Source organism: Schistocerca piceifrons, chromosome 2, assembly GCF_021461385.2.
Source record: "Schistocerca piceifrons isolate TAMUIC-IGC-003096 chromosome 2, iqSchPice1.1, whole genome shotgun sequence".
NCBI lineage: Eukaryota > Metazoa > Arthropoda > Insecta > Orthoptera > Acrididae > Schistocerca > Schistocerca piceifrons.
Genome location: NC_060139.1, coordinates 490,835,252 through 491,123,609, shown reverse-complemented (window position 1 = coordinate 491,123,609; position 288,358 = coordinate 490,835,252). Strand labels below are relative to the sequence as shown.

Sequence of the window (288,358 nt, the reverse complement as noted above, 5' to 3'; positions counted from 1 at the left end):
CTCCCACAAATGACAAAAATAATGCTAAAAATAGGGAAGAAACAGATGAATTCTGGAAAAACCTTAAGGATCATATATCAGAAATCCCAGAAAACAATGCAAAAAACTTCTAGGAGATTTTAACGCTCAGATTGGAAAAGAAAAGAAATTCCGCGATATTGTCGGCAACTTTCCCGCACACAAACGAACCAACAAAAATGGAAAAGGTTAATTATGCTCTGTAAGCAGTTTAAACTAAAGCTAATGTCAACACGTTTTAAACATCTTCCCAGAAAACAAAAAACCTGGGTATCTCCGATAAAGAGTATCGGAGAATTTCAAATAGATCACGTTGCCATCTCCTCCAAATGTTAAAAAGAAATATTGAACACACGTGTCCGAAAATCTCTAAACCTCGACTCCGATCACTATCTCACGAAAATAAAAACTAAACTGATCCCAAAAAACAAACAGAAAAGCAGAAACGGTGAATATAAAAACAGAAATAAAATAAATTTTGATCTTACAACCCTGAGAAATTACAACCTTAAGTCCAACTCTAACCTCAAGGATTTTCATAAAAAACTAAAGACATTCTCCCCTTCACAAAACCTCCAAGAATTTCAGAACAACTTGATTGAGGCAACAGAAACAACCTTTCCAAAAAAGAGCAAACCAGGACACCCGTGGTGGGACAGCAACTGTAATGAAATTCTGCATGAAAGACTTAAAGCCTGGAAAAAGTGGAACTCACATAAAACTGAAAACAACTTTGATGAATTTAAGCAAGCCAGAAAGAATGCCTCGAAAACTATTCGCAACACCAAGAGACAATATGAAAAACAACAACTGGACTCAATCGAAGAGAAGTTCAAGAAATGCAACACGGCAGCTTGGTACAAAACATTCAACCAGAAACTCCGAGGATACCAGTCCCCTTGCCTAAACCTTATGAGAAATAATAAGACTCTCGCCACCAACAATACTGAAAACTGTGAAATCCTGGCTGAATATTTTGAGACACTCCTAAACTGCCAAACATCCATCCAGACTCTCAGTTTTACGCAACCAGAAACATTACCAACACATTCAACACCTCCGACACGAGAGGAAATCACAAACATAATTAAAAATCTCAAAAACAGGAAAGCATGTGGAAAAGACACAATTACAGCAGAAATGCTCAAGCTTGGGGGAGAAACATCAGTAGAAGCACTACACAAAGAACTTGAATAAGTATGGGAAACCAAGAAAATCCCAAGTCACTGGAAAACTGCCCTAATTCACCCTTTGTTTAAAAAAGGTGACAAAAGGGATGTTAACAACTATCGTGGAATATCGCTTCTCCCAGTCCCATACAAAATTCTATCAAAAGCCCTGCTCAATCGTGTATCACCAATTATAGAGGGAAAACTTGGAGAATATCAAGCTGACTTCAGACCAGGAAGATCCTGCGCCGAACAAATTTTTAACCTCAAAACAACAATGAACTATTTATCTACAAGGAGCAAGAAATATTTCATAACATTCATTGATTTCAAAAAAGCTTATGACTCAGTCGATAGGGACACACTCATCAAAACACTTCGAGAATATGAAATACATGAAACAACAATCACCATAATCAAAGAAACATTAACAAATACAACATCAAAAGTAAAATTCCAAGGAGAAATTTCACGGCATTTCGAGGTCAAAACCGGCGTCAGACAAAGAAATGCGCTGTCCCCGGTACTCTTCAACTGTGTTCTGGATAAAGTCAGCAGAATGGAGAAAACTCACGCAAAAACATGGAGTTGAGAAAGTCCAAATTGGAGGGAAGTGCTACAAAGCCATTGAAACCAACTGTTTTGCCTTCGCTGACGATCTCGCCTGTTTAGCTTACACACAAAAAGACACAATAAAACAAATAGAATTACTTAAAGAAACTGCTGAAAAAGCAGGCTTGCAAATTTCATTTGAAAAGACAGAAATCATTACAAATATCAAAAATCCACCAAAGAAAATAACTACGAAATACGGGAAAGTACAGGTAGCTAAACATTTTAAATATCTTGGTGAACTAATTCAGCCTGTGGCAAAAGGTCATCCAGCCTGCAGGGCTAGAGTACAAAAACTAGAGACAGCAACTCACTACTGCAGACAAATGTATTCAAAAAAATGTATATCCAAAAACATTAAACTCGGACACTACCAGACTGTCATTAGACCGCAGATACTATATGCGTCAGAAACACTGGCAAATTTTACATACGCAGAACAGATAGAAAATCGTGAAAGAAGAATTGTGAGGACAATTCTTGGACACAGGAAAATAACAGATGATCAAGGCAAGCCTGTATACAGACTAAAAAGCAACAAAGAAGTGTATACGAAGTGCAGCAAAATTACAGACGAAATTAGAAAATGAAGATGCTCCTTTTATGCTCACATCATGAGGACGAACCCGAATAGGCTTACAAAACAAATATTTTCGTACATCGCAAATCTAAAAAATAAAAATTTATGGTTTATCAACACAGAAAGAGATCTAAAAGAAATGGACATAGATCAGGAAACAATATTTAACAGAAACCTTTTTAGAAAAAAACTGAATTCATTCACAGGTTTCGGTGTGAAAATTAAGAAGACTTGTGGAACTAAATGGTCTGAAGAGAGAAAAGCCGCCTTCAGAGCAAGAATGAAAGAAGTGTGGACTGAGAGAAAGAAGACTTCCCAGAAGCGCAAGAAATAACTGTTTTCACGGTCTTTAACGGCCAAATTTGTATAATAATAATAATAAAGAGTCATTTATAGAAATAGATCAGGGGGAAGTGAGTATTTCTAGCAACGGATTCGCAGCGTAATGACTTAATTCAGAACGGTCCCCACCAAAAACTAGAGAAATTTGATGAAAGTTATCCCAAAGACGCAAATAGAAGACAATTATTAAATTCCATTTTACTAGAACACTGAGTAACGGTGAAAACCAACACTGCACATGGTTAGCTTACTCCATATCACAAAATACAGTTTATTCCTTTCTGCGTAGACTTCTTGTTGGCTGGCCGGTGTGGCCTAGCGGTTCTAGGCGCTTCAATCTGGAACCGCGCGACCGCCACGGTCGCAGGTTCGAATCCTGCCTCAGGCATGGATGTGTGATGTCCTTAGGTTAGTTAGGTTTAAGTAGTTCTAAGTTCTAGGGGACTGATGACCTCAGATGGTAAGTCCCATAGTACTCAGAGCCATTTGAACTTCTTCTAGCAGACACATATGGTAAAAGAAGGACGTTGTGACTGAAAAGATATGAGTAGGACATTGCAAAGACATAAACAAAGACAAAGACACATGGCGTGCATGATTAAATGAATAGAATTCTGTAACGGAATCAAATACGGAAAAACAATAGATAAGGAAAACGAGAGACCGATTAGAGAATCACAAAAATATTGGTATAACTTGTTTTCAGAATTGATCGATATTATATTAACTACTTAGCCTCACACAATCTGGCATTAAGATCTCATCGAGAATTCCTTATCCTGAGCGATAGATCAAACGGTGCAAATTTTCTAGACCTATTTAAACTGTTATCCAAATTTCATCTAACACTAGAAGAGTATTTGCAACATATTAATGTAAAGTAACTTTGTCAACGTTATCTAGGCCACGACATCCAAAACGAACTAATGACATCAATAACCAAACCTGTTATTAACGAAATTATCAATTGAGTCAAACTAGCAAACTTTAAAATGGGTTTATAACCCGAAACCTAGTTGTGCAGTAACATTAATAATAAAATTTGTGAAACAAGGCGAAAACCAGTGTATCTTTAGTTAAAATATAATACCTTCATCCTAACTGTACCATGGATAGGAGTCATGTGGAACAAATGTCAATAATATTAAGATTTTTCAATTCTGCAGCTGGAGAAGTAGAGGAACAGTTCGTTGGGTTTACCGACGTCGCAGAAATAACGGTAGAGTATTTAACAAATGCTATTTTAAAGGAACTAGAAAATAATGACCTAGATATCCAGAACTGTCGAGGACAGGGGTATGATAACGGTGCCAATATGGTTGGCATTAATAAAGGCGTCAGAACAAGAATACTCGATATTAATTCATAGGCATTTTCACGCCGTGCGGATGTCATCGTTGGAAGTTGCTTTTGATAGATACAGCTAACTCTTCTGCTACAGCTAAAACATTTTTCAGCTTCATCAATAAAATTTTTGTGGTCTTCACAAAGTTAAGCAAATGTTGGAATGCTGCAAGAACTAAATTAAACTTAACATTAAAACCTCTGTCTGAAACACGAAGAGCGCCCATACTCGGGGGACAAGGGATGGCCGCCGCTTGCCGCCCCCCCCCCCCCCTTCACCTTTCCCTCCACAAATTCTCAGGCAAAGAAAAAATGTAGTGCAGTCAGGTGTTTTCTTTTTAAAAAATGATGTAAAGGCCGGTACTATGCAGGTTTTTAACAGGGCTGAGCTGTAACTTTATTATGGCTACATACAAATCACCTTTTGTCTTCCAAAATATTACAAGTACTTCGTACCCTCCAGTCTGCCCTCACGCCCCCCCCCCCACCCGACCCCCTCCCCTCCCACCCCCGCCCCACCCCTACAAAGTGTCGAATGGGCGCTCTTGTGAAACACGATGGGAAAGTAGAATCAGAGCAGTAAAAGCGATATTTTTGCGATTTGATGGTCTCATCGAAAACGTGAATAACCTGAAAAATAAAGCTGATGATTACCAAACTCTTGGTAACTGTAAAGCAGTCTTGAACGAAATGTTAAACTTTTGAGTTTATCGTTGCAATGTACGTGTGGAGCGAGATTTTAATACATGTGAACAATATAAGCAAACTATGGCAACCGTTTCAAGAAAACTTCAAAGTCGCTATTGGTACGTCACGTTCATTTCGTGACTGGATTCAGGAATTCAGTTGTACTGGATTTGAAACAATCGTTGCATAAACTCGGCTGTTAGCTGACAAGAGCTAGTTACGAGACTGAGTCTCAGTGAAAAATAATTATGAACAAATTGATGAACGTATACAATCTGTTGAAATGCAATGCAGAATTAACTTTTTTAACACAATGATAGATTGAATGTCGATTCAAAGCGCTCAAAGAATATTTTGAACCATTTGGTTTTATTTACGATACCGATAATTGAAATCTTTATTCAAGGAGGACCTTCTCAAGCATTGTAATGATTTGGATACAGAACTTCGAGAAGGCGAAAACTTTCGAACTTGATGAGTAGCTCCAGCTTTTAAAATCCAATCCCCTGGACTCACTCAAAGACGCAAAATAACATAATCAGCACATTTTAGAAAATAATTTGGAAGAAGTATATCCAAATGTTTATATAACAATCAGAATCATGCTCACCGTTTCGGATAGTACGGCCGAGAGAAGCTTCTCAAAGTTAAATTGATTAAGGCCTACTCGAGAAGCACAATGAGCCAAGAAAGACTGCCTGCGTCGTCAGTACTATCAATTGAAGTGGAAATAGCGTGCGTTGGTATTAACTATGACGGAATCTCAAAAAATTCAATGAGGCACAAAGCCGAAAAGTTCTTCTCTTTTAAATTTTGTTTGTTTATGGTCATTTTTGTCATTACAATAATACTTGTATTCTCATAAAATTTGTGTATAATTATTATTAGTATATAATTCGGCTTATTTTATGTAACATTTTCTTTCTGTCCGGAAAATGAAAGAGTCCTGGCAAAGCTGATTTGTCGCCGTTGTCCAGTTTTCGTGTAGCACCGCCACTATCTCTGTTAGACCGAGACAGCTTACAGCTCTCGCTAGAATGCAGGGGCAACCCCGGCAGAATTCCGCTGCCCCTGGCGCTGCGTAGAGAGGAACGTGCTGGTCGGTGACCTCCGCCAGCGCCGGAAGCCGCTTCTGTGAAGACGCGCTCTCTGGACGACCTAAGCGCAATACAGGGTGCTCGGAACGACGTCGTTAACACTTTACGACTGGTAGCCGCCGAGCCGGGGGCCGATATCGCCCCAAGGTCCGCGCTCTTGACCGCCACCCGTCACCAGATGTCACCACAATGCTGCAATAGAGCTTTCCAAACACCACACGCAGGTTGAGATTGAAAGTGCTACTGTTTACTTCTTAGTCTCAGGTGCACATTTTTTCATGTAGTCATCAAGTTGGCACTTTCGCCAATGTCGTATTTATGTACAACAGTTAGGTTAATGCATAAAATCATCACACACACACATATAGCTGTTTTGAAAAATTACAGACATCATATGTTTGTACAACGGTTTTCTTAGGTAATACCATATTTACGGACATAAAATTATTTAGGTAAGTCTGTTTTCACAAATTACAGAATTACTTAGCATTTACCACTGCTTCTAGCTTACAGTTTTTGTTGTTCAGCAGAGGTTCCTACTCTATTTCTACTTTTTTACTTGTATCTTCTCTTTCTGTTTGCAAACCCTACATCCTACACAGTAATAGCTTGCACTCTCAGCTTTCAAGTACAGTTTTGTTTCAGTGGATTGTTGGAACTGGCAGTGAAACTGCTTTCCCCTCAGGATAGATTTCTGGATATGGGAACATTAAAATCAAATGGCCGTTTTCTTCTTTCTCTTTACAGTTGTTAAGCAAATATAATGTAGACACTCCCACTAAAAAGATTTATACATCTAAATGTGATACAGTACTCACAACTTCTCTCTCTTGTACCAAGATCTTCATCTCTGAGTATACCTTGAACCCTATAACCTCAGTCATTTGTTGGATACATTCCAATATCTGTCTTTTCACATAGATTCTTATCCTATACAGATCCGTCTAGTAACGTGGAAGTTATTCCCTGATGTCTTAACAAATGTTCGATCATCCTGTCCCTTCTTCTGATCAGTGTTTTCCATGTGTTTCTTCCCTTGCCAATTCCGCAAAGAACCACCTCATTCCTGATAAGGATGTTTGAACATCTTTCTGTAGAATCACATTCCAAACACTTTGAATCTTTCCTTTTCTGGTTTTCCCACAGTGCATGATTCACTACCATACAATGCTGTGCTCTGAACATATATTTTCAGAAATTTCTTCTCAAATTAAGGCCTATGTTTGACACGGGTAAACTTCTCTTGGCCAGGAATGCCCTCTTTGCCTGTGCTGGTCTCCTTCTGAAGTCCTTCTTACTTCATACTGTCATGGGTTATTTTTACTTCATGATCACCAATTTTGATGTTATGCTTCTCGTTATTCTCATTTCTGGCACTTCTCATTTCAAGCCATATTCTGTACTCATTAGGCTGTTCATTCCATTTAACAGATCTTGTAATTCTTCACTGTCACTGAGGATAACAAGGTCGTTCAGCAAATTTTATAACTGATATTCTTTCATCCTGAATTTTTATTCCTCTCTTGAGCCTTTCTTATATTTTTATCATTAACTCTTCAATGTATATATTTAACAGATTGCATCCTTATCTTGCACCCTTTTAATGTGAGTGCTTCATTTTTGGTCTTCCAGGCTTATTGTTTTCTCTTGTTTCTTGTACATATTGTATATTAACCACCTTTCCCTACAGCTTTCTCCTATTTTTCTCAGAAATTCGAACATCTTGCATCATTTCACATTGTTGGATGCTTTTTCTAGGTCAATACATCCTATTTGTGTGTGCTGATTTTTCTTCAGCCTTGCTTACACTATCAACCTCAACAACAGAACTGCCTCTCTGTTGCCTTAACCTTTATGTTTCCCTCTTGGCTCTTGTACATACTGTAGTAGCCTTCTCCTTCATACCAAAAAACTACAAACATCCTACATTACACACAAAATTGACACTAACCTTCCTATAATGACCTTTTGTGGTGCCACCATTTCAAGCTAGAGGGCAAATGGCAAAACCAACACTGGGAACATCTCACATCTCCCCCAGCAGAGAAATCCATAGCTGTTGAATCCAGTTCCAGTAAGGACATGATAACCTTCTTCTCAGATTAGAGGGGCCTTCGGCTCATCAGGTTCCTTGAATGTGGAACCAGCAGTGCTATGAAGACATTTTGGAGAAACTGCAGTGTGTCATAAAGTCAAAATGTCCAGGAATACTGTTACAATATTATGAAATGTGTTTCAACTTTCCTTTTCATAATATTGTTACATTCCATCCTGGATTTTCCATTGTTTTACAAACGTGGCTGGCGGTTTCAGTCAGACAAGGACGTGCAAGAGTGGTTGTGATTGTGGATCCAACAGTGGGCAACTGCATGCTATGAAACGGGAATTGGTCATATCATCTCCCATTGGGATAAATGTCTTAAAATGCATGGTGATTACTTTCAAATGGAATCATTCCAGGGTCCCATTGTGGCAGGCGTTTGGTTTTTATTTCACTGCCCCTCACACTCTTTCACACTGTAGCTTGTAATTCTGTCAAATCATTATTGAAGGTAACATTCTACCATAGGCAAAGTCTCATTATTTTGAGTTTCAGTCAACATAAAACTACAGTTCTGACTTGTCTTACATACACACTTAATATACTGTTCAGCTTTTACTTCAGTCAGACTTCTAAATGTTTTTGTTACAACAGTTAAATGAGTGTAATCCGAAATTTTACTATTTTACACAACAGGTAAGCCTAAATGGGTGAGACTGTGTTCTCCAAGTACTGTCTGATTCTAGTGTCACACTAATAATTAAGTTTTCCTCTTGTACAAAAAGAATGACTGGTTGCCTCAACTGGATTCTCTTCTTCAACAGCAAAACTGACTTCCCTATTTCCAAATAGTTTAATTTCTGTAACTAGATTAGTATTGACTTGTATTTTATTGCTAATTGTTTTGAGTTGTTCCCTATTTCCATCTAACTATCCAATAATATAATCTTTAAATACTTTTAGCTGATTGTCAGTATTTCCATTAATATGATAGATACTGCCTACAGGAAAATTAAAGAGACCTTTGGAGATAAGAGAACCACTTGTATGAACATCAAGAGCTCAGATGGAAACCCAGTTCTAAGCAAAGAAGGGAAAGCAGAAAGGTGGAAGGAATATATAGAGGGTCTATACAAGGGCGTTGTACTTGAGGTCAATAATCTGGAAATGGAAGAGGATGTAGATGAAGATGAAATGGGAGATACGATACTGTGTGAAGAGTTTGACAGAGCACTGAAAGACCTGAGTCGAATCAAGGCCCCCGGAGTAGACAACATTCCATTGGAACTACTGACGGCCTTGGGAGAGCCAGTCCTGATAAAACTCTACCATCTGGTGAGCAAGATGTATGAAACAGGTGAAATACCCTCAGACTTCAAGAAGAATATAATAATTCCAATCCCAAAGAAAGCAGGTGTTGACAGATGTGAGAATTACCGAGCAATCAGTTTAATAAGCCACAGCTGCCAAATACTAACACGAATTCTTTACAAACGAATGGAAAAACTAGTAGAAGCCGACCTCGGGGAAGATCAGTTTGGATTCCGTAGAAATACTGGAATACATGAGGCAATACTGACCTTACGACTTATCTTAGAAGAAAGATTAAGGAAAGGCAAACCTACGTTTCTAGCATTTGTAGACTTAGAGAAAGCTTTTGACAATGTTGACTGGAATACTCTCTTCCAATTCTAAAGGTGGCAGGGGTAAAATACAGGGAGCGAAAGGCTATTTACAATTTGTACAGAAACCAGATGGCAGTTATAAGAGTCGAGGGACATGAAAAGGAAGCAGTGGTTGGGAAGGGAGTAAGACAGGGTTGTAGCCTCTCCCCGATGTTATTCTATCTGTATATTGAGCAAGCAGTAAAGGAAACAAAAGAAACATTCGGAGTAGGTATTAAAATCCATGGAGAAGAAATAAAAACTTTGAGGTTCGCCGATGACATTGTAATTCTGTCAGACACAGCATCGGACTTGGAAGAGCAGTTGAACAGAATGGATGGTGTCTTGAAGGGAGGATATAAGATGAACATCAACAAAAGCAAAACAAGGATAATGGAATGTAGTCGAATTAAGTCGGGTGATGTTGAGGGTATTAGATTAGGAAATGAGACACTTAAAGTAGTAAAGGAGTTTTGCTATTTGGGGAGCAAAATAACTGATGATGGTCGAAGTAGAGAAGATATAAAATGTAGACTGGCAATGGCCAGGAAAGCGTTTCTGAAGAAGAGAAATTTGTTAACATCGAGTATAGATTTAAGTGTCAGGAAGTCATTTCTGAAAGTATTTGTATGGAGTGTAGCCATGTATGGAAGTGAAACATGGACGATAAATAGTTTGGACAAGAAGAGAATAGAAGCTTTCGAAATGTGGTGCTACAGAAGAATGCTGAAGATTAGATGGGTAGATCACATAACTAATGAGGGGGTACTGAATAGGATTGCGGAGAAGATGAGTTTGTGTCACAACTTGACCAGAAGAAGGGATCGGTTGGTAGGACATGTTCTGAGGCATCAAGGGATCACCAATAGTATTGGAGGGCAGCGTGGAGGGTAAAAATCGTAGGGGGAGACCAAAAGATGAATACACTAAGCAGATTCAGAAGGATGTAGGTTGCAGTAGGTACTGGGAGATGAAGAAGCTTGCACAGGATAGAGTAGCATGGAGAGCTGCATCAAACCAGTCTCAGGACTGAAGACCACAACAACAACAGAGAAGAAGTAAAAACTTTTGAGGTTCGCTGATGACGTAATTCTGTCAGAGACAGCAAAGGACTTGGAAGAGCAGTTGAATGAAATGGACAGTGTCTTGAAAGAAGGATATAAGATTAACATCAACAAAAGCAAAACGAGGATAATGGAATGTAGTCGAATTAAGTCGGGTGATGCTGAGGGAATTAGATTAGGAAATGATACACTTAAAGTAGTGAAGGATTTCTGCTATTTGGGGAGCAAAATAACTGATGATGGTCGAAGTAGAGAAGATATAAAATGTAGACTGGCAATGGCAAGTAAAGCGTTTCTGAAGAAGAGAAATTTGTTAACATCGAGTATAGATTTAAGTGTCAGGAAGTCGTTTCTGAAAGTATTTGTATGGAGTGTAGCCATTTATGGAAGTGAAACATGGATGATAAATAGTTTGGACAGGAAGAAAATAGAAGCTTTCGAAATGTGGTGCTACAGAAGAATGCTGAGATTAGATGCGTAGATCACATAACTAATGAGGAGGTATTGAATAGAATTGGGGAGAAGAGGAGTTTGTGGCACAACTTGACGAGAAGAAGGGACCGGTTGGTAGGACTTGTTCTGAGGCATCAAGGAATCACAAATTTAGCATTGGAGGGCAGTGTGGAGGGTAAAAATCGTAGAGGGAGACCAAGAGATGAATACACTAAGCAGATTCAGAAGGATGTAGGTTGCAGTAGGTACTGGGAGATGAAGAAACTTGCACAGGATAGGGTAGCATGGAGAGCTGCATCAAACCAGTCTCAGGACTGAAGACGACAACAACAACACCATATACAAAATACATAATCTTGAATGTTGTGACAAAGTGCTGTCAAGACTGAAATCTAACAGACATTTTTACTTATGCTGGCCTAACAGCCTCTGTTAAGCTATTCGTCTATAGAGTAGAAGAAGTTGCTCATCAAAAAGTCTTTCAAACTCTCTTTAAACCATGCTTTATCTGAAACCAAGTTTTTAACAGTTGCTGGAAATTTATTGAAAATGTATGTTCCTGAATATTGGACCAAAGTAAGTGATTTTAGGTCTTTATGTAGATTGTTCTTGTTCCTAGTATTGATACTATATATGAGCTATTGGTTGGAAGTAGAGATATATTACTTGCAACAAATTTTCTTAAAGAATAAATATACTGAGCAGCAGTGGTTGGAATATAAATTTCCTCGAAGAGGTTTCATGGTCTTGAATTTACACTGTAAATGATTCTCATTACATGCTTTTGCACGGTAAAAAGTTTTGCTCCGGTTGAGAGTTACCCCAGAAAATGATCCCATATAACATAATAGAATGAAAGTAAGCAAAGCATTCAAGATTTTTATATTTATATCTCCTACATCTGACATCATTCTCACTGCAAATACAGACTTGTTTAGGTGCTTAAGCTATTCTGTGGTATGCCCTTCTCAACTGAATTTATTATCGAGTTGTAATCCCAGAAATTTAACACTTTCAACCTCTTTGATCTGCATGTCTCCACGTCTTATATAAATGCTGGAAGGAAATCTCTTACAGATTCTGAACTGAATTCAGTGGGTCTTTTCAAAGTTTAATGGCAGTGAATTAGCTTTAAATCATTTATTAATGCGAAAATTAGATTAGCAGCTCTTTGTAATTCTGTACTTGATTACTATTTATTTAAATGTTTGTATCATCTGCAAACAAAACAAACGTAGCATCTGGCAATGTAACAGACGAGACATCATTAATGTACACAAGAAAAAGCAATGGACCCAAGATTGAACCTTGAGGAACACCACATGTAATTAATTCCTACTCAGATGAAGACTGACTGCTTACTGCACAGGTATTTCGCGATGACACCCTTTGTTTCCTGTTAGTTAGATCAGACCTAAACCATTTCGCAGCACTGCCGGTGACACCATAGTATTCTAATTTACTTAAGAGAATGGTGTGGTCCACACAGTCAGCGGCTTTTAACAGGTCACAGAAAATGCCAGTAGCGCCTAATTTATTATCTGTAAGTGTAAATATCTTTCTCTATATCAGAACCCTTAAGAAATCCATACTGTGACTTGGACAATACATTATTTGCAGTCATAGGCTTAAGGAGATGCTTGAACACAACCTTTTCAAATATTTTTGAGAAAGCCAGCAAAAGTAAAATTGGTCAACAATTTTATGGTATCTCTTTATCCCCCTTCTTGTAAAGAGGCTTAACTTCAGCATATTTTAGCCAGTCTGGAGAAGTTCTGCTGATAAGAGATTGATTACACAAATAACTTAAAATAGAACTCAACTCACATGATCACTCTGTTGACATTTTATCATACCCACTATAGCACTTAGATTTTAAGGATTTTAAGATGGATGTTACTTCTTTGGGAGATGTGAGTGTCATTTCCATTTTACTGAAGTTATTTATAAATACTTGTCTCAGATAATCCATTCACTGAACCTGATAACCCCAGGCTGTCAGTAACAGAAATGAAGTACTTGTTTAAAAGGTTTGCAACACTACATGCAATTGTTACCAAAATCTCATTTATTTTTAGAGCCATCTGTTCCTCTTCCTTTTTGGCCCCACCTGTCTCTGTCTTCACTATATCCCATACAGTTTTTATTTTATTTTTTATAACCTTACACTTTATTGTACATCTATTATGCAGTAATCTCTATTTATTTAGAAGTTTCTTTAGGAGGCTGTATACCATGGGTGTTCCCTATCCTTATGAACTGTTCTATTGGGCACAGATCTATCCAGTGCATGGCCAACAATTCTTTTAAACTTGGGCCAGAGTTCCTCTACACGCTCCTGCCCTGTGCTGAAAGTTTCTAGTTCCTCATTGAGATATGACACTACTGATTTTTTATCTAGTTTGCTGAACATACATATCTTTCAGCTTGTTTTACTTGTCCTATGTACTTCGTTAATCATTGTTGTCAAACTGCAAAATGGTCACTGATACCAATTTCGATGTGGATATCCTCAAAAAGATCAGATCTGTTTGCTGCCATTAGATCCAATGCATTTCCATCATTGAGTGTCGTTCCTAACAATCTGTTCTAGGTAGTTTTCTGAGAAGGCATTTAGTAAAGTTTCACAGGATGTCTTATCACACCCACCACTAACAAAACTTTAATTTTCCCAATTAATTGTTGGATGATTAAAGTCTCCACTGATGATGGGGGAACTTATGGATAAGTGAACTGAGGTCTCTTAAAAGTTTTTGGGTACATCAGGAGATGGGTCTGGTAGGTGAAAGAAGGATCCGGTAATCATTTTATGCCCACTCCCGATACTGAGTCTTGCCCAAACAATCTCACATGCAGCTTCAGTTTGTACCTCAGTGGATTTGAGTTTCTTGCCTACTGTGACAAATACACAACCTCCATTTCCCAATCCATTCAATACGCACTCAAATTTTCCACGAAAATCTCACTGCTATCAATTTCAGGTTTCAACCATCTTTCTGTACTTGGTATTATGTGAGCTTCACTGCTTTTCATGAGTGCTTCAAATTCTGGCGCTTTGTTGTGAATGCTTTGGCAGTTTATCATTAGGATTTTAATACTATCACCTGTGGGAGGCATTTCTTTCGATCTTACACTGATACTTCTGGGTTTCCTACAGTTATCGTTATCTGTATTGGGTGGAGAGTTGCCTAAACTAAAAAACAGTTGTTTGCACCCTTACACAGTCAGCTACCTGAGTAGCAGCCTCTGATGTGTAGTGCACACCTGACCTATTTAGGGGAACCCTACAGTTCTCAACCCTATGGTGCAAGTCCAGGAAGTCGCAGTGTAGCTTCTCACAGAACCTTGGAAGTCTCTCATTCACTCCTTCCACTCAACTCAGAACCAAAGGGCCACAATCAGTTCTGGTGACAATGCTGAAAATTATGAGCTTTGATGAAACTCCACACGCAAGGCTGATCTTCTCAACCTTCTCTGCCAGGCACTGGAATGACCCAAGAATGACCTCGGATACCAGATGACAGGTGCCATTTGTTCCAATGTGCACCGCAATCTGCAGTTGGTTTCACCCTCTTCCTTCAATGGTTGTTGGAATAAACTCTTCAACATGGTGAATGAGGGCCCCTTTCCTGTCACTTGGTGCCATTTCCCTAAGGGGTACCATCACTCACTGTATGTTTGAACTACTGACAATTAATAGACCACTGCCTTTTGTGTTTCCCTCCTCCTGACATCAGATACAGGTTTCCCCAAAACAGGTGACATGAGTTCCACTGCCTCAGTTTCAGTTTCAGTTTCAGTGAAAGGCAGCATCTCAAACTTGTTGGTTAGAGGGATTGGTAGAACACACTGAGTCGTCCCTAGTCCCCATCCACTCTGTGCAGGACACTTAGGCCTACCACTGACACACCGCTCGCAGTCAAGTGGACAACTAATGACAGATCCTGTACTTTCTGCAGGGGAGACAGGATCCACAAGAGAGAACAGTACTTGAGGTACCTCTGGTATAGGTAGCACAGGTACACGTCTCTAAGGAGTTCCTCCAACACACTGATTCTGATTCGCAGCAGCTGCCAATCATTTAACAATAGTCAGGGTGATTTCCAGGTGCTTATGAATGTCAACAAACTCATCCCGTGTTTGAGAATAGCATTCACAGTGAAGCTGCATTTTGGCTGGTGCAATGTACAACAAAACAGGGAAGAAATAACTTCAAATCAAACCCACTGATTATCCTTTAATCTGTTGAGCTAAAAAGTTGTTAATTCCCTGTAAGAACTGAAGCAGATACACACAAATGAGATTTCTATTAAGGTAACACGAAAACTTGTGGTAAAAATTACTAGCTTCTTAAAGCGTTTGGACGTTAATTATAGTTGTTAGCAAACTCAAAAACACAGTTAGTTTACGATAAATGGAGATTATGTATAGAGCTACTCCTCTTTAAGGGAAAACTAGATGTAACACAATATGTTAGAAAATATGCTACAATAACTACATCACAAATGCCAATTTGCTACAAATGGTTCATAGATTATGCAAAGGACAATGGAGTTTCCAAAAATTCTCAAAAACCACGTTTATTTGCATTGATAAACAATTAAACTCATTGCTGATGTATTCTTTGGCTGAACTGTTAACCACAAACGTTGAATTGCTATGAAATAAATAATGTATCCAAAACACTCGTACTGGTAACTTACGAAAATCTACTTTTGTAAGCATCTAAAAATTCTCAAACTAGACTATTTCTCATGGAATTGTGCACTGAAATAAGAGAACAGTCATTTTGAGCAAAGGTAGGCCTACTGTTATGAAACATTTGCAATTGACGATAACAGTACTAGTTTATCACAGTACTCGCGGATGTTAGAAATTTCACAATACAAATGGGTATTGATACAATCTATAAAAGATTACACAGAAGTGAAGAGAACAGTAAAATATACGAATCTAGAACTTCCAAACAGCACTTGATCTTGTACACACGGTCTCACACAAGGGAAAATTCCTAAATATTGTAAATAAATAAACATGCATATTGCACAGATTTTTCACTTAGCTCATTCTGTGCACGCTTCTACACTGTGGTGCCAAAGCAGAACACTGCAGCATAGTAAGTCTATCATGATCAAAATCACTAAAATGTGCAGAACCAACAAAGCAAGTCTTTTGTCTGTTGCAACTAACAATTCTCCATACTTAATTTTCATCTCCTGAGTGCAGTGTCATTGCTATAGTGAAGTTCATCTGTGTGCCCTTCTACTTTGTGTGCACTTCCTTGAATATGCCATCAATTATACATACATCAACAGGAAGGTGAGAATCATATCTTAGTCAGAGAAACTGCTACCATTTGAGGTAATAAACCTATGAGTAACCTCTCTCCAACTTTTGCCTACTCTTAGGTTGAAGTGACTGACTGAGATACAGGTAAATATGATGTTTTGCTGACAGAATTTGATTCCTCATTAACTGATCAATCCACTTTATAAATAATTGGTCTCTCTCTCTCTCTCTCTCTCTTACACACACACACACACACACACACACACACAGAGAGAGAGAGAGAGAGAGAGAGAGAGAGAGAGAGAGAGAGAGAGAGAGAGAGAGCGGGGGGGGGGGATTTAATTCATGAACTAAACTAAATTAAAACAATTATAAAAACTAACAGGAGACTCCCTCTAAAAGGCTACTTTATAGGTGATTAGTAGAGATCGGATTATATGCATTTACATGTGGCATATGTATTTGCATATTTGGCTCCTTTTCACTGGTTATTGCATATTTTAACTAAAAACACTCTATGTTTGCAATATTTTAAAAATTCAAAAGAGCGATCTCTAGCTCAATCTAGTTTTGATGTCTCACAGGTTGACCATGACCTGGAACTGCGAGCAATCACTAACCAAGAGGCCACTGCCTAGCGGGTCTCCCACATCATCCCCTACTCTCCTTGAAGTATGGGACATCATCATCATCATCATCATCATCATCATCAGACAGACTCAATGCTCTTGTGACCGTACCCCTGGTTAATCCGCTCCACTGTCATACCTTATTCGTTTGCACATCCATTTTTCAGTTAAGCTTTTTATTTACTGCACACAGCTGAACCTGTTTACAACATGTTATGTGTAACATATTGTGTGCCATGCTGCCCGAAAAAAGAAATGTTGTTTCACGGATAGCTGACCATCCTGGGACATTTACGTATGACGGAATTGTTTTATATTGTTGAGTTTGTGAGAAAAATGTTTCACGCAAAAAAAAAAAAATTGAAATAAACCACCATGTCAAGACAAGTCTTCATATCGCAGGAATGCAGAAGAGAGGACCACGACAACAACTTCTGACAACAGCAAGTGGCAGTACCAGTGATTTGTCCAAAGATAACAAAAAAAAGTCGTTTTAATATGGATCTATGTGAAGCATTCATTGCAAGAAATACTCCCCTTCATAAACTTACAAACCCTATCCTCAAAGCTTCCTGCACAAGTATTGCTTAAATCAAAATATACCAGACGAATCAACATCGCGTAAAAATTACATACAGTCAATTTACATAAATGTTCTGGAAGAAATTTGCAATGAACTCAAGGACAGTATTATCTATATTTCAGTTGACACCACTACAGACACCATTAAATTGCAAATTTAATTTTTTGTGCTTTAAAAGAAGAGCCTGCGTCCAGCAAAGAACTTGAAAAAGTAAATCATTCTACGGTGCCAGATTTGTGAATGAGGGTATTAGAAAAAGATTTCCAGAATCTTTTGCAGATGAAAGGATGTTTGCGTTTATTTCAAATGGCTGCTCCCTATGTGATCAAAGCAGGAAAAGCCCTCTGAGTATTTTGTCCCAGTTTGATTCATGTGACGTGCTTTGCTCATGGAGTACATCGCCTTGCTAAAGAAGTACATTCCACATTTGTGAATGCAGATAAACTGATTTCATCCACAAAGAACGTGTTTCTAAGGGCTCCTGCTTACATCAAGACCTACAAAGAAAAACTACCAAACGTGTCTTTACCTCTCGAACCAGTGGTAACTCGTTGGGGTACGTGGGTCAAAGCTGTGTTGTTTTACAATGAACATTTCAAGGTCATTAGAGGGGTAGTAAATGACTTTGATAGTGCAGAGGCTTTGGCAGTTTGCCAGTGCAAAGAAGCTTTTAATGATTCTGGTATTAAAAAAGACATTGCCATGATTAGCACTCATTTTTCCTATATACCTGCAAGTATTAAAAAGCTTGAAATTCAAGGTTGGGTGCTGAATGAATCTATTCAGTTAATGAGTAAATTTATTCTAGTGAACTACTCATCGATGGAGGTATTCCCAAGAAAAGTTTAAAAACATTTTAAACAATAAACCCAGGCTTTGAACCCTTGTGCGAAATTAATAGTTTTTTAATGGGACGGGTGAACTTTAAGTGAAACAATAAGTACCAACATAGCACCCAAATTCAAATACTGCCCAGTTACTTCAGTTGATGTAGAATTGTCCTTTTCTGCTTATAAAAATGTTTTGAATGATCGAAGACACAACCTTACTACCAAACATTTGGCACAGCATTAAAAGTTAATGCTGTTCAAAATAATTCATGATTGTATGCTGTTTTTTAAATAAAATATTATGGAGTTTTTGAGCGTGCCCCTCTGCATGCGATATATCTTGAAGTTGGTCCTGTACATGTTGATTATTTCGCTGTGACTCACTCGTTATCACATCCGCTTGTTATGGACAACAATAGCAAAGAAGGAACAGTTCTTCAAACACGGTATATCCCAGAAAGCCCCCTCCCTAAACTCCACCAGAAAGTATTCAGAAAATGATATCAGTATTCTAAATGTACCGATTTTTCTCATGGCTGGTGCTCTTCCTTGTAACTGATATGCACAGGTTTGACTTTGAGATATAATGCATGCAGTAACTACCATGTTTTTTTTATTATTATTATTATTTGATCTTTCATATTTTGACACTTTTCATGCATTTTTTAAACATTTTTCATGCATATTTTAAGGTTTTTATGATGCATATAATTCGGTCTCTAGTGATTAAGTTCAAGTGCATTCAACATGACTGAGCTGGGATGGACTTGCAAAATGTCTGCAGCTATAGGTATCCCTAGCTCTGGAAGGCATGCACCTCACACAACTTACCCAGGTAGCCAGCTTATGGAATCACTGTCTGCCCAGCACCTGGCAGTTGGTCACTGACCTCTCATACTTCTTGTGGCAGTGTCTGCTGAGTCATGTATTGGGTTTAGCGTTGCTGGGAATTTGCTTCCCATCACCTCCAACAAGTAAGGCTCCTTCGCCTTCTGAATATTGTGCCACAATCTTTCTTCTTCCACATCTACAAACCAAAAATGCCCAGTATTTCTCCTCTCCTGTCCATTGTATTGACCATCCCCCATTGCTTCAGGCTTGGGTGGCATATATTGCAATTTGTTAACAATATTATCTCTGTTTGTCTGGGAAGTCCTTATTTCATAAGCCAACTTCCGTAAAAGCACAGCTTAAATCTTCAACTTTTGCAGTTCTTTGCCCATAACTATTCACATGGTGAATAGTGCTGAGCTACTGGGCACCAGGTTCTCCATATGTATATGGGGCTTTGTTTTTACAGGCAGAGTCAGCTACTGTGGCAAATATCAGCCTTCGTAGGTGAAAATGTTTCCTAGAATATATGTTGCCATGACTGCAGCAAACTGAGTGGTGTGGTCATAACATTTCCAATCAAGTATAAGCTACCCTTATGCTGCTGTACCTATGGATTCAGTTGTTTGCCAGCAGCCATGTTAACAGGAGGATATGGGTATGGTGGAAATGACATCCACTGATATCACTGTCTGATGTTCATTAAATAATGGTTCTCTAGTCTTGTCCACATTGTGTAGTCAGAACAACATATAATTTTATCTTGTCCTATTTAAACACAGTCTAAAGAAAACATTCACAGCTCAGAAGATAAGCAGCAGCTGTCAGAGGTAACTGTTCTGGGAAGTAAGTCGCTAACAAGATTAATCTGTCTTGCAAGGCCAGCACATTAACAGATTATTACAGTACTAAACAAACCATCTGACTGGCATTCATAATTCATTGATTATAGTCTGGGCAAGAAGGTTCCTGTCTTTTACGTACCCTCATGATTTTTAATCAGATTTCACTTCATGAAAATTATTTCAACAGCATGCTTCAGATCATGCACATCCCTCTGAATTTACTAATACATAGCAATGCATTCTCAGACTTCTTATTTTCAGTTTCTGGTCTTTATCTGTCCACATCCATTTCTTGTATTTTAAATATCCTCTTCTTGTAAGGCAGTATTCTCACATCGTGTTCATATTTGAGCTGTCAGACACTCAATTTCTCCTTCCTCTTCCATGGTCAACTTTCTTCTGCTGCTTGCTTCCAAGATTATATCTAAATGTATGGTGTACTGAAAGGCTTGGCTAATGGGAAATGGGAGTGGTGTATTTGTCACAGTAAACAAGAAACTTAAATCCACCAAGAAAGTTAAGCTTCATCCTAGATTGTTTGGGCAAGACTCAGTACCAAGCATAGGCACGAAATCATATCATCTTATCAAGCACCAGACATAACCATAAACTTTAGCGAAGATCTCAATTTGTTGGCACATAAGTTCCCTGAGCTTACTCACTGTAGCAGTCTTTAAGCATCCAATGACCAATTGGGATAGTTACAATTTTGTAATTGGTGGGCAGGACAAGACGTTCTGCAAAGTAATACTACATGCACTCTCTGAAAACTACCTACATTATATAGTTCAGAAGCTCACTCACAATGGAAATATACTGGATCTACATGAAAAGACCTGTTTGACAATTCCAAAGACAATACCATAACTAAAGATCATATGCAGGTGTGTTGTATCTTAGTCCAGAATGTTTGGTTCATAAGAACAAAAGCTCCTTGTAAACAATAGCCAGTAGTTATCTGAAGATGGCCTAATAAGCCGAAAACTAGTTCATAGAAATAAAAATCAGTAGAACAAAAAACTGCCTAAGTGTTATTCAACCCTCAAGCAATATTATTGCCATAGTCCAGTCACATGTAAAGGCTGTTAGCGGCACCAAAGTTAATGTCCAGACATTCATGGATGACACAGGAACTGTAAATGTGGGTGGCAATGCAAAAGGAAAAGTGCTGAACTCTGTTTACAAATGTTCCTTTACAATAGACAATACAAGAGCATTGCATCTGTTAAATTCTCATTCTAGTCTGCCTCTGTTAAATTCACATACCACTCCGAAGATGAATAATATAGATATAACTGTCAATGGCATTAAGAAACAACTTAAATTGTTAAAACCAAATAAATCTTAATGGTCTGAAAACCTACCTCAAACAAAAAAACTATGCCCAGCAGTTACAAGAAAGCACAGGTCACAGCCATCAATGAGAAGATGTGATCTGCAAAACTGCCATCCAATGTGAAACTTTCTGGCAGATTAAAACTGTGTGCCGGACCGAGACTCAAACTCCAGGCCTTTGCCTTTCAAGGGCATCCAATATCTTTGACATCCATCTGATGTAGAGTCTTAGAACATATTCTGAGCTAAAATATAACGAGGTACCTCAAACAGAAAGACCTGCTCCATGCCAATCAACATGGATTTCAAAAACATTGGTCATGAGAAATTCAGCTCATACTCTTCTCACATGACATCCTGAAACCTATGGATCCAGGAAGTCAGGTGAGTGCAGTAGTTCTTTAATTCTGAAAAGCATTTGACTCAGCACAATGCCTAAGCTTATTATCAAAAGCAAATGAAATTTGCAATTGGCATAAGGATTTCTTGCTAGAGGGCATGTAGCATATTATCTTGGATGTAGAGTCATCAACCAATGTAAAAGTAACTTCAGGCATGTCCCAGGGAAGTGTGTTGGGTCCCTTGCTGTTCATGTTGTATATTAATAACCTCGCAGATAACACAAAGTGTCCCACTCGAACCTCCCTGGTTTCAAGGACCCAGCAGAGAAAACCCACATTAGATACAACATTAAAAAGCACACCACATTGTAGAGCATCTCAAAGAATTTATATTCCCATGTCAGAAGTGCCGAGTATCGTCGCCAGAGTGCAGCATGGTCGCATGAAGTGAAAATGGCAACTCCACAGCAGCACAAGCAGTAGTGTGGTTTGCAGAAACAAAATTGCTGAAGACTGTGCAAATAAATTATCGTTGTATGTATTAATATGATCCACCTGATGTGAAAACTATTAAGGAATGGTATAGGAAGTTTCTGGCAACAGGAAGTGTTCTGAAACAATCTGGCAGTGCACATTACGGGGTTTCAGAAGAGGCAGTGGAGGACATCAGACAAACGTTTCTCAGAAGCCCACGTTAGTCAATTAGTCAAGCATCTAGGCAACTTGATGTACCTCGATCAACATTGCAGCGTGTAGTTCACCAGCATCTTCATATGTGTGCTTACAAAGTGCAAATTCTGCAACATCTGACGCTGAACAACAAACCACGCTGAACAACAAACCACGCTGACAACAATTTGCCACGGATATGCTGCAGCATATTGATATGGATGCCAGCTTCCTCGAAAGATGTTTATTCTCAGATAAGGCAACCTTTCATCTATCAGGAAGGGACATGTTCATGGTAGCCCTAAACTAAACGTCTGGTGCAGGCTAATGAACGAAAGGATTATTGGACTGTTCTTTGTGAAACGAACAGTGAATGGGTCAGTGTATCTGAACATGCTGGAGCAGTTTGTGTACCCTCAGATACAAGACTTGCAACCCAACATCATTTTTCAACAAGATGGAGCTCCACCACATTGGTCAACAGCTGTTCACAAGTTCCTGGATAGGAAAGTTCCCAATTGTTGGATCGGACGCAGAGGACCCACTGCCTGGCCACCATGTTCACCTGACATTACGCCACTTGATATCTTCATGTGGAGATTCATGAAGGACCGTGTGTATGCAACCAAAGTGGATGATATTCCTATGTTGCAACATCATATCACTAATGCGATTGCAACAATAACAGAGGAAATGTTACAAAGAATTTGGCAAGAAACTGAATATAGACTCAATATTCTTCATGCTACAAATGGTTCACATGTAGAGGTGTATTGGTAATAAATAAATAATTTTTTGAGATGCTTTACAATGTGGTGAATTTTTCATTGTTGTATCTAATGTGTTTTTTCCTCGGTCTTTGAAATCATGGAGGTTTGATTGGGGCACCCTGTATTGTTATGGAGTGATAGAGAGGTAGGAATGAGTTGATTACATGCTCTGTTTACAATACTTATTAAAGACTATTGCAATGTATACACCTTGCAGCCACTTAACTCCCGAATAAGATACACTTCAACAGAAATAAACATAAAAGTGTTATCACAGAAAAAGCTCTTGAACAGCATAACAAGTTCATGATGCAAAACTTGTTATGAAATATTTGTGTGTATGACTAATACTGAATCAAAATTAATATTAATAATGAAATTCTAAGAAATTCCATTCTTCAAGAGGTAATCCATCACAAAATAAAGATTCTCTTCCAAATATTAACAGCTGGTCTTGGAGAACAGTTAAAATAAAAAATAATGATATGTCACTGCACCACTTGAAATGACTTAACTGTGTTTAACATTTCTCAAAAGGAGCTCTGTTGATAGCTATACAATAACTGGTGACAACACAAAGCACAGGATATACATAATTGTCCTGGTAGAGTCCCACTACACAAGCTAACTTTCCCACGTTGACCACGGGTAAAAGTGGTGCCCTGCATCCAGATCCCATGACTTGCACACCAGCCAGTCAGTTGCTGCTCCGTCCCACTCCAGACCAAGACTTATTAGTCACAGTGTGTGTCCGTCCACCTTGAGCAGTGCAGGGATGACCATGCCCTCTATATGGTCCTGCAGTGTCACTCAACACTACCATCAGAACATTCAAATGTCCGGCTGGGACCCTCATGGCACAAATATCAATAGTCAATAGTAATCTCAAAATTTCTGCAGATGATAGTTATCTACAATGAAGTACTGTCTGTTAAGTGCTATACAAATATTAAGTCACATCTTGATAAGATTCTAAAGTGGTGCACAGATTGGAAAATTGCTGTAAATGTTCAGCAATGTAAAATTCACAGAATGAAAAATATAGCATATCAGTGAGTCACAAGTGGAAACAGTCAATTCATACAAATACCTGAATGTGACAACAAACAGATGACAACATAGGCTTTGTCATATGTAAAGGAAGTTAGCTTAGTGAGGAACTGTGACCAGTCTACAAATGAGATAGTATACAAAACACTTGTCCAACACATTCTTCACTCCTGCTCATGTATGTGAGACCTGTACCAAATAGGACTAACAGGGGACATTGAGCATATGTTAAGGAGAGGAGTATGAATGGTCACAAGTTTGTCTGACCCATGGTCACAGAGTTGCTGGAAAACCTAAACTGGTAAATGGTTGAGATACGAGAGTCACTCCAAAAGAAAAGCATACTATTTTTGTAAAAATACAGTTTTCATTCTGCATGTGTGAAAGTTTTACGGTGTGTAGATTCATCCTTCCTGCTTGTTTTCAAACTTAGTTCAACCTGTTCCCGTGAGTGATACCATCAAAGTCTGCCTTCAAGATGGCTGCTACACTTGACATTCATCAGAAGCAATGTGCTGTTATATAATTCTTGTGCTGTGAAAATAAGACAGAGGGAAACATCCACAAGAGGTTGAGAAAGGTGTGTGGAGATGCTGCTGTCGATTGCAGTACAGTTAGTCAGTGGGCAAGCAGGTTACGTGATGAAAGCCGGCACGGCAATATTGAGGATTGTCCTCACAGTGGCAGGCCTTGTACTGCACACACTCCAGATAATGTGCAGAGTGTTAAAGAATTGGTGACTGCTGACAGATGCATCACAGTGAACGAGTTGTCACGTTACGTTGGGATAGGGGAGGGAGGTGTTTGCAGAATACTGAAAGTGTTGGCGTTAATGAAGGTTTGTGCCAGGTGGGTTCCCAGGGTGTTGACAGTGGTTCACAAAGAAACAAGGAAAACGGTATGCAGTGAACTTTTGGAACAGTACGAGAATGGTGGAGATGAATTTCTTGGAAGAATTGTGACAGGTGATGAAACATGGCTCCACCATTTTTCACCAGAGACGAAGAGGCAATCAATGGAGTGGCATCATGCAAATTCACCCAAGGAAAAAAATTCGAAACCACACCTTCTGCTGGAAAAGTTATGGCTACAGTGTTTTTCGATTCTGAAGGACTCTTGCTTGTGGACATCATGCCAAGGGGAACCACCATAAATTCTGATGCATATGTGACGACACTGAAGAAACTTCAAGTTCGACTGAGTCGTGTTCGACCACTTCAGCAAAAGCAGGACGTTTTGTTGTTGCATGACAATTCACAGCCACATGTCAGTCAAAACACCATGGAAGCGAGTACAAAACTCAGATGGACAACACTGAAACACCTGCATTACAGTCCTGACCTGGCTTCATGTGACTATCATCTCTTTGGGAAACTGAAAGACTCTCTTCGTGGAACAAGGTATGAAGATGATGACTCCCTTATGCACGCTGTCAAACAGTGGCTCCAACAGGTTTGTCCAGAATTTTACCATGCGGGTATACACTCGCTGGTTCCAAGATGGTGTAAGGCAGTTGAGAGGGATGGAAATTATGTGGAGAAATGAAAATATTGTTCCTAAAGGATGTATCTACACACTGTAAAACTTTCCAGCATGTAGAATAAAAGATGGATTTAAAAAAAATTGTGTGCATTTCTTTTGGAGTGACCTTCATAGCAAAACAAGGATAATGGAATGTAGTCTAATTAAGTCGGGTGATGCTGAGGGAATTAGATTAGGAAATGAGGCACTTAAAGTAGTAAAGGAGTTTTGCTATTTGGGGAGCAAAATAACTGATGATGGTCGAAGTAGAGAGGATATAAAATGTAGGCTGGCAATGGCAAGGAAAGCGTTTCTGAAGAAGAGAAATTTGCTAACATCCAGTATTGATTTAAGTGTCAGGAAGTCATTTCTGAAAGTATTCATATGGAGTGTAGCCATGTATGGAAGTGAAACATGGACGATAGTTTGGACAAGAAGAGAATAGAAGCTTTCGAAATGTGGTGCTACAGAAGAATGCTGATGATTAGATGGGTAGATCTCATAACTAATGAGGAAGTATTGAATAGGATTGGGGAGAAGAGAAGTTTGTGGCACAACTTGACCAGAAGAAGGGATCGGTTGGTAGGACATGTTCTGAGGCATCAAGGGATCACCAATTTAGTATTGGAGGGCAGCGTGGAGGGTAAAAATCGTAGAGGGAGACCAAGAGATGAATACACTAAGCAGATTCAGAAGGATGTAGGTTGCAGTAGGTACTGGGAGATGAAAAAGCTTGCACAGGATAGAGTAGCATGGAGAGCTGCATCAAACCAGTCTCAGGACTGAAGACCACAACAACAAACAACTCATAGGTGCAAACCATCCCAAGAAGACTACTTAAAAAGTTTCAAGAACCAGCTTTAAGTGGTAGGTAAAGGAATAGACTGTTGACTACTATGTATCAATCCTATAGAGATTGTAACAAGGTTACAAGGGTGCACAAAGCTATTTAAGAAAACATTCTTCCCATGCTTCATAAATGACTGCAACAGAAAGAAGCCCTTACAACTAGTACAAATGCAACCATCCTCTGCCATTCAGTTCACAGGGGTTTGCAGAATACTGACAGCAGCTCATGTTCTTGTAATTAACATTACCAACTCTCGATCATGGGACCCCAGGTTCAGCTCCTGGCCAAGTCAGGAATTTTCTCCCCAAAACAGGGGAGTTCCCAGCCAAAAATGCCATATGCACATTTCATTTTTACAGAGTATAGATGAAGATTAGTTCTCTGCTATCTGTTGGTGACTAGAGGTCTGTGTACTGGTCTGAAACAGTTATGCAGTGAGGTTGAAACAATAGCAAGCGCTGTCCAACACCAAGTACTTCTTGTGAGGAAAATGGTGATATTCCTTTCCAATCTGTTATGAAACATATAACTGTCATTATAAACCTAGAGCCCTTTTTTATGGTTGATCAAATGAGTCACATAAAAACTCTTAACAGTGTTGAAATTAATGGTTCTTGAAGGTGTTTCAAAGTATTAGCATAAAACATTTACGGATGACAGATCATGCCATGGGGAACAACTTTTGTTAGAGACAAAATGTTTGGTCACCCCTTCAGCAATGCGAGGCATTTTCTGTTATTGGTTATGCTGAATGAACAACAGACATTGCCAATGTTGGGTGACTTGCGCAACTCAGTGATACAGATAGCCATATCGTAAGTTCAACCCAAATGAAGGAGTATCTTTGGAGGGGCCAGACAAACATGTGGTTCTTCAAGAGGAGCGGCAGCCTTTTCAGTAGTAGTAGGGCCAACTGTTTGGGCAGTTGTCTGATCTAGCATTGTAGTACTAGCCAACATGGTCTTGCTGTGCAGATACTGCAAATGGCTAAAGGCAAGGAGAGACTACAGCTGTTGCCTTTTTTTTTTTTTTTTTTTTTTTTCTTTTTTGAGGACATGTAAGTCTCCTGTATAGTTAAATGATGACGACATCCTCTTGCAGGTAAAACAGCCCCGCATCCCAATCTTTGTGCAGGGCTAATCAAGAGGCTGTTGTCATTAGGTAAAACAAAACTGGCATACTATGGAGCAGAGCATTGAACATTAGCTCTGTTAGAAATTGAAAAAGGAAATGGGTGAGTTGAAGTTAAATACAGGGAAAGAGTGAAGTTTGGTGGTAGGATGGACAGGACTTCGGGCCATGTGAGCACAGGGTTATAAAAACAAAATCAAATAAATGCAGGAATAGGTCTAATAATGAATAATAAAATGTGAATGTGGATAAGCTACTATGAGCAGCATAGTGAATGCTTTATCATAGCCAAGATAGACAGTAAGCCCGCACCCTTCACAGTGGTACAAGTTTATATGCTAAGTAGGTCTGCAGATGATGAGCAAATTCAAAGAATCTGTGATGAGATCAAAGAAATTTTTCAGAGAGTTAATGGAGAGGAAAACTTAATTGTGATGGATGACCACAATTCAGTAGCAGGAAGAGGAAAAGAAAGAAAATAGTAAGAGTACATGGACTGGGGAAAGGAATGAAAGAGGAAGCTTCGCCGGCAGGGGTGGCCGAGCAGTTCTAGGCGCTACAGTCTGGAACCGCGTTACTGCTATGGTCGCAGGTTCGAATCCTGCCTTGGGTATGGATGTGTGTGATGTCCTTAGGTGAGTTAGGTTTAATTAGTTCTAAGTTCTAAGGGACTGATGACCTCATAAGTTAAATCCCATAGTGCTCAGTGCCATTTGAACCATTTTTGAGGAAGCTTACTGATAGAATTTTGAACAGTGCATAATTAATCATCTCTACCACTTACTTTAAGGATCATGGAAGAAGGCTGTAAACATGGAAGAGACCTGAAGGCAATGGAAGGTTCCAGATTGATTATATCATGATAAGACAAAGATTTTGGAAACAGATTTTAAACTGTAAGACATTTCCAAGAGCAGATGTGGACTCTGACCAAAATTTATTGGTTATGAACTGTAGATAAAAAGCTGAAGAAATTGCAAAATGGTAGGAAATTACAGAGATGGAACCTGGATAAGTTGAAAGAACCGAGGATTGTTGAGAGTTTCAAAGGGACCGTTAAGCAACAGTTGACTGAAGCAGAGAAAGGAATACAGTCAAAGAAGAATGGGTATCTTTGAGAGATGGAATAAAGTTAACAGAGTATCAAATAGGTAAAAAAGATAAGGCCCTGGATATCATAGGAAATACTGAAGTTGACTGATAAAGGACGAGAATATAAAAATGAAGCAACTGAAATGGAGTACAAACATGTAAAACCATATGCAAATGGCTAAGCAGGAGTGGCTAGAGGGCAAATGTAAGCCTAGAGAAGCATGTATAACAAGAGGAAAGATAGATACAGTCTACAGGAAAATTAATGAAGTCTTTGGAGAAAAGAGAAGTGGCTTTATGAATACCAAAAGCTCAGATGGGAAATCAGTACTAAGCAAAGAAGGGAAAGATGAAAGGAGGAAGGAATTTATAAAGGGGCTATACAAGGGAAATGAGCTTGAAAGACAATATTACAAAAGGTAAGAGGAAGCAGATAAAGATGAAATGGGATATATGATACTGCAAGAAGAATTTGACAGAGCACTGTAAGTGCTAAGCCAACACAAGGTTCCTGGAACAGACAACATTCCCTCAGAGGGGGAATATCCTCAGACTTCAAGAAGAATGTAAGAATTCCACATCAAAAGAAACCAGGTGTTGACAGGTGTAAATATTACCAAACTATCATTTTAATAACTCATGGTTGCAAAATACTGACACAAATTATTTACTAAAGAGTGGAAAAATGGGTGGATCAGTTTGGGTTCTGCATAAATGCTGGAACATGCAACCCAATATTGAGGCTAAGACTTACCTTAGAAGATAGGTTAGGGAAAGGCATACCTATGCTTACATCTTCTGTAGATTCAGAGAGAGCTTGTAGTAATGTTTACTGGAATATACTATTTAAATTTCTTAAGTTGTCAGGGGTAAAATACAGGGTGTGAAAGGTTACTTTTGTGGAGGGCATGAAAGGGAAGTAACTGTTGAGAAGATAGTGAGGCATGACAGTAGCATCTCCCCAATATTATTCAATCTGTGGACTGAACACGCTATGAAGGAACACACAGAGAAATTTTGAATGGGCATTAAAGTTTGGGCAGAAGAAATAATAACTCTGTGGTTTGCCAGCGACGTTATTCAGAGACAGCAAAGGACATGGAAGTGCAGTTGAATGGAATGGATAGTGTCTTGAAAACAGGGGATAAGATGAAATTTAACTAAAACAAAATAAAGGTAATGGAATGTAGTTGAATAAAATCAAACCATACTGAGGGAATTACATTATGAAATGAGACAGTGAAAGTAGTAGATGAGTTTTGTGATTTGAGTGGTAAAATAACTTACGGTAACCAAAGCAGAGAGGAAATATGTAGAATGGCAATGACAAGAAAAGCATTTCTGAAGAAGAGAAATTGCTTACATAAAATATAAATTTAAGTGTTAGGATGTCTTTTCTGAAGACATTTGTCTGGAGTATAGCCCTGCACAAGAGTCAAATGTGAACAATGAGCAATTGAGACAAGAAGAGAATTGAAGCTTTTGAAATGCTGTACTATAGAAGACTGCTGAAGATTAGATGGCTAGATTGTGTAACTATGAGGTGGTGCTGAATAAAACTGTGGGAAAAAAATCCATAGCATAACTTGACTGAAATAAGGCATTGGCTGATAGGACACTTTATGAGACATTGAGGAATCATTGGTTTAGTGCTGGAGGCAAGTGTGGTGGTAAAATTCCAAAGAGAGATCAAGAGAAGAATATAGTATGCAGGTTCAAAAGAATGTAGGTTGCAGTGGTTATTCAGAGATGAAGAGGCCTGCGCAGGAGAAAGCAGTGTGGAATGCTCCATCACACCAGTCTTCAGACCAAAGACCCTGACGACAACACCACACCATTTCTATATTCCATGAAAAGTGTTTATGAGAAGAAAAATGCTCCACAAACATTTTTCAGTCATTTTTTTTTACAAAATTTAGAAAACATAGCATTGCATCAGGGATTACAGTTCCCAATAACCTTTTTCTGTTTCCATAACAGTTTCTATGTCTTTCTTCAGTTTTAATGGCACCTCACACTTTTTTCAAATAATCACGAATTGTTACATCCAACACTCCGGAAAGACAGGGTGTACAACATTGCTTCCGCCGTTTGCTGATAGGTGACAAAAACGGTAAGTAGCAGTCGAAAGAAACAGATCGCAGATGTCAGGCAGTTAGCTTGGACCTCGGTCAACATAACCTCATTCAAACAATAGTCAATTTGTATCTGCATCATAAAGTTGTTCTCGATTGAAAATGTCAGTTTAGGAGCCTAATTCTTGTTATTTTCAGGAGGTGTTACTGTTTTGTTTCAATATGAAGAAAACAGCGGCTGAGTCTCATCGAATAGTAAGGATGCTACTAGTGAAAAACATGTTGTGAGTGCTTTCAACGCTTCAGGAATGGTGATTTTAACGTCGTAGACCGGCATAGTGGTGGAAGAGAGAATGTTTTTGAAGATGCAGGATTGGAGACATTGCTGAGTGAAGACTTACGTCAAACTCAAGAAGAATTGGCACAATTAGAGGGAGTGGCACAGCAAGCCATTTCAAAACGTCTCAAGGCTATGGACCTGATTCAGAAAGAAGGAACTTGGGTCCCATGTCAGCTGAAACCAAGAGATGTTGAACAGTATTAGTGTGTTTGTGAACAGTTGCTTCACAGGCAAAAATAGAAGGGATTTCTGCATCAGATTGTGACTGGGGACAAAAAATGGGTTCATTATGATAGCCCTAAATGCAAAATATCATGGGGATATCCCGGCCATGCTTCCATGTTGACGGCCAAATGGAATATTCACAGCTCCAAGAGCATGCTCAGCATTTGGTGGGACCAGCTCGGCATTGTGTACTATGAGGTGTTAAAACCAAGTGAAACAATCACAGGTGCTCATTATTGAATGCAATTAATGCATTTGAGCAGAGCATTAAAAGATAAATGGCCACAATACAGCGAGAGGCACGATAAAGTGATTTTGCAGCATGACAATGCTCGACCCCACATTGCAAAAGACGTCAAAACATACGTGGAAATGTTAAAATTGGAAGTCCTATTCCACCCACTGTATTCTCCAGACGTTGCTCCCTCTGACTATCACCTGTTTAGATCCGTGGCGCATGGCCTGGCTGATCAACACTTCTGATCTCATGAAGAAGTAACAAATTGGATCGATTCATGGATCGCTTCAAAAGATGAACAAATTTTTTGATGTGGGAATCACACACTGTCCAAGAGATGGGAGAAAATAGTGGCCAGCAATGGAAAAAACTTTGAATGATACATGTGTAACTAATTTGTTTCATTAAAACCTCAAATGTTTGGGAAAAAACGGTGAAAGCAAAGTTGTACACCTTGTACAAATTATTAGTCAGAATTTACCATTATATTACAAATATTTTCCACAATTAACTATTTTCACTATCTCTGTTATCCCAGCACGTATTTTTGTTTCCAAAATGATGTAATCGGCATTTTTCTTATCTGATGTATAATATGAAAATTATGAATTTTCAACATATTTCAGGATACAAACATATTCTTCAATATAAATGACATGACACATCACAATGCAGAATAAAGTTCCCCAACTCTAACAAGTATCACTTCTGCACCATTTTCAACAAAATCATCAACAATATCAAAATTGCCAATCTCATAACTGAAAACAGATCCTAATTATATAATCTCTTATATTAGTATTATGTCAGCATCTCACAAAGACCTCAAAATATGTAGATCACTTCAATATATAATTGTCAACGTATCATCCTGACATTGCAAATTTACTCTGAACAAAGTGCATCTAAACTCAAACTATGACCAATCCAGTACATGCTCACAGGTTTTCAAAATTTCCTTTGCATACGTGGCCTGAAACACAACATCCTTCCTCTAGACAAAAACTATGTTTTAAAAAATGTAGTTAGGATTATAAAAACAACATTATGAAAAGGATAGATCACTACTCAACATATAGAGGGCATCAGATTCACCTGGTCCTACTCCAAATCCCAGGCCACTTTCCTTGACGTTGACCTCCATCTGTCCAATGGCCAGCTTCACACATCCGTCCACATCAAACCCACCAACAAGCAACAGTACCTCCATTATGACAGCTGCCACCCATTCCACATCAAACAGTCCCTTCCCTACAGCCTAGGTCTTCGTGGCAAATGAATCTGCTCCAGTCCGGAATCCCTGAACCATTACACCAACAACCTGAAAACAGCTTTTGCATCCCCCAACTTCCCTCCCGACCTGGTACAGAAGCAAATAACCAGAGCCACTTCCTCATCCCTTCAAACCCAGAACCTCCCACAGAAGAAACACAAAAGTGCCCGACTTGTGACAGGATACTTTCCGGTACTGGATCAGACTCTGAATGTGGCTCTCCAGCAGGGATATGACTTCCTAAAATCCTGCCCTGAAATGAGATCCATCCTTCATGAAATCCTCCCCACTCCACCAAGAGTGTCTTTCTGCCGTCCACCTAACCTTCGTAACCTCTTGGTTCATCCCTATGAAATCCCCAAACCACCTTCCCTACCCTCTGGCTCCTACCCTTGGGCAATAGCCGTGGCGCGGTACGTTTGTATTGAGACAGATTTCCAGAACGAAGGTGTCCCGACAGAAAGACATTCGAAGCAATTGATCGGTGTCTTAGGGAGCACGGAACATTCCAGCCTATGACTCGCGACTGGGGAAGACCTAGAATGACGAGGACACCTGCAATGGATGAGGCAATTCTTGGTGCAGTTGACGATAACCCTAATGTCAGCATCAGAGAAGTTGCTGCTGTACAAAGTAACGTTGACCACGTTACTGTATGGAGAGTGCTATGGGAGAACCAGTTGTTTCCGTACCATGTACAGTGTGTGCAGGCACTATCAGCAGCTGATTGGCCTCGACGGGTACACTTCTGCGAATGGTTCATCCAACAATGTGTCAATCCTCATTTCAGTGCAAATGTTCTCTTTACAGATGAAGCTTCATTCCAACGTGATCAAATTGTAAATTTTCACAATCAAAATGTGTGGGCTGACGAGAATCCGCACGCAATTGTGCAATCACGTCATCAACACAGATTTTCTGTGAACGTTTGGGCAGGCATTGTTGGGCATGATTGGGCCCCATGTTCTTCCACCTACGCTCAATGGAGCACGTTATCATGATTTCATACAGGATACTCTACCTGTGCTGCTAGAGCATGTGCCTTTACAAGTACGACACAACATGTGGTTCATGCATGATTGAGCTCCTGTACATTTCAGTCGAAGTGTTCGTACGCTTCTCAACAACAGATTCGGTGACCTATGGATTGGTAGAGGCGGACCAATTCCATGGCCTCCACGCTCTCCTGACCTCAACCCTCTTGACTTTTATTTATGGGGGCATTTCAAAGCTCTTGTCTACGCAACGCCGGTACCAAATGTAGAGACTCTTCATGCTCGTATTGTGGACGGCTGTGATACAATACATCATTCTCCAGGGCTGCATCAGGGATTCCATGTGACGGAGGGTGGATGCATGTATCCTCGCTAACGGAGGACATTTTGAACATTTCCTGTAACAAAGTGTTTGAAGTCACGCTGGTACATTCTGTTGCTGTGTGTTTCCATTCCATGATTAATGTGATTTGAAGAGAAGTAATAAAATGAGTTCTATCATGGAAAGTAAGCATTTCCAGACACATGTCCACATAACATATTTTCTTTCTTTGTGTGTGAGGAATGTTTCCTGAAAGTTTGGCTGTACATTTTTGTAACACCATATATATACACACACACAAATGACATGACACATCATAATTCAGAATAAAGTTTTTCAACTCTAACAATTGTCACTTCTACATCATTTTCAACAAAATCATCAACAACATCAAAATCACCTCATCATCACTGTGACCACCACCACCACCACCACCGTCACTACAGATGCGACGGCCATTGGGTGGTTAGGCTGTATGTAAGGGACTTCTTGGATGGAATGGGTGGCAGCTGGCAAAGTGGAGGTATTGCTGGTGGATGGTAGGTTGGCTATGGATGGAGGTATTGATGTAGCCATCTTTTAGGTGGAGGTAACATTGAGGAAGGTGACTTATTGGTTTAAGAAGGACCAGGTGAAGCTAAGGGGGAAGAAGGTGTTGAGTTTATGGAGGAATACAGATTGGGTGTCCCTGCCCTCAGTCCAGATCACAAAGATATCTTTCGTGAATCTGAACCAGGGTGTCCATTGCTACAGCACAGATTTGTTTGTAATTGATGTCCTCTACACTACCATCCCTAATGCCCATGGCCTTGCAGTGATTCAACACTATCTTCCTCAAGCCCTACTGATCCGAAACATGCAGCCTCCTTCGTGGTCACCATGACCACCTATAACCTCACCAACAATTACTTCAACTTCGAAGGCATTACCAACAGACAAATCCATGGTAGAGCAATGGGCATTTGCATGACATTGGGCATTTGCATGACACCATCCTATGCCAATCTGTTCCTGGACTATCTGCAGGAATACTTCCTAATCACCCAGGATCAATACCTTAACCTTGACAGCTGCCACTCATCCCACACAAAGAATTCCATTCCATACAACATACCCTACCAACATAGCCTCCAGTGGCTGTCACATCTGTATTAAAGTGCAATTCCTCTCCAAATATACAAAGGGTCTCACTGAGACTTTCACAGACTGAAATTACCCTTCCAGCCTTGTACAGAAACAGATCTCCCATGCCTTGTCTCACCAGTCACTTACCACCCTCCACATTCCCACTGTCGGGCCACAAAGGAGCACTCCCCTCCTTACACAATACCAGCCAGGACTGGAGCACCTGAATTACATTGTCTGCCAGTGTTTCGATTACATCCCATTGTGCACTGAAATGAGGAATATCCAACCCACTATCCTCCTCACCCCACCCCCACCACCCACTGAACCTACACAATACGCTTGTTCATTGTTACTCCCCCCCTGCTCCAAACACCTTCCTCAGGGCTTGGGGTTAGGTTAGTGTTGTTTAACGTCCCGTCGACAACGAGGTCATTAGAGACGGAGCGCTAGCTCGGGTTAGGGAAGAATGGGGAAGGAAATCGGCCGTGCCCTTTGAAAGGAACCATCCCGGCATTTGCCTGAAACGATTTAGGGAAATCACAGAAAACCTAAATCAGGATGGCTGGAGACGGGATTGAACCGTCGTCCTCCCGAATGCGAGTCCAGTGTGCTAACCACTGCGCCACCTCGCTCGGTGCCTCAGGGCTTGTATCCCTATAACTGACCTAGATGTGAGATCTGCCCCATCATCCTCTCACCATCACCAACTTCAGTCCAGTCACAAGCATCACCTATTCCATAAAAGGCAGGGCTACCTGTGTGGCAGTCATGTGCTCCATCCTACATGAGCATAACAACCAACAATTTGTCTGTCTGCATGAATAGCCACGAACTGTGGCCAAGGGACAGCTAGGCCAACCAGTTGCTGAACATGCTGCCCCACATAACATGTTCACTTCAATGTGTGCTTCACAGCTTGTGCCATCTGGAGCCTTCCTACCAACACCAGCTTTTCTGAACTGTGCAGGTGCAAACTCTCCCTGTAATATAGCCTACATTCCCAGAAACCCTCTGATTCACCCTTTGCTATTTTCTGCCCTTCACTCATCTATTCCCTTCCCTGCCTCCACTCAGACAAATCCATGGTAGAGCAATGGGCATTTGCATGACATTGGGCATTTGCATGACACCATCATATGCCAATCTGTTCCTGGACCATCTGCAGGAATCCTTCCTAATCACCCAGGATCAATACCTGGCAGCAACTACTTCTGTTTCATCAATATGGCCACTCCTACTTCTTTCCTTTTCTACTTCCCTTCTCTCCCTCCCCCTCCCTCCCCCCCCCCCCTTTCAAATCTCCCGACTACACCTAGCAGCCCTACCCTGTCCCAACACCTTGCCTGCATGCTCCTACAATCAGCAAATATTCCAAATAGCACTAAAAGTGCATATACATAAACTTTTCTATGAAACTAAACATGACAAAATATAAACATATCTAATGCAAAGTTCTTAAGTATTGTTTCCAACAAAAACAGTAGAAAGAATAAAGACTTACAGCATATGATATTTCAGTGTCTCTTGTGATCTCTCAGGCATAAATAAAAGCAAGTTTTCTATTACAAAAGCATAAAGCAGTTCAACATTAGTTTTGGTACAGCATTACATATCTCATTGTTCTTGACTTGGTATTACGGTGATTGTCTCTTTGATAAGTGTCTGTTGCCACTTTCAAAGGCGATCTCTCCTTGACAACACTTGGCAGTCTAAATATCTTTTATAGCTATGTTCTTGTAGTACATATATATTTCTCATGTTTTACTTCAATTTCCCTCACAATACATCAGCTACAAAAATGTTAGTTCATAAGTATTTGTGGCAGCAACAGTCATACATATGTAGATAGGAAGCAGGTTTATACACCTGAGTTGTTCCTAACAGTGGGTGGAAGTAGCGACTTCTGAGCAAGCTTTTTCAAACTATATGCAGAGTTCAAAGATGAAAATACATATAAAACCAAAATACATTCACAACCTTTAAAAGATCAACATGTCATTCAAAATACAAAAATTCACCATTATCTAGACACACACAAAAAATACAGCATGACAATCAAATTGGAAATATTAGCAAATAAGAAACACACATGAGAAATTAAAAACGGGACATTGCAAAGTCTGGAAAGAGGCATAAGCCACACTAAACACTACTTTTTCCTTTTTTATTTCATCACATTGGTGATGGTAAACAATAACTGTTGCATTTGTTAAGATAACAAGTGATAATAATTTGATTACATACTATCAAAATTTTTATAAAATCCTTGCAGAATATAAATACTTAAATACTTGTAAAATATAAATACACGTAAGTTGGCATCAGCAATTTGAGTGTCTCTTGTTCAGATACATGACATAACATTTTATTTTATTCATAAAGTAAGGTCTTTGCCCACAAAGATAAGTTCATTAATTTTGGGTTGTTTTAAAATTATATTACTGATTATGTACAAAAGACAATCAACACCCAATGGCAACAATACAAGAGGAGAGTACTTATGGGACTCCAAAACAAGGGAAACGCAATGCCTCAAAATTTATTCTATCAATTTTAATGTCATGACAAATTCTATGTGATTTAATAAAACTAGTACAAACATATTCTCCATTTGGTGCTGTTATAAAAAGTTTGTATCCTCTCCGATCAAAGCCTGCAGTCGCACTCCTTCCTCAAGAAAAAAATTTGTACTCTGTTAAATGGACTAAAAACTTCTACACTTTTTTCAGAACCAATATCTTCATGTAAAAATCATCCACAATTTCCTTGAAACTTTGACTTTCAGGTTTATTGTTATATTTACCATTACTATCTAAGTAACATATTTTCATTACGTTAACATAATTACCATTATTATTATTATTATTATTACCAATAATGTCAACAGTCCAATACTTTCATCCATTTGACACTGTCCCACAGTATGACACCTTTCAGTTGTTCGACAATGATAAACTTAATCTTATATCACCAAACAGGACACATACTGATGATAATTTTTCTGAAGTTCTTATCGTTACAAATAGTATCGCCACTCGGACACAAGTCTTAAGGAAATAATTCACCCTTTCCCATTTCATCAGGTAACCTACTGTCACTGTCATACTCAGCAACTGGATTATTATTATTATTATTATTATTATTATTATTATTATCTACACACTTACAAGAAGTTAAATTATAGAACTCATTAACTATTTCACTATCATTAATATTACTTAAATCTCTAATTATGTCCTTGGGCATTTGCACGACACTTGCACAGTTATAAATCCTCATATATTACCTATCACTCTGTTTCTCCCTTGAAACAAACAAAACATTTCTGCTCTTCACCATCTACCTCCAGGTCACCATCGCTTTCATTCTCCCCAGTATCACAATTGTCATCAATATCTTCACTCCTCCATCATTTGTTACCAACATTAAATGGGTATTAATCTAACATTTAATGTAAATTCTATAGGATTTTGAAAAATAAAATTATTTTTGCAGGAGCATCAGTCAATGACTCATGCCCTTTCAAAAGTGAAGAGATATCAGTCATGACTCATGACCCATTCAAAATAAAGCATAGATAGCAATTCTGGCAATGCTGTATATCATTTTTAAGATTTTCTTCTCATACTGCTGGAGAGAATTACAGTAGGGCCGCAATTGTTTTGACTGTTGTACACTGCTGTCTTTGTTATCCATACAGTCAAATGTACACTGCATTATAGGTTGGCAGTAATATTTACCGATTATTTGTAATACAATGAGTGTTTCCAACAGCATAACAGCATAGCACAAGCATACGCCAAACTCTGTCTTTTCTCAGACAGTGGCTCAGCTCAGAATAAGACTCACTCTCTCAGCCAATTACTGGCATCCTAACCGATTCTGGGTAATTCAACAAAATTCAAAATTTCTAGTGAGAGGAGGCAGTGATTCTAAAATGTTCAAAACCAAGTAAATTTCCCATTACAGAGGCTGATATTACTGAGATACCAGACTTCAAGCCATGGTGTCAGCCATACTAGAGGGAGACCAGAATTTCTAAAGAAATTCAAAGAAATGAAAGACAAGGGAAGGTGACATTCTCTACAAGTACTTTTTCACATTTTGTTTTTGGTAACACAAGAAAGCTTCTACAAATATCAGTGGACTAATTAGTCACACTTTTCATGTATCCATCCAATATGTTCTGTTGACTGTGCCAGAAAAACTAACTTATCCACCACAAAAGGTTCCAACTAAATCTAATACAATCAAGGACCTGGAAAAATGTTGTGTGCTTGATGAACACCTACCTTTCTATGAAGAAACTGTGTAGTGACCTGTATAGAACAACAGCCAAGGCAATGGATGAATAGTCTGTCAAACAATATAATCAGTGTTTACTATTGTGAAATGACTCTGGGCACTATGGGACTTAACATCTGAGGTCATCAGTCTACTACTGTGAAATGTATTGTATACAATTAAGATAATGTTTATGTACATAAAAAGGAGTGGGTGACTTCAATATCTACCCCACATTTTTTTTAAAAAAAAAAGACAACAATTTCCAAATTTTAATGATCAATTACATTATCAAAATATAGCAATAGAAACATTACAAATTCAATCTCTTGTCTGACAGTCACAATTGTGCCATATAACACATCATTGCCAATAAAGATACCCATATAAAGTTACAATACAAATTAATGTTTTTTTTCCAATTATTCACAAGTATATGTCAGTTGACTTACGTCCTTTAAAAATATGAGATTCAATTATTCACTTCGTAAGCATCACAGCAGCGCTCCAGTCCATTTCGCTGAAATTTTCCAGACTCAAACTGTTTCCTTAACTTCACTCACAGTAATTTTTTTTTGTTTCCATGAGGAACATTTCCATTAACTTGTGTCCAAATAAGTTCAATGCATTAAAGTGACAGTGATAAGGGGGTACAGCCATATTTATAAGCTACCTAATCGATAATGTACATCAGTAATTGTGGTTTGTGAAGCGACATGAGTTCTACTAATTCTACTTCTTCCAGTGTATCATTCACATTAACTATATGTTGTAACCACTGAATGTCTTCCTTTAGAGAGGGCAATGTTAGAGCTTTGTCCTTTAAAACTGAATTATATGGAGCATTGTCAAGAATAACAAGAATAATTACTGACTGAGTTTCTGCACTTTGTAATAAAGCAATTTCAAACCACTTTTAAAATGTTTCACCATTTTCTCAGTACTCTGACATTTTCTTCCATTTGCAAAGTAGTTGACAGACAGGAATAAAGCAATTGTAGGTACCAGCATGCGAAAGTATAATTCTATCACCCATGCCAGTGGGGAGTGCCATACCTTCTTCTTAGTCATCATTCCAACCTTTCTTAACCCTTTAACTGCTCAGGACATGCTAACGTGCGCGCCTTTGTACCTGTCCCTGTGTGCTCTGAACATGTTTATGCACACCACCAGTCCTTCTACCTGGTACTCTGAATGTGTGTACGCATAGACATGTTCAGAATACCAGGTAGAAGAATTGGTGGTGCGCGTAAACATGTTCAGAGCACACAGAGACAGGTACAAAGGTGCGCCCATTAACACATCCAGAGCTGTTAAAGGGTTAACAGTGTGACAATCACTCACACATATTTTGTTGATCCAAGTTACGTCCTCAAAATTAATGACTTTTACTTCACGCAAAAATCTGAATCACCCAGCAGCTATGCCCCCATTCCACACACATTTTATGGTCTGAAGTACTTTTTATTTAAAACCAAGCTCTGCAGAACCAGTTGCAGTGATGATTTGCTGCCATCAGAAAGTCTGGCTTCACACAATGTTGTGCGAAGGTTATCTAATGTGGGCCAGTCTCTGTTATGATGATAATTGTGTTTGTGACACAGGATCATATCTTGTGTGAAAAGCTCCAGATTTGTTACACATTTCTGAGTACTTCTGTTCTTGCCCAGCTTATAAAGACAAGATGGTCCTGCTTCACTTCATTCCTTCTCATCATTTTCCTTACCAACTTTAAGTATACTCATTTCGCTACCCTTAACAGTGGCTACAGTCGGCATGACTACATTGGAAACTGGGAAGAGGGGTCTCCTATTTTCTGCCTCCATTTCAAAGTATTCCCACACATTGCACACAAGTTGTCATGATCATCCTTTAAACACAGTTCCTTGTCTGGCTTCCTTTCTTTGTGTTTGGATCACAAATTCTGAGTCTGCTTCCTTTATTTCGCATTTCATCAGACATGTCATCTTTACTCATCACTAAACACATATATAATGGAACAGGATGCATCCCTTACAGGTAATTAAAGGTCACACATAGTTACCAGTACACTTAATTATGTACATAATTACATACATTTGGCAATACTTTGAATTTTAACATATGTTCACAATTTGTACATCAAAAAATTCTGTTATGTTATTAAATGCATCTTCAGCAAACCAGCTACACAATTTTCTTTGAAATAATTACCAAGGCATGGACCAAACTGAGGGTAGTAATTTATTAAAGATTTTTGGAGAGCTGACAATGTGTCAGTGGGCTGCTTTTACCAGTATGTGCCTTGGAATGTCCATTTTAACTTTTCTCCTAGTACTGTGGTGGTGAATATCTCCTATTTAGAAGTTTACATATGTGAGTATCTTAAGTTTTATATACAGATGTCAACAGTGATCTCTTAGCCCAGTTCTACAAATCTGTCTTATGATTTTTCTTGTATCTTCAATATACAGTGAAACTTCTATTTTAAATTTTCATGTGAGCCAGACGTAAAAATGGGAAATATTAAAACCCACAAAATATGAGTAAAAACATATGTAATTGGCATATATGATTAAAAATCATAATCCTCACCAATACATTGTATAAATCTTTATAAATCAAGGAAATTAAATGTACAATACAATATTTAAACAATAATGTGGGGTAATGAATTTCATCAGTTCTTAAAAAATCACAGATATGTAGCAGTGAGGAAAAACTCAAAAAATTAAAAAACTGAATACATTTTTGAGAGATCTTTGCTTTCTGCTGACCCAGAAAACAACCAAAAATTGCTGAACATGATGAATTAAACTGAAAATTTTGAAAGCACAATGAAAGGTGTCAGAATCTAATGTGGGAGTGTTTTTTCCTTCTGCAGCTAATGGCAGTCAGCATACTCTGGTGACACAAGTGCAGTGACCACTGGCATATTGCCTGTAGGTTTTTTGAAAGCAAGTACATACACATAATTTTTCCTTCACATGTTGTACCTATTTATACCAATGAATATAAAATAAAGTTAAGCCTGCTGTAATTTCAATGTTTCTCTGTCCCATCCATCCATTACATTTATAACAATCTCTTTGCGAGCACAACACATTAAACACCATTGAGGACAGCAATAAAGATATCAAGGAATCGCACAACTATTCACTGAACACATCCTGTTAATTGTGGCATCTCACATAGCAAATTGAGAAGCCTACATTGGCTGCAGTCAGTAGATGCATGATACCTTCTGGATTCTGTTGACAGGCTCCGAGCAGAACTACTGTAAATAGAATTAATGCACAGTAGTGGAGGGCATACAATGTATAACTATATAGGTTAAACCTAACTGGAAGCCACAGTCACTCCATTTGCTAAACACCAATCACATCAGCTGTACTTTGGAACAAGCTACCAAATAAGCTTGCTTTTTATCATTCTATATGCTAGAAGCCACTACATTAGCATGATGTTATCATCCTATACAGCTAATGGCTGCAGGTGGGAAACAAACTTATGAGTGCTACAAACATCCGATATATTGTAATCTGGTAGTATTCACTGTATTTCACAGTTTTCAGTTTATTTCATCATGTATGCTATAAATTTTTGCTATTTTTCGGGTGAACATAACATGAAAAAAAAACAATCAAAACTGTGTGTTTTAAGGTACAATTTGTGGCAGTAATGTGTTAGGAAATGTCTCTATTACCTCATACGTCACTAGCAAAAGGTAGTCTTGTCAGTTACACACTCTACAGTGTTTCTAGTGGAAAAACCCACTTTTCGTCCTAATAAGTCTATTATATGACGTAAAACTTTGAAATTTCTTTCTTGTTTGCTTATGGATTTGCAATTTGGTTATGTTAGTTCATGTTATGAGTTGGTAAAATTGCTACCCTGGAGGAGAAGAATAAAATTTTCACATCGAATTTGATTTATAACATCTGTGCCTGTTTAAAATCCAGTACTTTAGGAATTTTGAATGTTTCATCGGCTAAGCTCTGTAAGCTTATTACTTGCATTAGTGTGGTGTGGTGTGGTGTGGTGGTTGTGCTGTCTGCTGGGTGATGTAACAAGCTGCCAGCCAATGAGACCTCACTAGCCAGAAATGGCTGTTCATTTCCTTGATTCTGACCAAGCATATTCTTCAAGACTCAGTGTTTGAAACTAAAAGGTTGACAACTGATATTGTTACTGGAAACAGTACATCAGAAACAGATGCAAAAAGATGTGACTGAGTTATAAGTGGCACAAGAAACAGTGGTGGCTATGCCCCTTTGTCACATATTGGCTCAACCTGTACACTTCACGTTGTTTTCCATTGTTGCCGCAACCTACTGGAAGTTGTATCATAATTGTATGATAAAGTTTTATTGTTGCAAGTTGTGTTGGCAATGCTGAACATGGATTATGTCAGTATTTATTTTCTCAAGTCTCACCTCTCCTCAATGGCTTAAAATATTCCTTTAACTCAGCCACCACCCAAGGTGCAAACCATCTGTCTTTTGTGAAATTTATAACTCGTGCAGTCACGTCTAATGCCAATAGGAAGAAAACAGGACAAAGTTAAGTGATACATCAGGAAGACTGCAGAATCGAGGTAAACCTTACTAGGAAGAAATGTAAAATCTGAGGAATTTTTAGCATTGATCTTATGGGTTTTTCACAGGAGCTATGAATTTATGGCGTAGAATCACAAAAAACATAAAATCAGAGAACATAAACTTGAAGTTCCACTGTGCCACTTACATGTGAAGACTGTCCCCACACTAGCAGTCCGTGAGAAATGTGAGACTGGAACAGTCCAAAATAAGTCAGTCTTACATTTCCGGTGTTACAATATGTCTCCATTTCCACATTAGGGATATTACCCTTGATAGTATTTTGCAAATATAACTGATGGGCCAGAATGAAATTTTCACTCTACAGCAGTGTGTCTACTGGCATGAAACTTCCAGATTAAAATTGTGTGCCCGACCAAGACTCCGACTTGGGACCTTTGCATTTTCAGGCAGGTGCTCTACCCAACAATGAATCACGACCCATCCTCACGGCTTTACTTCTGCTAGCACCTCGTCTCCTACCTTCCAAACTTTACAGAAGTTCTCCTGCAAAACTTCCAAGACTAACACTCCCAGAAGAAAGGATATTGCGGAGACATGGCTTAGCCACAGCTTGGGGGATGTTTCCAGAATGAAATTTTCACTCTGCAGCAGAGTGCATGCTGATATGAAACTTCCTGGCAGATTAAAACTGTGTGCTGAAACAAGACTCGAACTTGGGACTTTTGCCGTGCCCTTGAAAGGCAGAGGTCCCGAGTTTGAGTCTTGGTCCAGCACACAATTTTGATCTGCCAGGAAGTTTCACGACTGATGTGTTTTCCTGAGGTCAATTTGGAGTCAATATGGAATCCTAAAAGTTTAACAGTCTTGTTTCCTTTATCATTAGATAGCCCTACCAGAAGATGAAGGGTCTTATCTGGTTTACAAAGAAGTTTCTTGGAGGAGAACCATTACACTGCAGCATCTAGTGATTCCAGTGACAGTTGTAACACTGTTGGCTATATATGTATAGTAATTATTGTTGTGTCATCTGCACATCATATCACAGAATGGTGAACATGATGTGGCAAATCACTGACTGCCATTATGAAAAGGAATGGTCCAAGAACTGATTGCTGTGGTACCCCTTTTTTTACAAATTTCATCAGCGAATGTCGTGTTTCTTGCTGACACATATTGTCTTCTGTTACTCAAGTATGAAACAATTACTTTCACTGATGTATTATGTACCCCATAAAGTTTACGCTTCTCAAGCAATTTTTCATAAGGAATATAATCAAAGACTTCGCTTAGCCCATATAAAGCATGTGATGCCTTATTCTGTTTTCAAAATTGGTGATTAGGTGATTATTGGCTAATACTGTCAAGAACTGCTGAAGTGGAATTTTTCCCCATCTGTAATCAAACTGATTCTTTGCAAATAGGTTATTTCCTACAAGATAACCACTTAGTGAGAGCTGCATCAAACCAGTCTCAGGACTGAAGACCACAACAACAACAACAACAACAACAACAACCAATTAGACAAATGTACTGAAATTTTTAGTTATTCAGGGAAATTTCCAAACTGTAAACATTTGTTTAAAGATGAACATTAGAGGTTCAAATGGCTCCAAGCACTATGGGACTTAATATCTGAGATCATCAGTCCCCTAGAACACAGAACTACTTAAACCTAACTAACCTAAGGACATCACACACACCCATGCCCGAGGCGGGATTCAAACCTACGACCATAGCAGACTCAAGTGCCTAGAACTGCTCGGCCACAACGGCCGGCTGAAAATTACAGGTTCACAGATCAAATGAATAGTTTTCTTGATAATATAGTTGGATCAAGTAATCGTCGGTCGTTTTAGAGTAGGAGAAATTTTTTTACCACTGCTATGACATTAGCAGATATGATACTTTTCTGCTGAAAAGACTATTTCAATGGCAGATGCTTGTCAAGTACTTCACTTGTGGAAGTACTGGCTGAGTTGTTCTGTTTCCAATTTCTTTCACTGAAGACACAAAGAACTCATTCAACAGGTCTGGTTCAAATGAAACTTCTTGTGTGTGGGTAGAAGAGTGTTCTTGTGTGATAATCTGCCACGCCACTTTGCAGTTGTTTGGAACAGTTTTTATAAGTCCTTCATAAACTAACTTTTTCACATAAAGAAGTTTAGTTTTATATAAAAAAATACATTTTAGATTTGTTCTATAATCTATACCACCCTGTTTAGTGTCACTCTAACAGTTATTTTTATATATACTTCACAGTAAGAACATTTGTTCCCTTGTACTTTCAAGTTCTATAATCTAGCAGTTTGGTAACTTTCTTTTGGGCTGTTGTTGTTGTTGTCATTGTTGTCTTCAGTCCTGAGACTGGATTGATGCAGTTCTCCATGCTACTCTATCCTGTGCAAGCTTCTTCTTCTCCAGTACCGACTGCAACCTACATCCTTTTGAATCTGCTTAGTGTATTCATCTCTTGGTCCTCTATGATTTTTACCCTCCACGGTGCCCTCCAGTACTAAATTGGTGATCCCTTGATGCCTTAGAACATGTCCTACGAACCGATCCCTTCTTCTAGTCAAGTTGTGTCACAAATTCCTCTTCTCTCCAATTCTATTCAATACCTCCTCATTAGTTATGTGATCTACCCATCTAATCTACAGCATTCTTTTGCAGCACCACATTTCAGAAGCTTTTATTCTCTTCTTGTCCAAACTACTTATGGTCCATGTTTTACTTCCATACATAGCTACACTCCATACAAATACTTTCAGAAATGACTTCCTCACACTTAAATCTATACTCGATGTTAACAAATTTCTCTTCTTCAGAAACGCTTTCCTTGCCATTGCCAGTCTACATTTTATATCTTCTCTACTTCGACCATCATCAGTTATTTTGCTCCCCAAATAGCAAAACTCCTTTACTACTTTAAGTGTCTCATTTCCTAATCTAATTCCCTCAGCATCACCCGATTTAATTCGACTACATTCCATTATCCTCGTTTTGCTTTTGTTGATGTTAATCTTATATCCTTCTTTCAAGACACTGTCCATTTCATTCATCTGCTCTTCCAAGTCCTTTGCTGTCTCTGACAGAATTACGTCATCGGCGAACCTCAAAAGTTTTTACTTCTTCTCCATGGATTTTAATACCTACTCCAAATTTTTCTTTTTGTTTCCTTTACTGCTTGCTCAATATACAGATTGAATAACATCGGTGAGAGGCTACAACCCTGTCTCACTCCCTTCCCAACCACTGCTTCCCTTTCGTGTCCATCAACTCTTATAACTGCCACCTGGTTTATGTACAAATTGTAAATAGCCCTTTGCTCCCTGTACTTTACCCCTGCCACCTTCAGAATTTGAAAAAGAGTATTCCAGTCAACATTGTCAAAAGCTTTCTCTAAGTCTTCAAATGCTACAAACATAGGTTTGCCTTTCCTTAATCTATTTTCTAAGATAAATCATATGGTCAGTATTGCCTCACATGTTCCAACATTTCTACGGAATCCAAACTGATCTTCCCCGAGGTCAGCTTCTACCAGTTTTTCCATTCGACTGTAAAGAATTCGCGTGAGTATTTTGCAGCCGTGACTTATTAAACTGATAGTTCAGTAATTTTCACATCTGCCAACACCTGCTTTCTTTGGGATTGGAATTATTATATTCTTCTTGAAGTCTGAGGGTATTTCATCTGTCTCATACATCTTGCCCACCAGATGGTAGAGTTTTGTCAGGACTGGCTCACCCAAGGCTGTAAGTAGTTCTAAAGGAATGTTGTCTACTCCCAGGGCCTTGTTTCGACTTAGGTCTTTCAGCGCTCTGTCAAACTCTTCACGCAGTACCATACCTCCCATCTCATCTTCATCTACATCCTCTTCCATTTCCATAATATTGTCCTCAAGTATATCATCCTTGTATAGACCCTCTATATATTCCTTCCACCTTTCTGCTTTCCCTTCTTTGCTCAGAACTGAGTTTCCATCTGAGCTCTTGATATTCATACAAGTGGTTCTCTTTTCTCCAAAGGTCTCTTTAATTTTCCTGTAGGCAGTATCTATCTTACCCCTAGTGAGATATGCCTCTACATCCTTACATTTGTCCTCTAGCCATCCCTGTTTAGCCATTTTGCACTTCTTGTCAATCTCATTTTTGAGATGATTGTATTCCTTTTTGTCTGCTTCATTTACTGCATTTTTATATTTTCTCCTTTCATCAATTAAATTCAATATTTCTTCTGTTACCCAAGGATTTCTACTACCCCTTGTCTTTTTACCTACTGGATCCTGTGCTGCCTTCACTACTTCATCCCTCAAAGCTACCCATTCTTCTTCTACTGTATTTCTTTCCCCCATTCCTGTCAATTGTACCCTTATGCTCTCCCTGAAACTCTGTACAACCTCTGGTTTAGTCAGTTTATCCAGGTCCCATCTCCTTAAATTCTCGCTTTCTTGCAGTTTCTTCAGTTTTAATCTATAGTTCATAACCAATAGATTGTGGTCGGAGTCCACATCTGCCCCTGGAAATGTCTTACAATTTAAAACCTGGTTCCTAAATCTGTGTCTTACCATTATATAATCTATCTGATACCTTCTAGTATCTCCAGGGTTCTTCCATGGCTTCTTCTTGGGCTTACTTTTGAAATTAGTCTGTTAGTACTGACCAAGTGTAACAAACATAATGTATTTTCCAAAGACTCTATCAAACACAATTTCAACATATATTTGTCCAATCTGTGTTTCATACATAAAATCCCATTTTACATACAATGATCAGCCAGAACATTATGACTACCTTCTAATAGCCAGTGTGTCCATCTTTGGCTCAGATAACAGCAGCGATGCATCATTGGATGAAAGCAATGAGGCCATGGTAGATCACTGAAGGGAGTTGGAAACACATCTACACACAAGTCACCTAATTCCCATAAATTCTGGGTGGGGGTGATAAGTTCTGATGACACATTCAATCACATCCCAGATGTGTGATGTGTTCCACTGGGTTCAGATCTGACAAGTGGTGCTGGTGCTGGTGGTGACGGGGTGCAGGGGGGGGGGGGGGGGGGGGGGGGGGGCAGCACATCAATTGGAACTCATCACTGTTTTCCTTGAACCACACCATCATACTCCTGGCCTTCTGTCATGGTGCATTATCTTGCTGAAAAATGCCACTGCCATCAGGAAACATGATCATCACAAAGGGGTGGACATGGTCTGCAACCAGTGTATGATACTCCTTGGCCATTGTAGTGCCTTGCGCAAGCTCCACTGGACCCATGGATGTCCACATGAGGGTTCCCCAGAACATAATGGAGCTAAGATTGTCTCCATCTCACAGTACAAGCGTTACAGAGCTGTACCCCTGGAAGACAATGGATTTGCACCCTCCTATTAGCATGATGAAGAAGGTGTTGGGATTCATCAGATCATGCAACGCTCTGCCACTGCACCAATGTCCAGTGCCGATGATCACATGCTCATTTCAGTTGTAGTCGCCAATGTCATGGTGTTAACAGTGAAACGTCCGCCCTGGTAGCTGAGTGGTCAGCACCATGGAATGTCATGCGAAGGGGACTGGGTTCGATTCCCAGCTGGGTCGGAGATTTTCTCCACTCAGCGACTGGGTGTTGTGTTGTCCTAATCAGCATCACATCATACTCATTGACACACAAGTCACTGAAGTGGCGTCAACTCAAAAGACTTGCACCAGGCTAATGGTCTACCCGATGGGAGGCTCTAGCCACACAACATTTCATTTCAACAGCGAAACATGCATGGGTCATTGGCTGCAGAGCCTAGGAGTGTTTGGTACACTGTGTGTACAGGCACACTTGTTGTCTACCCGATGGGAGGCTCTAGCCACACAACATTTCATTTCAACAGTGAAACATGCATGGGTCGTCGGCTGCAGAGCCTAGGAGTGTTTGGTACACTGTGCGTACAGGCACACTTGTACTCTGCCCAGCATTAAAGTCTGATGTTAGTCCCACAGCATTAAAGTCTGATGTTAGTTCCACCACAGTTCACCGCCAGTCCTGTTTTCTCCATCTGCCCAGCATATGACATCCAACATCTCTAATGGGGGGTGGCCACCGAACCCCTCAAAGTCTGGCTGTGGTGTCACCATGTGCTGAAGACACTTGCCACATCACTCCTCAAACCCCCAGCAAGTTGTACAGTTTCTGAAATGCTCATCCCAAGGCTCTGGGCCATCACAAACTGCCCTTGGTCAAACTCAGATAGACTGCGCACCTTACTCATTCTACACACGGACAGCATGCTCACTGATACAACATACACCGTGTGTGTGTGTGTGTGTGTGTGTGTGTGTGTGTGTGTGTGTGTGTGTGTGTGTGTGTGTGTGTGACTCACCAGGTGATGCTGCTATCATCTGGACAGGTTTGTATCAAAAGTAGGTCAGTGGTCATAATGTTCTGGGTGATCAGTGGAACTTAGTCCATCAGCAAACTCATCTTTCTGACCTATCACCCAAGTCACTATATCTTCTTCCTGGGTGGTCTTATAGATAGGACTTGACAGTTTGCTGTAGTGTATGAGGAGTAAGAGTTCATGGTCAAAAAAACATCCATTTTCATGACACACAGTAAAAATCTCACTAGAGAAGTTAACAATAATATTCCCTTACGAAGCTTCTTTACGAGTAGCATTTTTGGTTCTAAAGAGTAAGTTTAATGGCGTTAGAATATTGAAAAAAAGATCTTGATAACTGGTTGCAGGGTTTGACATTTCCATATTTTACATTTTCCTTGATATTTTTTTCACAATAAGTTCAAAAATTTTAGACTTCTCCATTCAGAGACCTAAAAGGGCTTGGAACTATTATATTCTGGTCTGCCAGCTTCATGCAGCTGAACTTATAGTCTAACTCCCAAAAAATATTCATCTACACCTATATGGATACTCTGCAAATCACATTTAAGTGCCTGGCAGAGGGTTCATCAAACCATCTTCACAATAATTCTCTATTATTCAAATCTCAAAGAGCGTGCAGAAAAACGAACAGATATATCTTTCTGATTTCCCTTATTTTATGATGATGATTGTCCTTCCTATGTAGGTTGGCACCAACAAAATATTTTCACATTTGGAGCAGAAAGTTGGTGATTGAAATTTCGTGAGAAGATTCTGCCACAATGAAAAATGCCTTCATTCTAGTGATGTCCACCCCAAATCCTGTATCATGTCAGTGACATTCTCTCCCCTATTTCTCAATAATACAAAATGTGCTGGTCTTCTTTGAACTTTCTTGGTGCACTCTGTTAAACCTTTCTGGTAAGGATACCAAACCATACAACAGTACCCCAAAAGAGGATGGACAAACATAGTGTAGGCAGTCTCTTTAGTAGACCTGTTGCATCTTCTAACTGTTCTGCCAATACAACACAGTCTTTGGTTCACCTCCCCACAATATTTTCTATATGTTCTTTCCAATTTAAGTTGTTCGTAATTGCAATTCCTAAGTATTTAGTTGAATTTAAAGCCTTTAGATTTGACTGATTCGTTATGTAACCGAAATTTTGGATTCCTTATAGCAGTCATATGGAGGACCTCACACTTTTCATTATTTCAGGGCAATTGCCAATTTTTGCACCGTACAGATATCTTTCCTAAATGGTTTTGCGATTTCTTTTGATCTTATGATGACTTTACTAGACAATAAATGACAGCATCATCTGCAAACATCATACGACAGCTGATCATATTGTCTTCTAAATTGTTCACATACATAAGAAACAGCAGAGGGCATATAACACTACCTTTGGGAAAGCCCAAAATCACTTCTGTTTTACTTTATGACTTTTCGTCAGTTACTACAAACTGTGGCTGCTCTGACAGGAAATTGTGAACTCAGTCACATAACTGAGATGGTATTCCATAAGCATGCACTTTGACTACAAGCCGCTTGTGAGGTAGTGTTTAAAAGCCTTCTGAAAATCTATAAATATGGAGTCAATTTGAAATCCCTAGTCAATAGCACTCAACATTTCACGTGAGTAAAGAACTGGTTGTGTTTCACAAGAACAATGTTTTCTAAATCTGTGTTGACTGTGTGTCAATAGACCATTCTCTTCAAGGTAATTCATAATGTTCAAACAGAATATATGTTCCAAAATCCTGCTGCATTTTGACATTAATGATACGGGCCTGTAATTTAGTGGATTACTCTTACTGCCTTTCTTCAATATTTGTGAATCTGTGCAACTTTCCAGTCTTAGGGTACAACTCTTTTGTTGAGCGAACAGTTGTATGTGATTGTTAAGTATGGAGCTATTGCATTCAGCACACTCTGAAAGGAACCCAACAGGTATACAGTCTGGACTGGAAGACTTGCTTTTATTAAGTGATTTAAGTTGCTTCACTACTCCCAGTATATCTACTTCTAAGTTAATCATGTTGGCAACTATTATTGATTCAAATTCTGGAATATTTAATTCATCTTCTTTGATGAAGGAATTTCGGAAGCCTTTTTTTAGTAGCTCTGCTTTATCAGCACTGTCATCAATAGTATTTCCATTGCTATCATGCAGATGAGGCATTGATTGTGTCTTACTGCTAGCATACTTTACATAAAACAAGAATCTCTCTGGATTTTCTGCCAGTTTTGAAACTACTATGGAAACTATTATAAGAATTTCGCATTGAAGTTGTGCTAAATTTCAAGCTCCTGTAGAAGATTGCCAATCTTACATCTCATGAATTTCAGACCATCTTTGATAAGAATTACAACTCCATCACTCTCTTCTTTTTTCTGAATCTTATGCTAGTAACAACTAGCCTCGAGGAACAAAAATGTCTATTTCCATCTCATTTAACCAGTGTTCTCATATATACACAATGCACCCACTTTCTTACTTCTACAATAACGTTTAATTCTAGTATCTTTTTCTAATGCTGCATGTATATAGATTTTTAGCAAAATAAATACTTTGTCTCTACATCTGTCAGTACTTTGATCCACTGACCTGGATGTTGCTTTTTTTCCATCATATTCAAAGATCTATTCTTTATGAAGAAGGGAGACCTTTCACAGTTGTGTAGCTTGGATTTCTGCCACCCATTGTGACCCTAAAGTTGCTGCCCTCTTATTTTCACAATTAAGCAAAAGAACTTGAGATGCTCTGTCATTATCTAAAATGGATTCAAAATAAAATGTCTTTCTTAAATTAAAATTTTATTTTGCATCCTTTTTCCAACACAAACTCTTTAGTAAATTCATCAATGTTAATTTGTTTGAGTGCCAAAATAGCTAGATTTTTTTTATTTCAATGTGGACAATGTAGATCTTACATAATTTTTAATCAGTTTCTATCTAGAGAACCTTCTCTCACAACTGGCATTACTTATGGCAGCTGTGAGGAACATTCTACACATTGTAATTATGTTAGGGGATCATCCTTCAACTGTGGATTCAAAAACAAAACCCAATGGGCGAGAATCAATAAGTTCTCTCTCGCAGTGTGCTGTAACTACAGTCTTCTGTGACTACGGGTGCCTGTAGATGCATGCCCTTAAGCTTAAACTCTTCTCTGTCAATATCTTGAGGAGCTTGGTTAAAGCTGCATTTGTCACCAACAATGCCCAATACTATTGAAGGGCTTAGGAAGGTATACTTTTCAGCCATCTTCTGGAGCTGCTGAAACCTTTCCAAAACTTTAGTAGTTAGTGTATCTAAAGAGAGGAAACATTTTTCATTTTAAATCAGCTTTGTGCAATACGCCAGCATTTCTACTTACACTGCCAGAAATTTGCCTCCTCCTAACTTGTCTTGGAGGTTCAATAGAAATGCCAAGCTCCAGAATGAAATTTTCACTCTGCAGCTGTACACTGATATGAAACTTCCTGGCAGATTAAAACTGCTTGTTGGACTGAGACTCGAACTCAGGACCTTTGCCTTTCACGGGTAAATGCTCTACCATGAAAGACAAATGTGGCGAGTTCAAGTCTCGGTCCGACACACAATTTTAATGTGCCAGGGAGTTTCAAATGCCAAGTTCTTCACACATATTTTTAACATAACTTGAAGACTCATCTGCAAATTCCTCTCATTTCCCTTCTAATACCATCTGTAAGACACTTATTTTCTGAGAACATTGATATACATTAAGTCCCTCCATTCGCAAATAATTTTGGGCATCATTTACTTCAAGCAGCACAAGCTGCCAGAGACAGAAGAAACATAGAAACAACAATGCCTGCATCACAACTAACAATTTCCTGTTTCCATTCACATGTTTAAGCTTTCCTGTGATTCTGTTAGTTTCTCTTGTGTTGTCAAAATTTCTTTGTAATGGTTCTGTATAATGTGTACTGCATCGCCTCTTGTGCCCCAACGTGTTCTGAAGTCTCTTCAAACTCCTGCTTGTAACAGCAATCAGAACCACCTTTCAGTTTGTGGATGCAGAAAAGAAAACATAACAGCATCATGATGTGCTGAAAAAATTGATTGAATTCGGGTCATTCCATATCAAATCACCCAATAAAAAATAAATTTTACACCCACCTCCTTAGATTTTCATGAAATTTGGCTCAAATGGCTCTAATACCATCCTGACAACACCTGCAAATTTTTTTTGCTGTATCTCTTAGAGTTTTTTTAACAAATTTTTAAAGTTTTTATGTTTTGCGTTTTCCGAACCTTTGGAAATGGTAAATTTAATTTGTATTCAAAACTTTAAAATTGCTTATCTTAAAAACTCTTTTAGATAACATCATGAATTTTTCCAGCAAGTTTATTTATTATACATATCTGAAGATAAAAATGATACTATTAAAATATATTTATATTTTCTATGAAAAAAAATATATATGTATTTTTTTTTAACGGATGTTTTGTTTTATAAGAACTGCAATATCTAGAGTCTCAGACCTGATAGAATGCTCAAATTTGTTTTAATTTACTCTTAAACATATAGGCTACTTGATAAAACAAAAATAATGATGGCTTTTTAACATGTTTATTAATTATAGTAGATTACATTAGGATTATGTACAAAGATAGTGTACTTACGACACTTATGTATAACCCAACTGATTGCTTGAAACATTGAATTTTTTGAGTAATTTTGTATTTTTAATAAACATTAATGCCGATTCAAACTGTTTTTCCACTTCATCCAAGAGCTTTCAGTTCTTTTGATACAGTCTTTTTTGAAGTAATACATTCTTCCAGTGCCGCTTGATTGAGGTGCGTCTACTACACAGACTATGTGCTCCAAAGGCACTATGCAAGAATCTTCTCTTTCAGGCCAATAAAATGATGCAGCTGGTCCTGAAGGATGTAGAAATAGAATTTCTGCATCTTCTTCATCATTGAATATTGTTTTTACCAGTCCAAAGTACCAGTTACCATCATAATTTGCAGCCACATAGCTATTTATGGATGGTTCAACACAAACCCAATCAGAAGAAGAATGGAAAGAAAAGACTAAGGAGGGTTTTACACTATCTGTAGTCCTAATTTCAAGGTTGTTTGTTGGAAGTGGTTTGAAGTTATGAAAACTTCTTGTTCCAGGAATGGTTTGGGTTGCTGAAAAACGTTTTTCTAGTTTTAACCGTAGCAAATCAGCTTCTTTTTTGTCAATAAAGTGAAAATGAATGTTTTCAATATTTTTTTCACAAAACTTGTACACATCGATTGCTGTCATTATTTGTCCTTCGTCTGAAAGCTGTAGACTGGCTTTCCTTAAAATTCTTTTAATGGTTCCTCCTAGGCCATCACAAACTGACTTCCCATGACTTGTTGCAAAGAAAGAGTGTTGGGTCTTCAAATTAAAGTCTATCAAGTGTTCAGTCAAATTTTTAAAACTGTTTCTATTTTGGTACTGCCCAGCACAACCATCTGTAAAGTAGTGAACTGAGTCAATGTCAGTATGATGTAATGACAGCCACTTTGTAATTTATTTTTGTACAAAGTTAACAAAACCAGTGTCATGTTCTTGGTCATCACTAATAAAACAGTGGTTGGAAACAAAAACATTGTTTTCCTCATTTCTTAGAAAAACTCCAACTGGGTGTAGAGTACAAACACCTCTATTCCAGTGGTAACTTTGGATCTCATTTTGTATAACAAAGGAATAATTTTCACTGAAATCCATCACAATAATTGCTGTTTTGGGTGGTGGGTCTTCTTTCAATCTTTTAAAGGCTGCTGACTGGGATTTTGCTATAAACGAGTGCGGGGTGAGCTTTTCCAATGACCTAACCAATAAAGAAATGTAGTCTTCAACACTGATAGACTGTTTGATCATTTCTGCCCTGTCTGTGTTAACCCACTGACTGATTACAATTTCTTCTTCTAAATCATAATCTTCACTAATACATACGACTGTTTTGTTTTTCGTTTCTATGAAATCTATGAAAGATTCACTCGTATTTCCCAGTCCTCAGTGATCAAGTATCATAATACTTGGTTTGTTTGATCTTTGTGGCAAATACCTGGGGTATGGTCAAATATCACCAAATAATACTTGGCCTTGAGAACTCAACCTATAATTTCTTGGTGAAATTCATTTCCTAAAATTTCATTAAACTCATTTCGAACCTCTGGTGGTATACAAGAGGGTCTAAGTGAATTTTTGGCCCATATTTAATTTTACTAAATGTTCTTCAAGAACAGGACTGTAATTTGACAACAGATGCATTAGTTTTAAAAAGTTACCTCTTTTGGCTCTGGTATCATTTTCCCTATGACCACATAACATTAAATTTTGTCTTGCCCAGGAATGTTGCCATATCAAACAGTCTGGTAAGAATTTCATGATATTTATTATTCTTTTTTCCATGACTTCCTGTTCTTTTTTGCCAATAGTCTGACCTTTTTGAAGTTTTTGTTTCAACCCCTTCCATCTGTAAAAGTTTTGGTGACTTTTGGGTTCAGTTCCCACCATGTATTAAACCCATCCTTAGAACATCAAGAAATAAAGGAACTTAAAAGCAACTACACATTAAGCCCAATTGGTGGAAGCAAAGTGAGCTGAGAACATGGACAGCAAAATACGCTGTAGAGACAGAGGAGGTCCCTTCACCATATTGCTAAGATGAATAAAAAGTAAAACGTGGTCGACAGCCCTTGTGTCATTCACTAAAACAGTCAACAACTCACATGGAAAACATATATGAGAATGTAAGTGGCTAAAAATAGAGCATTCGGTCAGGAAATGATGAACTGTCAAGAAACACATTTGGCAATGTTTTTGCAGGACAATCAAGTTTGGTTGTAACTTTGACACTGATAGCAACACAAGTTTGGAATTACATCAGACTGTGGTGACTTCATAGCCTGCTTTGAACTTTGATGGAATCACTACTCAATCAAAAATGAGTAAAAGAGTGCTTGTAAGAATTAAGGTGACATCAACCTTTTTCATTACCTGATGGACTGCAGTGATGTTCTGATCAGAGAAGTAATCTTTGACAGCTGAGTGTAAATAACACCATGCAAAGAGTACAGCATTTGATGGGACAAAAGGAATACTCCTGCAAAGACTTTCTACATCCCTCCAGCCAACAAACATCTGAGTCTTCATTGCCAACAGCAAAGGCTCTAAGAAATCAAACAAAAGCAATCGGTTTTCTCCTCCCCTGACTTGGAGATCCTCTTCAACGGTGTCACCGCATGATACCATCACCTGGCCAACCTCCATTTCACTGGTGCGCATCGCCTACTGTTTTTTCTGCCCTGGAATCTGCATGTCGAACCAGCGAGAATACCATGCCTTTAGCACTGAGTCTTCAAAGGGTGGTAATTGACAACTGTCGAGCTGACAAACCTTCATTTGTTTCGTCCTCCCCTTCCGCCATTATGACCCTCCCCCAAATCGAAAAGGATAGCCATGGAGGAGAGAAGCTGAAAGCAGTTGTTGAGCTTGAAAATCACTATTGGTCTCCAAAAGCAAAGTCCCATTATGTAAACAAGAGCAAGATTTCACAGGGTCTGCAATTGCATCAACGCTTTTCTGAATAATGGATGGATTAACTATAGCAGAGGACTTACCCCCTAGGTGCACCTTGGAGAGTCTTTGAATATTTAGCTTCATTCTGTATACATTTAGTAGTTACAAACTGAGATGAAGATGAGTGGCTCATTGCAAAAAAATCCCCATGATTGGCAGAATCTCCGCTCTCCTTCCAACTGGGGCCCCCTCAAAAGGGGGGATCACCCATCATCAGTGATTGTTCAAACCTTCCAAACTCCTGGCAGAGGGGCAAATTGGCAATCACCCCTCCTTGGTCCTGGCCTGTACCAGGGGCTAAATGCAAACCCTATCTGTCGACCCGGGGCTGGGAATTAAGCGTTACCCAGTCACCTTTTATGTGTCAAACGCCTGGGCCAGTGTTCAGGAGCTCACAGGATGGAAGAAAAAACAGAGAGGAAACCTCAAATGGCTCTAAGCACTATGGGACTTAACATCTGAGGTCATCATTCCCCTATACCGAGAACTACTTAAACCTAACTAACCTAAGGACATCACACACACATCCATACCCAAGGCAGGATTCGAATCTGCAACCATAGCAGCAGCGGGGTTCCGGACTGAAGTGCCTAGAACCGCTCGGCCACAGCGACCAGCAGAGGAAACCTCAAAAGCTGGATCAGAGGAAGGGCAGTAGGTGGAGAACAAAGAAAGAAAGAGAGAAAGAAAGAAGAGAGATGGGGGACTGTTCTGATGTCAGGCTATTAAAACTTCAGAACACATTCCCAAAAGCATCCCACAAACGTTCCCCATGGAAGGGGAAAAAGAAGAGCACAAGTACAAACATGCAGCTTGGACAGGGAAGAGGTGCTGCAAAGGCTGGGGCCCCATGGTAGCCAAGCACGAACTCACCAAAGAGTGGTGAGCCCCCTGGTGGGGAGAGGGGAGGGGCCAGTGTGTTTGGTGTGTTTTTATTCTCCAACAAACAACAACAGAAGTAAAACAATGATGCTTTAGAAGGAAAATAAGCCACACAAACATGTAACACTTTTCTGCCATTGTCAATGTGCACCAAAACCGTTCTCGCATTAGCCTCCTTGACAGTACTTTCAGTGTGATACAGCCTGTCTCTGACTCTGATTCTGATTTAGATGTGAATTTTGTATTAATGTGCTGATAAGACTTTGAGACATCCATGTATTAATAGTAATCATATGTTTGAATCTGTCTTTTCAGCCCATTTTCCAATAACATTTCTGACAAAGTCTGAAGCAGCTGATAAGATTACAATCTGATTTGGTATCATAATTTCAGCAATCCCATCAGAAGCAGATGAAGCTGACAAAATTATAGTATCAATTACAGGTCCCAGTAAGTCATCACTGTTGTGTACTGGTACTATTTCAGCTGCTTCTTGGTTCTGAGCAGCACCAGCCTCAGAAGAACTCACACGTGATGGCCCTGGTGGAACTTCTAGCATCTCCAAAGAAACTTCCATGAACTTTAGTATAGCCCCTTCATCTTTTATGATACCTTCCTCCTTGGATTTCTTCTTATTTTGATTTGATGCTACACTTTCTCTTTCCCTTTTCATGGTTAGGTGGCCTATAACAATACAAAACAATGATAGAAATAAAAAATAATATCTCAAACGCATTTCACATGTGTACAATTAAATTACTTAACAGTTTAATATGTTAAAATGAATAAATAACATTCTTTATTACTAAAAGGGAAAAAAAAACAAAATAAAAATTTGCCTTAACACTAAACATTTGACAGATCATATAAAACAAATGAACTTGACTTTACAATAGTCAACAAATTCAGGTACATGTGAAACTTTATCAAAGGATCAAATAAACAATATCAACACTGCACCACTCTTCTAAACAACAAGAAGTTTCAAAATTAAAAGCCATCTGCTTACAGTCATGTCTATGAATTGTTCAACGACTGTAATACAATAGTTCAAAAATAAAAACAGACACAGTAATACCATTTGTTTTCAGGTAACAGCAGATTGCAGCTATCTGACAACAGCAGGTTGCAGCTAGCAATGTCCATTTCAAGATTCAAAAAGTGAAACTCATTCCCTTTTCTTGAGTAAAATATTTGACAAGGTTTTATTTAACTTCACATAAATACCCTTATCAAAAAAACTTTTGCAGCACCCCAGTTCCCAGAACTCCTGAAGATAAGACGTTGACTGTGGATATTGTATCACAGACACAGTCCCTTTGACTGTTCAGAGATGTCACTAAACCCGTCCAAAGATGTAAACAACCATGCACGAGCAGCGCCTATTAGACGGAGGGGCTCCGACAGCAGTACAGTTCCAGTCATTCTACCAGAAAGGAGGTACATGGCTCATGTTGTCTGCAGTTCAACCATGTCTAGAGGGTCAATACCATGGTTCGATCACATTCACATTGTTACTTTGTTCCAGAAAGGGCTCTCAACAAGGGAAGTGTCCAGGTGTCTCGGACTGAACCAAAGCGAAGTTGTTTGGACATGGAGGAGATACAGAGAGACAGGGACTGTCAATGACACGCCTCGCTCAGGCCGTCCAAGGGCTACTACTGCAGTGGATGACAGCTACCTACAGATTGTGGCTCAGAGGAACTTTGACAGCAATGCCACCATGTTGAATAATGCTTTCCGTGCAGCCACAGGATGTCGTGTTATGACTCAAACTGTGCGCAATAGGCTGCGTGATGCACAACTTCACTCCCAGCGTCCATGGTGAGGTCCATCTTTGCAAGCACGACAGCATGCAGCGCGGTACAGATGGGTCCAACAACAAGTTGAATGGACCGCTCAGGATTGGCATCATGTTCTCTTCACCGATGAATGTTGCATACACCTTCACCTAGATAATCATTGGAGACGTGTTTGGAGGCAACTCGGTCTTGCCAAATGCCTTAGACACACTGTCCAGTATGTGCAGTGAGGTGGAGGTTCCCTGATATTTTGGGGTGGCATTATGTGGGGCCGACATATGCCACTGGTGGTCATGGAAGGCACCGTAACGGCTGTACAATATATGAATGCCATCCTCTGACTGATAGTGCAAACATATTGGCAGCATACTGGCGAGGTATTAGTCTTCATGGACAACAATTCGTGCCCCCATCATGCACATCTTCTGAATGATTTCCTTCAGGATAACGACGTCGCTCGACTAGAGTGGCCAGCATGTTCTCCAGACATGAACCCTATTGAACATGCCTGGGATAGATTGAAATGGACGACGTGACCCACCAACCACTCTGAGGGATCTATGCTGAATCGCAGTTGAGGAGTGGGACAATCTGGACCAACAGTACCTTGATGAACTTGTGGATAGTATGCCACGACAAATACAGTCATGCATCAATGCAAGAGGAAGTACTACAGGGTATTAGAGGTACCAGTGTGTACAGCAGTCTGGACCACCACCTCTGAAGGTCTTGCTGTATGGTAGTACAACACGCAATTTGTGGTTTTCAAGAGCAATAAAATCGGCAGAAATGATGTTTATGTTGATCTCTACTCCAATTTTCTGTGCTGGTTCCAGAATTCTCGGAACCGAGGTGATGCAAAACTATTTTTGATGTGTGTACAAGTCCCGTAAACTAGAACTACTCGAGTCCAAAATTTTATTTTTCCTACTTTCTTTAACTTCTTTCACATCAGATATGTTTTTCCAAAACTGCAAAATATTTGCAAGGAAACAACTCTTATTACTTAGTTTCTTTCATGTACTAATTTGCTGTCAAGTTAATTTACCTTGGGTCTTTGTTCACTTACTAAATTCAGCCCAAGTCCCTTTTCCAGTGATTTAGCACCCATTTGTACCGTTTTAAGCAAGTAGGACAGAGGAGGAGGAGGAGATTAGTTTTTAATATCCCATCGACAATGAGGTCATTAGAGATGGAGCAAAAACTCAGATTAAAGAAGAATGGGGAGGGAAATTGGCCATGCCCTTTCAAAGGAACCATCCCGGCATTTGCCTGAAGTGATCTCGGCAAATTACGTAAAACCTAAATCAGGATGGGCAAATGCGGGATTGAGCCATCGTCCTCCCAAATGCAAGTCTAGTGTGCTAACCACTGCACCACCTCGCTCGGCAAGTAGGACTGAAGTTTCATATTAGAGGAATATCTTAGGGTTACAAAAAAAAAAAAAAAGGAAGAAATATAGTTTACTTTAAAAAATTTTACGAGGATAAAAACCAACACGTGAATGATTCATATATTTGTGGGAAATGACTGTGAAAAAATATTTCACCAAGTATGTTGGAATGTTAGTGTACCATACCTAACAAATATTGTCATAGAAACACTGAATAAATGTTGACAAATTCGGGATAATATTTAGTATTATATGGTGTGCTTCAAAGTGACTGTAAAAAGACCTTTCTTCACAAGTTATGGAGATTTTATTTTTCCAACAGTGTCTTTTCAATTGTAGAACAAAATATCCTGTGGCACTTGACATTTTCAGGCTTTGTCGGTGGGCTCCATGCACTTGATTAGAGCACCGTCATCTTCTTGTTGTTGCTGCTGCTGTGTTCTTCAGTCCAAAGACTGGTTTGATGTAGCTGTCCATGTTGCTCTACCCTGTGCAAGCCTCTTCATCTCTAAATAACCACTGCAGCCTACATCCTTTGAATCTCCTAGTCCCCCTCTATAATTTTTACCCCCCACTCTTCCCTTCAGTATTAAACTGGTGATTCCTTGGCGTCTCCGAATGTCTCCTATCAACGGATCCCTTCTTTTGGTCAAGCTGTGCCACAAATTCTTGTCTCCCCAATTCTTTTCAGTACCTCCTCATTAGTTAGATGATTATCCATCTAATCTTCAACATTCTTCTGTAGCACAACATTTTGAAGGTTTTAATTATCTTTTTGTCTAACCTGTTTATTGCCCACATTTCACTCCCATACAACGCTACACTCCAGACAAATACTTTCAGAAAAGACTTCCTAGCAGTTAAATGTATATTCGATGTTAACAAATTTCTCTTCTTTAGAAGTGCTATTCTTACCATTGCTAATCTACATTTTACATCCTTTCTACTTTGGCCAGCATCAATTATTTTGCAGCCCAAATAGCAAAAGTCATCCACTACTTTAAATGTCATGATTCCTAATCTAATTCCCTCAGCATTACCTGATTTGACTACATTCCATATGCTTGGTTTGATTTTGTTAATGTTCATCTTATATCCTCCTTTCAAGACAATGTCCATTCCATTCAACTGCTCTTCCAAGTCTTTTGCTGTCTCTGACAGGATGTCACTGGCAAACCTCAAAATTTATGTTTCTTTTCCCTGAACTTTAATTCCAAGTCCAAATTTTTCCTTGGTTTCCTTTACTGCTTACTCAATGTACATATTGAATAACATCTGGAATAAGCTACAACCCCATCTCAATCCCTTCTCAATCACTGCTTCCTTTCCATGCCCCTCATCTGGTTTCTGTACAAGTTGTAAATAGTTTTTCTTTCCCTGTATTTTACCCCTGCTATCTTCAAAATGTCAGGGGGTATTCCAGTCAAAATTGTCAAAAACTTTCCCAAATTCTGTAAATGTAGGTTTGTCTTTCAGTAACCTACATTCTAAGAAAAGTCAGAGAGTCAGTATTGCCTCCCATGTTCCTACATTTCTTCGGAGTCCAAACTGATCTTCCCCAAGGTTGCAAAGAATTTGTGTTAGTATTTTGCATTATTAAACTGATAGTTCAGTAATTTTGACACCTATCAACAACTTCTTTCTTTGGAATTGCAATTATTACATTCTTCTTTAAGTCTGAGGGAATTTCACCTGTCTCATATATCTTTCATACCAGGTGGAAAAGTTTCATTGTGACTTGCTCTCCTAAGACTACCAGTAATTCTGACGGAGTGTCATTTACTCCAAGGGCCTTCTTTCAACTTAGGTCTTTCAGAGCTCTGTCAAATTCTTCTCGCAGTATCATATCTCCCACCTCATCTACATCTACGTCCTCTTCCCTTTCTATTAGATTACCTTCAAGTGTATCTCCCCTGTATAGACCCTATATACACTCCTCCCACCTTTCAGCTTTCAATTCTTTGCTTAGGACTGGTTTCCCATGTGAGCTGTTGATATTCATACAGCTGTTCCTCTTTCCCCCAAAGATAGATAGATTGATTGACTGAGGAGGATTATGGGACTAAACGGCGAGGTCATCAGTCGTGTGATTCAAAAGTTATGGCAGGTCCAGTCAGAGGGGTCAAACTGTACAGCGAAGAAGCTAAAAACACTCACAATAGAAGGCATATAAGAGTAGGCCAAATCTAAAAAATGAAAAAACAGAGGGAAAAAAGGGCAGTCTTTGCATGGTGGAGTATCTTTTCCCCAAAAGCCTCTTTAATTTTCCTGTAGGTGGTATCTATCTTTCCCCTAATGAAACATGCTTCTAAATCCTTACATCTGTCATCCAGACATTCCTGCTTAGCCATTTTACACTTCCCGTCAATCTGATTTTTTAAACGTTTGTATTCTCTTTTGCCTCCTTCAATTGCTGCATTTTTATATTTTCTCCTTTCATCAGTTAAATTTGGTATCTCTCGTGTTATCCAAGGATTCCTACTAGGCCTTGTCTTTTTACCCATTTGATCTTCTATTGCCTTCACTATTCAATCTCTTAAATCTACCCATTTGTCTTCTGCTGTATTCCTTTCCCCTTTTATAGTTAACTGTTGCCTAATGCTCCTTCTGAAACTATCAGCAACATCTGGTTCTTTCAATTTACCCAGGTACCATCTCTGTAATTTCGTACCTTTTTCAATTTCTTCAGTTTTAATCAACAGTTCATGACCAATAAATCCACATCTGCCACTGGAAATGTTTTACAATTTAAAACCTCGTTTCTAAACCTCTGTCTTACCATTATATAAACAGTCTGAAACCTTCCGATATCTCCAGGTCTCTTCCACATACACAACTTTCTTTTATGATTCTTAAACCAAGTGTTAGTGATGAGTGAATTAAGCTGTGTGCAAAATTCTACCAGGCGGTTTCCTCTTTCATTCCTTTCCAAAGTCCATAAACTCCTATTATTTTATTTCTCTTCCTCTTCCTGCCATCAAATTCTGGTCATCCATCACAATTAAATTTACCTCTCCAGTAACTATCTGAATAATTTCTTTTATTTCACCATACATTCTTTGAACCTCTTCATCACCTGCGGAGCTAGATAGCATATAAACTTGTACTACTGTGGTGAGTGTGGGCTTTGTGTCTATCTTGGCTACAATCAAGCATTCACTATGCTGCTCGTAGTAGTTTACCTGCATTCCTATTTTCTTATTCATTATTAAACCTACTCCTGCATTACCCCTATTTGGTTTTGTATTTATAGCCCTGCATTCACCTGACCAGAAGTCCTGCACCTCCCGCTACCAAACTTCTCAAACTCCCGCTATATGTAACTTTAACCTATCCATTCCTCTTTTTAAATTTTCTAACCTACCTGCCCAATTAAGGAATCTAACATTCTGCACTCCGATCAGTGGAATGCCAGTTTTATTTCACATGACGAATACATCCTCCTGAGTAGTCTGTGCCCAGAGATCCAAATGAGGGATTATTTTACCTCTGGAATATTTTACCCAAGAGGACACCATCATCATTTCACCATACAGTAGAGCTGCATGCCTTAGGGAAAAACTACAGCTGTAGTTTTCCCTTGCTCTCAGCCATTTGCAGTTCCAGCATGGCAATGTTGTTTTGGTGATGTTACGAGGCCAGATGAGTCAGTCATCCAGACTTTTGCCCCTGCAACTATTGAAAAGGCTACTGCACCTCTTCACAAACCACATGTTTGTCTGGTCTCTCAACAGATACCCCTTTGTTGTGGTTACACCTACAGTATGACTGTCTGTATTGCTGAAGCATACAAGCCACACCACTGATGGCAAGGGGGTTGAGGGGGGTGGGGGGGGGGGTGTTCTTGTAGTTAATTACTGGAAAACCCTTTAATAAACTACATTTTACATACAGCAGTGTAGTTTTGTACATAAAGTTGTAAAAAGATACAAAATTTGAAAAAAAAAATCACTTACCAACAATCTGTAGCCTATGAAGAAATGTGTATAGATGGAAGTTTGAGGAGTTAACTAAACAATAATTTTTCACTGCGAAATGAGCCACAACAGAGCCTCTGGTGGTCAGTATATGAAATAGGTAATCTGTCCATACTAAAAATAATGCTGCTACCTATCAGAAAATCATCTCATCATCATTATCTGTTGCCTCTGACGAGGCCATTTTACTTTCAGATGGGCTGGATCTGTTCTCATTCTGCAGCAATACCATAAAACAATCCTCATCCTGCTTTGCAGCTCTTCTTGGTCTCAGTCACATTCTGTGGGTGCTTGCTGTTGATGTTTCAGGTGATGATTTTCCTGTGTAGCTTCTGGGCTTCAGGCTCTTTCTCTGGGTACTTTCTGCTGCTCATGCTGTTGATTTTTCTGGAGTTTTTTTTTTCTCCACATACTTGTTTCTGCTACTGATGATGATGATTTTTCAGGAATCACTTGTACACTGGCTGGTGGATTTTGTTTGCTGTCCTTACTTAATTGTTAGCTCTCAGTCAAAGAGTGTCCTTTCAATAGTGTTTACATTAATTGTCTGTTGCCATTTATAGTAGAAGCATCAATACACAATGACTTTGCTTTCATCAATGTTTCTGTCTCATTTCTTGTTAATCCGTTTGTAGTCAGCAACTACTTACATGCCGCTTTGTGGGTGCTTATAGTTTTCAGTCCTCCTACAACATAGATTATTTTGATTGCCTGAAACTGTTTCCTAAGTGGTTAAAATTTAGTCCAAGACTGGTACGAAATCTTTGTCTCAAACAGTTTATGTCCACAGTTGCTACATTCTCAAAATTCCTGCACTCAATTTTTACTTGCAAGCTTGTGCTGCAAATTTCTGCATAAACACATTAACTTGGTGGTAGGTGCAGATGTTGCAGACATTTTGGTGTGTTAGGTTTTCTATGCAGTTTTTCATAGCTGTAACAGCTATTGCACTTCATTTTTGTATATGTCATTTTAACCAGCTCTTAACACAATAAAATGATTTGACTTCAAACTGCTTACTCCTGAGTATTTCGTCATCTTCAGTATTTCGGATGACACTGCCCCTGATGTGACAAAGCTAAATACCTTGTTGCTAGTGTCTTCCAATGATTGTGGAATCATGTCTGTGACTGTCACTCAGAATTGACTCTGTCCCTTTGCTTCCTCTTTTGTTTGTACTTTGTGCTGTGCTTTTCATTTGCTTCATCAATGCAAATGCTTAGATTACATGATTCAGTTTTAATGCACTTGACTGCATATGTAGCTTTACTGCTTTGTTTACAATAATGATGCCAAAAAAACATACATGTAACAATGGTTCATATACTACACTAGCCAAACAATGGAAGTGGACTAGCCATTTGCTGTGACAGTTTGGCAATGCTGAACAGTTCAGGTGTGACAATGAGCACTCTGATTGGAGGAGACACCTCCAATGTGTGAAGTGTCAACCAATAAATAATTTTAACTAAACTGGAATGAAAAAGGTGTTCATCTGGCCAAATATTGAGAAGGATTTCAAGACATTAATCTGCCAGTGTAATGCTTGCCAGCACAACAACATAACTAACAGTTAGCATGTTACAGCTGTGCTCAGAACATTCACCCCACTGAGTCAACAATTTGAACACGTACGTATTGAGGTCAATGGACCTTTACCAATGTCAAAAAAACACTTTAACTCCCTGGAAAATTCTTCACTGACATGTCAAACAATATTATTAAAGCATCAGCTGTATGTTAATCTATGCTTAGAGATATAAAAGCTCCACCTGGCTGTTTTAAAAGAACATTCCATTTGGCGACTATTAATTTTCTGTAACTTACAGTCCTGTAATCATCAAACACGATGCCATTTTAAATCCGCTTTAAGCATCGTAGAATGGTCTCTATATATTACTGGCATGCCATGACAGAACGTTATATATTATCACCGATGGCAGACATTCACCAGGTCTGTGTCGGTGATTAACACCAACATTTTATTTATATATGATTCCATGTGCACACCAGATGCACAACTTTCCACTGTCACGCCCTTTATTACATTTAAGGAGACTTGGGAGGGAGTGGCAGAAGGATATGGACAGCAAATTGTCGGTTATATTATATGTGCAGTGTAGATTATTTGCTTACTGGTGCTGTCTTTGCACTCTGAATAAATATATATTACGTCACTTGCAGCTTACAATTGGGTTATATAATTAACCATTGTATCTTGTATTGAATAAAATGTATTTTCACGTGGCGCATCTATCAGTATGTCCAGACATTGTCCGTCTTTGTCAGTCTGCTGCCATCAGTTAACTACAATTTTTTAATCTAGATGTATGTTTTCTCTTTATATGTGCATTTTTTTTTTTCCTTTGCAAGTAAAGGTACATGAATGGGAAGTATTGATTATGTTATGTAAAATTGTATAAAATATATTTCATGACAAAATATTAGTATTCATATACAGAAATCTTATATCCATTATTAAAATACACACACTATAATAGCATCAAGCCAGAAACTCAGTAAAATAGATCTGTTTGTATCAGTTAATTGAAAATCCATCAGTGAACCTACACCTCCACTGGAAAAAATCAACCTATTTTTACTTCAGCAACATAGCCTTGTCCACCAGAAAGAGGTAGCTGCTGCCTGCCCTTATTTACACAGGTCCTTCTCAGTGCATTTTGAGGGCTTCTGTTCTTGCAAGATCCCATATCTCGACATCTTTTAGCATGCATAGCTAATCTAATTTGTAAACTGTAATCACCTCCACTTGGACCAACCATAAAATCACAGTACACATCTGAGTGTCTGAGACAGCACTCCAGATAACCAGGATCTGTTGTAAACATGTTGCTTATATTTCTATAGCCTTCAACACCTGCTTGTTGGGCAAGAATACCTGTGACAAAAGTATCATCTATCCAGAAGAATTTTTCCTTCTGAGCTGCAGAAAGCAGTTTATTTATCACTGGAGGTGTGGTTATGTACATCCATCCTGATAGAAACTGGGGATACATATTACCATCAAATTCCTCATGGGTCACATACCATTTGTTAGCAGGTTCTCGAACTGGAACCATCCCCTTAAGTACATAACCCATAAGGAGATCCTTTCTCTGAGATTCAGAAATATATGAAATTATTTCAGAAAGTTTGTACATATTCACTACAATATCATCATCCATTTTGATAACAAATCGTGCTTGTGGACAGTGATGTACAGCCCACTGCAGTCCCATCACATGTTTGTATGTCAGGTTGCGATAAGCTTCAAGAAAGCTTCCTTGAAGAACATCTGCATACCTGCAAGAAAACAACAGATCATAGTGATGAAAAAATATAAAAAAATGCTTCTATATGCACAAAGTTAGATGTATTATACTACAAGCACTCATGAAAGCAAGTGGGTGTGTAGCAGATTCGTGGATGTAATGTCTAATTCTTTTGGAACATGGTCTGTCAATACCAAATGGACAAAAGGGTTTCATGTAATACAGTATTATTGAGGATGAAAAACGGTGCCACCACCACAACCCATTTCAACAGTTGTTGATTAAGGAATGGAAACAGTCAGGTCACAGACACATAAGAAGGCATGTCATCTTCAATGGTTGAAAACATCATGTTAATAGTGTTTGTCAATATATTTGGATTACTGCTGTTGGATTGTTCTGGAAACCTGTCTTAGAATTACACCCCAGGATAATGGCTGTATATATTTTTCCTAGTCAATAACTGCCACTCCAACTTTCGAGTGGGACAGTCTCGAACAACCATTTTAAATCCTGATCTCTCCTTACGATATTATCACATTTCTGAACCAAGTTAGAAAAAACAACCAGATGGCAGGAGGTGATCAATATCAACAGTCAATCTCATACTAATATTTACACCTTGCTGTGCTGTAATGAGTGCTTCATTCACTTACATATTCATAAGCAGTTTTAACTTACGGTGTCATGGTATTTTGCAAATAAAAGTACTCACAAGTGCAAGATATAAATTCTTTATTTTGTTCAGAACTGTGAATATAATTTTCTCAACATCATTTCATCAAGAATCAGGACTAGTTGCATTTATTCTGTAGATGAATTCATCCCCTCAAAACCACAGGACCTGCTAATGCATATGCATATGCATGTGTAATGGTGTCCTTGCATGTGCTGGTTAGCCTTCATTTTTTTTCTTTTTAATATAAATAAATGACCACTTGTTTTAAATGATCACACAGGGTCAGTCATTGATAAGGCAGCTGATATACTTTAGTTCATTAGTAGGATACTGGGAAAATGTAGTCTTACAAAGGAGTTTCCTTACCAGACACTCGTGGAAGCCATCCTGGAATATTGCTCAATTGTGTGGGATCCATACCAAATATGTCAAATATTGAATATATAAAAGAAGAACAGCACAAATGGTGACAAGTTTGTCTGACCCATGGCAGTGTCACAGAAATGCTGAAAAACCCAAAACTGGCACATGCTCGAAGATACAAGCTTACTATGTTCTGAAACTCAACTTACAAAATTTGAAGAATCAGTTTATGAGGAATCCAGAAACAAACTACTGCCTCCTACATACCACTCGTGAAGAGACCACAAAGACAAGATTAGACCAGTTACCATTTGCACAGATACATTTATGCAGTTACAGAATGGGAAGAAATCCTAACATTTGGCACAACAAGAAAGACTCTCTGACGTGTGTTTCACAGTGCTTTAATGTAAAATTGAGTTTGCAGGAATATGTGTAAGTCATAATAGAAAACAATGGTCTCCCTTATGGTATAATCAAAGGAAGTCGGTGTGTGAGCATCCACAGATGGGCAACAAGGAAGCAACATCATGAACTGAATCACTGAGAATGAATTAACTGACCCAAATATGACTCATAGGGATGTAAGTAAACAATTAAAATTTGATGCAAATGTAAATAAAGCATCATCATACAATATCTATTTTTTGAAGCTACAAGACAATCTGTATGTCATAAATCTAAATCAAGGAGGCAATTTATGTATTTCCTGAAGATTTCTTTGATTTAATTCCTTTGTTCAATAGTGGTAAACTCTGAGGGTTAAGAAAGGGCTTACTGCCGAGTGAAAAATGTCATATATGTCCAGTTGTTACAAATCTGGCACAAGGTTAGCTGGGAAAGAAGAATTATCATCTGTATCACTGAGATTATGACTTGACTTTGGCATCTGTAACTATACTTGTGATGAATGCATTGATCCATAAACATCTAACAGGTAATGTACAGATATGTTGGCCTACCTGACACACACAAATTAGACACAAGCCAAGATCCAAGGGGGAGGAGTCATGATTCCCCCTCCTTAAAAGAGTTCAGGAGTTTGGTTAATGAATTTGTGTGTTTATATGTGTTAATTTAAAATTTTTTTGGCTAACTTTATATTAAAAAAGTAGAATAAAGAATCACAAAAATTGCATAAAATTCTAGAAATTTCAAGCTATGTTTAACATACTATGATTTTCAGTTGCTTGTATGACACTCTGCCCATGTGAATGGGTACCTGACCTGGTCGGCTGCTGACACCATTCCAGCTACAAAAAGGTATACACTCACACAATGTTCATAACTGCTGTCACCAGCAAATCTGACACTGTCTGTGAGTCTACAGATAGAACTAGTAAACAACAGGAAATTGAGTCAGTAAAGACAGAAAGGAAAAGACTCACAACTAAGGAATAAAATAAACTTACTGACTTAGTGAACAAAGGCAGGAAGTAGTGACAAAAACCCCATTTCACTCATTTACATGCTCACATAGCCACAGTCTGCAAACTTGTGTTCACAATCATAGCGCTACGTGAAATACTAATAACACTGACTGCACACTTTGATTTCATATTGTGTAAATTATTACGTTATCAAATTAGTAAAAGTTTTGCTGCTATTATAGTTCTTAAATCAATCGCATGACACACATACTTCTCAACTTTTGGGCAAATCCTTTTCAAATGCTGTATTTCTCTAAATTGCATTTTTTGTGAGTTATGTTAAAGTGCTGAACTAAGCAGTCATACAAACAAATTACTAGGATATTAAAATATTTTATATATTTTATTGTAACTAAACAATGTATTATTATTATCCAGAATGAGATTTTCACTTTTCAGACGGAGGTGCACTATATGAAACTTCCTGGCAGATTATAACTGTGTGTCAGACTGAGACTTGAGCTCCCTTTTGTGTGCAAGTCCTCGTGAGTGAGCTATGAAAGCACAACTCACAGCTTTACTTCCACCAGTACCTCGTCTCCTATTTTCCAAATCTCACACAAGCTCTCCTGCAAAATGTGCAAAGACTAGCACTTCTGAAAGAAAAGAAATTGTGGAGACATGGCTTAGTCACAACCTAAGGGATGTTTCTAGAATGAAATTTCCACTCTGCAGCAGAGTGTGCGCTGATGCGAAACTTTCTGGCAGATTAAAACTGCGTGCTGGACTGAGACTTGAACTCGGAGCGTTTGCTATTCATGGGCACCAACTGAGTTTTCCAAGTGTGACTCATGACCTATCCTCACAGCTTTACTTCCATCAGCACCTCATCTCTTATGTTCACACTTCACAGACGCTCTCCTGTGAAACTTACAAGACTAGCACTCCTGGAAGAAAGAATATTCCACAGACATGGCTTAGTCACAGCCTGGGGGATGTTCCCAGAGATAAATTTTCACTCTGTAGAGGAGTGTGCACTGATATGAAACTTTCTGGCAGATTAAAACTGTATGCCTGATCAAAACTCGAACTTGGGACCTTTATCTTTTGCGGCCAAGGCTCCACAATATCCTTCCTTCCCAGAGTGCTATTCTTGCAAGTTTCACAGGAGAACTTTTGTGATGTCACGAGTTGTGTTTGGCTACTCAGTCAGTGAACACTTTCTTGCAAAAGGCAAAGGAAGCAAGTTTGAGTCACAGTCCATCAGATAGTTTTGACCTATCATCAAGTTTGGCTGCAGATTCCTCGACTTGCGCCATAGGGTGGTGGGGTTTCGGGTTTCGCAGGATAGGTCAGGAGTCTACTACACACAGCAGGCGGCTACACGGGTAGCAGGGGTCGTGTGGCGTGGACTGTGCAGTTTTTTAGGTTAGATGGCCTCGGACAAGTACAGGAAGGGCAACAGCCTCAAAGGGTGTGGGGCAAAGTCAGGACATGTGGGGACCAAGCAGCAATCGGTATTGTAATTGTAAACTGTTGAAGCTGCATTGATAAAGTACCAGAACTTCAAGCGCTGATAGAAAGCACTGAAGCTGAAATCGTTATAGGTACAGAAATCTGGCTGAAGCCAGACATAAATTCTGCCAAAATTTTTACAAAGGCACAAATGGTGTTTAGAAAGGATAGATTGCATGCAGTCGGTGGTGGCGTGTTTGTGACTGTTAGCAGTAGTTTATCCTGTAGTGAAATAGAAGTGGATAGTTCCTGTGAATTATTATGGGTGGAGGTTATACTCAACAACTGATCTAGGTTAATAATTGGCCCCTCTTACTGACCTCCCGACTCAGCAGCATTAGTCGCAGAACAACTGAGAGAAAATCTGGAATACACTTCACATAAATTTCCTCAGTGCGTTACAGACTTAGGTGGAGATTTCAATTTGCCAGATATAGACTGAGACACTCAGATATTCAAGATGGGTGGTAGGGACAGAGCATTGAGTGACATTATACTGAGTGCACTATCCAAAAATTACCTCGAGCAATTAAACAGAGAACCAACTCGTGGAGATAACATCTTGGACCTACTGATAACAAACAGACCTGAACTTTTCAACTCTGTAAGCACAGAACAGGAATTAGTGATCATAAGGCCGTTGCAGCATCCCTGAATATGGAAGTAAATAGGAATATAAAAAAGGGATGAAGGTTTACCTGTTTAGCAAGAGTAACAGGAGGCAGATTTTAGACTACCTAACAGATCAAAATGAAAATTTCTGTTCCGACACTGACAATGTTGAGTGTTTATGGAAAAAGTTCAAGGCAATCGTAAAATGCGTTTTAGACTGGTACATGCCGAGTAAAACTGTGAGGGATGGGAAAAACCCACCGTGGTTCAACAACAAAGTCAGGAAACTACTGCGAAAGGAAAGAGAGCTTCGCTGCAAATTTAAACACAGCCAAAACCTCTCAGACAAACAGAAGTTAAACGATGTCAAAGTCAGCGTAAGGAGGGCTATGTGTGAAGCGTTCAGTGAATTCAAAAGTAAAATTCTATGTACCGACTTGACAGAAAATCCTAGGAAGTTCTGGTCTTATGTTAAATCAGTAAGTGGATCAAAACAGCATAACCAGACACTCTGGGATGATAATGGCATTGAAACAGAGGATGACACGTGTAAAGCTGAAATACTAAACACCTTTTTCCAAAGCTGTTTCGCAGAGGAAGACCACACTGCAGTTCCTTATCTAAATCCTTGCACAAACGAAAAAAATGGCTGACATCAAAATAAGTGTCCAAGAAATAGAAAAGCAACTGAAATCACTCAACAGAGGAAAGTCCACTGGACCTGACGTGATGCCAATTCGATTCTAAACAGAGTACGCGAAAGAACTTGCCCCCCTTCTAACAGCCGTGTACCCCAAGTCTCTTAGAGGAATGGAAGGTTCCAAATGATTGGAATAGAGCACAGTTAGTTCCAGTTTTCAAGAAGGGTCATCGAGCAGATGCGCAAAACTATAGGCCTATATCTCTGACATCGATCTGTTGTAGAATTTGAGATGATGTTTTTTGCTCACGTATCATGTCATTTCTGGAAACCCAGAATCTACTCTGTAGGAATCAACACGGATTCCAGAAACAGTGATCATGTGAGACCCAACTCGCTTTATTTATTCGTGAGACCCAGAAAATATTAGATACAGGCTCCCAGGTAGATGCCATTTTCCTTGACTTCCGGTAGACGTTCAATACAGTTCCACACTGTCGCCTGATAAACAAAGTAAGAGCCTACGGAATATCAGACCAGCTGTGTGGCTGAATTGAAGAGTTTTTAGCGCACAGAACACAGCATGTTGTTCTCAATGGAGAGACATCTACAGATGTTAAAGTAACCTCTGGCGTGCCACAGGGGAGTGTTATGGGACCACTGCTTTTCACAACATATATAAATGACCTAGTAGATAGTGTCGGAAGTTCCTAGAATATGATAAAAACCAATGCAGCTGAACAGCAACTGGCATATCTGCAATACAAGATGTAAAAGAAATTAATGTAGCATGGTATTTTAGTTTAAAGCATTTGTTAAACTACTCTGTAAAACATTGCACCAACCACAATGTAACCCCACTGTGAATGTTAGTCCCAAACAAGGAATGAGTTAACTGACATTCATAAGCAGCTGGTAATCATCCTGACTATTGCCAAACAATTGGCAGCTGCTGAGAATCAGTGTGCTGAATGAGCTCACAAGAGTCATGTACCTGTGGTACCACAAATACCTCAAGTACTATCCACTCCTGAGGATCCTGTCTCCTTTACAGGAAGTACAGGACCTGCCATTACTCTTCCACTTGAATGCAAGTGGTGTGTCAACGACAGATTTGGGTGACCTGTACAGAACAGGGACAAGCAAGGACCCATGTTGTGATACTGATCACCATAACCAACATGTTCATGGTGATATCTTTCACTGAATCTGAGCCAATAGGACTCACTTCAGCTGTTTTGGGGAAACTTAATTTGTCCCATGTCAAGAAGAGGCAAACACAAAAGGGGAGGTGTCTATTAATCATCGATAGTTCAAACATATGACAAATAATGGTATCTATTAGTGAAATGACAGCAAGGGCAGGAACAAACACAAGGTGTTCTCATTATGTATGCCTGGGGGCCTCATTAAACACATTGAAGAGGCTATTCTGGCAGCAACTGAGGGAACAGGGTGCAACCACCTACAGATTATGGTGCACACTGGAACAAATGATGCCCATTATCTGGGTCCTGAGGTCATTCTTGGATCATTCCAGTGACTGTCAGAGAAGGTTGAGAAAGCCAGCCTTGCATACAGAGTTTCAATGAAGCTCACAACCTGTGGCTTTGTCACCAGAACTGATCATGGCCTCTGGTTCTGAGGTGAGTGGAAGGGCTGAACCATAGAATTTGAGAGTTCTGTGACAAGCTTGGTTGTAACTTCCTGAATTGTGACATAGGGTTCAGAACTGTAGGGTCCCCATAAATAGGTTAGATGTGCACTAAACATCAGATACTGCTATTTAGGTAGCTGACTGTGTGAGAAGTGCACACAGAGCTTTTTACATTAGGCAACTCTCCACCCAGTCCATAATACTAATAATGTCGTGTGACGAGGGCCTCCCGTCGGGTAGACCGTTCGCCTGGTGCAAGTCTTTTGATTTGATGCCAGTGCGGCGACTTGCTCGTCGATGGGGATGAAATGATGATGATTAGGGCAACATAACACCAAGTCCCTGAGCGGAGAAAATCTCCGACCCAACTGGGAATCGAACCCGGGTCCGCTGGATTGACATTCTGTCGCGCTGACCACTCAGCTACCAGGGGCGGATAACCAGTCCATATGATGACAGCCGTAGGAGACCCAGAAGTATAAGGTCCAAAAAAATGTCCCACACAAGTGAGAGTATTAAAACCACTGCCAAAGCATTCACGACAAGATGACAGAGTTTAAAGTACTCCTGAAAAGCAGTGCATCTCACATAATACTAAAATGCTGGTTGAAACCTGAAATTGATAGGAGTGAGATTTTTGGGGAAAATTTAAGTTTTTATTGAAAGGATAGGCTACTGGGAACTAGAAGTGGTGTATTTGCCACAGTAGACAAGAAACTCAGATCCGTCGAGATAGAAATTAAAGCTGCATGCAAGATTGATTGGGCAAGACATGGTAATGGATCCTTCTATCGCCCTCCAGACTCACCTCTTGATGTAACCAAAAATGTTACAGAACCCCATACTATATCATTGGTGGAGACTTTAACCATCCAACAATCAACTGGGAAAATTACAGTTTTGTTAATCGTAGGCATGACAAGATATCCTATTTTCTCTGAAAACCTCCAACAACAAATAGTTCGGAACCCCATTTATGATGGAAATATCTAGATCTAATGGCAACAAATAGATATGACCTCTTTGAAGAAGTCTACATTGAAACTGGTATCAGTGGCCATGACACAATTGTGGCAACAATGATTACTGAAGTACAAAGGACAACTAAAACAAGTAGAAAGATATACACATTAAACAGTTTTTGATGTTGCTGAGCAACAGTAGATCAATAATTTTCAAATGAACACACCACCATTTGAATGTATTGTTGTTTATTTAATTACAACCCAGGTTTCAGCCCTTTACGCTATTTTCAAGTGATTGAGTTTGTCATTAACATTGTAACAAGACATCAAGCTTAAAAAGAAAATTAAGAAAAATATGAAATAAAATGCCAGATGTAAAATCATCATCTTGTAAAAAGATAAGTAGATAATAGTGGGTTGTAATTAAATAACAACAATGCAGTCAAATGCTGGTGTCATCATTTAAAACACACACACACACACACACACACACACACACACACACACACACACACACACACACACACATATTAAGTAAAATACATAAAAAAGCAGTAGTGTCATATCTCAATGAGGAACATGGAACCTTTAGCACATGGGCCGGGTAGATATGTACCTAGAAGAACAGTTCATAATGGGAGGGACCTTCCATGGTATATGGTCACTCTAAAGAAACATCTAGAAACAAACAGTGAACGCTGCATAACATATGTAAAACAAGCATAGGGCTGTAGATAGAGAGATCCTGAATGAGACACATTTGGCTGTCAAAAGAGCAATGTGTGCAAGCCTTCAGTGACTACTGTAGAAGAATACTGTCAAACAGTCCTTAACAAAACCGAAAGAAATTATAGTTGTATGTAAAGGCTGTTAGTGGCACTGAAGTTGGTGTCCTTTCACTCGCAAGCAGGACAGGAACTGAAATTAAGGGTACCAACCCAAAAACTGAAGTGCTTAACTCTGTTTTCAAATGTTCCTTTACAAAGGAAAACCCAAGAGAGTTGCTCTCATTTAATCCTCACACCCCTGAAAAGACGACTGAAAAAGTGTTAGTGTTAGTAGTTTTGAGAAAAAGCTGAAATCATTAAAACTGAACAAAGACAGAATCCCCATCAGGTTATATACCGAATTTGTGGCTGAGTTAGTCCCTCTTCTAACTATAACCTATCGTAGATCCAATGAACAAAAAACGGTGCACAGTAGTTGGAAGAAAGAACAGGTCACAAGAACAGCTTACAAGAAGGGTAGTGATTTATACAACTACCATCCACAACTTTAAACATTGATTTGTTATCGAACCTTACAACATATTCTGAGCTCAAACACAATGAGGTATCCTGAACAGAATAACTTCCTCCAAGTCAATCCCACAGATTGTGAAAACATCAGTTGTGCAAAATCCAACTTGGACTTTCCCACATACCAAATGATGTAGATCAAGGCAGTTGGACAGATGCAGTATTTCTTGATTTACGAAAAATGTTTGACACAGTACCACTTCCACACTTATTTTCAAAATTATGATCATATGGGGTGTCGAGCAAAATTAGTGACTGGATTGAGGACTTCTTGGTAGAGACGATGCACCTTATTATCTTGTATGGAGAATCATTATCAGATGCATCAGTAACTTTGGATGTGCTCCAGGGAAATGTGTTGGGACCCTTGCTGTTCATGTTTTATATTAATGAGCTTGCAGACAATACCAATAGTAACACAGACTTTTTGCAGATGACACAATTAGTATAATGAAGTACTGTCTGAAGGAAGCTGCGTAAATTTTCAGTCAGATCTTGATAAATTTCAAAGTGGTGCAAAGATTGGCAACTCAATTTGCTTTACATGTTCAGAAATGTAAACTTTCACGCATCACAAAATGAGAGAACATAGTATCCTGTGACTATAATACTAATGAGTCACAGTTGGTTTCAGTCAATTCCAACAAATACTTGGGTGTAATGCTTTGAAAGGGATATGAAATGGATTCATCACACATGCTCAGTCATGGGTAAAGCAAGAGGTAGACTTCAGTATATTGGTAGAATAATGGGAAAATGTAACCAGTCTACACAGGAAATTCTTTACAAATAACACTTGTGACCAATCCTGTAATACTGTTCAAGTGTGTGGGACATGTGCCTAAAAGGACTAGCAGGGAATATTGAATGTATACAGAGAAGGGCAGCATGAATGGTCACAGATTTGTCTGATCACTAACAGTGTGTCACAGAGAGGCTGTAGAAACTAAACTGGCAGACTCCTGAAGCTAAACTATTCCAAGGAGCTTATTTTCACCAAGGAGCTTATTTTCAAAGTTTCAACAACCAACTCTAAATGATGATTCTACTATAACCTCCTACTTATCAGTCACGTAGGGATCGTGAAGACAAGATTAGATTAATGAGAGCACACACAGAGGCAATCATTCTTCCTGCACTCAATACATGAATGGAGCAGTACAAAACCATTATAACTGCTACAATGGTATGTGCCCTCTGCTATGCACTTCACAGTGGTTTGCAGAGTATAGAGATGTTGATGTAGATTTGCTTATTTCTCAACGATTCAGTAAAGTTATTCACACTGAGCCAAAGGTCTTCAACAAGCTCCTGTTTCATAATGAAAAAAATTGGGAAACACTACTAATTCAAAAGAAAATTTAAAACATTAACTTGTTAGATACTCATTACATAAATTATCTGGTTAGCTAAATCCTAGGATTTGAAATTCCTGTTAGCTGTACGATAAGTACCAGTGTAGGCCTCTGTTGTTATAGGTGTAGGTAACTATTCATCTTTGAAGAATATCTATATATTTGTGAAAGGAGTAAGTTACCAGGACATGAGACACAAATGCTATTTAATATAAAAAAAGAACTGCACATCTTTTTTAAGTAGGATCATTATCAAGGAAAGAGATCTTTCTTGTCCCAGCACAATACATGATAAAGAAATCCTTAAAGGCCATTAAATGTATTAGAAGTTTTTAAAACATATACTGTAAGGTACTATGTTGGCAAAAAAATTGTAATTTAATTTTTGTTTCAAAAGTTGGCCATGGAACGTGACATGTCTGTCCATGGACTGTCCCCAGCTCCAGTTTGCACAGTTGTAATGTTATAAGTACTGAAATATTATTTTCTATAAATGCACATATTAGGCATTAACATATATTTAACTTAAAAAGTAATTGCAAAAGGGACTACATTTCACAAATATTCTAAACTCATGTCCTACGATTTTAAGTCATGTCCACAACAAAAGGTGGAAGCAGCAGTATTCTCATAATATTGATGAAGACTAGCAAGCAGCCATTTTGTCAAAGAACATTATTGTATGTAGTTGCTGACGAGGAAAGCCTGTTGTTAATGTAAATATTTGTGTGTTGTTATTTCCACTGTTTCACATATGTGCCCATTACTACTTTACATGTAAAATAACCTGTCATTATGTATGCATGAAAGGTATATGTTGATATGTTTAATTTAATAATATATTATCCATAAATTTAATGTAAATTTTGAAATTCAACACTTTTATAATATCTGCCACATACCTAGATGCCACATTCATGGACATGGTGTCCACAGATTGTCATGTCTGAGGATGTGACAAATATTTAAATCAAGCTACAAAACTTTGTGCATTTTTGTATTTTACAGTTCATAATTTCCGAGTTTAAGACATTGGCCTATACTATAACTAAATAGGCCTAATTGTAATAATTAATTGTATGAGTTAATTTTTTGCTAGGCCTTGTTTAACTTCTAATATAATGCAGAAATGCATTATTTTATTACATATTACCAAAGAGAAAAGGTTACATAGAAAATATTTCAATGGAGCCTATGAATATGTACCGGGTGATCAAAAAGTCAGCATAAATTTGAAAACTGAATAAATCACGGAATAATGTAGATGGAGAGGTACAAATTGACACACATTTTTGGAATGACATGGGGTTTTATTAGAACCAAAAAAATACAAAAGTTCATAAAATGTCCGACAGATGGCGCTTCATCTGATCAGAATAGCAATAATTAGCATAACAAAGTAACACAAAGCAAAGATGATGTTCTTTACAGGAAATGCTCAATATGTCCACCATCATTCCTCAACAATAGCTGTAGTCGAGGAATAATGTTGTGAATAGCACTGTATAGCATGTCCGGAGTTATGGTGAGGCATTGGCGTTGGATGTTGTCTTTCAGCATCCCTAGAGATGTCGGTCGATCACAATACACTTGCGATTTCAGGTAACCCCAAAGCCTATAATCGCACGGACTGAGGTCTGGGGACCTGGGAGGCCAAGCATGATGAAAGTGGCAGCTGAGCACACGATCATCACCAAATGATGCGCGCAAGAGATCTCTCACGCGTCTAGCAAATACTTCTAATAAAACCCCATGTCATTTCAAGCATGTGTGTCAATTTTTACCTCTCTGTCTTCATTATTACGTGGTTTATTAAGTTTTCAAATTTATACTGACTTTTTGATCACCCGGTACATTTTAGATAGGTACCTCACAAAACAAGAAAGTGTTTGAGACCATGATTGTTACATTTGATGTTAGGCTCCATTGCAACTTAAGAAACATGCTGCACATGTACATTGTTAATTCAAACCATAAATCATAAAACATCACAGTCTGGTCCTAGCCCATTCTCACTTAAAAATACCTCTATGCTGCAATCTTCCTATGACCCCTTATAGACAATGATAATATCATCGATATATCTTCTGGACACTTGTATTTTTTCACTACACTTAACATTTGCCTTTAAAAAAGCTGTTTCAAACATAAATTAGTGAGGCTGATTACCACAAAAGTGGTTAGTATTGCTTTCAAGACAGACAACAGATTATGACAGAGACAGAGGCATAAAACTGACACAGATGAGAACTGGATGAGGAAATTGGGAGTGTATGAAATAAAATATCAGGTTTGTGGAGCAAGATATGGGAGACAGATGGGGCAGAATTTTAAATTTAGTTTTAAAGAGTATAATAATAGAGAGAATCGCTCATCAGCTGTTGCAAAGCATCTCAAGAATGAGCAGCATTCATTGGGGGATATAACAGAAAGCATGAGGGTGATGCACATTAAAGAAAAAAGGTGGTTGCCATCAAATTTAGAGGAGGTAGACATTTATTGTGCCTTAAAAGAGGAGTGCATCAGCGTTTTAAATGAGAGGATGGAAGTGACTAAAAAGCATTTCTGGGCACACTCCAGTGATACCCTCCTTAAGAAGCAGCCACCAACATATTTCACCTAGTGACATAGGATTTATGCATGCTATTTCTGTTCAGACGGCAGCATAGAGGTATTTTTAAGATAGTATAGTCTAGGACAAGACAGGCACTTCTCTAAGATTTTACGACAGATAGTAGTGTCGTTGGTGCTGAGCATTAGGCTATATGTAAATATCACCACTGGCAGGTGATTGCAGTGGCTTTTCGTTTGCAATTGTACCTCAGGAATGGTAAATGCACTGGCTTGTGATGTTTCATGTTTTATGGTTTAAGCAGAAAATGCATGTGTGCAGGTTGTGTTTTAAGCTGTGTTGGAGCCTAACAGCATAATTTTTTTAAGGTACGACATCTGTTATCCTTATATGTATGTGGTATAAGGAGGATAGTTTAATCTGGTTTCCTTATTTTTTGCACTTGAAAATGGAATAATGTTGCCCAGAAACATGTTGCAATAATCACGATTGACAACTGGGATAAATATCTTCAATATTGCGTACGGTGTCAATTAAAAGCATTGCTTTCATGTGGTGTGAGACTTAGTGAATGTAAAAATAATTTAGCTCAAAAGTTTAATATGCAATAAACCTACTTTCAGGAATAAATATGAGTAAATATAAGAAGAGAGTGTAAGTGCCTCAGGATGAGGAGAGCAAGGGAAAGGATTAAAAATGAGCCACAAAAACGTGAGGAACAGAAGAAAAGACAGAAAGCAAAAAGCTGCAAAGCAATAAATATCTGGCATGACAAATAGAGAGCAAACAAAAAGCCCGCCACAAAATCAGCTTTCAGCCAACGAGGCCTTTTTCAAAAGTAGACCCCCCTCCCTCCCTCCCTCCCCCCCCCCCCCCCCCCACACACACACACAACTACAGTCTCTGGCAGCTGAAGCTAGACTATGAGCAGCGGCAGCACATAATGGGAGAGGCAGCTGAGTGAGGGTAAGGAGAAGGCCGGGTTGGGGAGGGATAGCCGGGTAGGGGAGGGGGCCAGTAAAGTGCTGCTGGGGAGCATGCAGGGATGGGAAGAGGTGGAGAGAGAATATGGAAGAGCTAGGTGTGCAGTCTGGAGGTTATACGAAGATCAGGATAGAGACTGGAGGAGGGGGGAAGGGGATTGCAGTAAAGGAAAGAAGTAAGAAGACTGGGTGCATTGGTGGAATAGAGGGCTGTGTAGTGCTAGAACGTGAACAGGGAAGGGGCTGATGGGTGAGGACAATGACTAATGACGGTTGAAACCAGGGGAGTTACAGGAATGTAGGATATATTGCAGGGAGAGTTCTCACCTGCACATTTCAGAAAAACTGGTGTCAGTGGGAAGGATTCATATGGCACATGCTGTGAAGCAGCCATTGAAATGAAGAATGCTGTGTTGGGTGGCATGCTCCAGTTGTTTCTTAGCCATATTTTATCAGTGGCCATTCACAGGGACAGACAGGTTGCTGGTTGTCATGCCCATGTAATGGATGCAGTTTAGCTTGTAGATCACATCACTGGTCTCATAGGTAGCCATGTCTTTCATGGGATAGGTGACGTTTGTGACCAGACTGGAGTAGGTGGTGGTGGTGGAAGATGTATGGGACAGGTCTTGCATCTTGTCTCCTGGAACCCATAACACACACTGAAACTCTTGCCCTCCAGGAACTAGAGCAACATGCACAATGGCACCACAAAAAACTCTCCACCCTACTTGCTTGCTACTCCAATCTTGCAGTATCACAGTCCACCACCTCTACAACAACCTACAAACCCCCCAATCCCCACGTCCCCTCATAGCTGACAAACCCTGCCTCGCAGACATAGTACATTTACCCTACTCTTCAAAACTCCCTCACACTGCCACACAGAATCCAGAACCTACCCAGACCAGAAATGCAGTCGTGAACCTTTCCTCCAAAACCCTTAGCCCCACAGAAAAATCAGTCTTTTCCAAAGGCCTCACCTTTTGCCCCACTCCCAAAATTCAGTCATGCAGACCTTGTTAAAGACATACTCTCCTTCTCCCAGTCCCTACAGTGGAAACACTTTTTCACCACCAACCTTACCAATCAGACTCAGCCAAAGACCAATGTTGAACCCTACCTGACTCAGTTCACTCCTTCATCCAACTGTGATCCATACTCACTGCCCCCAAATCACCCCCTGTTAAGTTTGCAGAATTTGTTAACCTCGAACCTTGCCTCACCATCATTCCCCAAACCCCTCAACATGCAAACTCTTACATCTGCAGCAGAAAGAACCACAATCGACTGTCTAAAAACTGATCCTGCTCTTATAATCCTACCTGCTGACAAAGGCTCCGACACAGTTACCTGGCAGAAGGACTCCACCAGCTGTCAGATAGATCCCTTTCCTAGGCCCATTCCAAAACCTTTCCCTGGAGTCCATCTCTCTCCACACCCCTATCACTCTCCACACTCCTACCTTCTGCATGCTTCCTAAAGTCCATAAACCCAACCACCCAGGACACCCCACTGTGGCCAGTTATTGCACACCCACTGAGAGAATCTCTACTCTCGTAGACCAACACCTTCAACCTGTTACCTGGAACCTATCCTCCTATATAAAAGATACCAACCAATTCCTCCACTGACTCTCCACAGTTCCTGTCCCTTTACCACATGGTGTCCTGCTCGTCACTATTGATGCTCCCTCCCTTTACAATAACATCTCTAATGCCCATGGCCTTACCACTATTGTGCACTATCATTCTCAATGCCCGATGGATTCCAGACCAACACCCTCCTTCCAAGTCACCATGACTGACTCTATCCTCACCCATAATTACTTCTCCTTTGAAAGCATTACCTGCAAACAAATCCATGTTATGGCTATGGGCACAGGCAAGGCACCATCCTATGCCAACCTATTCATGGGCCATCTAGTGGAATCCTTCCTAAGCACCCAGAAACCTTAATGACATCTTTGTGATCTGGATTGAGGGTGAGGATACCCTATCCACATTCCTCCAGAACCTCATCGCCTTCTCCACCATTCACTCCACCTGATCCTACTCCACCCAACAAGCCACCTTCCTAGACGTTGACCTCCACCTCAGAGATGGCTACATCAGTACATTTGTCCATATCAAACCTACCAACCACCAGCAATATCTTCACTTCGACACCTGCCACCCATTACATACCAAGACATCCCTTCCAGCCGAGCCACCCATGGTCATCGCATCTGCAGTGATGAATGGTCCCTCTTGAAATATACCAAAGATCTCACTGAGGCCTTTGCAGGCCATAATCACCCTTCCAACCTTGTACAAAAACAAATCTCCCATGCCTTATCTTTCTGGTCACTTACCACCTCCCAAAGACCCACCATTCGGCTGCAGATGAGCATTCCCCTCTTAACTCAGTATCACCCACGGCTGGAACAACTGAATTACATTCTCCACCAGGGTTTCGACTACCTCTCGTCATGCCTTGAAGTGAGAAATATCCTGCCCACTATCCTTCCCACCCCCTCCACAGTGGTCTTTCACTGTCCACCAAACCTACACGATATCCTCTGCCATCCCCACACAACCCTTGCTCCCAACCCCTTGCCTCATGGCTCATATTCCTGTAATAGACCATATGCAAGATCTGTCCCATGCATCCTCCCACAACCACCTACTCCATTCTAGTCACAAACATCACCTATCCCATCAAGGGCACTACCTGTGAGACCAGTCATGTGATGTACAAGCTAAGCCGCAATCACTGTGCTGCATTCTATGTGGGAAAGACAACCAACAAACTGTCTGTCCACATGAATGGCCCCCGACAAACTGTGGCCGAGAAACGACTGGACCACCCTGTTGCTGAGCACGCCACCCTACGCAACACTCTTCATTTCAGTGACTGTTTCACAGCATACACCATATGAATCCTTCCCACCAACACCAGCTTTTCTGAACTGTGCGAGTGAGAACTCTCCCTGCAATATATCCTACAGTCCCATAAGTCTCCTGGCCTCAACCTTCATCAGTCACTGTCCTTACCCATCAATTCCTTCCCTGTTCCCATTCCAGCACTACACAACCCTCTATTCCACCAACACACTGTCTTTTCACTTCTCTCTTTTTCCGCTACCCCGCCCTGTCTAACCTTCCAACTGCACATAGCTGCCAACCCTCTCTCCACCTCATCCCTGCAAGCTCCCCAGCAGCACTTTACCATCCCCCACCCCTATCCTGCTGTCCCTCCCCTCCCCAGCCTCCTCCTCACAGTGTACAGTTCACATTCCTAAGAACTGCTTCTCGTTTGTTAATATATACCTTGCCTTGTTCCACATCCCTGAAGGTTTTCCTCCATGACCTACAACCCAAGTGAATTGATGAACCTTGAGGTGCTTCCTGGCTAGCCAAGACACCAAATAAATGCATAAGAAGTTAAGTCACCCAATATTTCAATCATTCATCTCATCCAGATGTCAGCACAAATGAACTGTACTGTACTCCTACTGTAGCAATGTGCAAGACATAAGTTGAAACACATCAAAAGCCATTCTGATTTGAAGTCTTGACATAAGAAACTTCGCAATGTTGCTTTGTGGTATAAATACATATGTTCCTTTTCAGGCGAGAGCTTCATTGTTTGGCCTACTTTTCTTTATTTAATCCATAGCAATAGGGTAAGTAATATAAGAAAAGTTGCATAACATTCACACTAAACAAAAATTATAGTAGGCCTACATACTTTAACACACACATAATGGTGGTGAATATCCCAACAATAGTTATCACACATGGAGTAGTAGTAGTAGTACTACTGTCTTTATGAGAATGAAGAAGAAATCAGTGGCAGCTTCTGGATTTCAGTCATTCCCAAGAAATATGATTACACCATTACAATGTTGTACCAACGTACTCTACATTTCAAAACCAGTTTGTTAGTTTGATTCATATCCATTAGATCATAGTTAAAACACACATTACAATGGGAAAGAGAGAAATATTACTAGTATAATGCTTAATGTGTAATTCAATTTGAGATAAGGCATATTCTCAAAAGGAAGAGTGATATCTCGTTTCTACGAAAAACTATGTATATTGGCACCGTTTTATTTACTGTAATAGGAAACAAAATTTTTATGTGAATGAGAAATGGACTGACCTTCTGTTTTCGTCATGTATTGAATTTTGATTTACAGATAGTGATACTGCTAACAGAAAAAGTCTGCGAATTCCGAGCTTTATTAACTCATGCTGGGGGTATGCTTGTCTTATAGCACTCCGAGCTTCTACATTTCCGCAGTGAGAAGTAACTAACAAAACTGATTCAACTGTTTTCTGTCCACATATGTCATTATTTATGATGTAACTAAAATGTGGTAAATTCAACAGCTGTAAATCGAGGGGATAAAGATCGTAGAACTGGCGTGGGCGTGGTCTGATTAGGAATGGTTGTTCATTCTCCGCTATGATCGTAAACAGTCCAATTAAGCCAATAACGCAAATTGCTAAAAGACACAAAGTAAATATTAACAACTGCAGTCGAATCATATTGCTTCATTTGTTTATCATCATCATCTTCTTCTTCTAAATTTGACACTTTCAGGCACTGTCGACGGCAAGGCGTCTGTATACCGGAATAACGGTACATTTCTCGTTCGTGATTTCCATTTTATTGTATAAGGCATATTACAGCAACCATTGCTTAACATTGAGCATAATGACAGTGAGATAATGTCATTTCTTTGACAACATTAAGAGATTTGTCTAGATTGCCTTCTTCGCTGACAGTTATGCCAAGAGTGGAAATTTCACAGCTTGTAAATATCTTGTAGACACAAACTCCTGTCGTCTGTATTCGGGCCGTTGGCGTTAAGAGTGGGATCTGAAACAGCTTTAAACGCCAACGTTATTTTGCGGACTTCGTCTGGAGCACTGTTGCAAACAGAAACATGTTTTAAAACTCAGTGTAAAGGAGAGTAACTCTACAACAAACACCCCATACTGCCATGAAACTTTGCCACTAGCCTTGTTCTACACGTAGTACGCATTTCTCATCGCCCACGCCAAAACAAAACAAAATAAAAAATTGAAACTGGAAACATATTGCATGGAACAATCGACTGCCAAAATATACTAGCTCTCGATTCTCGAAAACAGTCGATATTTTCAGCATGATTACAGGCGACATTCACGACAAACACGACAGTAGTTTGTCTTGTCAGAAGTGTCTGAGTAAACGTGGAAAACTGAGTGTACAGTTTACGGATGCGAAGTTGTACACAATCCATCTGTTATTGTCATTGGAAGTCAGTTGATTATCAGTATGCGTCTCAAAGAAAATGATCCTGGAGCTGCTCAGTACGGAAATTTTATAAATTATTATCAATTTCACCCTACGGAAGCAAGAATAAAGTCCTTACCAACAGATGTTTGGAATGTTAAGGCAGGCGAAGACATGCTTTGCCTCGATGTGGGATCTAACTCGGGGGTAATTTTATTTGTAATACGCTCATTTCGTTTTTGTTCCTTTAATATGTTCAATTTGTACCAGCATACGATTACGGTCCAATTACATGGTGCTAAGTACTAGAATCCATCTTTTCTTTAAAATGTAGGTTGTTTTAGTTTGCCTATAGTGCCTATGATTTCAGAGAGTTTTGGGTTATTTAAGATCCTCCAAACAAGCTATTATGCACATGATTTTTCATAAATACTTGTTGGCCCCAATGTGCTGTTGTAACCCATACATTAAGATTTCATTTTTAAGTCTCTTAGCTCACTGTGATTGATTATTGTTGAATTAATTGCAAACTGAAGTGAAACTTGTCAAGACTAGAGCTGGGGTATGAAGTGTCCGCCACACCTGAAATTTTGGTGGATCCATAGCATAGCCCAAGTTGGTCTACCCTGGAAAGTGGTTTAGAAATGGTGAAGGCAAAAATTTTAAATGAAAACTAAAGACTGTGGTAGCAGACTGATCTTTAACATAAACCTGATGTTTTTCTGGGTCGACAGAAGCGTCCGATCCAACGCGTCGGCTTTGACCCGTGACGTAAGGGTGTTGTCGTGTGTGACGTCATGACGGCGCGGAGTTTGGTTTGAGTGTGGCTGTCTCCAGTTCTGTTTTATCTTATTTTATTTACTTTTCTGATCTGTTCGTTCTATCTCGTGAGATTTTTTTAAATTTAAAAACACTTATTACTTATTTTAATTATCTGTTTCCTCGAATTTCTGTTTTAGTTTATTATATTTATCTTTCTGATCTGTTCGTTCTATCCCGTGAGATTTTTTTTAAAAAAAAGACAAAAAACACTAATCAGCTACTGATCTTCTACGGGTTGCAGGGGTTACGACCCCTGGGGACGTGGGTGGGTATTCATGCATGGCTGTTTTCACTTACACGTTGTAGCTACGCAAGGCGTCTAAATTTGTTTATATTTAGTTTGCCCTCCACCCAAAACACCCCATTTCCCGCGCTTGTCCCGTTACTGTCATTACACTTCTTGTGGGAAGTGTGTGTGTTTGTTTTTGTTTCCGCCATATTTGTGACGTCATGGGTCAAAGCAGACGGGTGGGATCGGACGCTTCCGTATTTCCGTTTTTCTTTTCACCCCATATTTAATGCACTTTTTGTTATGAAAACTAACACACCAAGGTAAATCCAGAAGAGCTGTACTATGTAATAGATGTGTGATGAGTATTTTGGTGCATATTATGCACATATATCATACATCTATTATGAAAACTTCAGTAGGGGAACACTACATAAATCTTATCAGATTTAAACTTGTATTTTCTAATAGCTGGGTCCATAAGTTCTCATTGCTGAGCCTGTCTTGTTTGCCTGAGATCAATTCATACAGATAAAAAGCAGCTAATTGAATATAAATGAATGTCACTATGATTTCTTTTCTCATTTTTGCACAATTCAACTGTTTTCAGAGTTGAGAATGTACCAAACTCCTCAACTGGTTGTATCCAATAAATTTTTAAGTAATTGTGCCATTGTTAAAAAGTTTAAGACAAAATTGGTGATACTTCCAACTCTTGCAATAACTGTCTTTAAGATTTAATCAACTGGCTCTTTAATGATAATATCCAGTTATAATTTCAGAAACTGACTTCAGTATTTGTATTTACTAAGATTTGTTCAGTACATTTATGTCAACTAGTACTTTATGTAAAGAGCATATAGTTTGAGTCCTGGTTTCAAAAACTTGGTACCGTATGTGTTTGGGACTTTACGTGACATTGATTTTTGGTGACGTGACTGAATAAAATCTTCTCAGCCTTCCACCCATGTCAAGTGGCTATATATCCACGAGCTTTCAACTAAGTGCTCGTTGCCAATTATCGAATGGTAACTCTGGTGTATAGTTGCTGCTCTCATGTTTAGGCTGTATCGCTGTGGTTGTAGCTGTGATGTCACCAGTACTTAGATCATTACTGTATAAGGCAATGCTTTTCTCAGATGGGATGGAAACATATGTCTGAGCAATCATCTTTTTCATTCATTCCACATGTACTATTGTTCTTCACCACCTCAGTCTCAAATGTCACAAAGAAGCTAATGCACAGGTGTGGATTGCTTTCACAACTTTTTCCCACTTGGACTGGTAACCTGTTTAGTTGTTTGACTTCTCTGGCATAGAGCAGTGTCATTGATTTGTGATCTGTAGCTCTTCATTGCTTCAATAGATATTATGGAACACCCCACTGAAAATCGTTTTCATGCTCAATTACTACAGATTGACAGGCATTTACTGGTGTATTCCCACTATAAACACACTACTGTGGATTAGGCCTACTTATGTGACTGATAGTTGCTGAAAATTTGAAGCTGTCTGACATGTTGAAATTAAAAATTTGTTTCTAAAGCCTCTATGGTCTCACTCGAATGTGGAATTGCATGGTCTTGACTCATATAGTTGGAAGATTCATTTGTGTTCAGTATTCTTCCTAGTGCTGAACCACCAAATCATCCCAAAGATAACTTTCAGTAATAAAACTAAAAGTTTGAATGATGGACTTAAAAGGTTGATAGGGACAAGTATGCAAAATATCCTGGAGAAACAGTAAAAGCAAAAGTTTTCTAAAGTCTACCAAAAGCATCACCTCTCAGAAGTTAAATCTGCGTGTAGTATCCCACACCACTTTGGCATTGTCTATAGCAGTCTGGTTGCATCGAAAACAGATATTTTCTGGTACTGGTACAATAAACAGTATCCAAAATAGTAAATGTTTCAAGAATTTCATTTGAGATTATTGTTATCAACACTGCTGTACATTTATTTGTAATGTTTAAACACGATACTCTTTGCTAAAAGGTTCCATACAACCTTTACCAGAAGGATGACCTCCATCATAATGAAATTAAAGATGGACTGTCCTAGTTCTCAACTGGTTACCTCATTAGATATATGCATACTTTTGTGATAATGTGCACCTCCCACTTAAAATAACAGCTCTCATTCCATAATATCACCTTAAGAAACTTTACGCAATAAAGTCCCCTTTGGTGTTTACAGTAGAGCACACCTCATTGATTTCTTTAAGGCGCCCAACCTCTTGTGAAATCTACATTCAGTTGCTTCACTAGCTTCATTCCTCTTGTTGTAATAAACACTGTCCAGTTTGATGTTGTTAACCTCTGTTCTTTCCAGGCGCATTACCTAACATTAAACATTCAGCTCAGTAAATTGACGAGTGTGTAACTGTATTCAGACATCATACTTAATTCCACAAACCTCTCTTTTACTATTTTTTTCTGTTGATGCAATACATTTCAATAACTCTCTAGAAGATGTAGCAAATACAAATCTTAAGACAGTGCCAACTGTTTTCCCTCCTTCCCAGTCACATCATACATAATCATCCTTATTTGCCCAGTCCACATCTTAAATTATAACATTCTGCCATACCAACAAAACCACAGGAATTGGATCTTTCCCTTGACCTACATAGCCCAACTGCAACTATCGATGGCAAAAAAACACAACATCTCCAAAAAGTGGAATTGCACATTTCCTTTGACCTGTGTAGCTCAACCACAAACCCAATCATCCCGGCCGCCCCATTGTAGCTGGTTACCAAGCCCCCACAGAATGTATCTCTGCCTACGTAGATCAACACCTTCAACCCATTACATGCAGTCTCCCATCCTTCATCAAAGACACCAACCACTTTCTCGAATGCCTGGAATCCTTACCCAATCCGTTACCCCCGGAAACCATCCTTGTAACCATTGATGCCACTTCCTTATACACAAATATCCCGCACGTCCAGGGCCTCGCTGCGATGGAGCACTTCCTTTCACGCCGATCACCTGCCACCCTACCTAAAACCTCTTTCCTCATTACCTTAGCCAGCTTCATCCTGACCCACAACTTCTTCACTTTTGAAGGCCAGACATACCAACAATTAAAGGGAACAGCCATGGGTACCAGGATGGCCCCCTCGTATGCCAACCTATTCATGGGTCGCCTAGAGGAAGCCTTCTTGGTTACCCAGGCCTGCCAACCCAAAGTTTGGTACAGATTTATTGATGACATCTTCATGATCTGGTCTCACAGTGAAGAAGAACTCCAGAATTTCCTCTCCAACCTCAACTCCTTTGGTTCCATCAGATTCACCTGGTCCTACTCCAAATCCCGTGCCACTTTCCTTGATGTTGACCTCCACCTGTCCAATGGCCAGCTTCACACGTCCGTCCACATCAAACCCACCAACAAGCAACAGTACCTCCATTATGACAGCTGCCACCCATTCCACATCAAACGGTCCCTTCCCTACAGCCTAGGTCTTCGTGGCAAACGAATCTGCTTCAGTCTGGAATCCCTGAACCATTACACCAACAACCTGACAACAGCTTTCGCATCCCGCAACTACCCTCCCGACCTGGTACAGAAGCAAATAACCAGAGCCACTTCCTCATCCTCTCAAATCCAGAACCTCCCACAGAAGAAACACAAAAGTGCCCCACTTGTGACAGGATACTTTCCAGGACTGGATCAGACTCTGAATGTGGCTCTCCAGCAGGGATACGAATTCCTCAAATCCTGCCCTGAAATGAGATCCATCCTTCATGAAATCCTCCCCACTCCACCAAGAGTGTCTTTCCGCCGTCCACCTAACCTTTGTAACCTCTTAGTTCATCCCTATGAAATACCCAAACCACCTTCCCTACCCTCTGGCTCCTACCCTTGTAACCGCCCACGGTGTAAAACCTATCCCATGTACCCACCCACCACCACCTACTCCAGTCCTGTAACCCGGAAGGTGTACACGATCAAAGGCAGAGCCACGTGTGAAAGCACCCATGTGATTTACCAACTGACCTGTGATGCATTCTATGTGGGAATGACCAGCAACAAACTGTCCATTCGCATGAATGGACACAGGCAGACAGTGTTTGTTGATAATGAGGATCACCCTGTGGCTAAACATGCCTTGGTGCACGGCCAGCACATCTTGGCTCAGTCTTACACTGTCCGGGTTATCTGGATACTTCCCACCAACACCAACCTATCCGAACTCCGGAGATGGGAACTTGCTCTTCAATATATCCTCTCTTCCCGTTACCCACCAGGCCTCAATCTCCGCTAATTTCAAGTTGCCGCCACTCATACCTCACCTGTCATTCAACAACATCTTTGCCTCTGCACTTCCGCCTCGACTGACATCTCTGCCCACTCTTTGTCTTTAAATATGTCTGCTTTTTTGTGTGTGTGTGTGTGTGTGTGTGTGTGTGTGTGTGTGTGTGTGTGTGTGTGGGCGCGTGCGCGCGAGTGTATACCCGTCCTTTTTTCCCCCTAAGGTAAGTCTTTCCGTTCCCGGGATTGGAATGACTCCTTACCCTCTCCCGTAAAACCCACGTCCCTTCGTCTTTCCCTCTCCTTCCCTCTTTCCTAAATCAGTCCAGGCAAATGCCGGGATGGTTCCTCTGAAAGGGCACGGCCGACTTCCTTCCCCATCCTTCCCTAATCCGATGAGACCGATGACCACGCTGTCTGGTCTCCTTCCCCAAAAACAACCAACCAACCAACCCTCTTTCCTGATGAGGCAACAGTTTGTTGCGAAAGCTTGAATTTTGTGTGTATGTTTGTGTTTGTTTGTGTGTGTATTGACGTGCCAGCGCTTTCATTTGGTAAGTCACATCATCTTTGTTTTTAGATATATATATATCACCGAAAAGAGGAAGCAATACCCCAACTAAAAAAACAACCAAATACCCATATTCATAACATGAATTAAAACACAACCGATCTACCATAAATATACAACTGTCAAAACATCACAGTTACTATAGAATAAAACCAAACCAGGAAAAAAATTACTTACCAACAAAAGCCTCCAGCAGTACCACTTAGGTTTGCAACTGCTCGCCTGCGCCCATGCTCACACACACACACACACACACACACACACACACACACACACACACACACACACACACACAAACTTCAGTCATATCCATGCCTAACTAAAAAGCAATAATTTTGTAGACTTCTTTCCGCACTACAAATATCAAACCAAGCAGACCTAACAAAATGCCAAACACACAGAAGAAAAACCTTAGTAACTTGTTTAAAACACTTCCACCACCCACATTGCCACACCAACTACCTACACTCAAAACCACATTAGCGAGTGACAACCAAAACTCAAATGAAGGAAATACTTCAGGTTAAACTCAGTATGTCCACTTCCACCACCAGAGGGCATCACCAAATACAACAACACAGTATCTACAAACACAACCAACTCAGAAACTCTGCACCATAGTGATGTCACACAAAACACCACCATTACGTCACAGGTAGAATCAGACACTTCCGTTGACCCCATGCAAGGAATCTAGTAACAAACAGCATTTTCGGTTCTAAGGAATTTTTAAGTTCAGTGCCCTGTCTCATCATCCTAAAGCCAATGAGTAGAAGAAGAAGGCACCAACAGTTTCCATAATATTTTCAGATCTGTAAGTAGTAAAGAATGAAGGAAAGTAATATAACAACATATCTGAGAATCACTTGCAGTTTATAAGATAGAACTTCCACTTTGGGCCATTAAGTGTAATTATAATAGCTGTAGAAGATATTTTATTACTTATGCTGTTATATCATGTGATATTTATCAGTTCCAGAAGGTTCATTGCTACTGTACAATTTTTTTAACATTATATTACATTTGGCAATGATTTCATTACCAAAAGTATAGCATTTCCAGAATAAAAAATATATGAATAATTTCTAATGTGTGATTCTAGTTCTCGGCTTTGAGCCATGACGTCATGAGTTTTGATGCAAAGCATTATTAAATGTTTTATGGGGATATGTTTGTAAGTGACATGATGTGTGCTTTTTAATTCAAATATGTCCTGAATTCCGAGGGTGTAGTTAGGCGGGAACCTAATAGCACAACGTAAATGTCTGTGAGTGAAATGCATAGCAATCATATTCATAATCAAAATTCTCATATATATTCCTTCCAAATTTGGCACCATGTATTCTAGGATATATTTTTTTCTGTATTACTTTGTCTAATTTAGCTGTATAGCTCAGTTCTAGTTTTAGAGTCTATGTTTAGTTATGTCCTGTAATTTTACATTAGGTGTATAGTGTGGTTTGCTTTAGGGTTTTTTTGGTATTAGCTCAGTTCTAGTTGTTCATTCCATGTGTCATTATTTTTCATGATTTTTAGCTATATCATGTTCCTACCTAGATAGTGTTTCCTATATTTTTCTATTACTGTGATCCCGAGGGTATTATAAATAGGAAATATCTGCTGAGATATGGTTTCTCCCCCTCTTCACCCTTCAGATTAGTGGAACTCCTCCATAGGCCTAATGATGAAATGAATGCTATATAAGGAGAGACTAGAAGATAAACTACATTGAGCACTGGGAGATAGCATTTACCCTTTTATTGATGAAAACATTAATATGATATTAGTTATCTGCAGGAGCATCCATGGTAAGATCCCAGAATTAATTTATCTTATTAATAACTTCATATTACTACAGTGATGTGCACATTGGAAGGCAGGTGGTGGGACAGTGTGCTGTAACAAGGGCCAATGCTAGTTTACCACATAACACACCGTGTGGTTGCACAATTCTGCCACATTTATCTGTAGCTTGTATATCAGGTGCACGTAGAACATTTAGCATTGATTTTCATGTTAGTGTGCTGTGAATGGTAAATCTGTTCAGTCAGTTTAGTGGTCATCAAGAGTAAGATGAAGGTAACACCCCAGGCAATACGTTTCATTGGTTATTAGTGAAAATAGTAACAACTGTGAACTGTATAGTGCCATGCATCCAGAGCAGCTGAAAGTAAAATGACCACTTAAAACCAGTTGCAGGAAAAGCAGATGTCAGACTTAATTCATTGGAATAATCTCAAGAAAATGTGACCCACACATGAAAGAGGTTGTTTACAAAATTCATTGATTCTAGATTGTAGCTGTTAATTCTGGAACCCAAACCAGGTAGGATTAATAGAGAAACTCCTAAGAGCAGCAGCTTGATCACAGGTTTTATTATGAAAGAACTGTGTGTCATTTTGTCATTTAGCTCTATTGACAAAAAATAAGAGAGATATGTGTCCTGGAGAGGGTTACTGCTAAAATTCCAAGTGTGTGTGTTCTAAGAAGGGTCAAGCAATATATTACTTTCACATACATTTCATAAAATATCAGTGAAAAGAAAACTGGAGAAAATTGAGCACTAGAAAACTCTGACTGGCAATCATTCTTCCCGCACATACGCAAAAATGGAACAGTAACTGAAAATACACTGTTCAGCCTTTTACATCAGCATGACTACCACCTTTTACATCGGCATGACTACCACCAAATTATCAATTAGGATGAATGGGCATAAGCAGAGGGTGTATACTTGTAACATGCAGTAACCTGTTGCAGAACATGCTCTACAACATGACAGTCATGACCTTGGTGCCTGTTTCACCACACATGCCATCTGGATTCTTCCCCCACACACAAGTTTCTCAGAACTTCCCAGGTGGGAAGTGCACTCTTATTAACTCATGCATGATGATAAAGCAGTAATCTCTATCTTGCATATTACACTGTCTTCCACCTTTAAGCTCTTAGGTTTTCAAATCTCATCCGATGCAGTAACCAACATCCTGTCCAGTAAGTCTCCCCTGACTCGCAGTTCTTTGTGACTTTCCCAAAATCTAACCTTTTTTCCTAGACCTCTCCAGTCCTTTTCCTTCAGCCCTCTTCCTTTCCCTTCAATGGCTCTGCCTTAAGGAGGAGCCAGTGGCTCAAAAAGCTTGCATAATTACAACCTTTTTTTATGTATGTAAATTGGTTGTTTTCTGTATGAAAAATTGAATTTGGTACACAGTATACCTTCAGTTATACATCACAATGTGCTTTGTGGAGTGGAAATGTACTACAGATGTTAGTCTTTAAATACTCACATTTTATCATAAAGTAATGTGTGAGGTTCTTTGTAGGGAAGTCAACTGGAGTATTTAGATTTTTTTGTAACAATTCTGGAAAGATGCAGTGCATTTGTTAAGGAAACATCATGTGTGATATTTGTTTGGCCTTTTCTAACAAGTAGACCTGATGGCAGATGTAATTCAGAGCTGTGCTGCTGGGTTCGTAACAAAATGGATGTTCCATATATGAAAGTCTTAACACAGATTGTCTCATGGAACTTGCACAGAATTCCTTGAAATGGAAGTGGCATTGTTCTTGTGAACCTTTGTTAGGTAAATTTAGAAAACTGGTATTCTAGGTAGACTGTGCAGCATTTCTATTGCTTCCATTGTGAGTGTAATTGAGATAGATTAGGACACATGTGGAAACATTCATTCACACTGTGTGTTCCATAGTTTCCATCAAGGAGGAGATCATTAAGGGATGTGAAAAAAGTGAAGTTTTATGTTAACACATGCTTCCAAAATATATGCTAATGACCAATTAAATCCCTTATGCTAATCTGCTCAAATGCAAGAAATGAAATGTGTTAATTATTAGAATCTTGTAAACAAGGTAGAGTGATGAAAAGTGAAATAATTTTACTGTGCATATTGAGGAGACAGAAAATGTTTGTAAGTTACATGTTTTTCAGGATTCCTGAGAGTTTTATGGATATTAGAATATGCGAAGGGCCATCTTAGGCAACTGATAAGATTAATTGAATAAAGAAGGGAAGAAATACAAATGGAAAGGTATAGATATCAACCAGACAGGAGAACTCTTCACACAAACTGAAAGAAAGGAAACTCAAGTGGTGAAGTATTTTTAATACTGGGACTAAATATTCTACTTAGGAGTGAGATAACAGCACATTTTAATAATGCTTTCTGTGTCCTAGAAATACACAAAATTGTTTTTATTTAGTGTGTAACGAAATTTGGCTTCTAGTGAATCAGTACCCTGTGTTAATTGGGTGTATGTGGGCATTTTCTCATTGGTCCTTGAAATAGAACACTAGTATGAAGTTCTGTCTCCCATGGGCAGTACAGTGGCTTATGGGCAACATATATGGTTGTATTCTGGCCCGATGAGACAGGAGTCTTGTCATTGCAGTCCTGGACTGCTACAAATGGACCAGACATTAAGTGAGGTTGCATATGACACATTTATTAAAATTTGCATCTATCACACCCTGAATCTTTGCAGTGTTAAAACAGCTGAAAGCTGATTCAAGCTAAGACATTTTTGAGGTATTACATAAATTTCTAGCACTGAAAATAGGGAAATGCTTTAGAAAAAAACTGAATGCTTTTCAAAGCATGTCACAAACTCATTGGTCTGAAGGAGGCTATTGTGGCAAGGCTTTTAAAAGCAATCTTTCTAGCATTAATGACGTTTTGAATAAAGTTCAAAATGGTATCAGACTTTGTAAATGGAGAATGGTATAAACAGAATAGTAAGCCATAATCTGTAGAAGCATCATAATTGACTGGAGAAGTTAAACTGTTATAGATTAACAGCTGTATAGAAGATTTAAATGTGCTGTGAGAAAAGTGGGTTGAAATTTTGCAAGAATATAATGCTTGAGAAGCATCTTGCACATAATTTCAGCCTTCACAGAAAAATGCTGCACGATAAAAAATGCTTTACAGACTGAAAAGTGTAGAGCAATATTAATCATCCTGAAAAGAGTTGAACAAACTATTTTTGATGTTGTTCTAGTCTGTTTTATAGCCAACCCCATAGATTGCAGTATAAACCAAATGAGATAATCCAGTTGATAACACAATGGCCCTAAATTTGGGAGGATGGAGGTTCATGTTTTGTCAAGTCAACCTGAATTAGGCTGTGTGTGGCTTTCCAAAGTTATTTTCAGCTTTGCCAGGATGTTTCTTTCAACAAGGCCATGACTGACCACCTGCTCTATTCTCGTTAAATACATTTATATATACTAACGTGACTGAAAATATAACTCACATTTTATCTCATCTCGCACACAGTGCACAAGCCATCATACAGTGCATGGTGGTGGGTACCTTGCACCACTGTGTCGTCTGAGTCTTTCATGGCAGCATCAGTGGATAAAATCTTCTCGGTTATCAAGCTGCATCAATCCCAGTAAAATTCTCAAGCTTTCAGTGCCTAGCTTCACCATCGTCATCAGGAGTAAAACTATTGACTGTTGGGACTGGCACTATTTCCTGCTTATATACCTACGTTTACAGCCACTGGCACCAATCAGAGCCGAAATGTCGAGTGCCCAGAAGGTGAGTTGGGCAGTTCATAGCAGCTCCGCCCCATGCCAGTGATGTCATGTGGCACAAGCGAGCCAGGACCACATTTGAAACTGTTGCTCCTGCCTCTCTACAAGCATTAAACATCTGCCGTTGCTTCCTTTCAACATTCAAAGTCCGCCCCCATGCCATACTTTGTGTGTAGCCCTGGTCGCTGTTGAACTTGGTGCTATTCATTCTGATCTTGGCCACCTCTTTTATAGCTGAGACCCAGTGCATTGACACATGAGTCAAAACTCTTCTGTCCTCAAACTAATTTGTGTCCGTTTTCAAGGCAATGCCCCACTATGGCCAACGTGTTAAGCTCCCTTTGCTTAATATGTCTCTTGTGCTCAGTACAATGCTCTGCAACTGTGTGAATTATCTGACCTATATAGATGCTGCTGCACTTGCAAGGGACACGATACACACTGGGCACACAAAGAGCTAAGTCATCTTTAACAGGGTGCAACATATCTCACATTCGGCGGCCAGGCTGGAACACTGGTCTCAATCCATGTCTCTGCAATAGATGACCTAACTTTCTGCTTGTTGCCCCTCAGTATGGCAGGAAAGCCACTGGCTTGCCTCCTTCTGCTGGTGTCACAAGGTGTCCATTCTCCCTGAATATGTGCCTCAAGTGCTGCAATTCAGACTACAGGAGATCACCATCAGAAATAACTTTGGCTCTTTGTATTAACATGCTCACGCTCATGCTGTACATATGGGCCTAGTCCTTGGCCCAAGGTCTCGGAGTCTAAGCTGTGAATAGCTGTTCCTCCAAGATCCTTACGGGTTGGATTAGTTGCGCCTCTCATTGTGGATGGTCCTTGCGTGGTTTAGGTAATAAATCTTGGCTGCTAGCATGCATGCTGGCGGTGGAGTTGGCAGTTTACGTTGTATTTGTTCTTCTTCCCTTCATGTGTGATGTTATTCAGTGCGGACTCCAGCTCAGGTGAGAGCTCCCTCTCTCCATCTCGGACCTCCTTCCTCAGCTGCGTCACCGCATCCTCCAAGATGAAGCCCCAGCCGTGCGGCATGAAGACTGGGTTCAAGTTGATTGTGTGAAGGTCCTGCTTTGTGACGAATTCGAGCATAATTGCCCAATATCCATCACGAAGCTCGAACAGCCGGTGTGAAACTGGTGGCTTCCGTTTCCCTTCCGCTTGTGCGGAAAGGTAAGGGTTTCTGTGGACGTCGTACCGCCCATCTCGCGCCATGGTGGCTATCCTCTTGAGTATCACTGGCAGGTTCGTGATGTCTGGGAACGGTACGACTTCAGAGTGCATCCCTCCTCCCTCTTGATCTTGTTTATCGTGCTGCGTCTTCATCTCCCCATCTGGAGGTGGCGGTGGTACAGGCTGCACCACGTCCATGGGTGTATCCCCAGTTTCCTGTATTGGTACAGGTTCCGGGGGGACGTCCGTTTGTGTCGAAACATCCGCCTCAGCTTGTCGTACCACCGTGGGGGTGGCATTGGGGGCGGGTGTCTTCTTTTGCAGCGTCCTGAATTCTTCCCGCAGCTCTTGTAGCTGCCGGTGTAGCATGACGATCTCCTTCTGCATTGCCGCCCTCTCTGCCACCATCGTGGCTTTGAGAGCGGCCACAGCGTCGTCGCTGGTGGTGCTGGGCAAGATTGCGGCCTCCCCATTTCCCCCTTTGGGAGGGGGTGGCGGGACTGCTGCCTCTTCTCCAAGTACCGCTTTCTTGGCAATTGATGTCCGCTGCTTCAAGCATGTGCAGCTGCGAACGTTTGCAGCATGCGCGCTGCCGTAGTTAACGCACATAGGCGCGACGTGTGGTGGTTTGTCGCAATCGTGCGTGTCATGCGCCTTTGCACATTTCAGACACGTAACTGCGTCCTTGCACGTCCTGACAATGTGTCCGATCTTCTGGCAGCGGTAGCACTGCCTCTTGTGCTGCTATTGGCCTCGCTTCTTCTTGTTGTTGCCACGGCCATCTCCTGCCAGCGTGAGCAGAAGCTTGGCCACAGCAGCAAGCTTGCCTCCCTTTCCACGTCCTGACATGGCGTTCGGCTAGTGGCATTGGCGTGCGTGAGTGACGGTAACGAAGTGAGCCGCAGAATGTCGACCAGCAAAGTGTGTTGTGTTGTGTCGCGTCGCGCGTCCGTGTGTGCGTCGCGTGCTTTGTATTGTTCAGGACCGCTTTCTTGTGTACAGGTGGTGAAAACTACTGGTGTTCAAATATTAATCAGTGTGCGTCATTTTCCTGTACACGGAATGACCAGGCCAGTCTACTGTCTTCCACTCATCTAAAACATCTAAGAAAGGCAGCTTTCCACCCTTCTCCATCTCAGTGGTAAATTTAATGTTGAGATGGACACTGTTCATGTGATCCATGAACTGCTGCATTGTATTTCCACAGTGAGGCCATATCAGGAAGGTGTCATTGACGAACCTAAGGAAGAAAAATGGAAGCAACACCACAGATTTCAGAGCCTGCTCCTCAAAGTGCTCCATGAAAAGATTGTAGGGAGGCAGGAGCGGCAGTTTCAAATGTGGCACTGGCTCCTTGCGCCACCTGACATCAGTCAGTCCCGCAGCGAGCTGGAGCTTCTATGAACTGCCCAACTCACTTTCCATGCATCTGTCGTTTCAGCCCATGATTGGTGCCAGTGGCTGTAATCATAGGTACATAAGTGGGAAATAGTGCCAATCCCAGCAGTAAGTAGTTTTACTCATGATGGCGATTGTGGAGCTAGCCATCAAAAGCTTGAGAATTTTATTGGAATTGATGCAGTTTGAAAACCGAGAAGATTTTATCCAGTCTTGTCATTGCAAAAGACTCTAAGGGCACAAGTCTTTCCTCTACAGTGAAGACATAATGCACAGTGTGAGACTGGTGAAGAAACTATGCGAAAAGAACTCTCATCTGCTGAGTTCTTTAGCATTTTTGCAACACTGCTGGGACAAGGAGGTAATTCCTTGCTTTGCTGTAGTTAAGCACCATATCCAACTGCTGCAGTGGACAGAATTTTGCATTTTGCAGTATCCCAAGATTACACACCAAATTTGATTTTCATCTTCCATTTTTGTCTACCTGCCCATAAATTTTCTTCAATATTTCTTCTTGTGATAGAGGTTTGTATTCCCTGTATCCATGTGGTCAGCGGTCTCACTCTTTTCTTTCTTCTTGGTGGCTCCCATTCTATAGTTCCATTAACATCCTTTTTGTATGTCCATGCCATAACATTGTTTTTCTTCTATAAAATCTGCAGTTAAATTTGTAACATCAATTTTCTTTCCAGTGGCTTCATTTGTGATTCTTTCTCACCTCGATATTCCTCCAGACTGCCTCCAAAAGTCCACTTCCATTGCCATCAACTTTTTTACTGTTTGCGATTTAACTGTCCATGTTTCTGATTCATATGTCATAATGTTTCTGATAATTGTGTTGAAGGTTTTCCTTTTTGTTTCCTTGCTAATCTGTTGGCCCCATAAAATACCATTTACTGTTTCAATAGTAAACTTCTCAGGATTTATTGTTGAATTAATTTCCTTGTCTTGTTTTCCATTTTGTGTGGTATTGACTCCTAGACATTTGTACTCTTCAGTGTGTTTAGTAGTTTCCATCCCTTCTTCCAGTGTCAGATCTTGATGTATGTCCCCTATTACCATATATTTTGTTTTATTCCTGTTGACCTGATGTCCCCATTTTTATATTCCTCTATTCAGCAAATTGTGATTAATATATCATAATATAATTTACTGCGATCCCCTTGTTTTTACATTTTTTCCAATTTTCCAATGCTTTTTCTGTATGCTTTGTAAAGTGTTGGTGACAGACTGCATCTTTGCCGTAATCCTTTTGTCACTTTAAATCCAGCTAAGAGGTAATTTTGTACTTTTATTCTTGCTATAGAGTTGTCATAAAGGTTCTGAATTGCTTTAATTATGATGGATCTAATATTAAACACTTTCCACAAGTTACATATGGGTATATTATCATATGCTTTTTCTGAGTCTACAAATACTAAATGAAGGGGTTAATTTCTAACATTTTTTTCTTTTCAGTTATTTGTTGCAAGCAAAATATATGATCTGTAGTTGATCTCCCTGCACTGAAGCCAGCCTGTTCTTTGGCCTCCATTTCCTTAAATTTTGTTTCCGAAGAATGTTTGACAATCCTTCCATAAAGTCTGCTAAATACATTAGTTACAGTTATTCCTCTACATTAGTTACAGTTATTCCTCTGTAGATCTCACGCTCATCTTTTCTTTCTTTCTTGTGGACTGTTGATATAAATCTTACTTCAGTGTTCTGGTATGGCCTTGCCATTTAAACATTTTTCAAAGAGGGTTCTCAAAAGTTCATGTAATTTATCTGTATCATATTTCACCAGTTCAGTTGGCACTACTCCAATTCCAGTAGCACTTCCTTTTTTAAGGTTTTAGTTAATTTTTTTTACTGTTTCTATCCCCAGTTGAATACTGCCATTATTTTTGTGTCTTCTAGATCGTTATTAATTATGTCCAAAAATTCTCCTCTGTTTTCAGTCAATAATTCTTTGAAGTATTTTTCCCCAAGTCTGGATACTAATGTAGTTAATTTGTTGAGTTTCTTTAGAATTTTTTCTCCGTGTTTTCAGTTTCTTCCGTGTCGCTGAGCTTCTCTTACCTCCAATTAGATTATCCACTTTATTACTAGAATTTTCCCAATTCTCATTTTTTGCTTCTGTTACCATTTTCCTAATTTTTCCTTGTTGTGCTCTTAAGTCTATTGTGTCCTGGATAGTTTGTGTATTTAGTCATTTTAAATATTTTTCTTTCTTTACTTGCATCTCTTTCTGTATTTCTGTATCAAAATAGTATAAAGGCAACAAGAGCAACCCAGGAAAGAAAAGAAAGAAGGATGGACATTGAGTATAGCAATGCAAAAGAAAGTAGCTACAAAGGAAAACATCACTGGGTTAGGGTTGAAGAAAAGCCATCAATCAAAAATCAAACAATCATTCCATCCTGGATTTTCCATTGTTTGATTTTTGCCTGACGGCTTTTCTTCGATCCTAACCCTGTGCTGTTTTCCTTTGTAACTACTTTCTTTTGCATCGCTATACTCAATGTCCATTTTTCTTTCTTTTCTTTCCTGTGTTTCTCTTGTTGCCTTCATTCCATCCTGGATTTTCCAAAATAGTATAAAGATTTTTTTCTTTTACTTAATTTATTCAGCCAGGGCTTCTTTGGCTGCCGTTGCTTTCATTTTCTAGGCTATATACATTGTACTTTGGGATTTTTATGTCAGTTTTAAATTCTACCTCCTCATTAACAGTTTCTTTTTATTTTTATTCTTTCTCATTAACAGTTTCTTTTTATATCTACATGTGGAAACATACTGTTACAGTTAACCATATGATGGTCACTCTGGGTTACTCCTGTGTACACTCTGAAGTCTTTTGTTTTTAAAACTGGTTTTTGGGGAATTGTTATGTAATCAATTATTATTTTAATTGGAGCATTCCTGATGCCATGTATATTTATGAATCTCTGTGTGTGGAGAGAAATCATTCAAAATTTATACTGAATTTAGTTCACATATATTAATTAATCTTATCCTATTATCATTTACTATATTTTCTCAATGTGGTCTACTATTTTATTTTCTACTTGTTACCCTGTTCTACTATCGAAATCATCAGCAGTTATTATTTGTTTTGTATTTCCTATCCCTTCTGCTATGTCATTTAATTTAGTGAAAAATTTTTTCTTTGGTGTGATCTGGTTCAATCTCATGTACTGCATAGACTAATGTTATAGTAGTTTCCTGACCATATAAAGTTACTGTATGTTTACCTTAATCAGACTTTCATCAATAGGTTCCGAACTTATAATAAGTTTCTATAGTTGTTTTCTTTGTCAATATATGATTTTACATCCCACTGTATAAGTGTATGTAGAATCCTTTATTTTCTATGCTGTTTCCCTTCTTTTTTGTTTGTGATAGAACAATAATGTTCTCTTTTCTGTCACTCTAATTATTTTTCCTTCTTTATTAGTTAGTCTTCTACTGTTTCATGTTCCAATTTTCACTAGTCCGTTTCAGTAGCTTTATCCATTTACCAGTTAATCCAGAAGAATATTGGTCTATAATTTTGCAGGTTCCTTCTTTTACCCTTGCTATATATAGATGTCTCATGCACTTTCTTCCATTTGCTTGAGATTGTGTCTTGGAGCAAGACATTCACAATGAATGCAAGTTACGTAAGAGGCCAATGTAAAGATTACTCTTTATAATGCTGAAATTGGATTCCATCAGGATCTGGTGACTTATTTGTTTTCAATGCTTTCAGCTGCTTTTCAACAACAGACACTTATTTCCATCCCCTTCATGTAGGAGGTTGTTTAGTGGTCAAATGATGATGCGTCTATACAGTTCTCCTCTGTGTGAATGTTTTTAACACAGAATTTAAAACTTCCTCGTTCCTCAGCCATACCAGACTGGACTGGACTAAGAGTGACTGACTAGAAGCCTTTGACACACTTAGGTGTGATAATGTATGATGATGGAAGTAATTTTATGCTATTTACATCAACCTTTTTGTAGACACATTAATTTCTACTAACTTTTGCCTGTTGACTTTCCTGCAATTTCTTTTTTTAATTTCAGAAATCTTTTTTATCGCTCTTCCATATTTTGTTACTAAACAACAGTGGATCTCTTGCACATACGTCTGCAAATTGTGATTTTCAGTCAGTTTAAATTTTGCTCATAATTTCTCTACCTACATCATACTGGAACTTAAATAACTCTAATTTATTGTCTAAGTATGATGTTGACTACTACTTATCTTCTCTTTATAGAGTAATAACTTTCCTAGCCTTCTAGATGGATTTGTTTACTTTAGTAACCATTATGGCTATGATGACATTGCAGTTTCTAATCCTTGTCTCTGTATTGACACTGTGGATAAAATTAGGGTTCTTTGTAGCTACAAGGGCTAAATTTTTTCCACTATATGTGGTGAAAGCATTCAGAACTTTTTCTCAAGACTGTCTGTTAGTCTTTGTACTAAGATAAGATGACAATTCATATGTTATTGTAAAAATTATTCCTGGATGAAAACAATTACCAGTAAATAAATCATCTGAAAGTAATGCAAGATTCCAGCTTTAGTAACTGTCAGACTCTACTTCAGTCCTGGGCATGTGTCGAGTGGCAAAATATAATGTTTTCAGGTAAGTGCCACTTGATGTCCTAGAGTGATGGCCCTATACAGGTTATATGCTACTGTTATTAATATAATAGAGGGAAACATTCCACGTGGGAAAAATTTATCAAAAAACAAAGATGATGTGACTTACCTAACGAAAGCGCTGGCAGGTCGAAAGACACACAAACAAACACAAACATACACACAAAATTCAAGCTTTCGCAACAAACTGTTGCCTCATCAGGAAAGAGGGAAGGAGAGGGAAAGACGAAAGGATGTGGGTTTTAAGGGAGAGGGTAAGGAGTCATTCCAATCCCGGGAGCGGAAAGACTTACCTTAGGGGGAAAAAAGGACGGGTACACACACACACACACACACACACACACACACACACACACACACAAACACACACACACACACACACATATATATACAGACACAAGCAGACATATTTAAAGACAAAGAGTTTGGGCAGAGATGTCAGTCGAGGCGGAAGTGCAGAGGCAAAGATGTTGTTGAATGACAGGTGAGGTATGAGTGGCGGCAACTTGAAATTAGCGGAGATTGAGGCCTGGTGGGTAACGGGAAGAGAGGATATATTGAAGAGCAAGTTCCCATCTCCGGAGTTCGGATAGGTTGGTGTTGGTGGGAAGTATCCAGATAACCCGGATGGTGTAACACTGTGCCAAGATGTGCTGGCCGTGCACCAAGGCATGTTTAGCCACAGGGTGATCCTCATTACCAACAAACACTGTCTGCCTGTGTCCATTCATGTGAATGGATAGTTTGTTGCTGGTCATTCCCACATAGAATGCATCACAGGTCAGTTGGTAAATCACGTGGGTGCTTTCACAAGTGGCTCTGCCTTTGATCGTGTACACCTTCCGGGTTACAGGACTGGAGTAGGTGGTGGTGGGAGGGTGCATGGGACAGGTTTTACACCGGGGCCGGTTACAAGGATAGGAGCCAGAGGGTAGGGAAGGTGGTTTGGAGATTTCATAGGGCGAACTAAGAGGTTACGAAGGTTAGGTGGACGGCGGAAAGACACTCTTGGTGGAGTGGGGAGGATTTCATGAAGGATGGATCTCATTTCAGGGCAGGATTTGAGGAAGTTGTATCCCTGCTGGAGAGCCACATTCAGAGTCTGGTCCAGTCCCGGAAAGTATCCTGTCACAAGTGGGGCACTTTTGTGGTTCTTCTGTGGGAGGTTCTGGGTTTGAGGGGATGAGGAAGTGGCTCTGGTTATTTGCTTCTGTACCAGGTCGGGAGGGTAGCTAAGGGATGCGAAAGCTGTTGTCAGGTTGTTGGTGTAATGGTTCAGGGATTCCGGACTGGAGCAGATTCGTTTGCCACGAAGACCTAGGCTGTAGGGAAGGGACCGTTTGATGTGGAATGGGTGGCAGCTGTCATAATGCAGGTACTGTTGCTTGTTGGTGGGTTTGATGTGGACGGATGTGTGAAGCTGGCCATTGGACAGTTGGAGGTCAACGTCAAGGAAAGTGGCATGGGATTTGGAGTAAGACCAGGTGAATCTGATGGAACCAAAGGAGTTGAGGTTGGAGAGGAAATTCTGGAGTCCTTCTTCACTGTGAGTCCAGATCATGAAGATGTTATCAATAAATCTGTACCAAACTTAGGGTTGGCAGGCCTGGGTAACCAAGAAGGCTTCCTCTAGGCGATCCATGAATAGGTTGGCGTACGAGGGGGCCATCCTGGTACCCATGGCTGTTCCCTTTAATTGTTGGTATGTCTGGCCTTCAAAAGTGAAGAAGTTGTGGGTCAGGATGAAGCTGGCTAAGGTAATGAGGAAAGAGGTTTTAGGTAGGGTGGCAGGTGATCGGCGTGAAAGGAAATGCTCCATCGCAGCGAGGCCCTGGACGTGCGGGATATTTGTGTATCAGGAAGTGGCATCGATGGTTACAAGGATGGTTTCCGGGGGTAACAGATTGGGTAAGGATTCCAGGCATTCGAGAAAGTGGTTGGTGTCTTTGCTGAAGGATGGGAGACTGCATGTAATGGGTTGAAGGTGTTGATCTACATAGGCAGAGATACGTTCTGTGGGGGCTTGGTAACCAGCTACAATGGGGCGGCCGGGATGATTGGGTTTGTGAATTTTAGGAAGAAGGTAGAAGCTAGGGGTGCGGGGTGTCGGTGGGGTCAGGAGGTTGATGGAGTCAGGTGAAAGGTTTTGCAGGGGGCCTAAGGTTCTGAGGATTCCTTGAAGCTCCGCCTGGACATCGGGAATGGGATTACCTTGGCAAACTTTGTATGTGGTGTTGTCTGAAAGCTGACACAGTCCCTCAGCCACATACTCCCGACGATCAAATACCATGGTCGTGGAACCCTTGTCCGCCGGAAGAATGACGATGGATCGGTCAGCCCTCAGATCACGGATAGCCTGGGCTTCAGCAGTGGTGATGTTGGGAGTAGGATTAAGGTTTTTTAAGAAGGATTGAGATGCAAGGCTGGAAGTCAGAAATTCCTGGAAGGTTTGGAGAGGGTGATTTTGAGGAAGAGGAGGTGGGTCCTGCTGTGACGGAGGACGAATCTGTTCCAGGCAGGGTTCAATTTGGATAGTGTCCCTCTTTCCTGATGAGGCAACAGTTTGTTGCGAAAGCTTGAATTCTGTGTGTATGTTTGTGTTTGTTCGTGTGTCTTTCGAACTGCCAGCGCTTTCGTTTGGTAAGTCACATATTCTTTGTTTTTTGATAAATTTTTCCCACGTGGAATGTTTCCCCTCTATTATATTAATATCATTAATTTGAACCCTACAATTACGTTTGTTATTGTCACTTTTGCATTTCTAAATCTTTCCTGTCGTCTTATTTTCTCTTTGCGTTTTTGCCAGTAGTTTCACTTTGTATTCACCTTCTCCTTTTTACCGTAGTCTGCTATACAATTTTATCCCACCTATATATACTCAATAATACGTAACCCACTTCCAAACCATAACCAAAAAAATTTTTTTTGACGCTTTCAACACTACCGCTGCTATAAAATCCACCGTTTCTAGTTCGTACTCTCTGCTGGAAATATCACCTTTTAAACAACCATTTCGGCTATTTCTAATAACTTTTGCTTTATTTCCATTTCCATTTCTCCCACATCACTGATAATTTTCAGCCGCTTCCCACAGGTTTTAACGTCATTATTTCTTCGTCAGACAATTGTTAGCCTCATTTTCGTAATCTGCCACCACAAAACCACTCCTTTTAATACATTACACGCAGTTTTTTCGAAATTTTCCCGAATTTCTCCGTCCTTTAGCGTGTTTTGGCGGCAACACAACCACCTAACCTTTGTGCACATCGTTGTCTACCAACCCAAGTCCAACATAGCCCAGCTGTAACCAACACCTTTTCGCCTTTTTCACACCAGATCTCCAGTTACTTTCCAGTTCACCTTTATCTCTCCCCATATATTTTTATTTTCATTTTCATTTCAGCCTCGTGTTACACTTTCCACCTTCCAATACCATGTCACCCTCACAACACCCCCACAGCGACCCTATTAAGTTTTATTTACATTCCCTCCGCAAACATACCTTCGCCCTAGCCAGATTACACTCCCATATTCTATTTTCTCAGGCTTGTCTAACATTTGGCATTACCCCCAAAGGCCTCACACGTAAAGTTCCCATCTCTGGCTGCAACCCTTCTTTCCATCAGTCCCTATACCAGTTCCAAACTGAACAATCCATTGCCCTCACCCACCTAATCCTTCACCTACACATTAACTTAGCTAATGAACACACCCGTCAACTCCTATCCTTAATAAAAGTCCTTAATCTTTCCTCTCCCACATCCACACCGGCTGTTCAGAGCATCCTCCTACAGGCCAACCGCAAATTAGAACAGCATGCCACCCTCCACCTCAAAAAACTATCCAATCTCCTTGTTTCCTACCTCCGTAAAGGCAACTCACTCACCCTTCACAACCTTTCCAGCAAACCTCAACCTCCTCTCATTGCACACACACCCAGTCTCTCCCATCTACTCAATCTCCCACTTCCAGTTCCACTCCCTCCAAAACCTCAAAATTCCAATCAACACAATCTGGAACCACAACACCCTAATTCAGTAGTTAACCTTTCCTGCAAACCTCTCTCCCAATCCGAAACCTCTGTCCTATCCAAAGGCCTCACCTTCAGCCCCTCTCCCAGATTCAACCAAACAGCCCTCGTCAAAGATTTACTGTCCTACTCTCGTACTCTCTGCTGGAAATATCACTTTGCCACGAAGAAAAATGATCCTAATCCTACTCCCAATGATCCACCTCCCCAGGACACTATCCAAATTGAACCCTGCCTGGAACAGTTTCGTCCTCTGTCGCAGCGGGAACCACCTCCTCTTCCTCAAAATCACCCTCTCCAAACCTTCCAGGAATTTCTGACTTCCAGCCTTGCATCTCAATCCTTCTTAAAAAACCTTAATCCTACTCCCAACATCACCACTGCTGAAGCCCAGGCTATCCGTGATCTGAAGGCTGACCGATCCATCGTCATTCTTCCGGCGGACAAGGGTTCCACGACCGTGGTACTTGATCGTCGGGAGTATGTGGCTGAGGGATTGCGTCAGCTTTCAGACAACACCACACACGAAGTTTGCCAAGGTAATCCCATTCCCGATGTCCAGGCGGAGCTTCAAGGAATCCTCAGAACCTTAGGCCCCCTGCAAAACCTTTCACCTGACTCCATCAACCTCCTGACCCCACCGACACCCCGCACCCCTACCTTCTACCTTCTTCCTAAAATTCACAAACCCAATCATCCCGGCCGCCCCATTGTAGCTGGTTACCAAGCCCCCACAGAACGTATCTCTGCCTATGTAGATCAACACCTTCAACCCATTACATGCAGTCTCCCATCCTTCATCAAAGACACCAACCACTTTCTCGAACGCCTGGAATCCTTACCCAATCTGTTACCCCCGGAAATCATCCTTGTAACCATCGATGCCACTTCCTGATACACAAATATCCCGCACGTCCAGGGCCTCGCTGCGATGGAGCATTTCCTTTCACGCCGATCACCTGCCACCCTACCTAAAACCTCTTTCCTCATTACCTTAGCCAGCTTCATCCTGACCCACAACTTCTTCACTTTTGAAGGCCAGACATACCAACAATTAAAGGGAACAGCCATGGGTACCAGGATGGCCCCCTCGTATGCCAACCTATTCATGGGTCGCCTAGAGGAAGCCTTCTTGGTTACCCAGGCCTGCCAACCCAAAGTTTGGTACAGATTTATTGATGACATCTTCATGATCTGGTCTCACAGTGAAGAAGGACTCCAGAATTTCCTCTCCAACCTCAACTCCTTTGGTTCCATCAGATTCACCTGGTCCTACTCCAAATCCCATGCCACTTTCCTTGACGTTGACCTCATACTGTCCAATGGCCAGCTTCACACGTCCGTCCACATCAAACCCACCAATAAGCAACAGCTGCCACCCATTCCACATCAAATGGTCCCTTCCCTACAGCCTAGGTCTTCGTGGCAAATGAATCTGCTCCAGTCCGGAATCCCTGAACCATTACACCAACAACCTGACAACAGCTTTCGCATCCCGTAACTACCCTCCCGACCTGGTACAGAAGCAAATAACCAGAGCCACTTCCTCATCCCCTCAAACCCAGAACCTCCCACAGAAGAACTACAAAAGTGCCCCACTTGTGACAGGATACTTTCCGGGACTGGACCAGACTCTGAATGTGGCTCTCCAGCAGGGATACGACTTCCTCAAATCCTGTCCTGAAATGAGATCCATCCTTCATGAAATCCTCCCCACTCCATCAAGAGTGTCTTTCCGCCGTCCACCTAACCTTCGTAACCTCTTAGTTCATCCCTATGAAATCCCCAAACCACCTTCCCTACCCTCTGGCTCCTATCCTTGTAACCGGCCCCGGTGTAAAACCTGTCCCATGCACCCACCCACCACCACCTACTCCAGTCCTGTAACCCGGAAGGTGTACACGATCAAAGGCAGAGCCACGTGTGAAAGCACCCACGTGATTTACCAACTGACCTGTGATGCATTCTATGTGGGAATGACCAGCAACAAACTGTCCATTCGCATGAATGGACACAGGCAGACAGTGTTTGTTGGTAATGAGGATCACCCTGTGGCTAAACATGCCTTGGTGCACGGCCATCACATCTTGGCACAGTGTTACACCGTCCGGGTTATGTGGATACTTCCCACCAACACCAACCTATCCGAACTCCGGAGATGGGAACTTGCTCTTCAATATATCCTCTCTTCCCGTTACCCACCAGGCCTCAATCTCCGCTAATTTCAAGTTGCCGCCACTCATACCTCACCTGTCATTCAACAACATCTTTGCCTCTGCACTTCCGCCTCGACTGACATCTCTGCCCATACTCTTTGTCTTTAAATATGGCTCTGTGTGTGTGTGTGTGTGTGTGTGTGTGTGTGTGTGTGTGTGTGTGTGTGTATATATATATATATATATATATATATATATATATACCCGTCCTTTTTCCCCCTAAGGTAAGTCTTTCCGCTCCCAGGATTGGAATGACTCCTTACCCTCTCCCTTAAAACCCCAGGATTGGAATGACTACTTACCCTCTCCCTTAAAACCCACATCCTTTCGTCTTTCCCTCTCCTTCCCTCTTTCCTGATGAGGCAACAGTTTGTTGCGAAAGCTTGAATTTTGTGTGTATGTTTGTGTTTGTTTGTGTGTCTTTCAACCTGCCAGCGCTTTCGTTTGGTAAGTCACATCATCTTTGTTTTTTGATAAATTATATGCTACTGTGGTGGATGTAGCCTGAGAGCTTGCATTGTTGAGTGGCATAGCGGAGAGATGACAAGTGTGTTAGTTTGGATGCCAGGATACTATCTGTGAACGCCATTCCACGTGCAGATAACAGTCTGAATGGAAACTAAGAGCATCATGAAGATGTCAGAGTCTTAAACAATTTTATCGCTTCATGCAACTCAGCATGCCATATCGCAGCATGACAATTTCCAGTCACAGGACATGAGAAAGGTGAAAGCCTTCTTCAAAGAATGCAGTTACCACTGTTTCCATAGCCTACGCGTTCTTCAGAGATGGCACACATCAAACATGGCTGGAATGTGGTTGCCACGTGGGATTAGCCGAGCGGTCTAAGGCGCTGCTGTCATGGACTCTGCGGCTGGTCCCGGCGGAGGTTCAAGTCCTCCCTCGGGCATGGGTGTGTGTGTTTGTCCTTAGGATAATTTAGGTTAAGTAGTGTGTAAGCTTAGGGACTGATGATGTTAGCAGTTAAGTCCCATAAGATTTCACACACATTTGAACATTTTGGAATGTGGTTCATTGTCAACAATTTTCACAATGTTACTGAACACAAAAAAATATTTTCTTAATAAAAAAGATGAGTTAACTAGTCATTAATTGTATGTTCTGCAAGGCACATTACCACATTTGCATTATGATATATGTCTTTTAAATTAAAAATACGTAATTGTGTTAAGATAGACTATACAGCATAATATCTATGGGAAATTTAGTCACTGTCCAGTTATTATGTCATAACACTGTTCTGATCTGTAGAAATCCCAAAGCATGATGCTCCCATGTCTTGAGAAAGCAGCAACTTTTCTCAAAATAGTGCATATCTCAACTATAATATCATTAAGAATGTGTAAATAGAACAAGGAAAATGCCTTATTATCAATATAGTGTAGGCCATAATTAATAATAGTTGGTTAGTAAAATGTATAAAAACAGATTGTAATAGTTGCTTCACTCAACTAATGTGTTCCCAGACCTTTCTGGATTCCTGAGTGCTCTCCTTTATTCTAAGATCCACAGAACATGATGCATGACTTAATTATGTAGTGTGAGCAGAATGTGCAGATTTTTTGCGTTTCCAACTTTTCTAATTGCATTGACTTTTGTCTTGCTCTGCTCATATCACACTTTTGTGCATCTCTTCCTTGAATATATCAGTTGAAATCTCTTACTAAATTTATGTTTGTGTATGGTATTGTCTTTCACCTGTGTATTGTTTTTTTCTTTTGTCTTTGTAGTCCCAGAATGTATGACTAGTATTATTTTATCTTTAGAGCAGACAATTTATAGAAACCTTTCTGTTTGCAGGAACTGACACAAGCATTATATGAATTCATCTTGTCAAATCTGCATACAGTAGATGATGAAAATAAAGTGGACAGTCTGCAAAACTCGCAATGTAAAGGAAGCAATTGTTACTTTTTAGGTCTGGAACTAGATCCATTGCTCACTGAAAGAGCAAAAAATAGTAACAGATATGTCTCCAGTATAAATTACAATTGCCTCAATTTTATGACTGATGACAAACTAACTGTTCTGAAAACATATCTTAAACAGCATGGGAAACAAAACTTTGATGTGATATTCTGTTTTTCAGTGACAATGTGGATACATTTAAATTATGGAGATGAAGGGTTGATTAAATTTCTTAAGGACTTATGTGCATGGACAAAAGTTTTAGTGATTGAACCACAACCGTGGAAGTGTTACAGAGCAGCAGCAAGAAGGTTGTGGCGTGCTAAGGGCGAAACCTTTCCTGAATTGGATGCGTTAACAATAAGGCACAATGTAGAGACTGAAATTGAAGACATTCTTGAAAAGAAATGTAATTTTAGTAAAGTATTGGAAACTACATCTGAAGACTGGAAAAGGAAAATAATATTTTTCAGAAGACACGACTCCTAGTAAAATGTGCAGGTGAAAAGTTATCAACATGATTACACCTGTATTCCCATTAGCTTCTCTTTATTTCAGTAGATAAAATGCCAGTATTTTTTTAGTAGTAAAAGTTATAAAGGTCATACACTTTCTGCCCATACAGCATGATGCACTGCAATCTTAACTTGTGGGACAGAAAGGTGAGCCAGACCTAGATCAAATCTGCATGGCACGTTAATGAGTATTGCTGGTGCACCAACCAACCTGGATGTGGTTTTTAAGCAGTTTTCCTGGCTCATTTAGGCAAATGCTAAGCTGATCCCCACTTTCTGCCTCAGATAATGCATTACACAAACATTTAAAATACAATCACACACAGAACAAAGCTTACACAATTTGCAGGCAAGAGATACACATGACTTCCCTCCTTTAGGTAACTGATGACTGCAGCAACAAGGAGGTCAACCCCACGTAATAAAATGAAATTTCTGAAACTTGGGTGCAATAGAGCCAGAATCTTAAGTCACACTAAATATATTATTGTCCTTTAAAGTATTCCACCTTCATCTGCTTGCATTTCATGTTGCTCCCAATTATTGTTTCACTATTTTCTTTGATGTTCTCAAAAATTAGAACTTTTTCTTCCTTCTTTCAATTATGGAAAAAATGTATTGTAAACTTGGTTTTTTTGTTTAACTTGACCATATGAAACACATTTCAGAATCTTTCTGCAAGTTTTCACCATCACACCATCAGTACCTTAAATAATATCTCTCTCTCTCTCTCTCTCTCTCTCTCTCTCTCTCTCTCTGTGTGTGTGTGTGTGTGTGTGTGTGTGTGTGTGTGTGTGTGTGTGTGTGTGTGTGTGTGTGTGTAGTAGTAGTAGTAGTAGTAGTAGTAACAATACCAGTCTAAGGTTCTAGTAAAGAAAGGGGAAGAACAACGAAAACTCATATACAACTGATGTTTATTCTTTATAATTTTCATTGCTTACTTCCAATTGTTTGTTGCCTTCAGAGCGTATGTGAGGCACAGGAGCATTGTGCAGTCATTGCTAAACTTCCTTGTTACGTGCAAAGCTACCCCAAGTGGAAGGGGTAGAATGTAAGTCAGAATGATTTTGAGAGTTATAAACAGCCATTTCCAGTCAATAGAAAATGCTCAGAAACTGTTGTCTCATCATGATTGTACCATGTTTGAGCAACTCAAGATCTGTTTGGGAAGTGTGGAGCTCAACTTGATGTCTGAACATTGGATTTAGGTTTCCCAGTGTTCCCCAGAATAACAAGTGAATGCTAAGTAGATACATTAATCAAGGTTATGCCCAATACTTTTTCCACATATATTTCTCCAGTTGTAACTGATGTCAGACTGTAATAACTTGACTGATAATAGTGCGTTAAACTCTAATCTTGAGATGCATGATTATTAAATGTTTCTGCCAGCTTTAACATACCATGCAGCTCAGAGTTTAAGTGTACTCTGCAGTAGAGTTGAAAAGACACAATACATATGTAGTGATCTTATTTTTCTGTGCTATCTGATGTCTTCTTTTTTAAAAAAAGTCATGTATTCTGCCAAAAGTTGCTGTGTTGTCTACTTTGACAGAATTCAAGCTGTAGAATGTTACTTATGCAAGCTACTGTGTTTCCACCCCAACTCTCACAGTTAATACTCATGCACAATGATAGAATACCCCATGCATCAAATTTGGTACAGTTTCTACGGTAGTTTGTCAAATGAGAGACTTGGTGGAAGAGAATAATCCTTGAAATCTGACATGTTTTCATTGGCATTATGTTGTTATTAACAGTTGAATATCACTTTCATTCTCATGAAACAGATATTCATCATGCTGTGGGTGTTAAAGACCTTTATGTGTGGAATGGTATATTTTGTCCAGACTTCCCAAGTTCTCAAAAAAAGTCACAAAGAACATCAATGGAACATAGCTTGTTGGTAAAGACAACATGAAACATTGACCATGGAATACTATACTGTATAGAAATGAAACATGAGGACTGGAAATGCAGAAGACATTTGAAATGTGTTTATTCAGGAGCACTTCAAAAGTTCTGTGGACAGAACAGTGAAATGGAAAAGTATTAATTATGACAGATCCACTAGAGAGCTTGGTGGAAAAACTGTTCTAGAAGAAGGAAGTGGTGGGCGATGCTCTTCCCAAACCTGAGGGCAAAATGTGTGAGAAAAGACAGAAATTGAACACATTGCATAAATCATTGGTAAGTTTGGATAGGTTTGACATAGAAGCATGTGGAACTCCACTGAGGGTCCTCTAGGCACAGAATTACTTTTGTACATAATAGCTATAGAGCTGCAGTTGAAATTGACCAAAGTTGTTGTAGACATTGCACTTCTGTCATCTGTTTCGTGAGTGAAAATTCTTCCAATAAATACTCTAGATAAAACAGAGGCACATGATCTGGCAGCATGAGAAAGCAAAAGTGCAACATTTTGTTTCACTGAATTCACAAGAGCTGTCCAGACATCTTACACTGAGCACAACCATTTTATTCTTTGTAATCATACGAGTCGTTTATTACAATATAAACTGTGTTGCTGTTTACTACAAAGATATTTTGTACACAGTAATTGTAAAGCAGCACTCAAAATTGACCACAGTACTAGACTTCGTATTTCTGCCTACTGATACATGAATGAAAATTCTTTTACAATAAATAGTTCTCTGGATTCTACCCATTTTCGCGTGACACAACATAAGAGAAAGTACAGAAAAGAATTCTGTTAGACTGATACTGGTTCTTGTTTTTATGTTCTTCTGCCGGCAATATTTGATTTGGTCTTCTGTTCATTTAGGTATTCATTGACTTTTGTTCATAATTTTCAATTTTTTTCCACAGTATTTTTATTTATTTGTTGTTAATTGTTTTAGTACTGATCTTATGCTTCCAATTTTTTTATCTTAATATGCTACTGTCCATGTAATTTTGAAATGTACATGTGAGTAACTTGCAGCATAAGGTACTTCATATTGTGACATTTTATTTTTTAAATAAAACATTGAGAACTGGAGTAAAATGTAATTATTCTTTTAATAGTTCAAAAGTTTCTAGACTAGTTTCTTGATATTTTGTTGCTACTACTACTTGTTTTATCACGTTATCTTGAGAGAAAGGAACAATATATGCGAGCTTTAAAAAACGAAATATAAATCATTGGTTTCAGATCAAAATCATTTTCTGTCTGGAAGTAGTATAGTTAGGGAGCAGTGCAGGTCTACAGTGGTGAAAGTGCACCATTAGTGACCAAAGAACTACATGTGACTTACCAATTTCAGAATTTGCATAACAATATATGTACTTCACATCCAAGGTGAACATTTATAAAACTGCTTGAGGGTTACCAGTATGATACATCAATGCCGTATGCTCTCAGGAGTATTAGTGGACAGCACAAAATATGCCACTCTCAAACTTAGTCCCAAGAGACAGGATACTGCAAATGTTGAATGCAAATATATTTAGTTTTTAATTGTATCTTCAGAACTACTTGAAAAACTATTTTGTAGCTGGATTGTCAAACATCATGGCCACCCCAGTCATACAAGTAAAAGGCAGTACAGTTTTCAAAATGGTTTATTGAGTGAACAGATAACCTTCACATTCATGCTCTGGTTTTTAAACTGTCTGATCATTAATAATTAGAAAGTTGGAATTTTCTGTGACTCTATAAATGCTTTTCATTTGCTTCATTATGAATTACTTGTATCACAGTGAAATTGAGGGCTCAGTGCGTGTACTGCTGAAATCTTGTGTCATGAATAGGAAGCAGAAAGTAGCTGCACAACTGTCTTCTGCAAACTAGAACTAATGGTTGTGTGGTGCTCAGGAATTATTTGTCACAAAGTTGAAGTAGCATAACTCTCTGTCCTTAGTCCCCGTTCTGTTCTTGAATTGTGCTAGTGGCCTAACTTCAGCCTACAGTTAGAAATATAAGTTTACTGCATTTACAGATAACACCAGTCTTGTGTCTGAGAATCATTGACTATAAACATCAATAACTTTCTTTCTAAATAACTTTAGATATCTTTGTGGAACTACAGCAATTGTACTTAAGAGTTTAATAAAAAGCAATCCAATCACAACAACAAATTTATTTTTTACTCTCGCAACCAGTTTTGGTCTACAAGACAATCATCAGACTAGAGGTTCCAGATGACATGAGCCAGTTCACAGAGAAGTGCCCAGCAGTTGTGACAAGTACCAGTAGGTACGACTCACCAGTTCTGTGAACTGGCTGCTCTTGTTATCTGAAACCACTGGCCTGAAGGTATGGACTGAAACCGGTTATCAGACTAAAAAATAAATAAGTTATTGCAATTTGGGCTGCTGTTTATTAAAATTGATGTGTAAAGTTGTAAATTGATTTAGTGTTAATTCTCAAACCACCTCAGCAGAACCATCTATCCAAAAGGCCCCAGTGGAAACTAACATAATAATAGTCAATATAAATGAAGCACGTGTACAACAAACTCTTCGATATTTTAAATCAAAACTACAGAACTGACTGTGGACAACACATTCTGAAGGATTTAAGGTATATTTCCTTTACAACTAGAATAATTCATCAGATTGAGGAAGCATCCATCACACCTTGGGTATCACCAGCACTAAATTATTGGTGTGTGTGTGTGTGTGTGTGTGTGTGTGTGTGTGTGTGTGTGTGTGTGTGTGTGTGTGTTTGGGGGGGGGGGGGGGGGGGGGGGGGGGAAGACTAAGTAGATAGGGTTCAGGTCACAATTAGGTCGAAGCAGGAGATCCCCCTGGAAAAAGTTTAAAAAAATTAGGATATAAAACTTCTTTTGGAGCATTTTGAGTGCCTAAGACCATATATTTCAGTTGTGCTTAAAACTCTTAAAGTGCGCCACTTTAAGCCTGGATTAAAATGTATGTTGTGATCACAGAGTGTAAAGGTAGCAGACAAATACATCTACATTTTTAAATACTGTATTAGACTGATTATTGAAACCAGTTTAAGAAAGTGGAAATAAACCACCAGAAAGAAAAACAATGAATTTCATAGTTTAAAGTAAAGCCCCATGCTTTTGAAAAATGATGAAGCCTATTATTTTACAAGAGTACCCTCTAAAAATTCACTATGCATAGTTTTCTTTTACTGAGTAAAGCAGGCAAAGCTGCAGCAGGTGAGTTGCTAGTTTATAATAAACTTTTGTGTTGGGAAGAGTCAAGAAAAAATAATACGTGTAGAACATAATAGGCTACATGCTATATTTGGGACAGTTTAAAAACAGTTCATAAATTCCTATAAACTATGTATTCTACTATGTTGAAATGATAAAATTGAGTAAATTGGAATACATTTTGTAACAAATACAGTGGAACTTCGATTTTACATTTTTCATGATTCTACACTGTAAATTCATAGTTCCTGTGAAAAACCCGTAAGATCAATGCTATAAATTCCTCGATTTTACATTTCTTCCTAGTAAGAATTACCTTGATTCTTAGTTCTCACTCAACGTCTCACGTGACTTCATCCTGTTTTCTTCCTATTGACATTTGATGTGACTGAACAAGTTATAAGCGACACAGAAGGCAGATGGATCACACCATGGGTGGTGGCAGAGTTAATAGAATATTTTAGGCCATTGTGGAGGAAATGCTGACGTAATCCACAATCAGTATTGCCAACAAAACTTGCAACATTTAGCTCCACTGCGCGACTATGATACAATTACTACTAGGTTCAATGGTAATGGAAAAACAAGACTGTCGACGCAAAGTTTTCCGTACTGAGGAAATGTATGGCAAACAGGCCCAGCCACCACCTTTTTTTTTTGTGCCACTTATAAATGAGTCTCATCTTTCTGTATGTATTTTCAATGTATTGTATTCAGCAAAAATATCAATCATCAACTTTTTAAATTCAGACACTGAGTCTCAAAGAATATGCTTGGTCATAATCAAGGAGTCCCCCATCTCCGGCTTGTGAACTTTTACTGGCTGGTGACTTCTTAAGCCACACAATATCCACTGCAGTCTCCACATCACACTAACTCATGCAAAATGAGCTCACCTACTGGATGTGTGGACAGGGGTAGTGACCCTTAAATGAAGGGAGTAAAGGTAGGGGGGAAAGCATTTTGTGGAGTGCTGAAAATATACATTTTGTGCAGATGTGCTATGACAGAGATGTCATATGAAAGTCGAATAAGGGTTTTGCGATAAGATATTTTAAAGACTATTATGTTCAAATCTGAAAATGCAGTTACAAAAACTACATACACTACTCATATATATATATATATATATATATATATATATATATATATACACACACACACACACACACACACACACACACACTCCTGGAAATGGAAAAAAGAACACATTGACACCGGTGTGTCAGACCCACCATACTTGCTCCGGACACTGCGAGAGGGCTGTACAAGCAATGATCACACGCACGGCACAGCGGACACACCAGGAACCGCGGTGTTGGCCGTCGAATGGCGCTAGCTGCGCAGCATTTGTGCACCGCCGCCGTCAGTGTCAGCCAGTTTGCCGTGGCATACGGAGCTCCATCGCAGTCTTTAACACTGGTAGCATGCCGCGACAGCGTGGACGTGAACCGTATGTGCAGTTGACGAACTCTGAGCGAGGGCGTATAGTGGGCATGCGGGAGGCCGGGTGGACGTACCGCCGAATTGCTCAACACGTGGGGCCTGAGGTCTCCACAGTACATCGATGTTGTCGCCAGTGGTCGGCGGAAGGTGCACGTGCCCGTCGACCTGGGACCGGACCGCAGCGACGCACGGATGCACGCCAAGACCGTAGGATCCTACGCAGTGCCGTAGGGGACCGCACCGCCACTTCCCAGCAAATTAGGGACACTGTTGGTCTTGGGGTATCGGCGAGGACCATTCGCAACCGTCTCCATGAAGCTGGGCTACGGTCCCGCACACCGTTAGGCCGTCTTCCGCTCACACCCCAACATCGTGCAGCCCGCCTCCAGTGGTGTCGCGACAGGCGTGAATGGAGGGACGAATGGAGACGTGTCGTCTTCAGCGATGAGAGTCGCTTCTGCCTTGGTGCCAATGATGGTTGTATGCGTGTTTGGCGCCGTGCAGGTGAGCGCCACAATCAGGACTGCATACGACCGAGGCACACAGGGCCAACACCCGGCATCATGGTGTGGGGAGCGATCTCCTACACTGGCCGTACACCACTGGTGATCGTCGAGGGGACACTGAATAGTGCATGGTACATCCAAACCGTCATCGAACCCATCGTTCTACCATTCCTAGACCGGCAAGGGAACTTGCTATTCCAACAGGACAATGTACGTCCGCATGTATCCCAGCCACCCAACGTGCTCTAGAAGGTGTAAGTCAACTACCCTGGCCAGCAAGATCTCCGGATCTGTCCCCCATTGAGCATGTTTGGGACTGGATGAAGCGTCGTCTCACGCGGTCTGCACGTCCAGCACGAACGCTGGTCCAACTGAGGCGCCAGGTGGAAATGGCATGGCAAGCCGTTCCACAGGACTACATCCAGCATCTCTACGATCGTCTCCATGGGAGAATAGCAGCCTGCATTGCTGCGAAAGGTGGATATACACTGTACTAGTGCCGACATTGTGCATGCTCTGTTGCCTGTGTCTATGTGCCTGTGGTTCTGTCAGTGTGATCATGTGATGTATCTGACCCCAGGAATGTGTCAATAAAGTTTCCTCTTCCTGGGACAATGAATTCACGGTGTTCTTATTTCAATTTCCAGGAGTGTATATATATATATATATACACTCCTGGAAATGGAAAAAAGAACACATTGACACCGGTGTGTCAGACCCACCATACTTGCTCCGGACACTGCGAGAGGGCTGTACAAGCAATGATCACACGCACGGCACAGCGGACACACTAGGAACCGCGGTGTTGTCCGTCGAATGGCGCTAGCTGCGCAGCGTTTGTGCACCGCCGCCGTCAGTGTCAGCCAGTTTGCCGTGGCATACGGAGCTCCATCGCAGTCTTTAACACTGCTAGCATGCCGCGACAGCGTGGACGTGAACCGTATGTGCAGTTGACGGACTTTGAGCGAGGGCGTATAGTGGGCATGCGGGAGGCCGGGTGGACGTACCACCGAATTGCTCAACACGTGGGGCGTGAGGTCTCCACAGTACATCGATGTTGTCGCCAGTGGTCGGCGGAAGGTGCACGTGCCCGTCGACCTGGGACCGGACCGCAGCGACGCACGGATGCACGCCAAGACCGTAGGATCCTACGCAGTGCCGTAGGGGACCACACCGCCACCACCCAGCAAATTAGGGACACTGTTGCTCCTGGGGTATCGGCGAGGACCATTCGCAACCGTCTCCATGAAGCTGGGCTACGGTCCCGCACACCGTTAGGCCGTCTTCCGCTCACGCCCCAACATCGTGCAGCCCGCCTCCGGTGGTGTCGCGACAGGCGTGAATGGAGGGACGAATGGAGACGTGTCGTCTTCAGCGATGAGAGTCGCTTCTGCCTTGGTGCCAATGATGGTCGTATGCGTGTTTGGCGCCGTGCAGGTGAGCGCCACAATCAGGACTGCATACGACCGAGGCACACAGGGCCAACACCCGGCATCATGGTGTGGGGAGCGATCTCCTACACAGGCCGTACACCACTGGTGATCGTCGAGGGGACACTGAATAGTGCACGGTACATCCAAACCGTCATCGAACCCATCGTTCTACCATTCCTAGACCGGCAAGGGAACTTGCTGTTCCAACAGGACAATGCACGTCTGCATGTATCCCGTGCCACCCAACGTGCTCTAGAAGGTGTAAGTCAACTACCCTGGCCAGCAAGATCTCCGGATCTGTCCCCCATTGAGCATGTTTGGGACTGGATGAAGCGTCGTCTCACGCGGTCTGCACGTCCAGCACGAACGCTGGTCCAACTGAGGCGCCAGGTGGAAATGGCATATATATATATATATATATATATATATATATATATATATATATATATATATATATATATATTGCACCACAGACACTACACACTGTAGATTGTAATGACTATCAATAGTGATAGAGGGCATGAACTGAAATTGTAGCATCTGAGCTTTCTTTCACATTTACATTTTAAACAGTGCACAGAAATTCAGAGCAGACTTGTAATAAGCTTGTAATGTCAACTGGGGAAGGAAACTCATTTTTCACATCTCTGTTTCTCTCATCAAAAACGGTGGTGAGCATATGAAGTGTAGCTTGTAAGAAAAGCATTAAACAATAACAGCAATTGGACAAAGTTTGTAGTTAAGCAGATGCTTGCATTTATGCTTATGGTTTAACCACGTACCTGTTGTGATGTTTTTGGTTTAATTTAACATGTTCATCAATTTTTGCTTTTTTCTGAGTGTGCACAAAGGACGATCACTCAAAAACGAGTGTTTTGAGTGTATCATTTGTGGTTGTAAAATGTCGGAAAATAGCTCGATTACCTCGTAGCTAGATACCAGTTTCAACATTTTGGTGAGTTTTTACTTGCTGTTACACATCTGTGACCTTTTAAAGACTGATGAAATTCATTACCCAAATAATTGTAGAAACATTGTATTGTACATTTAATTTCTTTCACTTGGGCAGATTTTATGCAAAGTATTGGAGAGGATTGCGATTTTTAATCATATATGCCAATTACATGTGGTTTTGCTTGTATCTTTGGGATTTTAACATTTTACTCAATTCTGCAGTTTCCTCAGTTTTGTATTTTTAAAGTCTGGACTGCACAAAAAGGTAAAATAGGGATTTCACTGTATTTACGTACCATTACTCCTTTGCCTTTTGAGAAGTAAGATATTGATGAATTGCACTAACTCTCTTCATTCCTTTTGATACATGCACTGACTGTAACTTTATTACTATTCCAGCACCAGACTGTAAGTGATTGTCGTGTGGCATTCGATTTAGCCATCTGCTTCCTGGCCACCCCTCCTTCAAGCTTCCAGTACAATCAAGCAGATTAGTATGAATCTACCCCAGTCCTTCATCACTCTTAGTTGTACCAACACAGTTCTTTGAAACTTCTTTCTAGTGAATAATATAAGTGGATTTGATTTACTGGCACATTAGCAAATCCTACAAACCATTAATTCTTACCATGCAAGAGCTTTTAGTGTGTCTAATTAGTTAAGCTTGGATGTGTTTGTTCAACTATGTCATTTTTTTTCAACCCCCCATTGGTGGTAACGCCACACATCATACAAAGAATATACCAGGTTATCTGTCATTATGTAAAACATTTTTTTTGTATAGTCTTGTGTACAAATTCATCCCACTCTCAAAGTCTTTATTGCTCGAAAAGAAGTGGTCACAATTATATACGTTGCTGGCCTTTTAAACTGTAATGCAACAAAGGCAGCATGCAACAGACAACAAACTAGCACAAAGTATACTTTAATGCTTGGATATGCAGATGATTAGCATTCCAGTGCAGCTGCACAAATTAGGTGGAAAAGTGCCATCTTCATACAGTATACGACAAAATATTTCACCTTGTGTATCTCATTCAGAAATCTTATTTAAATGTTTTTTGTGAGGAGGAGGAGGAACATCTACTAGCCTCAGTTCGACAACAGCATGATCACAGCCTATCAAGATTGCAATTTCTTGTTCTGTGATATTGTTGCTTGTGTTGATTGGGATTGCATGAGTGTCACACAAATGTAAAACTGGAGGGGAAGTGCCATTCTAAACTTGAGCCTACACACACATTTTTTATAAATAGTAAATGAAGCCCCACCATGCCCTCACCTGAATGGTGACCATTTAAAAAGATCTACTGTCACCTCTGCTTTGGTTAGTATCTGAAACGAATCCCACTGAAAATGCAACAAAAGCAGCGATTTGTAAGTTCCAGAAAAAACATCATGAGTGGCAGATTTTGAGTACAGCCCAGTTTTCTCTTGTTGCCATGTTAAAATGAGCTTTTTTTGGCAAAACAAAATGGAGTTTACAAAATGTGTTGTTCGGACTCAATTGTGAGCGAATTCTGAAATAGTGGTTTATTAAATTTATTACGCGAGACTTAGAAAAAGTAAGGTCAATAGCTTACGATAAAGCACATCCTCTGTACAAAAATAAATACGTAATGTCTTCACTTATGTTGTTCTAAAAGCTCACAGATTTTTTTTTTTTTTTTCACCGGCTATCAATAGCCCTTAAAAATTACATTATTTCATTGAAAAAGTGGAATAACGCAGTAGGTAATGAAGTTTTGCATAATAACTGTATGACAAAACACCTTTCTTTCTGCATGCTGTCACTTGCCAAAATCTCATTTCGATATCTCAAATGAGTGTGTTGCGTAAGATCAATTTTCACGAGATTGGTGACAGATCGAGACTTTCACCCAAGAAAAATTCAATATGTTAGCTAAGTTTTGTATGCATCAACATATTATGTAATAAGCACCAAAAACAAAATCATAGTGACCCCCTATTTTTCATTGTAAAATTTTTCTAATTTCGGGCAGTGTTGTACTTATGCAAATATAACAATAACTGTGGCCAGTAATGAAATGATGATCATGTCATCATGAAGATGACATATAAAGTTACAAGTAACACAAAAATGAATTTTTTCAAGCAAATAGTTTCTGTAAAAGAATTTGAGAAAGGCTGCAGGATGTGCACCTAGATTCTGTCCGTCGCCAGCTATCCGAAAGCAGGTAAACAACCTCCCCCTCCGAACAAACAAATGAATGAAGTTTCCTAGTGCTTCTGATGAATACTGATCAGTGTGCACCAGCCACCATATCCTGCACATACTCTATTTAACACCATGCAGAATCTCAATAGCCCAGGGCAACCAGCACTTGAGAGGACAGATATACCGTTCACTCACTTGTTTAGGATCATAATAGCTACGTCATTTACCATGAGTGAGGAAATAGGCTTGTTTTTTCCATCAGTGTAATTGTATCTGGCAACAGAGGCACATGGAAAAATTTGTGGTAAAGCTTCACCACTATTCGAATACAAAAGTTGCTACTATCATTTATTGTGCTGAATGTCTTGCAGCTTTCTTTTTAGAAGCCCTAGTGTAACACTCGGCATGTTTTTGCCTCTTAGCTTGTGACCTATTTTCATTTCAATATGCTGTGAAATCTGAGTATGGTTTGCCCCAAAAATTTCAAAGGTAAAAGTCTCTAGGGAACAGGAAAGGCTACAGTGATGTGTTTTTGTAGGGAAGAGTGGTGAGGGGTCATGGCTAACAAATGCAACCTGGCTCAGTCACTTCTAGGTAGTGACAGAGTGAGGATCACGTGTTGTGCATAGTGTATTTTGGTGACCCAATGAGATTCGAGATGCAACAGTTAATTGACAAGCGATATGCACAATCAAATTTTTTGTTAAAGTCAAAAAACCGGGCTCTGAAATGATGGGCCTAATTCGGATAGCCCTCAGGAATGAAGCTGTCCCAGCCAAGAATTTGAGAATGGCACAAGATGCTCTTGGAGGACTGAGAAAATGTTGCTGATAACGATTGCTTCAGGCATTCATCAACACCCCGAATGTTACAAATGTGGAGAAAGTGTGAAAAGCTTTCAACAGGGAGAAATACCTGAGCATAAGAATGATAGCAGATGATTGGAATATGCTGAAATTGAATGTTTACCGCATTTTTAGAGATGAATTAAGGTTGAGAAAGGTGTGCACAAATGGTCATAAAAGTACTGAGCGATGAACAGAGAAGGAAATTGGTGAGCTGAAGTGTCGCAAGTTGTTTAACGCCACAAAAGCGAACCTAATTTTTTGGACAGAGCAGGCAATGACAAAACAGATTTTGCATAAAACTACTTTTCTTTATTGCAGTTAAAGTGCAGGACAAAATAATTGCTCTCCGACAGTTTTAATCTAGCATTTAGAGTATAATTTCATAATGTACAGGAAGGTGACCAGAACTGTAGTCTCCTAAAGAATTGGTAACAAGATACACATGCATCTAACAATTATCTTATGCTAGTTTAATATATGAGGAATGCTATTTCACCTTCCCCATAAAATCTTATCATACATAATAATAGATTAAGAATATGATATGCTATTTTTTCTCAGTTGCAGTAAATGATATCCACATTAAAAACAAGACTTCATAATTTATTTGCTAGGAATTCAAATGTGTATGCCACCTTTGATTCTTATCCAAATTTAGTCCAAGGACTTTGGCTGCACTGACTTCTTCTAGAACTTGACTTCACTTGATTCTCAACTAGACAATATGAGTTTTGTTTTTTAAAGATGTTCAATTTGTCTAGTTGACCTAAATGTGGTTCTAGAATATTGAGAGTATTCACAATATAATCAGCTATTTCCTCTGCATCACTGCCATAGATTGATATAAATGTGTCTCCAGACAGAACTGATGAAGAATTTGTATTTACAGGGAAGTGATGATGTACTCCATGCACATTAAGGTGACAATTCATGGGATGGTGATATATAAATGGTGGCAGTATCTTGTACACAACATATAAAATGACAATGCATAGGTGGAGCTGGCATTTGTACTCAGGTGATTCATGTGGAAAGGTGTCCAACATGATTATGGCTGCATGATGGGAATTAACAGACTTTGAATGCAAATGGTAGTTAAAGCTAGGCACATGGGAACTCAACACTCTGAGATCCTCAGTGTCAAGACTGCACCGAGAATACCAAATTTCTGGCATTACCTCTCACCATGGACAATGCAGTGGCCGACAGCCTCCACTTAACGAATGAGAGCAGTAACATTTGTGTAGAGTTGTCAGTGCTAACAGACAACCAAAACTGCGTGAAATATCCGCAGAAATCAATGTGGGACAGGGTGGCAAAATTTGGCATTAATGGGCTACGGCAGCAGACAACCCATAGGAGTGCTTTTTTTGCTAAAAGCACATTGCCTGCAGTGTCTTTCCCGGCCTCTTGACCACATTGGTCGGACCCCAGATGACTGGAAGACAGTGGCCTGATCAGATGAGTCCTGTTTTCAGTTGGAAAGAGCTGATGGTAGGGCTCAAGTATGACGCAACACAAGTTGTCAACAAGGCACTGTACGACCTGGTGGTGGCTCCATTATGGCATGTGCTGTGTTTACATTGCAAGGACTTTTTCCCATGATTTGACTGAGCTAGTCATTGACTGGAGCGGACAATTTGCAGCTGTTCATGTAATTCACGTTCCCAAACAACAATGGAAATTTTATGGATGACAGTGCCCCATGTCACTGGACCACAATTGTTTGTGAACAGTTTTGAAGAACATTCTGGATAACTTGAGTGAATTATTTGGCCATCCAGATCACCTGACCCAAATCCCATTGAACACTTGTGGGACATAATCGAGAAGTCACTTTGTGCACAATATCGTGCACCAGCAACACTTTCACAATTATAGATGACGATAGAGGCAGCATGGCTCAATATTTCTGCAGGAGACTTCCAAAAAATTGTTAAGTCCATGTCACATCGAGTTGCTGCACTACGCTGGGCAAAAGGAGGTCCGACTCGATATTAGGATGTATCCCATGACTTTCGTCATTTTAGGTATAGTAATCATTTCAGGCATATGGTGTATATCTGGATTTCAATGTAACATTGGTTATAATTTTGATACTTTGCAACTGTGAACAATGTAGCACTTCTGTGCCTTTATAGTACATGCATTCAATAAATAAGTGAATAAAAGTGGTCCTTGAAGGAAGGCTCATGAAGTGCAGTAACTCCATCTTGTCATTAGCCGTGGAGACAGTTCTGTGATGATGTGGCCCAGTGATTTAATTTTGGTCATATATTGATACTATCTGAGATCATATTGCTGTCAAGTATTATTCAAGCACTTTTGGTTACCAGGTCCGTCATATGGTATGTATGTTGATGCCCAACAAGAATATTGCCTTTTGAAATAACTTTTAAATTTTTAGTTACATGGCTCACAGTTTGGGTCAAGTCATCCAGTTGTCAACACTGTATTTTTTGTCACATATCTTAAATTTAACTGTTTTGGTGTAGGCAACTGTGACGATTTTGTGTGGAGTGTAATGAGCTTGTGTTATTGATGTGTGAAAGATGTAATCAGAATTTTTTTTTTAAATGAACATGTAACAACACTTCAGAGTAGCAGATCTGTTCACACTTAATTTGGTAAACAGAGATATGAACTCATTACCTGCCTAGATGTGCCCAGCCATTTTATTTTAACTATGTCAAACACCTATAGTCTGTTTTATAGCCAAAAGTCTTATGTTGACTCAGTGTTCATTGTTACAGAAGAAATTAAGTGTTACACTGCATTATGGCGTTACAAAAGTACTGTGAAAATTATTCATGGCTGGAAGTAGTGTGTCATTATTTAACAGTATATTGATGAAAGGCAAAGTGTAGTAAAATGGTGTAAGAACATGTTACATTTCCATTATTTTGATTATCAGCTTCATCTTTAAAAACTATATACATAGCCAAAATAAGTGGCTTCATAAAAACATCTGCCTTTCAGATGCAAGACCAATGAAATGAATTACAGAGAAAAAGTGGAAAAGATCTCACAGAAGTACATATCAATTAAAAAACCTGATTTCTGGTTTGCTGATGAGGATAGGGTGTTGTGGTGTTCAACACTACTGTTAAAAGCTTGTAATAGTTTTCTGAGAAATATCTGGGAGCCTAATTGTGTTACTTTATCATACCAGGCATAGTCCCCCCCCCCCCCCCCCCCCCACCTTGGAATCTGATGTATAGATTTTCTTATAGTAGAATTGTCAAGTACATCTGAAAATGATTGTGATTTTTCCTGAGTCACAGTTTTAGGCTGTTCTGGAATTTATGTAGCCAAATGTGATTGGAAACATAGTGTCTTTAGCAATTGCTGCATGACTTACATTTGTTTGGTTACCTGCTTATGTTAATTTGTCATTTTGCTCTGCATTAGTTTGGCACAAAACTTGCTTCCTTCAACATGTCATCATCAAGTTGCAGAGGAGAATCAGTCCAGCAACTGGTGTGCAGTATCAGTCATCAATTCTCTGGATATCCCTTTTCTTCCACACCACCCCAGCATAAACATATCTGTAGTATACTCGGCCAACGTTCCTTTCCAGTTCCCAGGAGGAAGGCCCCTCCTCTGTACAGCTTAATAACTTTAATCACCTTTTGTCTGTGGACAACCTAGACCTTTGAAGATCGTTAGGCTTCTTTTAGTTCAACATGGCAGAGCAGCTGTAGTGGACCCTGAAGAACTTGGTCATTTAATACAGTAAGTGTACTCTCAAACACTGGAAAGTCCAGGGTGGAATAACAACAGTATTATGAAAAAGATAGATTGCTCATATATATAGAGGAGAGATTGAGTTGCAGACTGGCACACCGAATAGACTGCTGTACATTTAAGCTTTCAGCTGAAATGTCTTAAAAACAAGCGCGCGCGCGCGCGCGCGCACACACACACACACACACACACACACACACACACTCACACGAGACCACCACTTTCCCCAGCCACACACACACAATACCACCACTGTCCCCAGCCATTGTGGCCACAGAAGCCAGAGACAGTGGACTGTGTGTGTGTGTGTGTGTGTGTGTGTGTGTGTGTGTGTGTGTGGTGTGTGTGTTTTTGTGGAAGACCTTTCAGCTGAAAGCTTAAATGTGCAGCAGTCTGTTCGGTGTGCCAGTCTTCAACTCAATTCCTCCTGTATATGGTGAATAGCAACGTCTCCTCTTCATAATATTGTTCGTAAGTGCGCTCTCCTATGCTGATCTGTGGAAAGCAGCAGTTGGAAATGGAACATTTCATTTTCTGTAATAATATCAGTGAAATAACTCTCTTCGGAGAAGTCAACCATGTAATACAGCAAATGTACCCTCCTATGTTTATCTGTGGAATGCGTCAGTTGAATGATCTCATGCCATCTCCTGGGATAATTGCCAGTCAATGATCCTTTTTTTTTTAGTGTGTGTGCTAAATAAACATCTTGTAGACAGCACCTGATTACCTTTTGGGAGAACAGATGGTTCTACCAGAGTGTGACTGACAAATTCAGCCTGCTGCTTACATTAAACCTGAATTTTACCATTAGGATTTAAACCTGCATTTCCCAGATAAATTATAATTATGGGACAGCAACACCTTGGCCTGCCCAGTCTTCTGGTCTCAGTCCATTGGATCTTAATTTTGTGGGCATTTAAAGAATGTAGTGTATTCAAGGCGTATTGCAAATGTTGGCATACCTTACCAGCATGTGCATGATGGATTTCGGCAGAACTAGCAGATACCTGCAATTATGAGAGTGAGTATGACAACAATCTATAATGCAGCATTTAGAAGGTTATGTTGGATCTAATGGTGGATTTTTTAGTATTTCTTTTAGCCATCATACAATGTCACATGGAAAGAAAAAAATAACCTGTATAACCAAACTGGGTATTTGGAAACAAATAGAAATGAAGCAAACACGTAACGGCAACGTGTAACTAAGAGAATAAAAAAGTAATTGTCCATGTGTGTATCGGTAGGCTATATAAACTTTTTTTGTTTTTCTTTAAGTCCTCTATCCATTTTCCAGAGGTTTCCACATACTATATTTGACACCCTGCATGAAAACGGTTTTTTTTTAAAAAAAACCTCCCTCATCCTCTGCTACAAAATTTCCATGCAGGCCCACGGTCACACGACTTTACTTTGTATCTAAGGTATGGGTCGCAGGGTGCCCGAGGAGAGAAACAATTATATAAATACCTAGATATGTGATGAAAGCCCTCGTTAAAAAGAAACCAACATGGTAATTACATTAGTCTGTAGGCTACACGCTGTCAGTTTCCTAAGCCTATAGTGATACGATCCTCTAAGAACTGTCGTTAGCACTAGTCAAGGAACACAATACGGGGTATATGATACTGTAAACAAGCACGTGGCATCGGTTAAAAGATGAATACGGAAATCAGTTATTAGCGGAATAACAATAAAATCCAAGCCCACGTTCGGCAAGAGTCGCTAAAATGAGTATCGTGCAACTGGCGTTCGTCTGACATCGGTCGATTTCGTTGGGGTAGTCCGAGAGCTAGGTTAGGTTTAAGGATGATAAATTGGTTTACAGTTTGCAAAGCCAACGAATGGGAATGCCAAATACAGGTCGTGGTTACAAATTAATCTGTTCCGTAGCCCATGTTAAGTTCTGCGCCTCATTTAATCGGTCGATTTCAGCCGAACGCCAATTGTACAGTACCGGTCTTCGTTACTTGTAAGTCGGCGTGTACGAATCGATTCAAGTTTTATCGATGCAGTTCCACCAACCAATCAGTGGCCAAGACATGAGTGCTCAGTTTTGATATCAGATCAAATAGATAATCAGTTTCTTTCAAGCAATTGTGAAATCGTATTGGAGCTTGTCAGTTCACGTGTTTGTGATTCCTGCAATAACTCATATTCTGTGGGGAATCACCATCTTTTGTTGCTTTGAATTATCTGCTCGGGACTTTGACACATGAGGTCGATAATATTCAATCAAAATCGTGATTAGTTTTAAAGGTATAAGTATGAAGCGGGACAAAAAAAATGTTTGTTTGTCGCCTTCGAAAACCTAACGGGAATTCATATTAGACAATACGCAACTGGCTTGGAGAGCAAAGAACGCTGAACTTTACTTAACCCTAGAACACTAAAGGGGGCCAAACGGTACCTCGCTACCAAACCATCGTAAAGTTAATTACTCCACATTTTATTCAAAGGAAGTCGTAATTTATATGTTATGCATTAGTTAATTACAATTATTACATTTCCATCGTTATGTTACATACAAAATTAAGTACAAAATGTCCTGTTTTATATCTTACTGCAATCGTAAATTTGACGAGCTTTTAATACTCTAGGTTTAACAGAATCCATATACGACTACCCACCCGTAAAGCTATCTCAGGTTGTGTTTTTTTTTTTTCAGATTCCAAACCGCTCCACGTTTTATATTTGCTCATACCTTTGCCCATACTTTGTCCTGCACAGTCACTAAGTGCACTTAGTCTTTCATAGTCGTATGGATGAAGAAGAGAACATTCTCTAGAGAAGATTGTTAGAGCAAAAGAACGTTATCTGAGAAAGTTCTCAATTTGGCATTAATTTAAAAAATCGAAGCCTATTATCTGACGAGGCAGTTCATTCTCAATTATGTTGTTACTACCTGCCCTCCTTGAGAAGGTTACCAGTGAATGTCGTATGCCGCGTCTGGCACAGAACACACGCGCAATCTTACATTTCATTCAACCTGCTGAAACAGGCGAACTATTCAGTTTATTGTGTTTTGATTTTACTACTACGTGCGGTAACAATTTATTAAGACGATTACAGATAGTTGTCAAAAATGCATTTTCTTGCAGTGGTAGACGATTTTCGATAGGCGGGGAACATTTATTTTCTGAAGTTCGATGAACACATTATGCGAAGGAAATTTTTTAAGGATACATGCCATTTTCATCTAGTCAAAACCGGAACTCTTGTCACAATTTTCTTACACGAGATAATTTTAGTTAAATATGATGCATAATGGTCTACTCGCGGATCAAGTACGTAAGCGGTCTCCCGTGTGGTTTCGTTAAGAGAAGCAGATCGCTAGCTTTGTAATAAACCAGTTATTAGTTTTTCTGATCCACCTATTTTTTTCTAACATTACGAGATACCAAATTTCGGCCGTGAGAAAACATGATGAACATCTGGAAAAGCCGGCCGCGGTGGACGTGCGGTTCTAGGCGCTGCAGTTCGGAACCGCGGGACTGCTACGGTCGCAGGTTCGAATCCTGCCTCGGGCATGGATGTGTGTGATGTCCTTAGGTTAGTTAGGTTTAAGTAGTTCTAAGTTCTAGGGGATTGATGACCTAAGATGTTAAGTACCATAGTGCTCAGAGCTAACATCTGGAAATGTCAGTGACACAGCTGAGTACATTCTCAAGTAGAATATATTCTCCGATTCGTTTTATTCATGCAAACCTGAGAATGTTCTCTGAAATTCGGGAAATAAAGTACATTCCCTGTTTTATTCATACGACGCTTTTGTTACATAGTTTGAAGTTATGAACGTGACGTAAGCGTAATTATTCCGATTATTTGTTGCAAAATCAGCAGAGTATTAAACCCCTAGATTAAACCAAGCTATTTCCTTTCGCTGATAAATTGGGGAAAAATATGTTTTACTTATTTGTACACCCAACCAAAACAAATGCGCGTCATCTGAAAAATGCACTGAGCCGACAAGTTGGATGTTCGACAAGCTGGCCATGCGATTTGCATCCAATGGCTGGCTGTGTCACTGGCTGCACTGTGTTTAGAGAAAACAGGTAAACCCTTGATTCTTTCAAGTATCGAAAAACCCCATGTATAAAACGGCTTAAACATCTGATTATACACATAACAAAAAAGTTTTGCATCACCTCGGTTCCTAGAGTTCAGGAACCTGTACAGAAAATTGGAATAGAGATCAACATAAATATCACTTCCGCCCTTTTTATTGCTCATCAAAACAACACATTGCATGTTGTACCATCATACAGCGAGACCTTCAGAGTTGGTGGTCCAGATTACTGTACACACCCGTACCTCTAACAGCCAGTAGCATGCATGCCTGCATTCGTCGTGGCATATTATCAACGAGTCCATCAAGGCACTCTTGGTCCAGATTGTCCCAATCCTCAACGGCGATTCGACGTAGATCCCTTAGAATGGTTGGCGGGTCACGTCGTGCATAAACAGCCCTTTTCAATCTATCCCAGGCATGTTTGATAGGGTTCATGTCTGGAGAACATGCTGTCCACTCTAGTCGAGTGCACGATGGGGGTGCGAATTGTCGTCCATGAAGACGAATACCGCGCTAATATGTTGCCGAAATGGTTGCATTCGGTCAGAGGATGGCATTCCCGTATCGTAACGCCGTTACAGCGCCTTCCATGACCACCAGCGGCGTACATCGGCCCCACATAATGCCACCCCAAAACAGCAGCGACAGGTTCGAATCCTGCCTCTGGCATGGATGTGTGTGATGTCCTTAGGTTAGTTAGGTTTAAGTAGTTATAAGTTCTAGGGGACTGATGACCACCGATGTTAAGTCCCATAGTGCTCAGAGCCATTTGAGCCAACAGTGGCGAACCTCCACCTTGCTGCAGTCGCTGGACAGTGTGTCTAAGACGTTCAGCCTGACCGTGTTACCTCCAAACACGTCTCCGACGATTGTCTGGTTGAAGGCATATGCAATACTCGTCGCTGAAGAGAACGTGATGTCAATCCTGAGCGGTCCATTCGGCATCTTGTTGGGCTCATCTGTACTGCCCTGCATGGTGTCGTGGTTGCAAAAATGGACCTCGCCATGGACGTCGAGAGTGAAGTTACGCATTATGTAGCCTACTGTGCACAGTTTGAGTCGTAACACGACGTCCTGTGGCTGCACGAAAAGCATTATTCAACATGGTGGCGTTGCTGTCAGGGGTCCTCCGAGCCGTAATGCGTAGGTAGCAGTCATCCGCTGCAGTAGTAGCCCTTGGGCGGCCTGAGCGAGGCTTGTCATCGACAGTCTCTCTGTATCTCCTCCATGTCCGAAGAACATCGATTTGGTTCAGCCAGAGACGCCTGGGCACTTCCTTTGTTGAGAGCCCTTCCTGGGACAAAGTAACAATGCGGCCGCGATCGAACCGCGGTGTTGACCGTGTAGGCATGTTTGAACTACAGACAACACGAGCCGTGTACCTCCTTCCTGGCGGAATTACTGGAACTGATCGGCTGTCGGACCCCCTCCGTCTAATAGGTGCTGCTCATGCATGGTTGTTTACATCTTTGGACGGGTTTAGTGACATCTCTGAACAGTCAATGGGACTGTGTCTGTGCTACAATATCCACAGTCACCGTCTATCTTCAGGAGTTCTGGGAACCGGGTGCTGCAGAATTGTTTTGATGTGTGTGTTAAATATTTGATATGTAAGCGAGAAAAACTACAGGAAAGTTTCAAATTGCGCTAATTGGAAGTCGTTAAATGCTTATTATGAAACACTGGACGAATATGGTTTGGGTAATTTGCGCTCGTTTACAAGCAAAAGCTATTTTTTCATGCATCTCAATGTTTATGACGTAATTTCTCCTGAATTACATGTCGTCCAATGATATAAAATTTGCAGATATATTCAGTGATATCGGTACATACTTTGTGCAAACTGTGCCGTTAGTAAAGGAGTAATAAATTATCATTTCTGATGCTGAAACTAGATTGCATGGGCAGCAAAAATTTAGTAAGCGATAAACTGTTTTCTTTTTATCATTTTGCGGAAAGGATGATAGAATGAAGAAGTCAAGCAAAGACTTGAAATTGTGTGTAAATTTTTTTGGATGTCCGTAAGTGGTGTCATTCTCAGATACTGGATGAATAAATCCGGGTATCTGCGAGTCATCTGCTGCACCAAGGGAAACCCAGTTTCTAACTGTAATACTTGCCCTGTTGTGTGAAACTTTTAACGTAAGATTGTACCTCTCAACTAGAAGATTATGTTAGCTTTTTAAATTTGGTCAGTAATTACATGAAATATTGAAAATCAAAATTTTTTTTTTATCCATGGAAGCCGTTAGATAGGCAACCTGCAACTGGTACTTGATTCCCGGATAGCGATTTAATAACACGGTTTCTTGTAGCGGAAGATCTTTGTATGAACCTGTTATAAGAAGTCTCTTGTTAACTCCCAGTTAAAAACCAGTTTTCGTCACCTAAAGATGCGTATTTTTGGGCGACAGGCTCTTCTAGTTTTTCCCTTGAAATGATTTATCACAAAATACACTGAGGTGACAATAGTTATGGGATAGCGGTATGCACGTATAGGCCTGCAGGTATGGTAGTGTCCTGTGCACAAGCTATAAAAGGGCAGTGCAGTGGCGTAGCTATCATTTGTGCACAGTTCACTCATGTGAGAAGGTTTACGACGTGATTACGGCTGCACGACGGGAGTTAACAGACCTTGAACTAGAACTATTTTTAAAAATGTCAGGCATCAGATATATCGATATATTGACAGCAAATATATTGACATACCGGCCAAAAAAATATCGGTTGTACATTGTAAATATACTGCCAGTTTTAGAGTTGTAAATTTAAGTAATGATTTATTATTAGATATTCTGTGTATCAGCAAGCTAGCAGCCTGCTTATCCCTTTCAGAGCAAGAATTGAAAGGGAAAAGATGCACATTCACTCTTTGCGATAACCACTTCGCTAACAATGGTACCTACAGGTAACTGGCACCATAAAAGGTGTCCGATGGGTCCGTCGTTCTGTTTCGTTATGTATCGGATTTCATGTCGACTTCCCTGTTTTTTCATTTCTGCAAACGCCATTGATCTAGCACATCTGGTGTCGAAACTGCGCGGGGGAAGTTAAACGTCGCAGTTTCTGTCGGTAGCGCCTAGCGCCGATTACATCAGCATTTCCTCTCACACGTCTCCTGCCGCAAAGACCAATCTTGTCATTTAGATTTTTGTTTTTCAGTTTCAACAACTGCTTTTGAAGAATGCCGATGTAGAAAATAGCACACTAGTTGCGTTAAAACTTGGTGAGCTCTTCTTCACATTGGATATATTGTTATTCCAGTCACATCGGCACCCCCCAATGCAAACGGACTTCTTCTGTGTGCCATCTGTACTTGCTTCACAAAGTCAAAGAGAAAAGACTGGACGTGATGAAATCTCAAAAAGTAGTAAGACTACTTCACACACAACTACAATTCCAGAAGAACAACGTCAAATATTTATCGAAAATGGCGGAAAAAGTGTAAAATAAAAATATCGGCACTCGATATTGCCATTTGGATATCAATAAATCGATGAAATAAATATCGCCGATAAATATAGATATATCCTGGAGAAATACTGATATTTTAACCGCAGCCCTACGTTGAATATGGCATAATTGTTGGAGCTAGAGGTGTAGGACATTCCATTTTGGAAATCTTTAGGGAATTCAACATTTCGAGATCCACAGTGCCAAGAGTCTGCCGAGAATCCAAAATTTCAGACATTACCTCTTACCACAGACAACTCAGTGGACGACGGCAGAGAGCAGCGGCGTTTGCGTAGAACTGTCAGTGCTAACAGATAAGCAACACTGCTTGAAATAATCGCAGAAATATATGTGGAACGTGTATCTGTTGAGATAGTGCGACGAAATTTGGCGTTAATGGCTATGGCAGCAGACGACCCACGCGAGTGCCCTTGTTAACAGCACTACATCGTCTGCAACACCTCTCCTGACCTTGTGACCATATCGGTTGACCTTTATATGACTAGAAAACCGTGGCCTGGTCAGATGAGTCCCGATTTCAGTTGGTAAGGACTGATGGTAGGGTTACAGTGTGGCGCAGACCCCATGAAGCCATAGACCCAAGTTGTCAACAAGGCACTGTGCAAGCTGGTGGTGGCTCCATAATGGTGTGGGCTGTGTTTTCATGGAATGTACTGTCTTCTGTTCCATCTGAACCGATCACTGACTAGAAATAGTTATATTTGGCTACTTGGAGACCATTTGCAGCCATTCATGAACATCACGTTTCCAAACAACGATGGGAGTTTTATGGATGACAGTGCATCATGTCACTGGGCCGCAATTGTTTGCGAAGGATATTCTGGACAATTAGAGCGTATGATTTGGCCATTCAGATCATCAGACATGAATCCCATCGAACATTTATGGGACATAATCGAGAGGTCAGTTCGTGCACAAAATCCTGAACCGGCAACAGTTTGACAATTATGGACTGCTAGAGAGGCAGCATGCCTCAGTATTTCTGCAGCGGACTTCCAACGACTTTTGAGTTGCTGGGCAAAATAAGGTCACCTCAGTGCATTAGACCTTCCGACAGAAAAAAGGTAACTCAGCCATCAGGTTCTGAAGACTTGGTGGTAATTACGCTCTAAGAAAAAGGTCAAGTTGCTGGAGCACTCTGCAGAAAGTTGCATCACAGGTAGATAGTTGTGTGGCTAATACAGTGCCGTGTGGAACTGCACTAAAGCTGTGTGCAATTCCCCGTTACTCATTAGGAGACACACACAACGGCGACAAGAGGGCAGAGGATTAGCTTGTGCCAAGGACAGACTGGACAGTGTGACATGCGTTGCCTCTATGACAGACGATGAACATTTGACTGTTGAAAAGAAACTCTTCGCTCACCATTCTAAGAAGAGTATGGATTTGACTTGGAGTACTGAGATAGCAAAGGGAAGAGTATGTCCAGTCGTAAGGAAGGTACAGATATTTACATTTCCAGTGCCACTGCCGACAGCAGGGTGCGAGAGCAATCAGACATCGTAACGACTTTTCAAACTCCTTCGCAGATTCTTAGAATGAGGAATCATAAAATCGATTTAAAAGGATCCAACTATTTGGTTATTCACAACCAGGGTGAAGAAGCAACACTGCGCATTGTACTCTTTAGTTGTGCGCAATTCAGGCCAAAGGAGCAAGACTGATACAAGTCATAGTGTCGACCAAGATACTAATGAAAGAACATGTATACACTAGCCCAATGTGTGCCCTGCTGTTGATATCCTTCCAATATAATCTCTGTTTGTAGTGTTGCCATGACAGTGTACGTTGCACTGCAACAGACGAAATGAAATTGTCTTTAGATACGAATCTACTTGACACGGGCGTGGCGATGGCTGTGTACATGTTACGAGGTCCTCGCAGTGAGTTCTCATATCTAACGCCCTACTGGTCTGTGCAGCTATCTCAGAATTGACGGACACTCTTAACGATGAAAATGAGGGTCGTGACAGAGCAGCGTTATGTCAAGGACAACGACATATCAAGTATGTTGGGTCTAAAACTAGGCTCCAGGAGGAGAGCAGCGGAACAATGCGTGTCCACGTGGAGCGAGGGCGTCAGGAGAGTGCCTGTTGGCCTTCTACACTGTCTGCTCACTCTCCACACATGTGTCAGATCGTTTGGGTCGCCAATTGGAGCAATTTCATTTAGTTTAGAATAAGGAGCTCGTATTGTACATAAAAAATAGATGGCGGGAAAGAAGTGATGAGAAAGTCTATGTGAAACGTTACCAGGAGGGGCAAGGTAACAGAGCAAGCTGTATAAAATTTCAGATGTTTCAACCACTTCTTTTCGATTCACCTGTTCTTTGAAAACTGTGTAATCCACTGCACGTAGAGATATACAGGATATGGTTAGAAGCCTTCGGTGCGTCCATCAATTATTTTTCTTCTCCTTAATCGTCATCTTTTTCCCTAGTTATTAATCTGAGTCTTCTGACTACCTATTGCACCCAAATCCCTTGATCATCGTGTTTCACCTGTTCTAATATTCATCAAGTTGTACATCTTTTGCCAGCTACTGCTCCTTTCATTGCCAGGTGCCTGTATAATGTCACTAATGTTGATAAGACATAGTGCGCTACTGCGGGAACAGAGCCTTGTGGCTAATGAGAATTGTGCATTTGTGCAATACATTCGTTCATGTAGAGCTCGTGTGGTATTTCTAGACATTTCTCGGTACTACAGCAGTAGGGCCAACTGCCTGCATTTCGTTGATCTGTAACTATCTGCGCCCTCCATTACCTCTCTTTCAGGGCCGTTTTTTCCTAGTATATGAAGTCTGGATTTTCATTATTAAATGCAGAGTGTGAAGGAATAACATCACGTCGATACGAAGTAATAAGAGATGTTAAATGCAACAACAGTATTGCATAGGGCAATTGATTAATAACAGTTTCACGACCTTGAAAGTCGGAATATTTTACATTGTATCTATGCGTTACAGAAATAATAAGTTTGATATATGGGACTAAATTCCTGTGCACACAAAAGTTCAAGCGCCTTCAGACACATTCATTGCAGTGTCTGCTAACAATATAGATGTAAGAATTTTATTTTGGAAAAATATCCTTCGTAGGCTTATGTGAAAAGACACTCTCTCTCACGCAGAAAAAGAGGCTCTTTGTTCACTGCGACAACCATTTTCCAGGAACTTACTGACACGAATATTACGTAGCCACAAAATTATTCCAGTGATGAACTAGAAACATGCAGAAACCTTTTCGTTACTTAAGTGAGGAAAGAATTGTGTCTGAGGTCTGGTGAAACAAAGACTTGGAATTGGACCTCAGTTCGGTAACATAATTTTTGTGGGCTATTACCACTTCGTATTTACGAATAACAGCAAATGGTGCTGTTGTTTGGATTCCACAGTAAACACCCCACTCACTGACTTCGTGAGCTGGTTGTCGGATAGCAGGAAGGCCAGGGCAAATCGTCTCTATCTTAACTATTATATTTGTACAAAACTGAGATATTCTATCATTTACAGCACAACGGCATATACTGTTTGCCTGATCCGATAACGGCACATAGTGGATTATACTGTGTGTGACTGCATTATTACTAATGAAGTATCACTTAAAGTGGTCGAAAATGTCTCACTACTTCTGACGGTGCAGTACAGCACAGGGTGTTCCAAAGCCTTTGCGCCAAACGTCTAGGGGTGACGGTAGCGTCATTCGAAACAACTTACATTGCAGACAAAATGCCAGCTGACGCTCTCCAGTGAAGCTAGGCATACTTTAGTATTCGCCGGCCCTAGGGTGAAGAGATTTCCCGGACCTAACAGGGCCTACCAACCAGGTGTGCTGCATACTGCCTAACTCAGTAAACTGACAGTTATCTTCAACTCTAAAACCTTAAGAACAAGCGGCTCTAAGGGTAGAAAGATATTTTAGAAGCGGACCAGGAACTTTAATTTTGCTGGGCCTATCCCCTTTCGTACGGAGCAGATGACTGGACTATAGGCAACACATAGGCACACACTTGCCACAGAGTGCATACTCCATGCCACGTCTCAGGGGAATAACCAACACAAAAAGGGCGCCTAGTGTTGCCAGGGAGCATAGTGAACATTTCGTTTCTAGCAAAAGTTGGTCTCCAGGGCGTTATCTATCATCCATAGACGTTTGATGCAAAGACTCTGAAACACCCTGCACTCCATCTCTTCTTGCAACCGTGGCCGGCCTCTTAAGGATAAGTATACATTCTTTTTTTTTTTTTTCATCGAAACGTTGTAGAATGCTGGACCATCAGGATTAAAAGGGTGGAGCGATTGACTGAGCTGAGCTTGGGTCACACTTTTTACATAAAACATTTCTGAAACTTTTATTAAATTTCGCATTGACACATTTAAGAACAAGTCAAGACTTTTACTTACATGGATCATTTAAGAAAACAGTCCAGCAAATAACCTCTCAACAAGACAGCTTTAACCGAAATGTCTTTCAATTATTTAAACAGATTTGACAGTGACGGTGAATTCAGACAACACAATATTAGAAAAAAGGAAGGCTGGCACATAATGCAACAGTCAAAAAAATTCTCTTCTGAAGAAAGAATTAATGCTTTAGTAACAACAAACTGACGACTAATACTTAACAGTGCCGTAGGAGCCACAACGTCCTTGAGGAAGATATACTTGGTTAAGAGAGGCCGGAAACTGCGGCTTAGTTGTAGACGGGTAAACTGAAAACCAGGCAATACATACACGCAACCATAACTACCAAAGGAAACTTTTAATCATATGGTCCTCTTTCGTACATTAATACATAAACATAGGGAACGAAGCTGCTTAGAGACTGTTACATCAAACACAAGGAAAACAGTTTTCGACACGTCCAATTAATATTAGAAAGTGCTGTTATAATAGATACGGTACATTCATGATAATAGGCTATAAGGCAAAGCAACGTTAGCTTCCCTTGTTCACTAGGTGCTGTATCGGCGTCATTCTCCTTTCGACGTTTGGCGCGAATTTAGCACATCGATTGTTTCAAGTAATAAAGAGAGAGGAAATCGAACCTGCAACAGACTATAATTAATAGCCGGTAATCACTGTTCTTAACATCAAGGCAATTCAATACTTTTTTTCCTTTTACTTCAGCTGCTGACCAGCGCAAATATCAGCACACATCCCAGTAGCTGATACAGTAGTTAATCATGTGAGTGGAACTTAGTTTCAGAAAATAGCAAGCAGAAGCGTCAGCGCCCAAAGAAACACTATGTGCCTTAATACAGTTACACGGTCATTCGGCGGACTCAGTACAGCTCACTGCCGTCCAAGACGGAACTCAGCGTGTATGGCAGTACCTTTTAGCACATAGAGCAACAGCAGCCGATGCTCGCACACACACTCCATACATTCCCATTCTTCCATCGCACAGGCCCAGCGTGATACAGACGTCCAGTACGCAGTCTTTCAGAACATAAACTCACAGACACATGCCAGGGCGGCTGCGGACGCCTGTTTACCAGACAAGCCGTCACAACTGTCTGCATCCTCCTCCCGCCCCGTACCGTCGCTGTCCATTTCCTCATTGCTGGCCCACAGATAAACATTCTTTCTGGCAGCGGTCTCGTAAATCGCCAACGTAGGTCATGCGTTGGAACAGTGCCAACCATGGTACAACCTATACTAAGTTATCTACCCTCAGTTTTACACATATAGGTGAATCTTGGTTCACGATAAAAACTTTCTTTATGCGACATATTACTAACTTTTTAGGCCTCAAAAATAATTTTGGTGCAGATCGTGAACTTGTCGTTCCATTTACCGCATTGTGCAATGAAGCATGTGCTCTTCAGCATCGTACTCCACTGTGAATTGCTTCTTTTCTGGTTTCTACAGTGCTGGTAAATCATGACTCTAGCAGTGTTGGATAATTCATGGACATCCAACACCGCGTTGTCCATTTCTGGTAGATACTTAACAACAGAATTCACCCAGCCTACCGGTTTATCTTGCATTTTTTGTCAGGATTTACTCTCGGTCAAATGCGTTGAAATCAACATCTGACTTGATTCCTAGTGCTGAACATCTCCTGTAAATATGACCTTTCCGTGTCAAGCATTTAAACAGGAAATGATCATATTTCTGTAGGAACTAGTCTACAAACTGCTGTCGACGTGGGAAGTCCACTGGCTGCAATGTGTGTACCTTTCATGGATGGTAAGGATGGAATTACAGTGGATGAATCGGAAACAGCCTACGACTTTGGATGCACATTCAAAATGTTCAAATGTGTGTGAAATCTTATGGGACTTAACTGCTAAGGTCATCAGTCCCTAAGCTTACACACTACTTAACCTAAATTATCCTAAGGACAAACACACACACCCATGCCCGAGAGAGGACTCGAACCTCCGCCGGGATCAGCCGTACAGTCATGACTGCAGCGCCTTAGACCGCTCGGCTAATCCCACGCGGCTTGGGTGCACATTCTTTGACGAAATAACCCAATACTGTGGACTGATTAGACTTCCTCTCGACAGCCATAATGACAGGTGGGCTCACTGCAGTCTTAGACCGTTGCTACTACTCGTATTTCAAAGGAGTCCAGCTCAGTAACTTCATCTCATTCCTTTATTCACAGCGTCCATTACAGTTTCAGTTACAGTTATACACACACATTGCAGACTTTTCACAGCACAGATGGCGTAAGAGTCTCTTATTCCCCGACATCCTCCCGCCCCTGTTGAGCCTCAAGGGGGATGACCAGTTGGACCAGTCAACAGATCTTGTGCCAACATCTGGCTGCCAGAGAATGATGCATCTTATTTTGTTGTCTCTGCCGTACAGCACCTCTTCCGCCACTGCTCTCTTCCATAAGTGTCACGGCTTGATATCCTCCTGAAGTAGAACGACTTCCCCAACTCCTAGTTTCATTCTTTATGGATGTCCCTTCACCTTGTGGTAGCTTCATAGCATCAGGATGTATTCGTTTTTCCTCCTACACGAAATTTCCTCACTGACCTTTTGACTTAGTCAGAACACCTTGGCAAGATTCCTCCTAGTTGCTGCTTCTGGCCCACATGGAATAGTTACTTGTTTGGCACTATTTAAGAAGTGGGCTGGATGTTCCTTCACCTTGTGGTAGCTTCATATCATCAGGAGGTATTCGTTTTTCCTCCTAAACGAAATGTCCTCATTGACCTTTTGTCTTAGTCAGAACACCTTGACAAGATCCATCCTAATTGCTGGTTCTGGCCCACATGGAATAGTTACTAGTTTGGCACTATTTAAGAAGAGGGCTGGCGTCAGTGCCACATCGCTCTCTCCACGAGTGAAGGATCTCGAGTTTACTTTAGCTTCGATTGCTATCAAAGTGGCGTTTAGGACCTCTTCCTCCACGTGAGAGCGACTATGCACATACCTCAAGCAACAATCGAAGGAGCATATCATTTGTTCCCACCAGCTTCCGCACCAAACCGCCCTTGGTGGTATGTAACTCCAGGTGAATCCATGGTGGGCACAGAAATACTATGCGTTAGTATGCTGGAGAGTTTAGAAGAGCTCAGACGTTTCTGCCTTGGCTGCATGGAATTTTGTAGCATTGTCTGAGTAAACAGTGAGCGGTAGGCTTCTAAATCCTGCAAAGTATTGTTGTTGTTGTGGTCTTCAGTCCTGAGACTGGTTTGATGCAGCTCTCCATGCTATTCTATCCTGTGCATGCTTCTTCATCTCCCAGTAACTACTGCAACCTACATCCTTCTGAATCTGCTTAGTGTATTCATCTCTTGGCCTCCCTCTACGATTTTTACCCTTAAATACCAAATTGGTGATCCCTTGGTGCCTCAGAACATGTCCTACCAACCGATCCCAAAGTATTGTGTGGCCATCAAAAATCTACCTGTGGACATACTGGTGACAAGTTGAATGAGAATTTCACGTGTTGTGGCGCATGAGAATAGGTCCATGTAGGATTTCTTTGTGTGTGTGTGTGTGTGTGTGTGTGTGTGTGTGTGTGTGTGTGTGTGTGTGTGTGCATAATGGCCCAGCAAAATCAATGCCTGTAACTACAAATGGTCTAACAGACTGAACACTGTCCATTGTCAGTGGAGCCTCCATTCCTTCATATCGACGGCTCCACACAGTTCCTCTAGCAGAACGCGTACGCTGAGATGGTGCAGTTTTACATGTGTGCGTTTGCTGAGAAGCTCCGTGAGATGATGAGGTCTATCCAGGATGGTGGGATGCTTCTCCGAGTTGGACAAAGCAGCGTCTTGTACCACTGAGCCGAATAACTGGAGTTTGTAATGTTGAGCAGGGGTTCGGTGATAGTAACCAGAGTGACATTTTCTGTATTTTGGCTTCTGACATTGATTTAGATGGAGCAGGGATGTCCAATCGCCGTGACAGCTTGTCTTCTGAAATCCATGGTGGACCACAGCAACAGATGTCAAGTGTTACTAGTAGATCTGCTTCTATTCCCCGTGAGAGATGATCTGCAGGATTTCGACTTCCAGGACAGTGTCTCCATTGAGTATAGTAAGTGTCTCTGTCGCCTGATTGGAAATGAATGTTTTCCATTTGCTTCGATCATTTCGTATACATTCCAAGGCGACTGTTGAGTCGCTCCACAAAGTAACTTCGTTGGCATCAAACCCTGTTTCCGAGCAGAACTAAGAAAGCAGTCATGGACCAACCAATGCGAAAAATCGTTGCAAGCTAGGAATGATTACTGTCTTGATTGGTGCCAAGCTGTTCTTCTTGCAAACAATATGTGCTGTGTAACTGACTTCAGTTGTTGTCTATACATGCAGAACAGTACCACAGGCTCTTTAAGATGCATCACAGAACGCATACATCTCTGCAGTGTTACTTGTGTCTGCTTGTGTTCGCAAAAATCGACCCATATAGGAATGCGCAAGGATGACAAAATGATGTAGCTTTGAGGCCCAAGAGTGCCACCAGTGTGCAAGATCTGTGGGCAAAACTTCCATCCTTGCAAGACCTCTCAGCCACGAGTTTTGGAAGTTGAGTTTATTAATAATCCCAATTGCTGTGAACAGACAAAGAAAGTCATAGAAGTGAGTGACTGCCCAAAGAACATTTCTCTTGGTTACCAGTTTGTCACTCATGGCTGCAGCTGTCCTTTGGTAATCAGTGGAAGGAAGAATCGGCTTCAGTATTCCAATTGACTCCCAAGACTCGTGTTGTGGGATTGGTTTCAAAGCCTTCAGCATGCCATATTGGCTTCAGTTCTTTCGAATTAGCCATCCATTTGGAAAGTGGAAGACTTATTTGCAGGAAGAGGCTGTCAATTCGTGATAAACGGTTGCAGTATCATCACTGTCTCTCATATTAAATACAAAATCGTCCATGAATACAGAATTTTCGATGAGTGCTATTTAGTCACCATTTAGTGTGGACAGCTCCCTTACTGTAGCTGACAAAACGAATGGGTTTTACCAAGTTCAAATGGCAAAACGCATGAAGCAATATGTGATCACGTCATCTGTGCTGGTGTCTGCACCATTCTCACCTTGTTCAGCACGGTACCAAAAAACCTAGTGAGATCTCTGTCCTCTTCATTCAAGGTCAACTGAAGGAAGGGTTGGCCCACATCACACACTAGTCCCGTAGGAAGCTTGCGGAATCGTAGCAAGGTTGCGAGGATGCCTGGCAGCAAAGTTGTCCTGTTTCGAGGGCATCACTCAAAGACAGAAAGTCTTGTTCGTGTGATGATGCATCAAACACGTTCCTGTATTTGATGCTTCTATTGCTGTCTTTCTTCACTATGCAGTGTGGCAGGTAAAACACTGTGTGGTCCTCTGATGCAACTTCTACTTGATCCCTCTTAATGTAATCTGATATGATCCCATGATAAATGTACTTCAATTCTTCATTCCCTTGCAACTTGTTTTGTAATGAGTGGAGAAATGCTTCAGCAGCAGTGAGGCTGCTGGATAAAAGCATATCCTCCTTCCGAGACAGGCATACAACTCGGCGGCCATTCTATATGCAGTATGACCCTAAGAACTTTTCCCAGATGGTGGTGCATGGGTGTGAATGCTGGCTCTTGATGCCCCGTTGTGCCGATTGTCTCCAAGTTCCAAAAACAGCACACTGACTCATCAGATACATCACTGAAGCTTACCTGACAGTTGCCTTACTAACTGAAGTACCACTTCTGTTTCCACTGAGAACATAACCGAAGATTGTGGGAAAGGGAACCAATGAAGGTCATACTTTAACTGGTTGTTTCAAGTGTTCCAGGTACAAACTACCAAATGGAACCTAGGAATTAACAGCAACATACAATATTTATTCTGAAAACATGATGAAACATAACTCAGTGTAATCACTCGTGTCCAGGTCCGTAGCCGAAGCTCATCTCCCGTAAGCACTGTTATCACAGTAACAGCGTCGCAACTGAGAGGAGACCTGCTCCGTACTCCAGCAGGCCCACCAGACGACTCCCCCCTCAGGGCCGCCACGACGCGACATAAACACGTGGTGTTGCATCCTGATTGGCTCCGTCGACTCCAACGGTATGACTGCCGCATCCCTTGTAGCTCCCTCACTGTGAACACTTTGAAGTAAGCCACCCTGCTGCCGCTGTAGCGTTGGCACGCGATGCTCGAGAAGGCGGTCGCCGCGTCTTACGTGAGGTGACCGTGTTGTATGAACGCACCGCACAACGCCAAGGTCACAACTTTCTATTATTAATCTGCGCCATTCAGAACTTCAATATGAGGATGACACGCATAAAGCTGAAATACTAAACACCTTTTTCCAAAGCTGTTTCACAGAGGAAAACCACACTGCAGTTCCTTCTCTAAATCCTCGCACGAACGAAAAAATGGCTGACATTGAAATAAGTGTCCAAGAAATAGAAAAGCAACTGGAATCACTCAACAGAGGAAAGTCCACTGGACCTGACGGGATACCAATTCGATTTTATACAGAGTACGCGAAAGAACTTGCCCCCCCCTTCTAACAGCCGTGTACCGCAAGTCTCTAGAGGAACGAAAGGTTCCAAATGATTGGAAAAGAGCACAGGTAGTTCCAGTTTTCAAGAAGGGTCGTCGAGCAGATGCGCATAACTATAGACCTATATCTTTGACATCGATCTGTTGTAGTATTTTAGAACATGTTTTTTGCTCGCGTATCATGTCATTTCTGGAAACCCAGACTCTATTCTGTAGGAATCAACATGGATTCCCGAAACAGCGATCGTGTGAGACCCAACTCGCTTTATTTGTTCATGAGACCCAGAGAATATTAGATACAGGCTCCCAGGTAGATGCCATTTTCCTTGATTCCCAGAAGGCGTTCGATACATTTCCGCACTGTCGCCTGATAAACAAAGTAAGAGCCTACGGAATATCAGACCAGCTGTGTGGCTGGACTGAAGAGTTTTTAGCAAACAGAACACAGCACGTTGTTCCCAATGGAGAGACGTCTACAGACGTTAAAGTAACCTCTGGCGTGCCACAGGGGAGTGTTATGGGACCATTGCTTTTCACAATATATATAAATGACCTAGTAGACAGTGTCGGAAGTTCCATGCGGCTTTTCACGGATGATGCTGTAGTGTACAGAGAAGTTGCAGCATTAGAAAATTGCAGCGGAATGCAGGAAGATCTGCAGCGGATAGGCACTTGGTGCAGGGAATGGCAACTGACTGTTAACATAGACAAATGTAATGTATTGCGAATACATAGAAAGAAGGATCCTTTATTGTATGATTATATGATAGCGGGACAAACACTGGTAGCAGTTACTTCTGTAAAATATCTGGGAGTATGCGTGTGGAACGATTTGAAGTGGAATAATCATATAAAATTAATTGTTGGTAAGGCGGGTGCCACGTTGAGATTCATTGGGAGAGTCCTTAGAAAATGTAGTCCATCAACAAAGGAGGCGGCTTACAAAACACTCGTTCGACCTATACTTGAGTATTGCTCATCAGTGTGGGATCCGTACCAGGTCGGGTTGACACAGGAGATAGAGAAGATACAAAGAAGAGCGGCGCGTTTCGTCACAGGGTTATTTGGTAAGCGTGATAGCGTTACGGAGATGTATAGCAAACTCAAGTGGCAGACTCTGCAAGAGAGGTGCTCTGCATCGCGGTGTAGCTTGCTGTCCAGGTGTCGAGAGTGTGCGTTTCTGGATGATGTATCGAATATATTGCTTCCCCCTACTTATACCTCCCGAGGAGATCACGAATGTAAAATTAGAGAGATTCGAGCGCGCACGGAGGCTTTCCGGCAGTCGTTCTTCCCGCGAACCATACGCGACTGGAACAGGAAAGGGAGGTAATGACAGTGGCACATAAAATGCCCTCCGCCACACACCGTTGGATGCCTCGCGGAGTATAAATGTAGATGTAGGTTGATCCTCAGTACCTCCTCTTAGCTATGCCAGCCGTGTACCCTCAGCCGTGTACTCTCTCTCAAGGCCGTATCTCCTACATCTTGCGCTACCGTCGGTTGATGAAAGAATTTGTTGCTACTATCGAAAGCTTTAACTGAATGTGGGGGTTGGTAGAGTATCCCATCATATCAAAAAAATTCTTTCTCCTTGACAGGGATGATTTTGAGGGTGACACAAATGTCGTTAACTCCAAAGTTCTTGTTCCAGTGGCACTGAGATAGAAAGATTCGATCAGCGAAGGTAGATAAAACTTGACTGATTCCCTGCGTAGGATGGTACGTGTCAGCTAATCCTACCAGTTGGTCCTCGAATACTGACACGAACAATTTATAAGAGTGTAAAGTTAGAAGTCGTCGTTTCAGTCTTGTTGGCTGTCGTGAGGTGGTTATTACAGATGGAAGTCTAGCGCACAGCCTTACACTTCGCACAGGATGCCTTTCCCGGTTTAAAGCGCTGATTTTATTTCTGACCGTGTCTAAGGCATAGAAAGTGGAGGTTCATTTTCAAGTGGTTTAAATGGCTCTGAGCACTATGGGACTTAACATCTGAGGTCATCAGTCCCCTAGAACTTAGAACTACTTAAACCTGACTAACTTAAGGACATCACACATATCCATGCCGGAGGCAGGATTCGAACCTGCGACCGTAGCGGTCGTGCGGTTCCAGACTGAAGCGCCTAGAACCGCTCGACCACACCGGCCGGCGGTTCATTTTCTTTAGGGTATCTATTCTATTCTGCAAGCTCGCAACCTTTTGGCAATCTTGGCTCCAGTGCCGCCTTTCTTCGCAATACACACATCCTGGGTCTGAATTTTGTAGTTTCTTCCTCTAGTCACCTTTCATTCTAACCTTGATATGAAGGGCAAATGCAGTGGGTACATAATTCTCTTGCGGAACAGTGTCTACAAGTATCCTGCATGCGGTGATGGCTGCACCTCTTCGTTGACAAACTCCATAGCTTGTGTGGGACCTCCTTTCCGGAACATTGGTCGTCGTGCTTGGATAAACCAGTTTCTGCAAATTTCTTCTGGGTGATGCTCTAGTAGTAAGTTCCTATGGGACCAAACTGCTGAGGTCATCGGCCCCAAGGCTTACACACTGCTTAACCTAACTTAAACTAACTTAGGATAAGGACTAAACACACACCCATGGCCGAGGGAAGACTCGAACCTCCGACGGGGGAAGCCGCGTGAACCGTGGCAAGGCGCCCTTGACCACGCGGCTACCTCGCCCGGCGTTCTTCTGGGAATGCGCGTAGAAGTTTGAGGGTAAGCACTCCCCCATAAGAATCCTCATCCTCCCCTAATGCTCGTAGCGCTTGAATTCGCTTATGGCAGTCAGTGTAGGTGGTGTTGAGAGGCTCTGGACTGCCTGAAGTCGGCGCGTTAAGGTTCTCCAAGAAGTGAAAGTGGATTTGGATGATTTTATTCATATCTCCATATTCAGATTTCAAAATTTGCTTCGTCTGTTCATGTGTGTCTGCTGTAACAGCAATCCCATCGTCGCACGCTAAGGCCATTCATTACGCAACAACGGCGACGCAATGTCAGACGAGAAAACATGTTCCGTGTTTGCTGCAGAGACAGTTCTGCTGCGGCATGGATGACAGGTGCGTTACATTATGCGACTGAAATGGCGCAGCAACTGTACACGGCACAGTACGATTCTTGTGGGCAAAACGTCTAAACTGCTCTCAAATTCACGGTGAAGTTCTGACGGTGTGGGGACAGAATACTGTGTCGTGCCCAGCCGTATTGAAATGGTGTCAACAATCTGAGCAAGGCTGCACAGACTTGGGTGATGCTGGTCAGGAAAGAAGGCCATTGACGCCCACATCGACCACAGACGACGATGTCCAGCCAGTCGAGAAATTGCTTCGCAGTAACTACAGATTTTCCGGAGATGAGGACGTTTACACGCGGTCCTCGAATGGCGCCGTGTCCAAGCAGAAGATTTCTATCGTCGAGGAACTGAGCTGTTCGTAGCACGTTCCGACTGTTGTTCACAGTGACTGGTCACTGGTGACTATGTTGAAAAATAGTATCATGTAAATGTGTCACTCTGAAGTGTAGTACAACATTCAATAAAAGTTACTTTGTCCGTCATAATAATGTTTAAATCTCTTGAAATTCTTCCAATCCATCTGTGGCATGAATCAGCAAACCATTATGCTAACTACTTAAGCCCCATCTTATGCTATTATTTGCTGCTGGGAACGTGGACGCGTTATGCAGGTCTTGGAGTCACTCACGTCCATCTAGAAGGTATTTACTGAGGTTAACGAAGGCGATGTTGGCCTGATGTATTCGACGATGCCCTTTAGCGACACTGTCTAAAGCAGGGCTTCACAACATACGTGCTCGCGGAGCAAGCTGTGAGCAGCAAGGCGCGAGCACGGAGCAGTGCGAGCACGCTACCCCCACTACCGGACCAGAGCGGAGAGTGGGGAAAGTCACGTGGGGCACACAACAGCTGCCGCCAGTCAATGTTAATCCGCGCCCACCTGCAGGGATATCACTCACGAATTATTTCTGCGACAAATGAAACAAATAAAGGAGAATGTACACATGCCACATAATTTTATTAGCTTAGTGTATGCCTCTACATTCGCATTAATTTGTGAACTGTTACACAATAAAAGGTGTCACTGAAGTGTGGGATTCTCGGTTATCTTGTACTTTTTGCCCTTTACAATTGCGTCTATGTTCGGAGTAATTGTTCTTGTGCATTTTAGGCGCAGCGTGCAGTTTAAATTTCGATCAGACAATCCGTTTCTCAGGCGCGTCTTGTTACATTTCATTGCAGAGAACAGTTGTTCACAAACATACGTGGAACCGAACATTGATATTATTGTAGCCGCCAGTTTGTGCAAACGAAGAAATCTATCCTGATGGAAGTGTCTGTAGAATTCCAAAATGTTTTTCTTGTTCTGAAATTTGTCTCTGTATTCTCTGTCACACTGCAGGTCAATAATTTCTTGCTGCAGCTCAGGACGAATCTCTTAAATATTCGCTGAATATGGAGAGAACAGATCAAAATCACTGTCTAGTGCTGTCAGATCTTGAAAGCGCTGATCAGCTAAACTATGTGAATAACGTTCACAGTCTTTGTGAACATCTTGCATGGATGATAATTTAGGAAAATGAGCTAGGTTTCCTGTTTCCAGCTGACTCATCCAAAGTGTCAATTTCATTTTAAAAGCTCGTATTCGATCTATGAAATGAGTAATTAGCAGATCTTTACCTTGTAGTAAAATGTTCAAAGCATTCAGATGGCTAGTTAAATCTGCTAAGAACGCGAGATCACGTTCAAACGTGCGCGCGTATTTCCCCTCCCTCCCCTCCCTCCCTACTCCACGACCTTGCACCTGCTCGCGAGCACGTGCCTGAGCAGACGCGAGTACTCGCGCTCAAAACCGGCCAGTTGTTAAGCTCTGGTCTAAAGGATCGTCCAAAGAAACACCAAATTGAGATAAGCCTGAAAATGCATATATAAGGTGAAATGTATAGTTAATAAATAAAAAAACTAAAATTGCAACAAAGATTGTTTCCAACTAATAATAATGTTTAAATCTCTTTTTGAAGTCCTCTTGTAAGTCTCAAGACAAGCCTGTATAGTACGTAAGTGAGGTTGAGAGAAAAAAAGGCAAAAGGGCATTTTAGCTGTTCCGTCAAAATCGAGTCAGTAGGAAAAATTTTTAGCGTTTATTCGGGTTCTTTCTGAGTAAACTCTATATAATTGATGACTACTAGCCGACGGCCTTGCCTCGTTGAATACATCGGTTCTAGTCAGGTCATCGAACTTAGGGTACGCCACGTGCTGTTGACTGCTTGGAGGAGGGATGGGTGGCGTAAGTTTCCTGATCACCAGACTCTGCGACAGTGCCCTGAATTAAGTTCCAGGCGTCTCCGCACTGTCTCATGAAGTGAAGGCATGAGAAGCTGTTGGTGGTGATCTGGGATTTAAAGCTCAGCGGCCTACTTGATACTACCGAGAGTAGCAGGCTATGTGCCGGCAGTGGGTTCTACCCTCTCCCTTCTCTCACCAACCGTCTACACAAACACACATCCATTACAGTCGCCTTCAGTTATCGGAGACACTTAAACGCACAACTCACACTTCGCGAATGAAAGGTGACACTGAGCGCGAAGGACAGATAAACCTATCCAATTAGGCGGCTGACACTGACTGTCGGAGTATCCCAACAAACAATGCCATACGACTTTACTCTCATGACTCCTTAAATAGAAAACACAATTTGCAAACAGCTAATAAATGATTCTTCTTAAACCGATTGTCATCGCGCGAAGTGGTTTAGTGATAACCAAACTGGTTTCGCATTCGGGAGGACGACAGTTCAAATCCAGGTCCGACTATCCAGATTTAGGTTTTAGTGGTTTCGCCTAAATCTTTCGAGGCAAACGCCGAGGTAGTTCCAAAAATGGTCACAGCCAACTTCAGTCCCCATGCTTTCTCAATCCGAGCTTGTGCTCCGTCTCTAATGCCCTCGCTATCGACTGGACGTTAAACTCTATTCTTTCTTCTTTCAACTGACTGTCATTGAATTTACGCAAAAAACAATACAGACAATTCTTTACTACACAAGGCGAGAGAACACTGATAAATTGCGTGTGAGATTATTAGTAAATGAAATAGATTTCAAATTCATGAGTGTTCGTGTTGGTAAGAACGTGAACTGTACGATCTCTCAGGTTTTTCTCGGCGCGATTGATTAATAGTACGCATCTGCCGAGTCTTTGTTTCCATTTTACGCACATCCATTCGATTTTGATATTTATTTTCAACGATCAGTCTTTAGTGCAAAGATAATACAAGAAGGAGTAGTAACTTACACAGTCCGCCGCTCAGCCTTAGTACTGCACAGGAAGAAGTGAGATACTCGAGCACAAAAGCCTTTCACCAGGCATACCAACAAATAATAAAATAATTAATTTCAAACAAAAACAGAAATGAAATCTTATGTGACTATGTGGGGGGGGGGGGGGGGGGGGAAGAGAGAAAAGGAGAAGGAATAAGAGTAAGTAAGAGAGAGTGGGGGACTGGAAGAAATTGCATACACGAGTTAAGCGTAAATCACTGCACGTAAAATAATAAAGGTAGCTTAAGTTGAATGTCAAAGAAAGTAATGCAAATAAATGGTCAGTGTGTTGACACTTTTTCACTGGGGAACTATTACAGTTGTTAACTAATTAGCAAGCTCTACATCTTTGCCAGAGATGACAGATGTGGACTGCCAGCAGCTCGTGGTCTTGTGATTAGCACTGCTGACTCTTGATCAAGGCACCTCGAATTCGATTCCCGGCCGGGTAGGGGATTTTCTCCGCTCGGGACTGGGTGTTTGTCTTCTCATCATTTCATCATCAACGACGCGCAATTCGCCGAATTGGCATCAAATAAAAGAAGACTTGCACTAGGCAGCCGAATATCCCGGATTGAGTCTCCTGGCCAATAATGCCACACCATAATATCATTTGTGAGTTAACTGCGGCTGGGCTAAGAGCAAGAAAATCGAGGAAAACTGAATTGGTGTTGTTTTGAGTAGACTGTTCCACTGAAATATTTTAGGCAGTATTTTATACTACTGTATAAGTATTTGCTGTTTCGCTACTCTTACTAAACCACTGAACACTGCACATTATTAATGTCATTGCGCTCTGACCGTCATCAGGGGAATCCGCTTTCGAGTGTGGAATTCAAATTTTATTGAATTCAGTTTTTGGTACAGAGACTCTCCCATATGTCTTGCTCATCAAAATAAAAAATGTCTCAAAGAAGTGTTGTTTAGCTACGATGGGAACATTAACCAGCGCGACTGCCTTTCTTGTAATTTTGTTCCTTATAATTTTGTTCCTTAGGAAGACATTTTTTTTTAAATTCTTTTTTAGTTTTTTCCAAATTCTTTTTTAAGTAGCACTCTGTATTTTTTTCAGTAATCTACTTCCTCTCCTCAAGACCCGTCCAGAAACGTATCAGCGTGTACAATTCACGTAAACGTGACGTTATTATAAATGGAACACCATCTTGACTCTGACTTCCCTGTACTAGCGCACGGTGCAGGTAGCCGGAGTAACGTAACTCATCCACTTGCTGGAGATGACAGTAAACAAATTGAGACGCAAGGAAAATGGGTACCAGTCGTTCACTCCCATTTATCTTCACCACCCCAAACTATTGCATTTTCATCTTTTCTTCGTTGGTGTACATTGAGTCGAAGTCAGCTTTGTGGTACGTTTTTCATAACGTCAAGTGTACGTGAACGATACACCGAGGTAAGTTTTTGAACAGCTTTTGAAGAAAGAAAGTAGATTATCGAATTTAAAAAAAAGCAGCGTGCTACTTAAAAAAGACGTACTGCCTTTGATATCTTCGTTACGAAAAATCACAAGAAAAGCAGTTATTGTAGTTACGATTCCCTGGTAGACAATTGTTTCATACATTTTTCATTTTGCTTCTGGACAAAAAGTAATGCAGAGTGGTCAAAATAAATGGGACATCCTCTACAGATTACACTGAGCTGACAAAAGTCACGGCATATCTTCTAATATAGTGTCGTATCTCCTTCCGCTCGGCGTTGTGCAGCAACTCGCTGTAGCATGGACTCAAGTCTTTGGAAACACCCTGCAGAAATATTGAGTCATATTTACCCTATAGCTCTCCATAATTGTGTAAATGATGCCGGTGCGTGATACTGTACACGAATAACCTCTCGAGTCTGTTCCATAAAAGTTAGATGGGGCTCATGTCCGTCGATCTGATATGCCTAAATCATTCGCTTGAACTGTCCAGAACGTTGTTCACACTAAGCGCGAACAATTGTCGCCCTGTGAGATGATGCATTGCCATCCACAAAAATTCCATAGTTGTGAAGTCCATCAATGACTGCAAATGGCCTCCAACTTGCCGGACAAAACCACTAACAGTCATTGATCGGTTCAGTTGAATCAGAGGATCTGGTTCACACTACCACCACCAGCTTGCACAGTGCCTTGTTGGCAATTTGGGTCCGTGGGTTTGTGGAACGTGCGTCACACTCGAACCCTACCATCAGCTCTTACCAACTGAAATCGGGACTCATGCGACCAGGCCACGTTTTTCCACTAGTCAAGGGTCCAACCGATACGGTCACGAGACCAGGAGAGGCGCTGCAGACGATATCGTGCTGTTAGCAAAGGAGCTGGCCGGAGTGCCCGAGCGATTCTAGGCGCTACAGTCTGGAACCGCGCGATCGCTACGGTCGCAGGTTCGAATCCTGCCTCGGGCATGGATGTGTGTGATGTCCTTAGGTTAGTTAGGTTTAAGTAGTTCTAAGTTCTAGGGGACTGATGACCTCAGAAGTTAAGTCCCATAGTGCTCAGAGCCATTTGAACCTTCTGTTAGCAAAGGCACTCGCGTCAGTCGTCTGCTGCCATAGCCCAATGACGCCAAATTTCGCAGCACTGTCCTGACGGATACGTTTGTCGTACCTGCCACATTGATTTCTGTGGTTATATGACGCAGTGTTGCTTGTCTGTTAGCACGACAACTCTACACAAACGCCGCTGCCCTCAGTCGTTACGTGAAGGCCGTCGGCCACCGCGTGGTGAGAGGTAATGCCTGAAATTAGGTATCTCGGCACACTCGTAACACTGTGGATCTCGGAATACTGAATTACCTAACGATTATCGAAATGGAACGTCCCATGCGTGTAGCTCCAATTACCGTTCCCCCCCCCCCCCCCCCCCCCCCCCCGTTCAAAGTCTGTTAGTTCCCGTCGTGCGGCCATAATAGTGTCGGAAACCATTTCACATGAATCACTGGAATACAAATGACAGCTCCGACAAAGCATTGCCCTTTTATACCTTTTGTACGAGATGTATATGTGCATATCGCTATGCCATGAGTTGTGTCACCTCAGTGTATGTGGTCGATAAAGCACTGCATGCAATGCATAGTCTACTAAAATACGCACGATTTTTAATTTTTACTTTAACAGAACCACTACGCCGTATCGGTACACCGAGATAAAGACTTTTTTCTGGCGTGTTTCCTCGTTTCAAGTGGCATTTAAAGTTTAAGTAAACATATTTTATGTGTGACTGAAAAAATAAAAAAAAAAGCGGAGGGAAGGGGAAAAAATAAACATGGATATATCCAGCATGACGTTAAATTTAGCGGCATTTGTGTCAGATGTGACTGGCATTAACTGTTGCCTGATCTCTTATTACAAGCAGTAATCTTTTTAATACGTGTTGTCCCAGCTACAACAAATAAATGGTCAAATTAATTTTCTCAAACATGAACGAAGACTCTCTTAAAATTCTGGCAGTGGAATAATCTTCTCATCCAACGATATAAAGGAGTGATTCCCGTCTTGATACCGGTGTACGCCTGCAACTAATACTAGATGTACGTTTTAAAAGACGCTGGTGTTGTATTCTGATGGCCAAGTACTGCGACGCATTGGTATGAGACCAGCAAAAAAAGTAATACCAATATCGAGATATCGTTTCTCTTCAATTTATGAGACAGAACGCTCACACAAAATAAATCAGCTAGCCAACAGTGCGTAGAATGTGGGAGATGTTTCATTAAAACTCCGTTCCTAAGTAGGGACTGGCAAAGTTTCCGCAAATGTTTTCCACGGTATACCTATCGCCTATGAAAGTGCAAGTCACTGTCTGCTAGTTAACTGATGTACACGCAGACGCAAGCGAAAGCAAGTGTATGTGTGAGCGCGCGAGCGTTCCTATGTACGTAAGCGTGCTCTTTTGGAATGTCAGCGACACGTCCCATTGCTGATAAGGAGATAAGCAAGAGCGTTCCACTTCCCGAGTTTTTTGGTCACAAACCTATCACCTGCTTTCGAGTTGAGAACGCAGTGGTCATTATCTTCCCCAGTGCAAACAGTTTTATCGGTAAAAAAAAGAGAGTTTAACGTTGCAGTTACAGCGTCGTTAGCTGCTGCCTTTGTAAATGATAAGGCCACAGCGCTATAAAAGTCGTGTTCCTCTGCTAGCAGAACGTCCCTCCCAAATGTGGTGCTCCTGCGAGTCACAACTGGACTCTGGCTACCTGGAACACTAAATCCGAATCGTACCTCTTAGACAGTTAAACTTCCACAGTCTCGCATTTGCTTCTACGTCGATTTGTTTCCTACTGGTCAGATATTTAGTTTTCACGGTGTGGCGAATATTTATGAACGATATGTGAAAGAGCACAGCCACATTTTTATTCTTCTTTCATGTTGACGGGGTGTTGAATTGTATGGAAAAAGGCAATTTTTTCCGTAGTTCTTACCGTCTTATTTCGAAATATGTTTCAACAATAAAAAAAATACTTTCGTTATGGACATTCCTTTTTACTTAAAATTATACATTTCATCTCAGTATGACAAAGCCAGCAACTGTCAAGTTTTGACCCACCGCATATAGTGGAACCTTATCGAATTTATAAAACGGGCACTTAATTTCTGGAGAAAAATCCAGTACGGTACCAGTCATTTATATGACTTGTTTGTTGTGAACCCATTATTAGTACTGATGGCCAATCAGTATAATTCCATCCCGTCGTCAGATGGGACCACAATTTTTAAAAAAAATCTAACCAGATGCATACTTCAGCCTTAATACGTAAGATATCGCATGTAAAATAATCTCTTTGCGGATGGTACACTCGTAAAATTTCTGTCGTCACAGAGAGTTTTTGCTTTGAGACCGTTCTGGATGTGTACGGACATGTTCCTCGACGATGTTTCATGCACACAGGAGTAGCATTAAATGAACGAACAGAATCACTAATGTAATTATGTAGTACGATGTGCCGGCTTGGTGGCCGAGCAGTTCTAGGCGCTACAGTCTGGAACCACGCCACCGCTACGGTCGCAGGTTCGAATCCTGCTCAGACATGGATGTGTGTGATGTCCTTAAGTTAGTTAGGTTTAAGTAGTTCTGAGTTCTAGGGGACTGCTGACCTCAGAAGTTAAGTACCATAGTCCTCAGAGCCATTTGAACCATTTTTTTAGTACGATGTCCTCTCTTTTCACTAAAAGACTTTTTTGTATAACGAAATTGTCTTTCAAAATGTGTAAGATGTTTATTTTATTATTCGGTAGGGACCCAATAAGACCACCCGAGGTACGATCCACCAATGTTATTTTTGATTGTTGGCCTTCCTTTGTGTCCAAATTTGTTTTGTCTTTTCAGAATGAAGTCTCTTTCTTTCATCAGGCCACGGTCTTCCAGTCCGTTTTCTAATTTCCCTTTGACCAACTTTCCAAGCAAATATCTTTTGCCTGAATTTTTTTTCTATCTGTAACGTCTGCCTGAGTTATACCGGTTTCTTTAAATCCTCCTCAATCGCAGCGTTCCATTTAATTGGCTCAGTTTTGGCCTTACTTCTGTTTTCATAGAATTCTACTATTTGTTTTGTCAACCTAGTGGTTGCCATTTTTTTAATGTGCCCATAAAATTTAAGTCTCCGTTTTCTCATGTCACCATGTATGTCTGTGTATTCTTCTATTTCCTGGTTACTTCTCAGCCTATAAGTTTCTCCATCAGTAATTTCGGGGCCTAATATTTTCCTAATAATATTTCTTTCTTTATTTTGAATTTCTTCAGTATCTATATTTCTATTTAAAATTAAAGTTTCTGCTCGATAGAGACATTCATGTTTCATTACAATGATGTAATGCCTAAGTTTACCGAACTTAGAAAGTGATTTTTTATTATAAATATTATGTGTTAATCAGAATGCAGTTGCCATTTTTTGACAGCGATCATCGTTTTCAGCTTTTTCCAGACCGTTTTCATGTATGATCTCCTCCAAGTATTTAACTGAGAAACTCTTTTCATTTTTCCATATTTTATGTTCAAAAACTTTGGTGCTTGTTAGTTGCAAGTTATATGTTCCATTTTTTTCGAATTATATTTGTAGTACAACTTTTTCCGCAACTTCTTTAAGAATTTCAATTTGCGTTTGAGTTGTGGTAACAACCCTAGTTAAAATTCCCAGATCATCTACAAAGTCGAGGCAATCTACTCTAATAGTATTTCTGCCTAACTTTATTGATTGTTCTATATTTTAACTCAACTTTTATTCTCGCCATTCTGTAATCACCTTCTCGAAAACACAGTTAAACAATAATGGGGAAAGTCCATCTCCCTGTCTAACACCAGTCTTTATATCAAATGGTTCAGAAATTTCTCCCATGAATTTAACTTTAGAGCTGGTGTCAGTAACATTTCCTTAGTCAGAGTTTTATTATCTAGCCCCTGCTCCTTTAAAATATGGAAAAGAGAGTCACTAATGTACATACAGTATTGTTGGCATGAACCCTTTGGTGCCTAAGGATTAGTTTTGAACTAAGAATTTGTTCCGGACAGGATCTGTTTGGTTTAAGGCCTGCTTGGTACTCATCAGTTTTAGGTTCTAATTGTTCTTGGGCTCGATCACGTAAACAATGCCATAGAATTTTATATGTGACTGGGAAAATAGAGATTCCTCGGTAATTATTAACATCGATTCTATCCTCTTTTTTTATACAATGGATGAATTAGGGCAGTTTTCCAATCCTCAGGTATTTTCTCAGTTTGCCAGCTTTGTCCTGTTATAGTTCAATTCTTTTATCTTGGCGGCTCGCGCATGCCCGCCTAGACGCGGGAGATTGCTGCGTTGCCAGTTGCACACGACGCACGCGCCAAGAGAAGCAGCGCCATAGTATAGCATAGTTCGCAAGCTTACGTTTAGGGGGGAGCGCGCAGTTCATGAAGTAAAGCCACCACGGCCGCATTAACCCTTTCGCTGCTACAAAGACGTGCTCCCTGCATTCCGCACTGTGGGCGATTTTGTCACTGCACTGCTCGCCTGTGCAGACACATTGTGTTCCGACTGCTTTGACACTCTTTATCATTCGATTCCACAAAAACTATTTGGCTCAAAAATTAGATTTTTACCTATCTTCTTGACTGATACCTTCCCCCCATAAATGACTTAATTTTGTTTCGATGTTCAACGCAGTTATTATGCAGCATTAAATATAGTAAACCTTTGCACGAAATTTTGAAGAATTTGCAGAGGTAAAGTCCATAGAGTATACTTTCCGGATGGTCGATTTTAGTTGCCACAATGTTGAGAATGAAATGTGAACAAGATACCTATATATTTCATTTAATTTAAGTACCACATAAGTGTCGTATGTAATATTGAGAAATATTCCACCTTTCGCGACTGTAACAAAAGTTTTACTTACACTGGGCACGATTGGCTTTATTTTAAAGCACTTCAATCAATCAAAAGGAAGTAGACAAAATACATTAAACAAAACTGTGGACTTACAAAAACATTAGGACTTGAATATACCGTCTGTCAGTGAAGTGCTCAGAGCTATGTCAAATATAATTTTGTGTGTGGCACACACAAACAGCATTTATTTGCTAAAACACTGATGAGCCAACACAAACGTTGAATATTGTGCTACCGCAGCACAAAACTACGAAAGGTGACTTGGCAATGGAGGACACAAAATACAGTCCTCTTATGATGCTTCAAAAGAGAGAAACGCGTCTGGTCTAAATAAGTAGCTTATTACAGTTGCAGAAGAGGGATATATTTCAATACCATTGGTAAAACTGCGACTGTGGAACAAAAACAAGAAATAGAACATGAATACCATTGTGTATGTGCCATACCTTTCACCGATGGAAGTGCTTTAAAATAAAGCCAAACGCGCCGTGTGTAAATAAAACTTTTATTACAGTCGCGAAAGACGGAATATTTCTCAATATTACATACGACACCTATGTGGTACATAAATTAAATGAGATATTGTTATACAGTAAATATTATATGAAATTTAGGTATCTTGTCCACATTTCATTCTCAACATCGTGGCAACTAAAATCGACCATACGGAAAGTATACGCTATGGACTTTTACCTCTGCAAACTCTTCAAAATGTCGTGCAATGGTTTACTACATTTAATGCTGCACATCAAAACAAAATTAAGTCATTTATGGGGGGAAGGTATCAGGCAAGAAGACGTGTAAAAATCAAATTTTTTGGCCAAATAGTTTTTGTGAAATCGAATGATAAGTGTGTCAAAGCAGTGGGAACACCATGTGTCTGCACAGGCGAGAAGTGCAGTGATGACAAAATCGCGCACAGCTCGGAATGCGGGGAGCACGTGTCTGCAGCAGCGAAAAAGTTAATGAAGAGGCAAAGCACTAGAAATTTCATTCAAACGAATAAAATTCGTGAAGTAAGGCACTCCAATATAGTTTTTAAATAAAGAAAATACTAAGCACTGCACAAGGTTTGAACTCATAACCTTTCACTTGGCAGCCCAACACCTTAAACGTTCCGCTACCTTAGCTCTTCGAACAGTGTAACTCCATAAGGACTCTAACAACTCACGCAACTCCTTATAAACACTGTTGGTATGACTATGAATTACTCACGCTTCGTCGAAGTACAATAGGAAATAAACAATTACCGCTGTTCTTTATTGCGAAAAAGCAGTTCGTGAGATTGAAACGAACACCTTTCCTTGCTATCGCCTGAATTAGGAGTCTTATTGTTGTTTGGTTTAATTAATTAATAGAATATGAAGCAACTGGTATAAAGAATGCTTTTTCCAAACTTTCTGTAAAAGAAAGTCTGCTATCAAGACATTGCTTATGTTCTATTACTTTATTTATGACTGAACGTTTCTAAAACTGAAGACACTCGTCCGTGCTCTGCACTGCTGTCAAGATCTGGCAACGTCGTTCTCTGTTCATTGACTGACTGTGTTTTGTGACGTCAGATGCGCAGAACGAACCTAAACTCGGCCGCCAAGATATATGACGCGCACTTTAGTTGGGTAATCTGTTTTATAGTGTTCTGCAATCATACCGTCTTCTCCGGATCCCTTGTAGTTTTCAAGTCTCTTAATTTGTTTAATTATTTCGATTTCGTCAGGTTCTTTAGAGTTAGGGTTGGTGTCAGTAGTTTTCTGTGCTTGGAATTTATTCACTGGTTCTGGACAGTTTTATAGTTTTTCAAAATAATTATCAAGTACCTTGCAATTTCCTGGTTGTTAAGAGCCAAACAGCCATTTTCGTTTTTGACGCAAAGAGTTTTGGTTGGTAACCAATTAGTTGTATTTTGAATGTTTTATAAAAGTTTCTTGTATTGTTTTTTTGGAAGTCTTTTTTCGATTTCTAGAAGATTGGCATTTTCGTAGTTTCCTTTAGTCTGTCGAATTAATTTAGGTGTTTCTTTTTATACAGTTGGAAAGGTGTTGTACGTAGTTTCAGTTTTGTTACTATTCCAATTTTTGAATGCCTCATGCCTAGACTTAACTGATGTTTCACAATCCACTTTCCATCAAGGGTATTTTGTTTCTTTCCTGTTGTGATGAACTTTTCTTTTAGCCTTGCCAATTGTACTGTTTTTTGTCAAGTGCGCCAGTGTCAAATTTTGGGATAACACTTTTTGTTTTGAAATGTTTTTGAGGTTGAAGTTTTACTTTTATTCAGATTAAATAATGGTCAGAATCTGTATTAGCCCCTTTTCTAACTTGGACATTTAAAATTTCTTTGTAGTTGGGGTATGAAATTGCTATATGATCGATTTGAAATTCCCCAATAAATGTATTGGATACTCGCCAAGTTTTTTTTTTATTTAGAAGGTTTCTTTTTAAAATGTGTTGACATGATTTTAAGGTTAAAATTTTTGCACGTTTCAACAGGTCTTTGTCCATTTATGCACAGGAAATCCACCCACAGTTTTCTTATACTTTTTCGCTCCACCTTATCGAGCATTAAAATCGCCCATTAAAATTTTCAAATGGGTTTAGGGAATTTTCGAAATGATGCTTTCGAACGTTTCATTAACTTCTTCAGCTTTTTTTGGTTGTCCTCACCGACTGGCATATGGGTATTAATTAAAGCGTATGCCTTATTTGCGCATTTAAGAGAAATTGTCATTAGTCTATTATTAATGGGTTTTATCTCCGTTATTGAATTTAAAATATTTTTGTAGACTCCAAAAACAACTTCCAGACGTGGTGTATTATTAAGTATTATTTCACCACACTTTTACTTTTAAGAAGACAATAATTACCGAAATGCATGGTGTTATTGTCCGTAATCCGTGTTTCTTGAAGTGCCAAAATTTGACTGTTCTGTTCTTGTCATGTATCTCCCAGTTTGTAAGTTTGCCTGATTGAAAAAGCGTTTGCATGTTAAGTGTTGCAAAAAAGTGTTTTGGTTTTAAATTCGCTAGGGGACTCCGGCTTCCTCTGTTGAATCACGCTGCATTTTAACCTGGCCGCCCCAGAATCCGAAAGACGAGTTGCGCCGTAATACTGGTGGTGGATTGACCACCTGGGGTAATACAGTGATTATCAAAATGCTCCGTGATGATTGTACCTGGACTCAAGAGGGGTTGAGAAGACTCATTGAGTGATTTCAGAATGTTAAGACTGGAAGGGTTAGCTCCAGGATATAAATTTCAGCCGCACACTGACCACTTTGCCGCTTGCTATAAGACAGACGCAAAGTGGATTTGGTTATATTTTGCCTTGGTCAGCGACTGCTTATTCTGTATTCGCCGCTGTCCATGTGGTGGAACGTTCACTATCCGCCACCTGTGACCTGTCAAATACCCTAGGCAAGGTCGGCTTCTTAGACATTTAGTTACAAACTCTTGAAACCTGGAGTGTAAGATGTTGCTATTGCTATTTTTCGGAGAAAGATAACCTTGAAAACAATACACGTGAGCTTGTACTCATGGGCCTCAACAAAGCTTCGTCAGATTCGTCGGGATATTTTTAGTAAGACCTTCCCCATCAAAAATGTCACGCAGTAATGCACGTAGTGGAATGTACATACGGGCTCTGCTTGTATTGTTCGCAGCGTCAATCACACATTCGTAAGGACTGTACGCTGCCACGACACATATGTCGTGAAGATGATATTCGAGAATGGAGAGTGAGTGAGTGCGAGAGAGAGAGAAGTATTTCTATACCCGTGTGGGTCCCTCTACTTGTCTCATCTTGTTCTTAAAGCCTTAAGCGGTACTTGATATAGTGGGAGCTGATTCATCTAACTGCTTAAATCGAATGCAACATGTGGTTAATAAGAGACTTGCATACGGACAATTGACAGCTGAGTGTGACTGAGTCGTCATGATTCAGCTTTCCTAAATCTTCCTAAACCATTCCACACAAATACCGATCATTTTCTCTATTTTTGTCCAACTGAACAAATGTAATTAACAAAATACGCAATAGAGGGCATGTAAGATGCTATGTAATTGCAATGGATTAGTAGCTGGATGATGATAAAACGCAAGTTAGAAAAAAATAGTATCGGTAGATATCGATCTGGGATCGGAAATTCATGACAAGCAGTACCTCAGAAACATGTCAGTAAATTTGTAGAACTGTATGATGTTATGAATGTTGCGTAGAATGAGGTCAAACGGCAGTTCGATTTTTGAAATTTTTTATAATTATAGTACGAGAAAATCAGATCTGATATATAAATCGCCAAAAGCAGCTCGACGCCGCTCTCAAAAATTCTAGATTAAACGGACCACTTTTCCGAGCATCTTTAATCTGTTGAATCTAGGACAATTTATCGATGTGCCACGCGGCTGTGTGGTAGAATGCTCGCGTCCTATATGGGCAGCCTGTATTCAGTTCTTGGCTGATGCAAATTTTTAAACAAAGGTGAATATTCTGCCAGAATTTGCTTTAAGCGTAAAATACATAAAGGCGGGAAAAAACTTGGTTGCACTGTAGAGTGATAATCGCTGGATTGCTAGTTCGAGTCTTGTTTTGGTCATTACTTTTCTGATTTACTTCCATTCGGTCCGGATACCTATGTCATTTAAATATAAAATTTGTCAGATATATGCTAATCGACACATATCTAATTGTCTTTTTTATTAAAAATACACATCTTCTCATTTCCAATTACATATCTCACACAAAATTCCAGTTTTGACTGCAAATAAAAAATCTTAATTCCCGACGTTTCATAAAAGATCGTAATAAAATTTGTTTAAATTTAAAAATAATTACAGAATATTTTCTTCATCATTATGTTTTTTCAAGTAGTTGTTCGTACAACACGCACCTTCGTTTAAAAATTTGCATCAGCCAGGAATCAAACGTGGCCCACCCAGCGACCAGACAGGCATTCTGCTCATCGAAAAATCGCCCTAGATTTAGTAAATTAAAGATATTAAGCAAACTGCGAAGTCGATTTTCTCGAGAATATTTGAGCGTTACATTGTACGGATATGGTAGATTGATATTTGAGTTCTCGAGTTCAAGTACCATAAATATAAAATAATTGGCCACGTATCAGTAGGACTTGCACTTTGAGGTTTCCGTACAAACATGCATATAGACAGTTCATCCTTCCCAGCAGTCGAGAATCTCAGGATTTCTGCTTGCTATCGACATTGAAACCAACAAGATATTGGTCCCGGGAATTCTGAGACTTCCGATAATGGCTCAAATGGTTCAAATGGCTCTGAGCACCATGGGACTTAACTTCTGAGGTCATCAGTCCCCTAGAACTTAGAAAAGCTTAAACCTAACTAACCTAAGGACATCACACACATCCATGCCCGAGACAGGATTCGAATCTGCGACCGTATCGGTCGCGCGGTTCCGGACTGTAGCGCCTAGAACCGCTCGGCCACCTCTGCCGGCTTCCGATAATGTTTTAATTTGAAGTTCGAAGTCGGATAACAAATGAAGAATTTTTTTCGTGTGGTATAAATGCAAATTAACGATTTTTTCCCTCTACTTGTACTGTGAAACCTTGCTTCTTCCAAATTTCATGATCCTAGGACAACGGGAAGAACGCTATGGTTTTTGTTGTGGATTGGCAAGACAGCCAACCCACTATGAGAGGAAGCCGAAAGGCACGCGTTTTAGCTCACGCAGGCTGGCGTGAGGTCTGGAACAGGTCAAGGAAATGAGACTAACAAAAAACGTACGTAGCTGCTGGAATACTTAACTTTAATCCACAATTGGTGAACATCGCTCTTGACGGTACATGTTTTACAGCATCAATAGTAACTGGTAATGGCGCCTTGCTAGGTCGTAGCAAATGACGTAGCTGAAGGCTGTGCTAACTATGGCTGGCTCTGAGCACTATGGGACTCAACTGCTGAGGTCATTAGTCCCCTAGAACTTAGAACTAGTTAAACCTAACTAACCTAAGGACATCACAAACATCCATGCCCGAGGCAGGATTCGAACCTGTGCTAACTATCGTCTCGGCAAATGAGAGCGTATTTTGTCAGTGAACCATCGCTAGCAAAGTCGGCTGTACAACTGGGGCGAGTGCTAGAAAGTCTCTCTAGACCTGCCGTGTGGCGGCGCTCGGTCTGCAATCACTGATAGTGGCGACACGCGGGTCCGACGTATACTAACGGACCGCGGCCGATTTAAAGGCTACCACCTAGCAAGTATGGTGTCTGGCGGTGACACCACAGTTTTAATAAGTGAGTTTGTGAATATTAAAATATGTGGCATAAATGGTGGTACCTTTTGGTTGCACTGAATCGAAGTTTCAATTTCTTATACCGCCAAAGGACCATAAACCTCAGTAGGCGACATAAATTTCAACTTGATACATCAGCCCGTTTCTAAGAAAAGGGGGCCTTGAGAGATGGTCGAACAGACAGTCAGATAAGAATGAGAATATGTTTTTGTGTGATATAATTACAGTTTTCCCATTTGTTCTTTTGGTTGCACTGTGAAACCCTCGTATTTGCCAGATTTCGTGATTCTATCCCAACGGGAAATACCTTATAGGTTTTGACGGGTGAGTTTGTATTAAAAGATGTGATACACACTGAAGAGCCAAAGAAACTGGTAGACCTGCCTAATATCGCGTAGGGCCCCAGCGAGCACGCAGAAGTGCCGCAACAAGACGTGGCATGGACTCGACCAATGTCTGAAGTAGAGCTGGAGGGAACTGACACCATGAATCCTGCAGGGCTGTCCATAAATCCGTAAGAGCAGGAGGGGGTGGAGATCTCTTCTGAACAGCACGTTGCGAGGCAGATATGCTCAATGATGTTCATGTCTGGGGAATTTGGTGGCCAGCAGAAGCGTTTAAACTGAGAAGAGCGTTCCTAGGGCCACTCTGTAGCAATTCTGGACGTGTGGGATGTCGCATTGTGCTGCTGGAATTGCCCAAGTTCGTCGGAATGCAGAATGGTCACGAATGGACGCAGGTGATCAGACAGGATGCTTACGTACGTGTCACCTGTCAGAGTCGTATCTAGACATATCATGGGTCTTGTACCACTCAACTCCACAAGTACCACACCATTTCAGAGTCTGGACCAGCTTGAACAGTCCCCTGCTGACATGCAGTGTCCATGGATTCATGAGGTTGTCACCATAACCGTACACATCCATCCACTCGATACAATCTGAAACGAGAGTCTTCCAACCAGGCAACAAGTTTCACTCATCAACAGTACAATGTCGGTGTTGACGGGCCCAGGCGATGCGTAAAGCTTTGTGTCGTGCAGTCATCAACGATACACTATTGCGCCTTTGGCTTCGAAAGCCCATATCGATGACGTTTCGCTGAACGGTTCGCACGCTGACACTTGTTGATGGCCCAGCACTGAAATCTGCAGCAATTTGCGGAAGGGATGCACTTCTGTTGTGTTGAACGATTCTCTTCAGTCGTCGTTGGTCCCTTTCTTGCAGGATATTTTTCCGGCCGCAACGATGTCGGAGATTTGATGTTTTACCGGATTCCTGATATTCTCGGTACACTCGTGAGATGATCGTACGGAAAAATCTCCACTCCAATCGTTACCTCAGATATACTGTGTCCCATCGTTCGTGCGCCGACTATAACACCACGTTCGAACTCACTGAAATGTTGATAACGTGCCATTGTACTCGTAGAAGCAGTAACCAATCTAACAAGTGCGCCAGACACTTGTTGTCTTCTACAGGCGTTTCCGACCACATCGCCGTATTCTGCCTGTTTATATATATCTATATTTGAATACGCATGCCTATGCCAGTTCCTTTGGCGTTTCATTGTAAATGGCCATATCTTTTCATTGCATTGACTTAGAATCTTCAGGTTTTAGAGCACCAAGAGATCATAGACTTTAGTATAAGACATATCAACGTGCTATGTCCACTCCTTCCTGAGAAAAAGGCGTCTTGTCAGACGGACGGACAGAGACAGTCCCATAACAAATTACAAAATAATTTTTTTGTGTGATATAGTTACAAATTATCGATTTCGAATGTTTTTTCTTTACTTGTACTGTTACACCATGCTTCTTGCCAACTTCTATGATTATAGGTCAACGGGTAGTATACAATGCGTTTTGAAGAGTGAGTTTGTGAGCATCAAAATATGTGGCATAGATGGCCTTATCTTTTAATTGCATTGACTTACAACGTTAAATTTTTTTACATAGGCAAGGGACATATACCTTAGTATATGACATAAATTTCAGCTTGATATGTCGACCGTTTCTGAGAAAAAGGGTTCTTAACATTTGGACAAAAAAAAAAAAAAAACAGCGGAACAACAAAGTGATCCATAAGGGTTTTTCGTCTGTACCGATTGAGTTACGGAACCCAAAAAATTACAAAAATCCGATTTCCGTGTCGTCTCCTTGTTAGTGTACGCGTACATCTAATCACATATTCCGCCAGCCTCCGTACAGAGTATGGCCGATGAGTCAAAACATCATGACCACCTGCTTAATAGGGTGTTCTTCCACTTTTCATACACAGTGCAATGGAGATTCTTCTTGGTACGGATTCTACAAGTTCTTAACAGGATTCCAGAAGTATATGGCAACGGATGTCTACCCACAGGTCAATCAATTCCCGCAATTTACGGAATAGTGGTTTACGGGCACGCAGATGGCGCCCCGTATGTGTTGCAATGGGTACAGATTAGGCACATTTGCTGGCCAAAACATTAGTGTGAGATTGCTATGATGCCCCTCAGATCACTGTAGCACCATTCTGACCTTGCAACACGAACAGTTATCCTGCTGGAAGGCATCATCGCAATAGGGGTGGACATCAAGAATGAAGCGATGCAGAGGGTCCGCAATAATGTTCGCGTAGTTCACTGCTGTCGTGATACCTTCGATAACTACCACAGATCCCATGGACGCCCAACTGAATGTACCCCATAGCACAATTCTGCCTTCAGCGGTCTGTATCTGTGGCGCAGATCTGCTTCGTGGGGCCATTCGCCTGGATGACGGCGTGTAAGAACCCAACCATCGACCTGATGTGTCAAGAAATGCGATTCATTCGACAGGTGACGCTTTCTATTGATTCACGGTGGAAACTCAGTGATGCTGTGGCCACTGCAGTCATAACTGACGATGTCATTGCGTCAACACAGGAACACCTAGGGGACGTGTGATGTGGAGCTCCACGTCCAACAGTGGCCTTTGAACGGTGTGCTCCAAAACACTTTGTCTGCACTAGCATTGTACTCTGTCGTCAGATTTGCCACAGATCGCTGCCTACCCCGGTTTACACAGTGGCGGATCCTTCGACCTCTACGTTTTGTGATGAGTCGTTGTCGTCCGATACCATACGGCCTAATCGTTATTTTACCATCCTTCAGCCACTTTCCGTGGGTGCTCACGACATTTGTACGCCAACAAGTGAACAGATTCGCCATTTCAGAGATTCTCGTTTCCAGCCGCAGCGCCACAACAATGTGCCCTTTGTCAGAACCACTTACGTCAGTGGATTTCCGCGTTTAAGGCCCGTATCTTCACTATAATGACTGTCCATTCGTCTCTCTTCCGCTTACAGTCTTTCTTTGCTGCGTCACGTGCCCACAACACCACCAGGCGGCATTCAACCTCGCGGTAGGCAGTGGTTATAATGTTTCGGCTCATCAGTGTACAGCTTATCAGTATTATGGGTTTAGAAACTTCCTGGCAGATTAAAACTGTGTGCCGGACCGAGACTCGAACTCGGAACCTTTGCCTTTCGCGGGCAAGCGCTCTACCGACTGAGCTACCCAAGCACGACTCACGCCCCGTCCTCTCAGCTTTACTTCTGCCAGTACCTCGTCTCCTACCTTCCAAACTTTACAGAAGCTCTCCTGCGAACCTGCAGAACTAGCACTCCTGAAAGAAAGGATATTGCGGAGACATGGCTTAGCCACAGCCTGGGGGATGTTTCTAGAATGAAATTTTCACTCTACAGCGGAGTGTGCGCTGATATGAAACTTCCTGGCAGATTAAAGTTTGGAAGGTAGGAGACGAGGTACTGGCAGAAGTAAAGCTGTGAGGAGGGGGCGGGAGTCGTGCTTGGGTAGCTCAGTCGGTAGAGCGCTTGCCCGCGAAAGGCAAAGGTCCCGAGTTCGAGTCTCGGTCCGGCACACAGTTTTAATCTGCCAGGAAGTTTCATATCAGCGCACACTCCGCTGTAGAGTGAAAATTTCATTCTAGATTATGGGTTTCATTTATTATTCTTTCCGAGCAATGAGCGAGTGTTACTGTCACTGTATATGCACATGTATGTGCCCTAATCTCTCTTATTTCATTTCCATGATCCCCACAAGAGATATATGATGGTATCAGCACAATGGTCGCACAGTTCTCTTCGATTAGAAGCTCTATATATTTAATCAACAGTATTTCGTGAGAACTACGAGTCTTTCTTGCAAGGTTCCCGGGCATTTCCGTAGCATAGCAGTATTTCTTTGTTTGTCTTTTCTTTTGTTTATTTACTCTGCATTAAGAAACTCGCCAGTAACAAATGAGTGAGATCATATCTGTAGCTCGTTCTCATATGTATCAAGGCGGATGACAGTGCAGAAGCGAATTTGAGACCTACGGTTCGGTATAGACCGCATCCCCAAAGAATTCCAAAGCAAATATATGACGCAAACAGCTACTGCAATTGCTGCTGGCCCATAGTCTGGCGCTATCGACGAAAACCGCGTCAGAGTCTCCCCTTTGTGCCTGGCTGCGAAACCGGGTCGTCGTTTAATAGCGCGTGCCGCAATCCTCTCGCGGCGCCCTCCTCTCTGCTCACTTCGACGTACCGCTGTAACTGCCGCGCGGGCCCCATGGGCTTGCCCAGTGCGCTTTCACTTCTTTCACCTGCATTCCAAACCCTCTGCATCATCAGGCTATGACTTCCTACTCTTCATTACTTGTTTGATTTCTTTATTTCTAACACTCACACTTTTGTACATGTCTCCGTGGAGTGTCTCTTGAGTAGGGCAGGTTTACATTTTTACATTAAATATTGGGTGGTTATAATTAAAGTGCAGCTACCAGAGGCCGGGTGTGGGCTGTAATTATCGTATAGTAGCGAATCTTGGAAGATATTCTCATGCTTTAATGATGAACCGAGCTACGCTGGAAAAATATAGTACCAATTTTGGCCACCAGGTGCTAATCTGGCGCTGCGAATGCAAGTATGACGTATAGAAAAGTTTCCATATGTAATGGCTTAGGGACAGGACATGGGGAGAAAAGGTCAAACAAGTGAGAAAGGCATAATGTTGATTTTCTTATTAACCACCACTTAACAGTTTGTTCAATATGAGCACCAAAGACATCGATGAGATGCAGAACAGCGCCATACTTGCACCTGGTAGCCAAAATCGGAACTAATTTTTTACCAGCGTTAATCGGTTCCACTCTAATGGACTAGTCTATTTATGAAATTTCACTGACAGGCGATAATTACAGCACACACTGAACCTCCATGAGTACCTGCACTTTAATTACAAACATGCGGTACTAGTGGGCACCAACGGCTTGCAACCAATCCTCCATTCATCTCAATATCATTTTCGTCATAATAGCATCATCATTAGTTAAACGATAATTTGAAGTCACAGAAAACACACACGATTATGGCTACCACCTACTGCAACTAGTTTTCCTTTCGTCACAACGCCTTTCTTACAGATTGCACCGCGCAGGATGCAAGTGCCACTTTTTGTAGGTTAAAAAATGGCTCTGAGCACTATGGAACTCAACTTCTGAGGTCATAAGTCCCCTAGAACTTAGAACTACTGAAACCTAACTAACCTAAGGATATCACACACATCCATGCCCGAGGCAGGATTCGAACTTGCGACCGTAGCAGTCGCGCCTAGAACCGCTCGGCCCTGCATGACGCTCCAGTCCGTAACGCGGATTGTGTGGTGGGTGACATCATGGTTTTGGTGGAGAAATAACGAAACGACACAGGAGTAGCTTTGGAAAGAAGGCCGAGAAAACTGTTGTGCCATTTACTACTGCAGACTGGTGTGTAAACAGCAACTGTCCACAGAGCTGTTAACAAACTGAAACTGAAACCTTACGAAGTAACTGTAGTATACCAAATGACTGATTCATATAAATAATCTGATCAAAAGCAACTGTTTATTGACATTAACACGTAGTGTATCCAGCCTTTGCCTTTAAGATACCTTGAAGTCTGCTGGGGACAGTTTCAATGAGGTGTCTCATGTCTAGCCGGCCGGTGTGGCCGTGCGGTTAAAGGCGCTTCAGTCTGGAACCGCGTGACCGCTACGGTCGCAGGTTCGAATCCTGCCTCGGGCATGGATGTGTGTGATGTCCTTAGGTTAGTTAGGTTTAATTAGTTCTAAGTTCTAGGCGACTGATGACCTCAGAAGTTAAGTCGCATGGTGCTCAGAGCCATTTGAACCATTTTTTTGTCTCATGTCTGTGGAGGAATGGGAGCCCGTTCTTCCAGAGAAGGTGTGATGTTGGTCACTGGAGCCTGGAGCGAGGTCGATTGTCCCGAAGATGTTCCATTTGGTTCTGGTCGGGTCTCTGGCAGACCAGTCCATTTTAGGAATGTTATTCTCCACAGACCACTGCCTCGAAGATGATGTTTCATGGTAGTATGCATTGTCAAGCTGATACAAACTGTCGTCGTCTCCAAACTGTCTTGCTACTGTACGAGTTACACACTGCTGTAAAAGTCTTCATATCCTTCCGCTTTGCGCGTTTTCTTAAGCACAATAAGGGAACCACATACTAAACACGAAAACCACCCCCATACTGTAACACCACCTCCTCCGTACTTCACTGCTGGGACTACACATGATGGAACACGGTACAACGTAACTCATCACTCTGAATCACCCGTTTCCAGTCACCCACTGTCCAATGCCATCGCTCTTTACACCACGCCAAGTGTAGATTAATTTTTTAAGCACAGTTATAATTTTAGCTGGACCACTGGTAGCACTCTGGAACTCAAGAGTGATTCCTTCCTCTAATTCATCCTATTTTTTACAAAAAACCTCTATGGTACCTGTCTATCAGTACATGAGGCCTGACTGGTTTTGGTTTATCTGTGGTTGCTCCTTTACGCTTCCACTTCCCAATCCCATCACCAGCAGTCAAGTTGGGGCAGCTGTAGAAGCGTTGAAATGTGCCTGATGGATTTGTTACTCAGGTGACTTCCAGTGACTAGTCCACATTCGAAGTCATTGAGCTCTCCTGACGGATCCATTTTGTTTTCCTGCTCCTCTACTGACGACATTGTACTCCACGCATCTTTTTATACTGGTGGGTCTGCCTCTCGTGACATCTAGTGGTCAATCTTGCATTACATAGGGCTGTTCAGATCTATTCATCAGGTAGTGTAGTTGAAATGTCTTGTAATCTATGACTTCGGCAAACCATGCGCTTAAGGGCAGAGAGTCGCTAATTCCTGATTTGCACTGCACTGTAAATACCTCTTTCTCAAAGAAGCCTGCTCAAAGACACTATACTACCAGTGGACGAAAAAAGTAGTGGGAATGTGGTCCCAGCCCTACCCAAGTATCAGCAAATACTGATCATCACCAAGTCACAGTCCTTGCCTGTCTTTAACTGAACATTCTGGATGCAGAAATAACACAATCTGGGGAAAACAGAAACGTTTAACTGCTTGGCCCCATCTGAGGCTGATTGCCTGCACTCTGTCAATGACCCTTTATCGCAATTCGTTTGGTGAATACTGCCTTGAATTCCAGTTGATAAAGATCGCTATTTCTGTTGACGTCTCTCACAGCAACTGAAGTCATATTCCCAAACATATTCTGGTGTGCTGTGAATAGATGAGGAAAGTGAAATGCAGTCTCACTGGTTTGCTTTCGTGCAGCAATATTGTGGCAACCACATATACAACTTTCGTGTCAATAGCTTTCTCCCTTTTTGTTTCTGTTTGTTATTTTATCTAGTATGCACTTCAGCAATGTTGAACTGAATCAACGTCGGGTAATGCAGCCTTGTCTAAACAGATTTAAGTTATTTGTAAAATAGTGCGCCAATACTGCTAATCTATTGTTATCTATTCCAGTTGTTGTATGATTTTCAAAATGACATGGTTCCGACGGTAAGTAGATCCAGATCCAGATCCAGTAGAGCCCCAAAATAAACAAAATGCCATTTAATCAAAAGTATTTTCTCCTTTCCGCATCACAGACGAGTGTTTTAGACAGAGTGATCTATTTTGCGCAACGACAGGCAGTAACTCCATTCACAAAGCGGCGCCGGAGTTGAGAACTAGTTATTCTGGTGAGTCGATGTTCGTTCACATTAACAGGTGTGTGAAACCGCTGTTGAAATACCTCGGCGCGATAAATTTTGGACATCCAAAGCACACCGAGGTCAGCTGTTTACAGTTTCATACGGAATTCGGGATTTGACGAAACGTCACAACTGGATGTGGTCGGTTTGTTTACACATTTGCACCTAAGAGCCAGTAGAATGCTGTAAAATCCGTTCTGACAATCTGACGGTCTTTCATCGACATCGTCTAGGAAGAAAGCAGCGCATTTCCAGTAGTTGTTAATATGGCCATGAACCTTCGTCGAGAGGGTTTCACCATATGTACCAGTGATGCAGTCTTTCACCCCAGCTGTTCAATCAAGACATCGAAGTAGCAATAACGGAAATAAAAGAAAGATTGACGAGTGGATTAAATGTCAGAGTGAAAGGATGAGTCCCAGTCGGCGCACACATTTTCACCTGTCCCCGTTGATATATATCAACGCGCGTCAGCAGCTGAAGGCATTAATATAATTCTAATTTCATGAAAGATAACATTCGCTGATGATACTGCTGTTCTCAATGAACGTAAAGAAGAACTACCAAATCTGTTGAATGGGATGAACAGTCTAACGAGTGCAAAATATGGATTGAGAGTAAACCGAAGAAAGACGAAAGGCTGGCTGAACATGAACGCAGCTGGAGGTTGCAGAATTCAGGCTCTGCATTGGCTGAGCATGTACTGAGTAAGGGTCACAACTACCAGCCAGTGTCCCGCGTACTTCACCTAGCAAACAAAGGCCATAAACTCAACCTGCTGGAAACCCTGGAAATTAACAAACATCTTGCTCACAGTCCAGATCTCATCCTAAATGACCAGACACAGCTCAACACTTCCCCTCTCCTAAACTTCATATAATCATCTCTGTTGTTCATTACTTCCCACACTGTCTCTTCCTTCATATTCCAGTTTTCCTGTATTCATTAAGTTATTTTGTTATGTTTAAATTGTCTTTGTATTCCATATAGACTGTAGTTTCAATAGCAGGGCTTTCTTTTAACTGGTACTTGTATTACTGCCCATGTTTAACACCCCTTGTAGTTGTCTCATCAAATATTGTTCATAGTTTACATTGTTCATTTATTTAATGCAAACTGTTTCACAGCCACTGTTTTGATTATAATGTTAATGTTAAAATGCAGTACCACCACACTCTCAAAAATTGCATTTACTGTTGGTTCCCTCAAACGCCTCCATTTCCCCGCATTTATTTATTTCTGTTTATCTTATTGATATTGCTTAAGTTAATTATGTATTCTGTAATTACATTGATAATTGTCTCTTCTTTTAATTGGTTTGTGTATCAGTCTCCGTTTCATATCTCCTGATGTAGCCTTGTCTAGTACTAATTATATATTATTTTATTAGTTTTGTTTATTAATAGAAACTGTTATGTAGGTATGCTAGTCCTATTTTGTGTTAAAGGTTTTCCTGTCTACTACATTGTTGTTTATGTACTGTTCAATTTTTACTTTTTCATTGCATTACCACCACACTGTCAAAGATGTTAGTTACTGTATGTTTCTACTTCAGTCTAGACGTGTTACTTCTCTCCCAATGTTGTTTGCAAACATTGTAACTTCTTTGGTGATAATACTCAGTAAATGTCTGAAGATGGCCTTGTAAGCCGAAAACCGGTTAACAATAAAAGTAATATTGTACAACAAAAGCAAACTGGTGCTTTTCATTTATTAAAGACGAAAGTACTGAGAAACAGCAGAAATGAGACAGGCGAGGAAACATCAAAAGTGATTATCACAACGTAAACAAAGTTTAGACTTCTAACATTAACTGAACTTTCCGTCGGTGTTTGGTAGAACATGATGATAATATTAAGAACGAAAACACTTCCTTATGTTCTACAAACTTATATAATTTGATCACGAAACGGCTTTCGGCTTCTCAGGCCATCTTGTCACCTGAAGATGGCTTGGAAACCGAAAGCCGGCTGGTGACCAAATAAGTATAATTTTGTAGAACATTAGGAAGTGTTATTCGTTTTAATATTAAGTCTTTTACTACCTTGGATACAAAATAACCCATGATGGAAGGAGCATGGAGGACATAAAAAGCAGACTAATACAGGCAAAGATGGCATTCCTGGCCAAAGGAAACCTAGGGGTATCAAACATAGGCCTTAATATTAGGAAGAAATTTCTGACATTGTATGATAGTGAATGATGGACTGCGGGAAAATCGGAACAGAAGAGAATCTAAGCGTTTGAGATGTGGTGCTACAGAAGTGTGTTGAAAATTAGGTGGACTGGTAGGGTAAGGAATGAGGAGCTTCTCCCCAGCATCGGTGAAGAAGGGATCTTACGGAAAACACTGACAAGAAGAAGGGACAGTATGATAGGACCTGCGTTAAGACAACAGGGAATAACGACCACGGCACCAGAGAAAGGTGTAGAGGGTAAAAACTGCAGAGAAAGATAGATATTGGAATGTAGCCAACAAAGATTGAAGGATGTTGGATGCAAATGTTACTCTGAGGCGAAGAGGTTGGCACGCCACAAGAAACCAGTCACAAGGCTGATGGCTCAAAAAATAACGAGTAACTGCACGGGGTTTACCCTGAACATTTATCATACGACAAGTACAAGGGGCTGACTGCCGTTTAGACCGCCGGACGACACAGGGGCAGTATGTTGCGCACTGTACTGAATCACGGGGTACTATTTCGTTCTTCGACGAATATTTGCTAGTATGCATATTGTCTGGTGGGAGGTAGCTAATGACAAGTGAAAAGAAAATGTGAAGAAGCTGCAGTGCAGCCCTGTAGACAGGACTTTCTAAAATGCAGTACTTCGTACAAAAGTAATACTACCTTGTCAGCTACCTTGCAACCTTCAGTCGCCGGTATTCTATAAAAGATCTTTTTTCAATCATTGCCTCATGCAGTGAGTGCTCATTGATGGTGACTCGTCTTTCAGAAATGGTTCAAATGGGTCTAAGCACTATGGGACTTAACAGCTGAGGTCATCAGTCCCCTAGAACTTAGAACTACTTAAACCTAACTAACCTAAGGACATCACACACATCCATGCCCGAGGCAGGATTCGAACCTGCGACCGTAGCGGTCACGCGGTTCCAGACTGAAGCGTCTAGAACCGCTCGGCCACTCCGGCCGGCCGTCTATCAGATAGGACGCTAAGTTATGGATAATCGAGGGGAGTGGGCCATAGCCCCGCGATGTGTTTCTTTCTGTTCCTAACTCTTCCGTCATCAACGCCCAACATACCTGTAATTCACTACATTGCACTGTACTTGTCCCCAGTTCGTGCTCTAGTGGCTAGCGTTGCTTCCTCTGGATCACGGGGTCCCGGGTTCGATTCCCGGCCGGGTGTTCGTGTTGTCCTCATCATCATCATTCGTGTCAGTGGCTCGACTGGACTGTGTAAAAATTGGGACTTTGTATGGGTGCTGCTGCCCGCGTTGTTGAGCGCCCCACAAATCATACATCATCACTGCATTGTACACGCAAACATCACAGACATTAATTAAAAAAAAAAAAAAAAAAAAAAAGAGAGAGAAACAGTTGAGCACTTTATCTGCTACATTCACAGCCTACGAAAAAGGTCATAAATACACTACAGAAAGAAAAATCGCAGCACCAAAAAATAATTAATCTAGAGTAATGCAATTACGGGAATACATCTGTCTACCTAACATATTTTAGTGATTGACGTTACAAGATCACAGGTTAATGTAAGCGTAAGATAAGCCATTGCGAATGTGAACTCCTGGTGCACTGACAACGAGTGTAATCGCCTGGACGTTAAATGCAAGCGTGAAAACGTGTATGCATTGTGTTGTACAGGTGTCGGAGGTCAGTTTGTAGAATGGAGTTCCAAGGCTGTTACACTTGGTTGATCAGTATAGGGACGGTTAATGCTATTTGTGAATGACGCTGGAGTTGTCGTCCGATGATGTCCCATATGTGCTCCACTGGAGACAGATTCGATGGTCGAGCAGGGCAAGGCAACACGCCGACACTCTGTAGAGCATGTTGCGTTACAACAGCGGCAAGTGGCCGAGCGTTATCCTGTTGGAAAATAGCCCCTGGAATACTGTTCATAAATGGCTACACAACAGGTCGAATCACCAGCCATACATACAAATTTGTGTCAGGGTGCGTGGGATGACCACCAGAGTGTTCCTGTTGTCATACGAAATCGCATCCCAAACCATAACTCCAGGTGTAGATCCAGCATATGGGCAGGTTGGCTCCAGGCCCTCGACTGGCCTGCTTCTAACCAATATACAGCCATCACTGGTATCGAGGCAGAACCAGCTTTCACCAGAAAACGCAACAGACTTCCACTCTGCTCTCCAATGAGCTCTCGCTTGACACCACTCAAGTCCCAAAAGGCGGTGGTTTGGGGTCAGAGGACTGCACGCTAAGGGCGCCTGGTGCGGAGCTGTCCTTAAAGTAACCAAATTGCAACCCGTCGTTGTGTCATTGTGGTGCTAACTCCTGCTCAGATTGCTGCTTCGGGTGCAGTACGATGAACCAGGGCCATACGCCGAATACGATGTTCTTCCCTCTCGGTGGTGTTACGTGGCCGTCTGGAGTCCGGTCTTCTTGAGACCATACATTCTCCTCAATCTCGGTGCCAGCAGGCATATACAATGGCTAAATACCTGTCAAGTCTTTCTGCAATATTGCAAAAAAATTGCTCTGAGCACTATGGGACTTAACATCTGAGGTCATCAGTCCCCTAGGCTTAGAACTACGTAAACCTAACTAACCTAAGGACATCACACACATTCATGCCCGAAGCAGGATTCGAACCTGCTACCGTAGCAGTTGCACGGTTCCGGACTGAAGCGCCTAGAACCGCTCGGTCACCGTGGCCGGCTGCAATATTGCAAAAGAAAAATCCAGCTTCTCATGGACCTATTACACGATATCGTTCAGAGTAAGTGAGGTGTTGATAACGGCGCCTTTGACACCTTAAAAGCATTCTTGACTAACTTCAACTCACCATGCCCAGCTTCGAGAGTAACTAACACTCACGACGGTTACAGTGTGTACTTAAAGCAAACATGATTTCAAATGGTTCAAATGGGTCTGAGAACTATGGGACTTAACACCTGAAGTCATCAGTCCCCTAGAACTTAGAACTACTTAAACCTAACTACATCACACACATCCATGCCCGAGGCACGATTCGAACCTGCGACCGTGGCAGTCGCGCTGTTCCGAACTGAAGCGCCTAGAACCGCTCGGCCACCGCGGCCGTCCGAACACGATTTGCATCCTCATAACGGTACTACTAGCGCCCCTCTTATGCGACTGGCACGAAATTTTAATAAACACCATCTGTAATATGTAGAAACATGCATACCAGCTTTAGTTTATATTGACGATTTTTTTGTCAGTGTATGCGCAAAGAAAGAAAGATATTAGTCAAAAGGCTATCCGCATGGCTGTGAGCAAGCAGTATCTCATGGTTTTACATATGTTGCAACAAGACATATTTCAAAATTTTGTACGCTGCTTTGTGACCTCTTAGTACAATCTCAACTATTCCAATGGTTCAAATGGCTTTGAGCACTATGGGACTGAGGTCATCAGTCCCCTAGAACTTAGAACTACTTAAACCTAACTAACCTAAGGACATCACACACATCCATGCCCGAGGCAGGATTAGAACCTGCGACCGTAGCGCCGCGGTGGTCTAGCGGTTCTAGGCGCTCAGTCCGGAACCGCGCGACTGCTACAGTCGCAGATTCGAATCCTGCCTCGGGCATGGATGTGTGTGGTGTCCTTGGGTTAGTTAGGTTTAAGTAGTTCTAAGTTCTAGGGGACTGATGACCACAGATGTTAAGTCCCATAGTGCTCAGAGGCATTTGAACCATTTTTTTTTTTGCGACCGTAGCGGTCACGCGGTTCCAGACCGAAGCGCCTAGAACTGCGCGGCCGACTACTTATAATAGCTTACCAAGATTTTGGATAGTATTGTGCATAGGATATTTCATCTTCATTGTGGTAATAGTTATTTGGGCCACTGAAGAGGGAGTCCGAATGGTAGTAAAACTTTTTTCAAAATTGATAGCTTTATTCGCAAAATAATTCAAAATCATTTTAAAAATCGTTTATTTTCCCACAGAATCACATATAGTTTCAGCGGGAAATTACTGGTTTCAGCCAACACAGCTGATCTCCCGATATTAAGAGGAAAGCCTTAGTTTACACCAGGTAAATTTGAGATAACCACTCTTTCCCGGAAAATAAACCATTTTCAAACGATATTTCACCAATCACTGACGCTTCCGTGTAACGAAAGGCATTTTCTGTCGAGATATTAGCCACGTGAAAGTTTTAACTCATTGAGTTTTATGGACTGGCATAGGGGAGAGGACAAGCTGCTGGGCCGACCCCGGCTGGTGAGCCGCCGTCCAAGGCCAGAGCGAGTGAGGGGGACGGAAGCTGGGTTTTACCAGTCCCAGGGAGTGACAACAAGGCGGCTCGATGAAGGAGCTGCCTCCAAAGACGGCAGCGTTCGCAGTGAGACAGACTAGGTTACTATGAAGTACTTTGTAATTCTGTAGTAATTCGATGTTTCATCGTAGTACATATCCAATCGGACGATAAACACTGTAGACAAGAAGAGAATAGAAGCTTTCGAAATGTGATGCTACAGAATAATGCTGAATATTGGATGGGTAGCTCACGTAACTAATTTTAATAGTTTCCACAATGAAACATTGTCTCAAAATATAGTAGAAAACCCAAAGACATTCTGGTCGTATGTAAAGTACACCAGTGGCAAAAAACAGTCAATACCGTCACTGCGCGATAGGGATGGAAATGTTGCCGATGATGGTGTCACTAAAGCGGAGTTACTAAATACAATTTTCCGTAATTCCTTCACGAAATAAGACGAAGTAAATATTCCAGAATTCGAAACCAGAACGGCTGTTAGCATGAGTGACATAAAAGTAGACATCTTAGGTGTTGCGAAACAACTCAAATCACTTAAGAAAGGCAATTCTTCCGGTCCAAATGGTATACCAAGCAGGTACCTTTCAGAGTATGCAGACACAATAGCGCCTTCCTTGCAATCATGTACAACTGCTCCCTTGACGAAAGGTCTGTTGCTAAAGACTGTAAAGTAGCACAGGTCACACCAATATTCAAGAAAGGAAATAGGAGTAACCCATTGAATTACAGACCCATATCACTGACCTCAATTTGCAATAGGATTTTGGAGCATATACTGTACCCGAACATTATGAATCATCTTGAAGAAAATGACTTCTTGATACATAACCAACACGGATTAAGAAAGCTAGATCTTTATTCCCATGAAGTAATGAGTGCTGTCGACAAGGGATCTCAGATCGAGTCCATATTCCTAGGTTTCCAGAAGGCTTTTATTACCGTTTCTCACAAGCGACTATAAATCAAATTGCGTGCATATGGATTATCGTCTCAGTGGTGTAAGTGGATTCGTGATTTCCTCTCAGAGAGGTCACAGTTCGTAGTGATAGACGGTAAATCATCGAGCAGAATAGAAGTGATATCTGGTGTTCCGTAAGCTAGTGTCATACGCCCTCTGCTGTCCCTGATTTACATAAATGATCTAGGTGATAATCTGAGCAGCCCCCTTAGATTGTTTACAGATGACGCTGTAATTTACCGTCTCGTAAAATCATCAGACGATCGATTCAAATTACAAAATGATCTAGAGAGAATTTCTGTATGCTGCGATAAGTGGCAATTGGCACTAAACAAAGAAAAGTTCGCGGTCATCCACATGGGTACTAAAAGAAATCCGATAAATTTTGGAAATACGATAAATCGAACAAATCTAAGGGCTGTCAGTCCAACTAAATACCTAGGAATTACAATTACGAGCAAATTAAATTGGAAAGACCACTCAGATAATATTGTGGGGAAGGCGAAACAAAAGACTGCGCTTGTTGGCAGAACACTTAGAAGATGCGACAAAACCACTAAAGAGACAGCCTACATTACACTTGGCCGTCCTCTGCTGGAATATTGCTGCGCGGTATGGGATCCTTACCAGGTAGGATTGACGGAGGACATCGATAAAGTGCAAAGAAGGGCAGCTCGTTTCTTGTTATCGCGCAATAGGGGTGAGAGTGTAACTGATATGATACGTGAGTTGGGGTGGCAGTCACTGAAACAAAGGCGGTTTTCTTTGCGGCCAGATCTATTTACGATATTTCAGATACCAACTTTTTCTTCCGAATACGAAAATATTTTGTTGACACCCACCTACGTAGGGAGAAATGATCATCATAATAAAATAAGAAAAATCAGAGATTTAGGTGTTCCTTTTTCCCACGCGCCATTCGAGAGTGGAATAGTAGAGAAGTAGTATGGAAATGGTTTGATGAACCCTCTGCCAGGCACTTAAGTGTGAACTGCAGAGTAACCATGTAGATGTAGAATGAGGAGGTACTGGGTTGGGTTGTTTGGGGGAAGAGACCAAACAGCGAGATCATTGGTCTCATCGGATTGGGGAAGGACGGGAAAGGAAGTCGGCCATGCCCTTGCAAAGGAACCATCCCAGTATTTGCCTGGAGCGATTTAGGGAAATCACGGAAAACCTAAATCAGGATGGCCGGACGCGGGATTAAACCGTCGTTCTCCCGAATTCGAGTCCAGTGTGCTAACCACTGGACCATCTCGCTCGGTCTGAGGAGGTACTGAATAGAATTGGGAAGAAGAGGAATTTGTGGCACAACTTGACTAGAAGAAGGAATCGGTTAGTAGGACATGTTCTGAGGCGTCAAGGGATCACCAATTTAATATTGGAGGGAAGCGTGGAGGGTAAAAATCGTAGAGGGAGACCAAGAGATGGATACACTAAGCAAATTCAGAAGGACGTAGGTTGCAGTAGTTATTCGGAGATGAAGAGACTTGCACTTGATAGAGTAGCATGGAGAAGTGCATCAAACTAGTCTCTAAGACTGAAGACCACAAAAAACATATCCAACCATATCACCATACATTCAGCACTGAGGTGCATTTATTGTAACATAAGTAATACAATTATCACAACAACTACAAAAGTTAGGTGGTCACAGTAAGAGAACACTCTTACAATAGTCACTGAAAATTATTAAATTTTGAAAAGTCAGTACGACCGTGACAAACAAGATGTTGGATAATAGCGTAGCACTACAGCTATTATGACAGAAAGCTACGCATTTGTACATGCTATATTTAATGCATTACAACGTATTTTAAATATTTTTAATTGTGTAAATGTTTCAGATCGTCATATTCTCTACAGTCACACAACAAATGAATGCAGTACAGCATATCTCATATGTCTCCATCTTACATTTGTCTGGGCTATGAATTGTTTTTTGATTTATATAACTGAAAGTTAATACGTCTGGGTAATAAAAACACTTGAAACTTAAAAATGATAAATTGTTCGTTTGATTTGATACCATCACTAGCTAGAGCATGAAAAGACTTATCAATTGAGCGGATCAAATTTATCGCTTCGTATGTTTTAACGTGTATATTTATTATTTGTCATATGCAAGTGTACGTAAGATCCACGTTTTAAATGTTTGTATCTAAACCTTTATAAGTCAAATATTGTGTTCGGTCTTAATGGAACCGGAAGAGAAATAGCTTCTATTTAAGTCATATGTCAAGTCAAGAATATTATTATTATCCAAATGATGGTCTGTTTTCTGTTATTTTAAGTAAGTTGGGCAATTTTGGTGGGGGGACGCTAGATCCCATTGGCTCGAGAAGACTGTCTCTCAGGCATTCTAGGTAGTGGAGTCGCTGTTGGGAAAGACGTTCGGGATCCGGCAGTGGATTCGGAAGCCAGAATTCGGGCAGAGCACTGTTCAGGTAACGCGTCGAGGAGCTGATAGTGCGGCAAAGTGTTGGTTTCTCGGCGGCAAGCGCCGTGTGAATACTCTAAAATTCTCTCATGCTTTGATAAACTCTGAGTCAAGCGGGACCTTGGTTCTCAGAGTTAGCGGGAATTTCCAACAGTTCACGAAGATCATGGGATGTGCATTATAGAACTTTAACTTTATTTACTTGCTGTTTTGGATCGACACAGTGCTCTATATTAGTATATGAGTTGGCGATTATTTGTGTCAAGTTCAGAAGTGTAGGACTTTGTTCTTTTCGCGGACCAGTGATGATTCAATGATATCTGGGGAACCTTCCACAATTCTAGGTATGCATTCACTCAAGCTTTACTGCAGTTGAATATTTTATTATTTTATTTCTTGTTAAATTGAATTATTGTAGGACCACCATTTCTACGTTTTTCTCTGAAATGATTTACTGGATCAGTTTGTTCAACATAAACTTGTGGTGTCGTGTGTATCCTTTTATCAGTAGATAATTACCCTTTTCGTTGTTGCATTTCATTCCAACGTGTTATGTTTTAAAAATTCGCATAACTTTCCAAAACAGACTATTTGACTGTACGATCGTAGACTGTAACTATTTCTTCAGTTAAATTAACTAATGAGTATGAAAGCAGATCTGTACAGCTCCACCCTCGAACTATATTGAGCCACAGTTTCAAATAGAGCCGTGAATCGCTTCAACACGTCTATTGCTAAATCTTGTCGCATGCATTTTCTTGACTAAAAAGCCTTCGTACCGGTAAGTCGCATCCAGCATGACCGTAACGTCGTTCTTTCCAAAATCAAGGGCTGATGGACTCCCATAACACCAATAAGGGTGAGAGAAGACTATTTTTAATTATTTACAGTTTCTAAAATTTATTGAACTACACGTGCAAGTGATGTGCTTTATCCTACAAAATTATGACGTTAGCCGTCTTGCGGAAAGTATTTGTAATAACAATTGTTTACAAACCCCCCATGCGCCGTTCTGTTTTCTGCTACGGATCGCTTCCCATAGGAAGCAACAGTTATTAACTTCGCTTTCTGACGGTGACCTTTTTTAGGATTACGAGCAGCGGATTTTTACATGACATTAATTGAAGTGTCAGTTGTGCCTTAAAGTCTAGTACAAGCGAATGAAATATCACTAGAGATAACAGTGAGCAGTCACTTATGAGATATCACTTTAATTTCATGAACTAGTTTTCAAGCTCTTTTCAGAGTCAGTAAGGCTTATATAATCGTACTCAGAGCGTTATGCTAGCAGCTGGAGGCTGCTTCAGCGGCGGTAAAAACTCACTGGTCTCTGTCATTGGCATTACCTTTCAGTCACTTATATTGACACTATCCACTGTGACTAAATAGATAATTTCATTACTTTGTTAACATCCTTTGTCGCGAGATATAGGACAGCATCCAGCCTGTGCCGCACAGCCGAGATAAAGGGGGACAGTTATTAAACTACATGAAATACAATCGTCATAACTTCTGAACAGTTTGTGTTAGGACGTTCAAACTGCTCGCTTGGCCACGAGGCATGATGCTAATTAATATGTGCGTGCATGGTTTGGTTTAGCCACGAAGCCCACTTTTAATTGGAAGGGTTCGTCAATAAGCAAAATTGGCGCATTTGGGGGACTGAGAATCCGCACTTCGCGATCGAAAAGTCTCTTCACCCTCAACTGGTGACTGTGGAGTGCAACGTCCAGTCACGGAATAATCGGTGCGATATTCCTTGATGGCACGGTGACTACCGAACGGTATGCGAAGGTTTTCGAAGATGATTTCATCTTCATTATCCAAAGTGACCTTGATTTCGTCAAGATGTGGTTCATGCAAGACGGAGCTCGACCCCATCAAAGCAGGAGAGTGTTTGATCTCCTGGAGGAGCACTCTGGGGACCGCATTCTGGCTCTGGGGTATCCAGAGGCCTCTGACGTGAGCCTCGATTGGCCACCGTATTCTCCGGATCTGAACACATGCGACTCCTTTTTGTGGGCTATGTTAAAGACAAGGTGTACATATTAAAATTTATTAAAATTTATTATATACCCGGTATTTCCGTCTTCGGACGTCGTTCCACAATTACCTTCACGTCACCTTTACGAAATTTTATGTACGGTGAAAGTGTTTAACAGGCTGCCCATCATCCTTATTGTTAAATGTCGGTCTGATCTCATAGGAGCACGCACACGTTCGACGTTTCCGTCGGTCTTTTAAGTTGAAGGTCTCGTTTAGCGAGATTCATCTTCAAAGTTTTCTCGACGCTCCAAAAATGTTTTGTTCCAGCGAAAAACTTGTGCTCTTGATAAGGAATGTCCTCCAGCAGTCGGTCTCAACTTTTCACAAGACATATTTGCGGATTCCCCTAGTTTAACACAAAACTTGATGGCATAACTTTGTTCCATTTTCGTAACACACAACAAAAACGCAACTTCACTAAAGGCGCTCTCAAAAATCACGTGATGGCTGTACGGAGATGAAACTCGGACTGAGCATCTGGAAGGAATGAAGACACTGGTCTACACAAGCAGAACAACAAAGCGTTGCCAAATCGCTCGCATTGCCAACAGTCTCATTACTTTCGTTACACACCTCGTATGCTGGCACCATTTACCGCAAAGGTCATCCGTTAACACAGAAAAAGTAAAACTACGCTTGTATTACGTCTTAGATTCCAAGAAATTCAGCTTTCCATATCTCTCCCGTATGAATCGCTTGTGGACTTTGTCATGTTATTTGTTTCTGTGCGTAATCAGAATGTACTTTCGATTAATTCGTCAATGAATAAAGGACATCGTTGTGGTATGGTAAGAAAAATGTCATACTATTCTAATTTCAATGGTCACACATTTGTTAAATGAACGTAGAGGGAGAGGATAACGTTTTGTCGACAGAGAAATAATTAAAGACGGCACATTGGAGCAGTTCTGGCAAGAATGGAAGAAGGTATCAGCATCTGACGTAACGCGGGAACTATCCCGATATCCGTTTACAGTATTTTACTATCAGCCATGATAGATGCGTGTCACTGTACCTGATTAAGCTTGTACAACGACGTACCATGAGTTTGTGCTGTGAAGTACTTGTCCCCTACCCGCTTTCAGCTGTACCGCGACTGCTAACTGTCCTCTCTTACAGAGCACGCAGACCTCCATCACCAACGTCCACTACTGCTAATGACGTCACTACTGAAAAGTTCGACAGACATCCCATCCGCAGGAGCAACACAATCCTGTATTTGTTGAAATCGGTAAAATCGCCGACTTTCCCCAGGCTCCGAAGAACGACTTCTTCCCACCTTTGGCACATCATTGCGTGCCCTTCACGAAAACATTTTTACTGCGTAGGGAGGTCGACAAAAGGTTATGATTGATCAGTGGATGTTGGAAAGCTACAACAAATCTCTGTAACGTATTTGGCTATATGCGCTACTTTCGCGTTGTTCTGACACACACAATAAAAAGAAGACGACACTACAAAAGTGCAGGAAAAATCGGAGAACGTACCAGTAAGGTATCCTACACTTAAATCGTCGCAGACGAAAGAAACGGACACGATTAGAGCCATACATAAATGTGTAAAACAGGAACCACTCTAATGAACTAATTTTATTGAAAATTTGTACTTTTTTTGTAGCAATACGACTCCCGTTTCGATTAAGGATGCAGCCTATATTACTTTAGACAAAGCTTAAATCAGTAGTTCTTAACTTACACGCCGGTTCGTAAGCCCTACAACATATAGTACTTGACACCAGTAGTTAAAACTGAATATGAATATATTAGTACTGCTAATAACAACGAAAGCATAATCTGAAACTCGTGAACATAAGACACTCAACGCTGATAAGCTCGCCGTTGAGAGCCCGTATACTCCCCCCCCCCCCTCCCCCCGACCGGCCGACACAGCCACACACACACACACACACACACACACACACACACACACAGAAGAGCGCGCGCTTCCGCTTGCGCAATTGTGTGTCACCGCTAGAAACCACCTACCCTTAAACGTCATAATGGTAATTTTATGCTGTCTGCTCACGGAAAGTAGCATGCGTAACGATGGGAGGATCGTCGAGTTGTTTTTGCTTTTTGAATAATCGCGTCTTTTACGAATCTGTGTGAATGATTGCAAAAACCATCTCAGTTATTATTACATGCGCATTTACGCTTTCAGCAGCGGAACGAGACAACTGAGAGTTCTTAGACATTCGCGTTCTGAAGCAAAATATAGTGAAGGCAGGAAAAGTGCGGGTGAGAAAATTACACTTGTTGCACTAATAAACGTCTTCAGAAGTGTGAGCTGGGTTCGTTCTGAAACATACTTATTCTTAGCACGCCGTCGTTCCTTCTCGAAAAGTTAAAAAGTTAGTCAAGAATAGTTTAAAATCCCTTGTATTTTCATCTACTTTTCATTCCTTGTTCAAATGTCCAAAGTAAGTTGTTTGAAATCCTGGCCATTAAAGAGTTTGTTTCTTTTAAGTTAAAATCATGGCGAACTGGAAGTGGGGCAAAGTGTTCACAATTAGGAATATATGAAAGAGGATTACGAGTTGTGGCATTTTGTATAGAACCAAGAGAAATCCTCTACAAACCTTGGCAGGAACTGGGGAATTGGAAATAATTATAATTTGTTTCCAGGATAATATGTCCCAGATAAAAATAAGGCGAACGCTTATCTGTTTGTGTATGTGGTCACAAACTAAACTGCGTGACTTACTCGACAAGTACAGCAGTGTAACTGTAGTAAACCCTAAATTCCAGTATGCTCCTGCTTTGCTAACGCTTCCTGTTGACCCTTTTTTTTCTCCCATACAAATACAAAACAAGGACTGTGGAAAACAGCATAAGCAATCGCTTTTAACTTCCTCTGTTATTTCTTGATCCATTTTAATATTAATTTGTTGTATCGCGTGCAAATGATAAAATAATCTCCTTTCTTTCTAATCCACGCTGATGTTCTGAAAAATGTTCGTAAACTTGAAAATGTTGATAAGGCTGTTTCGACTATGTCGCAGAAGTTTCTCTGGGAAGCCCGTACCGCTTTGACATAAGACCAAAATTTCTTAGGATTTTCTGCCAAGTCAGTACATAGAACTTTACTTTCGAATTCATTGAACGCCTCTCGCATAGCCCTCCTCACACTACATTTCGCTTCGTGTAATATTTGTTTGTCTGCAAGGCTTTGGCTATGTTTATCTTTGCTGTGAAGTTCCCTTTGCTTCCGCAGCAGTTTTCTGACTCAGAGTACGAGGGGTGGAGATCTTTTCTGAACAGCACTTTACAAAGCATCCCAGATATTGTAAATAATTTTCATGCCTCGCGTGTTTGCTGGTCAACGGAAGTGTTTTAACTCAGAAGAGTGTTCCTGGGCCACTCTATAGCAATTCCAGAAGTGTTGGGTGTCGCATTTTCCTGCTAAAATTGCTCAAGTCCGTCGGAATGCACAATGGACATGAATGGATGTATGTGATCAGACACCTGTCAGTGTCGTATCTAGACGTATCAGGGGCCCCATTTCACTACAACTGCACACGCTCCACACAATTACAGAGCCTCCACACGGCTTGAACAGTCCCCTGCTGACATGCAGGATCCATGGATTCATGAGGTTGTCTCCATACCCGTACACGTCCATCCACTCGATACAATTTGAAACGAGACTCGTCCGACGAGGCAACATGTTTCCAGTCATCAAGAGTACAATGCCGGTGTTGACGGCCCCAGGCGAAGTGTAAAAATTTGTGTCGTGCAATCATCAAGGGTACACGAGTGGGCATTCAGCACTGAAAGCCCATATCGGTGATGTTTCGCTGAATGGTTCGCACGCTGACACTAGTTGATGGCCCAGCATTCATACCTGCAGCAATCTGCGTAAGGGTTGGACTTCTGTCACGTTGAACGATTCTCTTCAGGCGTCGTTGGTCTCGTTCTTGCAAGATCTTTTTCTGGCCGCAGGGATGTGGGAGATTCGATGTTTTACCGAATTCCTGATATTCATGGTTAACTCGTGAAATGGTCGCACGGGAAAATCCTCACTTCATCGCTACCTCGGAGATGCTATTTCCCATCGCTCGTGCGCCGACGATAAAAGCACGTTCAAACTCACTTAAATCTTGATAACCTGCCATTGTAATAGCAGTAATCGATCTAACAAATGCGTCAGGCACTTTTTGTCACACAGGCGTTGCCGACCGCAGTGCCATATTCTGCCTGTTTACATATCTCTGTATTTGAATATGCATGCCTATACCAATTTCTTTGGCGGTTCAGTGTATATCAAGTTTTCTTTTTCCAAAAGGATGAATACGCTGCACACGGACTGTATTTTTAAAAATATCTCTCACTAAATATTCTTATTACTCTACTTGTACTATTTGTCATATATCCTTTTCTAAAACTAAAGAAGTCCTATAAATAACCAGCTGCTTACAGGTGCTACATGATGTAGTTCTCTGTTAACGTTCTCCACCAATATGGCCTTGTTGATGTAATAGTTTACTTCATGTGACGAACTTATGAATAAGACGCGAACACAAATACCAGAAGTGCACAATTTGTATAACCTGATAGTGGGATGATTAAATAATGAAAAAAATTATGGACCATCTACTGCCGCTTTAGTATTTCGATTTAAATCAACGCCTGCCGTGATACTTAACCTTAAAAAAAACGTATCATCGTGTGCAATGTACTACGTCCTGCTTCCATAAGACTTTGTGGAAGGTTTCATTGTAACCATGGACAGAGGTGCAGAATATGGTGGCCAGCAAAAGTTCACTGCAACCTGTCCGTCCTTAATAGTCATTTCCATTGAAAATTCTTCAATCTATCATATCCAACCGGCTACCCCTACATCAAGCGCCACCTCACTTGCACGTCATAGCAATCTCGCCTACGCAGAGGGTATAACTACTACATCCTTTCTGCCATGGAAGATTGTCCGATGCAATGATCGCCGTAGAACATCTGTAGAATTTGGAAGAATAGAGAAGATAACAACAGAATGTACCTTTTGATCTGTAACTTAGACAGTCCTTGGTAGTTCATAGATCCAGCAGATAATTTCAGCAAAGGCATGCTATACTGGTGTCCTGAATCATACTTACTACAAGGTGACTCAAAAGAACGGAAAATTTTGGAATGGAGTTTAATGGATGAGCACAGTTTCTTTACACACATTTAGCTATGTCAGCGCATAGTATAAAGGATGCCGTTATTGAATGTCACATGCTTTTTTTATTTCTTGAGTATCACGTCCTTAGATGAGGTCTCTCTCGGCGCACACCCTCCTGCAGCCTGATAGGAATGTTTTTTTACGCATGGCTCGACCTAACATTTCAATAGGAATCCTGATTCCCTCTCATATTCTTGCTTTAAGTTCTTCGGTGGTAGCAGGTCGAGTACGGTAAATCGTGCTCTTAAGACGGCCTCAGAAGAAAAACCACGCACTGTCAGCTCAAGCGATCTTGGGGCCCACGCAGTATCACCGTGCCTCGAAATGACACGGTAACCAAACAGTAGTCGCACATATCCCATCGATATCTATGTCATATGTGCCGTTACTCCGTCATGATGAAACCAACTGTTGGCAGGAAAATGGAGCAGTTCATGCGCAACTTTATGTCATTGCAATGTACCGAACAGACGCTACAGTGGTTGCTCACCCACCATCATCTTCAAAAACTGGGGGATCTATAACGCCAATCGATGACATGGCGCATCAAACAGATGTGCAGTAGGTGCTCGTGTAGCTGACGTGAATTTTGTTGAGATCAATAGCGAAAATTATGTCTATTGACAAAGTCACTGAGGTGGAAGTGAGCTTCATCCGACAGCCACAGGTTCTTAATGAAATTGTCGTCGTCGTGCACTTCCGCTAACATGCGTTCAGCAAATTATCTACGCACCAGGTTGAAGTTGCTGAACGATCTGCAGCTTGTACGAATGGAACTTTAAATCCACTCTCAATATTCGTTGAACACTCAAGTGATGCAACTGTAGGGACTCTGCGTGACGACGAACAAAGCGCTGTGAGCTTCTTACGAAAGCAGTTCGCACAGCCTCGATATTATCTCCCTTATGAGCGGTTCGAGGTCTCCCTGCAGATTGCTTCTTCATTGCAGAAACCGTAGCTTCAGAACTGCGGACCCAGGTGTTGATGTATGGCGTCCGATGTTGAAGTAACACCGAAATTCTCGGTGCGCGGACTCCACAATTGCATTCTTGTATTAGGTTTTTACTGTTTCCTGTTTACTAGATGGGAAGATATTGCGAGCAGCATTCTATATATAATTCGGTGCCACCTACCTCGCAGTGTTGCCGCAACATGTTGCAAAATTGCCCATTATTTTGTACGTTCAGTACTGCATATGAAGCAAAGACGAGCTTTCATTTAAGAATACAGATAATAATATGAAGATCATAATCTACAATTTAGTTAAAAACAGGAATTAATTCTAGCTGAAGTTCATCCAAACACTGTAAAATAGGGTCTGTTAAAATAGGGTCTGTTTAGCTTCCCTACCACTCACGCTCTTCGAGAATGTATTAAATATAATTGCTGGTTGCAGTGCTCGTTGGACTAGCGCATTTCATGGTGTTAATCTGTGGACGTACTGTACATAACTGTACATGTCCCGTGGCTTAATGGAAAATGTCCCGTAACGAAATGTGAAGAGTTGATGACTTTCACCTTTCAGTAGTGATTTGCGTGTGCATTTATCACAATCGCACAGCAGCCACGCCATCTCAATCATTTTTCTAAGTGCATTAGAATGTGAGCTTCCCCCCTCCCCCCAACCCCAATGTATTAAGTGCATGAAAGTGATCTGAGGGCACTCACCCGTAATAATTTTTAACAACCTGAATACTTACTTGCAACAGCCCGTCACCCCAACGTATGTACTGGCACACGTATCCACGCTGCACCAGGAGGTTAGCTCGTAGCTGGAATGTCATCTTATACAACAATGTCATATTTTGGTCACGAAAACTAGCAAACGTCTGGCAGAACGAATTCTGAGAATTCTACATTATCGTGTTGCTAATTTATCTTCAGACAAGTTTGCTTTTGCGCGCTTATGTGCTATCCAATGCAAAATCGTCATAATAGTATTTTCATTCAGCAAAGCAGCAGATGTTGGCCCGCACAATAGTGAAAGCAAAATCGAGCTGTTTTTTTGTTTTCGTTAATCATACCTATGACAATACTACAGAAGTACAAGAAGAAGCAGGTGAAGTTGGGATGGGAGATATGACACTGCGAGAAGACACGAATTAATTACGGATTAATGGAGGGAACTGTTAGAGGCCGACCTTTGGGAAGATCAATTTGTGTTTCGAAGAAATGTGGGAAAACGCTAGGCAATCCTAACCTTACGACTTACCTTAGAAGAAGATTGAAGAAAGGCAAACCTATGTTTAAAGCATTTGTAGATTTAGAGAAAGTTTTTGACAAAGTTCACTGGACTACGCTCTTTGAAATTTTGAAGGTAAGAGGGATAAATAAAGGAGCGGAAACATATTTACAATTGTACAGAAACCAGACTGTAGTTAAAGATTCGGACATGAAAAGGAAGCCATAGTTGAGAAGGGAGTGAGACAGGGTTCTAGCCTATCCTGATGTTAATCTATACATTGAGCAAGCTGTGAAGGGAAATAAGGAGAAAATTGGAGAGGGAATTAAAGTCCAGGGCGAAGAAACAAAACTTTTAAGGTTTGCCAATGACACTGTGACTCGTCAGGAATGGCTAAGGAGTTGGAAGAGCAATAGAATGGAATGGATAGGAACTTGAAGAAATTAGAAGGAAGAAATTAGAAGGAAGAAATAAAAATTCTAAGGTTTGCCGATGACATTGTAATTCTGTCAGAGACGGCTAAAGAGGTGGAAGAGCAATGGGGAATTGAAGGTATAAGATCAAACTCAACGATAGTAAAACACGGGTAATGGAATGTAGTCAAATTAAATCAGGTGATACTGATAGGACCAGTTGATATTGATAGAATTAGGTTACCGTAAAATGAGGTGAATAGAAACAGTTATAAGATGAATACCAAAAAACAGTAAAACAGGGGTAATGGAATGTAGTCGAATTAAATAAGGCGACGATGAGAGAATTAGATTGGAATGTGAGACACTGAAAGTAGATGAATTTTGTTATTTGGGCAGAAAATAACTGCTGATGGGCGAAACAGGGAAGATATAAAATACAGACTGACGACAGCAAGAAAAGCGTTTCTGGAAAAGAGGAATATATTAACACCTAACATTAATTAGGAAATCTTTTCCGAAGGTATTTGTTTGGAATGTAGCCTTGTTAGGAAGTGAAACGTGGATAATAGGCAATTCAGATAAGAAGAAGCTTTTGAAATTTAGTGCAGTAGAAGAATGCTGATAATTAGATGGGCCGATAAATCGAATTGCATATAAGGCGACGCTGAATCGAATTGGGAAAAAAAGTAATTTATGGCCCACCTTGTTAAAAGAAGCGTTAGACAGATAGACGCATTCCATCCTCAGGAATCAAGAAATTATCAATTTGGCAATGGAAGGAAATGCGTAATTGGGGGGGGGGGATTGTGGAGGGAGACGAAGGGTTAAATACCGTAAGACAGTTTAAATGGATGTATGTTGCGGTATCTATGTTGAGATGAAAGAGGTTTTGCACACGGAGTGTTGCATCAAACCAGACTCAGAAATTATTGCATGGGGTCCAGACTTCTCATTCTTCATTTGAGTAACGAAACTGCATGAGGTCCAGACTTCTCATATTTGAATTGAGTAACGTAAAGAGGCTGCTGAGAGGGTGCGATGAGGAATGACGTTCATGTTTTGGCGTACGATGCCTACACCGTCAGATGCAACGGCTACTTAGTGGCAGGGCAATTTGAAAAGATTTCTGTCTGAGATCTTATTACGAAAGGGACCCACCAATGACAGATGTAGAAGGAAGAAGGCAAACCTCTGGAATAATAAATAAAACTTACAAACCATTCCAATGAAACTGAATAGTGAAGCGTCTCTTAAGGAACTAAGGAGGGGGGACTGAAGTGTTAAAAGAGCTCGCAAACAAGAACGACGATGTATACTATACAGGCAGCTACTAGGGCTTCTGGCGTTAATACAGTTTAGTACTCAACCACATTGTGCAGCTGCTTAGCTCTGATATGAGCCACTCTGATACTGATATTATAAGAACTGGATTCTGAACGTAAGACAGCTATAGCAGAGTCTTTTAGGCGACGACGGTACTATGAGCGAAAGCGAAACGTCGGTGGTTTCATCACACCAGGTCGCAATGACACATTTACAACAATTTTATTTGAATAGCAAACAAAGATTGCTCTATTTATAGCAATGAAGCAGCCAACTAAAAAACACATTATTGCTAACGGATACATTTCTGCTTAAAGTTACGAGGTTCGCGTGAAAAGAAGACGAGCTTATGGTTTAATGTACCTGGTCCTTGTCCTTAGAAAGATGTGGGAGGAAATCGGTTCTAGACAAATCGAAGGAAACGTTGTGGCATACGTTTGAAGTGATTTGTAAAAACTACGAAAAAGCTAACTCAGCTTGAATCTGTGCTTCCGGAATACTTGGCCAGTTTCTTAACCACTGTGTCATATCGCGCAGCGCTGTTTCAGGCGAGACAAGTCGCACTTGTATTGACATCAATTTGCAGTTTATTTAATGCATATTGCATCAAACCCCGTACATTAGTGGAGAGAAATTATTAGTGGCAGAGGAACTATGAGCACAAATGCGGCAAGCTGTACTTAGAAATACTGCTTATTACTACTTCATACGTAAATACACTATACAACTGAAAATATCTAAATATACACTTGTAACTACAGCAAAAAGGTTCCTTTACCTTTATTGTACTCTTTACCTGTACAGACAAACTTCCGATCAAGTGAGTACACATTTTACTGGTAATATGAATCCCTTCCCCGCAGAGAGTTTGGACCTTTAAACTATAGAGCAACATCGACCTCTGATTTGAGAGTCCTTAAGAACTAAATTGATTAAAAATAGAAAACAGTGCTTCTTTTGTGTAGGAGCTCGCGTGTCTCCCAGTGATTAAGCAAACTGCGGTGCACACGAGTAACCATTCACCTCCCCACATGAGTGGCTAGGTCGATAAATCGCTTTGGTGCTCAACCCACGTGCAGCCAGTTCAAATTCCTATAGAGGAAGACATTTTCATCACTATAATAGGGCTGATAGTGCAAGGATACGCCAAGGACACGTTGTGTCATACAGTTTCTTACTCGCGCTTGTCCTAAACTACAGCCCAGGTATCGTGACATTGTTCCATACTGAATGAGAGACAGAATTCATTTATAGAAAATGTAACGTAATCCAGGCAGACAAGCCATGTGTTAATTTTATGCATCTTATGCTCATGAATACTCGAGTGAGTATAGATTTGAATTTACCAAACACACACGTTAATTGTTTCTGGGTGTCCCATCAAGTGAAATACTCTAACAGTCTTTTGATTCATTGGCTGATGCCAGTGTTTCACTCTGATTTCCCTTGCTCTGTGAATATCACTGCTTAATTATTGAAGCAGCTCGTATTTTGGGCTCATCAAGCTGGTAAGTTCCTGTTCCATATATTGTTGACTGAAAAAACCCGGAACCTCTCCCTATCCACCCTCGAAGCTGTAAGCAGGGAGACTAGATGCTTAACCTCACGAAGACACGAAGGTAGTTAGCGGAAACGTAGAAATCACGTAAATTCCGGCAGCGTACATTGTCTCCCACTGCAGGTGATCCATGCTCCAGATTCCATCTGGTAGTGTACCTAGTGCCACAGAGGTGTGTAAAATATCAACAGAGTTTAAAATCACATAATATTTATTTGTTATAAAAAGCCTGAGAAGGAAAAGAAAGGCACTGCGACTCTAGTGGAAAAGACGTAGCAATGGGTCTTAATGACACTGCAGAATTACTGTGTAGAAGAAAAGGTTAAGAGAATAAGAAAAAAAATGTTGATTGCCTTACAGCTGACACCAAAAAACTGGGCACCAATTTACTCTGTCGGCGACGTATCAAACGTAACAGCTGTCCCAGAAAGTCTTTCCCTGATTACGTTCATAAGGATAAAATATGACACGTAGGTAAATACTTTTTATTTTGAATTGCATTAACATATTCACGTTTTTGTGTACATACATACCTACTGTTAACCTGTAGAAGTCCCAAGAAGTCAATCTGGAATTTTCTCTGGACTGTTTTTGGTGACTGTGCCTCCTGGTACCAGAGGACACATTGGGCTCTCTCCTATTTCGGGTACATGTTGCCTGCAAGTGGTGTCCGATTCCTCTGTTGTTACGTCACTGGGCCCTGTAACAAACAAAGTGACAGTAAGTATGTGCATACACAAAAACTTGAAAAAGTCACTTGCAGTTCAAGATAAAAAGTATTTGTCTATATGCCATATTTTATATTTTATGAATGGATAGACTGTAAGGTGGCTATAATTTCGCACCTTACAATAACTCATCCACATACTTTGCCGTGATCTAAAAACACAATTAAGTATCATGTGATAGGTTGTACATCGTATATATGAATATATAAAGGAGACTGACATTGTCACGTACGCCTAGTAAATAATTGTTAACGCTTATTGCATGAAAAGTGACGGAGGGTCTTTACTATCATACGGGTAGAGGTAGGAACGACAGTGGAAATGAAACGGTAGGAAGAACTCAAGCTCTGGGTGGAAGGCCCTCACAGTGGTTGATCCTGTTTAAACACAGGAAGCAGCTTGACGGACGTCGTGGTACCTGAGCTCTGGTGCACAATGGGGTGACGGCTGGCCGCTATTGTAGTAGGGGCCGGAAGGATAACCGGATAATACTTCCGAACGCTGAAAATCTTGGACGCAGGCGAGAGGAACGAAGAAGCGGAACCTCGGAAACCACGCAGGCTGGGTTGTTTCCAAGGATTTTTACTCAGAAGCGTAGCATTGTTCGAGTATATGAGGTTTTTCCTCGCAAACGTAATGCGCTGGATGACAAAAGACTAAAATATGGTTGGTCGGCGTTCGGAAGAATCTGTAGAGAGGGGTAATATTCTGTGGTTTCGGGAATATGATTCGTTTTCGGAATTACGATGGTGGGGAGCCAAGCCTTGCTGGGAAGCCAGCGCTGGAGAGACGTGAGGTTCGTATGAGCAGTTGCCAGCGGGCTCGTGTGTGACGGTCGCTCGATATCAGCTTTTGTTGGTACAGACGGACTTGCTGTCTTTGCCCTCAGGAGAGTATTAGAACAGTTAGGATCTGTACTGTTGCGAACCTATACGATTCTGGACTTCATCTCCGGGTTGGAAGTCGTCGTTGAGAACGCAGCGTTCAGTAATCCAGAGCACTTCTTCTGCTTATACTTACGTTGAGACGTTATCTGTACTCCGAACTTGTGGCTGGGAGTTTGCGTTTCTCGTCTGTAGAATACAGAGAGGAGAAGACAGTATCAGAGTATATTAGTCAGAGGACCGCCTTCTGCCGCCCCAGTGTTTGAAAGAGTTTATTTGTGGCTGGAGTTCTTCCATCGTCGCAGACTCGTACGAGAACCATCACTTCGACGCACCGGACACGGTACATACGCTGAAATCGCAAATTGCTTCGGCTTATTAGGGCTATAAAAGCTAAACAGCTGTGATCACGTCAGGTTCCACACCACCATAGATCATCTTTGAAAGTAGTGTCTTCTGGTGTTCGGTATGTAGATGATGTCATCATTTCGCGTTATTGGTATTAGACTGCGCAGTCATAATAAGGGGCAGAGTAGGGCAATTGATTAGTAATTTTACTTAAGAAATGTAAACTTTGTAATCTAAAGGTTTTTAAATCTACAATGAATATATAAGCAGGAACAACGTTTATCTTTTAGTAGGATTCATTTATGTTTACATTGTAATTTATTGAATTAAGCGATCCTAAGATCTGCTTCAGGGGGTAGTCAGACAGGGCCAAACCTTCATTTTAGCGTTTATTATTCTCCGTTGCGCACATTCATTTTTACACCCGCCTGGAGTATCATCTTGGAAGACTTCTGGGACACCCGCTACATACAAACGAAATTAAAGAAAGCTGACAGGGAGAGCTCAGGTGCTTTTGTAGTACGCGACGGTAAACTTATGAACACGCTATTTGCTGGCCAAAAACGTTTCTAACCAGCTCAGAGACTGCAATGTAAGGCGAACTATGACAGATAAGCCATTTTAACAGTGAATTTGATACGGGAACAGCTACAGAGAAAACCGAAACTATGATCTTCCGAAGCAAATGTTAAGAGAGTGAAAATTGTGGCTAACAATAAAACTCTTGCGGAAATTTATAACTTAAATGTGTACGCTGTCACGTAACAGACAAGTAAATCACGAGAGACAGTTGTTTCAGGAGAGCAGTCTCGTTGAATCATGTTCTCCATCGACTGCACTATTCAGAAATCTAAATTTCAACAGTGGAAATTGTAATGACTAGCATGTTCGCAATAGATTGAGCTATTTAAAAGTCTAAATTGCAATTGTGGAAATTATAATAAATAGTATAGATGATGGCGAAGATGACATCATTTAAAAAAACAAATCACGGGAGTTTACTTTCTGCCACATATGTCTTGTGAAATGAGTACGACGAAAAAAATCATAAAAGTTAGTACGGGTGGGGAGGTTTACGTCTTCCCACCCCTCATACATAAATGAAACAGGGAACTTAACAATTTTAAATTCACATTGGGGACAATGCAACAAACGCCGAAGTGCAACGTGATGCATAGTTATTTTAACATCACTGCTGCTGCAAACGAGAAAAAACTTAAACTCCAATAGCGTCGCAAATAAAGTGAATAAAAGAAAGACACATGCTGTTCATGGGACATACAAAATTACGTGGTCATAAAAAAGCTTTAATAATCGTATTTGGTGGATTTTCTTTCTCACCGAGTACGTAGTATGAATATAAGCTGTTTAAAAGTACCAGCAAATTGAGAATCTCTCGAAAACGCGTCGTTTTAGCTACGATTTCTTATAATAAAAAGATGTGAAACTGTATATCGGTAGGTAAAGGCTTCCTGTAGTAGATGTTTTCATGATATAATTTGTGTGCTACGAAAATATACCGTTTCAGTGCTACGGCACAGTGGTGATCTGTCAAAAGTGATGTCCTTTTGGTCCAATTTGTATATTAAATATCAAATAATGAGAGTTGTAGATACATTCTTTTGACAGTGTATGCAATACAGAGGCCTGGTTGCGCTCTCTAGAAGCTGAAGCGCAGCTGATAGCGACGTGTAGACATGACTTGTGGAGAGAAAGGCAGAACGTTCGTGGGCACCTCCTCACTATTTTTTTAAAACTTCTGGTTTTGTAAAAGATTTCGATCTTCATAATTCATTTAATAGCAGTATTACCTCAAAAGTCGACATTATATATCGCAAATAATGTATTTTCTGCAATTCTTTTTGCAAAGGGCAACGGTTGGAATGTTTCTCCAGTGGCCAGAAATTTTAACGTAACTGCCAGTTAACGTCTCAAGTAAACACAGGTTCCACATTGTAAGTTTCTCCTATTACGAAACTTTCTGTAAAATAAATGTAACTATCTCCGCTTTATTGACTGGCTCAAGTTTGTATTTGACAGTAAGTACCTCTTGCAACTATGGTGAGAAGCCTAAAAAAAAAACTCCTCTTCTTCTCCAATGAAATTACTAAACGAATCTCGATCCTGAAATCTAAGTGGTAAAGTACGTTATTTCAGAGCGATGGTAGTCAATGCAGCATCGAGAATATGGTTGCTGTGCATGCGCAGTCTTATATTGGATACTACACCTTAACTTTATTCAATTTACAACCGAAAATGGAATAAGAAATTCAACTGCGTTAACGAATGGCTTCTACTAGTGTGTATCTCAGACCGTGTACTTATACAGCATTATATAGTGTTCCTCTATCAGCAATTCGATGTTCAACCCATCGGAGATTCCAGAATCTTCTCCGCTCTGCTTCGATAATCGATATTAGACGTCAAACGGGCCGACTCGGAGCAGGAGATGCACCACAGGACATTTTAATTTACACTGTCTATACTTTTACAAATAAATTCATAAGGTAGGAGACGAGGTACTGGCAGAAGTAAAGCTGTGAGTACCGGGCGTGAGTCGTGCTTCGGTAGCTCAGTTACTGTTTCTAGTGAAAAAAAAAAAAAAAAAAAAAGTTGGTAGAGCACTTGCCCGCGAAAGGCAAAGGTCCCGAGTTCGAGTCTCGGTCGGGCACACAGTTTTAATCTGCCAGGAAGTTTCAAATTCATAAAACTTTGTCAGCATGACCAGGAAGGATTGAGAATTCTCACTCATAGCAATGGAAGTTCGAAAACATGTGAAATTTCATCATTTTTTTTCGCTTACTAATGGCAGCATTTGTTGATATAGGTACACTTTTCTTCACAAGTAAGAGAGATTCTACAATGAATTTTGCACAGCATAGATACCAAATTTAAAGGTGTATGAAACTCTAGAATTTTCCAAATCTATTAAAAACTGTGGTAAAAATTGAGGTAAATATCTATAAAATTTGTGTTTTTCCTAGACATTAAGTTTAAAATATAACAGTTCATTCGTTTTTTCATAAATTAAATAAATTCTAGAGTTTCATACACCTGTGAGTATGATATGTATGATGTGCAAAATTCATAGAAGAATCTATCTAATTTATGAAGAAAAGTTTACCTAAAGCAGCCATTAGAAGTGAAAAAATGATGAAATTTCACACGTAAAAAAAAAGTATTTTGTTATGTTTTCGAACTTCCACTGCAATGAGTGTGAATCCTGAATCCTTCCTGGTGATTCTGACAAAGTTTTATGAATTTTGTTTGTAAAGGTATAGACACTGGAAATTAAAATGTTCTGTGATGCCTCTCCTGCTCCAAGTCGGCCCGTTTGACGTCCTACCCCCCCTTAACGCAGCCACTTTACGCACGTGAATTTCGTAAGGAAACTGCACGGTTTGCGAGCTAAATAAAGCCGACAACAGCTGATGGAGAGCGCTGAAAGTGCAAATCACGTTAACCAGCTCGTCCCGTGTAACGACGGCGCCCTGTCTCGTGGGACTGGCTGACCAGCTTGCCGCTCTTCTTCGTACCTCATCTATCTCCTCTGTTAATCTAAACCGGTAAGGGTCCCAGAGCGACGAACGATACCCAAGAACTAGAGTTTTGGAGCCACTTGTGTCGTGAATGAGTTAAAATACAAATAAATTTCTTCCATTGAATCTCAACTTGGCATCTGCGTTTTTACAACTTGTTTTATCTGATCTTTCCTCCTTGTGTTGCTCCGGACAATTACTCCTCGATGTTTTACTGTTTTCAGAGGTATATCTCAAACAGCGTAATCTAACGGTGATGGATCTCTTTGCCAGTTTACACACAATACGCTACATTTATTCACAGGGTCAACCGACTTTGTCTCCACCAGTCGTTGACACTCTGTAGATTTTTGTGTCTTTTGTTACAGTTTTTTGGAGTTGTAATCCTTCTTGACCATAGCATTGTCCGCGAACAGCATCACGAAACTCCCCACAGTATCCATCACACCGTTTATACACTCCTGGAAATGGAAAAAAGAACACATTGACACCGGTGTGTCAGACTCACCATACTTGCTCCGGACACTGCGAGAGGGCTGTACAAGCAATGATCACACGCACGGCACAGCGGACACACCAGGAACCGCGGTGTTGGCCGTCGAATGGCGCTAGCTGCGCAGCATTTGTGCACCGCCGCCGTCAGTGTCAGCCAGTTTGCCGTGGCATACGGAGCTCCATCGCAGTCTTTAACACTGGTAGCATGCCGCGACAGCGTGGACGTGAACCGTATGTGCAGTTGACGGACTTTGAGCGAGGGCGTATAGTGGGCATGCGGGAGGCCGGGTGGACGTACCGCCGAATTGCTCAACACGTGGGGCGTGAGGTCTCCACAGTACATCGATGTTGTCGCCAGTGGTCGGCGGAAGGTGCACGTGCCCGTCGACCAGGGACCGGACCGCAGCGACGCACGGATGCACGCCAAGACCGTAGGATCCTACGCACTGCCGTAGGGGACCGCACCACCACTTCCCAGCAAATTAGGGACACTGTTGCTCGTGGGGTATCGGCGAGGACCATTCGCAACCGTCTCCATGAAGCTGGGCTACGGTCCCGCACACCGTTAGGCCGTCTTCCGCTCACACCCCAACATCGTGCAGCCCGCCTCCAGTGGTGTCGCGACAGGCGTGAATGGAGGGACGAATGGAGACGTGTCGTCTTCAGCGATGAGAGTCGCTTCTGCCTTGGTGCCAATGATGGTCGTATGCGTGTTTGGCGCCGTGCAGGTGAGCGCCACAATCAGGACTGCATACGACCGAGGCACACAGGGCCAACACCCGGCATCATGGTGTGGGGAGCGATCTCCTACACTGGCCGTACACCACTGGTGATCGTCGAGGGGACACTGAATAGTGCACGGTACATCCAAACCGTCATCGAACCCATCGTTCTACCATTCCTAGACCGGCAAGGGAACTTGCTGTTCCAACAGGACAATGCACGTCCGCATGTATCCCGTGCCACCCAACGTGCTCTAGAAGGTGTAAGTCAACTACCCTGGCCAGCAAGATCTCCGGATCTGTCCCCCATTGAGCATGTTTGGGACTGGATGAAGCGTCGTCTCACGCGGTCTGCAGGTCCAGCACGAACGCTGGTCCAACTGAGGCGCCAGGTGGAAATGGCATGGCAAGCCGTTCCACAGGACTACATCCAGCATCTCTACGATCGCCTCCATGGGAGAATAGCAGCCTGCATTGCTGCGAAAGGTGGATATACACTGTACTAGTGCCGACATTGTGCATGCTCTGTTGCCTGTGTCTATGTGCCTGTGGTTCTGTCAGTGTGATCATGTGATGTATCTGACCCAAGGAATGTGTCAATAAAGTTTCCCCTTCCTGGGACAATGAATTCACGGTGTTCTTATTTCAATTTCCAGAAGTGTATATTTTGTAAACAGCAATCCTTTAAAAACGCCTTTGTGGTATATCTGAAGATAACTTTACATTTGTGGATTTTGTCCCTTTAATAACGACATATTGAGTTTATCTGCAGCGAAGTCTTGAATCGAAACACAAATCTGGCCTGATAATCGGTAAGCTCATAATTCGCTAAACGACAGTGAGAAACTGATATCGAAAGAACACCGTTACTCATCTTTAGAGAATCTGTTGGGTCTGCTCGTGCACGTTGTGCTAGAACTGAATATAAAGACAAACTAGTACAGTGGAGTGCAAAACTTGAGGACGAAAGTAACTTTCACCTGAAGCACCTCTGCCAAGAAACATGCTCGATAAAACTTGCATAATGGATAGAAATAATTGCTGGGTATATTACGGAAGATAACTAAAAGTAATACCGTAATGAGACGAACAGAAGTGACACTTCCACTCAGAGACTATATTTACGTTGAAGTCAACGTGATTTGTGATGGCCACCTGGACAGTGGACAGTACAAATGGGCGGGCGGGGATGGGGAAAGGGGCATGGTTCTTAATACATCACCACAGACGGCAACGTGCAACGTGCCCCCGTGCTGGCCACAGGGTTGGTAAGGAGTTATTCTTGTGGTAGGGCCTTACGTTTCTCCTGCAGCGCGGTTCACAACTGTTGGATCTTCGTTGTCTACATGTGCTCGAGCTGCAGTACATCTCTCCAACGCATCCCAGAAGTGCTCGATGGGATGGAAGTAGGGCGAACGGACAGTCAGTCCATTCGCCGAATATCCTCTCGTTCCAGAGCTCCTCCACATGTGCTGTTGGAAGCGTTCGCGCATTGTTAGCAACAAAAAAAACAAAAACAAAAAAATTAAAAGGAACTCAGCACCGGATACAGTCCTGAAAAGACTCACGTTACGGAACTAGTGTAGAGTTGCAATAACACTGACGGTGAGTGTACCGTGTTCAAAGATTTGTATAACATACCCTTATACGGTGAAGGGTGGGGACACGTATTGCACTCAGCAACACTGTCCAACATGATCGTTCTGTTAGTCCAGATGGTTCGGTGAGTGTGTGTGTGTGGGAGGGGAGGGGGGGAGTCGTAATATTGTATGCCTCTTTGAACACGGTACACTCAACGGTCTACGATATTGTGACACTGTTCTCCTCCCTACGTGCGACATTTCTGTAACGACATGTTCTCTCAAAAAAACTACACAAGTGTTCAGTCAGATCTTGATACGATGTCAAAGTGGTTCGAAGATTAGAACTCGTTCTCACTGCTCAGAAATATAAAACTACAGTATCAGTAAGTCACAATTTGAATCCATCAAGAGACAGAAGTACTTGTGAGTAACAATTTTTGGGTGTATGCTATTGAACGATCACATAGGTTCAGTCGTAGGTAAAACAAGTGACAGGATTCATTGGCAGGATACTAGGAAAATACAGGGAGTTCAAAAAGTCTGTCCGCAGTGCCGTATAATTGTTAGCCGCGAGTGCCGTATGCCGCAGTGAATATACAGAAATGAAACTCAGTGAAATACAAGGTATTAATTTATTGAATATTCATTTTTACTTACAAATTTTCACATTAAATGATGAAAGTGCCCCCCCCCCCCCTCCCCGCCCCGGTTGTTGAATACACAATTAATTTCGTCTAATCACGTTTCCAAACACAAGCTGTAACATTTCTTCTGTAACAGAAGCAGTGACAGTGGATATTGCCGTTTTCAATTCATCGATGGATTTTGGACGGTTTTTATACACAGTTGCTTTCGCTGCACCACAGAAGAAAAAGTCAGGTGGTGTTAGGTCAGGCCATCGTGGAGGCCAAAGTCCCTGAGAAATAATGCGATCACCAAAAACATCAGCAAGCAGTGACATTGAGACGCTAGCTGTATGGGCGGTTGCAACAACTTGTTGAAAACAACCGTTCAGTTCTCCTATGAATGGGTACAGAATATCACTGCAGTATCGTTATGCGTTTATTGTTTCGTTGAAAAATATGGGACCCACAATCCGAAATCTAGAAATCGCAATCAAAACTCCAACTTTGACAGAATGAAATGGTTCCTCGTGAATACGCAATGGATTTGCAGTACATCACATACGAGAATTTTGCGAGTTCATGTTCCCGGACAAATGAAACCACGTTTCATTAAGAATATCCCTTCCATTTTGTTGAACGAAATTTTTGAGCCAGTGACAATAGTGCTATTTCTTGCCATGATCGGTATTTTTCAGTTCTTGCACGACTGTCACTTTGTATGGGATAAGTTCTAATTTTTTTCCTTACAGCTGTGTGGGACGTTCCGACACTAACATCGACTGCCTGGGCGAATTTTCTTACTGACTTTTTCGGACTCATGGACATTTTATCGGAAGTATCGAGTAGTTCATCCTCAGACAAAACGCTAGGGCCACGCGGGATTAGCCGAGCGGTCAGAGGCGCTGCAGTCGTGGACTGTGCGGCTGGTCCGGGCGGAGGTTCGAGTCCTCCCTCGGGCATGGGTGTGTGTGTTTGTCCTTAGGATAATTTGGGTTAAGTAGTGTGTAAGTTTAGGGACTGATGACCTTAGCAGTTAAGTCCCATAAGTTTTCACACGCATTTGAACATTTTACAGTCTGGAACCGCACGACCGCTATGGTCGCAGGTTCGAATCCTGCCTCGGGCATGGATGTGCGTGATGTCCTTAGGTTAGTTAGATTTAAGTAGTCCTAAGTTCTAGGGGACTGATGGCCTCAGAAGTTAAGTCCCATAGGGCTCAGGGCCATCTGAACCATTTGAAAACGCTAGTACGACCACTTCTCGGTGCATCTGTCACTGAACCCGTACTTCCGAAATTTGTCAATCAAATCTCGCACTGTATCGCGATGTGGGAGTTTTGTCTCCGGGAAAACTGAATTAAATGTTTGATGAACTGAAACTGTGTATTTTCCGCCAGCTTTGAACACTTATTCGACTAAAGACACACGTTCTTCAGTGGTTAGCAATTTAACAGTGACAAAACCGAAACAAACGAACAAAGGAACTAAACTTAAACGTTTACGTCAGCACGTAACGACACACACCAACGATACTACTGACGCTGGCTGATAAACGAAACAGTGGAATGTTGGGAGAGTCTACTTGAAGGGAAGTAACCCAGGCAGGCGAACAATCCTACGGCACTCGCGGCTAACAATCATACAGCACTGCGGTGAGACTTTTTGAGCACCCCGTATAATGAATCTACAAAGAAGATTGCTTGCAATGCACACATACTCACCGCCCCCCCCCTCCACCCCTTCTGTTCATATGCGACTCGAACGGGAAGGAGCCCTAAAAGTGATACTCTCTGCCATGCATTTAACAGTGGTTTCCGAAGTATAGATATATGTATAGGCGTAAATCTAGAGCCTCTGACTCATTGATATATGTCCTGCTATATATTTGAGTAATAAAGAATAAAATCCATGTTTACAGTCGTAGCATAAGAAGCAGTACTACAGAGCCATCTGACACAAAGTCTTTCTCTTCGAGGAAGCCAGTGGTATAATGTAGTGGGCGAAACAGCCTGACGTGTGCCACCTCCGAGAGGCGCCAGCCCCACACACAAAAGGAACCGCTTAAGTGTTTACCGGCGCTGTCAGCTTCTGCGGAGCCTGAGACGAGGACGAAGCAGACGGAACACGGGAACCGGTCTATCCCGCTAGGCTTTGTTCTGAATGGTTCAGAGTTAGCAGAAGGGGTTCGCCGAAGTAGCACCCTTTCGACACGAGAAAAACATATTGCTGCGCTCGACCCGGTGAACACGGGAAACCAATACAGGAAGCGCCGGTCTCTACAGCTGGGAGACCAGCCCGAGTATCTCTAAAAAGTTGTACTTAGAAACACGTCGCAAGCTGGAATCTTGCAAGACAATGAGCGCAGTGGGCGCGTGGGCAGCAATAGAAGTTCAGCTTCCTGGAACTTGGGACTGAAAGAAAGTGATAGACCGGGAGGAATTTCCTGTTGGCTGATGCTAACGTTTCGCCAGCCAATGACAAGACATGACACATGATTTCCGTGCTGTGCCAATACAGGGGCCGGCCGGAGTGGCCGAGCGGTTAAAGGCGCTACAGCCTGGAACCGCACGACCGCTACGATCGCAGGTTCGAATCTTGCCTCGGGCATGGATGTGTGTGATGTCCTTAGGTTAGTTAGGTTTAAGTAGTTCTAAGTTCTAGGGGACTTATGACCACAGCAATTGAGTCCCATAGTGCTCAGAGCTATTTGAACCATTTGAACCAATACAGAGGAGGGGAGACGACGAGCGATACCAGGAACTTGGGAGTTGAAGAGATTTTTCCGCGTATTCTCTTTTGATGATCTTCAGCTTCTCGTGGTGTGCTGGGCTCTGACTTCTGTGGTTGATCCACCTAGTTTCCGGAGTTTCTGACTGATCCTCTCATCTCGCTAATGGCTCTGATATCATTTAGAGCTTGTCTCTGGACTACGCACCTGCACTGATTATTCCCAGATTCCCTGTCGACTTACACTTGCTCCATGTAACGGTAAGTCCCTTTCCAGCCACTGTTGGATTTTGGTTACAGTCCAGTGCTCGTGTGACTGACTTCGCCTTTTGTGAAGCCAGCCTTCTCTTTTCCATCTGACGCTGCTTGTGCACGATAATTCCCAACGCCGATTCGAGTTTTGACTCCGATTCATTAACGTCGCCTGTGTTATGCGGTCTCACAGATCTCGGTCAGCGAATGAAGCCCTCGTAGTGCGCTGCCTGTGGTGGACGCGCAGGCTCCGTAGCGACCGCTAGAAGGAAACCGCACTAATCCTCTCCGGCCTATACAAAGGAGAGAAGGCCGGTGACAAACGCGCTCTTCAGCCCGTGCGAGAGGCAGAGGTGCGAGGGGAACTCGCCACCTAGGGCCAATCTGAACTAACGATTTTTTGGTTAAAATCGAATACTCGGAGTGCGCGTGTGTAAAGCCGAGTTTCCACAGGCATCAATTTCTTACACGTGCATCCCCCCCAACACCACTTGCGCATGTTAACTTACATGTGGAAACACCCTACTTGTTTTCTGACATGGAAACTTATGCGTAGCTTACGACAGTTAAAAGGCTTTTAACTTCCTTGCACGATGTCGCTTCCCCCACCATCGTCTACGAGCTTCAGAACTGGCTCCAGATGGATCTGCTCTCAGTCTATTCTAGTTCGTTCGATAGTACAGATCTAGGATCGTTAATGTACGGAAAAGTTAACGTCTTGCCAGAACGATGGGATTAGTTTTCAACCAAGTAAATAAATATTTTTTTTAAAGTGCCAAAACGTTCTTAAACAGTGTGATGAGAATATCATTCTAGCATACAGCAACTCTTTATAATCACTTAAAGTTATTTATCGTTTGAAGTGACAAAATGTGTTAAAAAGTATTGCATGTGATTGTGTGACTTTACTCAGATTTATATTATTGCAGAACAGTCAGCAATTTAAAGCTTTTATTTCAATATGATGTTGATAATTTTTTGCTTTGGTCTCTGAGCGGAAATATCGGCGTGAATTGGAAATTTATTTGTGGCGTTAGAGATGCAAAACTACTTTTGACCGTATTAAAATCCTATGTAAATATAAGAGTGTTTGTACTGGCCCTATCACTGAGAAATGACTGATCTGCACAGTGGTACAGAGTTTGGTTACAAGTTTAAATACAATACCGCTAAAACAAAAGTATATTTACAGCACCTGTTACTTATCAGATCTTGGGCTAACTCTTAAAATAAAAACGAAGCTGAACTGTGGGTACAAAAGACGTTTTTTTCGATGTATCCTCAGTTTGTTACAGATGACATCAAAATTTAGAAATTATGCTCTCGGAATGTAATACGGAAAACGTAGTGACTACAGTTGCTAGATACTGCAATGTTACTTGTAATTTAATGCGAGCTGGTACGGGATATCGCATGCCTGTAGGCCTATTAGACTTTTATACAGATCCAGAAACTTGGCTCAAAAAGATTTCAGAACTGGTTTCACTCATTCGAAAATGATTTTCGAACGAAATGTCGTTCTGCTCTAGTCCACTCGAAAGTACAGCTCTGGGATCGTTTATGTACTGAAAAGTTAACGTCATGCCACAATGATGGGATTATCACATTTGATGTTCCCAAACGTGATGCCCATTTACATATCCAAAACCTGTGAGTCCGTTTTTCTTTTGTCAGCATCGCTATAAGCTCTTCGGCTAAAAGTTGCACAGCTCCGGTACGAATAATTTCACTTGTCACCATCGTAAAAGTAGTGGTAGCAGTTTTTCAACTAAGGCATGTGGAAACGCTCATGTAAGGGCAGTGGTGGGGGGATGCACCTGTAAGAAATTCATGCCTGTCGAAACCAGGCTTGAATCAGCAACCAACCTCGACGTGAGTGTGTCTGTCAGATCAACGATTTATAGGTTGTACCGAATGTGGAGTTTTAAGTTTCGAGTGTGCTGGACAGCGCGCATGTCCAAAAACAAAGGACAGTGGCTGCTTCTGCTAAGATTGGAAGTAAACCTATTCTGACCGTACTCACTCCTATTATGGAAATGGATCTTGTGCTTTGGTGTCTTCATAGTCTTTATTGTGTTGTTTGTTTTGTTTTTTGTGACGCACGGAAAAGTTACATAAGGGCTGGTTTTTTTTCCAGCTAGTATTCTCCTACAAGAGAGGCAAAATATTTACGCTTTACAGAGAAAAAGCCTACACTAACACACAAACTGTTGTCACTGACGTAACTACGTAGGCTTCCGCGGCCGGTATCATGATGCCCTGAGAAAGGCTGGCTGTTAAAGTGCGGTCGAAACGTCGGTTTTATATCCACTTCTCTTCTCTCCATATAGAAACTGAAGTTGTTTGCCCGCGTCCGTCTGTATGTGCAGGCTAATCTCAGGAACTGCTATAGGGATTTTAGTACAGTTTTGACTAACAGATATACTGATTCACGAAGCAGGCTAACTTATAAATATTTCGTACAAATTGTCTGAATTACGATTAATTAAAGTTAAGTCGTGAAAACGATGCCAATGCCACCAACCAAACAGCCGTCATCGACATCTACATCTATGTGAATACTCTGCTATTCACAATAAAGTGTCTGGCAGAGGTTTCAATGAACCACCTTCAAGCTGTCTCTCTACCGTTCCACTCTCGAGCGGCCCGCGGGAAAAACGAGCACTTAAATTTTTCTGTGCGAGCCCTGATTGCTCTTATTTTATCGTGATGGTCATTTCTCCCTATGTAGGAGGGTGCCAACAGAATGTTTTCGCAATCAGAGGAGAAAATTGGTGATTGAAATTTCATGAGAAGATCCCTTCGCAACTAAAGACGCCTTTGGTTTAATGATTGCCACTCCAATTCACGTATCATGTCTGTGGCACTATCTCCCATCGCCATAACTCGAGAGAGCAGCAGTTTCTTGAGAGCGCAGCTAGCGAGGGATATCTTGCATGACGTGTGTTGGTCTAACGGAGGTGTTCGGTCATCGGGCTGGCTGCCTCTGTAATACAAACCCGAGTTTAACATTAAACGATGAACTTGAAAGAGTGTTATGTGACGTCAGTCCAGACCAAATCACGAGAGCAATGACGAACACAATGAACGAAAAAAGAGAAGTAGTAGGTTCGGGGATCGAATCCTGCCTGGGTCACTTTTTTCACTGCCCGTTTTAACCTAGCATCCACCTCTCAATGATGCGGAGATAAGCATTTCGAAATATTACTACAATTTCAAACTGCTAGTTTCTGCTTCCCTCAAATTATCAGTCGCTGTTTGCACTCTTAATTCATTGCAAATTTTACGAACAACGGGCACTGAGTCATTGAGCTTTGACGAATTGTAATACATATGGCAAATAACGGAAAGATAATCACCTCATTGTCAGGATGTGATGTGAGACTCACCATTTGAAATAATCAAATATTTTTAACCAATAGCTTCCTTGCAATCGTTTGAGACCTGTTGCATAGGGAGGAAATAAGAGAATCCAAAATATGTGGTATTTTATTTTTTACGCTACAGGTAAAACGTTTACCGAAAAACTACTTCTGTAACTTCAGCAACTTTACTTCGTTTGCATACAGTGCGTTCTTCCAGCAGAACAGCAGATGACACAAATTTAAGCTTCCTGCCTTCCTTGAATCAAACTGAGGTTTTTGCGTGGCACGGCGAGGAAGTCTGCCATCAAGAGTACACTACAAAGAGTTGTGGTAATGACCGTAAGCAATGCATCACAGTGCGTGCTAAGCTTCACAAGTTGTGAGGTAGGCGAACCAAAGACTGCGTTTTATTGGCAGAACACTTAGAAAATGCAACAGATGTACTAAAGGGACTGTATACACTACGCTTGTCCGTCCTCTTTTGGAGTACTGGCACATGGTGTGGAATCCTTACCAGACAGGAACAGCGAAGTACATCGAAAAATTTCAAAACAGGGGAGCACGTTTTGTATTATCGATAAATAGGGGAGAGAGTGTCACGAACATGACAAGGGATTCGGAGTGGACACCATTAAAAAAAAGGCCTTTCTCGTTGCGGCAGGATCTTCTCACGAAAGTTCAATCACCAACTTTCTCCTCCGTATTTGAAAACATTTTACTGACGGCGACCTGCATAGGGAGAAACGATCATCATAACAAAATAAGGCAAGTAAGGGTTTGCACGGAAAGATATAGGCGTTCGTTTTTCCGCGCGCTGTTTGAGAGTGGAATAATAGAAAATTTTATAAAGAGGGTCAGTTAGCCCTCTGCTAGACACTTAAGTGTTATTTGCAGAGTATCCATGTAGATGTAGAAGAGGAGTGTTGTGACATGAGATAAACATGTATATCATGCTTGTTTTTTCTAATTTTTTCTTTAATTTCTGACACCTCAGCCAGTATCTGATAAACATTGAATCACTCACTCACACTAACACACACATATATACTCATGATTCGCATACAGCATTTACACCGGTTGTAAACATATCACTTACATAACGATGTGCTCCCATTATTCCCATTAGATGTCACTACAAATTCCAATTCAATATGGGACACATAACATTCGTGCCCCCAGACAAACGTCCTGCTGTGCGCTGCCTACACCGCGTAAGTTATATGAACATGATTATATTCAGTTATTTAGCGTTGTTCTGTGAAATTTATTCATGACTCTATCGAGTTGCCCGCAAACAATATCCCCTAAGCCACTTAAGTTGTCTGACCATAGATACTTAATGCTACTCTTTCGAAGCCGGGTCGGTCGCTAGGGGTGTAGAATTGAAGTATTTTATAGAGTGACACGGAACAACACTCGAAAGAACTTTAATCATTTACTAACATCGCTTGATCCTACACTTCGATACTACATTTCGATTTTTTCCTAAAAAGGATAGCTCATAACCTCACTTTCACCATTCAGATGTCAAATTGCACAGCACACATCTTCCCAACACACGCAGTTTTGTCGCTAACATGTAAACGAAAATGACCACTCGATACAGATGAGACTGAGCGCAGGAATGAAACGCCAGTGGCACTGCGGTAGACTCGATTGTCTCGAGTAATCATTTGAGACAAGAAAGTCGATCATGTAAAAGAGGCTTAAAGGTCAACGTCCATCTGCTGCAGCCCGACTACCGTCAAAGCCACTCGCCTCCGTCGCCGAAAGCTGACTCGAGGCATTGGTAAAGTCGCCGGCCGTACATAACCCACCCGTGCCGTGTCTGCACACTCAAAGTGACCCTGGGACCATTTACTAACGATGTTCTTATTTTCCTCAATTGTTTTAACAAATTAGTTGTTGTGCTAACTTTTGAGATCAGTTCTAAGTAATTCGACGCGCAATGCATATCCACTTTAGTGGTAACATTCCATTTGATCGAGACTGATCAACTTTGGCGCCCAGCTAACGAGAACTTCATTAAACTTTACGATTTTGCATATCGCTTTCGGATTTTTATCCGTTTACCACCAACGTGGGGCTCGGAATCATGCGAGTGGCCACAATAAACTTACATGTAACCAGAATATCATCAGGGTACAGGGTGTCATCTGCAGCTGCAGAAAGCTTAGCTCGCTAGAGTACACGTGATGTAGGCGTAAGCCTGTCGCCTATAAAACTGCACTTCACACGCTGCGGGATGTGTGGCTAGCAGCTCACAGCCGCAACCGTGGCTTCCCGACACCTGCTCTGGACGGCGTGTGTTCCGCGAGGCCAACCAAGGACGACGCCCAGCTCTGGACGGCCGCCATCCGACACTGTGACTCGCAAAGTAGAACTGCAAACTTCTCGTTGCAATTTTCTGCAAAAAACGCTTCGGCGTTCCATTGTTTGTATTTATTTATTTACCGTTTGGCACAGACACTTGTATATATATGGGACACTGGGCATGTAAATGACTCCGGCTGAGGAGCTGAGAAATAAGTACATCAAGATTTATGTAAATTAGCTACAAAACAGATATAAAATATGCAGTAAAATGAACAGCATAATGTGCAATGCAATGGATTGTAAAATGGCCAATAAAAACAAGCTGTAAAAAGAGCCAATAAAACGGAACAATAAAGTGAAAAGTAAGATGAGCAGTTGAATGAACATTAAAATCAACAATAAAAAGAATATTAAAATGAACGATAACGTAAGTAATAAAAAGAACACTAGAATGAACAATAAAGTTACACTAAGAAAGTTAACACTGGATTAAGAAAGTTGGACAGCAAGCATAATCCTTAAATATTAATGTCTAAGCCGTTCAGACTGGGAATTGCAGCATATTCACTTCAAATAGATTTTTTTTCCTCGTTCTGGGTACGCTCTGATGTTGCAGTCACTCACAGTATGGTCCATTGTCTGGCGCAGAGATCCACAGTCAAGCTGAGGAGTGGACGTTTTGCACCATTGTACAGAAAGTCCTGCAAATTCCATGTGATGTTCGAGTACCGCCAAGAGCTTTCCATTGTCGCAGGGAAGTTGAACCCAGAGGGTCTTTGTTTAGCATCGGAAGTGGGCCAGTCAGTCGTCAAATTATCGGCCCTCCAGTTTGTCCGGAACTGCGCATTGAAATTCAAGTCTGTGCCTAATAGTTGCAGTGAGGGTTGCTTGGACCTCAACTTTTCCAGTAATATGTGAGATTTGTCCTTCTTGGTCACTTTGAATTCTGTTCGGTTGATGGACTAACAAGCCTTTTCTGCGGTGCGGAGGTGGCGCACTGTAGCTCAGCACAGGTAAGCTTTACAGGGGTGCACTTTTGATGTGCCAGCTGATAATACGCATTTTGTTGTGCAGTTTGACGCCTAGTTTCCTTACTTGGCTACTAGTCGACTACACACAGAGGAACGGTATTACGCGACAGAGTACACAGTTCATAGGATAGAACCTCATAGTGTAGAAGCAAATTCTCCCCACCTGCTGCCGCACAATTCGTTCGGGATATATTTGCGTGCCTTCACTCTACCTGTCGTTGTTTCTGTGCATCCAGTACGACGCCAAGGTACATAGGGAAATTGATAGTGGGGAAGCATATTATTGTCGAAGTGTACGTTAGAACATTTTGTGGTTTCCCTACATGTTGTTTCCGTTTTACTTCTGCCGACAGACTCCAGTCAAGTGTAGAATTTTTCAGCAATACGTGTCCCCTGGGTGGTGCTAATAAACACTCACGTCGAGCCACAAAGCTGCAGTCAGAATTCAAGGCAGCCAGACCACCAGTGACCACTTGCGGGTCTAACTTGCTTTCAAACACTTGGGCTGATTAATACGACGAGTATGAAGAAGTCAGACTTCTAAGTCGGTACTGAGAATAGAGACGGGCAGCATAACCTGGATCTCGCAACTGAATGTAGAGAGGCTTAGTAGTTCTAACAGTCAGATTCATTCAAAAATTTTTAATGGGAAATTAAGTTGACGTAACCATCCTTCGGGAAATACACAGAGGAAATGAAGAGCAACGGATGTCCACAGACACGATCCAGGGCTATGATCTATTACGAGCTGTGGATCACTGACATTATGGATTCGCAGCCCACGTGAGGAGGAATATCGAAAACACATTCCTGTTCACATTTTCAGTGGACTGTATCCAACAAGTAGTCACGAAAATTGGTGGTGGAAAACGTATATAAGACCCCTCGAACAATATAGCCACAGAACGTTGTTTGCGATTGCTAAATCAGGTTCAAATGGTTCAAATGGCTCTAAGCACTATGAGACTTAACATCTGAGGTCATCAGTCCCCTAGACTTAGAACTACTTCAACCTAACTAACATAAGGACATCACACACATCCATGCCCGCGGTAGGATTCGAACCTGCGACCGTAGCAGCAGCGCGGTTCCGGATTGAAGTGCCTAGAACCTCTCGGCCACAGCGGCGGGTGCTAAATCAGGAAAACTGGATCTGGCGAGAACTAAATCACGAACTAAAACACGAAAACTAGATTTGGCGTCATATATTCACAATTATTGGACAGTTAGTCAGAAAAGTCATGCGTAGGGACAGAATAAAAAGGTCTACTGGAAGAAGCTCAATGTGGTTTAAGTATGGGCAAACGTACAAGCGAAGCAATTCTGACATTACTAAGATCGCTCCTGCTACTAAGACTTGGAATCATCAGGTGACGGAGATAAGCCGATGTATTTCTAAAATTTTTATATTTTTAATATAAAATCTTTTATTTGTTTTGATCGCAATAAAACATTGCTTTACAATTGATCAGCAACGTTGTGGTTCGTAATGGAAAGCAAATTGAGGAAAACTCAGGGTACCTTGTTAGGATTTATGGATAGAGAAAAAATTTTCAGCAATGTAAACCTGTGGTTCTCGTGGATGAGTAGCAGCCTTTTTAGCAGTTGCAGAGGCATAGTCTGGATGATTGATTGATTTGGCCTTGTGACACCAACCAAAATGGCCTTGCTGTGCTGGTACTGAGAACGACTGGAAGCAATTGGAAACTACAGCCATAATTTTTCCATAGGGCACACAACTCTATTGTATGGTTTAATTGCATAAAATATTTCGGAGGTAAAATAGTACCCAATTCTGACTTCCAGGCGGGCACGACTCAGGAGGATGTCGCCATCAGGAGAAACAAAAACTGGCTTTCTACGGATCGGAGCGTTGGACATTATATCCCTTAATCGGGCAGGTAGGCTAGAAAATTTAAAAAGGGAAATGGGTGGTTTGAAGTTAGATTTGGTGGGAATTAGTGAATATCGGTGGCAGGACGAACAAGACTTCTGGTCAGGTGAATACAGGGTTATAAATACTAAATCAAGAAGGATAAAACAGGAGAACATTTAATAATGGATAAGAAAACAGAATGCGGGTAAGCTACTGTGAACAGCTAGTGAACGCATTATCATAGGCAAGGTAGACACAAAGCCCACACACACACCACATTAGCACAAGTTTATATGACAACTAGCTCCGCAGATGATGAAGAGATTGAAGAAATATATGCTGAGGTGAGGGAAAGTTAGTTAAGGGAGATTGAAATTTAATTGCGGCAGAGGACTGGAATTCGACAGTAGGAAAACGAAGAGAAGGAAAAGTAATAGGTGAATGTGGACGGAGGCAAAAGAATGAAAGAGGAAACTGCACAGAGCATAAATTAATCATCGCTCACACGTGGTTTAAGAATCGTGAAAGAAGTTTCTATGCGTGGAAGAGACCTGGAGCCACCGGAAGATTGCATTGTGGTCCAGGAGCAATCCTTGGATCTCACAGGAGCTACTGAATTTAATTGCGCAAAGGAGAAAATATAAAAATGGAACAAATGAAGCTGGTGAAAGACAACACAAAAGTCTAAAAAATGAGATTGAAGGGAAGTGCAAAATGACTAAGCAGGAATGGTTGGAGTACAACTGTAATAGTTGAGAAGCAGATTTCACAAGGAAACGATAGGCCTAGGTGCCACCTACAGGAAAATTAAAGAGGTCTTTGGAGAAAAGAGAAACAGCTGTATGAATGTCAAGGGCTCAAACAGAAAACCGGTACTACACAGAGAAGGGAAAGCCGAATGGTGGAAGGAGTACATAGAGGGATTACACATGGAAGATAAACTTGAAGGCAGTACTATACTCGTAGAAAGAGAAGAGAATGTAGATGAAGATAAGATTGGAGACATGATACTGCGAGAAGAATTGGACAGAGCATTGAAAGGCCTAAGTCCAAACTAGACCGCTAGAGTAGACGACATACCGTCAGAACTACTGATAAAGATGATAAAACTATTACATTTGGTGTCCAAGATAATGAGAAAAGTGAAACACCCTCAGATTTCAGGAAGAATGTATAATTCCAATTCCAAAGAACGTAGATGCTGAATGGTGCGAATATTTCCGAACTATCAGTTTAATAAGAGAGTGGAAAAACTCGTACACGCTGACCTCGGGGCAGATCAGTTTGGGGTCCTAGAAATGTTGGAACACTAGAGCCAATATTGATCCTACGACGTATCTTGGAAGATAGGTTAAGGAAACGCAAACTTTTGTTGATAGCATTGGTAGACCTAGAGAGAGCTTTCGATAATGTTGACTGGAATACGCTTTTTGAAATTCTAAAGGTAGCAGGGAAAAAATAGAGAGCAAAAGGTTATTTAGAATATGTACAGAAACCAGATGGTAGTTATAAGAGGCGAGGGGAGTCGAGGGTATGAAAGAAAAGCAGTAGTTGAGAAGGAAGTGAGACAGGCTTATATTTTGATCAATCTGCACAGTGAGCAACCAGTAGAGGAAACCAATGAAAAATTTGGAGCTGGAATTAAAGTTCGGGGATAAGAAATACAAACTTTGATGTTTCCCGACGATAACTTTTGTCAGAGACAGTAGGACTTGGAAGAGCAGTTGAACGAAATAGACAAGATATAAGATGAACAAAAGCAAAACAATGATAATGGAATGCAGTCGAATTAAATCAGGTGATGTGAGGGAATTAGATGAGGGAACGAGACATTAAAAGCAGTCGATAAGTTTTGGTATTTGGGCAGCAAAGTAACTGATGATGGCCGAAGTAGATAATATAAAATGTAGATGGCAATGGCGGGAAAGGCGTTTCTGAAGAAGAGAAATGCGTTAAAATGGAATACAGATGTGTTAGGGAATTTTTTCTGGAGGTGTTTGGAGTGTAGCGATATATGGAAGTAAAAGATACACGGAAAACAGTTTAGACAAGAAATCGCGTAACTAATGAGGAGGCACAGAATAGAACTGGGGAGAAAAGAAATCTGTGGCACAACTTGACTCGTAGAAGGAATCGGTTCATACGTAAAATTGTAGAGGGAGACCAAGAGAGGAATACAGTAAGCTCATTCAGGAGTTATTCGGAGATGAAGAGACTTGCTTGGGATAGAGTAGCATGGAGAGCTAGATCAAATCAGTCTTCGGGCTGAAGACCACAACAACAACAAAAATGTGAAATAACATGTTCACAATCCCCAGAAGATTGGGGCTAAAGCACATAGACAGACGATCAATTATGCTACATGCAAAATACAAGTGGAAATTATTAAATTTATGTATGCATATAGGTGGGGAAAATCATCTGACAAATAATCGTTGAAATTCATGGTGAAAACGTTCAGCGAACTTTATTTTATTTTATTTTTTTCACAGTGCTAGCAGTTTCGGTCATGACCAGTTTCAAGCTTAGCGGGCGTAAATTGCAGGAGTGGTACACCATGATATAAAGGATTACAAGTTGCTGTTGCAGGCCAGTGGCAATAAGCCTTATGGTGACAATTGCTTTGTACAATTATTATAGTGCTGAAAATTTTATTGGGTATGATTGGCTTGCAACAGCAACTGGTAATCCTTTATGCCATGGTGAAACATTCCTGCCATTTACACCCGCCAAGCTTGAAGATGTTCTACGATCGAAACTCGTAGCACTGTGCAAAACAAAAGACAATTAAATTTCAACAGAATTATTAAGCGTTGAAGGATAGGTTCTGTTAAGAAGATCTATGGCAGGGTAGCAACTTATCATCACTACTGCTCAACTTTTGCGTCAAAAAGTCAGCGAAGAAAGTGAAGGAAGAATTTAAGGAGATGAACAAAAATGCAAGGTGAACAGATCCCACGTTAAGGTTCACAGACAACATTTAAGGAATATAGTTTAAGAATAAAGAAAGCAAAGCAGAGACAAAGATCAAGAAAGGAGAACATCGTCGAAATCAGAAACGCTATACTAGTGGAAGATATGTTAGAACTATAGTAGGAAGGAACTTACAAAGGGTGGTCGAAGAAAGTAAGGTATTAGAAGTAGGCTGGAGAATGCTTTCTTCCGTAAATGAGCTCTATTGATTGGTACGGGAATGCGGAATGAGTTTCTGAATGTGTGTATCCGGAGCGCGTATCCCAGGAGATGAGCCAGACAGTCCCCTTCGACAGACCCATCGAGAGGCGATCGTCAACATCTCTGAAAATTTCAGTCCATCAGCGAAGACTTGTCGGTGCACATATTTTTGAATACGACCAGGGGGTACATCACCCCTATGTAACAGGACTAAAGCTGATGTCTAAAGAAAACAGGGAAGGTAGGCAAGAACGCTAGTCGGGTTTTCAAATGATATCCTTAACAGATACTAAACAGTGGGTAATAGCAAATGGGAAATCACTATATTTCTACGCAAAGATTCTCTCGCGGAGTTACTGGTGTCAACTTTCCAACAGGGAAACTCAAATGCTTTCGTCGGTATCCGCGTGTCTATCATCTACATATCGCAGAGATAAGATTAGATTAACGCGCAAATAGTTGTTCCATCTTCAAAGTCCTCCGTGTCCAGAACAAAGAGCACATCCATTATAACGGGATGACCAACAGTACCCTCTACTTCGTATCTCACAAGAACCCACACAGCTTAAAGAAAGTGCAGACGACTGATGACGTGCACAATGCAGAGCTGAATCACGTTGTGTAACAGTAGGCAACACACTTGTTCTGAACGAGTTAGAAGGAACAAACTGCCTTTAATTTTCTCATTTCCTTTCACATCAGGAACTAATGTGTGCTTATGGAATATCGTCTCAGCTGTGTGACTGGATTTGTGATTTCCTGTCAGAGAGGTCTCAGTGAGTAGTAACTGACAGAAAGTCATCGAGTAAAACAGAAGTGATTTCTGGCGTTCCACAAGGTAGTGTTATAGGCCCTTAGCTGTTCCTTATCTATATAAACGATTTGGGAGACAATCTGAGCAGCCGTCTTAGGTTGTTTGCAGATGACGCTGTCGTTTATCGACTAATAAAGTCATCAGAAGATCAAAACAAATTGCAAAACAATTTAGAAAAGATATCTGAATTGTGCGAAAATTGGCAGTTGACCCTAAATTACGAAAAGTGTGAGGTCATCCACATGAGTCCTAAAAGGAATTCGTTAAACTTCGGTTACACGATAAATCAGTCTAATCTAAAATCCGTAAATACAATAACAATTACGAACAACTTAAATTGGAAGGAACACCTAGAAAATGTTGTGGGGATATAATCAAAGACTGTGTTTTATTGGCAGGACGCTTAGAAAATGTAACATATCTACTAAGGAGACTGCCTACACTACGCTTGTCGGTCCTCTTTTAGAATATTGCTGCGCGGTGTGGGATCCTTACCAGACAGGACTGACGGAGTACATCGAAAAAGTTCAAAGGAGGGCAGCACGTTTTGTATTATCGTGAAATATGGGAGAGAGTGTCACAGAAATGATACCGGATTTGGGCTGGACATCATTAAAAGAAAGGCGTTTTTCGTTGTGACGGAATCTTCTAGCGAAATTCCAATCACCAACTTTCTCCTCCGAATGCGAAAATATTTTGTTGACGCCGACCTACATAGGCAGAAACGATCACCACGATAAAATAAGGGAAATCAGAGCTCGTAGGGAAAGATATAGGTGTTCGTTCTTTCCGCGCGCCGTACGAGATTGGAATAACAGAGAATTGTGAAGGTGGTTCGATGAACCCTCTGCCAGGCACTTAAATGTGATTTGCAAAGTATCCACGTAGATGTAGATGTTTGTAGATGTAGATATAATGCATTGTGATTTGACACAGTGTAACAGAGTCACGTAATATTTCACTGTTAATCATTGTTACTCCCTTGAGGTTCATTTCGGGACAGTTTATCCGGAATGGATACACCAATGTTTTTGTCTGGTTCAGCTTCGTCAGTGCAATATATGTAATGAGCACCATGTCGACGGAAGCTTAAACGTGCTTTCCTTTTTCTCAGGTTTCTGTGTTTATGACACGAAATCTCTTTATGCACTCGTCATCATCTCCTCTGGGATGATAAACCTTGTGCACCGCTCCGCTTGTCATAAAATATGCTAAGCGCGTAAGTACGGCAATTCTTCTACAGCGATGAATGAACAGACTCGTGTAACAGCCAGCCATTAATTCGATACCAAGTTTATGATTCACTTTAGTTACTGCTTCATTGGATCCAATTCAAGTTTCGCAATCATATTCTTGGCTTCTGCCCAAGCAAAGGCAACAACATAGGCCGTGGGCTGCTCTCTTTTCCTATAGAGACGTTTTCCATTGCACAACTGTGTACCTGGCCAGTATGTTCGGTGTTTCGCAAACAGCGATCCAGTTTGATTTCGTTTGACCCCTGGACGTCTTCAAGAAAATAACGTGGACCTTTTAGACTGTCAGCTTAGCCTGCTGTCCTGGTACATCAGGTTAAAATGATGTGAGAAAGATAAAGCAAATTTTCCTGGATCGTTTCATACCGGAATAACACCACGACTGACGGCCTCTGGGTAATTTTCCACGGTGTTTACGAACAGATATTTAACTTTTTATAAAATTTAAAGATGCTTATGACATAACGGACCAGTACACAATGCTCATTTCAAATACTTTACCACCAACCTACAATAAACTACTAGAGTCATCGTCTCAGTGAAGTATGTCGTTTATTTATTATGACATTGTGCCGTGAATCAGACTTCGGATCCGAGCAATTTATCGCCCAAAGTTGAAAGAAATATAATAAAACAAGCACACTTTTCAGTCACCATTTGCATATTCTGTCAATTACTTTGAAACATGGAAAACACACCTTATTGCAACGACACTGAAAGAGAGATATGATTCTACAGAAAAACGAAATGTGATATAATCCAGTTATTTTCACGTATCGTACCTCCTTTTCATTCAGAGGAGTACGTGCACATTAATTTAGATGACATGATAAACACACCGGTATTTCTTGACGTTCGTCATTCAACCAATAATTTTAAATTTTATTTGCGTTAGTTGCAAGAGAAAGTATACTGCACTCGATTTAATTAAGTATCTTACAATTTTATCAGGTAACGCCGAATGCTTTTTAACAGCGCTAGAAACTTTAGGTAGCGCTTTTTTACTATTTTTATTTTATTTATGTTAGGAACTAAAAACCCATGAAGTCGAGGTCGCACATGAAATCTTCCTTATTTGGATTTATTATTAGTTTCGGCTTACAATCTAGCCATCTTCAGATCATAAAACATTCGCAATTGGTGTTGGCGCCATAACGGCTCCCCAGATCGTTTACGCTATCTTAAAATGACAAATCCGTACACGACATAGTTAAAAAACCTTTCCATCATTCGTGGCCAGTGTAACTGAACAATGGTTATAGCAGAAAGGCTTATATCGTCAAAATTTCGTAAGTGACAATCAGTATCTACATTATCTCGTAATACAGATTATCATACACAAGTTGTTTTAACGGGATTACTCATCGTTCAATTACACTGCCCACGAACGATGAAGAGCTATTTCTAACTATGTCATGTATGGATGTCGTCATTTTAAGAAAGATTGTAACCATGTGCGAAATCCTAATGACACCCATACTAATCAAGAATGTTTTACCATCTGAAGATGACTAGATTGTTAGCCGAAACTAGTAATTCGTCCTGAGAAAGATGATTTCATGCGCGATCTTGACTTCATGAATTTTCAGTCCGTAACATAAATAAAAGATTTACAACAGACAGCATATCTCCTGTTTGATAATGTCAACAGACCTGATCGTTAGGTATTGCTTGGTACTAACTTGTCAAAATTAATGGACTATTCAGTCTAGAAATCAGTGCGTGATCTCATTTGAAGAATATAATGACTTTACATATGCCACCAAATTTTAAAAAAATTAATAGTTTTAAAAATTTTAAACTTAGCTTACCCATTTTAGAGGTGGCTGTCTGATTTTCAATGGTGTTTTAATTGGAGAGTAAATTTTTATTGAATAAATGTGTATTTTCTGTTTTCTTTCCAGGTGAACTAAATCGTGAATACGAAGACGTTATTTATCTTGTTTTCCAAACTAAATAAGCTACCCGCATATTGTTTCAGCGCCACCGGGTCGGCACTTGCTTCGAGTAGCGCTACGAAACTCTTTCCTAAATTGTTTGGTAATTAATAGTGATACTTCCCCGTTCCTAGCCCAGGTTCTTCGTCAAGTATATAGTACACGCAGTTATGTTCCTATACAATCACGTGAAGAGTTCGCTTTACGATACTCAACCCGACAAGGCAGGGATTCCGCAAATCGGAAAGCAGACGCAGTCTCCTACGAGGCTTCGAGACTGTTCGTAACTGCTCGAGCATATTTCTTCATTATTATGTCCAGTTTTATTTCGAACATCTGCCGTAAAGAAATGGACCATACTGAATCGTACTGTGTTAATTAGTAAAAGTTTTGCCATCCATCAATTACAGCTTCTTTTTCTTTTATCCTGTACCAGCAGAAGTCGGCCTCGTTAGCATTGGATTTGGCATTGTGAATGTCAGCCAGATGCCATTCCTGTCGCCACCCCTGTACCGCGCCCCTCCCCCCCCCCCCCCCCCTCCTCTTCCTCTCTGCCGAGACGGAATTTCCGTAATGTTATCCATGTGAAAGTGTGCGAACGTTTTCTGAATGTTTGCGGTTCGTGTAATTAATGCGGAACATTGGTAACAGCTCGGTATTCACATACACAGGTGGGGTAAACCACATAAAAACCACATCCTAGATGGCCGGCACACCGACTCTCGTTAATGTGGTGAGCCGGCACTCGTGCTCGAATACCAGCAGCGACGTGCGAACAAGCGTAGCTTTCAGTCAGATACATACTACTACATACTAGAGGCTTCACTGTTTTCTCAGAGACTGTTTCACTATTGACGGCAATACACTCTTAGAACACAGGTGGGCAACCGGCGGCGCGCGGGTCGCATCCGGACCGCGATGATTTCAGTCCGACACGCGGAAGAAATTCGACAAAAACGAAATGACGCACTAGTATTGTGCCCTGGCCGGGGTGCATTTTCGGATACTTCTGCTGACGCTCGACTCATGACGCTGACCAATGAATATTTTAGTCATTCCTCGGGTGTACAATGCTGTTTCGCCGCCGCTGGAAGCAGCAAGAAGAAACACGTTTCCGGTCTGTGAGCGAAGTTAAGGCCGTGTGCTCATGTGCGGGTGGAGAATGGTGAAAACAGCTCACTGCCTTGAAGGGGTGCGGGGAGAAATATTGTCGTCTCTGTATCAGTGCTACAACAACCACTCACATGTTATTTATTGCTTGCACATTGATAGCTAGCAAATGTTGGTAGTAGGCGACGATGGCACGAAAATTACCGATTTTTGTCGCAAAATATGCCGATCTGAACGAGGGAGCAGGGACCATTACTTGCGCAATTGTTATCTGCTGTCTGTTAACGCCTAAAGTTCTACTATTGTTCATTTCGTGCAAGTGTTTCCGTGCATATTTACTGAATTTATACGCAAAATGCTTTGCATTTAAAAGAGAAAAGTAGACGTTAATATCGCTAATTCCAATAACTATCTGTTGTGAAAAAATCTCGTACGAATAGGGACTGTTCTGCGAAACACATTGCGCAGAAACAGTCTACAAGACAACTACGGAACAACAAAATTAAAATTATAGTTTCCGATTTGGACAAGCGATTTTGTCGCAGACGCTTTGGTTTTGGCCTAATGCGCTAGGAGCGCTGCTGTCGCGTCACGTGACGGAGCGGCCCACGAGCTCAAATAAGTATGTGATCAGGCCCGCAGCTCACCAACGGTTGCTCATACCTGGTCTGAAAAACGTGGTACTCGTATATAACACCTCGTTTTTTTGTTAATTTTTTTAATGAAGAAAACTGGTTTTATTCAGTGATTGCTTCAACTTCAAATCAGACCTAGTAATACGAAATCATGATAAATATTTAAAAAATTAACTAACATCGTCAACAGTCGAAAAAATCCTCCACATTACTAATAAATTTTTGCGGAGCACTTATTTATTTATCGTGGAACACCAGTGTTCTGCGGAATACAGTCTGGAAAACCCTCCTCTGATAACGCTCTGTAACCGGAGGCAACCAACATCATCATCTGTCTTTTTGCTTTCATCGGCGACCATCGTTCCCTTGCGTTAACAATTAATCTAAACACAATTTTTTATGAAATAATACATACTGCGGTACTCACTAGTTACTAACCTTTCATTAGCGCGACGCGTTTCGACAGCATGCTGCCATCATCAGGTGCATTATAGTTACTTTTACATTGTAATTAATATTGTGCATTTACAGTTACTGTTACACTGTAATTAATATGCAGTCTTAATTACAATGAAAAGCAACCATAAATGCACCTAAAAAGGGCGGTATGATACTGAAGTGCGTCGTGCTACTAAAATTCTAGTAACAAGTGACTGTTGCAGTATACATTATTTCATATAAATCTTACAGTACAGTCGCAGCCCTCAAACAGCCATATAAAATGCATAAATTTCAGCTGAAGAAAACTGTTTCATTTTTGCTCACAATAGGCTCTGAACAATCATTATTGTTTCAGAGATTCAGACTTACCGTATAAGTGAATGTTTATAATGACATAACAGAACACGTCTCGGAGCTCCCGTAGCTTCGCGCTACGTCACACTCGCGGCCGCAGCCGGAATCCACGCGCCATTGGCGATTCGAAGCACTCGAGACAAATTACGTGACGTGTTGCTCCGCGGAGTTAATTATAAACGTTTATTGGCGGACCTAGCTTATTTCTCTTCACTATCACACTGTCCAGTCAGTCTAAACAAGGATCGCCAGCCTCGCTTACATCCGCGACTCACTGTTCAAATCCCACTACTCCAAAGGCCACCATTAAAAGCCCTGTAGCAAACCACCCACTCTAAGAAAGATTCCGAGATCCGATCGTTGCACGGGAATATGTTCGCCGCTAACAGTTCCTGCACCGCCTCTGACTTGCTCCTAACAACTCCTGCTGATAGTCTGCACACAATAAAACAGGAATACATGTCATACTCATCAGGCAAAGAACCACAAAAGAGCACCAGAGTCGGATTTCCAAGAAAATGAATGTAATTTATTGGCTTGAATGAAAATATTTCCAAGTCCGATTCGTTCTGTAAACACCACTGTCCAGCTTGCCTGGCTGCCTGTTGTGCGCCTTCACATTCGCTAAAGGGTCAACTGAAGAATGGGATACAACCCGTCGGCTTTGACCAATGACGTCATAGTTTACTCATAGAGATTATTGTTTTTATTTTTGAGCCATAGATAATAAATCAGTTGTCTTATGTGGCGAGGCGTCATTATTGCAAATTGAAATAAATGAATGTATTTTTAAAAGACAGGGGTAGACATTGTGTACGATTTTTGTCGCTTTTATTATATTTAAATGATTTGTTGATTCCAAGTCATTCGGTACTTATTTTCATTCTTAGTGAGTATGAGGTATTTCGAAAGAATTGTTTTTCATTTTGGACAATTTTTCGTTTTTGATTTTCGTTTGTACCTATGGATTTATCTATTCCTGTGAATATGGAGGACTTGAAGCAGGGTTCGTCAACTGCTGAACGGAATACAAATTGTACAGTTGTTTTTCTTCGCCTTCGCTAGCAGTAGTGTTACCACGACGTTTTTCAGTCGATACTAGTACTATCAAAGGCGAAAAGAACGATTTACGAAAAGAGACCTATATGGGTCAACTGAAGAATAGGATACTAGTGCAGCAAAGACGAAAAATGCGACATGCGTATCATTGGCATTCAGTACCTCAGTTGAATTACGGGGGTAGTATACTGTTCTTCAGTCGACCTATACAGACCAACTGAAGTACGGGATGCAAATCTTATATATGTAGCTATTTTTCACTGACTCGTGGTTCAGCTGAGGTCAGGATGCCAATGTTACATACGTCGATTTTTCCGCTTACGTTAGCATTAGTATGCTATTCTTCAGTTGATTTATGTAGGACATCTGAAGTAAGAGATGCAAATTTTACTTACGTCAGTTTTTTCGTCTTCGCTAGTACTAGTATCAACTGAAGAAAAGATGTTAGTAGTAGCGGAGGCGAAAAAAGCAACACCTGTAAAATTTGTATCCCGTAATTCAACTGACCCCCCCATGAACCATGGACCTTGCCGTGGGTGGGGAGGCTTGCGTGCCTCAGCGATACAGATAGCCGTACCGTAGGTGCAACCACAACGGAGGGGTATCTGTTGAGAGGCCAGACAAACGTGTGGTTCCTGAAGAGGGGCAGCAGCCTTTTCAGTAGTTGCAAGGGCAACAGTCTGGATGATTGACTGATCTGGCCTTGTAACAATAACCGAAACGGCCTTGCCGTGCCGGTACTGCGAACGGCTGAAAGCAAGGGGAAACTACAGCCGTAATTTTTCCCGAGGGCATGCAGCTTTACTGTATGGTTAAATGATGATGGCGTCCTCTTGGGTAAAATATTCCGGAGGTAAAATAGTCCCCCATTCGGATCTCCGGGCGGGGACTACTCAAGAGGATGTCGTTATCAGGAGAAAGAAAACTGGCGTTCTACGGATCGGAGCGTGGAATGTCAGATCCCTTAATCGGGCAGGTAGGTTAGAAAATTTAAAAAGGGAAATGGATAGGTTGAAGTTAGATATTGTGGGAATTAGTGAAGTTCGGTGGCAGGAGGAACAAGACTTCTGGTCAGGTGACTACAGGGTTATAAACACAAAATCAAATAGGGGTAATGCAGGAGTAGGTTTAATAATGAATAGGAAAATAGGAATGCGGGTAAGCTACTACAAACAGCATAGTGAACGCATTATTGTGGCCAAGATAGATACGAAGCCCACACCTACTACAGTAGTACAAGTTTATATGCCAACTAGCTCTGCAGATGACGAAGACATTGAAGAAATGTATGATGAAATAAAAGAAATTATTCAGATTGTGAAGGGAGACGAAAATTTAATAGTCATGGGTGACTGGAATTCGAGTGTAGGAAAAGGGAGAGAAGGAAACATAGTAGGTGAATATGGATTGGGGGACAGAAATGAAAGAGGAAGCCGCCTGGTAGAATTTTGCACAGAGCACAACATAATCATAACTAACACTTGGTTTAAGAATCATGAAAGAAGGTTGTATACATGGAAGAACCCTGGAGATACTAAAAGGTATCAGATAGATTATATAATGGTAAGACAGAGATTTAGGAACCAGGTTTTAATTTGTAAGACATTTCCAGGGGCAGATGTGGACTCTGACCACAATCTATTGGTTATGACCTGTAGATTAAAACTGAAGAAACTGCAAAAAGGTGGGAATTTAAGGAGATGGGACCTGGATAAACTGAAAGAACCAGAGGTTGTACAGAGATTCAGGGAGAGCATAAGGGAGCAATTGACAGGAATGGGGGAAATAAATACAGTAGAAGAAGAATGGGTAGCTTTGAGGGATGAAGTAGTGAAGGCAGCAGAGGATCAAGTAGGTAAAAAGACGAGGGCTAGTAGAAATCCTTGGGTAACAGAAGAAATATTGAATTTAATTGATGAAAGGAGAAAATATAAAAATGCAGTAAGTGAAACAGGCAAAAAGGAATACAAACGTCTCAAAAATGAGATCGACAGGAAGTGCAAAATGGCTAAGCAGGCATGGCTAGAGGACAAATGTAAGGATGTAGAGGCCTATCTCACTAGGGGTAAGATAGATACCGCCTACAGGAAAATTAAAGAGACCTTTGGAGATAAGAGAACGACTTGTATGAATATCAAGAGCTCAGATGGAAACCCAGTTCTAAGCAAAGAAGGGAAAGCAGAAAGGTGGAAGGAGTATATAGAGGGTCTATACAAGGGCGATGTACTTGAGGACAATATTATGGAAATGGAAGAGGATGTAGATGAAGATGAAATGGGAGATATGATACTGCGTGAAGAGTTTGACAGAGCACTGAAAGACCTGAGTCGAAACAAGGCCCCCGGAGTAGACAATATTCCATTGGAACTACTGACGGCCGTGGGAGAGCCAGTCCTGACAAAACTCTACCATCTGGTGAGGAAGATGTATGAGACAGGCGAAATACCCTCAGACTTCAAGAAGAATATAATAATTCCAATCCCAAAGAAAGCAGGTGTTGACAGATGTGAAAATTACCGAACTATCAGCTTAATAAGTCACAGCTGCAAAATACTAACACGAATTCTTTACAGACGAATGGAAAAACTAGTAGAAGCCAACCTCGGGGAAGATCAGTTTGGATTCCGTAGAAACACTGGAACACGTGAGGCAATACTGACCTTACGACTTATCTTAGAAGAAAGATTAAGGAAAGGCAAACCTACGTTTCTAGCATTTGTAGACTTAGAGAAAGCTTTTGACAATGTTGACTGGAATACTCTCTTTCAAATTCTAAAGGTGGCAGGGGTAAAATACAGGGAGCGAAAGGCTATTTACAATTTGTACAGAAACCAGATGGCAGTTATAAGAGTCGAGGGACATGAAAGGGAAGCAGTGGTTGGGAAGGGAGTAAGACAGGGTTGTAGCCTCTCCCCGATGTTGTTCAATCTGTATATTGAGCAAGCAGTAAAGGAAACAAAAGAAAAATTCGGAGTAGGTATTAAAATTCATGGAGAAGAAATAAAAACTTTGAGGTTCGCCGATGACATTGTAATTCTGTCAGAGACAGCAAAGGACTTGGAAGAGCAGTTGAATGGAATGGACAGTGTCTTGAAAGGAGGATATAAGATGAACATCAACAAAAACAAAACAAGGATAATGGAATGTAGCCTAATTAAGTCGGGTGATGCTGAGGGAATTAGATTAGGAAATGAGGCACTTAAAGTAGTAAAGGAGTTTTGCTATTTGGGGAGCAAAATAACTGATAATGGTCGAAGTAGAGAGGATATAAAATGTAGGCTGGCAATGGCAAGGAAAGCGTTTCTGAAGAAGAGAAATTTGTTAACATCCAGTATTGATTTAAGTGTCAGGAAGTCATTTCTGAAAGTATTCGTATGGAGTGTAGCCATGTATGGAAGTGAAACATGGACGATAAATAGTTTGGACAAGAAGAGAATAGAAGCTTTCGAAATGTGGTGCTACAGAAGAATGCTGAAGATTAGATGGGTAGATCACATAACTAATGAGGAAGTATTGAATAGGATTGGGGAGAAGAGAAGTTTGTGGCACAACTTGACCAGAAGAAGGGATCGGTTGGTAGGACATGTTCTGAGGCATCAAGGGATCACCAATTTAGTATTGGAGGGCAGCGTGGAGGGTAAAAATCGTAGAGGGAGACCAAGAGATGAATACACTAAGCAGATTCAGAAGGATGTAGGTTGCAGTAGGTACTGGGAGATGAAAAAGCTTGCACAGGATAGAGTAGCATGGAGAGCTGCATCAAACCAGTCTCAGGACTGAAGACCACAACAACAACAAACAATTCAACTGACATATATAGGTCAACTGAAGAATAGGATACAGGTGCTAGCGAAGGCGGAAAGGTCGACGTACGTTAAATTTGTATCCCGTACTGCAGTTGACCTATACAGCTCAACTGAAGTTCGGGATACAATTCATATATGTCACAACTGACGCACTGCATGCTAATGTTACTTCTGTCCCTTTTTTTTCCTTTCTTCTTTCCACTAGTATCGGACTCTTCAGTTGAGCTGCGTAGGTCAGCTGAAGAATAGGATACTAGGACTCAAAGAAGCGATATACTTAATATTATGTTCGAAATATGAATGTTCGTGATATATATCTACTATCTGTTTTCTCTCTCCAGCATTCCTTTGTTTCTCAGTATTCGTCTTTGCTGTTAGAGTTGTGCAAAACTTCATCTCTGGTATCTTCTGATGTCATTAGTGAAAGCCGACGGGTTGTATCCCATTCTTCAGTAATCCCAAAACGGCTACACGCCGCTAAGGCACCGGAAACTTCAACCCGAAACCCAAGCCCGCGCACGAGAACACACGTCCGGAATCTCTCAGTTTTCCGTTCTGCAAGAAATTACTCAGTTGATCATGAAGGCGTCCCTTGTATCTGAAACACAGTATGAGGACGCCAGCTCCGCCCCTGAGAGCACACCACTTCCGAATCCCACGAGCGCTGTCAGCCGCCTAGTCGATATCGCGAGTTCCAGATCGCTCCATGAAATTATATAATATTCGGGAAATTCAACCAATCAGAATCAGGCACACAACGCTGGTATCTTCATTGGCGATATCCTGTTCCCACTTGAAGCGCTTCTCTAAGGTACTGTTTCAAGAGGACTGTTACAAGTTTTATACTTATATGAATATGGTGTCTGTTCTTTCGGACATGTCCGAAAGAACAGACACCATATCCATATAAGTATATAATTCTGGCAATACCGGCCATGACCTTCTTCTTCTGTGCGAATGCACACATATTACCCGAACTCTCACAGGACTTGGTAAGAATGTCTTCCACGAGTAATGATTGTGTTGGGTAGGGACACTACGAATGTAGTGTGTGGACATATAAGAAGGTGGGAATGCGGGTCTCGCGGGAGGCGTGCGCGAGATAGTCCTGCTGTCACACTACTTTCTGTGCCCTCGGTGGTTCAGATGAATGTTTGCCGACACGCTAGCTCAGGGTGTTCGGTCAGAGAGCTAGTTGGGCTCTGTAATAAAAAACTGAGTGGAAGGATCAACAAACGAACTTGACCAGATATCATGTGACGTCCGCAACTACCAAACACAACGATCAACAGCGAACAAAATGCAAAAAATAAAAAAAAAAAAGAAAATATAGATAGAGCGTCTGCCACGTAAGCAGGAATCCCGGGTTCGAGTCCCGGTCGGGGCATACATCTTTACCTGTCCCCGTTGATATATATCAACGCCCGTCAGCAACGGAAGGTATTAATATATAACTCTAATTTGTTACAAGTTTCTCTCCAATGGGTACTGTAAACACCAGCCGTCGAAGGAAAGTCACTCGACATTGAGCAGGCGTATGCCTAGACCACTACCCATTTACTTGCAAAAAAAAAAAGAAATGCAACAGCCGAAATTTATGGAATAATGTTATTACGCTACCACTTTCGGCGCCTCATTGGCACCCTCTTCAGTACTCTGTAGACGAAACGATAAATACTATCCAGTCGTCTGTGGTTACTAAACGAATCACTATGTCAATCTGGTTTCCGTAGATACTTTCACAACAGACGTGGACACTTCACACATCTAACGTCGGTCGTTAAATGTGTGAAGTATCCACGATTGCTGTGAAAGTTCCCTTAGTGAGCACAAGCGACTAGATGGCTTATCTCGTTTCGTGTATAAGGGCCTGAGGATGATGCCAATGAGGACGGAAACTGGTAGCGTAATAAAATTTTTCCATAAGTTTACGGCTGTTTCCTGCAAACATCGATCAGCGGTAGTCCCATTCTTCCATTTATACAAGACAGAATTACAGAAACTATCCATTTAGGAGGATTAGGGAAAGACCGACCCATCAAATCGTGTCTGAAAAAAGCCTCCTTCTCCGAGAAACCGACTTTGGCGTAGACAGGAGCCGCAGGAAGAGCACAGAGTCATGGCGAGGAAATGAAGTGTTCCAGTGATACAGAACTCACAGAATAAAAATAAAGAAATGAGACAAAACTACTTACTTGGAAAATTATTGTTCCGTCGATGACAGTAGCGCAAAGGATTATCTTCTTTTCCTTCCGTGCCCGACCGTAGATTCAGTGTCGGATGTAGAACCGCTTAAGAATCTCTTTGCAAGAGTTGCTTGCCATTATTCCTACTTGGTTTATCTGTGATCCATACAACTAATAACAAGAAGTTTTAGAGGTGTCGCTGACAGACCACGGACCATCTAGTTCTCAACTAGCACTCTTATAGTTTCATGGAACGCGCGGCAACCCTTCCTTTCGCGTAGTGTCGACCCGCAAGTAGTCGTGCAGTCGGCTAATCAGTCTCACCAAAAACTCTCCGATGCAGCTGTACGTGGGGTGGCTCGCGGGAAGGCTGCGTTGCGTAGCAGCCAGACGGTGCCAGAGGGGCAGCGCGCCGCTGATAGGCAACGGCGGCCGTGTAAACACCGCGAGGTCGCGACCGCCGGCGGTCCACGACCGCACTGCCGCTGTCCACTGCCCGGTGGCGTGGCGATAGCACTCGCCCCTGAGATTCCTCCTTTCTATTCCTTCCATATACACTAAATAAATCGCAGTACAGAGAAGGAGTTGTGCAACTGGGACGGAAGTTGGTAGGCGTGTTTCTATATCTGAAAGATGATATCAATTAAAATTTCGGGCCAGTTGCATAAGAGTGGCGCTACAGTTTGCTTCAGATACGCCGCTGTAACGGTCCTTTGAGACTGGACGTGGTGAGTTGAAGTTAATCAAGAATGCCTTTGAGACGACAAAAAGGCCATATTCAACACATGTCCGTAGGTTAGTTAGGTTTAAGTAGTTCTAAGTTCTAGGAGACTGATGACCTCAGAAGTTAAGTCCCATACTGCTCAGAGCCATTTGAACCAACACATCACCGCTTGCAACAAGTCGTGTAATAGGCCTACGAGAAGCTGAATGTTCCTTCTGCGATACTGCAGAAACACTTGGAGGGAATGTAGACACTGTAGGTGATTAAGGGGGGTAGGACGTCAAACGGGCCGACTTGGAGCAGGAGAGGCATCTCAGGGCATTTTTATTTCCAGTGTCTATACTTTTAGAAATAAATTCATAAAACTTTTTCAGCATCACCAGGAAGGATTCTGGATTCACACTCATTGCAGTGGAAGTTCGAAAATATAACAAAATAAATTTTTTTTACGTGCGAAATTTCATCGTTTTTACACTTACTAATAGCTGCATTTGTTACTATAGGTACACTTTTCTTCATAAGTTAGAGAGATTCTTCGATCAATTTTGCATAGTATACATACCATACTTACAGGTGTATGAAACTCTAGAATTTATTTAATTTATGAAAAAACGAATGAGCTGTTAGATTTTAAACTTCATTATTAGAAAAAACACAAATTTTATAGATATTTACCTCAATTTTTACCACAGTTTTTAGTAGATTAGGAAAATTCTAGAGTTTCATACACCTTAAAATATGGTTTGTTTGCTGTGCAAAATTCATCGAAGGATCTCTTACTTATGAAGAAAAGTGTGCCTATAGCAACAAATGCTGCCATTAATAAGTGAAAAAAATGATGGAATTTCACATGAAAAAAATTATTTCGTTATTATTTTCAAAGTTCCACTGCTAAGAGTGTGAATTCTGAATCCTTCCTGGTCATGCTGACAAAGTTTTATGAATTTATTCGTAAAAGTATAGACAGTGGAAATTAAAATGTCCTGTGGTGCCTCTCCTGCTCCAAGTCGGCCCGTTTGACGTCTTACCCCCCTTAATGGAAGCGGTTGTCACGAGACTGTACGGTCGCAAGAAGAAGGGGCTCAGGGCGGTCACGTGGCTGTACCGAGAGAGAAGACCATCGTGTTCGACTAATGGCTCTGGCGCATCGTACTGCATCTGCAGCAGCAGTTTGAGCGGCAGTTGGCATCACTGTGATACAACGAACTGTAGCAAATCGCTTACTTCAACGACATTTCCGAGCCAGACGCCCTGTAGCGTGCATTCCACTGACCCCGAGCCACCGCCGTTCGCGATTTCAGTGGCGTCAAGCGAGAGCTCACTAGGGAGCAAGGTAGAGGCCTGTTGTGTTTTCTGATGAAAGTTGGTTCTGCATAGGTGTCAGTGATGGCCTTGTGTTGAATAGAAGTAGGCCAGTGAGGACTCCCACTCAACCTGTCTGCGTGCTAGAAACATTGGACCTATACTTGGAATTATGGTCTGGGGCGCGATTTCGTATGACAGCATGAGTATTCTCATGGTTATTCCACGCACCCTGACTGCAAATTTGTACGTCAATCTGACTAATCGACCTGTTGTGCTGCCATTCATAAATAGCATTCCAGGGGGTATTTTCGAGTAGTATAAAGCTCCCTCACATACCGCTGTTGTCACTGAACATGCTCTACGGAGTGTCGACTTGCGTTGACCTACTCGGCCACCAGATCTGTCTTCAATCGACACATATGGGACATCATCGGACGACAACTCCAGCGTCATCCACAACCAGCATTGCCGTCCTGTATTGAGCGACCAAGTGCAACAGGCATGGGACTCCAAAGTTTGCATGCTTACATTCAACATTTTGGCGTTTACAATGGTTATTAATGTACCAGCGTGTCACATTTGGAGTCGTTTATATCGCGGTTAAATTAACCTGTGACCTTCCAATGTTAATTAGCTAAATATATTACTGAGACCTGGTAGTCAAGGAAGGCGGGATTAGGTTAAGACCGTCGACGGGGCCGTAATCAGTTACTGTTTGTTCCCTTTTGCAATGACACACATTTATTTTAGAACGGTAATTCCAGACTCAGCAATAAATAAGGATATCACACGTTATTAATGAAGGAATAAACAACTGTGTAATTAGTAGTGCTTTCAGTGTGTTACAGTTTACCAAATGAGCATAAAATACAGACACAGCAAATAATGTTTTACGAACAAGACAATGTGATCCCAATTACAATTTTAAGGCAAGTAACCACAGTCACGACTGAAGGCCTTTAACGCCAAGAACGGCAATCATAAAAAAATTTAACAAACATACTGTAAAACAGCAATGCATAGCAAGGTTAATTTAAAAAGACAGGCAACTGATCACCAAACGGGTGAGACAAATGATGGTAGCACAACCATTTAAACCTGCTGCAACGCCGAGAATGGCAATTATATAAAAAATTTAAAAAAAACTTACAGTAAAAAAGCAAATACAGCAGCAAATGTTAATTTGAAAGGACAAGCAACTTATCACCAAACAGGTGAGACAAAATGATGGTGAACTTGGTAGCACAGTCATTTAAACTTGTTGTAACGCCAAGAATGGCAATTATGTAAAAAATGAGAAACATAAAACAGAAAATACAATAATAAAACACAAGGGGCAGTCACAGACGGTGCACCAGGAATCGACCTCTGAGCAGGTCTGGCAAAAAAACACTTTCGCGAGTGGTGAGATAGGCAGCCAAGAGTTGCATTCACTTCACAAGATGGTAACTCAGACTAGTGACGGTCTAACGAACGACTAATGATAATCTTGCTGAGACTACCTGACGTCCAATAGACCAAATGCAAAGATGTAAAAATACGCCAAAGTTGGATCCGGCAGTCTGGACCCTGCCCGCAGAATACTGTGCTTAGAGCGGCCAGAACGAGATAGGAATCACTACCACCAGAGGAGAAGAATCGTCAACCAACCTACAATCAAGGAAGCTGTCAAAACTATATGCCTCACTGGACAGCAGCGGCAAGGTGAGGAAACGTACACTGCCGTTACATACAGAAACCTCCAGGGCAGGTAATTGGGGCATTAGCGGCCATGAGGCAAGCAAAATACCGCTGGTTGAACTTAACAAATAGTAACAAACTGAACGCAATAAATTGTAATTAGAAGTCCAGGAAAGCTAATCAGAGTCTCCAACCGAACTGCACACTGACACGACCCGGAAGAACCACGATGTCGCCCCAAAGATAGGGCCACAGTTACTACATATCATAACCGCCGCTGCTGCCACTAGCGGACAGGCAACGCTTGCGAAACGAAGTGGCGTCAATCAACACGAGATGAAGACAAACAACCGCAACCATGTCAACTAAACGATACGGTTTTGCCTCCAACAGAGGACAGAAACCTACAAACAGCAGCAATGTGAGCCGCAACACGGCCCAGTTACCTATACAAATGTAATCCCTAAATTTCAATACTGTACATTAATTATTTCTTGGTGTCGCGATTTTTTTCTTGCAGTGTTTTTTTTTTTTTTTTTTTTTTTTTTTTTTTTTAATCAGAGTTCAGCGCTCCATGGAGCATAGATCTCCAGTCACGGTGGGCAAAGAGATGCTATCGAGGTAACCCTTTCCCTGTCTTCGTTAGTTGTCACCCGCATATGCTAGTAACCTAGTCACTGAAACTAAGTAAACTACATATATTTGGATGACCGTAAGAGAGAGACTGCAAAAGAAGTAAAAACGAGGACAGGGCTGGAACACAAAAGCACGGCGCGGCCTTGCCGCATTTAAAGAACATCCCAGCTGTAGTCCGAAGTTACTATGGAAAACCACATACTTTCTAAATGAGATATTTGGAAAGCACCAGCGTAAAATACAGGGAGTGAAAGATTATCTACAACTTCAGCAGAAACCAGATTGCTGTTACAAATAGTTGAAGGACATGAAAGGGAAGCAGTAATTGGAAAGCGAGCGAGACAGGGTTGTGGCCTGTTCTCAGTGTTATGCAATCTGTGCACTGAACATGCAGTGAAGAAAAGCAAGGAGATATTCGGAAAGGGAATTAAAGTTCAGCAAGAAGATATAAAAAATTTTAAGATTTCCTCGATGACACTGAAATTCTGTCAGGGATGGATAAGAACTCGGAAGATCATTTAAAGGGAACAGATAGTGTCTTAAAAAGTAGTTGCAATACGAAAATCAAGGGTAATGGAGTCCAGTGAAATTAAAAAATGAAATCCTAGAAGTAGGAGACGAGTTTTGCTATTTAGGTAGCAAAAGAACTGACGCAGTCCGAAGAAGAGAATTTCGGAACTGCACGCTGGCAATAGCAAGAAAGTCGTTTCTGAAAAAGAGATTTGTTAACATCAAAGATAAATATCACTGTTAGGAAGACTTTCCTTAGATATTTGTATGCTGTGAAAAAATGAAATGTACATATGGCACTGTGGGCTAGGAGTCCCCTATGGAATTTCGCCACTTGTTGCAAGTCTTTTTGATTTGACGCCATTTCGGCTACTTGCGCGTCGATGATGATGAAATAATAAGGAGGGCAACACACACACACACACACACACACACACACACACACACACACACACACGCTGACCTGACCGGAGAAATTCCCTGACTCAGCCGGTAATCGAGCGCGCGGCCTCGTGATCCGAGAGGCACCAACGATAATCATAAGGCCACGATCTGGTCACTTATGGAATTTAGCCTTATAGGCAAGTGAAACGTGAACGATAATCCGTTCAAACAAAACGAGATTAGAGGTTTGTGGAACATGGTAGTATAGAAGAATGATGAACGTTAGATGGGTATATCTTATAACTAATGAACAGGTGGCAAATAGAGTCCAGAACAAAAGAATTTTATGCGTCTGTTTGACTAAAAGAAGAGTTCGGCTAATAGGACACATCCTGAGGCATCAAAGAATCGTCAGTTTAGTAAAGAGGGTAGTGTGGAGGACGGTGGAGGGAGACCAAGGCTTGTATACAGTAGGTAGCTTCAAATGGCTGTAAGTTGCAGTAGTTATGCAGAGGTGAAGAGTCTTGCACAGGAAAGACTGGCGTGGACTGATGTATCAAAGCAGTCTTCAGACTGAGGGTCGCAACAACAGCCACGCGAAACGAAATATACTATAAATAAGACATTTGTAAACTTGGTTTTTACCGGGGAAAATTAAATCTGGTATAAGATTTCCGTCTTTTCTGCTAATCATTGCACTCGTATACTGGCATGATTCCTTGAGGCAATTCACTGGCGATCACGCCTCCTCCCTTCTCTGTATTAAGCCCTAAATGTCTACAATACATCAGAGCTATTCTATCCTCTCGCTAATTCTGTAAAAGCCGAAAATAAATAAATCTTTCTCATTCCGTGTTCATCGTATTTCTCTATTTCTATTCCCCTGCCAACGCCAAACAGCGCCTTCTAAATCTCTTTTCTATCTTCCTGAGGTATCGCGTCATATTTCACGATCTCGTTGTCAAAAGGTCTACAAATAGTAATAGAAAACGAAGACCTGACAGCACTTTCGCAAGAAAAAGACTTTCCTTTGTTTATATCTACATCTTTCGCTGGATGTTTGAAAACGTAAAATGTTCCCTGCATCTCATGCAAATGTATGGATCATGACCATAATACCGGACATCAGGGTCGCTGCATACCTAAGCAAGTAATGACGTTTGATCGTCACATCCGCTGAGCGTTATGTCATCATTTTCCCACGCTATGCATCTTGATGGTTCGCGTGGGACAGGTCTTCTGCAGGCTGGTTCGCGGTAGCTGTTCCGCGTTCGTCTGCCCACTTTTGGATACTAAGCGCACCGCGGGCAAAAAAGACCTGTGACGTCATGAATCACTGGCAGCTACGGGTCGGCGCCATCTGGCGACGTGTTTACGCTGTTAAGTCACGCCCACCAAGAAAGCGGCGAGGAAGTGCAACGTGCCATTCGCTGCCGCCCACGTGTCTGCGATACGCTGTTGTTCCTCAATTTAACCATTCAGTTCTTCTCAGCTCACCACCATTCATAAGTAATAATCAAAAAAATTGCGATTTATTCACTACGTGACATTCAGAAGTTCTTCTATGGAGTAGAAGCAGTTGTCAAGCAGTTATGATTCCAGTTCTTGTCTGAAGTTAATTTTATGTTCCATTAAGCCGGCCGAAGTGGCCGTGCGGTCAAAGACGCTGCAGTCTGGAACCGCGAGGCCGCTACGGTCGCAGGTTCGAATCCTGCCTCGGGCATGGATGTTTGTGATGTCCTTAGGTTAGTTAGGTTTAACTAGTTCTAAGTTCTAGGGGACTAATGACCTCAGCAGTTGAGTCCCATAGTGCTCAGAGCCATTTGAACCATTTTTTATGTTCCATTAAATTCCTTACGGCGGTCAGCATATGGTCAAATATTTTTATCACTAAATACCTTGTAGCTAACTATGCTGCAATAAGGCTGAGTGGTCCACAGAGTAAATCATTTCTCCTCACAGAATTATAGCTATGAACGTAACTCTCGTTTTCAAACTGTGATTGATTGTTAAAAGCTTCATAAGGGAGTAAACGTTCTGTGAGGCACTTGTCAGTGTGCCGAACTGTTTAAAGAGCTGTCGACCATGGACTGTGCTGTGGACGACATGTATTATTCTTATTACATGCTTCTGTGCAACAAACACTTTTTTCCTCAATGCCGATTTACCCTAGAATGTGATGGCATAACTATAGATTTTGCCATATGACTAGCTCCTCATTGATTGACGGCATTTCCCTCACCCACCACAGTTTTGTTTCAGATTTTAATTCCTGCCGTCAGTCAAGGCATAAGAGAACATCAGTTAATGTGAAATACCAGGAAAAGAAAAGCAACCACTTACGAGCTCGTTCATACGAAAACCATACTGAAGTTGTAGAAACACGTTGTCGAAGCAGTGTTTTAAACAATGCTCTTCGGCACGTATGACGAACAGCTACGCATATAAGCAGTAAAAACGTGTACTTGCTCATTACTTCGAATCCGAACAGTGTGGCGTATTTTTCGTGGGTATTCGGGCATCAGGTTGTTTGTTTTAACTTGAGGCAACTACATATCTCAAGAACGACGCATCGTGCTAAAAAAAAGTTCTAAGGGAAAAGTTAATATTAGTAAAGGGCACATCTGTCTGTGCTACAACTACCCACCTCCTAACCACCCTTCCTGCGTGTGCGGGGGTCAACTTTGCTTTTTCAAATGGGATCCACCCATTTTTATCGCATATTCGGATTCTACGCTAAAACATACTTACGGTTTACTTATACCATTGGTTTACATTCGTGGTAGGTGGAGTTGTAATCGACAAATATCATTACGAATGGACACATTTCATTCTATATTTCATTTGCGATGTAAATGTAAACCTTTGTGTTATAGCGGTTGTTACTGACATTCGAAATTTACTTGAGCGTTGCAAACTTGATTGTACACTACAATATGGTTAACCCTTTCAATGTCTGGTTAGAAACTACATTTGGCGTGATCCAGGAACAACGACATGGATGTAATAGCTTTCTGATCCCATCAGAATGTCTGAAATCGGGGAGCCTCCCACCATTGGGGTGATTGGTTTCGGTGGGTCCCCTTACCTCTCACTTTGGGATGCTTGACTTCGCTCAGCACGTGTGTATTTACTCGATATCTGTGCATCCGTGGCAGGTGCGCCTGCCACTATCATGTCATGGGCATTTTACCTTATTGCAGTGGTTGCTGTCTGTATTCCGCCAGTAGCTGCGTACGGGCCAGAGAGAGACCTGCGGCGGTTAGATGGAAACTATGACCCTGATGGCGGGGTTCGAGGGCGGCCACAAAAATCAAGTCTTCCGTCCAGTTTGGGGAATTCTCCACAGTCAGCCCCATAAGGATCAGAAAACTACGTTACCATACAAGTAGCTTATTTGCCAGAAGCGTCAATGTCTAGACATACTATTTGTACCGTATAATCACATTTGCAACACTCAGTGCTAACCACTAGAAACAAAACATTTACATTGACATTGTAAATGAAATGTAGAATCAAATTCGTCGGATCTTAATTGCAAAAACAGGCGCACTTTATATTTGTTGATTGGTGCAGCACTTACCACGAATGGGAAAAAATGATTCGAACAGCGATTATATCGCCGAAATAAAGCGAGGAGAGTGAAGTATCACTATGGATGGCAGGTAAGCTGAAGAAGTGTGGAAGTAGTGGGGACTTACGGAAATGAGTTGGCGATAAATTTAGCTGCAAACATGGGGACTACGAAGTCGAGGAAATGAAGGAACTCTACTAGCATGGAAGCAAAGTAACACACGACGGGTGAAGCGAGGTGGATATAAGAAGCAGACTAGCACAAGCAGGGAGGTCGGTCCTCGCTAGAAGAAGTCTGCTAGTTCAAACTTCGGCATTAATTTGAGGAAGGAATTCTGAGAAGAAGACACTAGAACTGTTTGAGATGTGAAGCTACAGAAGGATTTTGAAAATGAGGTGGACTGATAGGATAAGAAATCTGGAGGTTCCCTGCGTAATCGGCGAGGAGAGGAACATGTAGCAACGATTGACAGGAAGAAGTTACGGGATGATGAGACATAGACAGCAAGCAAGAATTTCTGTGGTACTAGAAGGAGATGTTGATTGTAAAAGCTGTGGTGGAAGACGGAGATTGGAATACACTACATGATCAAAAGTATACGTACGCCTATTAGTGGACATTAATATGAGATGTGTACGCCCTTCGCCTTTATGATGGTTTGAAATGTGCATGTGTCATACTTTCAGTGAAGTGTCTGATTGTCTGTGGAGGAATGACAGCCCATTTTTTTATTTTTTATTTATTTATTTATTGTTCCGTGGAACCAAATTAAGGAGAAGTCACCATGGTCATGGAACGAGTCAATACATGAAATTATAACACGATATTAGAAACAGATAAAATGAAATATAAAAAAACATATTCAGGTGACAAGTCGTAAGTTTAAATGAAGAAAATCAACAATGTAACACTGGAATTTGCTTAATTTTTTAGCTCTTCCAGGAGCTCCTCGACAGAATAGAAGGAGTGAGCCATGAGGAAACTCTTCAGTTTAGACTTAAAAGAGTTTGGGCTACTGCTAAGATTTTTGAGTTCTTGTGGTAGCTTACTGAAAATGGATGCAGCAGAATACTGCACTCCTTTCTGCACAAGAGTCAAGGAAGGGCATTCTACACGCAGATTTGATTTCTGCCTAGTATTAACTGAGTGAAAGCTGCTAACTCTTGGGAATAGGCTAATATTGCTAACAACAAACGACATTAAAGAAAATATATACTGTGAGGGCAATGTCAGAATTCCCAGATTTTTGAATAGGGGTCGACAAGACGTTCTCGAACTTACACCACATATAGCTCGAACAGCCCGTTTTTGAGCCAAAAATACCCTTTTTGAATCAGAAGAATTACCCCAAAAAATAATACCATACGACATAAGCGTATGAAACTATGCGAAGTAGACTACTTTTCGTGTTGAAGTGTCACTTATTTCAGATACTGTTCTAATGGTAAATAAAGTAGCATTTAGCTTCTGAACAAGATCCTGGACATGGGCTTTCTACAACAGCTTACTATCTAACCGAACGCCTAGGAACTTGAACTGTTCCGTCTCGCTTATAATATGCCTATTCTGTCTGATCAAAATATCGGTTCTTGTTGAATTGTGAGTTAGAAACTGTAAAAACTGAGTCTTACTGTGATTTAGCATCAAATTATTTTCCACAAGCCACGAACTTATTTCATGAACTACGTTATTTGTTAATGTTTCAATATTACACACAAGATCCTTCACTATCAAGCTGGTGTCATCAGCAAACAGAAATATTTTTGAATCACCTGTAATACTAGAAGGCATATCATTTACATAAATAAGAAACAGCAGTGGCCCCAGCACCAACCCTTGGGGAACGCCCCACTTAACAGTGCCCCATTGGGACTGAACATCACTACCACTCTCAATATTGCGGAGAATTACCCTCTGCTTTCTGTTCTTAAAGTAAGAGGCGAACCAATTGTAAGCTACTCCCCTTACTCCATAATGGTCCAACTTCTGCAGTAATATTTTGTGGTCAACACAGTCAAAAGCCTTCATTAAATCAAAGAAAACACCTAGCGTTCGCAATCTTTTATTTAATCCGTCCAAAACCTCACAGAGAAAAGAGAATATAGCATTTTCAGTTGTTAAGCCATTTCTAAAACCAAACTGAACATTTGACAGCAAATTATGTGAATTTAAATGCTCCAGTAACCTTGTATACACAACCTCCTCGATAACTTTAGCAAACACCGATGGCATAGAAATAGGTCTAAAATTGTCAACATTATCAATGTCTCCCTTTTTATAAAGTGGCTTCACTACCGAGTACTTTAATTGGTCAGGAAACCGACCACTCCTAAAGGAAAAGTTACAGATATGGCTGAGAACTGGGCTAACATACATAGAACACTACTTCAGTATTCTGCTAGATACCCCGTCATATCCATGAGAGTTCTTGGTCTTTAGTGATTTAATTATTAACTCAATCTCCCTCTTGTCAGTATCATGGAGGAGCATTTCAGGTAACAGTCTCGGAACACTTTTTTCTAAGAGCTCTTTATGATTCCCTGTTGAGACTAGGTTTCTATTTAGTTCACTTGCTATATTCAGAAAGTGATTATTAAATACTGTACATATATGCGACTTATCAGTAACACGGACATTCCCACTATGCACTGATTCTATATCCTCGACCTGTCTCTGCAGACCAGCAACTTCCTTTACGACTGACCATATGGTTTTAATTTTATCCTGAGACTTAGCTATTCTGTCTGCATACCACATACTTTTTGCCTTCCTAATAACATTTTTAAGCATCTTACAATACTGTTTGTAATGGGCTGCTGCATTTAGATTTTGACTGTTTCTAACGTTTTGATATAATTGCCACTTTGTTCAACAAGATATTCTTATCCCTCTAGTCAGCCACCCAGGCTGCCTGTTTGTGCTAGTACCCTGTTTTAAACGTTCTAACGGAAAGCAACTTTCAAAGGGCATGAGAAAAGTCTTGAGAAAAGCATTATATTTATCGTCTACTGTATCAGCGCTAATAAACATCTTGCCACTCTTGTTCCTTTATAAGTTTTACAAAGGTCTCTACAGCAACTGGATCAGCTTTCCTGAACAGCTGATGACTATATTTAACACGTGTTGCAGCACAAAAATCTTTTAAAGTTAAAATTTGTGCATCATAATCTGAAAGGCCATTCACCTTTTTGCTAACAGAATGCCCTTCTAGTAATGAGGAATGAACAAAAATGTTGCCTATGGTTGTTCTACTGTTCCCTTGCACTCTCGTTGGAAAGAATACGGTTTGCATAAGATTATATGAATTAAAGAGGTCTACCAGCATCCTCTTCCTTGCACAATCACTTATACAATTAATATTGAAGTGACCACATATAACAAACTTTTTGTATTTCCTATAAAGTGAACCATGAACCTCCTCTAGCTTTAACAAAAATGTTGTGAAATCGGAGTCTGGGGATCTATAAATAACAACAGTTAGAAGTTTAGCTCCGTTAAATTTAACCACACCTGCACAACATTCAAACACCTTTTCAGTGCAGTACTTTGAAACATCAATTGACTCAAATGGGATGCCGTTTTTCACATACATGGCTACTCCCCCACACTGCAAAGAGCTCCTCGAAAAGCTGCCAGCCAACCTGTATCCTGGTAAAGGAAGCCTCTGAATTATCTCCTTAGTTAAGAAGTGTTCCGATATACCAATAATTTCAGAGTCAACATCTATAAGCAGTTCACTAACTTTACCTCCAATACATTGCATATTTTGATGAAATATACTAATTCCCTCATTACTCGGATACCTAAGCTTTGTCAAAAGTGATTCCCTTGTTAGAGATACTTCCCTTAGGCAGGAATACCTATCGGCTGACTTCAATCTGAAAAAGGTGCAGCTCTAACACCCATTACTGCAGGAATTTTCCCATGAGTGATCCCACCAACCCCACCCATGCTGTCACCTATAAGCTTTGCCATTCTCCGTCAACTTCCGCAACCAGAGAAGGTAGTTATGTTGGACGCTGGATTCTGAAGCAAAGTCGACGTTCTAAGTCATTTCAAAGGTATTTCATTGCGTTCAGGTTGCGACTCTGTGCAGGATAACCCATTTCAGGAATGTGATTGCCCCAAAAAATTGCTTCACAGATACTGCTTTACGATAGGACAGATTGTCACGCTGATGCACATGGTCATCGTCTGAGAATTGCTACTCTACTGTACGCAGTACACAGTGCTGTCAAATGGGTTCACGTCCTGCCGCATTCAACGTTTTCCGAAGCATAATCACGAAAAACACCCTCATACTGTAACGCTCCCTCCTCCATACGCTACTTTTGGCACAAGGTAAGGTTCTCCAGGCAGTCGACAAAACCGAACCCTTCCATCGGATTGCCGCAGTGTACCTCTCGTCTGTCACATTGCTGGATGTTAAGTTTGTTTTGTTTACAGATGATAGAAACATTGCAATAAATACTAAGTCAAGAGCACATTTAGAAATGGCTGCTAAGCAAAATTTCACTGACTTCTAGTAAAGTTGTACCACAAATTCCTCTTCTCTCAAATTCTATTCAGTACCTTCTCATTAGTTACGTGATCGACCCATCTAATCTTCAGCATCCATCTGTAGCACCACATTTCGAAAGCTTCTATTCTCTTCTTGTCTAAGCTATTTATCGACCATGTTTCACATCCATACATGGCTACACTCCATACAAATACTTTCAGAAAAGACTTCCTGATACTTAAATCTATAACAAAGCTTGTCATTCGTACACCCAATCAACCACATAAACGAACAGTGATTGGCATTCATCCGTTCGGGTTTATTCGGCTCAGCTCGTATAAGCCCCATCCTCTTTTGTCTGCGGGAAAGTTTTTTACTCGTAGATGCGACTGGGTTCCCTGGCAGAGACATCACATAGGCCTACACTATGTACGCATTCAAAAATTAACCAATGATTCATTCAGAAATCAACTTGTAATTTGTTGAAAAATGTTCAAAAACGAACAGGGATGGGTTTCAAAATCATATGAACAATCGATAGACCAACGTGCACTGGATGGTAGGCGTTTTGTGAAACAAGTTTTTTTTTTTTCAAGAATTTTAATTCAGCGCCTTCTGAAATAGCCGCCCGGGCCGGATACCCCGGTTTGCCAACCCCCCTAGATCCGGGCCTGGATATACACTAACGCCATCGGCCGCTAGATGTCACGAGTCGGAGGCACCGATACAAAACAGGCGGGGAGAATTGTGTTCTCAGGAGAGATATTGTGACTGCTTAACGTGTCAGAGAACTAAATGACTTGGAATGTGGACGAGTAACAATTCCATCTGATACACATCATCTAATAGAGTTGCCCACGTCGAATATTGGTACAGTGGCTGTGAAGTGGAACGCAAAGAAACAACTACAGTTACACCAAGACCCGACAGACCTCATGTACTGACGGGTAGGGACCGTCGAGCACTGCGGAAGGCGGTTGTGCCAAATTGAATTCAACTGAAGGAATCGATCGTCAGTTCCATAGCGTCACAGACACCAGAAGTTCAGATTACACAACGACTGCAGAGAGAGTTAGAAAGAATGAGCTACAATAGTGGAGCAGCTCCTCACAGGCCACATAATATATTTCTGTAGTCTGTGCTGAGAGGCAATTGAGGTTGCGAGGTGCCGGGGCTAGCAGTGTATTTAACACTAAATTCTATAATCTACATATGTAAATGATGCTCTAAGCCCTCCCATTCTAACTCCGACTTTTGCTTTTGCACAAGGATTAAAAAATATACGCGAACTGACTGTAATCAACCCTGCAAGTGGAGTAGAAAAGAGTTTGGCACCTGCAATAATTTAATTTGGTAAATAAGTTAAATACAGGAAGGTTTCATTAACGTAGTGAGAAATTATGGGTTGCTCTACCGATTAACAGAATGAAAGTTCTGTCCAAAATAACAATATGATTTATTAAGACTAAACACAAAATAATAAACAAAAACACATGAAACATTTATAATACATTAAATTGGCTCAAATTGGATACTCAAACAAACGCTGTGAAGGTGAAGTTGTCCCTAAACTAGATTGTAAGGTTTATGACGAAGTGGTATGTGGAGCCAATTCCTTGCCACTCAAATCTTAAGAGAGACACACAGCTAACCCAACATTAATTGCTGCTACTCAAGACAGAACAAAGTTAGAAAAAGACGAACAGGCGCACTCTGCTGAGCTCTGATTATCACCTAGGAAAATCCCTATCTGCCGGTGCTGCGGACATATATTACCAAACTGTCTTCTTAACTGCCAGAACATGATCCGGCGTACCGGAGGCGATGGCTGGTTGCTTCGACGTCCTCGACCGAAAGGCGAGAGCTGACTACCTAGAGCACCCGTACAGGCCGAACACACAACATTCCCGCCCACACGACAGTGGCCATGGTTAAACGTTCCAATCAGCAACTCGAAAACCGGCGGAAAATTCCAATCCATTGCCGGAGCACTACCATTCCACCAATGGAGATTCTTGGCGCCAATTTCTGCGCTGATTTTGTTACGTCACGGAGCTATGCCCTGAGCAAGCCAAATACAGTTACTATTTCGCAGAAAGCGCGGGAATTTTCCCGCCACAACTGCCTGGGTACACAAGTCATTCCCACGCCTCGCTGGTAGCCCGCCAGAAAGTGTTTTCGCTAAGATTCTTCAAAGTAACGGAACCTCTAGCCCAGCCGCTACTTCAGACCCCTCCGGGAGTGTCTTTTGACAATGTCGGCGTCTGCAAAGCATTCACTCGACTTTCTCACACCCGTCGGCTTAACCCTTTCCAGATAAGCGGAGCTGGCCTGTCACCAGACCACCCGGGTGACGAGAGACGCTGCGTGGGAAGTCCGCGTGTGAAGGAATAGCGACTTTTCACTGCATGCAATTAGAGAGGAAAATCGAAGATAGAAATATGAGAGGGGGCTCATGCCACCTCTCAAGGTGATGTAAGGCGCGATGTCACTGGACATTGGATGAGATCAGATTCCATTAGATTCAGTTTACGTTTCGATGAACATCAACAAAAGAAAGACGAGCATAATAGAATGTAGTCGAATTAAATTAGGTGATGCTGAGGGAATTAGATTAGGCAATGAGACACTTAAATTAGTAAATGAGTTTTGCTATTTGGGGAGCAAAATAACTGATGGTAGAGAAGATATAAAATGTAGACTGGCTATGGCAAGGAAAGCGTTTCTGAAGAAGAGAAATTTGTTAGCATCAAGTATAGATTTAAGAGTCGGGAAGTCTTTTCTGAAAGTATTTGTATGGAGTGTAACCATGTATGGTAGCGAAACATGGACGATAATTAGTTTAGACAAGAAGAGAATAGAAGCTTTCGAAACGTGGTGCTACAGAAGAATACTGAGGATTAGCCAAGTAGATCACTTAGCTAATGAGGAGGTACTGAATAGAACTGGGGAGAAGAGGAATTTGTGGCACAATCTGACTAAACGAAGGGATCAGTTGGTAGGACACGTTATCAGGCTGAGGCTGAGATCACCAATTTAGTAGTGGAGGGATGCATGGATGGTAAAAATCGTAGAGGGAGACCAAGGGATGAATACACTGAGCAGATTCAGAAGGATGTTGGTTGGAGTAGTTACTCGGAGATGAAAAAGCTGGCATAGGTTAGAGTAGCATGGGGAGCTGCATCAAACCAGTCTCTGCAGTGAACACAACAACAACATCTCAAACGCTTGATGGGTAGGGGGGAGGGGGCACCAGTATCAGCTTTTCGCCCCGGTTCGGAAATATCGTAAATCCGTGAGTGTGTATAGCCAACAAATAACTGATGGACTGGTTGCTATTAAGAATACCTATCCACACTGCTCGCACAGCTGAGAAGTGATGCAGAGTGGTAGCTCATACCATCCCTGAGCTTTCGCCTTGCCACTGTGTAGAGAGGATATGGACTGCTCTCATCAGTAATGCTGGCGTTCTCCATGTGCGACAGTACTTCCGTTGCCAGCAGTCGCACAGCCGTGGCACGTAAACGCCGTTCGGCGTCTACATCTACATCCATATTCTGCGAAATACTGTGGTGTACGTAGCATAGGGTATTGTATTGTATTGAAATGGGGACCTAGAAACGGCGGAAAGGCTTCGTCCCCGCCGGCGTAGCCCTCAGTGGTTCACAACCCCTACAACAGGCCACAGCAGTCCACTCAACCCCGTCCCCCTGTCTCCTCACCCTCGGTCATGGTGTGTGTGTCGTCCTTGGTGTAAGTTAGGTTAAGCAGTGGGTAAGCTCAGTGACCGATGACCTCAGCAGTTTGGTCCCATAAGACTTTACCACAAATTTCCAATTTTTTTCCACTCACCCCACCGCCGCCCAACACCGAACCCAGGGTTATTGTGCGGTTCGGCTGCCAGTGCCCCCCCCCCCCCCCCCCCACACCCTGCGAACGTCCACACCAGAAGAGTGTAACCCCAAATGTTTGCGTGGTAGAGTAACTACGCGTACGTGGAGACAGTGTTTGCGCAGCAAGCGCCGACATAGTGTAACTGAGGCGGAATAAGGGGAACCAGCCCGCATTCGCCGAGGCGGATGAAAAACCGCATTAAAAACCATCCACAGTCTGTCCGGCACACCGGACCTCGACACTAATCCGCCGGGCGGATTCGTGCCGGGTACCGACACGCCTTCCCGCTCGAAAAGCATCGCGTTATAATAGACCGCACGGCTAACCGGGCGGGCGTAGCAGATGGTACTCCTCATTATGGCAGATATTGGGGCATCTTCCCGTTCCACTTACGTGTAGAGCTCGGGAAGAACGTTTCTTTAAGTGCCTCTGCGTGCACTGCAATTAATCTATCTTGTCCTCGTGGTACATATGGGAGCAATACGAAGGAGGTTGTACTATATTACTAGGTTCATCATTGGAAGTTGGGTCTTGAAACTTCGGAAGTGAGGTTTCTCGGGATAGTTGGCGTCTATGTTCAAGATTCTGCCACTTCAGTTCCTTCAGCACCACCAGGTCACTCTGCTATTCCTATACGGTACTGGTTCCACACACTTTATCAATATTCTAGGAGGGACCACACGAGTGGTTTGCAAGCAATCTCTCTTGTAGACTGTCGACTTTCGCTTATCATTCTACCAATGAATCGAGGTCTGCAACCTGCTTTACGTGCGACTGAACCTGTGTGATTGTTCCATTTTATATTCCTACAAAGTGTTGCACCCTGATATTTGTACGAGATGACTGATTCCAACTGTGACTCGTACGTACTGTAGCCATAAGATACTCGTACTACGTTTATTTCGTAAGTGCATAATTTTACATTTCTGAACATTTAAGGCAAGTTGCCAGTTTTTGCACCGCTTTGAAACGTTATCAAGGTCTGACAACGTAACTGCATCATCTGCGAAAACTCTGAGGTTACTATTGTCTGCGAATTCATTAATATACAAAATGCACGGCAGGGGACCCAGCACTTTTCCGTGGGAGAGCCTGAATTAACTTCTACATCTACTCTCTATCCAAGATAGTATGCTGCATCCTCCCTAGCAAGAAATCCTCATTCCACTTGCAAATTTCACTTGTTTTTACGATAGTATGCATTGGCGTGATGCTGAGTCAGGATATGCGAGAAAGATCTGCTCTTCTCTCACCCCTCGTCACTCTGACAGCGGACTTATCGTCACGTGTCCGTAGTAGTTGCCTGTAAACTGGTTTCCCTACAAAACGAAGAATTTTTCCTTTTTCAGTCAGTTACCTATTCAGATCTCTGCTGGAAACAGCCCAAGAGCGTCTTGCCAGGAGGATAAGATATTAGGTTAAATTTCCACGAATCCAAGTACGGAATGTCAGAAACTTTGACTGTTGAGGAGAAATTGGGGTCAATGAAGAAACAGATGAGGCTCTGAAGTTAGACTTGCAGGAATTAGTGAAGTGAAACGAACAGCCGATGGATATTTATGGTTAGATGATCTACAACATCAAAGGATAGTGTAAGACGTATTCCAAATACGAAGTTAGGAAACAAAGTGGGTTGGAAGGAGTAAAATGTCTTGTAAAGACTGAAAAGAATCCAGTGCCAAACCACTGCTGTTCAAATTTGGATGTACACGTTACAAGCTGACGATAAGACAATAAAAATAAAAATAAAAAACTGCACGAGGAAACAATGGGGACACCAAGACATGCATATGACGATGACGATTTCATAGATCACTGAAATGTTGTAGCAGGGGAGATGTGGAAGGCAGACTAGCTGGAGATAATAGCCTGAGAGAAATGGATGGGATAGAGGCTTCTAGAATTCTGCAATAAATTTCATATGGTCGTTGCAAAAACTCTCTTCCACTATCATAAGACAAGTAGATATTCTTGGAAAGATTTCAGCTGGACTACATTAGGGACAGACAGACTTTTATAAATCAAATATGGGCAAGAGTAAAGCATACCGTTATGTAATTACGTGACTATATGATAATTTCATGATCTATTACTAACGAAAAGTAGGCTGGAATTTAATTAAATGGACTATATGTAAATGCGCATACGATGATATGGAAACTAATAAATATTGGACAGAATGGTACTAAGTGAAAATTCCTCCTGGCATTTGCCAACAGTCTCAGTAAAAACGCCGGAAATAGTTCAGTACACGACAATTGAAAAGTCTTTAAAAAGCAAGTAATGACGTCATAGATAGGTGAAGGAAGAGAAAAAGAAATCAGGGACAACTAGGGTAATACAACAATTAATCAATGGAAGAAGATGAACAAAGGAAACACGAGGGAATTAAATGGTGAGATAAGAGGTCAGTAGCACAGATTGATTGGAAATGTAAATAAGCAGGAAATAGATGAAAGAAGAGTGCAAACAAATTCGGATGGAAATTAACTGTAGTCTCGGTTAACGAAAAGAAACTTGTTAATGGTAGAAGACACAAACCTAGAACCTCTGTAAAGTGCAGCTGAATGATCCGATATCGGGTGATTAAACTTAAAGTGCAGCTACACACAGAGGTCCAATGTGGGCTGTAACATCGTATGGCAGCGAAACTTGGTAAATATTCTAATCTAACAATGCAGGACCGATTTGCGCTGGAAAAAATTAGTTCCAATTTTGGCCACCAGGTGCAAATCTGGCGCTTTGACTGGAAGAAAGACGTATAGAAATATATCCATACATATCGTATGAGGAATGGGACTTCGTCAGAAAAGATTAAACAAGTGAGAAGGAAAAATGTTGATTTTATTATTAAACGCCTATTATAAGATTTATTCAGTATGAGCACAGGCGACGTCGAAGACAAGCTGTATTAGTAATAAATGGAAATGCCGTGTGGCTAGGGCCTCCCGTCGGGTAGACCGTTCGCCTGGTGCAAGTCTTTCAATTTGACACCACGTCGGCGACTTGCGTGTCGATGGGGATGAAATGATGATGATAAGGGCAACACAACACCCAGTCCCTGAGCGGAGGAAATCTCCGACCCAGCCGGGAATCGAACCCGGGCCGTTAGGTATGACATTCCGTCGCGCTGAACACTCAGCTACCAGTGCCGGGCAGCTGTATTAGTAAAACGACGTGATTAACAGTTCCTCGCAACAGTTCAGGTGGAATGTGTTCCTGTATACTGGCCTTCAGAATAGGTGGAGACCAAAAATGTCGCTGGTAAACACGTTCTTTTAGATATCCCCAGAGACAAAAGTCGCATGGGTTGAGATCAGGTGATCTTATAGTTCATGTATCTGGAAATTCTCTGGAGACGAAAAGTACGTGGAAGGTGGCATTAAGCAGATCTTTCACTGGATGGCGACATGAGATGTTGCCCCATCTTGCGTGCAAACCGTCTTTTCTACACAGTTGCGCTCTTCCAAAGCAGGGATCACATGCTGTTCAAGGACGTCTCGATAATGTGCAGAAGTCACGGTACACCTGACAGGCCCTCTGGGTGCATTCTCTTCAAAGAACAACCGACCGAGAATAAAGGTGCTTGTCAATTCACACCACACGGTCACAAATGGTGACTGTAATGGCTCTTCATGTACAACAGGCAGTTTAACAGTACCACTAGTTAGATAGTTCTGTGTGTTCACTGTACCCTGTGGTTTAAAATGTGCCCGGTTACTCCATAGAATATTGGCAAGCCACATGTTGTCAGCTTCGATCCCTGCCAGAAACCGAAGAGCAAATTCAGAACGATGTTGTGGATCACGAGGTTTCAGTTGCTACACCGTCTGGATCTTGTACCGGTACCGATGAAAAATACACCGCAAAACGTGTCGTACTGTTGACCATGGGATGGACAATTCTCGTGACACTGCTCGAGCAGCAGCACTACTCGGCCCACGTGCTTGGTCAGTTACAGCAACAGCAACCTCGTCAACAGCTTTCACCGGGACGGGATGATTTCAAGGTGCACACCAAGTCCACCCGTGTTTTCGAATTTTATTTTCGTCTTCTTTAAACCGACATCGGGTCTCTCCTCAGACCTTTCGGTCGGCTATAGTCTCTCAATGCAGCACCGTAATTGCTGCCGTTCACATAAAACAGTTTCACTAACAGCGCACCGTCTCTCTTCTCGATAGCCATGCTGTTCACTCGCGTTACCGCTTGCAAATGACAGCGTGGATGTCGTACCGTCATACAGACAGCGTAAAGCATCAGATTTTCATCTGGAACTAATGACTTTTCCAGCGAAAATCGGTCCAGCATTAACGCATTACATATCCACCATATATCGCTGCCATACGATAATTAGAAACCACACTGAACCTCAGTGAGTAGCTACATTTTAGTTATAAACACCCGGTACATGGTCAGATTATGTCAGGGGCACGTCCTATGCGCTAATATCCTGAAACATAATATAAAAGGCATAGTTTGACGTATCGATGTGGTCAAAGTCTGACAGAGTTCACAGAGAAAAGTCTGAGTTGAAATAAATCACACGGAGTCGATATATACCTTCTTAGTGTTTGTCTTGTCGTATGGGGTCTTCTCTTTCAATGATTTGGCAAATTCATTTTATTTTAACTTCGTGGTCGGAATGTCGTTTCTGTCGCCACAGTCCTGTACGCTACCTGTCTGGAAATCGTGTAAACTTCATTTGGTGTGTCATCGTACGTTAATTGTTAAAGAATCGTCTTTTCTCTAGCGAAGATTGGGAACCACCTAAACGTTTGCTTTGAACGAGCGTGTGAAAAACACATTCGGGCTGGCCCGTTTACCAGACCAGCAGTCGTTGATTCGCCGCGCATTTTCCATCCGGATCTGGCTTACCTTTATGTCTCGAAAGCTATAATGTGCTTCGCATTACACTCTACGAGCAGGTCGGTGTGTGGTACATCTTCTGTGTTACTAAAAAGAGTGAAAAGTATAGGAACTAGGTCGCTGGAACTGATGTTAACAGTTTACGAAACAGAGGGCTTACCACCAGATTTCATATTCCTAAAGAAGGTAGAAGCAGGTAAATACGAAGTACTCGTATATCGAACGATTAGTGCGTTACCACGCGTCTGTAAACTACCGAGTGTAATATTGTATAGAGAAACAGAAACAAAAATTGAAGAGTTGCAAAAAGAAGGTTACACTGCTTTCAGGAAAGTCAAATGGATCAAAGAAGCAACTCAAACTTTGGATTTATCAACGAAAACTCAGATTAAATTTGACAGTTTAGTGGATCTGACGAAAAGCGTGTGTGTGTGTGAATTCCTAAGGGACCAAACTGCTGAGGTCATCTGTCTCTAGACTTACACACTACTTAAACTAACTTATGCTAAGAACAACACACATACCCATGCCCTAAGGCGGACCAGGTGACGAAAGACTTCTATACTGTAGTGTGGTATAAAATCATCAAAACTGTGACAATAAAAGGAATAAAGTAGAGAGACAGACAGGTTATCACTAATATACACAAAAACCAAGTGGAAATACTAAATGGAAGAGAGAAAGCGAGACAAATTTACAGTGAGTCCAAATAGTATTCCTCTAGCTGCAATTTTTTTAAAAAACTAAGTATATGTCACGCGCAAGGAAGGCAACAAAAAATGTGAACATCCAGTTGTATGCAATAAACGTTGGTAAGTCATTTTTATTGATGGACAAGGAAATAAATACATCCATAGCGATAGAAAATTTGACAAAATGGAGAATTTAGTCAACGGATACTTCAAAAAGTATTCGTCCACTCATTTTTTTTAATTTACTGTCTGAAAATATGATTTCAATTACAAAAAATAATATGTAGTGTGGTTTCCCTTTGCAGGTATTATCGCTTGTAGTCCTCTGGGCTTCGACTTGACCAAGTTTGCAGTCAGAGAGTCTGGAGTTTTGTCCCATTCGTCTTGAAGTGCTTCTTTTAGGTCTCTCTTATTAGAAATGTGTCTTCTTCTGATGCTATATTGAAGAACTTTCCAAAGGTGTTCAATAGGATTTATGTCTGGGCTCTGAGAAGAAGTGTTAAGTTGTTTTGGGCTATTGTACATGAGCCACAGTCTTGTATTTAGAGTCGTATGCTTTGGGTTGTTATCTTGTTGAAAAATGCAATTTCCTTGCAGACCTAATTTTTCGGCCCTAGGATTCAGATTGTCCTTTAAAATGTTGATATACATACGGTGATCCATTGTACCTTCTATTAAATGTAATGTTCCAACACCTGCAGCACTCGTACAGCCCTACACCATCAGGGAGCCACCACTGCGTTTAACGGTTGGCACAAGATTGCGTGGTAACATCTCCACATTCTTCGTACGCCACACCATTCGCCTGGCATCCGACCCGAACACGTTATATTTACTCTCATCAGAAAATATTACTCTATTCCAGAAGTCTTCCTTTTTGAATCTATGTTCCATCGCAAAATGAAGACGTTTCTTTCGATTCTGTTCACTGACCGAAAATTTCTTGCGCGCTACACGGCCGTGATACCTATACGTTTTGAAGGTATTTCTGATTGTGTTGGTACTTACCTTCTTTTCCCTAGACTCTAACTCCCCAGCAACTTAGGTGCGCTGATTTTAGGTTTCTTTTTCATTCCCCTCATCATAAATCTCACGTCTGCATCAGTCAAAGTGTGAGGGCCACCGGCACATGGTTGGTTTTTTAATGATTTTGTTGCGCAAAATCTATCTATTATCGATTGAATCGTCAATCTAGGTCTACCGGCTACTTTAGCAATCTCGTAAGAAGATTTGCACTAATTATGTAAGCGGAGAATAAGTTTCCTTTCGATCAGCGTCGTCTCACTACCCTTTATTGCGGTCTTGGCGCTAATTGGCGATAGAGTAGGGCCGCGCAGTTTGACTCTAGTGTGTGCCGTGGGTCAGCGTTATGGTTTAATCACTACGTGCAGAATTTCGGCATGTTCAGATGGTGGGCGAATACTTTATGAACTAGCTCTTGTATTACATCTCCTATTTTGTTAATCTTGCTGTTGATTTGGATGTATTCTTTCCTTGCTTTTCAACAAAAATGACTTACGGAGGTACTTTTCAAATGACTGGCTCTTTAGATTTTGTATATATTTGTTTTCATGTTACACAGACTTTGTTTTCTAAAAGATATGCAGCTAGACGAATACTTTTTGGACTCACTGTATTTTAAGATGGTCTCGCGGCACATTTAGAAGGTATCGCCACCATTAATTAAATTTGACTCCAGAAAAATAAATGATTCAAGTGAAGGCTAATTCAGAAGAGAAAGAAAAGCATCAGGCGAAGAGTTACCGATGGAAAGTTTCGCAGACGACTGAATCCTGGAGCAAAAAGAGCGAAGAGATTGGATGAATGGGACGGACAGCATACGTCTCACAGGGTACGGACTAAAGGGAAACAAAACTAACGCTAAGGTGTTATTTAATATTTGGAAGAATAACAGTTATCAGTTTAATGTCAATATTGAGAGCGGAACAGAAGTAGAAGAATAACAGAATTCGGTGATCTAGGAAGTGAGATCACGGAATCAAAAATATATTAGAAGTAGGTAGGTCCATTTAATTAGCATTGAAGTTGGCCAATCAGGTCGTTGCGCGGCAAAATACGGACTGTCCGCCAGGTACAGTTAGTGTCAGTCGTTCTCATAGTGTGGATAACAGCATAAGAGACTTCTCAGTCTTTGGTTCCGGGTTGATCCTTACTACTGTCTCGGGTCCAAAGGTGGCGCAGTGGATAGCACAATGGACTCGCATTCGGGAGGACGACGGTTCAATCCCGTCTCCGGCCATCCTGATTTAGGTTTTCCGTGATTTCCCTAAATCGCTTCGGGCAAATGCCGGGATGGTTCCTTTGAAAGGGCACGGCCGATTTCCTTCCCCATCCTTCCCTAACACGAGCTTGCGCTCCGTCTCTAATGACCTCGTTGTCGACGGGACGTTAAACACTAATCTCCTCCTCCTCCTCCTCCTCCTCGGGTCCAATTTTTGTATCGCTCTCTTGTTCGGTTTTAGGAAACTAAACGAAGGACGCATTTGGCGATACCGTCTCTGACAGGTCTCTTGAATTTGCGTGCACAACTGTCTGATTGGCTAACATCAGGGCTAAATAACTCGGAAACGGCTGAACGTATCGAATTTTTTCGTAACAATTATTTGTCAGCACAGTCTACCCTGCAGCATCCTTAGAAGCTTTTCAGACTCTTTCTGACGAGCCTGTAAAGGAAAAGGGGCAGAATAACATTCCATTTCTTGACCAACTCCATCAGTTTTTTAGATTTTTATCTGATTTTTTTGTGAATTTTAAACTGTTTTGCTTCAATTGGCAATTTAAAATCAGAGTACTTATTCTTCAGTTGGCACACACTCCGTACGCATAGCTGTGTAGAAAATAAAAGGGCAGTCCACTGTATGTAGCCCTAAATAGTCAGTGGAAAAACTGGGAACATTTTTAACTCTACGGTGGAGTTTACGCTTGTTGAAAATTCCTGACAGATTTAAGCACCTTACCGAAACGAGATTCCAATCTAGAGTGCTGCTCTAATCGACCGAGCTATCCACATGCGCTGCGAAATATAACGCAGAGCTTCTACCAGAACTTCCTCAGCCTTCCTAAATTTCACATTCTGGAAACGACCCGTAGTCTGTGAGTAAGCAACTATCGGCGCCGTCCTTTCATCTAGGGTTGCTGCTCCAGCGGCTTTCTGTCAGGGTCGGAAAAGACAGTGGTTGGCAACAACTTAAGTAATGAAGAATGCCGGGATAGATCAGTCCGTTAGACAATTACTGATGAAGTAGAAGGCCTGACTTCAGATCCGTGTCCGGCACATAGTTTTAATTTGTCAGGTCGTCTGTTGACTGACCAATCTAATTGAAAATGTGCAGTGTTCCAAAGTGATTCATCTGGTTTCACAAGATTCTTTCTAATAGATCAATTAATGTAAAAACGTGAGATGCAATTTAACTTCCGTATTGAAAGTACGACTTTGCCTTGGCGCCAGTTATAAGCTACTGCTTCTCGTGTTTGCCGTTGGGGTTTCTCAGATGCTGCAAACTCGCTCGCTCGTTCGATACATGATTAGGAGGACATGCTGAAAATTTCATGTTTAAAATCGACGGACCATCACCGTATTGACACGTACATGTAAGAACATTTCTCATTAATGAACTGTCTCAATGATGGATCGACCGTAATGGGCATACGCTTTGCACAATTGGTGTCCAAGGTCGTCTGATCTCTCACTATGTAATTCTGTGAATGGAATGACAGGACTTCTAATGTGAAGAAACAGCACATCATTTGCGTTGGAAAACAGTTTTTGAAACAACTAGTGTCCTATTTCTTCACATCGACTTAAAATACAGTTGCTGAAAACGACGAACAAATATGAGCAATGACGAGGTTGGTCTTTACGGTGGGCGGAGGAGAGTAAGGGGAAATGCTGATGTAATCGGCGCTTGGCACTATTAACAGAAACTGCACGCAGTTTTGACACTACAACTGCTAGGTCGCTGGCGTTGGCAGAAATGAAAAAAAACAGGGAAGTCGACATGAAGTGTTCCGGACAAATCCCATGTGTGATGAAACCGAACGGCAGACCTATCGGACACCTTTTATTGTGGTACATACAGTTACCATTGCAAGCAAAGTAGTTATCGCTAAGTGTGAACGTGTATCCTTTTCCTTTCAATTACTTGCTCTACAGAGGATAGATAGGCTGCTACCTTGTTGATGTACAGATTGTATACTAATAAATAAATACTTACAAATACATCTCTAAAACTGGCAGTATATTTACAATGTGCAGCCGATATTTTTATAGGTAGTTACACGTCGATCCTTTTCTGTCGATATATCGATACTTTTCTTCGATATATTGAGAGCCTATAATGATATTTTTTTAAATATCGATGTAGTGGATTCCCAATATTTTTAAAAATATCAACTGTCTTCGTATAGCGAGATAGGCATGCACGGATAGCTGAAATGGTTAGATAAGCGGGAAATACGGGTTCGATTCCCGGTCCAGCACAAATTTCCGTATGTCACTAATACGTAGCACATATATACCTCACACAGCTGGTGCCTAGATATTCGTATTTAGCGAATTTACTTCTAATTAATTTCGGACGCTGTGAGTCGTCATTAATGTCTGTTCATCCAGACATGTAAGTAAAGAGCTAAACAACTTTTAACGTGGAACAGTCATTGGATGCCACCTAAATAAAAACTCCATCAGGGACTTTTCAACCTTTCTGAAGCTGCATAGTCGACTGTTGGTAATGCACATGGTGCGACGCTTAAATCCGGACAAATGAACCTTTTTGTAAAAAGCAAATTCATTAGAACAAAACTTTTTTTAAAAGCAATTTTATTAAAAAATTCATTAAAAGCAAATTCATTAAAACAAATGAAAATGAAAATCCTTCCGCATAAAATAGCGGTATCTTTCAAGAGTAACATTACTGGATGACCGCCTCCAGTTCCGTCCTGGAGCGATCGCACGCACTCTTTAAAACAGCGCTGTCCACATTCGCGAATGCTGCTTCGATAGCGGTGCCAAGAGATGCGACATTAGGGTGCCTCGTCTTATTCGTAACTCTTTCGACTACTTTCCAAATATAGTAGCCGAGGGGGGTTCAAACCCTGGCTGTTCGGGGACCGGAACTCCTTCGTCCAGAACATGCCAACGTTATCCGAGAGCCAGTTTTAGACTAAATGGGTCGTATGATGTCCTCCTATACTATCCGACGCTTTTTTCACTCGCTGTCATTGCTGACGCCAGTTTACTCAGCTATTGCCCCAGGTCCTCCGAATTCAGCGACTGAGCCTTTTCGATGACTGCCGCATTTCGTGACACGCGTTTCCTCGAATGAGGTTTTCTCGCCGGGTTATCGGAACCTTCCCCAGACTTCTCCGAAGCATTATATTTGGCCACAATATCGTAAACTCTTGATCTCGGGTACCAGAAGAATCGAACTATTTCAGTGGGCCAACGCCCAGCGTGAACATTTTCGATAATCGCGGCTCTTCGGTTGTACCCCGCACTTGTCCGTTACATTTCGGCCATTTGGAGGTTCTGACTGTTTACTAAATGCCTATGAGTTTCAAGAACGCTAACCGTAACCTCCGACGGATCTATGATATGGCAGGAAATTCAAACGGCGATTTGTCCTGATTTAAGCGCTGCACCCTGTAATTCTGAAGTGGGAAAACGAAGGAAGAACTGCAACTAAACCAAGGCCACGTAGGCCTCGTGTACTGACAGAGAAGAACCGTGGAGCACTGTAGAGCATGGTTGCAGATAATCGCATGAAATCAGTGAAAGGAATCACTCGCGAGTTCCAAGTGCTGCCGGCAATCGAGCTACCAAAATGACTGTGCGTAGGGGGTTAAAAAGACTGGTGTATGATGGTGGAGCAGCTCCTCAAAAGCAATCCACTTCTGTAATCAACGCTAAGCGACTCTTGAGGTGTAAAGAGTGACGCCACTTGTCAGTGGATAACTGAAATGAGTGATTTGGAGTGAAGAATCACTTTACACCCTGTGGCAATCCTAGGGAAAAGTTTTGGTTTTCCGAATGCCTGAAGAGCGCTGTCTGTCATCATGTGCAATGCGAACAATGAAATACGGAGGAGGAGGCGGTGTTATAGTATTGGGTTGTTTTTCGTGGTTAGGGTATGGTCGCCTTTTGCACACAAGAGAAGGCCAAATGCGGAAGGATATGAAGACATTTTACAGCATTGTGTACTATGTACAGTAGAGGAACATTTCGGAGACGGCGATAATTCGTTTCAGCATCACAATGCACATATTACAAAGTATCATCTGTGACGCAATGGTTCGTGGTCAATGGATTGGCCTGCCCTGAGTCATGCACGTATTATAAAGTAGCTTCTGTGACGCAATGGTTCGTGGTCAATAACACTATTGAAAGGGACTGGCCTGCCCAGAGTCCAAACCTGAACCGAATTGAACACCTTTGGGATGAGTTTAAACGTCGCTCCAGAGCCTAGCGTCCAACATCGCTATCTTCTCTGATTTTGGCTCTTGGGAAGAATGGGCTGCCATTCCTCTGTACACATTCAGAGACCTCACCGAAAGTGTCCCCAGCAGAGTTCATGCTGTCGTAAAGGCGAAGGGTCGACACAATCCACATTAATGCCCACTAACAGGTGTTTGGATACTTTTGATCACATAGTGTAGTTTCTGAAATCGGATGAATCTTTTTCAAACATCCTGTACTAGTTGCTTCTTTGATGATAACTGGCCTCCGCATAGGTGAAGCTATGTTAGAGAGAACATGTAGAATGTTGGACTAGAGCTGTAGGGAACTCACCACCTCATGAAGAGCACCGACTGCTTTTCTCCAGACCAAATAGTTGCAACGACGTCCCAAGTCACTCACAAAGCAGCTGCTTCTGGTGACTGGTGCCTTACAAATAGATGCAGAAGTTAATCCTTCAAGACGAAGGTCACTGCTCTTTCACTTGGAGGTCAGCAAGAACGGAGAGAGCGGGTGTAATTTTGCTCTCTGTGTAATCTGTTGCTGCCAGCCGCCTACTGAATGACGCCTTATCAGTCTGTGATTTATTGCTCAGCCAGTGCCACTGTCAGTGTCAGCGACCTTAATCACGATTTCTCTTTGCCAAATATTCTTGTGCAATACTGAAAGTAATTTCGACTGGAATGAGTGTACAAGCGAGGTTAGAGGAGAAAGTGTGTGGGATAGATATAATGATTGTGTGCGAGTAATAAATAAGCTATTGCAGTGAATAAGGATATTGACATTTTAGCTGATGATAGGTTCTCCATATAAGAAGACTGATATTAAGCGAAATTATATCAACCAGAATCTCAATGAAACAATAAAAACACAGAAATTCATATGAGAACTATTATCAACATGTTGTACCAAGTTACTGAACTGTGGTGGGCCTTCGAAGTTAAACAGGAACAAAAAAGGAAATGTAGCCTAGTGGACATTTATGTCTTGGCATTCAGAGTGTATTGTAGAGTGATTTGATCAATTCTTGTTAGAGAACACCTCAGCTATTATCGCAGATTACACTGTATGAAATATTGCAACCAGCCACAACGTTTTCTGAAATTATTTTATTGTTCAATTACTAGTTTTGGGCCTGAGCCCATGGTCAAATGGTATCGTTAGCTTCTTTGCAAGTTTTACATTTGTGTCTCCGTTACAATCCATGCTGATCTATGTACTGAACTAAATAAACTTCTATTTAGTTCATTTCATTGATACAAATGTGTCCGCCACCTTGTATTTAGTTCAGTTCATTGATCACTATGGATTCTAAAAAATATCAAACCTTTGTCTTATAATATGCAAAGGAGGTCTTATCAGGATGACACACGTGTAAAACTTGCAAAGAAGTCAACGCTACCATCTGCCGATGGGCTCAGGTTCGAATCTAGTAATGGTGCAAGAAAATTATTTCAAAAAAACTTGTGGCTCATTGAGTATCTCCTACAATGTATTGTGTAGTAACTTCCTTTAGTCTGGAGATTCGTTTCGGACCTACTCTTCTGATAGAGTGTCATGGTTTTATAAAATTACATGTTTACTAGGTCATCTTCATGGTTCAAATTTGTACTCCAAATGCATTACTATTCTTGCTACTGAATTAAATTTCAAACTAAAAAAATGGCTCTGAGCACTATGGGACTTAACATCTTAGGTCATCAGTCCCCTAGAACTTAGAACTACTTAAACTAACCTAAGGACATCACACACATCCATGCCTGAGGCATGATTCGAACCTGCGACCGTAGCGGTTGCGCGGCTCCACACTGAAGCGCCTAGAACCGCTCGGCCACACTGGCCAGTTAAATTTAAAACTGCGTGAATGTATTTATTTGATCATAGTGTGAAATTAACACTCCCTCCCTCAAAAGAGACATAAATTTGAGATAGTATACGAGAGTTTTCAGGGCCGCAGATCATAAATTTCTTAGTATTTGAGAATGAAAGCGTAATTAATTACATACTCCCTTTTAAAAATTGTTAGCTTGCATTTTGCTTTGAAATTTTGTGATTCACAGAACAACCGACATCAACATTACAAATACTTTCCTTCTCGGATGTAAGGAGAACATATACGGAAATGAAATGTTTGTGAATCACTCAAAATGCAATTATTTAGTCTTGAACCCATACTCAACAATTAACGAGATGGCTAATTATGTTTTGCAGAACAGAATTTAGCAAAACCTGATGTGATACTGCAAACAGGAAATCTTAATTCGCTATGTTTAGCCTTGAACGGGATTTTGATTTCATAGCAAACAAAGGAGAAGAGACTTTTGTGGACAAGTATGTTGCGGTAAAAGAAATTATAATCTTCGGTACCTTTGGACCCCAGGATAGGAATTCTCTGAATAGATCTAGCCAGAACTCTGTCAAGGATATTCTGTTATATTATCTTTTCACTAAAACCTCGTTAGTTAAATTAGTCACACAAGCAAAGAAATGAAGGCTTTGAATTAATTTTGAAAGGACGTAACGAATCAAAATCTTGACAAAAGCAATTTAAAAACGAATTTATGTCTCTTTTGAGGGAGGGGGTGTTAGCTTCACACTACCCTCAAATAAATACATTCACGCAGTTTTAAATTTAGCCGGCTGGTGTGGCCGAGCGGTTCTAGGCGCTTCAGTCCGGAACCGCACTGCTGCTACGGTTGCAGGTTCGAATCCTGCCTCGGACATGGATATGTGTGATGTCCTTAGGATAGTTAGGTTTAAGTAGTTCTAAGTCTAGGGGACTGATGACCTCATATGTTAAATCCCATAGTGCTCAGAGCCATTTGGAGATTTGGAATCCAGAATGCTGCGTTCAAGACCCTCTTCAGTTCCGTTAGGTATCATACCGTCTGTATCCACTTTCATGGCAGAGCGGTCAACGCTACAGACCCTCAGGCGGGGTACCCTTGTTCGATCCCCAGTACTATCAAGGATTTTTCCTTGGTGGAAGGACTGGACCAGGGTGGACTCAGCCGCATGATGCTAATTGAAGAGCTTCCTGATTGAGAGGTAGCGGTTTTGAGGTCCGAACGCCGACAAGGGCCGGGAGTGTGATGTGCTGGTTCCATGTCCCTCCATACTGTATCCAGTGACGAAAGGTTGAGGATGACACGGCGGTCGGCCGACAATCGCATGGTCTTCAGGCATGATCACAGGGTTTCCTTTCCAATCACGCTGTCTGTAATTGAACTGTCTTAACAAATTTCACACTATCAACAATCTATACAGTGGGTAGATCAAATATGGAAATATCAGAACACAACACATTACCACTCCTGATACGGTGTATGAAAACCGTCGGCACTCAAAACAGCTTCGGAATTGATAAATACAGGTCTTATACATTCTTCCTGCAAAATAATAGCAAGTTCAGGGAACAGTGATGGAGGTTGATAGCGATCTCTCCAAAGTAATAGTATTGGAATCTGGTGACTGTGTTGGCCAGGAGAGATACAACATTTCATCATCCTGGACTCAAAGCTAGTCCTGGACGATGTGAGCTTTGTGAACAGGGGCCATGTCCTCTTGGAACACAGCATCACCGTTAGGAAATAAACAATGCACATGCGATGAACCTCATAGGCCACAATGGTCACCTAATCCTTGGTACTCGTGGAGTACAACGACATGGCTCCGCAAACCATCACCTAAGCCTCGCCATATTGCACTCTTGTGACGTAGACTTGGCCAGAAGATGAGATCAGTATAAAATGAGGCTCATTCTACCAAATGACGTTCTTCCATTGCTTCACCAAGTTTCATGGCTTCGACACCACGTTTTCCTGTAACAGGCGTTTGTTTCAATGACGAGTGGTTTTGAAATTTCAGCTCGCCTTGCAGTTCGCTGCTTCTGGAACTCCTTTCGCGTTGTTTTGATGCTTACAGAGTTTGTGAGTGCTACATTCAATTCTGAAATGATTTTTGCCCTTGTCGTCCTCTTATTTTTTGTCACAGTCCTCTTCAGTGACTGTCTGTCACGATCACTCTACAAACAATATCGTCCGCGTTGTAGCATAGCGGATTAAGCTTTTCATATCTCCCTGTAAGCAATATAAATGTTCAGTATTGTGCCTCTTGAAACGCCAAACACTTGGGCTACCACGGTTGTGGAGGCACCCGTCATACGAGCACCAACAATTTTCCCACGTTCGAATTCACTTAGCTCCGACATAATGCATGATAACTTCCCACAACGCTGTCCTGATCACGACTGGCAATTGCAATGTATTGAGGGCACTGAACAGGTGCCGTTGATGGTCAAATACAATAACACAAGATGCAGGCTTGGCAAGCATCTGCATTATTGCTCAGGCATACATTTCTCCCGTCGTTTCCAAATTTTTGTCCAACCCCTCACTCCTGTACCGTTAATTTATCGACTCCAGCCATAGATAGATTTTATCATGCTTTCATATTTTCCTAGTCCATGAAAACACTTTTAGTCTTTAGCTAAAGGAGAAATACCGCCTTTCCTATTACCAGTAAGAAGGAAATTTTTCGCGAAAATCATTCCTAAGCACTGCGTAGCCAGAGCATAAATACACTGATGACCGTTGTCCACCGCGAGAATGAATGCCGCCTGGTGGCTTTAGCATCACTATAAGCGGAGCAGAGACGAATGGGGAATCGTTGGTTGCTAGAGCGGGTACTGCGAGCCCTGGGGCGTCTAGAGTATTTAAGGGCGGCATTCCATGTGGCACGAAAATCTCGTGTACAAACTTTTTTGCACAGGGTGTCGAAGTTGCACAGTCGCTCGCTTTGCTCATATCTATCCGGCAGTACTTTCCACGCCCATGCAGACGACGGAAGGTCGATTGAGCGGACAATACGTGCAGCGGTACCACAGGGGTTGCTTCTCGGTCCCCTGCCAAGGTGGCGTACAGATGGCCCCGTAGTCAGTACGCCGACGGCACGACGCTGTTCGCCCGCAGCATGACCGCCGAGGTGCTGTGCCGCCGTCACCAGTTGGGCTCCGACGCCCTTCGATCGTGATCCACGAAATGCCGAGTGAAAATTGACTCCACTTAGAGTTAGTCACTCGTGTTCATGAGGATGTAGTTATGTCCTGGCATGCCGTCGTTCACGAACGTGGGTGGCCCCATTCCATGGTCCAAGACGGGCAAATACTTAGGAGTGACCCTGGAGAATCATCTGCCCTGGCTCTCCCATGTCCGAGATAGCAAGGGTAGGGCAATGGAAGGCCTTTAGACCATCCACCCTCACCTCAACCTATAGTTAATAGTAAGGCATCACACTCTACTTGGCGCTGGTCAGAGCAGAGCTCGAGTATGTGGCGACGGTGAAGGAAACGTTGTTGTCACACACATCGAACAGCTGAAAAGGGTGTAGAATTGAACACTGAAGTTGCCTTGCACCCTCTGCGGGTTTACCCAACTGCTGGATTGAGACCCAAAGTGTTACTTCTATGCCGGAGTTGTGATATCATGAACAAGTGGGAGACTGATTTTCTTAAGCGGGAACCATTGGCAAAACATGTTGTGTATTGGTGCAGATATGTTGATGATAGTCTTTGTTTGTGAAAAGGTTCCAATAGACAACTTCTAAAATTTGCGGAAAATATGAACCAGTGGCACACTAACATAAAGGTCAGCATGGAACTGGAAGCGGGCAGCATAAATTTCCTGGACACTACCTTAAAGATAGAAAACAGCAACCATAAATTTAAAATTTATCCAAAAGACTCCTCACTGACACATTCTCCTGGCTTCCTCCCAATATCCTACAGCCTATAAAATTCTTGGTAAAAAGAAGAAGAACCAAGCCAGGTCCCTTCCGCCCCCAATGAAAAACACAGACAAATTGGCAAAGAAATGGTGCAAATTACCTTTTATAGGGGAAACGTCAAACAGGATAAGTAACATTTTGAAGACAAAGAGTTTCTCTGTGCTTTTCTAAGTCCCTCAGACAACAGGCAGTCGCCTATCCAATGCAAAAGACAAACAACCAGCCCATACAAAAACTGTGCTTTATAAAATCATATGCCGTGAGTGTCAGGCTTGCTACATTGGATAGACGGGGAGGTCAGTCTGCACCGGGCTTAAAGAACATCGTAGAAGCTGGAGGCTAAAGAAGCCTGAGTCATCCTTTGCGGGATATTGTCTTAACATACGGAAATACTCCAGGAACTCGGGTGGGAGTCTCTAGAGAAAAGGAGGCGTTCTTTTCGTGAATCGCTACTGAGGAAATTTAGAGAACCAGCATTTGAGGCTGACTGCAGTACAATTTTACTGCCGCCAACTTACATTTCGTGGAAAGACCACAAAGATAAGATAAGCGAGATTAGGGCTCGTACAAAGGCATATAGGCAGTCATTTTTCCCTCGTTCTGTTTGGGAGTGGAACAGGGAGAGAAGATGCTAGTTGTGGTATCAGGTACTCTCCGCCACGCACCGAATAGTGGATTGCGAAGTATGTATGTAGATGTAAATCACAATAACCACAAATGCATAACAGATGTACAAGTCTTACATATAGAGAAAATGGGGGCTAAATTCAGCCAGTTAGAAATTTAAAAAAACTAAAAAAACAGATGTGTACATCCCCACACCTATTATTAAACGAGCAAATCCAATTCAATTGTTCACCTCTTTTAGATGATATCACAACTGCGGGATAGCAGTAAAACGTTTGCCGGCCGGGGTGGCCGAGCGGCTATAGGCGCTTCAGTCTGGAACCGCGCGACTGCTACGTCGCAGGTTCGAATCCTGCCTCGGGCATGGATGTGTGTGATGTCCTTAGGTTAGTTAGGTTTAAGTAGTTCTAAGTTCTAGGGGACTGATGACCTCCGATGTTAAGTCCCACAGTGCTCAGAGCCATTTGAACCATTTAGTAAAACTTTGGGTTTCAATCCATTAGTAGATAAAAAGTCGGTGTCAGATGCATAACTTTATACCTAGGTATGTTTAGTCATGGTAAAGTAACTGCTGAATTGTGTAATTCCATAAGTAATTTGTCAAAAATGGTCATTGAAGTAATTTTACGTCGAGTCAAAAATCGATACATTAAGACGTTGAGATGACTATCTTTGCCTTATCGTCATGTTTATATTTGCACTATCATCTTTGGAATCAGTAATGTACTTGAAAATGGGCTTATAACCCGAAACCTAGGTTGTGAAGTAACAATAATAAAATTTGCGAAACAAGGCAAAAAACAGTGTTTGTTTAGTTAATTTATAATGTTTCACCCACAGCTGATTCAATTTAAATAATAATAGAAATAGTAAAGGGCATTTAGGATGATGAAGATGGACTTAGCACATTTGAAGTCAAGTCTAGTGTTATCAGAAGCGGAATGGATAAAGAAAGAGGAGAAGATTGAAATCACATTGACAGTAGCTGTTAACAAAGAACGGAATATAAATAGAGAACTCTCTCCACGAGATTAAGGAAAAGTTGAGGGAGAGGAGGACTGACAAGAATGAGCTGCACAGAATGTTGGACAGATGGCTGTTGTCTTTTGAAGTTTGGAAGGATTTTAATTTTTGTGGTATTCTGAGGAAGATTTTTCCAATGATACAAAAAAATTATTTAGAAAACATGGCAGTTTCATATGATGATACAGAGAGAATTTTACTTTATCGAGGACGAACACTTCTGCTACGCTTCCCAGATAGTAGATTAACAGTTAAAGACGAATAACAGGGAGTGAAATGATTGAGAAGACGATAGAGCAAACATAGTGTATAATAGCTTTGATAACTGTTTGTAGGCTGGTGTGATATTGGTCGAAATAGTGTACGTCAGAAATGTGTCGTACAAAAGCATTCACCGCCAGCTCCAGCCTGCGTGAGCAGGGATTTTTCCGTTGCGCATGGATGAACAGACGATTGGCGCAAACAAGTGGCTGGCAAAATTCGTTCAGATACAGTGAAGCTGAGGGATATGAACAAGGATTTAAAAATTTTCTCTAAATCTTCGGAAAATGAAGGTTTGGTAACAAATCAGAGTTGATATTTACGACAGTCTTTGTTGGGCACAACTTGCCTTTGGCATGCTCTGACTATGCAGGACATTTGTTCAGGAAAATGTTTCCTAATTCGGAAACAGACTCCAAATATATTAGTGCGACAACATAAAAGCGAGGGCTAGTTAAAAGTGTGGCTCCTACAAATGAGGTAAAGGTAACGAAGTTAATAAAACCCCAGCCCTTTGCTGTGGCAACAGACGGCAATAACGATATAAATGGCAAAAAAATCTCCCCAGTTGTTGTGTCGCTTTTCGACGCTTAAAATACGCCGATTTCTAATGTAATTCCCTCAGTTCGAGAATCCAACGACAATACAGACAAAGAAATATTCAGTGTTTTGAGTAATGAACTAAAAAAAAGGGAGATCTGTGGGGTAACTGTGTAGGTTTCGCATGTGGCAGTGCAAGTACCATGACTGGTGTTTCCAAAGATGTAAGTTCCCTTATTTGTAAAGAAAATACTAATAATCACATGCACGACTGTGCCTGTCATCTTGTGCACCTAGCTACTCAAAAGGGCTGTAATGTTCTTCTAAATATTAATATTGGACAGTTTTTAATTGACATTTCTTATTACTTGCTGAAGAGTTTAAAGAGGGACACGGTTTGAAGATGTGTCAGTAAGTCTTTGGTGGGGGTTATCTCTGCTATAGTGTGTATTAAGGGTCGCAGAACAGTGGAACCTTTTACAAATGTTCTTCTGTGAATCATATCATTACAAGGTCACCTCAAAATTTCTGTAAGTCAAGGCAGAGTTTGACAATCCATCTACTAAACTTTTATCTTTTGTTTCTCTGCTTTGTTCTTCCACTTTTCAACTCCTTAAAAGTATTCCTCCAACAAGAGCCCCCTTATTCATAAAAGTCATTCAAACTTGAATAATCTTTTACTGACCTTATTGTTTGCTTTGTGAGAGTATCCTCAGTTACAGAGTCCGATAGTAATTTACTTCATGTGAAATGCTGGTCTGTTAAGGTACAGAAAAGTGAGAGCAAGCTGGTCATTGGGGCGAACACGAGGGCTTACATAAAGGAAGTTTCTCTAGACGAAACTACATTGAAAAATTTTTTCCGATGTTAGATTGTTCTGTACAAAAAGGTGAGAGAAGATTGGCAACAAATTGCTAGTTAAAGATAATTTTCTTCAGCATACTGAAGTCGCTGATGTTTTCCAATGAAAATTGAAGAGTTTTTCGTCTACAGAATATATGATTGATCAGTTTCGTAATATTCTATCATCAGAAGAAATTTAATCTTTGAAAACAGAGTTCTCTTTTGAAAAGAATGAAGAGCTGACAGAATTTGGTGTGAGGTTTCAATGCACACAGATGCTTCAGGAATAGGAAAGTACCGTTCACTGAATAAGCTACTGATGGCTATTCTTCTGGTACCTCACATTAATTCCTCAGTGAAAAGAGTTGTTAGTTTGGCGAGGAAGAACAAGAGAGAATTTCGTAGTAATGTGAACACTTTAACTGTTAAGCACTCTGATAGTGCAGAAGATACATATGATTTCGGAACAAAAAGCATGTCACCAGTGTAGTTTTAACAAACAGGAGCCTCTATATGCTAAGTGGGTAACTAGAGTATTCCAAAAAAAAAAGACCCTTCAACTTCTCCTTCAGAGATGTAGTGCACATCTGGTAATGAATTTATTATTATTATTATTATTATTATTATTTATTTTATGGCCTTCATTGGACCACTCTAGTCAAAAATACAAAGTTCTAAACAAGTTGTTACACAGGGATACAATTTGGTTCAACAATTACTTAATATGATATTTAGGTAATATAATTATTAGAGTTGGTGCGGCAGTGAAATATGGCTTGATCTCAACAATCAAGTCTGCAATTACCGTGATCTTGTTAAAGGTCACCACAACCAACTTCAACTTGAAGTAATCATGATGGAACAAATGGAAAGAAATCCGCTACCCCAGGCCCCAGTCAACGGACTGGACTTTCCTGGTCATCGGATTCTGGGGGACCAGGAACATCATGAGGAGAAGAGTCGGAGCTTCTCAAAACCTCTTCGCAAGCACTACCTTGGCACTCTCAATGCAAACACTCTGTTCAAACTTGGAAAACTAAAACAACTGACAGACATGCTAGATAAATTTCACATCAAAATTCTTGCCATTCAAGAGACGCGCTTCGTAGATGAAAACCATTTCGACACAGAACATTACAGGATTTACAAAGGTAAACCTGCTGTCAGAAGAGGAACACCATTATTGTTTGGTACAGGGTTTGCAGTACACAAATTAGTCATGGATAACATCATAGACTTCAATTCAATATCAGAACGTATCTCGACACTGTCCTACAAATCAGGTAATAAAGCATACACAATTATCAACGCACATGCACCTACAAATGACCATAACAGAAAGAAGCCACAAGAAATTGAAGACTTCTGGGAAGACATGGAGGAATTAACTAACAACGTACCAGAAAGACATGTGAAAATTCTAATGGGTGATTTCAATGCGCAGCTTGGTAAGGAGAGAAAATTCAGAGAAATAACAGGCCCATACTCAGCACATATTCGCACGAACAGAAATGGGGAACACCTCATAAAATATTGTCAAAACTTTAACATCAAAATCATGTCAACACAATTTCAAAAACCAAGACGAAAACTTACAACATGGAAAGCACCCAACACAGTGTGGGGAGAATTTCAGATTGGTCATGTGGCCATATCCAAGAAAAATTCGCGGGAAATTCTAAATGTCAGAACACGTAAAGGAGTCTTCGAGTCTGATCATTATTTGCTACAAGTTAAGATTAGGCCAATCCCAAGACTGAAACAGACAGCACAAAACAAAATAGTCAAACCTGATCCGGAATACTTGAAGATAAACAGGGATAAAATCGTTGAAGAAATTAATAGGCATTCAATAGACACATGGACAGATCTGGCGAAGGCAGTTCAGAAGACTATGTGCTGGGGACAACCAACTAGAAAACGCAAACATAGGTGGTGGAACGCAAATTGTGATGAAGCCATTGAGAGAAGAAAGCAAGCATGGGACAAGTTCAGTAGCTACAGAAATTCAGAAACATGGAAAGAATTTCACGAAGTTCAGAAACTAGCATCGAAGGAAATCAGAAGGGAAAAACGAGCATATGACAATAACAGACTAAAAGAAATTGAGGAAGATTTCAAAAGAAATAACACAAGAAATTTTTACAGAACTTTCAAAGAAAATATTAAGGGCTATCAACCCCCTAGCCTCTGCTTCCGAAGAACAGATGGATCCCTGGAAACAAACACAAAAGAAAACTGTAAAATTCTCAAACATTACTTTGATAAACTTCTTAATTGCAAAAAACCTACAGGAAAATTAACATTCCAAAAGACCACACCTAATGCCGATTCTGATCCACCCACAATAGAAGAGGTAGAGGAAATCATAAAACAAATGAAAAATAACAGAGCTGCCGGAGAAGATGGTATTATCGCCGAGATCTGGAAACTCCAAGATGAAAACATCACCAAAAAAATCCATAAGATTATCTCCGAAATTTGGATCACAGAGAAAGTGCCAGAGGAATGGAAATGTGCATTGATCCATCCATTACATAAAAGGGGTGATAAGTCAGATCCAAACAATTACAATTCGCTAGTACCAGTTACATACAAAATTTTCTCTAAGGTGCTATTAAACAGACTAGAACCACAAGCAGATCTGCAAATTGGGGAATACCAGGCAGGCTTCAGAAAAGGGAGATCATGCATCCAACAGATCTGGAACTTGAGAACACTTTTGAAAGTCAGACAGGCAAGAAACACTGTAGTTACCTTTGTGGACTTTAAAAAAGCATATGATTCCATAGACAGACAGACACTCTTTGACGTGCTGGAAGAATATGGTATCGACAGAAAAACCAGGGCTCTTATACAACAGACGCTTACAGACACTACCTCCAAGATTAAGTTCATGGGAGAAATTTCGGAACCCTTCCACATACACACAGGTGTCCGACAAGGAGACGGGCTCTCACCAATCCTGTTCAACATGGTGTTAGACAAAATTATCAAGCAGTGGGAGGAACAAGTTAAAGGAATACAGCTGGGAAGAACACGTGAAACCAAAACAATCATAAAATGTCTGGCATTTGCAGATGATATAGCCATACTCAGCAATAATACACAGGAGGCAAAGGAAGCACTGGAATGCTTGCATGAAATAGCTGCCAAAACAGGTCTGCAGGTATCTTACGAGAAGACACAATATATGGATCGACAGACCAACAATGTACACACCATGCATACTGTATATGGATCCGTAGAAAGAGTCGAAAAATTTAAGTATTTAGGGGAGTACATACAAATGGGAGGATCAAACAAGGCGGCTAACATGGAACGAACGAAGAAACTCCAGAAGGCATACAAACTCACATGGTCACATTATAATAAGAAAAGCATATCGAGGCAGGCCAAACTTAGGCACTACAAAACAGTTGTATTACCAGAAGCATTGTACGCGTCAGAAACAACCACAATTGGAGCATCAGGCATCATAGACACAGAAAAAATAGAACGCAAAATTCTCAGAAAAATATTTGGACCAATCCACAGAGATAGCATATGGATGAAGCGACCTGCCAAAGAGCTGTACCAGCGCACTGACAGACTAACAGACGCGATCAGAAAACGCAGATTAACTTTCTATGGGCACATACAGAGAATGGACAACAACCGACTTACAAAGAAAATTTTTGGTGTAGTAAACAGCTCAAGCAAGAAAACAAATTGGTATCATGAAATAGACGAAGACTTAAGGCAGATAGGGATCAACAGGCAAATGATAGGAGACAGGAAATACTTCAGAAACAAAGTTAGGAGTGCAAAATTTATTGTAAAGGAGAGAAAGAAGACAGGAACATTATGGACAGAGCAAAGGAAACAGGAGCACAGCCAAAGGATGAAGAGATTTTGGGAAGAGAAGAGGAAGAAAGGAAAGAAGTGAAAATTGTGTCATCATGTGATTTTCGAGTTCAAACACTGTCCATAAGGGCAAAAATGAAATGAATGAATGAATGAATTATTAGAGTCTATTCTTATATGAAAGGTGTTTTGCTCTTCTGTCTGCCCAATATTTCTTCATTCTTTCAGATATTTTCTTTCTTTCTTCATCTGAGACAACTCTTCCTGTACTCCTTTTATTGATTTTCATTTGTAGTCGGGTTTGCGGGTCTTGCAGTATTCTGGTTTTCTCTGTCTTGTTTTTTAGGTCATCTACTGTAATTTGAAGTTCTTTTATATCTTCCTTAATTTCTGTGACCCATTTAATGTCGCTCTTGCTATTCCACAGTTTTTGTATTATTTTTTTACTAATTCTGTTTTCTGGAATTCTCATACGATGTCCAAAGATTGAGATGCGTTTCTTCCTGATTGTGCTCATGACTGGTTCTATTTTCTTATTTGATGCTATTTTCCAATGTCCATTTATTTTATACTGTTTATTTATGCACGTCCTAATTATTCTTCTTTCTTATTTTAGTATTCTATCAATTACGGCTGTATTAGTTGTTTTGAAGATAGTTTCCGCTGCATACGTTATTTCTGGTTGTGTAACTGTTTTATAGTGTTTTAATTTTGCATCTATGGATAGGCTTTTTTTGTTGTGTGTAGTTTTGGCAATTTAATCTGCATAGTTCAGTTTTTTTATTCTATTCTGTCATGATGGCTTCTCATTTAGACTGTATGTTATTATTTCGCCTAAATATTTAAATTTATCAACAATTTTGATTTCCTGTTCTCCTATTGTAATTTTGTTTGCAAGTGGTGGATCAGTTAGCATAATCTCCGTTTTATCAAATGATATTCTAAGGCCTACTTTCTCTGCTATTTCTTGTAGTGATTTCACTTGTTGCCTGGCTTCTTGAACGGTGTTGGCTAGGAGAGCAAGAGCTTCAGCGAATCCCAAGCAGTTTAAGCTAATATCATCTTTTGCACTTCTAATTCTTATCCTCTTTGGATTGTCCTTGTACCATTCTCTCATTATGTATTCCAGTGCACAGTTGAACAGTAGGCAGTCACCTTGTCTTAAGCCTGTTTTGATGAGGAATGGTTCCGAAATTTCTCCTCTAAACTTCACTTTTGATTTGGTGTTGGTTAGTGTGAGTTGTATTATTTTAATTAGTTTTGGATGGAGTCCTAGATTTCTTAAAATTATTAATACTGGAGGTCTGTGGAGACAGTCATATGCCTTCTTAAAATCTACAAATGTTATTGCCAGAGGTTTGTTCCGTTTCTTGTAGTATGCCATAATCTATTTTAAACTAATTATCTGCTCTGCACAGCTTCTCCATGGTCTGAAACCTCCCTGATATTCCCCTAACTCCTGTTCTAATTGCTCCTTGATTCTTTCATATAGGATCTTGGATAGAATTTTGTATGTGCGATCTAGGAGATAGATTCCTCTGTAGTTGTCTGGGTTGCTCTTATCTCCCTTTTTGTTTAGTGGGTGGATGATAGCTGTGGTCCAATGTTCAAGAAATTGTTCTGTTACCCAAATTTTTGTTAGAGCCATGTGTAAGGAGGTCTTGACTGTGTCACTTGCATATTTCCACATGTCAACAAAAACCTGATCTTCTGCACATGCCTTATAATTTTTTGTTCTTTAAGAATTTTTTCTACTTCTTGGAAAGTTGGAGGGTCTAGTTTGTTAGGTTTGGTTTTTATTGGGGTATTTATGTTGATTTGTAAGGGTTCTTTGGGTTCCTCACAATTCAGAAGTTTGTTAAATGCTTTTGCCATGATTTCTGCATTTTCCTTGTTACTGTGTGTCATTCTTCCATCTTCATCTTTCAGTATTAGTGTAGGGGCCTCATATTGTTGTAGTTGTTTCCCAAAGATTTTGTAGTAGTTCCTGGAGTTGGTTTTATGATAATTACCTTCTATAGACTTTATAATATCTTTATGAAATCCTCTCTTGATTCTTCTAATATTTAGAGTGAATTTTTTTCTTTCATTTTTTAGGTTGATGGCATTTTCTTCAGTTTTATGTGTTTGAAACTTCAACCATGCTTGGTGTCTATCTTCATGGAATTTGTCACATTCTGATGTCAACCATGCATGTTTCCTTCGTGGGTTCAAAGGAACTACAGTCTCTGCTTCTTTTTTAAGATTAGGCACTAGTTGTTCTAGATCATCTGTTAATTTGATGGTTTATGTTATTTGTTGGTACATATTATTTTTAATTAGCTGATGTGGGTCAAACCTCCTTTTTATTTTATTAGTTTTTCCGGTCCTCTTCTTTAACGGAGTGAATTTGATTTTAATTTTAACCATATAATGGTCTGAGCCTGTGTCTACTCCTCTCAGTACTTTAACATTGTGGATCTCCTTATGAAAATTTTTGTCCATACAGACATGGTCTAGCTGCCACTCGCCCTTCCTCCAGTCTGGATGTTTCCATGTTTTACGTTTACTTGGCTTCCTCTTAAAGTATGTTGATTTAGATATAAGGTTGTGTTCTCTGCAGAGTTCTACAAGTCTTTGACCGTTTTTGTTTGTAAATTTATGTGGACTCCATTTTCCAATTATATCTTTATATTTCCTTTCTTTTCCCAACTGAGCATTGAAATCTCCCAATAAGATTTTTACATTCTTTTTATTTACTCTGTTCACAGTTTGCTCTAAAAGGTCCCAAAATTTATCTACCTCTTCCTTTGTTTTTGTTAGACAATTTTTTCATTTGTTGGGGCATGAGCATTTATTATGGTATAGGTTTTATTCATTGTTTTAAAGCTTAGAGTCACAATTCTTGGTGATAGTGCTTGGAAATCCGTTACTGAATCTATTATTTTTATGTTTACTAAAAACCCTGTTCCAAACTGGGGACATTGTTTCATTGCCCTCGGTCCTGGCTTCCCATTATAAATTCTGTATCCTTGTGATTCGAATGGGTCCTCTGTGGTGTTTCTCATTTCTTGGATCCCTGTTATTAAAATTTTTTGTTTATTTAGTTCATCTGTGAGCTCCTTGACTTTTCCGGTCTGAAGTAGTGAGTTTATGTTGTGTGTTGCTATATAATTTATTTGCTCGTGTTTAATCTTCTTTTTGTGTTTTAGTGTGCATTTGGATGGTTGCAAACGCTCCGATTCGTTGCTGTCTTCTAGTTGACTACCCACCGAATCCGATGTAGCCTTTTCCTGCCTTTTTGAGCAGGACGGTGGAATTTTTTTCCTAAAAGACCTTTCCATATTTGACTGTCGAAGGTTGTCAACCTTAGTTGGAGCAAGCTCCGATTTACAACTACGGTTGTTAACCGCAGAGGGTGTGTTTGGACCGCGAGAGCTATTTTATTTCACTCAAGTCCGCCAGTAAAGCGGTGAGGACTTCCCCATCCGCCACCTGGGACGCGCCACGTAGGAGTATCACCTCTCCTCCTACTATGACAGCATAGTAGGGGCATAGTAGGTTCTGGTAATGAAATCAACCTTTACCCAGGTTTCAGCCATAATAATTGAGCCTTCTTCAGAAGATATACCTGTCTTATTTGTCTAAGAGGGCATGGTCTAGAAATAAAACTAAAACAGTCTGAATAGACGTAGTCACGTTTTAAAAATGTGGTACATAAGTACTAAGTCAACACCAAGACGTAAGTCTGGCGTCCATGGAGACGCGGCGCACGCCAGAGCTTACGCGCCTAGTTGGTAGATAAGGAGGGGGTCGAGTGCATGTCTCACGCTCTCATGCAAAATTTGTCAGAATTAAAGAGGTACGAACTCTTCCCCACCCCGCCACCTCTGTATAAAAATCTTTTTAAAGTCCTGGCAGACCTCTGTATTCCTCAGTAAATATAGGGTATATCAAAAAGAATCATCCGATTTGGCACATCTGTATTTCTGAAACTCATACACATATACAATGAATTTTGTTTTTGATGAACGAGAAACTCAAAAAGTTTTTTTTCATACCTTTTCTTTGGTGTTCAATATGTCCCCCTTGAGACTCACGGCATATGTCAATGCAGTATTCAAATTGTTCCCACAATGCAGCGAACACGTCTTGAGTTACAGCTTTCAGAGCTGCTGTTATGCGATGTTTCAGTTAATTCATTGTTTTTAGTAACAGAGACACAGAAACAGTCTTTTATTAACCCCACAAGAAATAATCACATACAATCTGGTCCGGTGACCTTTGAGGCCACTAATTTAAGGCTGCATCATTTGGTCCAGTGCGACCGATTCATCGTTCAGTAATCCTTTGATTTAAGAATTCCCGCACTTCCAGATGCCAGTGTGGCTGTGCCCCATCCTGTTGGTAAATGAAGTCGTTCGAATCAGTCAGCATGTTCAGTTGCCGAGCTGCACGGCGAACGGATTTCTGCGGACTCCTTGTGAAACTATGGCAGATGCGTTCGAGGTCTGTGTCGGACACTCGGGGACGGCCCGGAGATTTACCTTCACACAAACAATCTGTTTCTCGGAATTGTTCATGCCATCGTCTAATGTTCTGTCCTCTAGGAGGATCCACACCATACCTGGTACGAAAGTCACGCTGAACAGTTATTACTGACCCGCACTGCGCAAAACATAGAACACAAAACGTTTTCTGTTGTCCCGCCACTATTTTTGCTAGAACTGAAGTGGGCGTACACTGTTGCTAGATAGCGGGAACGATGTAAAACTCGAGAGTTTGGTCTTTTCAACAGTACGTTTTCCACACGCATATCTCAAATAACATAATAGTTATGATTTTTTTAAAATCAGATCATTCCTTTTTAATACCCCCTGTATTTTAAGATAATCTGTAAAATAATCGGAATAACTTAACTCAAACAGGTACAATACTAAAAAAATAGAAACTTATTTTCTGAAATGAAAAAAAACTTCAACACGTATTATTGTAAATGAACAGCTGTACATACATATCGAGCAGATGTGAGACTAAAGTCGCCCTCTCTGTAGCTCGTAACTTGCCTTTTCTTTTACGGAGAAGTAACGAAGTTTGCTTATAGGCTCCATTGTAACTACTTCTAAACTTAAGCATTATATCGCCGACCGGGGTGGCCGTGCGGTTCTAGGCGCTTCAGTCTGGAACCGCGTGACCGCTACGGTCGCAGGTTCGAATCCTGCCTCGGGCATGGATGTGTGTGATGTCCTTAGGTTAGTTAGGTTTAAGTAGTTCTAAGTTCTAGGGGACTGACGACCTCATAAGTCAAGCACATAGTGCTCAGAGCCATTTGAACCATTTTTTTTTTTTTTGCATTATATCATCAGACTTCTGGTTGTCTTATTGGCTTGGATTGGAAAGGATATAAAGCCCTTATGCGCTATCCATCCTCAACATCAATGGCAATAAATGGCGAAGTGTGTGTGCGTGAATTTCGAAAAAACTGACACCACTCCTTCGGTATCTGACATTCCTAAGCTTGGTCAATCGTACCAATATTTTTATCACGTTCGAATGATCTCTTATGGGAAAAGTCATCTTTACAAAGTCCAGCTGTTTCTCTGTATCGACTGGATTTTGAAGAAATATGAACACAGTGGCATTCTCATTCCGCACTCTGCAGGAGCCAAGGTAGGTATCCAGATGTCTGTCTTCTGGATTTAGATAACAGTAGATAATGTCAAAGTCAATTACTTCTCCAAAGTTTTCTTCTTGGCTAGATACACATCACAAGAACCTCAAGTATCAAACCTTGGATATCCAAGACTTACATAGAAATCTTAATTGAATATCATGAGATGTGTTCCATACAATACATTCTTATCCTCAAATTTCTTCTTGAACATACTCAACTTTTTTATACTCAAGAACTTGGATAGGCAGACTTCTTCTGCCCTCATCGAACAGTAGTGTCTGTTGCGACCTTTAAATGAAATATTGTGTCCTCTCATCATTTCACATGTTTGATCCGTTAAATTCTGTGGGTGGGTTCTGCGTTTTTCTCGGTCATCTCACAGAGATTGGTCTCCAGTTTTAAGTTTCTTGAGTAAATGATCTAACTTGCCTTTCTTTATTCATTGTAATGACATAAATACATGCTTGCGCTTACGATTTCTTTGACAGTTCATTCAAGGTAACACAAACACGGAATTTATAAGATGCATCCCGCAACAGTGGCGCCTGCTTTTTTCTTCTGGAACGCCTGCACTATACAGGAACCATTGTTATTTTTTTAATTTACGTTGTTTATTTATTTTCTTGCGTCATCAGTCTTCTGTCTGGTTTGATGCAGTTACTGATTTATTCCTTATTGCAGTATCTATAGCTTTAGAGAACTTCAAGTGTATCTCTTCATTCCTTAGTAATTCTGTATTTCACTTCTTTGTGTATTGATTCTTCCTGACTAATCTCTTAATCTTCAGCCTACTCTTCATCACTACTAAATTATTATCTGAGTCTTCCTGTCATATAACATTTTTCACTTTCTAAGGTGCAATTTATGCAAAGCTTCTGGGTATGTGTTACAGTCCAGTATCTGACTTCAGAATCGCTGTCTGACCATGATGTAATCTAACTGAAATCTTCCCTGTCTCCTGGCCTTTTCCAAGCCGAAATTTACTACAGAACTCAATTAGTCTTTCTTCTCTTTCATTCATAATACCAAGCCCATATTGTCCCATAACCCATTCTTCTACTTCTTCCCCTACAACCGCATTTCAATCCCCCGTGACTATTAGTTTTTCATCTCCCTTTACGTACTGCATTATCCAATCAATATCCTCAAATACTTTCTCTATCTCTTCTTCTACTGCTTGCAACGTCGGCAAGTATACCTGAACTGTCGATGTCGGTAACAACAGTAACGAAGGGAAATGATGGTGGATCCTGCTAGTTGGTAAAATAAGGAGGGCACACTCGCAATAATTTAATAAAAATCTTAATCTACTCAGAAAGAAAAAAAACGAGAACTTTACCATAATAAACAACAGGAAATGGGATTCTGCATATATCTACGAAATGATATGCAGATTAAATATTACAATGAGATTTATTATACATCAGAACATAAAGGCACATGATTGTCGACGCAAACAGTAGGTTAAAGGATAGGGTATTCTGAACTATTATGCGAATAAGAGCTGGCTCGAGAACAAGTGCTCCTACTCTCTGTGATGCAATAGATTGACGATAATGACTGAAGGTCCTAATGAATCAAATATTAATCTTCCGACTATATAGCAGTATCGCAATTAGTAGTGAGAGCTCAAATGGGATCACATGGAGAAACAAGCAAGGTGGACATGTAGCAAAGCGAGCGTGCGTGCTGCTGAGTGATTCAGTATAATATTGATAAGGTCCTACAATTCCGGAGCCGCAAAATACTGTACCAGTACTGACA

At 41.1% G+C, this 288,358-nt stretch overlaps 2 protein-coding genes and 1 long non-coding RNA gene across 3 annotated transcripts; 1 reads left to right on the top strand and 2 right to left on the bottom strand.

The window, feature by feature from the left end:
* Positions 1–59,748: 59,748 nt before the first annotated feature.
* On the bottom strand, positions 59,749–268,479 carry LOC124775126. Its single transcript, XR_007015599.1, has 3 exons — positions 268,351–268,479; positions 202,050–202,216; positions 59,749–59,792 (listed from the first exon to the last, which is right to left on the bottom strand). It is a non-coding gene; the product is annotated as an uncharacterized LOC124775126 (long non-coding RNA).
* Positions 68,691–88,661, bottom strand: LOC124775124 (beta-1,3-galactosyltransferase 5-like). The gene is made up of 2 exons (XM_047249964.1): positions 87,711–88,661; positions 68,691–69,583 (listed from the first exon to the last, which is right to left on the bottom strand). The coding sequence occupies exons 1-2, from the start codon at positions 88,097–88,099 to the stop codon at positions 68,869–68,871; spliced, it is 1,104 nt and encodes a 367-aa protein (XP_047105920.1). The 5' UTR covers positions 88,100–88,661; the 3' UTR covers positions 68,691–68,868.
* LOC124775125 (probable RNA methyltransferase CG11342) lies at positions 88,761–119,101 on the top strand. The gene is made up of 2 exons (XM_047249965.1): positions 88,761–89,039; positions 115,558–119,101. The coding sequence occupies exons 1-2, from the start codon at positions 88,875–88,877 to the stop codon at positions 116,152–116,154; spliced, it is 762 nt and encodes a 253-aa protein (XP_047105921.1). The 5' UTR covers positions 88,761–88,874; the 3' UTR covers positions 116,155–119,101.
* Positions 268,480–288,358: the final 19,879 nt, after the last annotated feature.

Bases quoted from the DNA above. Each gene is read 5' to 3' on its own strand.
- LOC124775124 (XM_047249964.1), bottom strand. From the start codon at position 88,099: ATGATTCGACTGCAGTTGTTAATATTTACTTTGTGTCTTTTAGCAATT. The intron at 69,584-87,710 runs GTCAGTCCATTT...GTTTTCTTGCAG, and splicing joins ATACATGACGAAAACAGAAG to GTATGCAGATGTTCTTCAAG.
- LOC124775125 (XM_047249965.1), top strand. From the start codon at position 88,875: ATGCGTCTCAAAGAAAATGATCCTGGAGCTGCTCAGTACGGAAATTTT. The intron at 89,040-115,557 runs GTAATTTTATTT...TTCTGTTTGCAG, and splicing joins ATGTGGGATCTAACTCGGGG to GAACTGACACAAGCATTATA.